Genomic DNA, 288358 nt, shown 5'->3' on the forward strand with positions numbered 1-288358 from the left:
AAACAGTTCTCAAGAAAGAAGTCCAATATATTTATGATCATATTGAAAAAATATTCCAAATATAAAAACATATCACATTAATCTTCATTCTAGCCAAACCAGATTAATTACTGTCTCTTTCTCTTACAATGCATGAAATATATTCATCCTCTTTCCCTTTCCAAGCATTTCTGTCTTATAACCCCATGAGGTGTAAGGTGTATTCAGAGAAGACTAGTATGTCTATTATGAGGGCTGCTACCCTTTTCAGAGCTGTTTTTCACCTTTGATGAGTTGTGGAGGGGGGGAGCGGGGGAGTTGGTAATGGTGCTGATTCCTAGAATGTGAAGACTTCCCTTGGTGGAACAGACAGATGAAAAGCATCTCTGAAAAGCATGGCAGCCCTCACACTAGAGGTACTCATAAGTAATCCAGTAATTCATGGAAGGGAATCCTTGAGATGAATGGAGTTTGAAACTGAAACAGAAATGTTTCTACTACTAAAGACTTGTGTGTGTCATGACCTCATCATCAATACTGTTTTCCATTCATTATCTAAATGCAATAAAACTTCATGACTGCATACTCACAGCAAACATTAGACTATGCCATTGTAAGAAGAAGAAATACATAGGACATGAGATTGATGAAGATTATGTGTGGAGCAAAGTGTTGGAGCAATTGTAAGCATATCCTCTCCAAACTACACATTCACATTCAACCAAAGGCACAAAAGCTACTGAAAGACAATGTCAATAGATTAGAGTGGGTCTTCATATGTAAACAATTTGTTACTAATTTGGAGGGAAAGTTAAGCCAACTCCTGATTGGCAGTAATGGAACAGAAAGAAGCAGTTTATAGACATTTGATATATAATATCATATTTAGTCATCTGGGCCAGAAATTTCACAAACATTAAGATAGGTCTGGTAAAAATTATGGAGAAAATTCTATAACTGCTACATGAAAAGTGAGAATTGTACATGTTTTACTGCTAGGATAGTTCACTTGTCTCTAAGAAGATAATGTTTAATTTCATCAAAAGTGTAAATGAAGCTAGTAAGATGCAGGATTCTTGGCTCAGTAAGAAGGCAAATAAAAATTAGTTTTACATGTTATAAAACATCTTTATGATAGCCTAAATGTTATTTATGGGTAAAAGATGTATGGTGCATCTCAACAACTCAGGGATGATAGAACCGCATTAAGGACATGATCCTGGAGAGATGGGTTGGACACTTCCATAGTGTTCTCAACAGACCCATAATCAACAAATGCTGAAGACATTGACCATATGTATCAGTTGAAGTCAATCCCTCCCTAGCTAAACTTCCAAATGAAGAAGAGGTTTTGAATACCATGAGGATCCCCTCATGTGGCAAAATGCTTGGTACTGATTCCATTCCAGCTAAGATTTTACAAGACAGAAGATCCACTGCTCATCAAAAGCTGACTGGAATCTTCCAGGTTATATGGCATGAGGTTATTCCCCCTAGGAGTTCAACAATCCCTCCACTGTCCATCTCTATATAGGAAAAGGAAATAAACTGTGCTGTGACATTCATATTGGGGTAGGGTGGGAGTGGTGGTGGTGGTGCTGGTGACTCTCTTAGTCATTGCCAGTGAAATTCTTACCTGAATCCTTAACAAACTGATCCTTCATCTGGAAGATGGTTATCTACCTGAGAACCAGTGTGGTTTCAGAAAAGGCTGAGAAATAGTCAATATGGTATCTACTGCTCAGCAATTCCAGGAGAAATGCCATTTATCTGACTAAGCTCTTTTTTTTTTTAGCTTTTTGCAAGGCAAATGGGGTTAAGTGGCTTGCCCAAGGCCACACAGCTAGGTAATTATTAAGTGTCTGAGATCAGATTTGAACCCAGGTACTCCTGACTCCAGGATCGGTGCTTTATCCACTGCACCACCTAGCCACCCAACTAAGCTCTTTTCTATCATCAGTTGTGACAGCTCTGTTTACCCAGAGAAGTTCATCAGTATTGTACATCAATTTCATGACAGTATGTTTGCATGGATTCTGGGTAATGGAGGATGTTCTCATGCTTTCCCCATCACCAGTGGTGAAAGTGTGCTTGCTTCCACACTTTTGAACATGATGATTGCAGAGATGTTGTCAGATGCCTTCAAGGAGGATGAAGATGACACCAAGTTCAGCTACCACACTGAGGGTAACTTACTTAACATGAAAAAACTACAAGGTAAGATGAAAGTATAGGGAAAATAGGTATATGACTTTTGGTTCAGAGATGATTAAGTGCTCAAGGCAGCCTCAGGTTGAAGTGTGGATTGATTTACTGTTGCTAATACTGATCTTGGCCCAATAATTAACACCAAGAAAAAAGAGGTTTTCCATCAGCCAACTCTACATTATCCATCTATGGAGTCATAGGTTACAGCAAATGGAGACATTTTGAATGCTGGGGATAAGTTCACTTAGTTTGGCAATATACTTTCCAGGAACATACACATAGATGATGAGGTTGCTGCATGCATTGCTAGAGCTATTTCAGTGTCTGGGAAGCTCCAAAGGAAGAAGAAGTAGTATTGGATTGTCTCCCAAACTGACAGTCCTCAAGTCAGTGAGCTGCCCTCATTATTATTATGTCTGTGAAACCTGGATAGTAATATTGGTGCTATTCCAGGAAACTGAATCACTTCCATTTGAAATGTGAGAAGATTCTGGAGGTCACCTGGCAAAATAAGGTAGCAGACACCAGTCATTTGTTCAGTTGAACTGTTCTAGAATCATAATTGAATAGAAAAAGAAAGAACTTCACTTCTTTCTTACATGTTATTCTCTAAAGTCATAGCACATCAAATGGGCACAAGGTCAATCAAGAAGTCATTTATTAGGGGTAGATAGAGGGATAGAGCACTTTCCCTGGAGTCAGCAGGACCTGAGTTCAAATTCGGCCTCAGACACTTAATAATTATCTAGCTTTGTAACCTTGGACAAGTCACTTAGTCCCATTGCCTTGCAACCTGCCCCCCTCAGAAGTAATTTATTAAGCATCGATGTTGTGTCATATTCTTTGCTAAGTAAGGAGGAACAAAGCCATAAACATGGTCTATGTTTTCAAGAAACTCACATTCTAATGGAAGAAGTCAAACATCAAGCACCATTATAACCTTAGTTTTTGATGTGGAGGACAAGGAGGTAAGTCACAGCAGATCTCCAACCAAAGGAACTGAGAACAATCAAGCAAACTTTAAAGGATGGTTCAGATTACAAAATCACAAATACTCATCTAAGTCAACCAAATATGGGAAATTGGGATAATTCTTTGTCTAATTCAACATTCAGGTAATTACCTGGTACCCATTATTAGTACTTTGGCATCATGTGGTGATGTTTTGACCCCTGTTAGTTGGAATTAAGTAAGGCATAGTTGCACAGAGTCATTCATATTCACTCTTTCAGTGTCATCAAAGTCCAGTGACAAGTCAAAAGTCAGGATAGCTGGCAATGGGTTGGATGTAGAATCAGATGTCCTAGATTCTAATTCTGACAGGTTTCATTTACTACCTTGTGTAAATTATTTTGCTTCTTTAGACCTTTAGTTTCCTCATCCAGAAAATGAAGAAATTGCACTAGATTTCCTTTAAATTCTAGACTCCTTATTTTGTATACAAGTATAAAAAAAAAAACAAATATACAAAACCTGATTTACCCATGGTCACACAGCTACTAAGTGTCCAAGGACAGATTTGAACTAAGATCTTTCTGATTCTAGGCTTGGTGCTCTATCTACTGAATCACTTAGCTCTACTACCCATTAGGTTTGGTCTGAAGCTACTTTTTTCATGGAATTACTGTATAGATAGTTCCAGTAGGGGGTCTTGGACATTCACTTTCAAAATGTAGGTTTTGATCCCAACTCTCTTGTCAGCTAACCAAGTGAAATTGGATAATTCTCAACCTTTCTGAATCTTTCTTCTATTATCTCTAAAACAGGAATACTAAAGTAATTTTACTTTATGGAGAAGTTTATGTTGGAGATCTATTGAAAAGTAAAAAATATGATTATAAGATTATACTGGTGTGAGGGGTGCTTTAATGTTTCTCAGTATTGATATATTGGAGTCCTCCAATGTTTCATTGTAACATGAAAGCAGCTGTAGGTTCTCAAAGACATGAATTACTAGTTCTAACTGGACTTTGGTGAGGAAAGTGAGGCAAACAAGGTTAAGTGACTTGCCTAGGGTCACCAAGCTAGTAAAAGTATCTAAGGCAAGATTTGAACTATAGAGATGAGTCTTCCTGACTGCAGGTCCAGTCTGCTATCCACTGCATCATCTAGCTGCCTTTTCCAATTTCAACTTGTAATTGCTCAAACTGAAAATTTAACATTTTGCTTTCAACAACAGATACTAGCTGACTCAAGTATGCCCTGGTTCCCTGGTTATATCTCATATTAGGAAAACCATGGATACTTTAAATATTATTATTAATGATGTTATTGTAATGAAGGAGATGAAGTATATACTTGAGTTAACAGAGTGAAGGGAAAATTAAAAGACCACTTGTTTTGTGTAAAAGGCATTAGTTTGACAAATTTTGAGTTATGCAGGGTAGCAGAGGTAAGGTTCAAATCTTTCCCTTGTCCTACTCTGCGTCTCAAATTTTTGAAAAACTCTTCAGAGAGGATCTGAAATAGAGATGTTTTTTATGTTCCACTTCTTCAAAACATATTATAAGGAAATCAACTCAAATAAATCTTGGGAAATGAGTTTCCAATAAATGTAGGCAAGGAGGCTTCTCCTTGAATCACTGGATTTAAAGATCCATTCAGATCCATTAACAAGGAAAGCCTTGTTAAGAGAGTAGCTACATGGTGGAGTAGAAAGTGCTCTGGGAGGAAGATGTGGGAGGAGTGGGAAAGAGGTCCAGGTGTAGGGACTTTGGTGTCACTTTGGTGGCACATGGGGCACTTTGGTGACATAGGGGTATCTTGGTGACATTTTGGTGATGAGCACCTTTTGACAGATGGGGGACACCTTGGTGACACATGGGGTCTCTCTCTTAGTCATTACCAGCAAGCTTCTTGCTACTTTTTAGCATGATGTTTTCAGTCATGCTGTCAAACATTTAATCAGTAACGAACTTCTTTTTGTTTTTTACCTATTCCTCTCACATTCCATCTGATTACATTCACTGAAAACAAGCTTTCTCTGTCTCAACCCCTTCCTCACCTCTCCATCAGAGAACATTGCATCCTGGTATCTCTCCAGTAACAGGTGATCCTTTTTTCATGCCTCTGGTACATCGGGCCAGAAGGAGGAAGTATATGTTTGCTTTTTATCATTACTTTCCCAAACTCCTGCCGTCATCACTAAACAAACTTTCTTTAGGTCAACTCCTTTCGTATACATAACCCTATCCAGACTTCAGTATCCACTGACCCCCAGGTCATTTTCTCTCCTTTCTCAAGTACAGCACCTAATTAATAGTTGCCCCCAACCCTTCCATCCCCTTAAACACCTTGTGCTTTCAGCTGATAAACTGCAACTCTCATGATTTGTACCTTCACTTTACCCCACTTCATCTCACAAAGGGATGGCCATACCTTTAATCTTATCATCATCGCAAAGTACTCTACCTCCAAGACCAAGAACTTTGATCCTTTATCTTCTTTCTTTCTGTCTTTCTCCTTTTCTCCAAAATCTATTCTATGTCCTCATTTCAACTTCCATTAATTCTGCCTCACCCATCTTTCCCAGTCCCATGTTGTTACTCTGTTGTTTCAGTCATGTTTGGCTCTTCATGACCTCATTTGGGGTTTCTTGGTGAAGATACTGCAGTGATTTATCTCCAGCTCATTTTATAGATGAGAAAACTTAGGTAAGCAGGGTTAAATGATTGGCCCAGGGTCACACAGTCAATAAATTGACTGAGGTTAAATTTGAACTCATGAAGATGTCTACCTGACTTCAGGTTTGGCATTCTGTCTTTTGTACCCCATAACTCTCTTTCCTAGTCTAATATATCTATTTTAATTTCTATTTAATATCTATTTTAGTTTCTTCTCGCCAAAATCTTGACTTAATAGTTAATCAATTCAATTATATACTGTCTTCTAATCTCAAATCCCTTACCCCCTTGTCCTATCAAATCTCTCCACACCTCAACCTTGTGTTACTATCATCTGCTTTCTCTATTCAGACAAATACCACATGGAAGAAATTAACTTGACCTTCATGCTACACTTCAATTATTTTATTTTCTCCCCGATTCTATCTTACTTCCCCCAATAGCTATTCCAAACTTTCTCTAATCTACTCACCTCTCATATAGAGAACTTTGCTTCATGTACAAATGGGTTCAATTATCATTTTTATGTGGATGACTCCCAAATCTATATATCCATTCTCAATATAGTTCTTGAATAACTGAATGATGTAGTCCCACATAAACTGCTTATTAGGTACAGCTGTATATCTTGGTTGCATCTAGAATTCAAAACATCACAAACAAAACTAAGAATCTCTCCCACTAAACTCATTTCTCTCCCTAAGTTCTCTTCAGTTAAGAGCATTATCATCTTCCAGCGACCCAGGTTTGAAACCTCAGTCATCCTTGATTCTTATTTCTCCTTTACTTGCAATATTTAATCAATTGTGTCACCTTGTCAGTTCTATTTCCAAAGTACATCTCACATCCATTCCCTTTTGTCTGGTGAAAACTGCATTCCTAGCTATAGACACTTCATATACTTCTCATCCTGATTCCTAAACAAAATCTCCCATCTCCCACTTTATTATCTTTGACTTTAGACTTAGTCCTGTGCTCAAGTCATATGCCATCTCCTATGGGAGGTATTTTCTGTGAGCACTCATTATTAGTTTCTTCACCCTCAAATGTTTAAGTATACATTCTTCTGCTATAACTCCACTACTAACAAGATAAATTCCTTGAAGGCAATGAGTTTACTGTTGTCTTTGTACCCTTAACACATTATCTAATATATAGTAGGTACTTCATAAGTGCTTATTGAATTAGAATCATTTTCATAGCTTTAACTACCATCACTATGGGAATAACTCCCCAAACTATAAACATATAATATTATGCATTATAATGAATTTCACTGGCATCATCATCTGATTAGACTATATTTCCAATATTAACAAATATTCTATCCAGTTTCTAGTATAATATTCTGCACAGGGAAGGCAATTAATATATTTGTTCTGTAATACCTAAATTTAGAGTCACAGGACCCAAGTTAATATTCCAATTCCACTACCTGGTACCTGTGAACTTGGACAAAGCACAGTCTCCTTGGATCTTAGTTTCTTCACCTGTAAAATGAGCATGTTCATCTAAATGACATTTAAGATCCTAGCTAGTCCTTAAAGCAATGAGTCTACTTTCTTTATTCTTTTATTTACCATTTGCCTAGAACTCTTCTTTGCTTTTATTCCATCTGGGCATCATGTTAATTAGATTTTAACTATAAGATGGCACAGATGGGTACTTTCCTAAACCAATTCAATAAGTAGGATTAGGCACTTTGGTACTTAGGGTATTACACTACAAAGGGCAGAAATATTGTGGCCACCTGATTTTCAGAGTCAAAAATGATCTATTCCTAGCTCTGCCTTCCTCTAGAAAAGTAGCCACACTGATATGGGTGTGGTTATTGTGTGTCTCTCCAATTAGAATCATCCTACTGGCAAAACTATTTTAAGTTTCCTGAGTTAATGATATTTCATTGTTCCCTAGTCATGTGACTTTGACATAATAGAGTTGCTCCAGACAGAAACAGATGTTTTTTGTTCAAAAGATGTTAAGCTAGCAGTGAGCAATAAGCAGTACATTTAAAAAAAAAATTGTCATGCAGCTGTGCCTCTAATAACTTCCCCAGATCTTAGCATTTGCCAAATAGTTGAAAGAAGCTACAAATCCAAAAATTCTTTGAAATGTATTGGTCAATTTATTTAGTGGTCTCATTTGTTCTTACAGTAGGCAAAGGGTGTAGACAAAACAGCTAAGGAACTGATGTACAAATTCGACTCAGGATGTCATCCTCCCTCAGTAGCATGTCATAAACCTGGGGCTCAGTGGTTTGGAAGAAGCCAGAGGTTCCTGCAGCCAGTTCTCTCCATGACTCAAGCTTTCCTTTGGTGACCTCCAACTCTTTATTGTCACAGCCAGGTTATCTTCTTGGGAAGAGGGGTATATGCCAAGGCAGGGCAGGCACAATGGTTCTGTCTGACATCTTGCATTCTCTGTCCTTATTCTTTCTTCTCTAGCACCTCTTTTGCCATATCTATTACTCCATGTCGACTTTGCACCATTATTTTTTCTACTGGAATCCTTAATTCAGCTGTCCCAGCTACAGGAAAGGTTGGATGGCAAGAAAGGGTCTTATCTATTTCATATGTCCAAAGTAACTCACACACTGTAATAGCAGGTGTTTAATCAACACTTTTTGAATTTCTATTAGTCACTGCACCTAAAATAGAGGCTATTGTTTATTAATGAGAAAGGCAAAAATTGGCGGCAGCTAGGTGGTGCAGTGGATAGAGCATCGACCCTGGAGTCAGGAGGATGTGACTTCACATCTGGCCTCAGACACTTAATAATTACCTGTGTAACCTTGGGCAAGTCACTTAACCCCATTGCCTGGCAAAAATAAAAAAAGGCAATAATTTTGGTGCTGGGCAGAATTAGGGCAAAGAAGTCATCAGTCCTTTTAGAACCTAGACTTTGTGATTTGTATGAAACACAAGGGGTATGACAGAGTTAAGGAAAATTTCTTCCCCTTGGTTTCTTTTTAAGTTTTGCAAGGCGGAGGCATTTGTAATGGATGGTCAGCCTATACCAAATGATGCTATGATTTAAAGGATTGACTATAAAAAGAGTTAGACTAAAGGGCTGGAATGGAATCAAAGGAAATATTTAAAATGATAGATTTTAAAATGTCCATAGAGTTTGCAGACACACCACAAAACTATAAGCTAAAGAACTGGCAGACACATACTCCCAGGAATAAGAAACTACACTGCAGGTGTAGTCTAAGAAACAACAGTAGAGATACCTAAGAGAGCAGACTTGTAATGTTTGAAGACTCTTGCAGCTTTATGACATGAGAGATGAATAGCTCCAGTCATCTGTATTACATGGTTGTGGATGTTTTGTAAGAATTTCTTTCTCCACTGGTAATTTGGTAATCTATGAGCGAATATACTATATGTATGGAGGAACTTTTTGTCACATAGTAATATTGTTGCTGTCATTTTTGAATGGATATGAATCCACTAGATATTTTGAACATGCCAATTTTCTGATGGCCCATGTAAGAAGAGTACTTTCTACCATTATCCACAAAATCAGGTATAATCCCTTCCTTCATCCCTCATCTAAGGAGGGAAATGCAAAGGCTTTGTATAAGGCAAGAGGGAGAATAGCTACACTTTGAAGCAAGAATTCTTGTTTCTATTTAATCATGGAGGCAAAAAATGCAAGAATAACAGAAAAAAAAGAAAAATTGTACTCACCTTTAAAATTACTAGGGTGAGTTTGATAGCTTGCTTATTTTTACCTGTAGGTCCCTTTTTCAATTAAACAAAAATGAAATGACAAATCATGCTACTACTTTAGGCTAGCTTAATTCAGGTGTGTGGGAGAAAAGGAGAGGGAAGTTCATTTTCCTTCTATACTCATCAAGGTTTTATGGTTTTATTGATAAGGACGTCTATCACTGTATTTGAATGACTCATACACAGGCTGAATGATTAATTTTTTCATATACTGCTTCAAGGCAAAGCTACTTCAGTGAGGGTGTGGTCAGAGCTATTTAGTCACACAGTTTTTACATTGCTGGGCCCTCTTAAACAAACTTCTACAGTATCCCTAACCAAGTCTTCACTAATTTTTTTTTTAAAGATTTTTCAAGGCAACGGGGTTAAGTGGCTTGCCCAAGGCCACACGGCTAAGTAATTATTAAGTGTCTGAGGCTGGACTTGAACTCAGGTACTCCTGACTCCAAGGACAGTGCTCTAACCACTATGCCACCTAGCTGCCCCTCACTAATGGTCTTTATGCTAAATCATAGTTTTAGGAAATTTATAGTACATACAGTCATATATAAATTTTAAACTTCTCAGGCTATTCCTACAAATCTGTGTGTAATGTGCTTTCTAGAACACACTGTGAAACTCAGATGCAACTTTGAAGAATTGTAAAGGAAAATAACAAGCTTTAAGTTATAAAGCATACAAAGTAGTCCAGTTGGGCTTTTTAGAAAATGGTTAACAAGTTTTAAGACAAACCTTTTTTAAAAAATTAAATTAGGGGGCGGCTAGGTGGCACAGTGGATAGAGCACCAGCCCTGGAGTCAGGAATACCTGAGTTCAAGTCCGACCTCAGACACTTAATAATTACCTAGCCGTGTGGCCTTGAGCAAGCCACTTAATCCAGTGTTGTTACAACTAAAAATGCTTCAGCTAATCAAGGTCATTTCTGAAAAATCAACTAAACAGCAATTTTGTTCTAATTCAATCCTGTAATCTACTCTCTAAAATGGATCACTGCTGGCTTCATATTGACTTAGAAAACCAATGCACATTATCTATGATGCATTTGTATTTTGTTAAACATTTCCTATATTTTAATCTGGTTTGGGCCCACTCACTCAAGAGTTTTGTAGGCCTTTTGACATCTCAGCTCCAAATCATATTCTATTCATGGATAGCCCTATTTCTGTTGCTGATAGAATTTTTTTTTCGTAGTGGAGCAGCACACCTGGTTTGGTGAACTGGATTCTATTTTCATCTACCTAATCTTAGGTTAGTCATCTATCTGAACTTGTTTCCTTTGGTAAACAGAAATATTTCTATTAACTAACTCTCATGGGGGAAACTAAATGGGCTAATGCATATGAAGTGCTCTGTATCAGAGTAGTTTACTGTTACAAAGGTAAACTACTGTTATGACAGTTATAGTAATCTTCACTAGGTTATAGAAGGAATATATCTCACTCTAAATGACAAAAAATTTTTTCAGATGCCCAGATCCACTATTTTTATAGCACGATCCTCTCCAATAATGTCCCCCCTTCATAACTGTTTGTACTAAGACAGCAAAAACTAAAGTCAAAAATTACCCTATAGTTCAACCATGACTTAACAGAAAGCTTAACATTCTATGCCCATGGCCTAAGAATTTCCATCAGACTTACAGTTGAAATCTTTTTTATGTGACTTCTCATCAAAATGTCAGCTCTTGGGGGACGGAGCCAAGATGGCGGTGTGAAGGCAGCATTCCCCAACAACTATGACCCCCCCCCAAAACAAATGAGGGCTCTAGCCAAAATTTAGAGGGGCAGAACCCACAGACTGAGTGATACATTTTCCCAGTCCAAGATAACTTAGAACCTCCACAGGAAAGGTGTGTTTCAACAAGACCTGGGGTGGGAAAAAAAAGCCACTGCACAGTGCAGCCCAGCCCAGAGATCACCAGCAACAGCTTGAAGGGGAGAGGAGAGAACTCTGCTGCACCTGGGTGAGTGTGGAGTGAGGAGCACCAACCACAGAACCTGCAGCAAGAATCGGGAGAAAGCATCCTGCACCCCCAGAGAAGGTAAGGGAAGTCTGCAGAGATTTCTCTGCTCTTCCTGGGGTAGGATTCTGCAGTTTGCCTACACTCAGACTCAGGGTGCAGTTTAGGCTTCCTTACTACGATAGCTGGATCTTGCCTTATAGCCTCAGGGCAGAGGGCAATGCTGTGGTCATCTACATATCAAAGCACTCCCTGGAGAGTTTAAGACCTTGGGGAAAAAAGGATCTGATGATAGAGAATTACTTCAGTCCTTTGGAAGAGCAAAACACATACTTTGATGATAAAATTGAAGCTTCAGTATCCAAAACCTCCAAGAGAAATAGAAAATGGGCTCAGACTGTGGGCTCAAAAAAGACTTTGAAAAGCAATTCAAAATGTCAGCTCTTTTGAGAACAGGGATTATCTTTGTTTTCAGTATCTTTATACATAATAAGCACTTAATGATCAATTCAGCAGGGATGGGGGATGCTAGATGGTAGTGGATAGAGCACTGGCCTTGGAGTCAGTAGGATGGGAGTTCGAATCCAACCTCAGACACCTGACTCTTACTAGCTGTATGACCTTGGGCAAATTATTTAACCCTGACTGCCTTGCATACAGGGCCATCTCCAGTCATCCTGATTCATATATGGCCACTGAACTCAGATGGTTCTGGAAAAGACTTAGCACAGCACCCCCTCACTTAAATCCAATTCATGTGCTTCCTCCCCTGATGTCAAGGCCTTGAGACCGAAGGACAAACATCAATCACGATCTGCAGGGATTTCATAGTGCAGCGTGTTGGATTTGGCATCAGGAAGTTCCAATATATATATATATATATATATATATATATATATATATATATATATATAAATATAACATACACATATATATCAGTTATTATTAGGGAGAAATTTTAGAGTTGTTCTAGGAACAATCAAAAGAAGTGTCTCTGAAGTAAATTTAGGCTTGATATAAGGGACAACTTCTTCACAATTAGTACTTTTGAAACGGGCTACCATGAGAGAAAGTGAGACCTACCTTTCTAGGCTCTCAAGTGTAGCTTTCTTGAGACATTGTGGAGGTAATTTTTTAATCAGGTTGCTGTAGATGGTTTCCAAAATTATTTCCAATGTCAACTGGATATGTAATGTAAAAAATCCTATTGACATGGCTTTGCTTTCAAATAGATATTTTATTGATGATTTTTACATTGCTGTCACTTCTCAACAATCCCTTTCCCCACCCCAATTTACTCTCCATTGTAACACATAAGAATAGTTAAGCAAAACAAAATGACACATCAAACATTATCTGACAATACAGGTCTCATTTTGTACATAGGGTCTATAACATTCCTGGAGGGAGGTTATGTTTCACAGGCAGTTCTCTGCATTGCACTGATCAGACTTCCAGTGTCTGCTGGGCTTTTTTCCTTTTCTATTACTAGTCACTAAGCAAAATCTTTTTCTTCTGCTTGTTTCATTCTACAACAGTTCATTAAAGTTATTCCAAGTTTCTCTGAATTTTTCATACCTTCAATTTCTTATGGCACTTCAAATACATTACTATAACAAAATATGTTCAGCCATTCCCCAATCTGTGGGCACCCAGATTGATTTGAGTATTTTTACTACCCCTAAAACAGTAGCTATACTATTACTTGTGCATCTGGGATCATTCTTTTTTCTTTCACCTCCTTGGGCTATATGTGAAGTTGTGATTATTGGGTCAAAAATTATGCAGAGTATAGTGACTTTTCTATCATGGTTCCAAATTATCTTCTAGAATGGGATTGACCTAATTCACAGCTATACTACCACTACTTTAGAATGTTTTTTTTCCACACAATCCATTTAGCATTACAATTTTCATCTTTGACAAGTGGTAGTGAGATATGAAGTTCACAAACATTTTAACCTATTATAGACTAGTTATTTTAATTTTAGTAATTTGAAGCATTATCTCAAATGATTGCTGGTAGTTTATGATTCTTTGGAAACTGTTCATATCTTTTTGAGTACAGTTATTGGGGAATGGCTTTCAAGCTTTACATATTTGCACCAATTCCTTTCATTTCTTGAATATCAGACATTTATCAGGAACATCTCATGTCAAATTACTTTTTCAAGTTAAGATTTTGATATGTAACTTTTATACTTCTCCATATTTCAGCAGCATATAATATAGAGACAGAAGCTGAGAAAGGTCACAAATATTACAAGGAAGAAAAATGACAAGAACTAGAGAAAACATGGTTCTACATGGAACTAGGAATTATTCCATGACACAAAACAGGTTGGTTTTATTTTCAAGATACAATGATACATAGATAACTCAGTGAAAGCTTATCCAGCCCCACATATACTCTGTTCCCTAGGTGTTTGGCAAAATAGACCTGACATTCACTGCAGCCCTGACTAATACCTGTTAATATAACACAGCATTTGAGTGATTTTTATCAGTGGGAAGGTTTCTTCCACTGAAGAATTTCAAAATCTCCCATAACTTAATGGATGGTCCCTCAAGCTGCTTAAAAAAGGCAAAAAGAAAAACATCCATTACCTGGTGATCAACCTTCTGGCAATCTTTTTTTTAACCTGACTAGGTTGGTCCTCAGGCAACAGATCAAGAATGGGCTGCCCAGGCTCATACATGAAGTCTTTACAACTTGGTAGAACCTGCCAGAGGTTTTGCTCTGATGCCATAAGCATTAAAAACTCAGGACCACCTCCAATCAATGAGGCATGACATTAGAACTCAAATAGAGGATAACCCAGACATACACATAATTTGTTAGGGTGGAAAGAAGAATACTTTAAAGAGTCTGGTAGTATTAGAGAAAACTTAGAATTTTTCAATGCTCCAACATTATAAATTCCAATTCCTATAGTTGTATTTAATTTTTGGTGTGATACAAAGAACTAAATAAAGATCATCGTTCATCATCTTCATAATAAAAAGATGGACTAGATGATCTCTACGGTCCTTTACAATTCAAACATTCTTTGATAAACTTTATTCAATACTGTTATTAAAAAAAAAGCCACTTCCATCCCTTCACACAGTATAGAAGGCACTTTGCTATATATTTTCTCCAAAAGTATAAAGACAGGTAGAATGAAGGATCAAGTTTTAATAAGTTTGTGTATTTTCTAAGGGTATATAATTTTGCATTTTTGAAAGAGATAAATCAAGAAAAATGTAAGGAACCTGGAATAGTATCTTTTTCTAGGGGAGTCTTAAAATAATTTTTCCCTTAATAGACACCAATAAATAACTTAAATACAACATTAATTTCAAAATCACTTTAAATATTAACTTAGTTTTTACTATCTTTGTTTTCAAACTTGAAATGTATGGTCTGTGATTCACATGTCCATCGCAATGACACTGGAACATAGATAGGCTTTTTGTTCCTCCCCTTTCCTATTTAAGTCTATCATTAGAGTCTCCTTTCTACAGAAAACAAACTGCTTAGAGAGATCTGGCTTCCATGTTCATCAGATATTTTCAAAACATAGTTATCAGGCATACTGCAGATGAAACATCTGATTCACGGACTTAATTCTTCACGTTTCACTTGTATGTATGGTGTCACCACCTGAGACAGAGAGATAAGGTTATATTCCTGGAAGAACATACTAATTAAAAAAACAGTTAAAACAGATGAAAAGACCCTTATGACAACAACCTAACTTTGTATTTTATTTCAATGGGTACACTTCATTCATTGTTTGCATGAAACTAGGTTATGTCTCCCGGGGCCTTAGTCAAAGTTATTAAACAACTAAATATTCCACTGCTTCCATGACCTCCTTTATTTCCTTACTTCATCAGTTTCATCTGGCTCTTTCTCCTGATGCTCTCTTTCCCACCTCATTTCTTTCAACTCTTGTCTGTATTTCCGTTCAATGAACCGCTTCTGATGGGCCATCTGGGGAAAGTTATCTGACACAAGGAGAAATAGTTTACATTTAATAAAGGGCAACCACTAGTGCAGAGAATACGTCAAATTACTTTCCCCCTCCCTTTTGTAAGGAAAGGGGGAAAAAAAACTAGTTTATTATTTTCTCTCATTCAATAAGCACTCAAACAAATTCGAAGTCCTGGATCATCCGACCATGATTTCGAGATGATTTTAACATTTGCTATGAACTTTTGAGTATGAGAACTATCAAAGCAATAGAAGTGTTAAAATGCAGACACAATTTGTGAATCTTCTCTCTCACATGCTTTAAAATCACTCTTGTAGCAACAAGTGAAAATTACAGGGAAAATTAAAGGGCATACTGAAGTGGGGCTGTACAGAGGGTATTGTGAAAGACAGTCTACACTAAAATCCCTGAAAAAAGAAATGCCCATGCAATTATGTTGTTATTTGGAGAATGAGAATTTTGAAAAGGAAATTAGCAGAAAAGCTATTTGGCTACTTAGACTGAGCACAAAACTTGGCCTAACTAGCCAAGAAACAAGAACATGAAAGGATGTATATCAAAATGGTAGTGAAGAAAATTTCATCTTTTACTTTTGAATACTACCACTTCAGTGGCTGTCCAGCCCCTAACTGAACACCTCCAAGAAGGAGGAACAAACCATGTCCCATATCACTTTGGGACAGCTCTATTTAGAAAGTTTTCCTGAACATTAAAGCTAAATTGGTCTTTTTGCAACTTCTACTCATTGTGGAAACTCCCACATCAATTCATAAAAAAGGCTAACTATGCCTCCCCCACATTAGTTTTGTGAAGTTGATTTTTTTTGTGTCCGTGTATAAAACTTACATTTATCTCTACTGAATTTCAAACTACTATTAGATCCAGTTCAGTATTCTAGCCTGTGAAGATATTTTTGGGTCCTGACAAAATAGTCAACGTATTAACTATTCCTTCTAGTGTTGTGTTGCCTGAGCATGATATTCCTTCCATGTATGTCTTTATCTAAACTATTCATTAAAAATGTTAAACAGTAGGGGCAGCTAGGTGGCGTGGTGGATAGAGCACCAGCCCTGGAGTCAGGAGTACCTGAATTCAAATCCGGCCTCAGACATTTAATATAATTACCTAGCTGTGTGGCCTTGGGCAAGCCACTTAAGCCCATTTCCCTTGCAAAAAAAAAAAAAAATTAAAAAACTTAAATGTTCTATTAAAAGGATTCAACTGTTCATAGGTCATATTTGTCTTTCTTGGATAACCAGAAATATTCTCATGCTTGAGGATCTTGTGGTAGGGCATTTATAGTATCTAAACTTTACTTCCTGTTTTGTTTAGTCTGAGTATTTACAAATAATCTGGGTTGCAATTTCATACTTGGAAATCAGATCTAGTACATGGTATACTTTATTTTGTCTGAGCTATTTGAAGCTTAAATGCATTGGACCTGTAATTTATCAATTTAAAAATCTCAAACTTATATATTTAATTAGAGGCAGGCAGGTGGCACAATGGATATTAGTTCTGGAGTCAGGAAGACCTGAGTTCAAATCTGAACTCAGATACTTATTTAACTGCATTATCCTGAACAAATTACTTAAATCTGTTTATCTTTATACCTGGAGAAGAAATTACTTATCTTTGTTAAAGTAAGTACATAAATATTGCCCTTTGCTTAAGGACAGTATTGGCCTGTTAGGGTCCATAAACTCATGAAGAGTCAGATAAGACTAGGCAACAAAAATTATTTAACTTAACTGAATTAAATCTAATTTCTTAATCAGAGTAAGAGATAATTACATGCCAATAGATCAACTACTATTTTTACTCTGGAATGGGAAAATATACCATGTTATAGTCTCACAAATCCTATCTTAGGACAAAACTGATTCAGCTAATGGTGATACATTATCAGGAATTCTTAAGACATATAAGTAAGAATCAGAGAATATATACCAGAGTTGGTTGATTATCATGGTATGTAACACAAAACAATTTTTTTACAAGATCACATTAAGACAAAAAAAAATCCAGACTATTTTTTAAAAGCATGCTAGCTAGTACTTATAACGATTACTTTAAGCCCTTATTCATGCTACACATTTCAATATAAACAGTTCTGAAGAAAAAAGTAGGATTTTACAATATTACATTTGCTGTTCTGTTTTCCTTTCTATAAAACATTAAGTATACTGTGAACTTAAATACAAGAGATATCAAGATCACCTTACATTTTTCAAGTGCATCCATTGCAGCTCCCATTTCTGCTTGTTGAATACTATTAAAAAAGAAAGTAAAGTTGCAATGCATATCTATATATAAAATAACAATAGCTTTCATATGTAAAAGTTTCAGAATTAGTTATGTAGGATATATGTATTACATACACATAATATATGCATATGTATATAATAAAAATTTATAGTCATACAGAATCAAACAGCTAGAGTTGGAAGGGACTTTAGGGTCCCCAAGTCCAGGGTTACATCTTTTATTAACCCCAGCTATATACAGGTACATTTTCTAAAATGATCTATCATTAATTTACATGTTACTGTTGTGACTTATCCTCTCCTCTGATTTAAGAACTACTGTAGGGGAATGAGAATATGTCTAGTCTCACCCTCACCCTCACCCCCACATCCCATCACCAAATATACATTTCCATTTTTAAAACTGGACTTTTTAAAAAACTGTCTTTTCAAGTTCAGAGTTGGGGTTCATTGGTCTAACAAGAATGTTTACTCTGCCATCACCTAAACCAAATTTATTTACTAGTTACAATATCAAAATTGGGCATTATTTGCATTTATCTAACCCCACATTTTGGAAGTGAAACAATGAGTCCCAAAAAGGTAAATGCTATTGGTCTGAAGTAAAAAACCTGTTGGTGAGAAAAGTGAAGCCAGAGCTCTGGTGACCTGACTTCCAGTCAGTGCTCACGAACTACACCAAGCAACCCCTAGAATTATGAACTTGGGGTTTCTCAAACAAACAAAAAGATTTTCAATTTAAAAGTAAAATCTAAAAAGTAATTTTCTCCCTACCTCGGGCCTTTACCACAGCCTATTCTTTCCCCTTTGAAATAAACAGCCACAGTGTAAGTTCTTGCATGAGATGGCCCCACTGTCTGAAGAGTCCTGAGAAAGAGAGATGTTAGGTTTAGCAGTCTCTTCTCAACTGGGAATTATATAGTACTCCAAGAGCAAACAAATACTCAGCACCTGGGTGGGATAGGTAGCAATAAGAAGTAGAGTTGTAAGGGTTAAAAAAGTACATCTTTGTGGGGCAACAAATTAACAATCATTCAGAGTTTTAAATATGAAACAGAAAAATTCTGTGTTTGGAATGTTTTTCTCCAAAACTAGATTTTAGCAAATATCTTTTTTAATTGCCCGAAATCCAAGATATACTGGAAATAACATAAATCTATAAAAATCAAAAGCCTATATGCAAATTATAAACCAAGGATAAAACCAAATAATACTCAAGAGCTACAAACTATTAAGAACCATAAGAAAGATTATTCTAAATCATTTATATAAAAGATGCAAATTAAGACAATGAATAGATTTTACCTAACACCCAGAACTCTGGCAAAGATGATAAATAACAGTCAATGCTGAAAGGACTAGGAAGGATAAAAGAAACTCTGTTGGTGAAACTGAATTGTTCCAACCTCCCTGGAAAGGAATCTGGAATTATACTAAGAAAATGATGAAATGGCCATACCTTTTGACCCAGAGGTCCCACTGCTAGGCATATGCCACAAGAAGGTCAAAGATAGAAAGAAAATTCACATATACATCACATATTAATTCACAGCAACATTTTCTGTGGTAGCAAAAAACTGGAAACAAAGTAAATGGACATCCACTGGGGAACAGATGGATAAACTGTGGTACATGAATGTAATGAAATATTATCATACAATGAATATGACAAATATATATGAAATAATGCCAGATGAAATAATCAGAACCAAGAAAAGAATAAGCATAATGACTACAAAAATGGAAATGAAATAACAATATGAAACTAAATGCAGTATAATTATAGTAGCCAAAGTTGGTCATGACAAAGAGATGAGAAAATGTACCTCTCTCCTTTGCTTTGCAGAGGACTAATGTTGAACAAGACTGTAAAGACTTCAGAACTTTTGCTGCAACCTTGATATTGTTGTTTTGTTAAATTTTTTATTCTTAAAGAATTTTTTTGGGGGGGTTAAGAGAGATGGCTTACTTGGGTAGAAGAAAGGGGAGACATGTATTTGGAAATGAACAAAAACAAAATACATTAAAAAAATGATAAAATGAGCAAAAACAAAATACATTTTAAAAAAGCAAACAGATACATAAATAAAATGAAACTGGAAGCAAAATAGAATGCTAGAGCAAAGGATCATAGATTTAGAGGTAGAAAAGTGGCCATTATAGATCAACATGTTCATTGCATATGAGGGAAAAAAAGTCCAGAAAAATTAAATGATCTAAGAAGACTGAGTAAGAAGTTGCTTGAACTATGCCTATTAGAAGTTATATTTTCAACAAAAAAAATAGTTTTTCAGTTCATTTAATTTGAAATGTTAAATTACAGACCATCATTTTAGCCTAAGAGAATTCATTAGGAAATATATTTTGAAACTCTCCTATATGATTTCATGTCTTTGTCAGCTTCTTCTGAGTATCTGGACATATTATCAGAAAAATCAAGAAAACTTAATTTCTGAATTATCTGATAACTTTTTAAAGAAAAAACACAATGGCAATTCAATGCATAAAATAAAACATATTCTATGTTTCAAAGACATATTGCAGATTCCAAATGCAGTAGAAAAAGATAAGCTGAAGGGGGAAATTAAAAGTAGTCAAAGAAAATAGAAAATACAGAATGATCCTGAAATTGTATACAACAAATTCATCATCTTGATAAAATCAAATCATATCTTTTATTTTCAACATTGGGGGATTTGTGAATAGGAATGATAATTTTCTCTACATTTATTGATGGTGGAAAATGAAAATGACAAGCTCTCTTTGGATAAACAAAGAAAAAATGGATAAGGTCTTTAAGGTTTGTACTATCACAACATGTTTCCATTAAATAAGATCACCAATTCAGAGACAGAAGGGACCTCAGATACCATCCAGATCAAAACTCTCTTTTAAAGATGAAGAAATTGGGAGCCTGGGGTTATGCAGGCAATAATTGCAGTGCAAGGATTATTAAGCCACATCCTCATACTCCAAATGCAGTTTTATCAGATTGTTTATATGGAATCATAATCATCACTTAAATGAGAAAACATTCTAAACTTTCTATGTCATACTTTGTCCTGTTATTGCATTTATTAGTCACAGCTTAGTTTGACACTCTTTCATAGGGACAACTTTCTGACACTGACACTCATTTTACATTTGTAATGCATTGGGGTATATAATTTTGCTGTTCTATCTCTGTCCCTCAGTTTTTTTCTTTATCGAGTAAAGATCAGTTAGCCAGTTAGTATAGAATGTTGTAATATCTGAATGAAAGGATATCCTATAAATATCTTAATAGTCAAAAGAATGTGTCACAAACCCCGAATTCCAAAAGAAATCTTCCATGGATGCTCTCTAATCAATGCCAGTAGCACTAAATCAGAACGCTGATTTCAGATAAACTGAAGAGAACAATTATTATCTGGATGTATAAACTCAGTTCTGTATGTTAGAACTATTAAATAATTTTATAGTTATATCTACAATACACATAGAAGGCAAGTATCTTTATGCATGCAAACATCTCTCTCTCTCTCTCTCATCTGCAAATACCAAACAGAAATTATATGATAGTTGGTTGCCTATTAACAACTAAAATGAGTGCATGGAAAAACATAATCAAAATATTAACTGGAAAATCTAGAATTAAGATTTTTCTTATCTCTAAGAAAATTAGTATTACTGCTTCAATCATTAATATAAAAGAATAACAAAATTTTAAAACATGAAGAGAACTTTAAACACATTCTCATTTTATCTATAAACTGTGGGTCAGAAAGGTTAAGTGAGGTAACAACCAAGGCAAGTTGGGCTGGGGCAAGAACCCAGGTCTCCAGAATGAGCCACATCCACTGCCTTTTCCACTGAAAAGTGATGTATAATTTTACCTTACATGAAGTAGTTTCTAAATCAGGATAATCAAGTCTGAATCTACCATGTACAAAGACCATGGTCTATAGGTGATAGCTTACTTACTTATAGAGAGGAATGTCGGGTTCTTTTCCCTCTGTTCTAAGGGTCAGGCAGCACTGCTGAAGTTGGGATTTAGGATCATTCCAATCCTGATTCAAAATGAACTCCTGCAGTAAGTCCCCAAAAGACTATTCAATAATGGTTTTGGCATTACTGACTATTAAAATAATAAACTAAAAGAATATCAATAGTTAAGTTTTTTTTAAGAACTAACCTTTAACCTGGGAAAGAAGCACACATTCATGAAAGTGTGAACGTATTCCAGATCCTTATCAATGTACAGTGCAGCAATAAATGCTGGAAAACAGAATATTTTAAAGGGTCTTTTAAGTAAAACTAAGTTATCATCATTCATTAGTGAGTCTAGATCATTAAAAGAAAGTGTAATAACATTCAAAAATTCTCTGCTCTCTTTTCCCACCAGTGCTACTTTTTTTTTCTTAGAACAGAAAGCAAGTCAGCCTTTTAATTCTAACAAGTAGTACTGAAGGAAAGTATGAGGAATAGCCTATCAATATCACTCTGGTGTTAACTAGTAAAGAAAAAGAGCAAATTATATTTAGCACACTGTGAGTCTCAACAGCAAATAAGGAATTACTCTAGAGTAGAAGATGAAAGCTATTTGGAGATAAAAGTAAAGTTAAATAATAGACCTATAGACCCACAAATCTTAAAAAACACCTTAAAGTTACCCTTCATATTCTTATACCCCCTAAATAAGAAGGGGAATTCAATCCACTAAATAAACATTTTGGGAATCCAAACAGTGATATTAAAGTTACTTGCTTGTGCCAGGTTCTAAGTTTTCTCTATCTACATGTTTAAAGCCCAAATACAGAATTGGACAATGACTAAACTAAATGCAAACAAATGACTCACTGATTAAAGATAAACATCTTTCACTGATCTAAGAAAAACAGTGACAATGGTTTTTAACTTTTTCATATTCACTTTTAAAATTTCTTCTTAGGCAGTTTTTTTTTTACTTTGCAAATAAACTCAATTATTTTTGTAGTTCATGATACATCATGTTTCAACTGTTACCAAATCAGACATCATGTCTGATTTGGTAAAATTAAAATGTTCTTTGGTACTCTATGAGAAGCAAATCCATGATTCTTAAATGCAAAAGGAATATGCTTTAGAATTCTAAATTTCCATATTTTCTTACCCAACTTTATATAAAAACGAATAGACATAAAAAGAAAATCAATCTTAAATTATAACAGGCATGATTAACAATCTTATAATTTCATATTATTTTCATTTTAACAAACTCTAGGGGAAAATTACAAAGCACACACACACACACACACACACACACACACACGATTACTTTGGCCATATCACCCTAAAAATGGATTATAGCTTTGGTTTGACCTTTTCAATCTAAAAAATTGAGTATAAGTGAAAGATTTCATTCTAAGGGGACTCACATTCCAAAAGATCAGCCAAGGTCTTAGTACGCAGAGCAACAGGTCTCTTGGTCTTGTCATTAGTAATGGCATATTCCTGCATTCCCAGCTCTTCAGCTACTTTTGCTTGTGTTCTGTTATTCACCAAGGAACTGCGTAACAGCTAACCCAAAAAATATAAACAATTTTAATGGATAAAATTATTTCTTCTTTTTCCCCTTTAAATCTGTTCTCTTATTGTCATCTTGGCCTCCACTTAGCATGGTGGCACCAAGGGGTTTTTAAAGTTGTTTTATATCACAATACAGTCTTCAGAAACATCCAAAACATTATTAGACCAGTATTCCAAATCTATTTAAATTTTTAGTTTATTCTATTTCTTTATATTAACAAGTCCTCTTTTTGTCATCACTGTATAAAATGAAATCATTTATTTTTAGTAAAAATAATTCTAAAAACTAATATTTAGATATTGCTTTAAGATTTTTTTTAAGGCACTGAAAATTTTAATTCAACTGTTTTTCATTCTTGACATTATATGAACTCAGTTAAATCATTCTGAGAAGACATTCTTAGGAGAATTCCAATAGGGAAGAACAATTACAATATTCTACATAAGAGGTAATGAAAACTTGGCCTCCTAAGGTGGTTTACTGTGTGACTAGTAAGAAGGTGTAGGAAATGAGAGCTGTGGAGATAAAAATGAAAAGATCTGGAAACTGATTGGATAGCAAGGTAGAAAAGAATGGGGTACAGAGGATAATGTGGGCATGATGAACATGAGAAATCAAAAGAACATTAGTACCTTCAACAGAAATAGGAAAATGCAGTAAAGAGGTACTGAATTCTGTTTTGTACATGTTGAATTTGAAAGTTCTTCAGGACATCTAGTTTGAAATATCTAATAGGTATGATTCAGGTCTAGAGCTCAGGATGACTCCCATAATAAATAAAGCTCTGGGAGCTGATGAAGACATGAAAAGACTGGAGAGAGAAAAGGGCCTTTGACAGGGCCTTGGGAACTTGCACAGAGAGTGAACAGGATATGAATGACTGTCCAGCAAAGGAATCTGAAGATTCTTATGATAGGCAGAAGGACCAGGAAAGAATAGAGTTATCACAACTCAGAAAGGATGGTCAATAGTGTTAAATGAAGAGAAGTTGGGAAGTATAAAGCCTGAAAACAGACCATCAAATTTAGAGGAAAGGAAGGGCAAGGGGCAGAGACTCACATAGCATGAGTCGGGGTTGGTTTGGAATGGAGAGTTTAAATTGTTGAAGCAACAACTGTGAGACTTAAGAAAATGGGAAAGATATGGAGTGATAACTAGAAAGGAGGTACATCTACTAAAGGATAACAGAGAACTGAATATGTTTGCAGGCAGTAGAGTAAGAACCAGTATAAAGGAAGAAAGTGAAGACAGAGGGAGACTATTAAAAGGGTTATCTGCTAGAGAAAATGGAAACAGTAAAATCAAAGCCTCATGCAAAAGGGTTGCCCTTAGTAAAGAAAAGGATCACTTCCTTTTTAGAGACTAAAGAAAAGGAAGATAAAAGAGAATAATGTCAAAGGGCTTTGAGAAGAAAAGGGGAGGAGTTCACTGTAAAATGGCTTCAAATTTTGTTCAGTAAAGATAAAGGAAAAGTTCTCAGCTGAAGGTGGAAAGGGGAGGTATAGAAACTGGAGGAATGATAAGAAAAGCTAGATAACATTTATAGAGTGCTTACTAAATACCTGGGACAAATATTATCTCATTTGATCCTTGCCACAATCCTGAGGTAGATGGCTATTATTATTCCTAATTTTACCAAAGAGGAAATGGAGATAGTGGTTTGCCCTGGAAGACCCAGCTATTAAGTATCTGAGGCTACATTTGAACTAAGATTTTCCTGAATCCAGGTCTAACATTCTATTCACTGAACCACCTAGCTGCAAAAGAGGTTTGGAACAGTTTTTGTGCAAAGTAGAAAAGGAAATCAATTAGGAAAAGAGTAAAAAGGATTGCTTTGCAGCAGTAAGGGCCACTTAGATAACACAAATTCTCATCTGACATTTCAGACAACTCTGTTGCATGACTTCCTCCAATTCCATTTAGCTTATGTACTGTTAAACTTGGGAGGTTTCTGTTGGCATCCTATGGCTTCGATTTCAAATAGAATTGTTATTTGTTTCAAATATTTTATGGGCATTTTTCTTGCATTTCTCCCCCAGAGGTATGTCATTTCATACTATTAATTCATGATTAAATAAAGACTCAGATTATGTAAATTCTGTCTCCAAAGTCAGTCACCCTGGATTGGAGAGAATTCAGGTCCTTCAAATGTATTTTGAGTTTGCCCTATATCTCTATTTCTGGGATCCAAGTCTTCCATTCTTTTTCAGAATAAACTAACTAGTATTGGCTGATAATGTATTCTAAGTTATGTACATAAAAAAAATTTCAGAGCTTTAATTTCCACACTACCTCAATTCATTGTTTCTTTTAATTTTATTATTCCTCCTTTGAACCTTTATGGACTTGCTTGTTGTTCCACAATTTTTTCTGGCATCCCAAATTTCCTTGTTTTTTCCTTTACTCTGGATAACCATGTTAGACTATTCATTTTTCCTTATTAGTCTCATGGTTAGTTTGTTGTAATGTCCTTTATGTCTTCCTTTGCCCAACTGCTTTCAGTTTATCTAATACCTTTTTCAGTAGTATGAATTCATGCCAAATCTCCTTTTTAGACTACTGATTCAGAACCCCTTTCCATTCTACTGTAGACAAAATATTCTGCTTGGGTACCTTTCTCACCTATATCTAATTTTATATCTGACCTTGGATGGATTCTGTAACCCTGGGCAATCATTTAACTTCTGATTCTTTCAGTTTATTAATTTGTAAAATGAAGTAACAATAATATTTATCTCTTAGGGTTGATGTAAGAATAAAATGGTGGAAGTTATTAAGTACCTCCTTAAAATAGTATATAAAACTTAGACTTTATTACTCTTATGAGTGAAAAATAGGAAAACCTATATAAAGTTTAGTAGACCTGGTCAGAAATTAGAACATGATTTCTTAATGCTTTTTTGTTTCATGGATCCATTTTGCCATAAAACTTATGGTCTCCTTAGAATGTATTCATTAAGTAATTGAAAAAGGTATTAAATTTCAGTTAGTAGGGTGAAAAACAAAAATGTAATCCATTCCCATCTCCAGTCCCCTCCTCCTCATATCTTCATGTTCATTGATCCCCTAATATTTATTCACAGGAGTCCATGGACTTTTAAGAGCCTTTGAATTAGATAAACCAAAGGAAAATTTGACAGAGATTACCTTACAAAAATTAGGGTAAGGTTAAAATTAGGAAACCAGGTAAGAAAATCAATGGAACTACTTAGTAAGAAAAATACAAAAGTATACATATTATAAAGCATTATTTATAATATAGAATTTGAAGAATATGAGAAAGAACATTTGATTTATAGCTAGAAGTTAAATCTTAACATCTATGTAACCTTTTTTTTTTTTTGCAAGGCAAACGGGGTTAAGTGGCTTGCCCAAGGCCACAGAGCTAGGTAATTATTAAGTGTCTGAGACCAGATTTGAACCCAGGTACTCCTGACTCCAGGGCTGGTGCTTTATCCACTATGCCACCTAGCCACCCTTACATCTATGTAATCTTAAGGAGAGTAATCTCATATCTCATTTCTTCACTTGTAAAGTAAGACTGGCTAGATGATCTCTCTGGTTTCTTTCTAGCAATTAGGTCAGGATCCTATGGATCTTAGACTTAAGTTTATGTTGGTAAGAAATTACTTTCATTCTAACATTTCAACTATCTCATTTTCAACTGTAGTAATGCTGAGAGAGGAGAGGGAAGACTTCAGAAAGGGCCTAGGACAAACCTAAGGATATGTCTAAGAGCAGAATTCCTCTGGGGTAGTGTCATATAAATAACTTCTCCCTAAATGCAATGATTGGTCCCAAAGTCAAGTAAGAAGGAGTTAGAAAAGTAATAGAGTAAAATGAGAACATCCAGCTTTGTTTCACTTCAAAATAAATCATCCAACTTAGCAAAGAGAAAGCAAAGCCAGAGGAAAAAACATGTTAGAAGGAGAGTAGTATTTCATCCCCAGAAACTGATTCTATTAAGATTCTATTTATATCAAAAGGAAAAGAATATCAATGTTATCGAAAAGTTAGAAAATAAATTAGACAGTAGTTAAGACTCCTAATTGAGGGTAGATATTTGATATGCAAATACTGTTCTAATTATACCAAATACATTCCTTTTGGGAAATAGGAATGAAAAGAATACTATTAGAAGATGAAATTTATGCAGTGCTTTAAGTTTTGCTAAGCACTAATATATATATATATATATATATATATAAATCTTTAAAATGGGGAGGGTTAGACCAAATGACTTTTGAGATTCCTTCCAGTTCTAGATCTACAAAGCTATGACCTTAAACTGATATTTTTTAATTAATTAAAAGTAATTAACATATTCTTCTGATAGACTTTGAGAATCAAGGCAAGTCATGTAGTGCTTTAGTGGCCTAGACCAAATTGTGTGTTTATAGATTGTGGAACTGACCTACACTGGTAGAAGTCCATTCTGCATTATGCAGATGAGGAAAGTGAGACTCAGGAAAAAAAAGATTATGACTTGCCTCACAATCAATTCCTACTAAATTATCTGAAATAGGATGTAAACTCAATCTTCCAAACTTTAAGTACAGCCTCTACTTTATTCCCTTTATCATGGTCTCCCCAGATTAGGTCCTAGAGCTGTGTTTGAATAAAAGTATTCATGTGAAGCAGGTAACTCTATAAATGATAGGCTATTGTTTCCAATATTGTTTCTCATTTTTTTTCATAGGTCTTTCAATTCTTCTGATTAATTCAGGAAGAGTCAAACATGTGTTTGATATCTTTGTGATATCTTTTCTTTAGCCAAGCCTGCCTTCTCTCTCAGGGGCTGGGTTTCTTTATCTTGGGTGGAAATCAGAGGGAAGTAGATTTAGGCTTGAGGTAAAGAATAAAACAAGAAGTAGTTAGCTCTAAAAAAGTAAAATGAGCTGACTTTATAAAAAGTACATAGCAGTGAACAAAAGAAAATAAACAAGGAATAAAAGAAAAGTTGGGAAGCTTTGAAAACAATACCTAGTAGTTTTATACCAAATCCTCTCTTATGGTCTGCTGTGTACAAGACAATTTTTTTTCCTTTTCTCATTTTGTATTAAAGCTTTAATAAAAATATTTATAAAGAAAAAGAACAAAAAGAAAAATATTAAAGTGAAATATATCCAACACAGAAAGCAGAGATTTTATACAAAGGTTGCTAACTAGATCTTTAAAAATCAGAAGTAATATAAATAACTAGGTGGCACAGTGGATAGAATGCCAAAACTCATCTTCCTGAATTTCAAAATTGGCTTCAGACATTTACTAGCTATGTAACTCTGGGAAAGTCACTTAAACCGGTTTGTCTCAGTATCTCATCTGTTTAAAAAAAAATGAACTGGTGAAGAAAATGGCACACCACTTTAATAACTGCTGAGAAGACTCCTAATGGGGTCAGAAAGAGTAAGACACAACTGAAAAATGACTGAAAAGAAGAGAGACAGCAAAAATCATATGGTGACTTAAGTTGTAAGACACCAGATCTGTAGAAAGGAACTTTATCCTTTGTTTTTTCCAACCTTTTCTTTCTTTAAATAAGGAAAAGAGGTCTCTAAAGGTTGGGGAACTTTCTCAAAGTTATACAGACAGTAAGTAGCAGATAGGATTTTTATACCACTTTAGTCTAGCTCCAAAATGAATATTCTTTCTAGTTTTCAATGCAGCTACATGATTAGTAATCAGTTAATTAAAAGTATTTTGTTCCCTAAATCCATTTCCCATATCAATCATATATCAAAGGAAGCAGTTTATGACCAAGAGATGGAGAATATCATTAAAAACAAACTAGATAATTTTGATTACATTAAATTAAAAAGCTTTTGCACAGACAAAACCACTGTAACCAAGATCAAAAGAAATGTAGTAAATTGAGAAACAATTTTTACAACTAGTATTTCTGACAAAGGACTCATTTCTAAAATATACAGAGAACTGAGTCAAAATTTAAAAAAAACAGTATTCCATAATCAAAAGACGGTCAAAGGATATGCAATGGCAATTTACAGATGAGGAAATCAAAGGAATCCAGTCGTATGAATAATTGTTTTAAATCATTACTTATTAGAGAAATGCAAATTAAAGCATCTCTGAGGTACCACCTCACACCTTTCAGACTGGCCGTTATGACCAGAAAGGCCAATGATCTATGTTGGAAGGGGTGTGGGAAATCTGGGATACTAATGCACTATTGGAGGAGCTGGAAATTCATCCGATCTTTCTGGAGAGCAATTTGGAATTGCGTCCAAAGGGCAACAAAAATGTGCATCCCCTTTGATCCAGCAATACCACTATTGCGTCTATACCCTGAAGAGATTATGAAAAAAGGAAAAAACTTCACTTGTACAAAAATATTCATTGAGACCTGTGTGTGCTGACCAAGAATTGGAAATTAAGTGAATGTCTTTCAATTAGGGAATGGCTAACAAACTGTGGTATATATATGTCATGGAACACTATTGTTCTATTAGAAACCAGGAGGGACGGGAATTCAGGGAAGCCTGGTAGTATTTGCAAGAACTGATGCTGAATGAGATGAGCAAAACCAGAAAAAACATTGTATACCCTAACAGCAAACATGGGGGTTATGATCAACCTTGATGGACTTGCTCATTCCATCAGTGCAACAGTCAGGGACAATTTTGGGGTATCTGCAATAGAGAATACCATCTGTATCCAGACAAAGAGTTGGGGAGTTTAAATAAAGACCAAAGACAATAACTTAGGAAAAAAAAAACCCTGTTATCTTATGTAATTTTGCTATCTCTTATACTTTATTTTTCTTCCTTAAGGATATGATTTCTCTCTCATCGCATTCAACTGAGATCAATGTATAACATGGAAACAATGGAAAGACTAAAAGAATGCCTTCTGTGGGGGGTGGGGGAGGGAAGCAAGAATGGGAGAAAAAAGTTATAAAACTCAAAATAAATAAAAGCTTTCTAAAAAAAATCATACATCATCAAATACTGTCTTTGGTGGGACACTAATCTGAAACTGATTTTTACTTACTGGAAGTATTATGAAGACTTTGAAATGATGTATCACCTAATTTTGTAAAAGTATTCCAACATTTACAAGTGTTCAAAATTAATTTAGAAGGAAGACAGCTTCTTAACCAAACTAACACAATTCATTAAAAAATTTAATGAGTCATACTTCTAAGTAAGGGCTTGTAAATTCTATTTCAAGGGGCTGTATGAGCAGTGTTGTTTCAACAAAGTAAATCACTACTCTGGTTTCTCTGAAAGCCCCATGTTCTTTGTTTTTAAAGATGGGTGTTGGGAAAATAAGTTTTGAATTCAAACTGCATAAAAAAAAAGAAGTAATGTTTATATTACTTGTCTATGTAATGAAAATTCCCAATAGTAACTTGCCCGGGTATCAAGAAGAAAAACTACTGGAAAATAGCTTAAATTGCTCCATCATGCTTTCCCCTCCTTTCTTTGTCCAACAAATTTTCTATTATTTTAGTAAGAATGTTACCATGGGTGTCAAATTATAAATAAAAGCACAAAATTCTATTGCATATATGCTTTGATATGATCTACTCAATGCATCTTGGTTCATCAGTCCATTCCTGGCTTCACTCCTTCACTCTATTTCTCTACAATGCTTGAAATATCTCCATAGAGAATAAGGCCAGTTATGTCTCCCAATTTTTCAGCCTCTACTCCAGACTCACTCCATCCCCCCCACCCTAATTCAACCTCCCTTTTCATTTCCCCCATCAGAATTCAAACTCTCTGGCAATAGGAACTATCCTTCTTCTTTTTTTTTTTTTTTTTTAGGTTTTTTGCAAGGCAAATGGGGTTAAGTGGCTTGCCCAAGGCCACACAGCTAGGTAATTATTAAGTGTCTGAGATCGGATTTGAACCCAGGTACTCCTGAGTCCAAGGCCAGTGCTTTATCCACTACGCCACCTAGCCGTCCCTACTATCCTTCTTTCTACTTGTATTTGTATTCCCAGTGCAGTCCCTGGCACATGCTAAAGCACTTAATGTTTATTGACTTGGTTTGATATTGATACAAAAAAATCAGGGAAATACTCTATTATATTAATAAAATTAGCGCTAACTGGTGAACACACAATTCACACCTTAAAATGATCAAAATCTTGTAAGTTATTAGAGCTAATATTTAAGCTATTAATTAAATACTGAATATATCTCAAGATACTTTCTTAATTCTATTTTCTGTTCTATAGTTGCCTTATAATTAGGAGTCATTTATCACAAACTCACCGTTAAGTGACCTTCATGATGATCAGGAAAATGAATGAATAAGTATTCTGTAGCTACCAACTGCATTATGGAGTCACCCAGAAATTCCATTCTCTGATTATGACCTCTGAAAAATCAAACATACAAAAAAGATCAATAAGCACTCATGGTGAAAATAAATAAGATAAAGATCATTTAAGAGTATAAATGTTCCTGGTCTATTTTGAAGCATAAATCAAAATTAATTAAAAGACAATGAATAGTGTTTTGAGAATTTCCTAAGTGAGAAGCGAACGAACTCTGCCTAATAATAGTTAATACTTGGAGAAAAAAATTTATATAAAAAAACCTAATTTAAAATTTAATCAAATAAAAATAATGTAGCTAGAATAAAGGGTTTTTAGCATTTTTATGTCACAGAATCTTCATTGGCAATCTGGGGAAGTATACAGGCCCTTTATGAGAATAATTTTTTAAAGGAATACAATAAAATACACAGGATTACAAAAGAAGTCAGTTACAGTGAAATAGTTATTAACAAATAAAACACACAATTCATGAATTTCTGGTTAAGAAACCCTAAAGGTGGTGATCATTTATCTGAGAAATGTGAAAGAACACAAATAAAAGTAAAATTTGGTATCAGAGTTAAAACTAAGAGAGAGTAATTAAGCATATCTAATTCTTTGTCAAATATTCATTAGAAAAGTGTTTAAAAATCTAGATTCTAGTTCAAAATCAATACAGAAATCCATTAAAACAATAAATAAAAATTCACACTTTGAAGGATTTTAAAAAACATTTCAAAACCTGCTTTCTCCCTTTAAATATTAAAAATTTTGATGGATGTATAATGATTAGGTTTTAATGAAATTTCAGAAATGCCCTACCCTTTTCTGAATATGAATAGAAAACAAAGTGACCAAGAAAACTACATTCAGAGTTTGAGGTTTGAGGCTTCTCCCCGAGCATACAATGTAGTTTTCATTTTTTTCAGAAGAAATATGGCAAAAGTCAAATTCTAAGTACCTAAAAAAGGTCTTACTAATGCTACTCTCTCAAATGAAATGCTTTCACTCACAGTGTCAGATGATTAAATCCCACTGTTCTCAATGTGAATGCCCGTGCCAGAAGTCGAACATGAGTAAAAATGACCCCAATAGCTTCCTCAAACTCTGTAAGCTTCTGCAGTACTGGAGAGGTTTCAATAAGTTGTCGATCAGTAGTTGGCTCTTGTAGCTTCAGGGGGAAAAAAAAAATCAAGATGCATTATGTAAATTTCAGAACATGATTTGCTTCTATTCAATTATCCCAAAAACCAAAATCTTCTATTAGAGTAATTTATAAACATAAAGCAGAAATATTTGAAATCTAATTTTTTATCTAAACTCTTCTCCACTATCCCTCACATCCTTACCTTAACAATATTAATAAAAAACAGATTTAATATTTACAGAAAGTTCTACAATAGTGTTTTCTAATTCCTTACCACATTACAGGACCATGTATTGTACAAAGGGTATTTAAAAATCTCCATTCTGTACTGGCCCTTCAGAGTAATGAGGCTGCATAACTGTATAAGTGCAGGGACCCAAGAACAGAAGGAAGAGACTAAGTGAAGTGCCACAGTATCTGTTCTAGGTCACGTAACTATTCTGGGTCTCATTGTTCTCATCTATAAAAAGAAGTCTGATCAAAGGATTTCAAAAATTTCTTTTAACACTGACATTCCACAACTAACAACAATCCTCTTTCTGGTGACCCAAATACATTTTGGCAAAAGAAAAGCCTAAACCCAACTCACTCTAAAGAGTATTAACATTTTCTATTCAGTGAATATACATCTTGTGAATATTCACCTGACTGTTCGCTGCTGAGGGGATGGGGGGGGGGAAGGGAAAATGGAAGAAAATTATGTAATTTAAAAATAAGCATATGCGGTAGATGAATATTGAAAAAATTTTCTAACATGTAATTGGAAAAATAATTGAATTGAAAAAAACATTTCCTATTCAAGTGGAAATCAGTTCAAATTGTGAGCCTTCATAATCTGATAAGAGTAAATATAAAATTTAAAATCAAGATCAAGTTTTTGCCTAATTCAAGTCTTGTTGGTATTATCCATCCTTTGTTAGTGAAATGTTTGCAAGCACTCTGAATTACTGACAATTATAACAAAGTCTATGGGTGCAAAATGAATAGGAGTTAAAGTTTCATGAACATTAATAACTAGTATTAATCCAGAGTGCTTTAAAATTTTTAAATAAACTATGAAGCAAGAAAACAAAACAAAGTCAGTATTCTCAAAAATTGATAAAGGAAAGGTGTGCTTTTATAAACATCACCAAGATAACAGTCCTACAGATATCCAATAAAAATCATTATGTTACTGTATCATTTTCTTTATCAATAATCTTACAGCACCTAAAGTTAAACACTTGAATTTCTCAGGTACAAATTAGATAAAATTTAATCTCAAATTTGATTTAATTATTTTCCCATGAAACATTTTATTTATTCTCTTATCAAGATAGCAGGAAGATTGGCATCAAAATCATGTTTTACTATCATCTTGACACCAAATTCCTCTACACAAATAGCGGTATTTGCCATATGAAGAAAAGAAAGAGATGAGGAATAGGAAATTTAATTATCATTCTATTCATTACTCAATTTCCAATACTGTCATGAGAAATGAATTTCATAATATCTTCGAGATAATATCCAACAATACAAGTGTCAAAAAAAAACCCCTCAAACTTTAAAATAAAGCAAAACCATTAAATGAAGCTAAAGTATCACTTACTTGGAGTGGGTGTAGTGGATAATTAAGCCATACTTCCCGGAGGTCCTAAAAAATTGAGAGACATTTTTAAATTCAAAGGATTCATTTGATGTATTTCAGAATGCTAAATAAAATGTTATCATTTAAAATATATAACTATCTTATATGTTGCCTGAATTATTATTAATTCAAAATAATGAAGGCAAACTAATTCTTTTAAAGTATATTCACTAAATTAAACTGTCTTTAGCAGCTACAAAACAAAATAACCAATGAAGTAAAAAAAACAACAAAAAGTTAATATAGTTGCTTAAGTGCTTTTAAAAAACTTTTTCTAACACTTCGCAGAAACTTAAAATAGGTTATAAACAATAAATTCTTTCAATTCAAACCTTTTCATTTGTAGAACTCTTTCAGAAGTTTAGAAAGGATACTAAGAAGGATACTGATAAGTTAGAAAGAGTCAAATAGAATGGAAAAAGGTCTTAAGATCAAACTCTATGGACTGATGTTTTGTCCAGAAATGAAAATTTTGGATATGACATTATGTCAAAAAATTGTATCGGAAAGGCCTGACTAATTTTCCCTGATCCCACAAAGTTGAAGCAGGAGAATGTGGAAATCAGAGGCAGGCAGTTTTAGGATCAAGGTAAATAATACCTTCCTAACAAGTAGTTAATTTTAAAAAAATAAGATGAGGAGGTAGTGTTGGGTCTATTTAGAAGTTTGAGGATTCTCAAGAGTTGAATGACTAAGTTTTAGGTCACCAGAATCTTTTTATTATATACTTTTTCTTGTCTTATCTAATACTTCTTCAATTCAAGCTTCTTAGAGTTATCAAAATCATCTTAATAGAGAAATTTTTCAATGGTTTGCCTCTATTTTTAGGATAAAAGATAAAACTAATTAAGCTGCCATAGTCTAGTCCCAACCTGTATTCCATCTTATTTGATTTTACTCCTTTTATAAATAAAACATAGCAGTTAAACTTGAACCCTAATTATTCCAAGATCATATTTTGTCCTCTCCCTCCTAGGTGCATTTGTATAGATTATCCTCCATCCCTAGAATATACTCCAGAAATTCAAGATCCAAACCAGAACTCACTTCTTCCAAGAAGACTTATCTGACTTTACCTTTCCCCCATTCCCAATATTTCTTATAGCAATTTGTTTACCTTTTTGCAATACAATATCAAGTATATCTGTTATGGTCTTATTCCACCATTATACTCCTCAAATAAGGGATTGTGACCTATTTTTATCTTTGAATCTCTTGCTTGAAGGACAGCGTTCCCCCAGAACATAATCATTTAATGACAATTTACTGAACCTGTCTTTTCATTCTATTTCTGCTGTGGCAACCATAAATAATCTAAGCCTTCAATATCGCCCACTTGGATGACTTTAACAGTCATGTAACTAGCTTGGGAGCTTTTTATTCTCTCCTTATTCTATTATACTGTACACTTTCAATTTTTCCCCAATCTGAATTCTCCACTCCTGTTCGAATGCCACCATTCTCCAAATATACCATATTATCGTCTGTTTCTTCTACTTTTTGTCCATGCTATTCTTCCAGCCTGCAGTCTTTCCCCACCTGTCCAAATTCCTTTCTTCAAGTTCCAGCTCATGTTATCAATATTATTACTATAATTAGTTATATGGACTATTACTTTGTTCTACAATCATTTTCTCCTCCTCCCCTGAAGCATTATAACAGCTTATCTAAACACTAATTGAAGAATACATACATGCAAGACATTGGCATAGTTGTTGTAGAAGATACAGACAAGAATGAGAAATACTTCCAGTTTTTATGGAAAAGATAAGACAATAAATAATAGAGGCACATGGCATTTACGCAAATAATTATAATTGTGAAAATGAAACAGGAGAGACTCTAAAAGCATAAGGTTAGTTCACAAAAGGCAAAGATTACTTCTGGTAGGGAAGAAGAGTGAGGAGAGAAAACATTTCATTAAAGAGATGGAATTTGAGTAAAACTAGGGAAAATGGAATTAAGAAACCACAGAGGACAACCAAGCAGTATTAATTTTTCACAGCCAAATTACGTTAAGATTTAAAATTCTAGGGTAAGGAATTACATAATGGGAGCCACTGAACAATTCTGAGTAAGAGGATCACAAGACACTAAACTAGTAGTGATTTAAAAAATGGATGTGAAGAAATGACGATCACTTCTAAGATTATTGAAATAAGTCTAGGTTAGAGGTTAAAAAACCAATAATACTGAAAATAAACAATAGGAGATAAATACAAGAGATACTATGGAGTAGGAATAATAGGATTAACCAACTTGTTAGCTATAGGAAGTAAGGAAAATAAATAGATTCATCAAAATGGCTAAAGTTTCAAGTACAGGTGAATGTGAAGATGGCTGTGCCATTGAGAGAAATGAGAAATCAAATGAGGGAACCATTTTTTTTTTCTGGAGAGAAAAGATAATTAGTTCTAATATGGATGTTGAGTTTGAAGTTCTGGCAAGATAGAGATAAGAGAAAAAAGTACAAATCTGGAGCATGGGAGAAAGATTGGATTGCAGACAAAGATGTGGGCTCATTCAAGTAGTAGCTGATAATTGATAGTAGCAGTGGGAGTGGATGTTCTGTCAATAAAACACATAAAGGAAAAAGGGAACTATGAAGATTGCTAGAGATAAAGCAATACAGAATAGTCAAAGAGAAAGAAGATAAGGATGACAGTGAAGTGTCACAAAGATCAAGAGAAGACTAACCAAGCCCGAATGTCACAAACAGCAAGCATGCAGTATACCTCTAAACACCTTGGTTCTGTTCAGTTTCACAAAAGACCTGCACTTAAAAAAAAAATACAAAAACAAACAAAAAAAAAAGCACCTGGTCTTCAGGAACCCCATTTATAAAGCTGTAGTAAAACTGTTAAGACACTGAGGTCAACATAAAAGTATAGTAACGACTTGTTATTAATAAAAGTGCTTCAAGTCATAAAACAATTTCTTTCTGCAAAATATAGACATAAAGTTTAAAATGTCTGTTTATTTATATAGGAGGATGAGTTTCCTTCAGAACATTTCCTAAAGGATGAAATGCATGAATTATTATGTACATTTTGGGAAAAAAGATCTGAATATAAAAGTCCAAGCTATTTTTTTATACTACTCATTTTTTTTGAAGCCTCAAATAGAACAGTAATAAAAATACCAGTAAACATAAAAGGGTTCATAAGAATTGAGAACACAGATCTATTAAGCATTTTCATATTGTACTATGAAGATGGTTACAATAAATTATGATAATTTATTTCAATTTGAAGTGTATCCTGAACTCTTTTTTTTAAATGACACATTAATTCTTTGGTCTAATTAAGATATGTATATATATATATATATATATATATATATATATATATATATATGTATGTATACACACACACACATACACACACACACACACCCTCTCTTACATCAAGAATTAAAGATCCCTTAGCAATATGAAATTTCCAAATATAATAATTGTAATAATTGGTTAACAAGAGCTACTTTAGAATCTAGCAAATGTCTCAAGACAAAAATTTTCTAAAAGAATTCTTTATTCTCTCAATCTTATCATGCAAAATGATTTTAGAAAGTGACTAAAAGTTTTACTGAAATTAAAATCTTAAGAAAAGAGACAATTAGGAAGAAGAAATTCAAATGACTCAAATGAAAATACCTTGTCATTAAAGAGCAAGCGCCCAAATAACTGTTTAGCTTCTTCGAGGCTTCCTTCCAAGTAAACAGCTCCTATGTGACAAGAACAAAGTATAAAGGAAGAGTTGTAATAATTCAGAGAAATACTAATTCCTGTAAGTCCTAGTCCACCGCCAAAAGGAATTACCACATACATATACACAAACAATTCACTTCCAGAGCAACTTGACAGGAGCAGAAGTGATTATTTAAAAAACAATTTTCCCCTCTAATTGAGTAATGGACTTAAATGTAAAATAAAACTTTCCTTTAAATAAACATTAAAATTTTACAAAACAAAAAAAATGGAAAAAGCAAAAATTTTCTGAAGTGATGATGTATTTGAACCTTGTAAAAAGAACTGCAAGAGCTTTAGCTTTAGAATATGACCTTCTGCTTCTCATCTTAATGTATACTTCAGAGAAAAGGTATGCCTCTAAGATAAATCAAATAAAAAAATTAAGCAAAGAAAAAAAGATAAAGCAAATGCATTAGGAATCAAAATATAGTTAACATCTTCAATGTGAAAGAACTAAGTAATAATAATAATAATAATAATAATTCTACACATCACTAATTCTTATAAAGTACCATATATATATAAATATATATATAAATAAAATCTGATTTTAATCTCTACAACAACCCTGTGAGGTAGATGCTATTCCCATTTTGTAGATGAGGAAGTGAGGTTGACAGAGGATAAAATGACTTTCCTTAGTAAGTGACTGAGGCAAAACAGGAAGTTTTTAAAAATTAATCACTTGAATTCTATTCAGATGAAACAGTCAGAAGCTGATTAACACAAGCCTGAGCTCAGGGGAGCAATTCTGCTATTCAATGTAAACTGGACGACAATAGCCTCAAATAAGTATTGGAGTTCATGTCTACACAGTAAATATTAGCAAAGTATGCACACCAAATATTAAAAAAGAATTAAGATGATTGCTACCACTTTTAGAATATTATTGCTTATTTCAAGGATCTGTGATTTAATCAGTGTAGGTGCTCTCTCTACTGACAAGATCAAAAACTCTTTGCAGTTTAAAATGCTTTAAATAGTCTTTTTGAGCTGTTATGACTGAAAAAAATTCATCATCTAATGGCTACCTTTCTGCTGATGAGATTGTTCTATTTTAGGTAGGCAAGACTTCAGAATTTATTGTCAGGTTTATACCTGAAGGTTTACCAGATCTGTAGTAAAAGTCGAAATTGGCAGCCCTGGCTCAAGCTGGCAAGGCCTTTGAAAAGATACAGTCTGTGCCATACTACAATGAGGTATCTGAGGAGCATTGTGGTGGAAAACAGAGGCTGTCAAACATTAATCTGTTTTCCAAAGAAGCAAGCAAAAATAAAAAAAACGTAAGTACCAAAATCTCTGAAATGTGGTTCATATATTTAATATATATACCTTATAGTTTTCTAATTTTTCATTTAATTTTACAAAAGATAAATTAACTAAATATTTCAAAGCTTCCTCATCTGTTTTAGCATCAATAATTTTTTTTTTCAGGTTTTTTTGCAAGGCAATGGGGTTAAATGACTTGCGCAAGGCCACACAGCTAGGTAATTATTAAGTGTTTGAGACCGGCTTTGAACTCGGGTACTCCTGACTCCAGGGCCAGTGCTCTAATTCACTGTGCCACCTAGCCACCCCTAGCATCAATAATTTGAAAGCATTAAATAACCACTAATTAATCAGTATTCAAATTTTCCTGTCCCTAAAGGACCATTTTATTCTGCCTTATGTGAACAAATAACTGTTTAGCTTCTTCGAGGCTTCCTTCCAAGTAAACAGCTCCTTATGTGACAAGAACAAAGTATAAGATCTTGAAAAATGAAAGCTTTTAAAGCATTCCACAACTCTGTTCCAGTCTTATTTCATAATATTCCCTTATACACACTTTCTGTTCAGATCCAACTGGTCTGAACAAACTATTCCAATTTCTACCCTGTCCCTTTGCACAGGTGTTCTCTATTATCTAAAATTCACTCCTTCTACTTTACACCTTTCTACCTAAGGATTTTTAGGATCTCTCCCCATGCTCTTATTGTTGTTGAAAGAAATTTTTTATTTATTATTTCACTTATACTTTGTATTCACACAGCTATCATATCTTTTCTCCCCTCCCTATCCTACCTAAAGAGTGAAAACTCCTTGAAGACAAGACGAATTCATTCTTATATCTGTATTCTCAGAGGTAGACAGTTCCATGCTAATAGTATGCAAAAATGTCTGAATGGAATTAGATTCAATTCAATTAAGCATCTTACATCTGAAAATATATCCATGTGCCAAAATTTTACAAGAAAGAGTCTGATTTGTAAGAGATATTACCTATTAAGGCCTCAAAACAATTTGCCATAGCATGGCGAAGGTCTGATTCTCTACAGAGGTCAGGTCCATGAGCATAAAGCATGAAACGGTCCAATTCAAGTTTCTACAAATTTCAAAACAAAGTAATGTAAGAACAAATGCAAAAATCAAACCAAATAAAATCCATTACAACAATCTGACACTAAAATATCATTACAAAGTATTATAAAATCTGTCACTTAAAACAGTGACTACAGTCAGTTCAGTGCTACTGATGTATAGAGGTATTTTCTGAATGTGAGTCAATTCTGAATCTCTTTCTCAATTTGGATAAAAGTCCACAAGGTAATATGGGCTCTCAGAAAGCTTAAGTGTCTTAGCCAAGGTCATTTGGGCAACACATGTGAGAAGTAGGATTTTAAGTCAGGGTTTCTTGTCTTATACCATGATGGCCAGAACTGGTCCAATTACTTCTACAGAAACCTATGCTGAACCACAAATGACAGATTTTACATGGAATTCATCTAAACCCAAGACAACCCCTGCCCTAAAGTATTCCTGGGGCTTCAAAATAAGACTAGGATTCAAAAGGTCTATACCCTTCTTTCCTCAAATGTGTGGTGCTATTAATGGCTTCTATGTTGAACTAAAGGGAAATGATGTATTCAATGTTCAGTTGTACTCATTAGAATTCTTCAAAATATTCTTTTCATAATGACATTAAGTCTAGAGTTAGAACTTTGGAAATTCTTCATTATGCAGATGAAGAAACTGTGGACCAAAAGGTTAAGTAACTTTTCCAAGATCATGAAGAAAACTTTTGCAGAAAGAAGCAAAACCCATAAACCCAAATCCTATCATGCTGATTTTCCTCAGAATCAAAATAATATTATTATTAGACTAAAAGTCACAAATTTTTCAATGAAAAGTGAAAGGAACACATATTACTATTCTGAATTTTCAAATCCTATGCCTAACTTTAAATACTGTTACATATTGTTAGTAGCCTCTCATAACTCTTAAAATGCAAAATTTAAATTCAACAAACAGTTATTAAGTGCTGAAGTAGTACAGACAGATAAGTCATCCATTTAATTTTCTATGTATATACTAGATATTTGTTAAGAGAGTTGATATAAGGGTCACCTAGATAAGAGCATCAGCCATGGAGTCAGGAGGACCTGAGTTCAAATTCAGCCTCAGACATTTAATACCTACTTAGCTGTGTGACCTTGGACAAGTCACTCTTAACTGACTCTAAGTAAGACACCTAATCTTTTACAGCTCTCCAATAACTATCCAAGATTTAAGTTAAAAACAGATGTGATCTGGAGCTTCTTAAATCAATGAATTCACAGAAGCTGTTCAAAAGAATGAAACAATAAAAACATAGTGTGCAGTGAAGATGGAGCAAGGTATTAGCTTTTGAACCATCTGTATATAATGTGGCCATCTTAGTAATTCCCAATGCAAGTGACACGAAATTCTTAGAAATCATCACAGGAATGGTGATAGAGAATTTTAGAAAGGAAGTGTACAGTGCTGTATTATTTAACTCTTGTGCTATCCTAATATCATTATCTGCCTTCTCTATGGAAATTATTACTTAAAAATGCAGCCTCATGAAATAAACCCATTTCTATCACCTACAGAAAATAAAATCTAAACCTAAAATTCATGAACTCTACCTCTACTTCACAGCTTAAATAGGGAGATCAGTTGCCAGCCCCTCCTGAGTAATGCTTACTGTTATGAGGCTCATGAATTTCCTCATTTAAAAACACATCCTTTCCTCTAATTTGATTTTTTCCTTCCTTTTTTATCCTAAGGGGAAAGATTTATGTATTCAATTTCCTCTAATCTGGAAAGAACCAAGTTGGCTACTTTCATTTTCAGTATCTATTTCTCAGCCTGTAGCACCTATTCACAGTATTACCATCAGAACAGAAACCATGTTTTTACAGGTTCTGGACAAGTCATTGTATTATAGAACAGTTTTAATAATCCTCTAATGCTTACAGTTTAACTTACCAAGGAAACAATGAAAAAAATTTGTGAATATTAACAAGACAAATATAGGAAATATATGTAAAATATCAGAAAAAATTCTGACAGATCTATTAAATATTAAACTTTTAATGTAAAGATTATTTAATAGGCAAGAGCAGGTGTTGTCACACTGTTGTTTCTTTTTTCTGACCTTAAAGCAGTAGATCTAATTTGTGAGTAAAGAAATCTTTAGTCCTACAGACTCTCACAATTTTTAGAAGATCATACTAGAAAACATACATTATTAAGAAGTGAACCTTCAAGTACTTTATGTAGCACTTGTTAGTCTTGCTGTTACACCCAGTAAAAATAATTTAAAAATAAGAATAAAATAAAGCATTAAGTCACTGTTCTATAATATCATGGTCAAGGAATAAGAAAAATTAATTCCTAGTTTTGGCAAGGTAAAAATTAAAAAAAAATCATACTAGCCTATCATTAAGAATTAGATGCTTTGTTTCATCACTGCAGTTTGGGGCTGTCTGCAATGGAGAATATCATCTGTATCCAGAGAAACAAGTGTGGAGTTTAAACAAAGACCAAGGACTATTATCTTAAATTTAGAAAAAAAAAAACTGTTATCTTATTGTCTGATCTTGCTATCTCTTATACTTTATGTTTCTTCCTTAAGGATATGATTTTTCTCTTATCACATTCAATTTGGATCAATGTATACTATGGAAATAATGTAAACACTGGCAAATTGCCTTCTGTGGGGAGTGGGGGGAGGGAAGTAAGATTAGGGGAAAAATTGTAAAACTGGAAATAAAATCTTAAAAGAAAGAATAAGATGCTTTGAATCAAATTTTAACCTTTAAAACAGGTTAAAAAAATTAGAAATTAACATAATAACTTTTCCTGCACTTTCCCTATGTTCCTATATGTCAAATGCTTAACTCTCTGCTTGTACACATCTTATCATTTAGTTCATCTTTTATTAAGTCAACTCACTGTAGAATTTATTATCTGGTAGCTTAACTCACAAGTGCCCAAGGGAGGGAAGGAAGACCCCAAACCCAAATAAGAGCTAAAAATCTGTTCTGGATGACAAATTGTTACTTTCCCAAAGAACTTGAAAAAAGTCAAGAGTTGCTTGAGGAACTAATGACTGAGCTTCTCTTTATTCAAATGCAAAACTAGCTATAGATAGAAATGAAAAAAAAAAGTATGACAGACAAGAAGCTTAATGCTTTGGTACCTTTGCTAACATAGCAAGATGTTGGTTCTGAACAATAGCAGTGCGATAGGTTGCTAGTCCTCCTTCTTCTAGACTAGGAAACAGGTAGTATAGATGGACACTGGAAAAAAAATTGTATAAATCATGCCTAAAAGAAGTACTTCACATATTTCTAGTTGTTGCTTTAATTTACAAGGACTTGAAAATAATATCTGAATACAAATTTACTGGAGAAAAATGTTTTAGGAATTGTGTCTCATAATGGTTATTAAATAGCAAACAAACGACTCACTGAAAAACACACACACAAATAGGACCATTCACTAGAATCGCAGATGCTGACAAAAAACATGGGCTGGAAAAATCCCAATCATCACACTTAAGAGTGACAACTCTATTTACAAGTCCTACTGACAGAAAAGTTAGACATCATACATAGTTCCACTGTTAGGTTCCTAAAGGAGTTATTCTGAAACAATGCAGGGAGAAGCAAGACAAATAGGCTAAGCTGATTGGCTAGAACAGAAATTGGGGAAAGATGGGGAAAAAAATCTCAAACTTTGACGCATTATAAATTTTTGTGTTTCCTAAATTTCTAAAATCATTTTTTCAAGCCACTGTCATCGACTATTTATCTACTGAAATTCAATGGGATTCATGAAACTTCTTTATACCTTGGAGTAGTTGAAACATGTATGACAACGGCCAAGGAGGTAGGAGATAGGTAGAGGGGTGTGTGTGTGTGTGAGAGAGAGATATGTGAATCTTTATAGGATTTTATATTCAAATTTTTCTTTTTTTCTTCAGACTTTTTCTTTCAATTTTTTTTTTGGGGGGAGGGGGAAAGTCAATGGTTTTGATAGAATGTAGATCCTAGGGAGGAAACTTCTCTACCAATGCAGCTTAGCACCTGTACTATAACTTATCTTAAAACAGAGGTTCTAAAACTGTAGTCACAGAACAAATGGGAATACCTGAAAGCCCCTTCAAGGGATTCGAAGCGGTCAAAACTACTTCCATAATAATATTAACACACACTGATTTCTAATATAGAAAATATCAATAGATACAAACAACATGAACAAGAATTCTTGTAGGGGGAGAAAGGACAAGAGTCCTTAACAAAATTTGAGAGTATAAATTGGTCTTGGCACCAAAAAATTTGAGAATAGATATCTGAAAAACAGTGAGAAGGTAAGTATCTTATTCAGGGTCACATAATCATTATGTGTCAGAGATGGAAAAACCCAAGTCTTTGACTCCAAAAGCTGTCTTTTTATCATAAGTTGCTTACTATCAATGAATTTTAGAAAATGAAACCTTTCCATTTCCTCCCATAAAAGCTTATAAAATATTTTGCAGCAATAGTTGTATTTATTTTTAAAATATAAATATTTTTTAAAAATATATTTTTAAGTGCTTCATTTAAAAGAATTACTCAAAGTTCTATAAAAGGAGTAAATTCTGGAAAAGTATCCCTACCATATGTGGCACAAATGCTATATTATGTACAATGAACTGTCTATTTGTTTCAGCTTACAACTGGAAACTAGTAAACAACAATTCATCATCACTATCATTTGTTATTGTGATATGCCACTATACTGTTAATCTATTATATTAGCTCTTCAATTATAGCTAATCTTTTCATTACATGTTCTTTCCATACTAAACATTTTGAAATTTTCAAATATTCTAGAATGAGACTTTAAAAAAATTAAGAGAAACAATATTTGTCATTCTTAATCACTCATCCATATTTCCCTTACAATTAAAAGGCTAAGAGTTGATAAGGAAGATAAATGAAAGAAAAAAAATAGCATTTAAAAATATCTCTTCCTCTATAAATTACACCTAAGCTTGAAGGCACCTAGTCAAAAACTGATATCCTACAATTGTGAGGAATTTTAATAAGAATTTAACAGGACAGACACAACTTTTTAGCTTGTAACTTTGATTACACAAGCAGTGAAAGCAAGATACTAAGGCACTTTGTAGGAGAGAAGCTAATTTTTAGCTTCATTGAGTATAGAAAAGACTGAACAGTCAAAAGTTTGCTTATTTTATTCCATTAAACTAATTGCAAAGAAACCATATGAGATGAAGTACCTGGAAACAGCACTAAAATAATGAGGAAAGAACAGGAAAAACACTCACCTAGTTAGAAATTCAACAACAGCATCACCCAGGAATTCCAAACGTTCATTGTGGTTAATCCTGTACAGAGAGGATTATTTAAAGGAGCATGTATATGCATAATATGTATACTTAAAGAAAAAAAAAACAGGGTTTAGTTCTTAGATTAGAAAATACACCTACTTGGCTATTTCTCAAAGACGCAATGCCATTAAACCACCATTCCCAGCACTAAAATCTTAAGAGACTCTCCTTTTAGAAGGTGGCTTTTGGAAGACATAAACATTTTGGTAGTGAAGATTTCATTTCATTTTATCATCTGGAATAGTTTTCCTTATTTGTCAACATCCCAAGGAAACAGGATTTAAAGGCCTTATCAACTGAATAGAAATAATGTAGTAGAGTAGAAAATGCAAATTATCTGTAGTCTAAGACTCTAAAATTCAAATCTTTAAAACCTGCATGAGTGATTGGTTTAGATGATCTGTAAGGTACCTTCCAATTCTAAATCTAAGATCCTATGACCCAAATAAGAGTAAATCTTTCCACCGAGGTGACTAAAGGCACACTTTGATCCATTCCATGTTCAAAGAATGACCATAACCATATCCTCAGAAAGATCTTGGCAGTCATCTTTCTGCTAAAATAAGTTTCTGGAAACTTTATAAAGTGGATCATCTTCTCATGCTTGAATAATGTTATAGTCATAGTGATTTATATTATATAGTTATATAGTCACTTATCGCTAATAAGTATGACTTTAAAGAATCAATGTCAAATCAGCAAAAGCATGTTAAACTATGTCATAATAATAATAATTTAAAATAGTAAAAATTTATTTTAAAGTTCTATCAGATGGTACAAATACACTGATTACATTAATCAAGGGATCCAATGACTATTCGGTATATACACAAAGCATATTAAAGACCCTAACTCTACCTTAACATATATTTGACTAAAAACAGTAAGAACAGTTATACTTAGACTCTCTTGAGGAGAGTAACTGCTTCATTTATCTTTATAATATCAGCACTTAACATAGTGTTTGACACACAGTAGGCTCTTAACAAATGCTTACTAATTACTTATATTTCAGAAATACTTTTATAGACATTATCTCATTTGAGCCTAACAGTTATTCTTACAACCAAGAAGCTAATGCTGTTAGTATTTTATAGGTGAGAAAACTAAGATCCAAAGATATCAAAAAGATGATTCTAAAGGTCATAAATTTAGGAAATGGTAGTACTAAGAGAGAATGCAAGACTGGATAAGTACTCTTTTCACTTTAAGAGAATAACTTTACAAATAATATACCATGAAATTCATTTCATTGTCAATAATTCTGCTTTTCTCCTTAGAATTTAGATGGTATTTGGGGGAAGATTTAGAATATCCAGTTTCTCCAAGGCACTGTGGTGTAATGGATAAAACTCTGACCTTAGGTATTGGAATTATTAGCAAATTACTTAACTTCTCTGAGATTCAGTTTCTTCATCTCTAAAAGGAGAGGACTGAATTAGATAGCCATTAAAGACCATTACAGATCTAAATCCAGGATCTCATAGAATCTAAACTTCCTGTCCAAGAAAAATTTGAGCACCTTATTTTTCTTGTGAATAAATTTCCTTATACCAAGAGTTATCTAGAAATTATTCCACTGATTTTGATTTTTTCCATTAAGTACTAGGATCAATCCTCTCAAAAAGAAATTCTTTTTTTTAACAGTTGATACCACTAGTATTTAAGTAAATATGTAAATGCTCTTAACAGTAAAAGATGACTAGATACAGTAGATTATTAAGTGGTTTCTTAGTTTTGTTTCCAACTTTTCAGACTCTTGCTACTGGGGTGGTTTTGACACTAAGGGATGAAAATATCTAGAGGTTGACTCAGTGTCACTGGTCCACACAAAAACCTCTAACTACTATTACAAATATTCATTTGCAGTTTCCTAAATCTAACTCACTAGGCCACATGAAATGAAGTCTAGATTCCTAGACTCAATGAGAATGGAGAAAAGTCATGGTGGATCTTTTAAGGGCTGAGTTGCCTATTTAAAAGATGCTGAAGACTACAATGAAGCCTACTCATTTCAGAGATCAGTTCTTTTTACCACAAACTTGGCTCTTGCCTTAACAGCCCCCCCCCCCTTTAACTTCCCTGACCTGACCAATCTTTTTGAGTATCTGACTATGACTCTTATGCATTATGTACCCCAGACCTATAGACACTCTACCTAAGCAGACTATGCTTAATTATTTCTTTTGTACTCTCCACATTGGTTAAGATTGCAAGCACTTAGCAAGCTTTCAATAAATACTTGTTGATTGATTAAAGAATTCAGGCTACCAGTAAATGTAAGGATAGTACATACGTTTCCTGGCTATAGCAAACATATAGCTCCCAATTTTAAAATTTTAAAATAAAAATAATATTTCACAGGAAAAATCTGCTAAATCTGATTCTGATGAGACTATTTTTGTAAGGCCAAGAAAAAATGCCTTGTGGAAAAAATGTAAGGACTCATGTAATTGCTTATAATCTGCTTCTCTCTTATTAAATAAAACAGAACAAACATTTTCTAAGGTAGAATGCTGCCTCTGAAATTGGGTTCAATCCTACCTCTGGCATTCTATATGTGACTTTGAGCAAGTTACAATTTCCTTAGATCTCAATTTTCTCACCTATAAACTATAAGTTTATAAACTGAGTTTCTAACTAACTGGCTTCTGAGGTTCGATTCAGTTTTAGATCTATGGTCCTACGATTAAATCACCATACCATTAATACCATAAAAAATAAACCAAAAAAAGAGTAATGCAAGGATATAAAAAGTACTAAAAGAAGGTCAGTACATAAAACTATTTACACTGAAGCCTAAAAAGAGTGACTATTTATTTTTAACAACAAATGCTGAGGCATATAAAACTATGATATGTGTTTTGCAAAAATTAAAAAAGGACAATGCAATTTCATGGAATACTAAGGGGGAGAAGGGGTTTAGAAAATAAGAAAAGTAGCTTGTTAATGATTATTTTTTTGATTTTTTGATTATTCTATAATTTTATTCAACAAACTATAAATCCCTTAAGAGAATCGAAATGACTGAATTTACACAGTATTTTGAATAATTACATTGATTTAATGAGATTTTCATTGTGATCTAGTTTTATAAAATTTGAGAGAATTAAGGTTTTACCCAAGGTACTTAACTACAAATGTAGATTATTATTAAAATTATTTAAACACAGTCAGTGTTCTCAGTTGTTTTAGAAAATGGGATGACAGTCAAGGATTAAGAATTTTTCCCTTTATTAGAATATACTCTATTGAATCATTGTTATAACTAAACTTACAAAGTGATCACACTAGCATATGAGTTATCAAACTAAAATTCATTTTAAAAATTTTTAGGTTTATGTTGTTTTTTAAATTAAGTTTTGGGATTATTAGTCTTTGTTAGGGAATATGTTAATACTTCCTCTGATCTTCTATGTCATTTTCAGAGCTAACATAATTTTTAAAATCACATTCTTTAGATGTTCTAATAAGAGTCTGATGTCTCAGGTCCTCATGTTTATCTGAGTAATAAACAAACTATTACATTGTGAAAACAGGGTTAACATAGAAGCTACCAAGTTTAACAATGCCAACAGGCACATTTATAGGATCACTGTACTATTTTCCAAAGAAAAGCAATTAGTAATAAGGTCATTCTATCTTAGAATTAATTTATGGATACTTAGGTCCTGAAGCATATAAATCATATAATTAGAGATTCAGAGTTGTAAGGGACCTTAAAGATCATCCAATTCAACTTGCCATGCAATGCAGGAATCCCTTCAGTATCCCTATGGGTATACAAGACTCTTCTCTAATCTCTAATCTATGAAAGTTCTGAGCAACAAATTTATTATTTTAATAGCCCAGCTGCTGTCCCATAAACAAAAAAAAATCTAACTATATAAATCCTTTGTGCTTCCCTATTATGTAAATGCTATAAATGTTAATAATGTTATAAATATTATAATGTTATAAATAGCTCATTTCTTCTACTCCTTTAGACACTTAAAACAGTTAGCAATGACTGTCAATTCAGTCAAATCAGCAATTCAGTCAATACAAACTAGGACAAATATTGCTGCCTTTGTGTAACTCATCTCAAAAGGTTTTAAAGATATGTAGATTACTTTTATATTTTTTAAATCCTCAAACCTTAAGAGACCTTTTTATAAAGACAAAATTTCTTCTTAATTTGCAATAAAAATTAAAATTCCACTGACAGAGAAGTAGTTAGCTTCTGTTAATAGCTTTAAAAATTGGTGGGTAGGATTATTATTTGGCAACTGAATTCTAGCTAATACATTGTGGGAGAAATAATTTATTCTATTCCAATAGGTAACCAAATTAACAGTTGTTAATCTTAAAAGTGTCCAATAATTTTTTTTAACTTTTTGGGATCCTAAATGAGATTTAAAAAATTAAAAGGATTTAGTTACTATCATTTCTTTCACTCACCTGGTGTTTTCCTATTCTTAATCAAAAATATCATTTTGAAATATTACCATAAAACTAAATTCCAGCTAAAACTCTGCAAAGGGATCCCATTTGCTACCATTCTTGGGAAAAAAAATCTTCATATATACATACATATATATACATACATATATATATATATATATATATATGTATATATCAAGGAACCCACTCTTCATAGATTTCTGAACATAGCAATGGTTGTTTTTGGCAGTATGACTTTTTTTATGATTTTGTTGCATTTACTTTACCATTTCACAATACCTTCTAAAGTTATTCAATCCAATTTTACAATAGGAAATTCAGTAACAAAAAAAAGGAGAAAGTGAATTATTTAAGAGAATTCACTATTACTGAAAAATAACAGTAGGTAACCAACCGCCTCAAGACTCTTAACACCCATCAGACTTCCTTTGAATGAAGATTATAAACTGTGAAGTGTAGTTCCAATACGGCCTTGCTGTGGACTGCTGAGGAACAGCAGAAGACAGACCAGCCTGGTTGGTACTTAGCCATTGAACTGAAGGTCTTTCTGAGAAAAGGCTTTGGGCTAAATCCTGCAAATAATAGCAATGGCCACAAATCAAAAAAACAGTAAGAAAAGACTACTTGTTGTCTTGGAGTTATCACCTTTAAAAGAAAAGAGATGAAAATAGCAGTAATCTTTGAATTACAGTACTTGGACTGCATGCAGCTGTAACTGTCTGCTTTGAAGATATGAGAAACATGAAGATCCTGAGACTTGTACAATGCTAGAAAAGGTATAGCTGAAACAGCAAGTTAGATTTCGGAAACATCAAAAAGCATTAACGGAATGCCAATTGCATGCACATCAATGTAATAATTGTTTAGCTAACTTTAAAATTATTAAATTATCAGTAGCTAAAACACAAACTGGTCACATAGAATCATGGCTCTCAATGTCCCAGAAAGCGAGAGTGAGGACTCTATAGTTGGATAATACCATTCTCATTTCAGAGTACTCTGGTAAGCACAATGTGAAATTGTTTGACCACCTTTAATCAAGCTTTAAAATGAGATTTTGGTTTACTTCTAGAACAAGGGAGATCAAGACAAGTCAATTACGGAAAGATGCAACACATGAGGAAAGAGGGGGTTGGGGGGAAAAGCTGGTAAAATAAATCATTACCACACTTTTTCAATTGCAGCACTTATCCTAGCTGTGTAAATGTCACCCTTTACTTCACCCCATCTTTCTTTTTTTTCCATGCAATCATTATTAGATTTCTATAAGTACTTCTTTTAAATAATCATTCTCCATAGCATTGCTGTATACTTTTGGAAAACACACAAATACACACACACACACACACACACACACACACAAAACACAAACACACACAAGAGAGATCTCTAAAGCAATTTCCTTTCCTTTCCCTCAAAAAAAAATAACACATTGTCCTTCATTTACAAATATGATACACTGTACTACTGAGCTCCTCACGGGATATCATTTTCCAGTGGTGGTGACAGATTTGCGCTGATCCATCCATACTCTCCTCACCTGATCTTCCTTGCACTCAAGGGCACACATTTGTGAGACGGCTTGCTGGAGTTCGGGTTCAGTCTGTGGCTGTGGAACAGAATGATTCTAACTGGCCCCCATAGGTATTGAATGAATGACCTTAGTTGGCCTCATTAGCATGTGTTCTAACCAACTGAGCTAATCAGCCACATACCACATAACCTGAATCCATATGGTATTCCACAACATTTAGAGAAGGGGAACAGATGCTTACAAAGATAGCAGCTATTACATATGTGACTGGAGCTGAAGAGCCAAAGTGAAAGAAAACAACTGGGGAAGGGGGGGGTTGCAGAAGAGGGGAATCAAATTTTACATGGGAAAAAAAACTATGCTAAACTAAAATGCTTATTTGTTTCTTATAATCCAAAAAAGAAAAACAATAATGAAAATATTTATAATGATAAAATACTGTTTTTTGTGTTTTAGAGTACTCTGTAAAAAGAAATATACTAACTTTTCAGAGTACTCTTCAAAAAAGTACATAAATAAAAGCATCTTTTAAAATAATACAAAGCAGGAAACCGAAATACAAGATTTTTGTTTTGTTTTGTTTTTTTTGTTTTACCTGGAAGGAGTAGGGTCATCTTGACCAAGGCGTGACATGATATTTATTAAGGTGTTAATTCCTATTTTCAAAATAAAGAACAGAGAGAATACAAACACACATGCAAACACTGTTTGAGAAACAAACAAAAAAATTACCATCATCTATTTTGTGTCAACTAATTTTACAATGGAATAACTTGATAAGTTTCTAGAATTACAAATAAGTAAAAAATTTATACTTAATTGAAAAGTATCCCCCCCAAAAGAAAGGACAATTAAATGAAATTCAATTATCGGAGAAAAATCATTTTTTAAAAAAGTCTTATTATAACAATCAAAAGGAACTACTTTATGAGTACCAAGAGACAGTAAAAATGACTTTTAAAAAGTTACAAAGTAGATCATTCCAGAATTATAATAATCCAAGGGCTCTTCCCTTCCCAACATCCTTGAAATAGCAGTATAGAGTAAAGGTTGAAATGCTAGCAGAAAAAAGAACATCTTGAAAATAATCCAAGCAAACCTTTTTTCCTCATGTGCATGTGATGGACTTTTCTGTCTCCATATTTTGGTTGGCGTATCCCACAGTTGGATAAAGAGTTGCGCGCGTGATCAGGATTCATTCCAAAGTTTAGGTGATGACTGGGATGAGTCATTGCCAGCTAAAATTTAGATTAAACAAATTCACTTATACAGTCTGAACATAAATATCACTTATCTTTCCTTCCAATTCTTCCCACCAAAGAATGAAAGGGCTATTTTCTTGGTATTGCTCCAACCACTAGTCAAATCCTGACCCATTTCCTTGACCCAATCCAAATTTTTAGGTATAGCAGTTGTAATTTCAGGGGTAATAGGAAGAATTCTATTTAAAAAAAAATACCTCTATACAACTCATGTGAAATTCTAAAATTAAGGAATCATTCTTTAATGAGTCATTTATATTCATAAGATAGTTTATATGTTTACAAAGCACTTTGCTCACAAAAACCCTGGTGAGTTAGCATTCAAACCTAGACACGGGGCTCCAAGTCCAGGGTTCTTTTTACTACAGTAAGCTTCCTTTCAATTGCCAATGCCTTTAAGTGATAACATTAAGACATACCAGTCACTTTATACCTTAGTAGGAATGATTTTCAGATCTTTTCAATACAGTGGGAACAAGAACACTAAGTAAAAGGTATAATAGATGATAGAAGAGTGAATGGGATTAAAAGCAGATGAATATCAATTATTTAACACTATGGCATTGGATGGGCTCCAGCTGTGAATGAAAGAAAGTATTTTAAAGTGTCAAATAGAAGTATAAGATGGAAGAAGGGATCAAGAGAAAGACTCTAAAGCAAGGGTTAAAAAGGCTTTTTCTCCTTCATGGACTGCTTTACCAGTCTGGTAGAGACTATATAAACTTCAGAATAATATTTTTCGATAACTAAAATAATGATAAATTTCAATTAAGAGGAGATTAAAAAACAGTAGAATTGTGCTCCCACTAAATTTCATAGATAACCTGAAATCAGGATAAGAAACTCTGCTCTAAAGATCTCTTCTACCAGAGGAGAACATATAGTAAATTGTGTTCATGAAATGAGAAACATCTTGTCTTTTAGATAAGGATTAAAAGAAATGGTACTTACCTGTAGCAGACAACGATCTTGAAAAGTATATCCAATCAACTTGTCAAGATGCATCAAACATTGATGATAACGGATATGATGGGTTAAAACAGGAAGCATCATTGCATGCTAGGAAAATTACATAAAACCTCTTAAAATGTGATTAGGCTAACTTGGTAAAAGAAAACAATACTTCAGAATTCTGAATAAAGAAGAAAAAGGATCAATTTAAGAGAAACAGTAGATGAACACCAACAAAACTCATCCTTATTTCAAACTTCAAAGCACAGTAGTTACACTTAAATCTCAAAGACAAAAAAGTTTTCAAGTATCAAAGAGAAAGATAAAATTCCATTGGAAAGGGAGAAACTCTAAAAGAATTTGATGAATATGATGAACAGTGGAGAAGAACTAGAAAAAGGGGAATAGAAATTTGGGGGGGGTGCAGTTTATCCTAGGAAGTAGATATGGTTAAAGAATATGGAGAAATATTGCTAAGTTGAGGGCAAAAACAGCAATGGAAATGGGTAAAGAGAGGGTTAGGTTTTACATTGAGAAGCCACTATCTCTGGGAGTGTTGCGACTTCATGGAAAGCATGGAGAAGGTATGAATGAGTCTGTAGGGGCAGCTGGCACCCCCTAGTGGGAGGGAGAGATTATAGAACTAGAAATGGAATTTCAGGGTCATCAGGATGGAAAAAAATGTGGTGCCGGAAGAAACTTAGCTAAATAAACTGAGACACAAGGTAATTCCTACTATTCAGCACTGTTTCCACTCAACTAGGGTTCTTTCATAAACTCTTCTTTCTCTCATTAGGCAGCTTGGTAGTACAATGGATAGATCACTGGTCTTAAGAGTCAAGAGGACTGGAATTCAAATCCAGTCTCAGATATTTTATTCTTACTAGCTGTATGACCTTAGCCTACCTCTAATTGCTTTGCATCCGTCTCCAATCCTCCTGATTCATATCTGGCTACTGGACCCAGATGGCTCTGGAGGACAAAGTGAGGCTGGTGACTTAGTACAAGCATTTACATGCATGTCATGGCATCACCTCCCTGATGTCATGGTCTTCTTTGAGAAAGTACAAAAACATCATTTCTCTCTCTTTTTTTTTGTTGTTAGGTTTTTTGCAAGGCAATGGGGTTAAGTGGCTTACCCAAGGCCACACAGCTAGGTAATTATTAAGTGTCTGAGATCAGATTTGAATTCAGGTACTCCTGACTCCAGGGCCAGTGCTCTATTCACTGCCCAACCTAGGGGCCCCTCTCTCATTAATTTTCAAACCCTCCCAGTCTACAGGTTATTTTCCTTACTGCCTTCAAAAACAGCCTGATCTCCTAAAACAAACAAAAAGATCTTCACTAGATACTAACATGCCTTAAAGCAACTGTCCTATATATTTCTTCACTTTCTCAGCCAAAGGCCTAGAAAGGCTGACTATATTTCCTCTCCTCATCCTTTCTTTAAACTTTGCAACTAATTTTCAACCTCATCATTCAAAGGAAACTTCTCTCTGTAAAGTCACTAATGATATGCTAAATATCAAATCTTTAGCCAGGCCTCAAACTTTCTTACTTCTCTGAGTTGACAGTTGATCACTCTTCTACTAAATACCACCTCTCCATTCAGGGTTTTTAGAAAACTAAACATTTAGGGGGCAGCTAGGTGGCGCAGTGGATAGAGCATTGGCCCTGGAGTCAGGAGTACCTGAGTTCAAATCCAGCCTCAGACACTTAATAATTACTGAGCTCTGTGGCCCTGGGAAAGCCACTTAACACCATTGCCTTGCAAGAAAAAAAAAAACACCTGGTTTGACAAATCCTTTTTCTCTCTTTTACTTAAAAAATTCTAGTTTTCTATCCTGGTCTTTCTCTCTCTGTGATCCTATCAGTTACCATGGGGTTTAAATATCAGTACAAAGGATAGAACAACCGATAGAAAAATCTTTACCATAACCTCTCAATTTTCTCCCAAACTCTTTATAGAATGACTATTTAAACAGTGACAAGATTTTGATTGACTTTTAAAGATACAGTAATAGTATCTATGTATGCAAAAAGTCAGAGTTACTCAAAGAATTGATCTACAATATAAAATATTAATATATTACAATAGGTATAGAAAGGGCAGCTAAGTGGTATAGTAGGTAAGAGTAAAGAATCTGGAAGTCAGGAGGACTAATCGTTCTGAGTTTAAATCTGGCCTCAATCACTAGCTGTGTGACCTTGGGCTTAATATCATTTATTAATATTATTATTATTATTTACTTAACATTATTAATTACTTAATATTATTTGCCCCACAAAACCTATGTGTTTGTAGGAGCTGCCCCACTGATTGGAAGACAAATGAACCATGAAAAGACCCTCATTAAAAATGACACCAAGAAAGGAACATATTTTGTGTCTCTCAAATCAGAAGTCTCCAACAAAGAAAGTAATTCCAATATGGAAAAAACAAGGTTAAAGACCAAAGCCACTTTTCCATATGCAACAGGAATTAAAAGATTTTTAGAAAACTTGTTGCATTTGGAAAAGTGGCTTTGGTCTTTAACCTTGTTTTTTCTTATTATGACTTCCAGGAAGTTTTCCTGTAATCCCTCAGCTAGAATTATTCCATTCTCCGTAATCTTGCATGGACTCTTGAATGGACTTCCCATTTTAAACATATTACATTTATTTGTGCTCTTGTCATCACCCTATATACTTTTTGAGAGCAGGGACTATGCTATTATTCACTTTTAAATTCTGAAATGAATTTTGAAAATAGATTTTTTTTACTTAATTGAACTGAAGCTTACTAAAAAAATGGAAACCATCAGTTCCAATCAACAAGTTCAAAAAACTCCTCAGTATAAGGACAATTTTAGGACCTAAGAATTTGATAACAGAAGAGATGTGAACCTAATTTTAATTTCAAAAGTGTAATTACCTGGCAAACATCAGAACGAATGCCAGTTTTCCAGAATCCTTGGCTGCTCAGTTCCACTGTCACCTCTCTCCTCATTGTATTCTTCTGTCGAATTTTCTGCAGAGCTTCCTAGAAAAGAAGAGCTAATTACGAGAGCAACTCAATACTTCTAAAGTACTATTAAGCCAGATATCAGGTATTAAGAATAAAAATAGATTCATTCAAAACTACCCTTAATCCAGATACTCATCCATTTGCACATTGAAAAATATAATACCTGGGACACCTAAGAAACTAGGATTTCAAAGCAATTTTTTCCAGTGCACTTTGCCCAGTCTTCTTTCAGCATCACTCCCCCTATACCACAAGAATTTATTGATAAGAAAGACTCCTTATGAAGAGAAACAACTTTAATAAAGGAAATGATTTAGTAACAAAGAACCTTTTTTTCCAGTACATACTTAAGACAAACCTAAGTCAAACTTCGTTCAATAAAAATTTCCTTTTAGAAAATGAAAAATAAGTAAGTGAAGGATTATGATTTCAGACCAATAAAATATTGTCAATATTTCCTTAAAAATCATCATGCTACACGTCCAGATTTTTCTCAAAACTAAATGTCTATGTAAAATGACAAGCATCCTTCTTGGATTCAAGATGCAGACAATAAAACCAGGAATCTTTGCAAAATGTAGTTAACATGGAATAAATCTACAGTCTCTAAAAGAACTGGCTCTATAAAATAGATCTTTCTAACATTTAATGGTACAAGCTCATTCTGTAAGACAACCTTGAAAACCAAATGTTTATAACTCCCAACAGTGTGATGAAATCTGAAGAATCTTTGATAGAACACGAGAAGAACCTGAGCAATCTCATAAGGCAACAACCTATCCATTCACCAATGGCTTTTTTTTTGAGTTGTAAAAAACTACCCCAAAGATGAAATCTATTTCATTGAAGAACTGAAACAGAGTCAATACATCAATACCATCTACTTACAAGTTTTAAAAAAATTTTCACCTATTGAAGGAGAGGGTAGATAATAAATAAATCTGTTCTGGTAGCCTGTTAAAGGTAATGGAGACTGTCCCCTATAATTTAAAACAAGAAGTAAGCTGGGTGAGTAAAGTATAACATTATAGGAAACTCAAAATACCAAATAGGCAAAATTATTTCTTTCTTAGAAAATATATTTGCGGAGCAGCTAGGTAATGTAGTGGATAGAGCATTGGCTCTGGAGTCAGAAGTACCTGAGTTCAAATTTGACCCCAGACACTTAATAATTACCTAGATATGTGACTTTGGGCAAGTCACTTAACCCCATTGCCTTGCAAAAACCTAAAATTAAAAAAGTTTACTGACCTCATCTCCTTCCTTGGTCAATGGGATAGAACATATTTCTCCTAACATTTCCTTATTTCAGAACAATAAGAAAATATATTTGTCTCTCAGTAATAACAAGCACATAAATGCCTGAATAGTAATTATGGGGTCAAATATTCACTTCCTTTAGGAAGCAAAGTAAACTATATGAAACACAATGGAAGACAAAATGAGTTGACATACATCATGGATGTTATTTTTTCCTTAAAAATGTTATACCATGGGGTTGGTAGGTGGCACCAGCCCTGGAGTTGGGAGTACCTGAGTTCAAATCCAGCCTCAGACACTTAATAATTACCTAGTTGTGTGGCCGTGGGCAAGACACTTAACCCCAATGCCTTGCAAAAACTAAAAAAAAAAAAAAGTTATACAACAGTTAACTAACTCATCAATCTAATACTATATATACTACAACAACTCCTATCAGAAATTTTACATCCTTAACATACCTCTCTCTGTGCCAATTTCTGCTTGTCAGCTTGTTTGACCTTGGGGCTATTTGCCAACAGGTGGCGGAGCTTCACATAGCTCTTCCAAAGCTTCTGATACCTAAAAAAAAGGAGAAAGACAAGGTCCCTTGGTCAGCATGTTAGAATCTTTGCAACCAAATTAAGGTATTAGAACTAGAGGGGTATCAAATCCAGCTCAAGAATATGAAGTGACCTATGTGAGGTCACCAATTACTAGTCACTTTGGCAGGCTATATACATTTATTCCAAAAAGGTCATACTGCTCAAAACATTTTTTTTGATTATCCCTTTTAAAATCTCATTTTGAGCTTGAAACACATTTTTCTGAATATTCTGAAAGGTAGCAAATATTTGTTGTTTTGTTTTCCATACTCAAAGTCATCCATAAAATTACTTAGACTAATCTAGTTTTTTTAAAAAAATGATGATTTTGATACCAAAAAAATAACCTTTTTTAAGGAAAGAGATTTTTTTTTTGTGAGATGCTTAATCTAGAGGGTTTCAAAGAAGATTTAAAAATATTTTGAATTGTGGCAGTATTAGTGGAATAAAGATAGCCTAACAAAATGACATTTGAGGGGGGAAAAACTCATATGAAAGGATAAACTGTATTATGATCATTAAAAGTCATTATGACCAGTTTATAACCAATAACACTACCTACTCTAAAGGTGAAACGATTTCTTAAGTTTCAATGGTAGTAATGCAGACCAACAATACTTAGACCCAGTCATAAGACTAGGTTCATTTTCTAATTGAATATGATGCACAAAATTCTGATTATCATGACAAGAGAAGATTCATAAATAGACCATTATAGACTGGTCAAATATTTATCAAATCTGATCCTTATTAAACGAAACTGCCAGAACTTATATTAAGAATCAAAGGAATACACGGGCTTTATAAATTACAGCAACTATCACCTAATTTAGGGATTCATGAAAATTCAGTTCCATTTCATGATGATAGAGGGTGGATATTCAGAAAGGATAATTCTCTTGATACTGAGTCATATCCTTTACTATAAAGCTGTTTCTCTTGACAAGGAATCTCTTATCAACAATTTCTTGTAGTCCACAGGGACTGATACTGTTAAAAGACTGGGCAAAATATACCATACTGTAAAATAACAAAACTTCTTTGTTCTCCTTTAAACAGGTATCAAGTTTAAAAATTTTAACTTTAAAATCTTATTCCTCTCTCATTATGAAACTTGCTCATTATGATCCAAAGTCCTTGCTGTTTGATAATTGCTATCTAACAAATATTGGTATTGCTATTCCCACAATTAATTGACATAATTGCTAGAATCTAGGAATCTTTTACCTCCTCACATATGGAACTAGGCAGAGGTAAGATCAGTGAAGATTATTATTACCCAGATCATCAACAGAAGTAATAGGTTCTTTCATTTCCAATTACTCATACTGAATTAAACATTCCATTATCTCTAGAACTAAATCTTTAATTAAAAGTCAGAGATGAGTTAAGATGTCTCTGTGGGATAAATGCCTTCTCTAGCTATGTATATGTATTCTCTTCCATTGTTTGGTTGAGGAAGCAATCTATCGTGATACCATACTAGGTGCATTTCATGTTCTTTGCAGTAAGTTTGAAATTTAAAGAAAGTGGTCATTTTATACTACTGTCTTCAAAGAACTTTATAGCATTTCTTTCATTTGAGCCTCACTCCTGCCCTGTAAAGACATTAATCCTCATTTTGCAGTTGATGAAAAAGAAACTGAGAAATTGATTTGCCCCTGGATACACAAAAAGGAATATATCAAAGATCATTAAACTTAAGTCTTTCTTACTCCAAGTCTGTCTTTTATCTATTCCCTGATGGTTCCTAAAGGAAAAAGCAAAACATGGAGGAAATGAAAGGGGGGGGGTTCATTCTTTCCTCCCCTCTAAATTAAACAAGTTTTACCCCTTCACAAAAATGTTCCTTCATGTCAAAAGCCTACTAATTTTAATTAAAGTGACAGATTCTGCAATTTAAAAAATTTTGAGTATTGTGTTAAAAAAATAAAACTTAAGAGTTGAATTTCAAACAATGAAAAGAATCTAATACTATATAAACTAATGAAATTATAATAATTTTGATAGAATTCTATAAAACATAATAGAACTAAGTAAGTCAAGAATTCCAAAGATGTTAGAATAAAATTCAAAATGGCCAAACATATAGAAAATGGACTTATTCTGGTGATGTAACAACACATCAATCAACAAGCATATATTAGGTGCTTACTATGTGCAAAGCACAAGGAATACAAACAACAAAGACAGAAACAGTCCCTGCCCTCAGGGAGCTTACATTCTAATAGAAGAGACGACATGTAAATACAGAGGTACATACAAGATACATACAGAGTAGATGGAAGGTAACCTTAGAGTGGTAGGCTCTAGCAGCTGTGATGACCGGGAGCAGTCTCCTGCAGAAGGTGGCATTTGAGCTGAGTCTTGAAAGAAGCTAGGGATTCTAAGAGGTAGAGGTGAGGATGGAGAGCATTCCAGGCATGGGGGACAGACAGTGCAAAGGCACAAAATGGGAAATGGAGTGTCATGTGTGAGGAATAACAAGTAGGCCAGTATAGCTAGGATTGTGAATTGTGTGGAGGGGAATAGTGTTAACAAGACTGGAAAGGTAGGAAGGGGCCAGTTTGCGAAGAGTTCTGAATGATAAATAAAAAATGAAACTGCAAGTGTAGAAATAAGGTCTATTTTAGATAACTTTAAAAAAGGGAGGGGGAAGGGGCAAGGTAAAGAAACAAGGGTCTCTCTTTAGTGAAAAGACTAAGACAAACATTGAGAAGGATATCTTACTGAGGGTCTCCTGCATAACTCAACTGGGCAGGGCGTATCCCAAAGTGGACAATAATTGGAAAAGTAATCACATCAGGGTTGAATTGTTCCCGATCCAGTTGATCAATGCGTACTGAGCTAGGTTTCTAGAGAGAAAAATCAAGGCTGATTATTCTGATAAGAAGTCTCACTTGTCAATCAAGATAGAAGAATGAAGCTTAAAAATTGAATCATTTTTTTCTAGAAAGAACTAAATTATTAAAATTATAATGGTATTCTTAGAGATTTAATTTCATCTCTACAAGTACATCAATACTGTTTGGTATAATGAATGAATTATAGTACTTAACAGAAATGTGACATCTTTCAAATGTGAAAGTTTCAAAAAAGCAGCAATCAGTCATAACTTTCTTAACTTCAAAAACTAATGAAAAGTAGGAAGCACATTTCAGAAAATAAGATACAGTGACTGATCTATTTTAATTTCGCTTTAATACTGAGGATGTATTTCCAGGATGTGTATAATTAGGTACGTGCATAAAAAGAGAAGCTCTCCCTTAGTTCTCAGATTCCTTATTCCATCTCCCACTCACAAATCAGGCGAGTCAAATGCCAGCAAATTCAATATGTATTAAATGATATGATATTCTCTGAAAAGAGGCACTTCCAAAAAAGAGATATTTGTATTTTTATAGAGACCAATTTTTTCCTGATATAAAGTTCAAATTCACCTTTAAATAACAAAATCAAGAACAACTTTTTGGATCCACTTTTCTAATTTTAATATTTTCTTTTACTATAAGTAAAAAACTATTTCAACCAGATTTCAAAATTTTAAAAAATTTTCCAAATACTGCTATAGATTATTAACAGAAAGCTTGAAATACAATAATTTTTATCCCAGTTGTAATTCTCTAGGATAAATGTAAATGCTATTATTTAGCTAATTGATAAAATAATTAATGGGGGAAAATGTTAAGAAACAAAAAACATTCAAAGTTTGTAAAAGTCACATTCCTTCCTTTTACAGAACGTTAGAAATTGGAGAATATGGTGATAAAGCATTGCAAGTTGTGAAAGTATTTAGATAACCAAACATACATACCATGCCAGGATTGTTAACAATCATCCCTTTGCATTCTTCTGCATATTTCTGCCACTCAAGCTCTTCCCACTGAAGCATGTTAGCAATCTCTTCTTCGGGCACCAAAGCTTTGTTACATCTCAACAAGTAGAGTAGTATCTGATGCATTGAAAGCACTTCCTTTCCTCCATCTTGGGAGGAGGGAAAAAAGGAAAGAAACAAGGGAAAAAAAGCACATCAAAAAGTTTTCTAAAAACAGCATATATTTTAAATTGCTCAACCAGGTGACAAACAGGAGAAAATACATTAATTCAAGGCTGCCCAACCTTACTTTTACAGACAATATATTTTGAGTTGCCATCTTAGTGAGAACTCTGATGGCTTGGCTTCGTTTATTATAGCATTTAGGGGTCACATAAAATCGCACTGTGGGCCATGTTTTGAATAGCCCTAATTTAACTAATGAAAAAGACCTCTGATTTATTAAAAAGATAACATTATTAATAGTTAATTTTTTAAATAAATAAAATTTTATTAAGTTTTGCTTAATAAAAACAAATCGAGTTCTCAAAACAAATTTTAAAGGATCAGTTTTAAAATCTTCATATTATACAGATTATCTGATAAATATATTCTTATTACAGTAATTAAACATTCTTTGGAAGTTATAATGTTGTCTTAAAGAAATGCAAGGTTTTGTGGGCAATTATGGATGTATTCAATTAATTATTGTTTATAACTAAAGACTAGTTCTTGGTGCTAATTTTCTGTACCAGTCAATGTCATCATTCTATGATAAACACAGAAGAAAATGCATAGAAACAAATCTTCAGTTAATTAATACATGATGGCCCAACTATATAAAGATTGATCAGCATTAGCTCTTAGAGGAATCTTTACAGACAACATTTCCTCTCAAACTGTGAAAGCACAAATTTCTTATTGCAGAAAGAAAACCATCCCTATAAATAAGAAAAGTTATGAGGAAAATTTAGTCACAGAATATTGAACTACAACCCAGTGAGTTCAGATATACTCTAGAGAAAAAGGGGTTTCTTCTTTCTAGATAACTTGGCAGAGAAACTGAATACACTTTGAACTGCAAGCAATCACAGGAAAAAGCTACACACAACACAAACAAAAAAGATCTTGTAACAAGTGATTCATAACTCTCTAAGGCCTAAATACAACCAATCTTTGTAACATTTAATTTCTCACATATTAGAAGTTCCACAAGACCACTAATTATTTTTTCTTGGTGATGCTAAAAACAAAATTAGAATTCCATGACACATGTGCTACAACTGGTCCTAAAACCAAATCTCAAAGTTTAGTCTTATACTTATGATTTACATGTGATCATTTAAAAGAATAAGAAAGGGCAGCTAGGCGCAGTGGATAGAGCACTGGCCCTGAAGTTGGGAGGACCCGAGTTCAAATTCAACCACAGACATTTCTAAAGATGGTATCATTGATCAAAAACATTTCTGAAATTCATCTTTTTGCAACTCTAATTATGATGCATTCTTGTGAATAATCACAATGACAAACTTTTATTTCTTGAAAGATGTTTAATCAATTAATTAATAAAAAAATCTATTAAACAACTATGTGCCAGACACTGCTTAGCTCTAGAGAGTTAAATAGAGAGATTCTGCCCTGAAGAAGCTCATAATCGAACTGGGAAGACAACAAATATAAATAAACTAATATACAGGATAAATAGGAATTAAGAGGGGAAAGGCACTAAAATTAAAGGTGGCTTGCGAAAGGCTCCTGTAAAAGATGGGATTCGAGTTGGAACTTAATGCAATCTGAGGAAGCAGTAGGTAGGGTTGAGAATTCCAGGAAAAAGGGGTAGATAGAGAAAATGCCCAGAACCAAGCAATATCTTATCTGAGGAACATCAAGGAGTCAGGTATCACTGGATGAAAAAATGGATGATGAGGTTATAAAGAGCTTTGAATTACAAGTAGAGTATTTTGTATTTGATGCTAGAGGCAAAAGGGAGCCACTGGAGTTTATTGAGTAGGGGGTGACATGGTTGGACCAATAATTTAAAAAAAAAAGCACTTTATTGGCTGAATGGAGGAATTGGAGTGGGTTGTGAGGTCAACTTGACAGGCAATGAGGTGATGAGGGTCTATGCCAGTGGTGGTGCTCTGAAAAGAAGGGCATTTTTTTAAAATTTATTTTTATTAAAGATATTGAGTTTTACAATTTCCCCCTCAATCTTGCTTCCCTCCCCCCACCCCACCCCCACCACGGAAAGCAAACTGTCAGTCTTTACTTTGTTTCCATGTTGTACCTTGATCCAAATTGAGTGTGATGAGAGAGAAATCATATCCTTAAGGAAGAGACAAGAAGTCTAACAGGTAACAAGATCAGACAATAAGATATGTTTTTTTTCTCTAAGTTAAAGGGAATAATCCTTGAACTTTGTTCAAACTCCCCGGCTCTTTATCTGGATACAGATGGCACTCTCCTTTGCAGACAGCCCCAAATTATTCCTGACTGTTGCACTGATGGAATGAGTGAGTCCTTCAAGGTTGACCATCACTCCCATTTTGCTGTTAGGGTGTACAGTGTTTTTCTGGTTCTGCTCATCTCACTCAGCATCAGTTCATGCAAATCCCTCCAGGCTTCCCTGAAATCCTGTCCCTCCTGGTTTCTAATAGAAACAGTTTGCTAAACTATTCCCCATATGAAGGACATTTACTTGATTTCCAATTCTTTGCCACCACAAACAGGGCTGCTATAAATATTTTTGTACAAGTGATGTTTTACCCTTTTTCATCTTCTCTTCAGGGTATAGACCTAGTAGTGGTATTGCTGGGTCAAAGGGTATGTACATTTTTGTTGCCCTTTGGGCATAGTTCCAAATACTCTCCAGAAAGGCTGGATGAGTTTACAGCTCCACCAACTGTGTAATAGTGTTCCAGGTTTGCCACAACCCTTCCAACAATGATCATTATCCTTTATGGTCATATTGGCCAATCTGAGAGGTGTGAGGTGGTACCTCAGAGAAGCTTTAATATGCATTTTGAAGAGGAGCATTTTTGAGAAATGGTGCAAAGGACATTTATAGACAAATATATTGAATAATGTAACTGAACAAAACAGACTACCTTTTGCTCAAAAATGAAATATTGGTTAACTTGTTACGTATTATGAAAAAAGTTTTAACAATGGCAACATTGTCGAAGAAATGATATTTAGACTCCCAAAGAGGACTGCTTTTGAGGAACACAACTAAACTATAAAAAAGTCTAACATGTTATTCAAATATCTTATCACAGGGTTCTTTACTAACAATATTCTTTTTTATATACTTTCTATTTACATGATTACTTTTAAATCAGTAGAAGATCTGGAAACTTTAGCAAACTACTGCCCTCTCCCTTCTTTACAACTAACACTGAATTCAAGGCTCACCTTTTGAAAACAGAGTAATAATTGTAGAGGTGAAACTAAGTAACTGTCACTGAAGAGGCTATGGCCCAGGATATCAGTAGCCATAGCTACAGAAAAGAATGAAGGGTCTCACCCAATTTCCTGGCAAAATTGAATGGTTTAACATACTTTTCCCCCAATGGAAATGACATTAAAGAAGATGAATTACCATTGGCTTTATTGCTTTCCTTTAAGAACTGTACTGTGACTGGCTATCTGACTTAGAATTGATACCTCCCATGTATGTCTTTCCTTCCTAAGAATGTGAGCTCCTTGAAAGCAATAGACCACCTTGTTTTTCTATTCATGTCAAAACACCCAGAAATTTCTTAAAAATTTAAATGAAAAATGTGGTCACAGGTCAAGGTAAAGAACATAGAGGCTTATCACTTCTCTAAAGATTGTTCAGGCTCAATTATTCTTATATTGTTGTATAACATCACAAATATTATATATAATAATAATTTAAATTCACTTGACAATATGTATATTTACCTGGAAGAAACCTTACAAAACGTGGCATGAAATGAAATCTTGGACAGCATGAACTATTATTTTCAAATGAAGGACCTGAGACAATTGAAAGAGGGAAAAAAGTCTTTAAAAAATACTGTAAAGTTACTCAGTTCCTAGGTATCACAGAAACAAAGCAATACTAGGAAAGTATATCTGTACACACACACACACACACACACACACACACACACACACACACACACACACACATAAAGACATGAACAAATTCTTATATTCCAAAGCTGAATCAATCATGTGGCAACTTATATGAACACCTGTACACTGTAACAAGGAAGTATCCAAAAGAAAATGACAAAATCCATTTCATTTCCCTCTCCATCATCAGATATGTACAATTAAAACAATGGTTTTAAAAATCTATTTTACCTAATAAAATTACTGAGTCAAACAAAACAAATTACTTCTTATTCAAAATGCTTATATTTTTGTTTCTATCATCTTGTCTCTCCATTTTATTAAAGGAATATGCAACTAAACTTTTAACAAGCTATGTTATAACTAGTTTGAAAATGAACTCTGGGAACTTCCTTCTCAAATAAGCACATAATGGCAGAAAATTTCCAGAAAAGTAAAGTGCTTATCAATGAGAATGGAACAATATTTTAAACATTTTTGTAGCCTGCCATCTAAGCATTAACATACCCGAACAGGCAAAGAGAGAGAAAAAGTATAGCAATGGCCAACAAAAGCATATTCTGGTAATCATTTTTTGTTTTCTATATTTAATTATGGCAGTTTTGCTTTTACAAATTAATTTTATTAATTCAAAATAAAACTCACAGGACTATGATTAATGAAATTTAAGTAGCCACTCTACAATAATCTTCATTTATATAGGTGAAACTAATTCCTTTTAGGTACTTAAAACAACAGAAGCATTTTTCTCAACTTCCATTTTTTTACATGCAAATTTGACTTTGAAATCTGTAGACTCTTAACTTTTATTTAAAATAACAAGTATTATTTTCATTATATCCATAGTATGAATTCCTTGGCAGGTAGCTAGGTGGCTCAGTGGATAAAGTTCAAGAAGACCTACTTCCAAGTCCAGTCTTCTTGTCTGTGATCCTAGGCAAGTCAATTTTTTTATGTATCAGTTTCCTCAAAATAAAGGAAATAGTACCCTCTACCCTCCTCAAGGGCTTCTGAAAGGATCAAATGATGTTACATATATAAAGCACTTGACAAACCTTGAAGTGCTAAAAGATGATACCACTGCTAACTATTATCATTATAACTTTATATAAATTTTAAATTTCCCCCAGAACTGTGATCTACAAAAGAGGTATATACTAGTTGTCCTCTGCTTAAGTACTATACCTGTAAGATTCCAATCATAGAGCTCCAAAATGTCTCTGAACAGGTACAAGGAAAAGAGCTCAAGGCCTTTCACACAAAAATTCTGAAAGATAGCAACTATTTTAGTGTTGAATTCAATAGACCACAAAGACTTATAGATCACAAAAATTTACTATAGGGTGACCATGATTATAGGTTCTTAGAAACTGCCAGCAGCTTAGGTCATAGCAGGGCCCAGCAAACTGAAAGAATTGGGATTTTGGGTCTGGTAACAAATTGTATGTTTAGAGGTTCATAAAAATGATAAATTTTGGTTAATTACAACATTGTAAAACCATCAGTCATCTTAAAATGGCTACAGCCAGCATTACAAATATTTTAATTACTAAAGTAATGTTTGTTATTTCAAAATAATGTAAAAACTATGGAAATCAAATAAATGAGTAGCTCAACATTTACGCATCTCTTTCTGATATAAGTCTTAGCACAGTTAGAAGCTTTAATAGTTTAAGTGCTGCTGGTGAATAGCAACAATGAAAGACAGGGAAAAAGGTAAGTACAACATAGCAAGAAAAGGAAAATGAAGCACTGATAATGTTTATGAAAATGTTCTTTTCTTAGCCATGCAATGAAGGTTCACTTTTCTAATTTATTGAGATGAGAACTGAATCTACTGCTTATATGAACTGAATTAGAAAAAGACTTAAAATTTTTGTTAGCTGATTAGAACATGAAGAACAATTTGTTCAAAATGATGAAAGGGGGTTTATCAATGGCCCACATTTTACCAGTTTCAACTGTCTTTGTCCAAAACATAATGTTTACCAGGCTATATATGTAATAAGAGTTGCAATACAGAACATTTCAATGCTTGGAAAAAAAAAAAGAAATTCTGAAAGAAAAAGAAATATTCCCATAGTGATCTCTTAAATAGTTATCTTCCTTACCTCAGGCATCATCTCTTCAATGAAATGAATTGTGTAATCTATGTTAAATCTAATTACTTTACATAGGGGAATCTGTAATAACAATAAGAGAAGTTAAGAAGTGTTTCCTACCTAATTTAAAGAGTAATAAACATGTATGAAGTAAAATCTTTAATTATATCAATGACCACTTGGAGGTATATATTACAAAGCACTATTATCAGAAACACAAAATAACAAATTTCCTATGTTTCCCATCATCACCCACTGACCACTCCCAGTATTTTTCTTATAGAATCCATAAAATCAAAGTGAAGATGGTACTTTTGTCCAATGTACTAAACTGCCTATACAAATTAAAAAAAAAAACCCGTGAAGCTTAACTTCAACCTCAAAGAAAATGGGTTGAGTTTTGATCTGTTCCAACAAAAAACTGTCATCTCAACTAGATTTAGTAGGGAATTTGAGGAAAGAGGTCATCTTAAGAAATTATGTCACTACTGTTATTACTGTGACACTTGACTAGACACTAAATGATCCTTTAGGAGAAAATCCAATCCTACACCTTTAGAATTCTTATAGTTGATAATTCATCTCATACTTTCTACAACTATGAAGCTCATGATGGCAAAATAGTCTGCTAGTGCCATCTCCTGGAAAAAAAAAAATCTTGTTCAAGGAAAGTAAGTCACTGCTTCCCATTTAAAAAAAAGGTAATGCTAAATATAATTTTATGGGGCAGCTAAGTGGAACAATGAATAGAGCATTTGCCCTGGAGTCAGGAGGACCTGAATTCAAATGTGGCCTCAGACACTCAATAATTACCTAGTTGTGTGGCCTTAGGCAAGTCACTTAATCCCATTGCCTTGCAAAAATAAAAAATAAAAAAAAGAATTTTCATCTTTTTTTTTCTTTCAGTGATCTGTACAAGATATATCACAATTAGAGGTCATGGCCATTTTCAAGTTCCACCTCCCCATTCTTCTCATTTCACTTACATGATCATCTGCTGACAAATGTATAAACTTTTTATTATATTAAAATGGAAATCATTATTTGTGATTCCTTTGATTTTTTGCTCCTAATAATTTCTTTTAATATCTGAATAGTTACCATTGTATTATATATTATATTTTATCAAAGGATACATGCATCATGTTCCTTAACTATTTCAACTTTGAAATTCTCTAGGAGTCTTAAAAGACAGGGGGTAGACTGCTTACTTTAGATTATTTTATACTGGCCCATTAGGTAAATATTTTATACCAGGTTCAAGAAGTGGCTATTAGTAAACATTAGTTCAGGAAAGAGATCCATTAGCCATTTTGTGAATAAAGAATACTATGAATTAAAAATCCTAAAGTCTCATTCTATATTAATTTAACTTGCTCTCAAAAACATAAAATTAAAAAAGATACCTGTGGGGCATAAATCCTACATTACAACATATACTCTTAGATTAAAATTATAACAAATTCAAAAGTACTTCTGGTTACGAAAAGGTCTTCATCTCTATACTGGGTACAAGAAGTGAGAGAATTAAGTCTTAACTCTGTTCTAATCAAAACCTCATTTTAATCAAGACAAAAACTTGAATCTTAATTCACTTAATTATCCTATTTTCTATTAAATCTGCATTTGTCTAGCAAAGGCTTTCGAAAAGGAAATCTACACTAAAGATTGACCTTGATGTATTAAAAAGTATTTTTCAACTCTCAGATCTACAATACTGTTTAGCAAAGATTGCTTATCTGTACCAGATGGCTACTAAAATAATCCATTATGATCTTTGATTTTTTTAGCAGATGATTCAAAATTTCTTTTCATTATTTAGAAAGTTCAATAATTTCTTCAACACATGATAACCTTAAATATGTCTACAAAGCTAATAATACCATATTGACTTTTATATTTATAAAGCATACAACTTCTCAGTGGATACTTTGGACCAAAAATGTGACTGTAAAATAAGATAAGTATCTTTGTCAAGCAATAGCTTCATAATTACCATGAGTGCTGAAGAATGCAGAAAGAGGCAACTGAAGGCTAGCAAAGGGTGTCGGAAAGAAAGAGGAAAGTAGAGGCAGAGAATTTCCCATTAATTCCTAATTCATTTTGTTTAAGAACAGTTTCACACTATACTGGGGCACTATGTACAACAGGTCCTTTGTGTGCCCAATAGAAGGTAGTTCAAAATTCACAAATCAAGCAAGAATTCCATTTGGCAGTGAATTTTGAGTCAAAGCATGTGATAGATGGTGAAACTGGTATATTCTATTTTCTTTTCTAAAACACACAAGCAGATTTTTGTTATTATCATGTTAAAGGTCAGCTGAAAATACAGAATAAATTATTCAACTGGTTAATAAGCTAGTTACATTTCCACAACACGGTGTTCCTTCCACTGAAATTCAAAAATTCATTTTGAACTTAGAACTAAACATGATTTTAGAAATAATGGGAAAAAAGTACCTGATTCTGTAACTCAGAAAAAAACTTCTCAAATACAGAACTTAGGACACAAGAATAATCTAGTTTTGCTAAAATTAACTCAGGCCTGAGATGTTCTGGAGGGTTTCATTTTCTTTTGCACTGTTCAAAGATAGGGTCTCATTCTTTCCTAAAAACTGTCATAAATTTCTTTAAAAGCAAACTCAAAATAGTTTTAACATGTTGATCCATGTTACCATCCCTTTTCAATCTTTTACATCTTAAAAATATGTGTAGATATATGAATTCATAGAACTCAAACCTAGACCTCATTAGAACTAATGTCGCCTTCTGATAACACTGAAAAAGCAAATGATAATCTGAGGTTCATTTAGGAACATTATGTAATATTAAAGAATCCTAAGAAAATGAGTATGTACTTACATTGGTCAGAGGAGCATGTGCAAACATAGAAAATCCTTCAAAAATATATTCATGGTCATCATATTCTATAACAGTTGGTCTATCAGTCTAAGAAGCAATAATATTAAAAATAATCATCATATATTGGCTATGAAAAAATTTCTAGCATACATTGTTCTATAATTTATTCTCAATGAAAATTCAAGATTACTGAAAGTAAAATGAACTGAATAAATATTGACTAAGCAGTCACCTCACACCTATCAGATTGGCAGAAAAAGAAAATGATAATTGTTGGAAGGCACAAGGAAAAACTGGGACACTAATGCCCTGGTAGTGTTGTGAAGTGATACAACCACTATGCAAAACAATTTGGTACTATGTCCAAAGGGCTACAAAACAGTGTATATTTTTTGATCCAGCAATACCAACACTAGGTCTGTATCCCAAGGAGATCATAAAGGGGGGGAAAGACCATATCAACAAAAATATTTATAGTAGTTCTTTTTGTGATGGCAAAGAATTGGAAACTGAGGGAATGCCCATAAATGAAAAATGGCTGAATAAATTTCAGATTCTAATTTCAGAAAAACCTGGAAGCATTTATGATCTGACGATGAGTGAAGTGAGGAGAACCAGATGAACATTGTTCACAGTAACAATACTGTGTGATGATCAACTATGATAGAGTTAACTCTTCTCAGCAATAGTTATCAAAAATAATTCTAGAAGACTTGAGATGGAAAATGCTATCCACACAGAGAAAAAAATGTTATCTAAGTGCAGATCAAAGCCTACTGTTTTCACTTTTAAAAATTTTGTTTCTTGTTGTGCTTCCCTTTTGTTCTAATTCTTCTTTTACAACATGACTAATAAGAAAATTTGGTTAACATGATTTATACAAGCATAACCCATTTCAGATTTCTTGCTGTCTTGGGGATGGGGAATAAGAAAGTAGAGAGAAAAATTTGGAACTCAAAAAAAATCTTACAAAAATGAATATTTAAAACAATTTTTACATGTGGTTGGAAAAAATAAGATATTATTAAAAGTGAAAAAAAGGGGAAAGGGTGATTCCTCAGAGTTATTTTAGCTTGCAGATCTCTATCAATGGTAACTTAGAGATTTTGATATATGGCTACAGGTAACTTTAATTTCTTCATCTGAGACTTATTTTCTTTTGGGGAATGACTTGTAAGCTTAAAAATTTGACTCAGTTTTCTTTATATTTTGGAAATGGGAGCTTTATCAAAATACTGGGTATAAAAGCTTTCCAATTTAATGGAATCAAAATCAAACATTTTGCAGCTCATAAACATTCTCTATCTCTTGCTTGGTCTTAAATTCTTCCATAAATCTCATGGGTAAACTATTCCTCCTTCGCCTAACTGGTTTATGGTATCAGCCATTATGTCTTAATTATGCTAAATTATGTGCTCATTTTGACATCCTGAGATATTGGTTTTTTTATCCTTTTGAATTGTTTCTTCTTTCACAGCTGTGACAAATTTGGAAATGTTTTACATCAGAAGAAGAGAAAGGAAATGGATTAAAGACACTTCAAGAGAGGTTTTGTTGGAGGATGAGTAGAGACACATCCAGAAGACAAGGAGATATCAATATTGATGAGGGTGAAAAATATGTCTATGTCCTTGACAAATCTTGTGCTCACATGCTTCTCTCCTTTCCCCATGTCCATGGACAAATTATGTAAAAATCTGAACTGTGAATCCACAAATTATCTGGTTTAAAGTCTAAGGAAAAACTTTAAGAGTTTATAGATATGGAAATGGAACACTTGTGACTGACTGAAAAAATCAAATTAAATTCAGATGATTGGCAATGAATAAACTGAGGATCTGGGAAGTAAGAGTGTTTGAGGCAGTACCAATATTTATGTTTCAGTCCTCAAGGAAGAGAACTACATTAGGGGTGAAAAGACTAAACCAGCACTTGAAATGGTTGAGGAAGAAAAGTGTTCTAGAGGTTAGTAAGTAACTAGGTTATTAATTTCTTGAATGAGTAATAAATATGAATTGAATGAACTTCAAAGAAGGAAAGATTACTGACTAATGATGGCAGAAAAATCTAGGAATGCCAATAGGGAGCAAGAATTCCAAATCTCCCATCTAGAACAATGGATGGCTAGATCATCAGAAGGGAGTCAGACCTCACTAAGTCCAAGAAGATGGAAGGAGTAGGAATGGAAAAGGTTTCAGATGGAAGCAAGTTACTTAACTAAATGGAGCAGTAATTAAGGGAGCACAAGGTATAGGTCCAGAAGAGCACAATAGAGAAGGTTTAGGAAAGGGGATCCGATTGAGGGCAATAGGAGTAAAGGAAATTATCAATGGGGGATAGGGAATGGAATATGTACAATACAGTTAGGAATTCAGAATCACTGCAATGAGGAGAGAATGATATGTATGAGAGTATGTTAAGTATCCATCATGGATAAGAAATTGTGCCACACTCTAAAAGGGGTGAGGGGAAAGGTGTATAAGAAACACTGGTGACTAAGCATGATACAATATAAAGTGTGATAACACAAGGTAAATTATATTAAAAAAAAAAAGATTGGGGGTGGCTAGGTGGTTAGTGGATCGAGCACTGGCCCTGGAGTCAGGAGTACCTGAGTTCAAATCCGGCCTCAGACACTTAATAATTACCTAGTTATATGGTCTTAGGCAAGCCACGTAACCTCCATTGCCTTGCAAAAAAAAAAAAAAAAAGATCCTTACAGCTACGAAGCAGGAATGTTAGGGTTTCTGTGTGTAGTTGGGAGTCAAGAGTCCTGGATTCAAATTCCATTAGGTACATGACTGTAGTTATCACTCAACTTTTGAGAGTCTATCTTGTAATTTGGAAAACGTTAATGCAAAGAATTCTGGTCAGGTTACCTGAATGAAGGTAGAAAGATCAGTTCCCTTTTCCCACTCCAGAAAAAAAAAACCAAAACCAAAATTCAACAGGTAAATAATGATCAAGAAATACAATAGTCATGTTCAGTTGTTTTTCAGTCATGTTTGATTCTTCACGACCCAACTTGGGATTTTTCATGGCAAAGTTACTGAAGTGGCTTGCCATTATCTTCTCCTGTTCATTGTATAAATTTTATAAAGGAACTGAGCCAAACAGGATTAAGTGACTTTCCCAGGGTCACACAGGAAGTGGTTGAGGCTGGACTTGCACTCAATAAGATTAATCTTCCTAACTCTAGGCCTTGGACTCTATCCACTGTGCCCACAAAGCTGCCAAGAAATTCAATAAGAAACTGTAATAAGTTTTGCCTTTTATTACAATATGGCATTAGAAAAGTTAGTCAGAAATCTTTGAGCAGCAATAGGAAGAGGCACCACCAACTAAGCTAGTATCAATGCAAACAAAATTGGTTGCCCCAATTCTGACCAAAAGCAGGTCCAGCCTGCAGAGTTGTGTCTCTGATACAGATGGAGATATATAGCAGTTAACTGGAAATGTGAGGATTAAACTCAAGGAAGGGGAGAGGGAGGGCTGTAGGTGATAGAAGAGAGAGAGAAGATCATAGGAGAGGGTAGTCAAATACAATACTCTTAAGAAGACAGAGAATGGAATAAATGGGGGTGAGGGACTAATAGGGTTGAGGGAAATACAACTAGAAAAAGGAACTGTGGGGGAAAAATGTTGAAGCAATTTCTCTGATGGACTTATGATAAAGAATGTCATTCATTCCAGAGACAAAACTGATGGTATCTGAATAAAGACTGAAGCATAGTTATTTTTTCCTCCATTTATTTGTCTTGAGGTTCTCTTTCTTTCTGTGTGTGGGGTTATGTTTACCTTTACAACATGACTACTGTAGTAATGTTTTTCATGGCAACACATTTTTAACCTATACCAAGTAACTTACTTTCTCAATGAAGGGAGGAAGGGAAAGAATTTGGAATTCAAGGTATTGGAAGTAAATGTTGAAACTTGCTTTTTCATATAACTGGGGGAAAAAATTTAAAAAGAAAAAGAAAAAAAAGAAAAAAAGGAAATAAGCTGTTCCTAGATCTCATTACATATATATATTTTAGTTTTGCAAGGCAATGGGGTTAAGTGGCTTGCCCAAGGCCACAACAGCTAGATAATTATTAAGTGACTGAGGCCGGATTTGAACTCAGGTACTCCTAACTCCAGGGCCGGTGCTCTATCCACTGCACCACCTAGCCGCCCCAATCTCATTACATTTTGACTCATATTAAAGACAACTAATTACTCAGGTTAATAATAACTATGACACAGGTGCACAGACTGTTAGTCTTAAAGTCAGGAAGACCCTGAGTTCAAATCTGGCCTCAGACACATGCTAACTGTATGATCCTGGGCAAGATACATAATCCAAAATAGATCCTTCCCCTTCCATGCCCCCAAAGAAATATGAATTTCTGAGTTGTGGTCAAAATGCAATAGGTCTTCTCTCAATGTGAATAAATTATGCACAGTAAACCAACTTCCAAAACAGGCACCCTATATGTATTATATACCCATACCCACATATATAGATATAGACACATCATTAAGATGACCTTAGTTGCTGAGATTATAAGGAACAAATTAAAAGGAGATTTGAGAGATAGAGCCTTTTCTAAGGATTCCATAAGTGGATGCTACAATAGATTATCAAATGGCTAGTATTTGTTTAAGTACTTACTAAAAAGTTTGTAGGAGGTGAAACCGTAATTCGATAGTGGTAGAGTCTGCCAGCATTGTTGGTCATAGGACGACAGGGTTTGATAGGCTTAAAAGGAAAAAAAAAAAGGATTTTATATAAGAACAAGAACCAACTTCTAAGGGGAGAGAGGGTGATGAATGTGTGTGTGTGTGTGTGTGTTTATTTTTCCCTTAAATAAAATTAAAGAAAATTATGATATGTCTAAATAGCTGATAACCTTAGAAAACTGACTTACCCTCTCTGAAACTCATACCCCACCCAATACATACACACAGTGCAACTAAGAAGAAATATAAAGCAACTGAGAGTAAATACAAAACAAAATTATGGAGAAAAGAAAACCATTAATCACCTTGTGTATAGTCAACAAGAATGATAAATTAATTTTCCAGAAAGTCTTCAAGAATCCTCTTTATATACTGAACTCTACTTATTTTTAGAAATTAATGACTGATTTGCCAGCTCACTTTTTAGTGACAGAGATAGAAACTAAAGAGTAGCCACCAATTGAAGAAATTGATACACTATTAAAAAACTATAAAAGGGATGATATGCATGAGCTATAGCAGAGTAAAGTGAGAAGAACCAAGAGAATGATTTTTTTTCAATAAAAACACTGTAAAAACTCAAAGACTAAAGAATTTTGATCAAAGTAGTCACGTTCCATGATTCCAGTGGACCGATGATCAAGCATTTCCCCACCTCTTGACTTGAGAGGTAATAGACTCAGGGGGCAGAATGATATTGATATTTTTGGACATACTCAATGGTTTTTACTCTATATATGTATTATAAGGTTGTTGTCTTTTTTTTTCATTAAGGAGAAGCATAGATAGGAGATTTTTGTTAACTAAAAAACAATAAATCAAAAAGGGAAGAAATTAATACCTCTAAACCATATCTAAGGTTTTTTATTTCCCATGCACCTTAATTATAAAGGAAATTTGTTTAAGATAATTCTGACACGAAGTTAAAAGAGTTGAATAGTGAAGTAATAAAACATCTATTTAAATTTCCCAAAGTACTCATCTTCAAAGTCAGTTATTTTGAGGGAGATTCTACACCGTTTCCTTTGAATCTGTCAGTTGTCAAAGAAATTTCTTGAAAAATGAGTATTTTTTTTTTAATACACATACAGCTTTGGTAAAGAGGGAAAGTATTGGCATCTGCCTGCCCACCCCACTGGCCAGGCACTTCAATGTCTAATGTTCCAAAACAGTTACCTCTTCACCAGGGTAGATGCTGTGCCGGATTCCTGTCCGTCGTGCTTTTGCACTGCATTTACAGAGAGGGCCATCATTCATCTGTCCGAGAAAGAAGGAAATTTCATTATTCTATGAAAGGAAAAAAAATATGAAAGATGATGTCTCAAAAATGGTTTCAGCTTTCACGTCATCAGTCCTGAAGCCCCTGAAAGCCTGTCAGGGTCAGAAGATTAAGTGGATATTCTAAAACCATAAAGCTGCAAAGTATCCAGATAAAAGAAAATCAAAAAGCAACATTAGTTCTGAGTGTTATTCAAATAGTCAATAAGAAAATATCAATGTCAGTTTACTTCCATGCCCTCATTTTATTTTAGACTTGTCTATACAGTTCCACAACTACTTATTTTTAGGAAAAATGCTTTTTCCTCAAAGAACTAACGTAATTTTGGAGAAACTAATTTAACTTTAGAAAAACAATTAGAATACCTTCTAGATGACCTGAAGTGAAAAATTTTAATCACTCTTAATCAGAACTAATAATGTTATCTTTGAGAGTCAGAGAAAAATGTATTAGAGGTATTAAACTTATGTTATACTCCTCAATTTTATTTGACACTCAGTTTAACAAGGAGCAAGGTCATTTTTACAATAAACGTTTCTAAGATATTCACTACATGAAAGAAACAATGCTACGACATATATCTTTTCCTTTGAGATGAGTATAATTTGGTTAGACAGGCAAAACAAATATGGGAGAAATTAATCATTTATTTTGTTCAATCATGATTATTTTCCAAATAAAAGCTAAAGAGGTAAAGGTATGGGCATGGCCTCTTCCAGTACTAAATGCATGATCTTACAACCCAGACTTTATAAGAATTCTTTCTTTAGTGTCCTTAAGTGATTATCTAGTTTCTGCTTTCAGGTATGTCACTGATAAAATGCTAAATAAGGACAAGGCAATAGAGGAAGAAATGTACTAATTCCCAGTGTTGCCTCTTGTTTCATTTTTAAATACCAGACCTAAATGGTAGGAACTAAATCTCAATCTTTCTTATTTCTACCTATTGTTCCTAATTTTGCTTTTTTCTTTCCAACTCAAAATCCATATCAAAATGATCCTGAGTCTAATTCCTCTTTAATATATGAAAATATAAAATACCTTCCTACCCACTAAGGAAGGCTTCTTTTTTAGAGACTAAACATACCCAGTTCCTTTTAACTATCCTCCTATTTAGTTCAATTATTGTTTTTGGTTATGTCTTTGTGACCCCATTTGAGTTTCCTTGGTAAAGATATTGGAGTGGCTTTCCATTTCCTTCTCTAGCTCATTTGACAGATGAGGAACCTGAAGCACAGAGTTAGTGATTAGCCCTAGATACAAGTAGTAAGTACCTGAGGTCAAATTGAATTGAGGAAGATCAATCTTCCTGACATCAGGCCTACACTGCATCCAACACACCACTCAGCTACTCCACCCATCTAGAATATGTTCAATACAAAGTCTTTCTAATTTTTTTATATCCTTTTCACCTTTTCTTGGATATGCTTATATCCACAACATAGTTCTTAAGCCAGAATGTGATGAAGGCAGAGTACAATGGAATGATAGCTGTCCTATTTCTGAACAATATTTCTCTTAATATAAACTAGAAGTCTATCACATAGCAGTGCTAACTTATGGTAGATTTACAATCCATTAACAATCTCAAATGCTATTCATAGCTATATCACTATATCTCATAAAATTATAAAATTGTAGCACTTTACACTCATTCCTTTTAGCATGACCTCTTACTTTATATGACCCACATCTATAATCTGTAGAGAGAAATCCTCCTGTACCAGACACTGCTGTCCAAAGTACTTACCATTCCACCAGACCTGATGGCATTTGCAACTTTCTCTGCTTTCAGAGATCAGATCACTGGATCAGAATGTTAACAAGGGAGATGTAGGATGCTCTACTCAGGATGTCTTCGAAGTTGACTGTAAGTTCAACCTTTCAACAGCCTCTTTTGGAGTGCTATAACTGAACTAGTACCAAACCTAACTAATCATAATTTACTTAGCACATACTTCTACATCTTGTCCACAAAGAAAGTCTGATTTTACCTGACTTGGTAAAACTTAATATACTCTATTCCCTTTTAAACAGATTCCTCTTATACATGAATCTCTATTATTAGGAAAACTGTTAGTATAATTTATTATATCAACAACAAACCTATCAGAAATTATATAATTATATCAATAGATGCTGAAAAAGCTTTTGACAAAATACAGCACCCATTCCTACTAAAAACACTAGAAAGTGTAGGAATAAACAGACTGTTCCTTAGAAAAATAAGCAGTTATCTATGTGAAACCATAAACAAGCATTATATTCAATGGGGAGAAGCTAGAGGCATTTACAATAAGATAAGAGGTGAAACAAGGATGTCCATTATCATCACTACTATTAAATATCACATTAGAAATGTTAGCTTCAGCAATAAGAAAAGAAAAAAAGAAACTGAAGGAATGAGAATTGGGAAGGGACAAAATTCTCACTCTTTGCAGATGACGTGATGGTATACCTAGAAAATCCCAAGAAATCATCCAAAAAACTACTGGAACAATTAGAAACTTTAGCAAAGTTGCAGGATATAAAATAAACCCTCATAAACCCTCAACTTTTCTATATATGACTAGCAAGATACAGCAGGAAGGGCTAGAAAGAGAAACCCCATTCAAAGTCACCTCAGACAATATAAAATACCTGGTAGTCAATTTGCCAAGGCAAACTCAGAAACTTTTTTGAAAATAATTACAAAACACTTCTTACACAAATTAAATTAGATTCAAATGATGGGCAAACATCAACTACTCGTGGATAGGTTGAGCTAATACAATAAAAATGACAATTCTATCAAATATCTATCTGTTTAGTGTTCTATCAATCAAAATTCCAAAAAATTACTTTAAGGAGCTATAAAATGTTGTAAGTAAATTCATATGGAGAAATAAAAAGTCAACAATTTCCAGGGATTCAATGAAAAAAAGTGCAAAAGAAGGAGCTTTATCCCTACCAGATCTAAAATTACATTATAAAGCATCAGTCATCAAAACTGTCTGGTATTAGCTAAGAAATAGATTTGTGGAAACGATGATAGTAATCTGCTGTTTAATAAACCCAAAGAGTCCAGCTATTGGGATAAAAACTCTCTCTTTGATAAAAACTGCTGGGGAAATTGGAAGTCAGTAAGGAAGAAACTTAAGATTAGATCAACACCTCACACCCTATACCAAGATAAGATCAAAATGGATACAGGATTTAGACATAAAAAACAATATAATAGGCAAATTTGAAGATCAAGGAGTATTTACCTGTCAGATCTATGGAAAGGGAAGCAGTTTATGAATAAGGAAGAAATGGAGAACATCACTAAAAACAAACTAGATGATTTTGATTACATTAAACGGCTTTTGTACAGACAAAACCACTGTAACCAAGATCAAAAGAAATGTAGTAAACTGGGAAAGAATCGTTACAACTAGTATTTCTGACAAAGGACTCATTTCTAAAATATAAACAGAACTGAGTCAAAAAATTTTTTTAGGTTTTTGCAAAGCAATGGGGTTAAGTGGCTTGTCCAAGGCCACACAGCTAGGTAATTATTTTATGTCTGAGACCGGATTTGAACTCAGGTATTGCATCCAAAGGGCTACAAAAATGCACACCCTTTGATCCAGCAATACCACTACTGGGTCTATATCCTGAAGAGATGATGAAAAAGGGTAAAAATATCACTTGTACAAAAATATTCATAGCAGCCCTGTTTGTGGTGGCAAAGAATTGGAAATCAAGTAAATGTCCTTCAATTGGGGAATGGCTTAGCTAACTATGGTATATGTATGTCATAGAATACTCTTGTTCTATTAGAAACCAGGAGGGATGGGAATTCAGGGAAGCCTGGAAGGATTTGCAAGAACTGATGCTGAGCAAGATGAGCAGAACCAGAAAAACACTGTACACCCAGCAACATGGGGGTGATGATCAATCTTGATGGACTTGCTCATTCCATCAGTGCAACAGTAAGGCACAATTTGGGACTGTCTGAGATGAAAAATACCATCTGTATCCACAGAAAGAACTGTGGAGTTTGAACAAAGACCAAGGACTATTACTTTTAATATAGAAAAAAAAAACTGATATCTTATTGTCTGATCTTGCTATCTCTTACACTTTATGTTTCTTATGATTTATCTCCTATCACATTCAATTTGGATCAATGTATACCATGGAAACAATGTAAAGACTGGCAAATTGCCTTTTGTGGGGGGTGAGAGGAGGGAAGTAAGATTAAGGGAAACACTGTAAAACTGAAAATAAATAAAATCTTTAAAAAAAAGAAAAAAAAAATAAAGACACATTTATGTTTCTCCAGTTCTTGAGTCATTTTCTTAAGGGGCAGCTAGGTGGCCCAGTAGATAGAGCACTGGCCTTGGAATCAGGAGGACAGGAATTAGAATTCAGCCACTGACACTTTACCCTGTTTGCCTCACATTCAGGGCAATCTCCAATTGTCCTGATTCAAATCTGGCAACTGTATCCAGATGGTTCTGGAGGAAAAAGTGAGGTTGGTGACTTAGCATAGCACCTTTTCATTCAAATCCAATTCATGTGTTTGTCATGCCATTACCTCCCTGATGTCTTGGTCTTCTTTGAAAATGAAGGATAAACAAACATTATTATTAGCCATTTTCTCCATTTCAAATTCTTTCAAAGTTCCCTAATCACACTAATAGTCATTGCCAGCTCTTTCCAAATACTACCAAGAAGTTTTTCTGTGCCTAGTTAACATGGTAGATAGTCTACATGCTATCTAACTTTTCACCTAATTTAGGTTTCTGCTATCTGATGAACAGCTTTCTACTGTTCTTACATTCTATGGAAGAGAAAACAAGCAAATTTGATTGCCTTACAGTCATCCTATCATCATATATTAATTACCTTCATTTCATCCACCTCAAGGTCTTCTTTCTTCAATGATTCTTTTGCTCCCAATCTAACTAAAAATCTAACTAAAATTTTTCTTTTTTCTTGACCTTCATCATTAAGCTTGGCTCCTTCTGGACTTCAATGTTCCTAACATAATTCTAATTGTGTTTATACTGAATTACTTGCCATTTTTTGTTTTCTGAATCTTTTAAAAAAATTCTCAGAGGGAAGAATCTTCTGGCAAGGTGAATGAGTAAGAAATTGACTTTTTTGTTCTTTTTGCTTCCTTTCATCAATTCAAAATAATAAATATGTCAAATAAAATTAAAGAACAACAAAATGCAGTGAAATGGGAAAAAAAATTTCAGAAGGAAATTCCCAGATTAAAAAAAAAAGTAAAGACATTAAGTAAATAAGTGAAGGAAAAAACCTTCAAATGCCAAGAAATATTAAGCAAAAAGTATAAAAAGAAATCTCTAGATGATAGTTCAATAATAACCATAACCAGATTAGAAGAAAAAAGAATAAGCCAGTAGAAGTTCAACTATAGTGGTTTTATGTGTACAGCTAAGTACAATCCTACTCCCCAAAACAAAATGAAACAAAAAGACTGAATACCAGATTTTGGGAAATCACAAAAAATTACACTAAATAATTGACATTAGAGAGCTAAGCACAGATTCCTACAATCAAAGCTACAGAAAACATTTCTAATTTTATTTTCTCAGAAATGTAGCTGCCAAGTTCAAAAGAAAATATTATAAGCAACCTGAAGTTATTTATAAGGTCAAAATATCTTTAGGGACAATCTAATGTGTTATAATAAACCACAGCTCAGAATTTAAGAGAGTTGGTCAAAGATGACTCAGAAAATCTCAACTCTGCAATGTTTGGCTATGAGTCAAACTTTGAAACCAACCCCCACCCCAAACAAACAGAAAAAAAGATCTAAACAACAACATAAGGCATGCAAGAAATGGAATTCTGTCAGCACTGCTGAGCACACCTCTCTTCTAAGTATGGCAGTCAGAAATGTACAGATGAGAACAGTCACCAATAACCCCAAATCCCTTTGGAACAATTGTTTAAAAAAAAAAATCATACAAACCTGTCCTGGGTCATTATACCAGAGTTCTTCATGAAGCCGATCAGGGTGAGCTTTTTTGCGTTTTATTTCAGCAATTACATCAAAAACATCAGAGTCCGAGCTGCTGGAACAACTGCTATCATCAACAGAATCACAGTCAGATTCACTGGAGCTGTCTAATATAACAATGGGGGGGGGGGGGGGGGAAGGAGTGGGGATGCACCACAAGGATGGTGAGGGGCAAAGGTGACCAGATAAGGGGAAAGAAAAAAATTTTTTTTTAATGTGAGAGTGTTCCAAGTGACTAAAACATGTAAACTTCAGGAATTTAATCAAAACTAGATTTTAAAGTAACATTTAATAAAATTACTAAATTCCCACTGTGTGTGTACACACACACACACACACACACACACACACAGCTATATATTAGGTACTGTGATAGCTAATACTCAATCTTACTTCTCTCCAATTCATACTCTTGTGAAACCTGTAGTCTAATTGTAGGAAAAGAATTATATGTATCAAGAGTAAGGAATATTATGAGATAACAAAAACCTAACTGACACAGCCTACTCATTTGGTATAAAAATATGACAAAGATACGGTGGCTAGGTGGTGCAGTGGATAGGGCACCGGCCCTGGAGTCAGGAGTACCTGAGTTCAAATCCAGCCTCAGACACTTAATAAATACCTAGCTGTATGGCCTTGGGTAAGCCACTTAACCCCATTGCCTTGCATAAACCAAAAAAAAAAAAAAAAAAAAAAGGCGAAGAATAGAACCAAAAATAGGGTAGATTTGAATATATCTAACCATTCCAAAAGATTCACTAGCACTAACTGGGGCCTGGTTATAGTCTATGAAAGTAGAATGAGACATACTGTATTACTATATAGAGAACAGCAAAGGGAACAATGGGCACAATTTTGTGCAGGCAGATTTTGCTTTATTTTAAGAGAACTTTCAGTCTAGCAAAACTCTATATGTATTCAATTAAATGCCATGTGGTCATCTTAACAGTAATGTTAGACACAATATTATTATTTACTATTGCTTATTATAAATATAATAATTATCAACCAGTATGTATTTATTAAATGCCTACTCTATCAAAGGCACTTTGCAAAGTATTAACGGATATAAATTTAAAAATGAAATAATTCTCACTCACAAGGAGTTTGCATTGTAACGAAGGAAACAAAAACAATAATATACCCAGCATAAATAGTGAATAACTACAAATATATGCAAAAGAAGGATGGCACTATTAAAAAAGACATTAAAAGCTTACACTCATTAAATATTTCATCTATAATACAAACTTTTTAAAGAATTATAAATATTAAACTGTAATAATCTATGATAATCAGGGGCAGCTAGGTGGTGCAGTGGATAGAGCACTGGCCCTGGAATCAGGAGGATCTGAGTTCAAATCCGGCCTCAAACCCATAATAATTGCCTAACTGTGTGACCTTTGGCAAGTGACTTAACCTCATTGCCTTAAACAAAAAAATTTTTTAAAAATGATCTCTGATAATCTTATGAAACACGAAGTACAGGTATTGTATGCCCTTTTTATATATGAAAAAGCTAAAGTTCAGAGAGTTAAAAAGTTGCAAGCATGAGCAAGATTTATCTTGACTCCAAAATGATCTCTAAGGGCAAAGAGGGAAATTCTTAGTCCTGTAAGTAAATGAAATTAGGATAGTTAATATTCCTCTGACTTTCATTTAAAGAAAAAAAAAGGGAGAAAGCAAGCATCTATATCATAGAATAAATATAGCGTAATTGCTCTGAAAACAAAACCAGAGAGTCTCTAGTAAACAAACCAAGAAAGAGCTAAGAAAGAGCTTCAGGTTTTAAATTCAATGCATGTAAAAAATACATGTTCTCATTTTCTATTCCCTTGAAATCTTGTCTCTAACTTTACCAATCTAAGCAAAACTGTCCTTTTAAAAGTTATCCATGATTTATCAATGAAACATTAAACTGAATGGATTTTCTAAATCTCTATCATCCTTAACTTCTACATGTTTTTTGACAATATTGATGCTCCCCTTCCTCCTAAATAGCTTTACTCCTTGGCTTCAGAAACGCCATTCTTTCCTGTTTCTCAGAACAATCCTTTTCAAGCCTCCTTTGCAAGATCACCCAATTCTTACTCATGAAAGGGGAAAGGTTCCCCCCCCAGGACTCTTACTGAATCTCATTCTGTTACTTTTCTTCACTCTCTCTCTCTTGCTTAGCTATTTTTATCATCTCCCATGGAGTGAAGTCTCTCTAAATAATTAACTTACAAACTATTAATCAAGCCTTTTTCTTTCTTTTTTTTCAATATTTAATATTTATTCTCATTTTGTACAAATACGTTTTTATACGTTAATAAAATGTTCTTGTTTAAGAGTAAACAAAATACCCCCTCCCCCCAAAAATATAGACTCGCTTGGGTGATAGAGAGAAAAAATTAAAATTAATAAAAAAAAATAATAATTGTAGGTATGGCCAGGTGGTGCAATGGATGGAGCACCAGCCCTGGAGCCAGGAGCACCTGAGCCCATATCCGGTCCCATACACCCAACAATCACCCAGCCGTGTGACATGCAAGCCACCCCAACCTCACTGCCCAGCAAAAACCAAAAAAAAAAAAAAAAAAAAAAAAAAAAGACCCAAAATAAAATAAAATAGTAATAATAATAGTAGGGGTGGCTGGGTGGCAGACAGAGCATTGGCCCTTGAGTCAGAAGCATCTGGGTCCAAATCTGGACACAGACACCCAACGATCACCCTGCTATGCGGCCCCAGGAAGGCCACCCAGCTCCACTTGCCCTGCACCCCCCAAAAATAATAATAAAATGTGCTTCAGTCTTTGTTCCAACACCAACAACTCTGTCGCGGGTATATCACATTCTTTATAAGTCCATTGAAAAAGTTACTTGCACCATTGCTGATCGCAACTCCCTCCTTTTGTATTTCTCCACTACCATGTACTATATTTTCTCTCTCCTTTCACTCTGACTCTGCTGTAGGGTAGCTGAGTGGCTCAGCGGACGGATCCCTGGTCCTGGGGCCAAGAGACCCGAGCCCTCCTACCACCCCTTAGGCCCAGCATCCACCTGGCCCGATGGTCCCGGACAGGCCATCCAATCCCAGCCCCTTGTAAGAAGTAAAAAAGAAAATGTGTTATATCTGACCACTCTCCCCCCATGGTCCATCCTCTCTTCCATCACTCACATCCCCCCTTTCCCCCTGTCCACCCCCTTACTCCAGATGCCTATACCACATTGAGTATATATGCTGTATCCTCTCCCGGCCACCTCTAATGAGAGCAAACATTCCCTCATTCCCCCTTGCCTTTCCCCCCTTCCATATCATTGCAATAGCTCATTGTAATAAAGAAAAATCTTATTAAATGAAATATCTTGGCCTATTCCCCCTCTCCTTTTTCTTTTTCCCATTACATTTCCCTTTTTTCTATTGACTCCATTTTTACAACATATTTTATCTTCAAATTCAGCTTTCTCCTGTGCTTCAACTATAAAAGCTTCTTCTACCTGCTCTATTAACTGAGAAGGTTCATATGAGTATTATCAGTAGTATCATTTTTCTATAAAGGAATACATGCAATTCATTCTCATTAAGTCCCTCCTATTTTCCCCTTCTCCTCCAATCTCTATGCTTCACCTGAGTCCTGTATCTGAAGATCAAACCTTCTGTTCAGCTCTGGCCATTCCAAAAGGAACATCTGAAATTACCCTGGTTCACTGAAAGTACATCTTTTTCCCTGGAAGAGGACATTCATTCTTGCTGGGTAGCTGATTCTTGGTTGCAAAGCCCCATGAGCTTTTAATGTAGTTGCTGCTAAGTCCTGTGTGATCCTGACTGCAGCTCCGTGATATTTGAATTGTGTCCTTCTGGCTGCTTGTAATATTTTCTCTTTGACTTGGGAGTTCTGGAACTTGGCTATAATATTCCTAGGGGTTGGTTTTTTGGGATCTCTTTCTCTGGGCGGGGGGGGGGGGGGGAGAGAATCAGTAGATTCTTTCCATTTCTATTTTGCCCTCTGGTTCTAGGATATCAGGAAAATTTTCCTGTAGTAATTCTTTGAAAATGATGTCAAGGTTCTTTTTCTGATCATGACTTTCAGGTATTCCAATAATTTTTAAATTATCTTTCCTAAATCTGTTTTCCATCAGTTGTTTTTTCAATGAGATGTTTCACATTTTCTTATAATTTTTAATTTTTTTGGTTTTTTAGTAATGAGTCCTGATTTCTCGTAAATTCATCAGTCTCCCTGAGTTCTATTCTTTGTCTGAAGGATTTGTTTTCCTCAGAAAGTTTTCTTATCTCTTTTTCCATCTGGTCAATTTTGCTTTTTAAAGCATTCTTCTCCTCAATAACTTTTTGGAACTGTTTTATCCATCTGACCTAAGCTGCATGCTATTTTCTTCAGCATTTTTTTGGATTTCCTTGACTTTTCCTGCATCTCATTTCTTTTCCCAGTTTTTCTTCAAACTCCCTCATTTGATTTTCAAAGTCTTTTTTTGAGCTCTGTCATAGCCTGATCCCAATTTCTGTTTTTCTTGGGAGTCTTTAGATGCAGGAGCTTGTGTTTCCTCATCTTCGGACTGAATATATTGAGCCTTCTTGGGATTACAGATAATGTATTTCTCAATGGTGTTCCTCTTTTTTCTCTGCTTGCTCATTTTTCCAGCCTTGGCTTGATTTTGGGGTGCTTCCTGAGCTTTTGGGACACTCCCATAAGGGTCTCAGTGTGTAAGGCTCTGTCCTCCCTCCTGGTCTGTGAATGACCATATGCGCCCCCCTCTGCCACAGGGCTGAGGTGGGGGGGGGGCCCTGCTGTTCTATTGTGGGGGGGCCCTAGACTGCGATCAGGATCTGAATGTGGTCAGAGTCCCAGAGTCCTGTCCCAGGGGCAGAGGACAGAGCTTGGCAGTCTCTCTCTTCACTCCCCTCCCTCAGCTCAATGGGCTCATGCTCTGGGGGGCTCCTGCTTAAGGGCTCAGCCTACTTATGTTTCCTGGATGTGGAATGCAGTGGGCAGGCTGCTTGCTGTGTGCTGTGTGCCCTGAGGGTTGTGCTTGCTCTGGCAGAGGTTCCCCCCCTTCCCCCAATTTGTGCCTGGTGCTTCCTGAGGCATAGCTCAGGAAACTCCCCTGCTGCTGTGAACTGTGGCTCCCAGAGCCCTGGAACTTGGAACTGCCTAGGGGCGGGGGGGGGGGGGGGGGGGGGGCTGAAGTTCTTTTACTCTGGTGGGCCACCCCTCTAACCTGGGGGAGCAGAGCCTTTCTGATCTTTTCCAGGTTACCTTGAGTAGGAGAACTGCCTCACTGGGTCCCTCTGTGGGTTCTGTCTCTCAAAAATTTGAAGTCTGTCCTTAGTTTCAAAGATTTATGACAAGATCAGCTCTTGTAGCCATCTTGGCTCCGCCCCCCCAAGACCTTATCTTTCACATTAACATTAATCTTCCAACACTCTGCCTATTAGACACTGCTCTCTAGATGTCTGTCAGGCATCTCAAAGTCAATAAATCTAAAATAGAACTTATTAAATCTCCTTCCAAATCTATCCATCTTCCAAATTTCCCAATTTCAGATGAAGCCAGCATCATGCTAACAGGAACAAGGTTCAAACCTCAAAGTCATCCTCCAGTCATTTTTTTCCCCTCAGCCTTCAGTCAATCAGATGCCTACTCTTAATGATTCTAATTCCACAACATTTCTTATGTGCCCCTTCTCCATACTAAAATGCTTATCATCCTTCTTAAGGCCCTGATCATCAGCCATCTGGATTTCTCCAATAAATTCCTAATTGATCTTCCTGCACCCAGTCTCATTTCTTTCCAGTCCTTAAGTCATATAAGGAACTGATTCAGCAACACAAAGCAGATACTATAGGATAATGCCCCTGTTCAAAAATCTTTAGTGGATTCTCATTGCCTTTAGAATACATACTCCCAAACTTGATATTCAAAGTCCTTCACATTTTGATTCCAAAACATTTTTTATCATAAATCCTCCAATTTCCCTTCTTATACTTTTAAGTTCCAGAAAAAATAACTACTAAACTTCACATTCCATCATTCAGTCTCATAGCTTTACAAAAGCTATGAAGTACACTTCTTCCTCATGTCTGCTTCTTAGAACTTTCCTTTAGGGCTGAACAAAGTTCTTTTCTTACCAGAGCAGCTATTAGTGTCTTTTTTATCCTCTCAAATGATCCAGTGTTTTCTCTGCTAGTTTTTAATTTCCCAATATATTGTTAAAAAGAGAAACTATTTTATTCAGGACTTAGTATCCTGCTGCTAGAAAGTACACATTTATGGAATTTGATTTATTACTGTTGTCATTAAAAATAATGCAAATTCTCCCAACTTAAAATTTTCAAGAACTGATATAGTCTGTTCAAAATTTTAGAAAATTTAGAAATTAATGCTCCACAAAGATTTACTTACCTAAATCCTCATCTAATTTGGTCTTGGGTGGCTCCCATGGGGGCCTCACAGCCTTTGCTTTTGCTTGCCTCTTCCCTAATTCTTCTTCAAACTTTTCATACAAATCTCGTAGCCTACTTGTCCCAACAACGGTAGAATCTCCCTGAAAGGAAAACAAATGACAAAAAGTTGGAAGTATAACCAATTAATTTTAGGTAATATGATAGGCCTATTGTTTGATATCCACCCCCCAAAAAAACAGTTTCTAGCCTGTAATTAAAAGACAAAATCTTCTTTCTGACAATTTACTGCTAATAATCCTAGGGTGACAGAAATAGGGAAAAATACTAATCCCGAAAGTTATCTAACAGTGATAATGAGGAAAAAAATGTATCTGTTAAAAAAAGTTGCCAAATTAAGAGGGATAAAGTAACAACTTTGGTCTTATCATCCTTCCATTATCCCTCAGGATTTTAAAAGTTGAAAAATACTGAGAGCATTATAGAAGAATTCACGGAAATGTCAAGAAACAAAAAAGGAGAAAAAAAGTATTTCTTGTTATTTGCCTAGACTCTGAATTCTGGCTTCCATGAGATGTTTTAAAAGTATCACATGAAGTGAGGACTTCAGTTGAATTAGAAGGGAAGAAAAGCACTTAGGACTTTGAAAAAGAGTAGGGATTAAATATGGAAACATTTTGTGAACATTGAGAAGTTGAAAGAAAACAACTTGACCTGAAAAACAAAAGGAGTAAGGATGAAGGACCTGAAGAAAAGAATCTACAATATCATCAATATCTATAATATCAAGGGAAATAATGAAAAGAAAAGGGTTGAAGGGAGAATAGCACTTCTAGTCTTAAAAAAAAAAAACAGTAATAATTGTAGGTATGGCCAGGTGGCACAGTGGATGGAGCACCAGCCCCGGAGCCAGGAGCACTGGGAAGACTTCTTATAGGTGAGATTTTAGATGGGATTTAAGTCAGGAAGGTCAGTCAGATTGGCAGCCTTAAACAAAAACAAGTTTCACAATTCTATAAAATGCTATATAGCAACTAGATTTATTACAAATGACCATGCATGTGGAATCCTAAGGCAGAGCAAAGGGTTCACAATCAATATAGAAGTCTACATACAGTACAACAAAGGAAGGAGGAGAAAACAGAAACCCCCTCCTAAAAGGTGACTAGCACGAGAGGGACAAAGGAGTAGAAAAGATTGGAAAAGGACAAAACCCCTCCCAAAGGGAGATGGCAAAAAAAGGCATTCTTTTCACTTGGGAGCGGTTAAAACAAGAAAGATAGTCTGCTTATCTAAAAGGGTCCCAGCTGCACAAGCAATTTTATAGCACAGTAGAGATTGGCACCTTTCTTGATTCCCAAGGACCCAAAGGGTCTAGCTTAGGGTGCAAATAACAATAATGTCAGCTCCGGGAATCTTATTTCTTAATACATTCCCCTTCATACTCTAGGTCCAATGTTTCTAGAAAAAAATGGCAATTCCAAAAGGCAAAGTTTAGGAAACTTTAATATTACTTAAATGTTGGAGAAAATTACTAGAACTGAGAGACTGAATGTCTTGCTCATCCAAAAGGCAGGATACCACTGTCAATGGACGGAAGATGTGTGAAGGAAAGGAGACCTGGGAGGGGCCTGAGTCATGAAGGGAAATTGAAAACGAAAAGTATTTAGTTGCTCCTTAAAAAAAAATAGGAAGATACTGGAGTTGTTGGTTTTAGCTTTTGACTTTTGGGGAGAGTAACATGATTAGGCCTATACTTTAGGAAAATCATTTTATTGGCCAAATGGAGACTGGACCAACCAGCAGACTACTGCAATAATCAGAGTTGAGGTGATAAGGACCTACACTAGAGTAAGGAAAGGTAATGAGAGATAAGGTTAAATTGGCAGGTCTTCAAAACAGCTTAGATATATGGGGGGGGGGGTAAAAGAAAATTACTTAATAAAAAATTCCTTATTTGATAAAAACTGGTGGGAAAACTGTTATGTAGTTTGGCAGTAACTAGACTTAGTACTAAACTTTATACAACAAATTCTAAACAGGATGTGACTTCATGTTTAAAGATATAAAAAAAATTAAAAGAAGCAGATCATATACCTGTTACACTTAAGAGTAAGTGTATTATTCTTAAATAAAGGAAGTTGCAAAAAATAAAAAAGTTTGATTACAAGAAACTGAAAAGCTTCTGCAGAAACAAAATGTACCTCAAATAAGAAAGGAAGTGTCTGAATAAGAGGAAAAAAAATCTTTGTATCAAGCTTTTTCTCATAAATTTGATATTTAAAGTAAATAAACAATAAATAAATCCAAAGTATTTATAGGTTCACTTTTTGTAGATAGTAGGAAAGAGTTACGTGAAATGGTACAGAATGAAGCTAGATGAGAGAAAACACGCAACAGAAAACTGCAAAGGATTGAGGAGTAATAAGAAATGAAGGCCACAAATAGAGAACTGTTTTGTATTGTGTTTTCCCTTAGAAATTTGGTTTTAAAAGAGGAGAGATATGGGATGATACCTTGAGATGGTAAGGCCTAGTAAAGAAATTTTTAAGAATAGGAAATATGAGGGGGCAGTTAGGTGGCATAGTAGGTAAAGTACTGGCACTGGAGTCAGGAGGACTTGAGTTCAAATTTGGCCTCTTGATATTTGATGGATACTTGGACACTTGATACTTAGTAGCTATGTGACTTTGGCAAGTCAGTTTAACCCCGGTGCCCCACAAATTCCTCCCTTTAAAAAAAATTAGAAAATAGCGAAGAGGTATTAAGTAAGGAGTTAGTAAATAGGGAGAGGTTAAATATTCAAGAGAGATATTCCAATTTCCTATACAAGACAGAAAAGGATAGAAGCAGCTAGGTGGCACAGTGGATAGAGCACCGGCCCTGGAGTCAGGCAGACCTGAGTTCAAATCCGACCTCAGACACTTAATAATTGCCTAGCTGTGTGACCTTGGGCAAGTCACTTAACCCCACTGCCTTAAATTTAAAAAAGAGACAGAAAAGGACAGTCTCAAGGGCATAAGTAGAGGGGTTATCAAGAGAGGAAGAAGAGCCTTTTTTATTTTGGTCAAAGACAGAGGGAAAGGAGGACATCCTGGGATTTTGAGATAAAAAAGTCCTATGGGAATCTATTCATTATTATTATTTTCTTATCCATGATCTAGTTCTAAGAGACAAATTTATTCCTTCTGAAATTCTCACTTGGCAATTGCTTTATATTTATTCTTATATCAGAAGTCGTTTATAAAAAAATTGTGAAATTTAGAGGTTACGGGGGGTTGGAAAACACAGAAATCTTTTATGTGTTAATGGATATAAACCTTAAAAGGTTAATTTGAAAGTCTCTCTTGGAAAAATGTTTTATTTAAGATAATTATAAATTCAAATTCAACACAGCAAATGTTTACTATGTGCAAAAAGCTTTCCCTCTTCACTTCAGACATACCACTTGATCCATAGGGTCATTAGAATAGTAGCTTTCTGAATGAGTACAGCGAATCCAGACTGGTTTAAGCAGATCCTCTTCTTCTTCTTCATTTTTGTCAGGCATGATCTCCTCTGGCTCTTTGTCCTTGATTGAAGTATAGCTCTTTTCCTTGCCAGAATTCTGATTATCAACCCATCGATCTCTGTCATCTTCCCATCGAGTTCTCTTCTTCTCTCTACTTGGAGATCGGCTTCATCAAGAAAGAAAAGAAAAACTTGCAGTCAAAATTAACATTATTATATACATATTAAGATGAATTAATTATATGCACAATCTCAATTTTGTAAACAAAAGTTCACAGGCATTCACTGATAATTTTACTCTTAAAGTGCTGTCACCCTATACTCCTACACTTGCATTAGAGGATAAGCCACAATCCTCATTAGACATTTTGACAATATTCAGTAACTACCATTGAGTAATACCATTTAAATCCAAATAAATAAGGGACTTTCAAGCTTTACTTTCAAAATCTTCATACCAAAAATGTATCTGAAAAGTATAAAGACTAATACATTCTGGTGGTTAGAGATCTCCAAAGTTAATAGTTCTTCTAGCTCTTCAAAACAACTTTTGTATAGATTTGAAATTCAGACCTAATGTTGGGTTGTTTTTTTATAATATCACAAAACTAGAGTGAACACAATATGTTTTCCTGATTTAATTCTGGTTCCAAAGCCAAGTTCTTAGCCTTACCTGCTAGTTCGCTTGTACTCTTTTTTGTAGGATCTGTCTGGAGATGGTGATCTTCGGCTTTCCCGGTGCCTGTGCCTGTCCCTGTCCCTGTCCCGTTCTCGCTCTCTTAAAGGGTTTAATACACAAAGCTGTTTTTGATAGAAAAGCTTAAAAACCACCATCACATTTGTTGTTAATAACGTACCTCCAAATAAAAAGACCTCACTAAAACATTTTCCTAATTTTTCTCACCAGAGACATATGCTATTTGCCATTAAGACCTCAAGAAGATAAAGCAACTTTTTGCTTAAGGAAAAAAGTATAACTCTTTCAAAATGTTTATTGGAGGTGAAAATTAATTACCAACCCTCACAAATAACCCACCTGAAACTCTAAAAATAAATGAAGTTTGATCACAGTCAATTTTTCTCAAGATCTTCCAATCACCAGCTTTACTAATCTTGTCTGTCAGATAAAATTAACATACTTCCCACTGTGGCATGGAAACATACCAGTCTATCAAATTAAAAGTAACTTGAAATGCAAAATTAAGAAATATGCAGATTGAGGTTTTATTAAAATTTATCCAAAATAAAAAATGGAATTAAATTAGCATTAAATCAATTGATAAATGAAACTCTATGATGTTAAAGTGAGGTCAACTATGTCCTTAATGAATATCTATAAGCAAATTTCCAAAGTGAATTTCGCTATCATCAGAGGATCCTTGATCAGAAAATACTGATATCAAAGTAAGGGAAATAATCAAATGATTCTGGAAAATGGAATAAGGACTGAGAAAAGCCATGGTATATCCTCCAATACAGAAAGCAAAGATCTTAAAAAACAAATTAAGATTTCATCAAGAAAATACTATCAGCCTCTTGTTTCTAACCAAGAATTCTGTGGCCAACTATTAATGTTTCACTTTATAAAATTCAGAACTTAGAAAACAGAAGAGTAAGTAGTCAATGTTTTGATATTAGAAGTATTCTTTATTTTACAAAGGTAAATGTTACTGAGAAAATCTTAAATATTAAGTCTCTTTAGTGTATTTAATTTGTAGAAATCTGTTTTACACATAACTTTTCAATAATGCCTGTTGAACAAAATACACTGATGGATTTTAAAAAGATTTTAGTTTAATAGCAATGTCCACTAAAAGAAGAACACAAAATTTTAGGCTCTTGAATTTAATGTGACCTTGAAATTATAGATCAATTTAATTCTCTTGCAATATTAATTCTATATTAAACATAATAAAAGATTGTTGTTGAAAAGAAAAATACCACAGTTTCTACATAAGATATTCCAAAAGGAGTCATTTTGAAATCATTAAAAAAAGAGCTGACTGAATTTTACATTTGAATCTGCATTTAGAAGGGCACTGCTAACCTAGAAAGCAACCAGAGGAAAGTAACTAGGATATAAAGGGCCCTTAGAAAAATGAGACTATGCCATATAAGGACTGGTTAAAGGAACTGGATATCTGACTTAGAGAACTAAAGACTAGAAAAGGATATAATTACTACCTTCAAATATTTATGAGGATATAAAGTACTTGAGATCAAAGAAAGCACAACTAAAAACAAAGCACAGAAATTACAAAAGGACACATCTAGACTTGAAGTAGAGAAAAATTTCTTAATAATTAAAACTATCCAAAAGTTTGGGAGGCTGGATATTCATTCATTGGAGGTATTACAGAAGGCAATTCACGTTTGGTATAGGTTAGATTTGTTGGCTTTTAGGTCCTTTCAAATATTCGGCATTAGTATTAATATCAAATGATGTGACATGATTATAGTTGAAAAACCAGATCAAGCAATCTAGTAAGTTCAGTTTAAGCAGCAAAAGTGACTTTTGGTACTTTTTCAAAATCTGTCAATAGTAGAAGATGAAAAATGAAGTTGGCTTAAAATTGTTCAGGTCTTATGGGAAGGGGAGAAGTATATTTTTAAATAAAGGTGGTATTAAAAAAATGACAACAATATATATTTTTTAAATTAGGCCTATTCTACCTTTGCTACTATTGGACCCTTGGTTTAAAAAAGAAAGGACAGAACTTGTGAAAAGATAAGATTGGCTATACTTTCAAATTCTATTAAACAAAGGCAGAGAAAGAGATCTGAGTTAAATTCATTAATTACAATCTTATTTCTAAATCTGCAAAGTACAGTTTAAATTGCTTTTAGAAATTACAGTAGAATTTGTGATTAAATAGAAATATAAAGTAGGCCTTATCCAAGAGAATCAAATGGATTTTGTCATAAGATGTCATCTCCTTAAGGCAGTCTCATAAGTATTCCTAAAATTATTATGTTCCTATGCTATGGCACTACTTTTGAATGTACAGAGTGGCAATAATCCGGAAAGTTTTTCCATGACAGTAGAAGAAAAAAAAGTTTAGAGTATTATGTATTTAACAGATTTTAATTCAGCTTAAAAAGTACTTACTATCCAGTTATTCCTAGGTTGTAACACAGCTGTCCAAGACAACACACACACACACACACACACACACACACACACGAAACAAAGTCTAAATTAACAAGGGTTAAATGTTGACAAAGTAGCTTTCAAGAATTCATCTAGGGGTGGCTAGGTGGTGCAGTGGATAGAGCACCAGCCCTGGAATCAGGAGTACCTGAGTTCAAATCCAGCCTCAGACACTTAATAATTACCTAGCTATGTGGCCTTGGGCAACCACTTAACCCCATTTGCCTTGCCAAAAAAAAAAAACAAAACCCTAAAAAAATTAAAAAGAATTCATCTAACAGTTTTACAAAGTAACCAGAAAAAATGTTATTCAAGAATTAAAAGTTTCAATTAAATGTTTTTCCCCATATCATAACATGAAATCTCTTAAAAATGTGGAAAACATAGTCCAAGATTTCTCTTCTATGGAAATGAATAGATATGCATGGACTCCATGATTCTTGCCAAATAAAAAAAAAATTTAAAAGGTGTTTATTCATTTTTAACTCTCTCTCTTACAAACTTCAGCCTGCAAACCTAAATGAAATTCTATTTCTTTACAAAAGTCTAAATCACAGTGAGGCAATGACCAATTTGATGATGCCTGTGCACACCTTCAATTTTTAGATGTTTCTTTATTACTCATAGGGCTCCACAGATTACATGAATTCAGCATATACTGTGATCCTTAAATATCCATACAATTTCCATAAAGAAATAGACAGAGAACCTTCCTTCTTTCCTGCACTGGTGGGTTCATTCTCTTAGTGGCAGAAAATGATTATCATCCCTTTAATGCCAATATGTTCAATCTCAAAATGACAGAGAAGTAGTGAACTGCTTATGTAGAAACAAATCTAAAAAGATGATTTGATTACTGGAGAAACTATGGAGAAACCAAATGAAGAAAAGCATATGTCTTTAATTGGGAACATAAAAGTACATTTTTCAGTGTGGAAAATAGCTACAGAAAAATGAATTTAAACTCCAAGGGAGAGAAGAATGAAAATGCGTTAGGCAAAACAATGAGTAAATATTGACCCATACCAATATTAAAATAAGGCATAGGTAATCATTTTTTACTTACTGTTTTCTCCCTCTAAAACTCTGTTTTTCTTCTAAATGGCTATTTGGTCTTATGAAAAAGGAAAATATTAAGTCTGGAACACGGTAGATTGAAGAACAAGAATTTCTCCATTATAAGTAAAACAAATCCATTAACATAACTGTAAAAAGATTTTAAAATATTTGACCCAGGCAAGTTCCTTCCCATTTATCATTACTTAGCACATTTTTTCTAAAACAGGTATGGTCAACTAGTGGCACAATCAAGTAGGCCTTGTCAATTGTTGTGCTAGTGGGTAGTATAGATTGCATTGTATTTATGAACTAGTACTGAATTCCATATTAGGTCTCTGAGAGGTTTTTGTAGGGTATGAGGCCCAGAAGAGCAAACGGGTTGTACAATCCTGCTCTAAAACAAAAACTATGTGAGGAAAACATACATTAAACTCCATTTATCCAGAATGATTTGTAGTGACAGGAAGTATGCTAGTTTTAACTAAATAATTTAGTTCACTGAACATTATCGTATCACTAATCACATTACCAATATTTAAAAAATAAAACCAATTCACTTTTATAAACCTAAAATGATCCTAATACAAATCATCTTTCTGAGATAAGACAAGGTACTTAAAATCTTGCAATACTTCGAGATTATTATCAATGGCACATCAGTGATCACTTTAGAGTACTATAAGAGTCATAGGTTACTACTGAAACAAGATTTGAATGAACTGTGACTATCTCTGATCCTATATATAACATTTACTTAAATGAATCAATCCCTGGAATCAGTTCATTTATGCATTATTTGAAGAAAAATTTCATGATTCAATTTTCCTGGTTTAGGTTATAGATAAATAGAAACATGTTTCTATATGGGTCTTTACCAAATTTACCAAAAAAAACAAAAAAACAAAAAACCAGACAGTGCTTACCTGCTATGTTCATAACTTCGGTGCCGAGGTGGAGTCCTCCCTCTGTCATAATCTGATCTATGACGGCTACTTTCTTGTCTCCTCCTATCTGGACTTCGGGTTCTGTCCCGCCGGTCTGCATGACTATCTGACCGGTGTCGGTCGCCATGTCCATGACTATGTTCTCGATGCCGATGGTCATCATAGTGCTTACTCCTTTCTGGGGACCTCCTTTCACTCGAAGGTTTTTCTACCTGATACTGAGTTGGGTGCCTAAAATGGCTACTGCTGTTATTGTTACTGCTGGTCTGAAAAGAACTAGAGTTATTCTGGTAGCTACTAAAATTAGGAGGTGGGAAAGACTGCTGTGAATAGGTTGTGGGATAAACTGATGGATAATTAACTTGTGGTGGTATGACTGGGGGTGGTGGTGGCAGGGAAGGAGGAGGCATCATATAGGGAAAGGTAGTTTGTGTAGCAGGTGCTCCAGGTACTGAAGTGTTAGTAGGAGTAGGTACAGGAGGAGGAACAGGAGGAAAACAAGGTGGTACTGGAAAAGTTGGCCTCACCTGATGGTTGGGTAGAGGTGGTCTAAGGGGACACTGGGTAACAGGAGTCTGTGCTGTTGGAGGCACAGGTGGGGGATAGGGCACAAAATCTGGCCTGGGTGGCAAGTAGCTTGTAGTTGGAGGACTTGTGAAAGTGGTTGGGGGAGCAACTGGTTGTTCATACTGGTATTGCCCAGTAGGCTGCTGAGGATGAAGCTGTCTCAAATTCTGAGGCCGGAAGGTTTGAGTCGAAGCTCTTCCACCAGATCCTCCTCGTCCTCGGGAATTGCCTCGTCCAGAGTGGAATGACATTCTTTTGACTAAAATTTTAAAACAATGAGTAAGAATAAAATAAATTTCATCAAATAAAATCTTGTTTCACAAAAATGTAGTCCTGCAGTTATCAAATGGCTGGACCCTGATCAAGTTATTAAAATGTTCACTGCCTTTTTTACCTATTTATCCCCACCAAAATCCAATCCCAAGTGCATCTCAATAATAAAGTCAGACTACATCTGATAGTACTAAACTCTCCTAATCCTGTCAGAACTTCTTTGGGCTCCTCAATCTTAACTACTAAAAGGAACTTTCTTCTTCTGGTGTTCCTGGAGATTTAGTTACTAATTTCACATCTTCCAATAAAAGACTTTCAGGTCAAAGATAAATAAACTTTTGTCCCCCAGTATGTGTGCACATACATACATACATACACACACACACACACGTACACACACACACACACACACACACACACACGCACACGCGCGCACTTTGAGGAACTAAAATTCAAATCCTTTGAAGTTCCTAAAAAGCAAAGACTCCAATTCACAATTGAAATTTAATTTGTCTCACTTCAAACATCTGCTTAGGAAAGTCTCTACTTGTTGATAAATCTAAGATAGTAAATGTAAATAGAAAAGATGAGACCAAAGATGATCCCAAGTTCTGAAGAAAGTTTGTGCATAGGGACAGAAGTCAGGACGGAGAACAATTCAGAGAATAGAAGCAGGCTGATTTGTCTGGAATGTGGAAAGGAAGGCAGGTAATTTTCAATTCTAAAGGAATTAAAAGTCAAGCTTAAACTTTTAAATATTACGCTAGAGACAGTACAGAAATTACTTAAGGTATTTGAATAGAAAAGTGAGATTGTCTCATAAAGCAGAGGAACAATGGAAAATAAAGCCAGTCCAAAAAAAAGCTTGGCAAACTATGCACCTAAGCAAAGTCATCTCAGATGTAGAATTATTTTAGTAGTTATATAAAAGATGAAAGTGGACCCCTCTCATTAATGTATGACATTAGTTTCAGAAATGGTAGCAATACAAGGGAATAAAATCTAGGAAATTAATATCAGAAGAGTCAAAATTATCCATATTTGCAAATAATGAGGAATACTTGGAAAACCTTAGAAAATAAGGGAAGAATCTGAGATAACAGCTATAATAAGGTAGCAGGACACAAAATAAATACACAGAATTCATCAGTATTTCTAAGCCATACTAATAAAAACTAGGAAGATATGTGGCATTCTTAACAAAATAGCTAAAAATAATGGATAAAATATCTATGAATTAACCAGCAAAACATAGGCAAATTTTAAATACAATTATAAAATACCTGACAGAAATGTCAACCAAATGGAGAACTAGATACTATTTATGGTTGGAATACACAAATATAATAAAGATGATAGATTTACATATTTTAGTACTAATCAAATTACACAGGGGATACTTCTTAGAACTAGACAATGAATAAAAATTCACTTGAAAAACTAAAAGATCTAGAATCTCAAGGGGAAATGATGAAAAAAGATATGCATGAAGGCACAGTATCACCAGACTTAAAATATACTATTAAAAAATAATCAAAGGGTGGCTAGGTAGAGCAGTACAGGAGTACCTGAGTTCAAATCTGGCCTCAGACACTTAATAATTACCTAGCTTGTGTGACCTTGGGTGAGTCACTTAACCCCACTGCTTTGCAAAAACCAAAAAAAAAAATAAAAGTAATCAAAACTATTTGGTACTGATTAAAAAGCAGAAAAGTGATCAAATGAATAGATAAAATACACAAGAAAAATAAGAAACCAAAACTTGTTTTTGAAAAATTTCAGAACATTATTACTCTAAGGGAAAGAAGTCTTCTGCAGAACTATAGAAAAACGGGCAAAAAATTATAGGCCCAAATCTTACAACATATACTACAATAAGCTCAAAATAGATATACTACACAAATACAAAACTCCCAACTCCAGGGCTTCTTTCTACCACAAGGACAAAAACCAACTTCAACTGTTCCATACTTAAAGCCTTATATAACTTGGTCCAACCTACTTTTCCAACTACACTGGAAATTAACTCCCCTCTTATTCCATGATTCAGTCAATTGCCATTCTCATTATTTCTGCATTCACTACCCTATCTATCCCCTACCTTTGAACTGGTGGTCCCATCCATGGAATAAATGAACAGCTTTTCATCACCTCTACCTCACTGAGTTATTTTTTTTTTACTTTAAAAATTTGTAGCTCTAAGATATGATCTCTTTTTGAACCCCTCAATTGTTAATATCCTCCTTCCCTTTCAAAATTACCTTGAATTTAACAACTACATACATACATATATAGATATAACGTATTTATACTGTGCATCTATAACCACAACATAAATATAATCTCGTCTCCTCAATTAGAATATAAGCTCCTTGCAAATTGGGAAGGTTCCATTCTTTCTACCTGTATCCCTAATGTGTTGTATAGGGCCCTGCACATAGTAGTGCTTAATAAATACATGCTGAATGTTAATTATTTTTTAATTGAATAAAATCCCAGAGTCCTTTCCAACTATGGCTAAGAGAGAATTCTTAAATAAAGACTAGACCACTGGGGAAGGAGGAAGAGGGGTGGGAAAAGAGATGTGAAGGGGGAGGGAGATAGAGAGAAAGGAAGAGGGGAGGGTGAGGGAGGGAAGGATGGAGAGGGTTCAATCAGTATAGAAACATATCTCCACTATGTCCCTAGATTACCTCACTAGTGCATTGGATTTAATTAGCATCTTAAGGCTGATAATTCTTATATCCACTTACCATTCTTTAACTTTTCTGTTGACATCCAGTCTCACATTTCCAAGTACCTTTCAAACATCTTTAACTTAACAAGTCCAAAACTGAATCATAAGCTTTGCCCCAAACCCTTTCCCATATAATTTCCCTATTGTTGTCAAAGATACCAGCATCCTCCCAATGCTTCAGGTTCAAAAGCTACTTATCATTCCAGACTCTTCTTGATCTAACATGCACCCCCCCACCCCAAGTCAATCTGTTCCTAGGCCTCTTTTTACTTTTGACAGTATTTTTCAAATATACTCTCTTCTCTTTTGACACTGCTACCACCACTCAACAGGCCCTACCCCTGGACTGAAACAATTATAAATAACTAATGAATTGGGGAGATTCAGAGTTACCCAAGATCTCATGTTTCTATAGGTTGAGTTTAACTTCTCTATCTGACCCTATCCTGCTATTGATGTTTGCCATTCAATCACGAAGGTCATGACATCAGGGAGTTGATACCATGATATGCCCGTGAAGAGGATTTGAATGAAAGTGTGCTATGCTAAATCAACAGCCTCACCTTCTCCAGAATCATCTAAGTCCAGTGACCACCTATGATTCAAAGACTGTAGACAATCCTGGATGAGAGAAAATCAGGATTAAGTGATTTACCTATGCTCTCAGGATTTGAACCCAGATCCACCAATCTCCAGGGTAGACTTTCTACCTGCACTATCCACTGTACCATCTTGCTACCCTAAGCCTACAAGGACTCTAAACTCAGGTGAATTGCATTCAATCAAGGTTGAGTGAAGACAGATCCTTTTGTGTAGATAGCCCAAGGTGGGGGTGGCATGATGTCAACTTTCAGCCTCTCTTATTTTGATATAGCTCACTTTCTCTACTAACCAATCAGAATACAGCACCTCCTGCTTTAGCAAAATCGACTCCCCCCAAACTTTTTTTTTTAAATCTAAAGTTTATGCCAATCTTTAGTTATTTTGACCATGGCAAGATTGAGGAATGGGTGGTATTCTGACTTTTTCACAGTAGAAAGAAGCCTTAATTAAGAATCAGAAAACCCCCAGGTAAGAATTTTGGCTCTGTCGGTTTCTTTCTCTGTAATTTGCTAGTTGAGTCAAATGCTTTCTAATAAAGGTCCTAGTTAGTTCTATATCCTATAATACTATTCTGATCTTTCATTTTAACATTTACCATGTTTGCCTCATTCTGTTACTTTATCACTTCATATGGATATATCTTTTCCCCCTAAAGAGATGAATTTCCTTAAGGTCATAAATCTTTTGTGCTTCTCTGATATACCCCAAAAGCAACTAGCATACCAAGGAACCAAGTAAAGTATTTGCTAAATTAGAATGAATTAAGATTCAAGACCCAAATTAATGCTGACTTATTAAATAACAGAACCTCTGTGACCAGTTGGCTCAGTAGTTTCCTTTAATGGAGAAATAAGGACCTTTAAATTTCTCATGCTAGTTTACCTCTTACTTGCTGCAAGGCTCTGAGAAAAATGACTTCAACTTCCTGTGCTCTAGTCTTCCTCCTGTGTAAAATAAGGAAATACATCAAAAAGTGAAGTTATATACAACTTAAAAAAAGTCATACCATTTTTTAAAAATTGGAGTAAAATGGATCTAAAATATGTAATATTTGTGATTGGGGGAAAATTCTTAACTAAACAAGGAATAGACAAGATCATTAAAAACATATAAATTTGATTACATAATATTAAAAAAAGCATTTGTACAAGAAAAATTAGTGAAGACAGAATAAGGAAAATAGTTGACAAGGATCACATAGCAAAGTTATATGTAGGGTACTAACTCAGCTGCCAAAGGTTCAAATACCATCAGTATACAGTATAGACATCATTATTTTCTCTCCTGGGTCCCAACTTATCAGATATTTCAAATCAGGTGTCCATCCCATTAGTGAATCAAATTCAATATGCCCAAAAGACCTACTACTCTTTCTAAAATCTGTTTCTGTGAAGGATAACTTTATTCTTCCTGTCACTCACTACTTGCACCATTTTCTCCCTCATCTCCTATATTGAATTATTTGCCAAGTTTATTTTCTATCTCTGTAACATTTCTCATATCTGTCCTTCTGTCTACTCATAATAACTACTATTCTTTGACACCTCTCACCTGTACTATTCAAATTGCTTTCTGATTAGTATCTTCGCTGCCCCAGTCAAATAACTTCTGCTCTATAGCTTCCAATATAGTACTTTGGGTTTTTTTTGGCAAGGCAATGGGGTTAAGTGACTTGCCCAGGGTCACACAGCTAGTTAATTATTAAGTGTCTGAGGCCTGATTTGAATTTAGGTTCTCCTGACTCCAGGGCTGGTACTCTATCCACTACACCACCTAGCTGCCCCCAATGGAATATTTCTGAAGCATAAGCCTATTACTTGTTCAAGAAAATCTAGTAACTTCACAAGTTTGGGGTTTAAGCACTTCCTAATTACAGTTCATTTTTCTGAAGGATACAGTCAAATGGTTTCCTTGCTGTCCCTCATTTTTAACGTGTCAGGTCTCACTTTCTGTAGCTTTATATAGTTTGTCCCCCTCATATCTGCAAAGTATTCTCCTTGGCTTTGCTTGTTACAATTACGAGCTTCCTTCAAAGTCCAGTTTAAGCACTGTCTCCTACACTCAAAATTCCTCTGGGTTGCTAGTGCCACTCCCCATTCTATATTTAGTTTGTATCTATTTATATATGTTCCAGTTGTTTTCTCACAATAGAAATGTAAGCTCTCTGAAAGCAAGGACTGTTGATTTTTTCTTTGTATTCTCAGTCCTTAAAATACTTCTAGGCATAGTAATCAGTAAGCAATGAATAAATGTTTATGGTTGATATGGGAAAAAAGAAAATTTGACCCCAAAGTTATCATTGGGCTTGATGGGATTAAATCCATGAATGTACTATGGCTTTAAATAAATACATCTTTTAGTTAAAGACAGTCCATTAAGTTCCTATGAGCCAGAAACTGTGCTAAGGATTAAGGATATTAAGAAAAGCAAATGCTGAGTTCACAGTCTAATGGGAGAGACATGAAAACCATCATGTACAGACAAATGTTTTACTGGATAAATTGGAGATAACCAACAGGTAAGGCACTAAAAATTGAGAGGAATCTAGAAAAGCTTCCTGTAGAAGGCAGAATTACAGAATGAGGAGGTTTAGAATTCCAGGCATTGGAGACCACCGTGCATGGAGTTGAGAGATGGATTGTCATGTTCAAGGAACAAATATCACTGGATAGAAGATTGTGTGAGAGGTAAGAAGGAAAATGTAACACAGACTTGTGCTTTAGGAAGATCACCTTTTCAACTGAGTGAAAAATGGGTTGAAATTACATTACTGCAATAGTTTAGGTTTGGGGTGCCTGTATCAGGGTAGCAATGTCAGAGGAAATAGGATAGGTAAAATGAGAGGTGAGGCATATTAAGAAAATGATATATATTCATGGGAGAATAACCAGAGAAAGGACACATAACAAAGATTATTTGGTCTAGGTGAAAAGAATAAAAAGTGGTGATCTAGTCAGTGGATAAACTACAAACAATGGGACAAAAAAAGGAAATAGATGATGAGTCTGTATAATAGATCACAAGCCTGACACAGAAGCATGACAGTAGTTGTATTAATGAAGGATGTACTGAGAATTTGTCAAAAGTCCCAACTGCCTCTTTAAAAAGGTGGAAGAGCCAACAAAAGGAGATTCCTGTTCTGGATCTGATCAATACTAATGGAAGGAAATGGTTACTGGGATGAAAATGATGGAATACTTGGGAGATATGAATTATTTCTTCCAAAACTTATGACAAGAGAGGTAATCTGCTAAAGTCTGAAATGCATCCTGGATAGCATATTTCAAAGTATTCAATGGAAAAATAGATTACTATCACAGGAAGCAAAATGCTATGGGTAAATTTATCTGGGAAGAATGGAAGATAATTAAGAAAGACATTCTAAAACCAGAAAGAGAACAATTCCAATGATAAAGGGGAAATGGAATTAATCTTCAGAGATCAATATAAATGCACAGAAGTCAGCAACAAACTTCCATTTTTAAAAGAAATTCCCAAAAGATGGAAGCAGGCATGGCAAGGTCATATAAAAAAAAGCATCCATAATACTAAAGTTGAGACTCAGCAGAGGTTAAGCAAAGGAAACGAAGAACAAAACTAAGAACAAAATCGGAATTTTTAAATTCCTTGCCTTGGCAAGAAAGATTTTATAGGAATTTTAATCATCATGTTCTGCAGTACTGAAGCTAAGCATGTGCCAAAAGACTATCATGAAAATAGATTATATGCCATTTTCAGTTGCTGAGGTTAGAAAGTTTAAAAAAATTAAATGAATAACTTGATAAGCCCCTCTGGATCAAATCAACACATTCTATTATTTTTGGTGTTTTCAACAAAAAAGGCTGGATAAGGTAAGGATGCTGTATGTGTGTGGGGGGGGAGAGTGGTATATAAATTACTTTAATTAGCAAGACATTATTGATTTGGAAGTTAGCCAAGAATCAGCTTTCAGGAAATAGTTAAGAACATCAATTCATCATAGCTAAGTAAAAATTAGCAAAACACAAGAATGAAAAAATATACATAAGGTATACAATTTAAAAGAACCACATCAACCCTTATTTAAACAAACAAAAAAAGAATGGTTTCCTATATTGAGGCCACAAACACATCTCCCTATGGAAATATTACAAGACATAAATAATAATCATATAGGACAAGGAAGAGAAAGATGGATGCAGTTTGGACTGCTAGAGGGAACTCTTAAATGACTAATGTCACAGATCCAGGGGAATTTCTCTGAGAATGCATTTTATGCTGAATACTCTCATTTTAGTGCTACATTTTCAATGACTTTTCCTAATATTTCTCATGCATCATTATGCTTTGGGTCTATCACATTCATATATTGCACTCTGCCCTTATCATCTCTCCTTGGTTTCTACTACTCTTCCCAAAAGCCTAAGATTAACTATCATTATTCCCCAAAGGTCAAAACATCTGTGAAACAAAATTTTTAAAGCCTAAACATTTTAAGCATGCAAAGAGAGGTCATAATTAATACTTACATTTCTTCATAGGAAGCACTAAATAAAATGCTTTTCTCGGATTACATAATCCAACATACTAATTATACAGATAAGGAAACTGAATTCAAAAGGTCTCAACAGTAAACACTTTTTTTATGTGTTCAGAGTTTACCCCATGCTTATCTTTGAGCATGGTGTTACCTTGTACATTCTTCTTTACAAGCATAGTATCATAACTACAAGCACATCTTTATCTTTAGGTATAGTGTTATAGTAAAAAGAACATTGGACTTGGAATTAGAAGAACTGAGTTTGAATCTTATCTCTGCCAAAGACTCCCTAAGTAAGCAAAAAAATCTACTAGAGCCTCAATTTCTACTTTTGTAAAATGGAGTTAGTGATATTTACTTTATGACTTTACAAAGTTGTCACAAGGAAGTATGTTATATAGCAGTATTCCCTATATCAATCAATCAATAAGCTACATTGAGTATTAAAAGACAAAAGTGAGGGGCAGTTAGGTGGCACAGTGGATAGAGCTCTGGTCCTGGAGTCAAGAGTACCTGAGTTCAAATCTGACCTCAGACACTTAATAATTACCTAGTTGTGTGGCCTTGGGCAAGTCACTTTACCGCATTGCCTTGTAAAAACCTAAAAAAAAAAGACAAAAGTGAGCTAAGGAGCATACATTCTAACCAGGGGATAAGTGCATTTGTGGGGAGAGGAAGAAATATATAAAATAGATACAAGGTAAATTTGGCAGGAAACCTCTAGTAGCTGGGATCAAGACAAAGTATCATTAGTGTTTCTTGATGTGAAGCTTGAAGAAACTAGGGATTCTTACAGTAAGAGCTGGAGATGATAAGGCAGTCTTATTCTAAGCACTGGGGCCCAGTCAATACAGAGGTCCAGAAAGGATTTCAAGTACTGTGAAAGGTGCCAAGTTTGGTTGAAACACATTATATGTGAAATAGAGTAATTTGAAATAAGGCAGAAAGCTAAATTGGGACAACGCTGTGAAAGGCTTTATAATCCAGAGTTTTTATTTGATATTTTATATTAGGGAATTACTAGAATTATATTCAGTAGAGGAATTAACATGGTCATCCCTAGGCTTTAGGAAAATCACTTGGGCAGCTGTGTGGAAGATTAATGAAAGTGGGGAGACTTGAGGGACCAATTAGAAACTATTTCAAGTCTAGTTAAGAATTCATAAGGCCCTGAAAGACAACAGGAGCAGCCTAAGTGGCAAGGATGGCAGTTGTGGAGGTAGAATCAAAAATGACATCATTGAGTGACTGGAAGAATGAAGGTACCAACGTAAATAGAGATTCAAAAGAGGCTTTAATTTTGGAGAAGGATAATCTATCAACAAGCACTTAAGTGTCATATGTGCCAGGCACTATGGTGGGCAATAGAGATCCAAATACAAAGAAGGAATCACTCTCTACTCTCCAGGAGGTTACATTTAATGGAATGAGTTAAATTTTGTCATGGTGATTTTCAGGACACTGTTTTTGAAACATCAACTAGGTAGCATGGCAGTGCAGGAATGAAGTTCAGGAGAGAAAATAAGCTTGGCTATAGATATAGAAATCACAATTATGTAAATGAGAAATTATTGCTTCAAGGGAAATGTTTCTATAGCAATTTTGTATGATTTTGCTTACTGTTTTGCCAACTATGAAATAGTGAATCTATTATAACAATAATAATAAGCTTAAAACAGTGATATTTATGGCACTTTCCTGATTGCAAAGTATTTTACATATTACTTCATTTGAACTACTATCTCTACTTTAGATGAGGAAATAAAAACTGAGTGATATCATGTAACTTGCCCAGATAGTGCTTTAAGAAGGGATTTGAAACCAGATCTTCCTGACTCCAACATCCCTATGCTATTATTATTATATTATTGTTATTATTATTATAAAAAAATCATGAAATTAAACTTCCAAAGGCATAATAACTAATTCATGAACTGGAAATTTTAACTTTAAAGAAAAAAAGATGTACAAGACTTGTGCCAGGAAAAAACCATCAAGTGGGAAAATTACCTACCACCCCAAAAGTAAGTCATCTGAAAAGCAGATCCAGTTTGCCAGATAGACCCCGCAAGGGAAGGTTAGAGGAAAGGTGCAATTATCGATATTCAATGGATGCAGCAACAACAGAAAGCTGCCTGAATGGTTTTCAAGGACCAACCGAGTTACGTACAGGGAAGCTCAGCACCGGTAGGCTGTCCATTGGGGGGTGAATTCTTTGCCCGTGGCAACCTATGAATCAAAGAGGAGAGAGGTGAAATGCGCCCGGCCGGCTCCCCGCGGCCACGGCGCCGCATCCCCGCGGGGGCCACGTCCCTCCGGGGGCCACGTCCCTCCGGCGTCCGCGCCTCGGAGCGGGCCCTTCACTCGATGGCAGCGCGGGAGGGGCCGGAGCGGGGCTGCACACTGCTCGAGGTGCCACGGGGCGAGGGGGTTGCCCGGGCTCCAGGGGGGTCCCAGATGATCCGCCGCCCCCCCGCCCCCGCCCGCTTCTGCGAGACAGCGGCTTCCCTAGGGACCGGGGCTACTGCGCCTCCCCTTAACAGAGCCGAAAACCAGGTCCCCCCCACCGGCCTCGCCTCTTACCTGTACGGACTTCTGGGAGGAGGAGCCCTGCGGCGGGAGATGCTGCCCCGGCGGCGGCCGCTGCCGCGGTCGCTAAGTGGGTGAAACAGGGAGGAGCCCCGATGGCCGAGGATGCGGCAGCCGAGTCCGCACTTCCGGAACAGGAAGCCCGGGAGTAAAGGGCAGGACTGCGGCGCGCGAGGCCGCCTTGCGGCAGACGCATGCGCCCCGAGCACCCTCCGAAATTGGGAAAGACGTAAGAGCGAAATCCAATCAATGCTGGGCGTCCCTCAAGGGGCGGGGCTAAACCAAGCCGGATTAGCCCGCCTTCCTCCTTCCACATCCGGGTGAAAAGCTAGTATTTCCGCTGACTTTTTCCTTTGGTCTCGGCGGCTTTTTAAGTGCGCTGTTTCTCCAAATTTCTCCCCGAAGTCCCTTTTCTCACCGCCTCCCATGGAGTTTTAGCAAGTCGGAGTTTCCGTCTTGGAACTCTCTGGAAGCCTTGAAGTTCTGAGCGCGGATAAAAATGACTCACTCCCCAGGCGAGAGGCCCCCGCTCAGGCTCTATCCCAAGTTGCCCGTGTGGGTAGTGGAGGATCACCAGGAGGTAAGAACTCCCGCCTGTCAGGGCGAGGACTGAAAAAGCCAGAAGACTTTTCCTAATGTGCAAATCCGACCGTGTCACCCCGACTCATTAACCTCCAGTACCTTCGTATTACCCTCAGGAACAAATACGATTTGTCCTGTTTGTTGTCAAAAAACTGCCTTCCTGTTTCTCCGGGCTTCTTCCGCCCACTCCCTCCACGTGCTTCTACTCCCAGACTTCTAGATCTTCCTTCTCTAGGCTACAGGTGTGCCCTCTAGACATCTCTTCCTCCCCGCAATGCCTCCCCTCCTCCCTAGCTTCCTTTAAGTCTCAAATGAAATCCCGCTTTGCACAGGAAGTCTTCCCCATTCCCTCTTAATTCCAGATCCTACCCTCCCTGTGCTATTTAGCCAGTATATGTATATGTATGTATATATATACATATATATGTACATATATACATAATACACATATGTGCAGCATGTTCTCTTTCATTAGATGGTAAGCTCCTTGTGGGTAGCAATTGCCTTTTTGCATTCTCAGCACACAGTACCAGGTGCATAATGAGCTCTCAAGAAATCTAATTAATTTGCGGTATTAATGTTTTTAAGAACTCGCATTACTTCTATTTGAGATTTGTAGGATTAGGGTTTGCATGGAGTAATGAAGAGAGAATCTGCATCAGAGTCAAGAATAAATCAAATATTTACTAATGTCCTCTTTTCTTACCAGAAACTGTGCTAAGAGCTTCAGATTCAAAGAAAGGCAAAATTCAGTCTAGGTGCTTCCAGTTTGATGCGGGGGGGGGGGGGGGGGGGGGGGGGGATGGCATGCAAACAAAATATTAATGAGGTTTTCACAGAATTATCCTGGGGTACATTGATTGGGTATTGCTAATAATTAACTTAGTAGCAGAGAGATATATAGAGATTAAAATTACAGATTTCTTCCTCAAAATGAGAGACACCATCAATGAACATTTGTGTCAAGAGGAGACCTTGTTTCTTAGTCTAGTATAAAAGGAAGGAATATTTCCTTATTAGCAATCCTTCCAATCAATCAGTAAACATTTATTATATCAAGGAGGAGAGAGTGATTCACAAAGACTGGAGATAGGCCTAGGAGAATTAGCAGGGAGGAAAAGACCATTGGATTTTCACTATTGATAAGAGAAATGCAAATTAAAACAACAATGAGGTAGCATCTCACACCTACTAGATTAGCCCAGTTGAGCAAAAGGGAAGATGATCAATATTGGAGAAGTTGTGGGAGGATTGGGACACTGATGCATTGCTGGTGGAGTTGTGAACAGACCGAACTTCTGGAGAGCAATATGGAACTATGCCCAAAGAGCAATAAAACTGTTCATACCCTTTGACCCAGCTATTCCAATTCTAGGCCTATATCCAGAAGAAATTGTAAAAAAATGGAAAAAGTCCTACATGTTCCAAAATATTCATAGCAGCTCTTTTTGAAGTGGCAAAGAATTGGAAATTGAGGGGATGCCCATCAATTGGGTAATGGCTAAACAAGTTATAGTACACGGATACCATGGAATACTATTGTTCTATAAGAAACAATAAGTGGTTGGACTCTGAAGAAACATGGCATGACTTAATCTAATGCTGAAGGAAGGGAGGAGTGCCAAGAGAAGAATTTACACATCAACATTATGAGATGAACAACTTTGATGGAAGCAACCCCTCTAGGGAGCTAGGACAACCATATTTGACAGGTTATGGACTGCATTATCACTAACCAGAGGAAGAAAAAAACACTCCTACCAAATCTGATGAACACTTTATAAAAATTCTCTCTTAATCCTAATTCCTCATGCCAAAAGTTACTAATTTGTAAATATGTTTAACAAAATAGGTATGTAAAATGCTAACCTAACTGTTCCCAACTGAGGGGAGGGGGGTGGGAAGGGAGGGTGGAGGGAAACTTTGTAACTTGGAAATATACATGTATAAATGAATGAAAATAAATAAATCAAAAGTTTTAAGAACATTCAATTTTGCAAAGAACAATTTGGATAGAATAAAAAGGTCAGTAGCCAAGGGAATAAAAAGAACTAGTGAGTGGAGAGAAAATGAAAGCACCTATTGTAGATGGTCTTTTCATTCCCAGAAGGTGGAAGAAACCAGGGCTCTGTGCCCAGTATTTGGATTTTGATCAGGTTGAATATAGCAACCAGAAGGACTGTGATAATTGAATTTTTTATGATTCATTCTTTTAAAAATCTAATTCACACAATGAATTTGTTTTGATTTTAACCTGTGAAGCAGATGACAGTCACCATTCTAGATCTGTAACTAACATATTTAGGAAAATGTTGCCTTATTTCGTCAGAGCCTATATATCTGGTAGACATATTGTGAAGAAAAGATAGGTAATGGGGGGGGGTGTCCCAGGAGAAGGGTGGTAGGGAAGAAGCACAAAATAAGATGTTCCATTCTAGAAACAGAATCATAGAATTTTAAAGCTGAAAGAAAACCTTTGAGATCAGCTATTTCAACACCTTTATTTTATAAATGAGAAGACCTAGACCCAGAGAAGTTAAGCAATCTCTTTTTAGATCACACATAGTTATTACTAGAGACAGGATTGGAATTCAAGTGCACAGACTAGAAATAGCAATTTGTACATCAACAATAAATAATGTAACATTTTCAATTTAAAATTTAGCTCTTATTTTTTCTCAAAACCAATTCAACACATTTATGATTTTTTTTATTTCTTATAGGTTTTACCTTTTATATACCGAGCTATTGGCTCAAAACATCTTCCTGCCAATAACATTACCTTTGTTCATTTTGATTCACATCCGGACCTTCTTATTCCTGTGAATATGCGAGCAGATACTGTGTTTGACAAGGAAGCTCTCTTCGGGTAATGATACTGTCTTCAATATTAGTCATTTTTTCATGTGTTTGAAACTTAGATTTTTCTATAAATGTTCTGTCACTAAGGAAGTACAATTGACTTTTAAGTTACTCTGAATCAAATCAAAATACAGTACAATTTTATTTTAAGTGGCTTGCCCAAGGCCACACAGCTAGGTAATTATTAAGTATCTGAGACTGGATTTGAATCCAGGTACTCCTGACTCCAGTGCTGGTGCTTTATCCACTGTGCCACCTAGCCATCCCAAGGAATTCTTTTTACTTTCTTAATAGGAATAGAGAGAGAAAATAAGTTCTTGTTTAATTTTTTTAACAAATCTTTTCAAGTAGTTTTTAGTATTTTCATAATTTTATATAAAATACTTTGCAAACCTTAAAACCCAGATAAATATGAGTTTGTTAAAATTTGATGTATTATTTTTATTATATCTTTCACTCTGCCTTGGATTCATAACAGTTTTCCTGTATTTTCCCTAATTCCTCATGTTTGTCATTTTTCAACACCAAATTATTTTCTTTTTTTTTTTTTTTAACATTTTTCAAGGCAATGGGGTTAAGTGGCTTGCCCAAGGCCACACAGCTAGGTGTCTGAGGCCGGATTTGAACCCAGGTACTCCTGACTCCAGAGCCGGTGCTCTATCCACTGCACCACCTAGCCGCCCCCCCCTTTTTTTTCAAATTATTTTCTATTATACTAATAGAATGTAATTTGTTCAGCTATTCCCTAAGAAATGGGCATGGGCATCCACTTTGTTTTGAGTTTTGGGGAAGGGGGGGAATATGTCTTTTTCTCTCTTTAAGCTCTTTGGGATATATAATGTTGATTCTTTTCTATTAATTATATTTGCATCTCTGACACAGGTCCAACTTTCTTTTACTGAGGTTTTATTCAAAAATTTTCTGTGACTTCATATATCCTTTTAAAAAGACCACTTACAGTTTTCCACCACTAAGCTCTTTTGGCATGGGTATTGATCTTTAGGGAAGTACAGTAATACTTTTCATTTTCATTCCTTTCCTTTCAGTAGCAATTTTCTGTATGGGATTTTAAAAGATCCATGAAAATAATAATAGAACTATGTATTTCTATAACAAGTTCTAGCATATCAGATACATAAGATTATTTCTTAGATTTAAATGAAAATTTTTGTAATTTATAACTTAAATGTTTCTTATTTCATTTATTTTCTAGGGAGTTGAGTATTGAGAACTGGATTATGCCTGTAGTTTATGCAGGTCATTTTTCTCATGTAATATGGCTCCATCCATCATGGGCTCAGCAAATCAAGGAGGGCAAGCATTATTTTTTAGTGGGCAAAGACACCTCCACTACAACTATCAGGTAACTCATTATCATTTCTGTAGCTATGAAAAGGATCGGATGCTTCATATGTCTTTTAGTTACACTCAATAGTATAAAGATAATAGCTTGAATCTTTGTAACTATGGAAACCTTAGAGAATACCATTTTCCCAGCAGCCCCTTTCACAGATTGAGACTTAGATAGGTTCAATGTCTTTTCCTAAGTCAAATAGCTAGTAATTATCAGACTTGGTCTTTGAATCCAGTTTTCCTCTTATGAATCCACTCTCTCTCTGCATTTACTAAATTCACTCATGCACACAGCACTTTTATAACTGACCCTTAAATTTAAGTTGATGTTCAGATCGTTTAAATTATAATTTTTTTTTCTAAAATAGAACTCTGAAAATTAATCTTGATTTATCTGATGAGTGATTTCATTAATATACTTTAATTCTCTAACAAACTGTCCTTTGGCCTTTGATTAAATGATGCAAAACCTATTATAATGTATGTAATATTAACTAGTAGATCCTTTTTTTCCTTATTCCATTTTCCTTTCCAAATATTTTCTCATTTTTTCTCATTAGTAACTCATTTATCTAGTTTTTCAATTAAAAGGTAGTTTTTTTCTCATTCTGTGAGAGGTAGTATAAATATCATTATTATCCCTGTTTTGCCTAGGAGAAAATTGAGGCTAACTTCTATTTCGTCATTCTTTTCCCAAATCATTGCCAGTATTAAATATTTCTTGCTTGTTGATTTTTATTTTAATGTCTAAGTCTTGGTAAATTTTGGATAGCAAAGAAAAAAACACAAAACAAGACTGTGTTGCCATTTTCCCTTTTCTGTTGCTGCATACTGTTTTGTCATAGAGTCTGAGTGGCCAAAAATGTTATTTTAGGTAAAATTAGGTCCTTATGTCACAGATCAGCTTACTAAATAAAGATAATCTTTTTCACTCCAGCCATTTTCATCCAATTACTAACATGATTGTAGCATTAAATTTCAGTCTTAAGAGCACATGTTTAGAGCTGACATGACCCTTCAAGATCATTTTTTGTAAAGGTCTAAAGTATCTAAATCACATCTACCCTAGTATGTATTGTACACAATTAGTTTAGCTTATGTACGCCAATACAACACACTTTGCTAATATAATCTTGTATTACCAATATAATACTTTTGAATATTAAAACATTTATGACCAAATAAAACATTTTAAAACCATTAAAATACTACTCTTTATAATACAAAATATAAAAAGTATTGAACAGTTTTTGATGTATATAATAAAATTGTTTATTTTCAAGTTGTATATGGCAGCTTATAGAACTAATATTGTAAAAAATGAGCCTGATGTGATAGCCAAATTTTTAGTAAAAATGAAGTATGATTTTTATGACTAGAGTGCCTTCTAAGCCTTAGGCAGTCCTCTTAATTCTTTAAATTATACACGGTTTGAGTTCTGTTTCCGCAGATTGAATTATCACATTTTAGAAATCACAGGTCCTTGATGTGCTGACCTGATTTTTCTACTTCTTTAAGTGTTTAAGCTAGAAATTAACAGAAGCTTAACAAATCACCAAATCTGATAACTAGAAGGCATCTCAAAGATTGCCAAGAACAATTTTTTCATCTTGCAGGTTCTTTTTTTTTTTTTGTTTATCCTAAAGGCAAAATATAGTGAATATGCCAAATTAAAAGAACATGAATTTCACACAAAGAATATTAGATTTAGAAATGTACCTGAGGTCTCATCTAATTCACAGGTCACACAGATACTAAATATCTGGACTGAGATTTGAACCTTTCTCTTCTCATTCTAAATTTTTTTTTTCCAGTGTATTAGACTGGCTTTCCAAATTTTAAGTGATAGTGGTACAGTTGAGTTTTAAAATAGTTTCTTTTAAAACACTTAGCAATATTATAGTTTTCAGTTAGTGTGGAAATTTTGTTTTCTACCTAGACTGTAAAAGATGCTTTTTATGTAGAGTGCCCTATCAAGTAATTCAAAGATTTGTATCCATCTGTTTTTTTTTTAATTCAGTGAGGTATGCTATAGACAAAGGAGATTTTGGTAATTGAAAGACCTAATTTAAAGCTTTCTCAAAGAGAAAAAAATAAGTAAATAAAAGGTAATGTTTTACTTGATTGAGATTATGAGAAGCATCTGGTTATGCTGATTAGTTGGTGCTTGTCTTGTTTTAAAAAAATGTAAGATTATGCTGATATTTCAGCAGTAAGATACCTACCACTTAAGTTCTTGTGAATCGGTAAGTAACTTTCCTTGTTAAATATTTGAAGATAGATGTTATTTTTAAAAGTCCATTCTGTTTTTAAAACTAAAACTCTAGATTTTATTTAAAGATAGAAGTTATGAAAATTTATTCTCCTAACTTTTCTGTTAATGTTTTAGATATCTCTTGTTCCTACCATGCACACTGAAATTTGATGAGATTTTCCCATTTTTCACTTTTGGAAATTGTTTTCCTATGATTCAGGGTTACAAGTACAGATCATTACTTCTTAAGTGATGGTCTTTATGTCTCTGAAGACCAACTGGAGAATCCAAAACCTTTAGAATTGAATGTAATTCTGGTAAATCCTTCCCAACTGGTCAGCAGTCAAGAGGAAAATGGAGCAGTGCCTTCTGCTAAAAGGCTGAAGCTAACTGCAGAAGAATCACAAAGCACTGCATTGATGAACTGTTCCTCTTCAGAAGGACTTTGTCCACACCCAAAAGCAGAAGAGATGGAAAAGGATACTGGATCACAGTTGACTCCCCAGACTTGCACATCATCAGCAATTCCAAGCTATTCTGAAACTCAGGACTGTCAAAATAGAACTGGTGCTAGGGAGATTCTCCAGATTCTCAAGAAAGGAGATGCCTTTGTTTTAGATGTTGACTTGGATTTTTTTTCAGTCAAGAATCCCTTCAAAGAAATGTTTTCTCAGGTAAATTTACTACTGTGGGTGACGAAAGACATATAGGCTGTAGGATGGGAAATAGATTTCACTTTTCAGAGTCTGTTTCTTATCATCTAAAGATATCTTCAGATTCATAATGTTATTATGCTTCACTAAACTAACCCAAGGAGAAAATAACCTAAAAGCCTATGATTATTAGACTACTTTGTCAAATCACAGAAGCATGGCTGTTTGGATTTAATTAAGCTTAGTATGCAAGAATCTGAGATATAACTGCATTCATGACATTATCATGACAGTAATGATGTCCCGCAATCAAATGGGCTATTCTATTCTTATAATTTATTACAAACTGCTATTCTAGACCTATATTTATAGACACCTTCATTGAAAAAAAGTATTCATCTTAAAGTGAATGAATTCATCATATTTTAATGAGCTTTTTAAGGATCACATTATACCCCATTTAGAATTTAAATTTAGTGGGACAGGGAATATCTGATACCTCTTGGATTGTCAGAAACCAAAAATACTGAAAAATATCAATGTTCTATTTTATTGCCTTTACAGCGTGATATATGTTGGAAGCAATTATGAGTCTCTTAAATGACAGAATGCTCTCATGTAACATAAAAGGTCACTAAGATTTTATAATGTAGGTTGTATTCAGTGTTTGCCTAATATCCATCATGCTGATTTTCCCCTTCTTGCTATAGACAGTGCATCTTATCCTCTGGAACTTCAAAAAGGAGAAAATTTTCTATCTACAGCTCTCCCCATTTCTCTGCTGGAACAAGAAGTATGTTGTGTTCAATTGGAGAATCATTCACCTAGAGCCAATGGCCTCAATGATCAGCAGCTATCAAAAATTACTGAGTAGCAATTAGAACTCCCTACAAAGCAGTCATAGTAGAGGATGCTTGGACATGTATTCTAAGGCCCTTTTTGCTGCCAATATTCCCAGGAGGGATTATGGTGCCATATATATTGTCTTGTATAAGTGATGCTGTCTAGCAGCATTGCACATGAGCATAGACTAGGAGAATTTTTTCTCCCTCAAAATCTTCCATAAAACTGTACCAGGAACTCACCAACTGAAGTACATCCTATAATCTGGCCCTTTTTCTCCCAAGATTCTTTATATGCTCTTGGAAGTTTGGTCTGGTATCTGGAAAACCTTTAATTGATGAATAAGTATCTTGTTTAAAATATTTATTGTAAAATTTATTAACGTTTAAAAATATTTAAGGATTTTTGTCATATACTTCCAAGTAATCCTGGCTTTTATTACTCTGAAGACTTTGTAGACTATTTGTACATAACTAATCTATATTGCTATAATAATAATTATTTGTGAAGAACCTCTGAAAAGTATTAGACCATTTAGAGTAAAAATATCAAGATCATTTCTTGTCTGACTTACCCACATAACTTTTAAAGAGTTATCAAAGGAATTTTCTTAGAGATACAGACACTGTTAAAACTGTTTTGCACTGTAAAACATTGCTTTAAAACTATTAAGCATTTTTTTCTAAGACTTGTTTGTCTTCCAGGAAGAGTACAAGCTCTTACAAGAACTATACAGTTTTCATAAACCAGATACAGAGGTGACAGAGGTATGTTAATATTACTGTTGGAGAGGTTAAAAAAAAATCTCTTTAAGTTAGACCCTATGTTGTGAAAGACTAGAAGCTAATTAAGGTGACAAATTCCAGTGGACTGCCCACATTAGTTATTTATATAAACAAATCTTTTCATCTTGGAGCTTAGGAATCCTTTCCCTCTCTTTACTTTCTTATGGAACTGGAATTTTCATTGTAATGGGATTTACTTTGAATTCTGAAATCAGTTACTGTGTTTACACTCATTTCTTAAAGGAGGACTTGGTAGACTGTGTTGAAAGTCGGGTTCATCAGCTAGAAGACTTAGAAGCTGCTTTTGCAGACCTGTGTGATGGAGATGATGAAGAAACAGTACAGAGATGGGCTTCAAATCCTGGGTGAGAGAATTAAGGTGGGAGGGGTCTTTTTTTGCTTCTGGCATCTTTGAAAATGTTTTCTTGTTGCTTATATTTGTAGATCATTAGCCTGTTTTAAAAAACTTGCTATTATAATTCTATAAAAGGTAGCGTTTTTCTATAGCTGAGAGAAAAATGTTTCTTGCTGAGGCAACTGCATCTTGATAAGTAAGAATGGGCTAAATGACTTTCACATCACTTTTATTCTAGGTTCCTAACCCTTTTATATATTAGAGCAGCCTCCCCAGGAGGCTGAAAAAAACCGTCACCATCTAAGCACCTTGTGAAGTCCATAAAGAAAGAGACATTCTGAACTATGCCATCAATGTGAGGGGAAAATTTTCTTCTCTGTTTATGTTAGCTTTGTTTCAAGCTAGCATTACAAAACTACTATTTTTCTTTAAATAATTTAGAAGAAAACTAAAAATATTACTGCCCATTAAAAGTTGATAACATATTTGTAGCTCTGTCACTGGCATCATCAGCATGTTTACTTTGTATTCTGTGTTTTGGCAAATTGAGAAATAGTCTTTCATATTTTGGGGAAGTGAGTAAAGGGATCCCCAAAATATCAATTACAATTGACTTAAACTTAACCTCTCTGATGTAGTATTGTATAATAGTTACCTCAACATGTATTTTCTAATGCAAAGATTGCAAAGATCTTGTGATTTCTGAAATTGTTACTTTGAATTTAGGAATTGGTATAAAGAAGGGAAAAAAACAAAAAGTGCTATGAATGAAACTCCCAAGTTTTGTCATTGTTTCTAGGTAGAGTAAAGTAAAGATGGGTGAGGCGATTACCACTGTTATTGCCATTCTCCCAAAATATTTTGCTTTTGTGATTACCAAATGATTTCCATATAAGTTAAATTAAATTTAATGTTTTAAGTTTTTCACTGTGGTTTTTGCCTTTTCAGAATTTTTCTTACGAAAAAAGTGGATTGTCCCTGTCGAAAGGAAAAGTTTTAGTTAACTGAATGCAGATTGTCTTCTTAAAATATATATTTTAGAAAACCTCTATTTTTCCTTTTATCACATTTGTTGAAATTAAAAATCATTTTTAATGGTACAATGGAATGTTAGTTTAAAGGGATGGGAAGTGTAACTCCACACCTTTCTAGACATTCTCTGGTCTTAAGATATTAAATAAAAAAACAGATTCTTAAGTTAAAATATAATGAAAAGATATTAACAACTTTTTAAAGTAGAATTTGCCTTTTCTTATTGTGCTTTATTAATATATATAAGGTGTTTGTTTATTTATGTTTTTTTTGGGGGGGATGCTTTTTCACAGAATGAGGTCCTTAATTCCACTTGTTCAGAGTTTGAAAAACCGGACAGAAACACCAGATTATGAGATGGTAAATATTTTCAGTTGAGAAATATAAATTGACCTTTTATAAATCATTTGAATCGAGGAGGGGCTAGAGAGGGAACATCTGCCTTGCAAGGAGAGATGAATTGTTGAGAAATTGAAGTGAATTTAAAAGAAACAAAAATTTTTGAGAAATAATAAGAATCTCTAATTCTGCTATTTATCAGAAAATTTTTTATAATCAACATTTGGGTTCATGATTTTTGTATGATATAGAAATAGAACACATTTGACTTTGTGTATCCTTTCAATATTTGCAGATACCTTTTAGGTTTTTTCACTGTAATATAGAAAAAAGGAGGTGACTACAAGTAAATATCCTTTTTTTCACAAGCCAGTATTCTAAGTAATGACTTAGAAAAAGTGGTAAATTATTGATAGTTATCCTCCTCACCTCTTTGTTCCTCCTTTTCCTCCTCAAACTTCAGTCTACTTGATTTGAAATGCATCTCAAGTGTGATTTTTTGTTGACTAGACTTGAACTAATGAAAGTCCCTATTGATTAAAGTAGAAATTATTGCACACAGAATCATGCAGCTTGATTTAAGATTAGAAGAGTGTTCTTTATCTAAATATTCACATATTGTAGTAGGACTGAAGATGTTTGAGATCTTTTGTATAGTGAATAAAATATTGGACTTGTAGTCCCATATGCCTTAGTTCACATCCTGTCTCAGACTTTTTATTAGCTCTGTGATCCTGGGCAGATCACTGAATCTTGGTTTCTGTTTTCTTATCTATAAAATGAGAGAGTTGAGCTTTAAAACTATTATCCTAAAAAAAGTGAAAATTAACTGCTGTTAGCAAAATTTCTATCACTCAGTACAAGGGTTTCAGTGAATATAAAATTCATGGGAACATAATATGTTCTAAAACTCAGTTATATGTTGGTTAGTTTTGTTCAGCTGCTTTTTTTTCTAGGGCAAAGGAAGAGGGAGGACTATATTTAGAGTATACATTATAAAAAAGAAAAGTTTTAATGTAACAGTTCTAAAGAAAAAAGGCATAATATTTGAAAAGATACCTTTTTACAGACTTTTTTTTTTAATGTAGGTCCATCAGGCTGGTCTGACCTGTGACTATTCTGAGCTTCCTCACCATATCAGCACAGAACAGGAAATTGAGTGTCTTATACAGTCTCTAAAGAATTTACTTAAAAACTTACCAAAGCCTACTCTTGTGACCATTGCCCGGTAAGGCTCATTGTTATTTTTTTCCTAAAGAGTAATTCACAGGATTAATAATTATGATCTATATACTGGTTTCATTACCTACCACATTTTGCATAATGGTAAGGGTGGTAAGCAGAGCTAAGGCATAGCAGCATGCTAAGCACCCTGATTCCTAAACATTTTAGTCAGAAGACTTTTTCAGTATTGCAAAAAAGTACCTGCCCAAGTAATCCCTTTCTTCTTCCATCCATAAAGAAAAGTACAATAAAAACCTTTACCTGATTTCAGTCTTTGCTTCTCAGCCCTCTGTCATTGTGTGGTACAACTTCATTCTCATGGCAAGACCAAGGAAGATCATTATCAGATAAGGGCAGCTTTGGTTGAGATTTTTGCCCTTTTGCATTTTTCTTTCCACTTATTTCTTTAGTCTCGAACTAAGCTTATGAAGTCATTCACTAAATATCCAGTGGTGCTTTTCCTTTGTGTAGTTTTTTCCTCCATACTCTTTATGGAAACTTCATAGACTTCACCAGCCTTTCATCTTGAACCCAATAAATGGACCCCATTTTTAAATTCACTATTCTAATTCTCTTTTTTCCTTCCTTTCCCAATTTCTGAGTAACACAAACCCAAAGCATGCATATTAGAATTGGCAAAAATACTCATTTCTCAAAATAAAGTACACTTACCCTCCTTTCTATTTAATTCCAGGAAAGACTGATTTATTTTAAAAATTCTAACAGTGGAATTACAAAGCACAGGCAAGCTTTCATCACTGTAAAGTTCATTGGTTTCAAGTAGCAAAATTTGTTAGTTTCATCTCTCTTCAACTAATATGTAATTTTGTTCAAATTTTGATTTCAGGTCAAGTTTGGATGATTACTGTCCTTCTGAGCAAGTTGATTCTATTCAAGAAAAGGTCCTTAATGTACTTCATACTTTGTATGGAAGTCTAGATATTCACTTGGAGTATTCTGTCACTTCAGCTTGAAAGGAAAAAAAGACTATTCCATCTAAAAAATGTATTAGCAATTTTTCCTCAAATTTCTCATCCAGCTTCTTAAAATGAATAGTTTGGTTTCTTAGAAACTTTAAATTGGATTTTTTTTGCAATGATTTGACCTTCAGTCTCCATCCATCAAGCCTATTAAATATCAAATAAGCTGATTTGTAGTGTTATTGTATTACCATGTCTTTTTGTCTCCTTTTTCTGTCTTTCATATCCCTTCCCAACCTTATCCTGTTTGTCAGACCTGTAACCTAAAGTACAGTGGACCCCTCCTTACAGGATTAAGAGTTATATGGGACCTTAGAAGTCATATAATCCAATTTCCTCATTTTAAAGATGAGGTAACTAACTATTGGGTAGCTAAGTGGTGCAATGGATTCAGTACCACGGCTGGAGTCAGAAAAACTTTTTTTTTCAAATTCTAAAAACATTTATTTAGAGACTCTTCAGAACATACATACATATGTAAAATACACACAAAATCACAGCTATAAACTATATATGAGTTTATAGTAGAATAAATATAACTTCCACATGCCATTAGAAAGATACCCTTCATTAAGGATTATAAGGTGGACTCTCAAATTTTGTTTTATGGTCTCTCTGAGTTTATTGCTAAAGCCATATGGGCCTAAGATTACACAAACTGGAAATCGTTGACTGAACAACTTGATGAAGCTGCTGCAAAAATGAGTGTTTTTAGTGTACTAACTAGAGCATTTATAATGTCTCAATAGATCCTTTAAAACATTGCAGTTTTTCCATTTGTTAAAACAAATTAACTTGCCTTTTCAGAATCCTAATTGGGTAATGTGGAGTTTCTGGTTGATGGAGGGTGATTAATTCCTGAAGGGAATTCCCCCATTGACCAAAGTGAATAGTTGATTATCATGAGCACTATACAAAAAGAATGTATATGACAAATTTTGATTATTATCAGACTCAGGGTTATTATAGAGCTCTTCATGCAACAGGCAGTTGAGATCTAGAGCAGTTGAGTAGTGTAATGGCTGGTCTTTGGAAAACTCATTTTCTTGAGTTCAAACCTGGCTTCAGACACTTAGTACCTATATGTTGCTGGGCAAGTCACTTAATCCTCTTTACCTCTGTTTTCTCATCCATAAAATGAACTTAAAAAGCAAATGGTGGAGCAACTAGGTGGTGCAGTGGACAGAGTACCATCCCTAAAGTCAGGAAGACCTGAGTTAAAATGTGGCTCCATACATTTAATAATTACCTAGCTGTGTGACTTTGGGCTAGTCACTTAATCTCATTAACTTTAAATAAATAAAATTTTTTTATAAAATCTTGAAAAAGAAGCAAATGGCAAATCACTTAGTATCTTTGGAGAAAAAGCAATAACACAAATAAACTGAAATAAGGTCTTGAAGAGTCAGATTATGACTGATGTTCTTTGTTCTCAAAGAAGACCATGACATCAGAGAGGTGATGCCATGACCTACATATGATTTGGATTTGAGTGAGGTTAGGATACTGTGCTAAGTTACCAGTCTCTCAAAGAGAATAGGAGTTGAATGAATGTCATATACATAGGCAGGCTAACAATTAGAAAATAAATTCAAGAATGACTGGAAGATACAAGTTGACAAAGAGTAAAATTTCTAATAAATTCTTAACTCTTGATTCATACCAATAATTACTAGGAATCATAAATAGTAATGTTTTTGTTTTTAATAAAAACCAAAAAAAAAGTTGTGGCACTAACACATTGTAAGTGAAGTCTTTGTAATACAATAGTTAGCATTTAATTCATTCACTGAAAAAATATGATAACAGCAGTTTGGGGGGGACTTATTTATAATTTCTTTAATATTTTTCAAGAACTCTTCAGCATTGAATATTTGCTTTTCCTGTCTACCCTAAAAATTTATTCTTCAAAGTTATTTTAAATAGATCTGACAAGGGTAGCAACCATTTCTAGGAGATGTAAGTTGCTACTCACTTTTTGTCTTTAAGTTGTCATTTGAAACAGCTAGTATTGCTGTTAAATGTTAGCCAATCCATCCATGACTTCACTCATTAATTCCTCTTTCAAATAAATGTTTGTGTTTATCCAAGGACTCTTTTTCAGTGTCACATTTGCTGTCTTTCTCTTCATCTTCCTTAATTTTTTTTCAGACTTCAGTTTCTTGCACTGTCATTTAACATTTTTACACTATTCTTCATTTCTCTTACTATTGTGTGAACCTTTTTTTTAATGTAGAACTTTGCTTATTTCTTCTTTATTTTGGTTCAAGAACTCCTTAAGTAGTATTGAGATTTGAATCCTCTTGACAGAATAGTTTGCACCAGCCTCAAAATTAATCTAAATTTCAGTTATAACCTTTGAAATTCTCTGCACTCTTTGGAAAAAAGTTAATTTGGGGTTTGTAATATTCTGTCAGTTGTGCTTCAGTCTCTTCTTTGCTTCTAGCGTATTTTTTTCTTCATAATTGCTTTTATTCTGTCTTTAGTTCTGTGGTTAATTTTTTGATTTCTCACAATTAATTTTTTTCATGATGTATTCTATGTATTGGCAATCGAATACTTTCAGTTTTCTATAGTATTCTCCTGTTTTCTTGCTTCTAATTCTAGTTCTAATTATGTTGAAGGAGCTTCTTCTTTGACACTGATTTCTGCCAGAAGATTCCAAATTGTTTATATATTCCTGGTATTTCTAAATATCTGCTTCTAAAGATTCTTTCACTTTTTTTTAATGATAACAGATTCATTTGGCTCATTTTTTTCTAACAATATTGCAGTTTCTTCAGTTAACCCTTTGTTTTCTGCAGCTAAAGATTCTAGCTTCATCCTTATGACTGACAGTGGAGCCTTAGATCAAGAAGGTGGGGACAGGGAGAAGATCCTAGAATACCTACAGTCAGCAGCCCAGGAAAATGCCAGCACTGCCACCCAAGACTTATCTTCATGAATTCAAATCCAGGCTCAGACACTTATCCTCGGCAAGTCACTTAACCATATTTGCTCAACTTCTTCATCTGTAAAATGAATTAGGGAAGGAAATGTTAAACCACTCCAGTGTCTGCCAAGAAAACTCTAAATAGAGTTATAAGGAGTTAGATACAGCTAAGAAACAACTGAAAGACAACAAATGTAGTTAGAAGTTAACAGAAGTTAAGTCATTTGCCCAAGGGCACCCGGATAATGATCAGCAAAGCCAAGAATTGAGCCTAGTTCAACTGACCCCAATTGACTGATCTAACCTTCTTTCGCTTGTATTGTAGCACACTGCTGCTCTAGTTTTAGCTTTATCCTTACCATTTAAAAAGATATCTAATTTATGTTTAAACATTCTTGGGGCAGGTAGGTAGTGAAATGAGTAGAGTCAGGAGGACTTGGGTTCAAATATGAACCCAGACATTTGAGACTTGAGACTTCAATACTAGTTGTGTAACCTTGGACAAGTCACTTAACCCCATTGCCTCGCAAAAACCAAGTTAAAATAAGCATTCTTTAATGATATATTAATCTCAAAAAAGTAAGTCCCTGGAAGCCTGATCAACTTGTGATGCTTTAATGTTTATAATGGTATTGGTTATATGGCTCAAATTACAAGTCATTTGTCTGTTATGTTGGGAAAGAGTTGTTAATTTAAACTTTTGTTTTCAGTCATGTCTGACTATTCAAGACCCCTTTTCTTAGCAAAGATACTGGAGTGGTTTTCCATTTCCTTTACTAGTTCATTTTACAGATCAGGAAACTGAGGCAAATAGGTTTAAATGACTTGTCCAGGATCACATAGCTAACAAGTTTCTGACTGAACCCAGAAAGAGGAACCGTTTCTGATTCCAGGTTAAGTGTTCTATCCATGGGCTGAATGAAAATTTATCTTTGAGTAGGTAAGATATGTAAGGGCCTTTGGGTTTTCATTTTGAACATGTTCACCATTGCAAATTAAGAGAGTTCTGGTAAATAATTTGATATCTTTAAGTATAGTTATTAGGACAGGGAACCAAGTTTTCACTTCTGACCTATTATACTATTAATATCATTAAGCACTTAGACATATTATCATTTACTGATCATCAGATATTCAAGAGGCATTGTTCTTTCATGAAATGCCACATTTCATTCCTGCTATTTTCCAGCCTTGTCAACATCACATCCTTTCCTTTCCTGCTCTTATTCTGGTTATGGTAACTGAATCAACAATGTTGTCATACCTGGTGCATTGTATTAGCTTAATAAATGTGGGGTGTGTATTTTGTTTTTGAAATCTGGAAGACCTGGGATCTAGTACTACTACCTCTCACTTATTAACCTGTGAGTTTATGGGCAAATCACTTACCCTTTTCTAAACCTTAATTTCCTCATCTGCAAGGTCAGGGTCCTAGTATCTTAACTCCTTTCTCAATTGGCTACACTACTCTGGTACTTCCTCTGTCATGCTCAGAAAACTCATTATTAAGTTCCTTGAGGGCAGGAAATTTTTTCTTTCTTTTTTGTATTTGTACTTAAGCATGTAGTACATTGTTTGGATAATATAGGCACATGCTTTATTAACTTATTAATTCAAATGAAATGGATTTTGAAGCTCAAATGGGATGTTATAGAAGACAATTTGCAAACTGAAAACTGTAAATTTCAAGGAATACTCATAGTATTAGTATCTTGCACATTTTCCCATTGATCACAATCCTTAGACTTCACTATTTCCTATGTTGTAGAAGGTACTGTGCAGCAGCTGCCTTTCTTGGAAGTAAATGGCTGAGGCTAAGTTACAGTACTGTTAATATTCAGTAGATGGTGCCATCCACCAAACTACAAATGATCATGTTCTCTTTGGTTTTGTTTGAATGGATTTCACAAAACAGATAGCATGTCCTGTTCACTTTCTGGTGTGAAACTAAAAATGATTAGCTTTCTGTATTGATATATCATGTGCTAAGAAATTTGGAGTGTTCTTACCTTTTATCATTTAAAGTCAAGACTATTTAGGAATTCTTATTAGTTTAAGTTTTTAAAAGGCATATATACAAAGTCTAGAAAAGAAAATTTGAGTAAATTATTTTATGTATCAAAGGAAGCATGTTTATGAAGTTTTAAAAAACTATAAACTAATAAATTATCTTGGAATTTCAGTGTTATGAATTGGGTTAATGACTCTTTTGTTACTTAGCTTTTAAAAAAATTGTTTTCCACATAAAACACCAATTATAGAATAATGACTGTTTTGGGTGGTGTTTTTGAAATCTGAGAATTTCAAGTACCTGAGGCCAATTAGACTAGCCACACTTCTCTATTTTCTTACCATCCTCTTTATTTCACCTTTCCCACCCCTTCCAGTTCTAGATCCATGTCAGTCCTTTCAGGAAAACTGAAACAAATTATATCAATCTCCTTTCTTTTGGCTCCACTCTTTTTTAAATTTGTTTTAAAGTAACATGCCCAACTTCTCCAGCCACTTTTCCCCTCTCATAAGTTCACTTTTTTTTAAAATAACCCCAACACTAGGCAAACAAGTGCTTATTGAATGTGTTTCTCCTCTTAACCCTCTCCCAAGCACCACCTCAATCTCTGGGGAAGAAAAAAAGTTTAGGCTTATTGCTTGCCACCTCTTAGAGAATGGGTCCAAGTTCAAACCCCACCTCAAGCTAAAGTTCTAGTTGCCCTAGCTCCTCAAGGTTTTCATTCTGGGCACCTGAAACAGGATAAACAACACAGAGGACAGAAACAAATCCAGGCCTCTTTGTTGGAACCGGTGTAAAAGAGCAAGGGGAGAAAAGTCTTCTCCCTGGTACAGGTCATGACATAATTGCTGTTGGTGAATTGGGATTTTTTACCTTCTAGACATAGCCAGTAACAGAGCAACAGAGAGCAAAGAGCTCTCATGATAGGGGTCTCAAAGGCCTCTATGTTTGGCAATCAAGTTATGTTCCAAAGACCTTTCCAGTTTCCTTCCATGCCCAGTCATACCCAGGTTATATGCATGCTTTGCATACAAAATGTCAGTCATAATCAGAAATTTATGTTACAAACATGAAGAGACATCCTCAGTATTTTAAAATATTCAGAATATTTAATATCACAAATCACTTGTGGAAATTGCCACTGACAGTGGAAAACTTAAAATGGAAAAATTGAGTTTTTCAATAATAGCTGATGAAAGTACAAATGCTGATAGAATCAAATATTTGTATTCACACTTGTCACAAAAAATTCATTTTCTTAATGACAGTACAGCAATTGAAAACATTGTTAAGGAAGTACATGGACTTTTCAAAGAATATCTATTTTTGAAGCTAGAGTGACTGCATTCAATGCAACATCAGTGACAGGGAAGACATGGATTTGTAGCTAAATTATTAATCAGGATGAAATTGCTCTTGCTAGTAAGTTTCATCATATTCATTGCATTATATGTCAGGAAGTATTGTTCTCAAAAGTAGTGAAAATAGAATGTACTGAACTTTGTTAAGAAAACAGTAAATTTTGCACATTCTAAGGGATTGAATTGACAATTTTCTTCTTTACTCTCAGAATTTGAAAGTGACACAGGAAAGTACTTTAATATACAGAAGTTTTCTGGCTCTGTCAACCTCTCCATGAAATCAAATATTTTAAGAAATGAAAGAACACCAGAAAAATTTTATAAGAACTGGCTTCAGGATTTGACATTCAATGTAGATACTATAGGTCATTTAAATGAATTTAATTTAAAACTTTAGGATCAAAATAAGGTGTTTAATTTATATACAACTACATTAAAGCAATTAAAACATGTTCTTTGGAAAGGCAACTATAATTTACATGTAAAAATTAGAATCATTTGGTTCCTATAATTCCAGCAAGTATGCCCTACTACTTAGAAATTGTTGTTTAAATTTAAAAAGCTATTTGAAGGATCCAAAATATATGAAAACGGGTATTTTTGTTATTTAGCGTTTCAATTTATTTTGATGTTGAAAATAAAAAATAGAATTCAAATGGAACTTTTTGAAACAGTGCTAAAAAAGTATAACGAAGTTAGTGATCCAGATTTTGATTTTCCAATATGTTTTGTTGATATGTAAAAGTTTGCTGTGAGAGTTTCTTGTTTGTTAGCAAATACTTTTGAGAATTATTTTCAATTCTAATGACTATTAAAACTTCAGATACAGTGAAATTAACAAATGATAGCTATCATACTGAAAACTGCATATCACAAAAGCATGACACTGATAATCATAAAATAATCTCTGATAAAGGATGCTAGGTTTCTAGCAAAACCATTGAATTGATTTTGAATCTTTTTGTAGTGATTTTGAATTTATTTGAAATTAAAGAATAATTGGGACATTGTTGGAGGAATTGTGAAATGATCCATCCATTTTGGATAGCAACCTGGAATTATTCCCCAAAAGTTATTAAACTGCCTATATCCTTTGACCCAGCTATTCCAATACTTGATCTGTTTTCCAAGATGATTAAGGAAAAAGAAAAAAACCTATATGTTATAGAATGTTTACAGCAGCACTCTATAAAGCTATAAGAACTAGAAATTGCATCAATTGAGGAGTGGCTAAAAAAGTTGTGGTATATGATTGTGATGGAATACCCCTGTGCTATAAGAAAAGATAAGAGCAATGATTTTAGGAAAACATGGAAAGACTTAACATGAAATAGTGAAAAGAGAAATGAGCAGAACCAAGAGAACATTGTATATAGTAACAGCAATATTGTTTTAAGAATGATTTTTTTGATCCAGCAATACTGCTACTGGGTCTGTACCCTGAAGAGATCATGAAAAAGGGTAAAAATATCACTTGTACAAAAATATTCATAGCAACTCTGGTGGCAAAGAATTGGAAATTGAGTGAATGTCCATCAATTGGGGAATGGCTGAACAAATTGTGGTATATGTACATTATGGAACACAATTCTATTACAAACCAGGAGGGCTCTATCCACTGCGCCACGTTGATGAGCAATCTTAATGGGATCCCTTATTTCATCAGTGCAACAATCAGGGATAATTTTAGGTTATCTTCAATAGAGAATACTATCTGTATCCAAAGAAAAAATTGTGAAGTTTAAACAAAGGCCAAGGACTATTAACTTTAATTTTTTTAAATAAATTATTATGTAATTTTGCTATTTCTTATATTTTATTTTTTTCCTTTAGGATATAATTTTTCTCAACACATTCAATTTTGATCAATGTATAGCATGGAAGTAATATAAAGACTTATCAAACTGCCTTCTGTGGGGGCCAGAGGAAGGGAAGCAAGATGGGAATTATAAAATTCAATAAAAATTTTAAAAAGAATTATTTTTGTTAATAAAAACATCCAAATTAATTATAAAGAACATGAAGAGAGTTGCTATCTTCATTCAAAGAAAGAATTAAAAATAGCACATATAGAATAATTCTACAATATATGTATCTGTACATATATACACATACATACCTATTTGTGTCTAATGGTAGCCATCTCTTGGGCAGGGAATGGAGGAAAGGAATTTTTCAAAAGAGATTTATATGATAATTTTGTTGTATATTTAAAAGATATAACAAGTTATGCATAGTAGATTTGAAGTTTCATATGTAATTGTCTTTTGTTGTGCTGTGTTATGGACAAGGAAATCAAACCAATAGTCATATTAAAACATCTCTAAATCACTATTGATTAGAGAAATACAGATTAAAATAATTCTGTGGTACTACCTCATACCTATTAGATTGGCTAATATGACAAAAAAGGAAAATTATAATTTTCTTAATTCTAGACTGAGGTGAGGAATGTAAGCCATAGGAAGAAGTTTAGCATTGAAAGAGATCCATATCTGACACTCCAACCTTCCTCTCTCTCTTTTATTTTACTACTGTACTTTTCCTTGAGGTAGGAGTATGCTGGACCATACTTGAACAAACTAAGGAGATCCTAATTGTAAATTTTCAATGTGAGCATTTATACCTCGAAAATCAACAAGCAATTTGAAAATCAGAGCTTAGATTTATTATTTTGTTGATTGTCTAGAGTTAAGCAAAGCAATGAAGAAAAGTTAACAATATATATTAAATTTAAAAATGTGTCCAGTTTTTCAGAGTTAAATTTTTAAACATTTATCAGAACTTTCTTGCTTGAGAGTCAATCAATTCCTTTCCCTGACTACCTTTCCTATTTTAGATCAAAATGACAAAGGGTTGAGTAGCAGACTGAAATTGGTCCAAGTGTTTTTATTTTGCATTGTGTCTAAAATAACTCTTTGTCTACTTTCTTCATCTGTAAAATAAGATCATTGAATTTGATGGCCTATAAAGTCCTGACCATCTTTAAATCTATGATCTTATGATTCATACCTTGTTTATTTCCTCTCATTTCATCTTATTTCAACCATTTCATGGTTCTTAGAATTCTGGCCACTAGATGGAATACTTCACACAATGTATATATCTAACTTTCTATATCTGAGAATATATATGTCTAAGGAAACAAATGAAATGGAAATAGGACTAGCTCATATTTCCAGGATGATAATTTCATTATTCACAATTCATAATAAGCTTCAGAATATAATATATTAAGACCCCATTTAATATATTTTGTATTATTTCCTAATTGGGTTTTTTTAGGCTTTATAACCTAACTAAAATAGCCTCATGTTCAGTTAGTAAAGACAGAAAGAATTAATAATTGGTTTTGATCCATCTATCTGTCATCCATTCCACCCCCCTCTATCTGAATAGAGAAAGAAAAGATGCATTAATTTTCAAATAAGTAGTAGGACAAACAAAACAAATTTAAAATAAGGTATGCATTTAATGAAAATTTAAGATACAGTAGCTTATTGTTCTGAACCCAAAGAACTAGATGGAGACCAAAATTTGCTAAGATGGAGATCTTTAATTTCCCAGGGGATGAAAAGTACCCAAATCAGACAGTACCTGAGTGTTCAGGGGATAAGGTTTTCATAGTGTTTTGGGGAAGAGGGTTACTGAGAGCAAGCAGGATGCAGAAGTAAACATATGGTTCATTATAGATAGGGGACTAGACAGAGTGGGAAAAGGTCAGGGTCTTTGTGTTACATCTGAACATATTTCCTGAGATGGAGGGAGTCATGTATTCACGAGCTTCCCACAGGTTTGAGGGAGTGAACTTTCCTATCTTATGGTTCCAGCTGCATCTGGGGAAGGGGAGGCAGTCCTGGGAGGATACAGGAATTTTTCAGATACAGTAAGATAATTAGGCTAACAAGGGTGCTTTGTGAATCTTAGACAATTTTATGGTATCATTTGGGTCCTATCAGATTATTTTCAGACCCAAAGGCACCTAGCCAAAGTTATATTTCTGAGAAGTTTCTTGAGGCCCAGAAAGGTGTCAAGGACTCCTTCTATACAAGGATTACACACATATTGATATTGTACTTCAATTGACCATGATTTATACAAATAACATTATGTAAGCAACCTACTAATAATGAAATATCAAAAAATTTTCTCAAATATAGTTTCTATATCCATGTAAATTGTATAATATTGTAAAATAGTAATTTCTAGTTTTATAGCTCATTTGAAATATGTAGGTGTGGTTTCATATAATAACTTTACTCAATATGCAAAGTATTATATAGAAAATGATGCAGGATGCCTATAAAAAGGTCCTACTATCCCTGTGTTGGGCACCAATTATGAAGCAGGGAGAATTGCTCAGGGGAAGCTGGGCTTGAAAGGAGCAGTGAAAGTTCTTTTATCAGTGAAGAAATCACAAGGCTCTCTGACTCAGGAGCTAAGAAAAGTCATAAATTTGAATTTGCTTCTTACTGCAAAAAGTTACAAGTTAATAGAGTTCTTTAGGTAGGCAGCAAGGCAAAGAGAGTGAGTTTTTAAGAAGATAGTATATTTAAGCAAAGAAGAAACAGCCACAAGCTAGGCTGATGAGAACACCAAAGACAGAAAGGGGGAAGGGAAAGCAGGCACAAGATGGTGGCTTGGCCAAGATAAGGTTAACTTGGAGGAAGAGTGAGCAGAATTTTTATATGGAGCCTAGCATACTTCCTATGCAGAGAGCAGTCAGGGTGAGTGGTCAAGGAATGACCCACCTGGTTATGATGAACCAGACATACACCTTGGAAGGCTACATGCCAGATAGGTGGAAGGGGCTGGGGTTGTTTCTGTTATCTTAGTGAATTTACATTTCAGAAGTGGGTTAGACTGAACAATAGGGAGGAAGTCAGAGGCCCACAGAAAATGCCAGAAAGCACAGATAATATTTCCTTAATATTTCCGGAAAGACCAGCCAAATATTTCCCTAATATTTTTACTTTATCAAGAACTTTGAATATGAAATATCTAACATTTTGTGTGTAATATAAAACTGAAAACTAAGAAGAGTCACCAAGGAAAGAAGACAGCATTAATTCTAAGAAAGAACAAAAATAGCAAAATCAAACTGCTGCTGGCAGAAAGTGGTCAAGTTGACATCTCTGAAGGACATCGCAATCCTCTTGAGCTGATATTGAATTTAGGGTATTTTGTGGAGTTTTTCTTGAGATAAGTTAAATCACTCCTTTTATAGAGCTTTTAGAAATCAGAATCTGGATTTCTTAAGCTCTTTCTCCCCCCGGGCTCCCCAACCCACATTTCCTTCCTTAATTCCCTCCTTCTTTCTTTTTTTTCTTTCTTTCTTTCTTTTGGATGAACTGTTTTGGGATTGGCAAAACAAAAAAAGCAAGACAAAAAAAAAGGTATTTCTATTGGAATACTTTTCTCAATCTTAATGAACTGATTTCACAGGTGTATATGACAGCAGCAAATTTCTCCTTCAGCCCAGTTTCTTCTTTTTTTTTTCTTTTTTTAGTAGAGCCACCTGTCCCATTCCTAATTGCCTTTCAGGTGCCTTGCATGCTTTCACAGATGCAACTGAGGGTAACAATTTTCTTGTCAATACTGACTGTTTAGCATAGTCTATTTATAAAAAAAAAAAGTAAATAAAAGAAAACTGCCTAACTAACTGCCTTTTCCCCAATGCTTGAGGCTTTGTCTAGGAGGAGATGAGATTTGGAAAATACATGTCCTTTCTAGTACCACACAGACCCAGAAGGATTGGGAAGCTGAAACTGAGTTTCTAAGAATAATCAACTATTGGAGCAGATAGCCCAATAGTTAAAATTTTAGGACCAAGATTTCCTTTTCTCTTAATTATAATTGTTTTTTTTAGGGAGCAATATGTTTTATTTGGGGGCAGAGAAGAAAGTTTCAGTTCATTTGCATTCTTTTTGTAAAGACAATCTTAGTTTGTTGTGACCTTGCTGTCAATAAACATGTCTTTAATTGACCTGAAGATTTCTTAATTTTATTGATGGAGACAATTTTTTTTAAAAAGTGGAAACCAAAGGATTCTGTTTTTATTTCAAATTACTAAATTATTTTCATTAGTCAAGGAGGTGGGGGTACATAAAGAATGTCCAGAATTCTCCTGCCTGTATCAGGACTTGAACTACTTGGCTGCAGATTTTGGGATAAACTAGCCTTCCCTTTTTTAGTCCCTGAGCAGGAAGAGTCTAGGCATCAATGGAACTTTAAAGTGACTGACTCAGCCTCCAACTTCTTTTCTCCTCTATAAAGAGCTTAAAATATTCTTTGAACCTCTTCCTGGAGGTGTCCTTCCAGCAGCAACATGGTGAATGTTCCCACAAGGCCATTAGAGCAGAGGAACTTAGATAGTGAACTTGATTCTGAGCTTCTGGCTGCCTTTTTTCTTTCTTTGTGTTTCTTTTCCTGTGCAGATGATTCCAGGTCAGTTCTGCTAGCCTTGGAGGCAATCTTGTGAAGTCAAAAGGCTTTAGGCACACTGGACTGAGGTTGGAGCAGGAGAGCTAAAGGGAAGAAAGATATAATCTTTTTTCTTTCTGTATTAGAGTCAAAAATTATAGTTCTCACAAATGTTATAATCCTTTTCTTTTTACTTACAAGTAAATCTCTCTAAAGCAAGCTATGTACCTAGCAAACACAGTTAATCTTTTAAAACTGTTAAACTTTTTCCTATCCTTTATACTGACTGTATACTAGTCTGCTATGTAATGCTATCTAAACTAATGTCTCCAGGTTACCTTGTGCTAACAAAAATTCTAACTCCCAGTCAAATTGATGCCTTCAGCGAAGATGTTATACATTCTTAATCTTAATTTAAGAATTTAAGATTAATCTATAATCTTTATCTCCTCCACATATGGGCAGGAACACAAATTTATGCATTAAGCTATTCCTTAGTCCTTCTCTGGTACCACCCTGACCCTACTCCTAACTCTACCCAGTTCCTCCCCTAATTCCTCCCAGTTCTGTGCATAACTCCATCTGAGTTTCTTGAAAAAGCCCTTTCCATCTTGGATGGATCCATGTTGATCTTAGCTCAGTCAATCATATTGTTCCCTCCCCTTTCTTAATTGTCCTTGATAGTCTCACTAATTCAGCTTGCAGCTATTTCTTTTTTACTTAACTAAAAACTCACTTTACCTCCCTGAGGAATTTTTAAAACTTCACTTTCTTGCCTCCCTAAAGAATTCTGTGAATTAATTTGTAATTTTTAGCAATAGCTTGTGAATTCAAATTTATGCATTTTCTTACCCTCCTGAGGCAGAGTACTTTGTGATTTCTTCACTGATAAATGAACTCTCCTTGGTCCTTGCAAGTCCTTTCCCCTGAGCAATTCTCCCTGCTGAGGACAAAAAGTGATGGTTTCAGAGTATGGTTTAACTGCAGTCAGTAGCGTTGATGCCTTTCTTGGTCAGGGAATCAAATGATGAAAGTGAGAAAGATTCTTCAGAAAGTTGGGAATGGATTCCACACATAGACATGATTCAGAATTATAAAGACATGAATTATAAATACATTATTGTGACTGTTAAAGTAACAAGTAAGGAAAGTATAGAAACTAAACAGTTAATAAGGGCTAGGTCTTTAAAAAAAATTCTAGCAGAAGCTAAGGGAGAGAGTAAGTAAAGGCTGTTGTTGCAAGGCTATTTCACCTGGGCTGATCCTCTAAGGGGATAAGAAGCAGCTAGGGAATTTAGTAAAGAAGAAGGAAAGTAAGAATAGTTATAAATGTTGTAGTTGGCTGATCAGCAGCAGCAACCATCGAGGATAAGCAACATAGAAGAGAAATTAAGGACAGTTATGAGTATTACAACTAGACTGATAACAGGAAGGAGTCAGCAGGGGTAAGGGCAGGGTATAATATAGGAGAGTAGAATATAGTGTATATACTGGGAAAGGGGTAAGGGAAACCTTAACATATTTATATCTCAGTACCCCTTTTTGATGGCTTTTGGGACACCCAACTTCAAGTATCTTTATCTGAATATCAAAATATACTGATGGGAGTGCTAATCTCCCCTTCTAGTAATAGTTTTTGGTATATAGGTTCCAGGTAACTCACAAGAGCTATTTATCTAGATAACAACATAATAGGAATCACACACCAAAATGATATGCAAGGCCAGTATAGAAGGAAATAACCTGTGGTATAATATTTTTCTCTGTCTAATATTTCCTCTATTACAAAAGTGGGTTAGGACATTTCACAAAGTAAGTTGCTTTCAATAACAACCAAAAGTCCATAAAGAAAGTTTGGGAATGAAGGGTAGAGGGGTAAGAGTTGAGTATTTTCAAAAAAGTCAGAGATTGAAGGTTATTCAGTCTTTCTTAAAACAATATTGCTGTTACTGTATACTGAGAAAGTATAGATTTTTGTCTTCTTTCACTCTTTAACAACTATAGATTTGAATGAAAAGATGTCATCTTCCTCTTTGAAAAAAAAAAAGACTTTCCTCATCATCTTTCTAATATCAACTGTAAAACCCCTATTGTGCAGGATGACACAGATATCCTGGAAAGGAAAATCTCATGTTTTATTGAAGTCTATTGGCTGCTAAGGTCCAGAAATCCTGAGTTAAGCAAAAAGCATTCTTCCCACCTTGATGGGACCCTTGATGATGTGACATGAAGCAGACATCATAAAATTAGGGAAGCTGTGACTTCTTCGGCTGCTGCTAATAATTCTATGGTCCTTGTTCTACTTCCTATAAATATGTATCCCAAGATCTCAATTCAGGGGTGGGGGTGGGGGGCGGTTCCAAGCTGGATTCCCCATATATATGTGCATTTGGCTACATTTGTGTAACTAGAAATGAAACATGTTTACTCCACTAAATCTATTGTTTTGGTCTCAAAGTTTCTAACATGTTCAACAGTATGTGGTTAAAATGTTCAGGCTATGAATTTTTTTGAAGATAGTAAGGAGTAATACTAGACTTTTTGTTCCCTACCAAGGCCAGCATCTTTGAGTACCTTGGCTAGAGTAGATCCTAGCAGGCAATCTATATGGTGAAAAATGCTTTTCCGAAAAATACTTTAGCAAGAATTGATGCTATTTCATATTTCATATTTCATATCTGATTGGATATATACTTATTAAAATTATTAATCATCACAAAGATATGAATCATAATTTTTACTATAGAAAATCAATATGCAGACTCCAAAGGCATTGTTGGGACTTACATACTCCAAATATACAACTTGATAATGTTTTTGCTCTTTGTACACAGTTGGCACAAGTTTTATGTTTCTTGGTGATGTCTTTAGTCATTTTAGGTCATTAATATAGGTTTCTTTCTAGCTCTAAGGTCCTTTATTTGACAGATGTCCAAATTCATTGTCTAAGCATTCATAGTTATTGAGCACTATGGTTTTGTTAGCACCAGTCACTTTCTGGTTAAATATATGGAATCAGTCATAGTCTGATACAGAATTCCATCCAGCAGCTCCAACTTCTGCAATTGCCTTAGAAGTAAGGTACCTCCTACTGCCTGGAACTTTAGATGAATAAGATAATAATATCATACTTTTTTTTGCCTTGAAATGATCTTCTTACTCCTTCAGCAGCCATTTCTTCTTATCTCCAAGCATCTACAGGCCACTATGACAAAGAAGATTAATTCACTATCACAATAGATATACATTCACTTGACATGCTATCTGGTGGAAGTTGTAAGATCTTAGCTATATTTCCCAATTGAAGTAAAGTGTCTTGAGTGTGACAGGTGACCTTCACACCCTCTTCTGATATCATCACTAATGTTCTATGTTCCAGTGTTCTAATGGCATTTGCATTTCCATTTCCATTAGTCTTTAATACTGAAATCATTCATGTCCAAGCTTGCTAAACCTGGGAAGTAGCTGACTTGGTACTACAGTTAAGATATAAATCAATGTGTGGTCCTCTTTGGGAGTTTTGCTTCATAAACTTTTAACTTTTTGATTACCTACATGTAAACCAACAATTCAAATTAAGGACAGGGTATAAAGATTCATTGTCAACCAAATCTCTGCTTGGCAATGCAGTTGGCCTCCGGTGAATATCTCTCTTTTGGTACAAGATAGCTTCCAAATCTTCCAGGCTGACATTTGTGTGGTGAAGAAAAGGTTTGTTTGAGTCTACATATGTCAACACTGGTATAGGCAACAGATAAGGCAATTTATTAGGTCCTGGACATTTTTTTCACATTTGTCTTTTTTCATTTATCTAAAAAAGCTTTTTAGATTATAAGATAGGTTTTCCTTTCTTGCATTTTTGGTTCTGGATCTATAATCATATGTGCATGAGCAAAGTCATTTAATGATTTGACAATAGTGATATAATTCTTAATACATTTGTGAGGGTGACAACTAGGTATCTAAGATTTTTTGAGTATGACCACATGAGAAATGTTTCTACTTTTTTCTGAGTCAGTGCTCACAACTTGTTGGGAAAGAATGTGAGCCCACATACTTAAGAGAGCTCTGAAAAATTGGCATTTGTCAGTTGACAGTTCCAAATAATCTGTCTATCCTCAGAGTCCTCCAGTGTTTTACCAGGGACAATGATGTCATCAAGGTACACTAGTACTTCCAGATAGTTAATGCTTTCAACTACTTTATCAGTTTTTGGAAATAACTGGTTCCTAAAGATGCCTTGGGAAATTCATTGAAGCATAAAAGTTCATATGGACAGATGAAAACATTTTTTTCTTCCTCAGACAGAAATATCTGGTAATATCCACCATGTATGTCCAAGACTGAAAACCCCTGACTGCCTAATAGACAATCCAGAGTATCTTGAATCTATGACATAGTATACTGGGCCACCTTAGACCTTCAAATATCTTATTTTTCCATTTTTCTTAGGCACCACTACTATGAGTAATGAATAAGAATTATTGGATTTTAGATCTTCCATTAGAAAGAGTGGAATCTGCCAAATTTTTTTTCTCTGAATGATTGGGATTCAGTGAACTGGATTCTATGCATTGCAATTTAAGCACACCCCATATTCCATTACTGCAATGAGAATATGCCTGCCTTTGTTTAGTTACAACTTCAATCTCTCCTTATATGCTTGTGGTAATAAGGAGAATCTAAAGAACACTATCTCAATATACAACTCAGTCAGTAAGCAATGCTATTGTATTGGATTTTATTTTTGTTTTCAGTACCAAATTCTCTTTTTCCCCCCTCCTGCCCTTCATTGAGACTCAAGAAAAATAAAACCTATCCAAGTATATATGAATCTACAAAATAAATTTCTGCATTAGCCAGATCACCCCTTCTCAAAAAAAAGGGGAAAAAAAAGAAAAAAAGAAGAAAAACGTTAAATATGCATTCTGAGTCCATCACATCTTTTTCTAGAGGTCAATAGCATATTTCATCATGAATCCTTTGAATTGTGGTTGATCAATATATGGATCAATTGCTAAGTCTTTCAAAGTTGATTATATTTACGATATTGCTGCTACTGCATATATTGTTCTCCCGATTATGGTCACTTTACTTTTCATTGATTCATATAAGTCTTCCCAAGTTTTTATGAAATCATTCTATTCATCATTTCTTACAGAAAAACAATATCTTTGAGACGTTTTCTGAGATCTTCCATTATGAAAAGAGGAATCTTCCTAAAATTTTTCTCTGAATGGTTGAGATTCAGTGAGTTGGATTCTGTGCATTGCAACTTAAGCACATTCGATATTCCATTTCTGCAATGAGAACATGCCTATCCTCTTGCTGAGTTAGAGCTTATTTTCCATGCTTGTGGTGCTAAGGACATTCTATTTACCCTCAGGATACAGCTGTCAATCCATCTTATTCACATACCATAATTTATTCAGACATTCCATTTCATCTCCTTAATTTCTAATTCTTTACTACTACAAAAAGAGCTACTACAGATATTCTTGTAGATATGGACTCTTTTTCTCTTTATCTGATCTTTTGGGAGTATAGACCTAGTAGCAGATTACTATATCAAAGGAAATGTGCAATGTAGTAGTTTTTTAAATAGTTCCAAATCAGTTTTTAAAAAGTTGTGCATAACCTATTTTTCCACATCCCCTCCTACATTTGTTATTTTAGCCAAAATTATGGATGTTAAATGGTACCTCAGAGTTGTTGTAAGTTGTTTTTCCAATTATTAGTGATTTAGAATTTTTTTTAATATGTCTATTGATAGCTTTGATTTCTTCCTCTGAAAACTCCCATACATATCCTACATTTATCATTTGGAGAATGGTTCTAATTTTTGTAAATTTGACCTTGTTTTGTATCTTGTCTCCCCTGGCTCCAGTGAATTTGAAAAGTGCTAGACTACAGTGATTAATTTCTTTATATTTCTTTTGTATTTGTCAAAGCCTCTAACACAATGCTGTCAACTCTTAAGTACTAGATAAATTCTAGTTGATTGATATATGTTGATTGATGTGTGGCATCAGGCTAAATTCAGCACTGGCAGTTAATTAGAGAGGATGAAGGAGGGCTAACCTGTAATCTATTTCTATATCATTGAAACTTTCCTCTCATTAATAAACTAAAATCTCATTTTATGAACTGAACTAAAGAGTGAGAAGGTTAAGACTGATTCAGTATAATTTTCTTATTGATCCTATCTACAAGTGTTTATCCAGGTACTGTTTTTGTCCTGTAACTGCTTAAGTCAAAATTCTTTGTCTCTGAACATAGTTCAGAATTCAACTGACTTGTAAAGGATTAAGTTTAAATATCCAAATCTGCTTACTGCAAGAAATTTAACTGACCTTGGACAATGCATGTGTACACAAGGGGGTTTGGACCTGATATCTTTACTTCAATAAGTTATCCTTCAAGAATGCTTGGTTTGCCATCCAAATGTCTAGCTCATTATTTCTTTTTTTTTTTTAGGTTTTTTTTGCAAGGCAATGGGGTTAAGTGGCTTGCCCAAGGCCACACAGCTAGGTAATTATTAAGTGTCTGAGACTGGATTTGAACCCAGGTACTCCTGACTCCAAGGCTGGTGCTTTATCCACTACACCACCTAGCCACCCTTCTAGCTCATTATTTCTCACTAGCACTTAAAGGCAGCTAGGTAGTGCAGTGGATAGAGTACTAGCCTTTGAGACAGGAGAACATGAGTTTGAATCCAATCTCAGACACTTGACACTTACTAGCTTGTGTGACCCTGGAGGAGTCACTCAACCCTGACTGTTTCACATCCAGGGTCATCTCCAGTCATCCTGATTCATGTCTGGCCCCCAGACTCAGATGACTAGAGGAGAAAACGAGACCGGTAACTTAGCACAGTACCCCCTCACTCAAATCCAGTTCATGTTCTTTCCATGATGTTGTAGTCTTCAAAAAATGAAGGAAAAATTTAATTAACTTGCACTTCTAAGTCTAATGATAGAAGATGTGATGGGAAAAGTGTTGTAGCCAGTCCCCATTACAAATTTCCAAGCAATCATGTCTCCTTATGCCTCAGTATTATAGTCATTCCTCTTACCCTCAATCCCATGATGTCATCTAGCTTGTTCTCTGGTCCTTGTTCTGTACTCTCCAAAACCAATTTAAGGGGAACTGTCCTTTTACTCAGACTTTGGTGTAAATGGAGGCAAGCTATTGACCTATTTATTGACAAACTGCATGCCCCTGATAGTAAATGTTATCTTTCCTAAAGATTTCTCTCACTCTTTTGCTAAATTTCATTTTCAACAAGACATTATTTTTCAGTGTTATTTTTCTTTGGAGAAACAAAGACAATTAAGAATTTTTAAGCCTTCCTAAGTCCATATTCCAATGTTGGCATTGAAGCAATCTGTGCAGCTGTTATGATTGACTATTTTCAGTTTTTTCTCAAGTACCACAAGGGACACAAGATCCCCTCTCTAGCTTTTCTGAAGCAGTGGTGTCATAATTTGGAGAAAGCTATTAGGTAAAAAACAGATTGCCTGATCAATGAAACATTTTTCTACTAGCTCTGCATTGAGTTGGAAGGAATACCAGACAAATTCGGAAAGATCACTTTAAAATTATCCATGCCCTACATGAAGTCAAAAAAGAAGAAAAAGAATAGGTAATCAAAATTAGAATAAAAACAATAGGGGGAGGAGCAAAATCAAGGTAGTGGAGAGATGCCAGGTACTTCCATGAACTCTTCCCAGTTTCCCTCAGAAACAATGTTAATCAAGCCTCTAAATAAATTCTGGTACAATGGAACTCACAAAAAGAGTGAACCAATTTTCCAACTTAATATGTCTTGAAAGGACTCCAGGAAAGGTCTATCATAAGTGAGTATTGGGGGAGTGTGGCTCAGTGCAGGTGGGTGTGGGGGGAAGGTAGAGGAAGTTCTCAGCCACAGCACAAATCAGCAACTGGGTCCTGGTTCAGCAGAGACAGCAATCCTGGTTCTGAGTCCTGGCTCAACAGGTCAATGGCCCAGCAACTTAGAGACCTCCAGGTCCAGCAAAAAAGTCACTTGCAAACCCCAGAACCCAGTGTAGCCAGTGCAACTAGTTCTGGCCTAGTTGGGGAAGCCACTAACATCTGAGACCCCAATAGATGGAAAGTCAGTGAGTTAGTCTTTTGTCCCCTAGCCCAAAAAACTTGGGACAAAACCGCCCTATCACCTAGGAGCAGATTTCATTTGAAAAACAATGGACTAGGCTAAATGAATAAGAAATTGAAAAGAGCACTAACCATAGAAAGCTACTATGGTGATAAGGAAGATCAAAATACCATATAAGAAGAGGACATTGGGAAAAGACCTACAGGTGAAACCACAAAGGGGAATATGGGTCTTAAGTCCAAAAAGTCCTCTTGGAGGAGAGGAAAAGAAATGGAAATAGCAAAATAAATGATAGGTACATGGGAGAAAGTCAGCAGCTTAGAAAAGAAAGGATAAAAAAATGAATAATTAAAAAAGTGATATATTATCAGACAAATGATTAGAAATTGGGATTAGTCTTAGAAAAAATTTGTTTCCTTAAACTTAATGCAGCTAGTGGTGCAACATAGGTAGATGAAGAACACATGACCACCGTATGATAAATAGTTATTGGGAAGTCTTTTGGTTTAGTCTATCAGTATAATCTAAGTATCTTCTTGGATGAGTACTACAAATAAAAAGTGAACTGAATCAAAATTTGAATATTAAGAGATATTAGATTGGATTTTATTTGGTGAATTCAAAATTGTTTTCAATAATTCAAAGATGTGATAAAAAATTCTTTTTTTAAACCAAAATTTTCCTGCTGATGTTATTTAGTTGTGAATCAAAGAATACAGTGATATTAGAAGAATCACAATTTCAGGTAATTTGAAGAATGGACAGAAGTATTGTCACTAGGTAGTGCAGTGGATTGGATAGAGTGTTAGACTTGGAGTCAGGAAGATTCAAATCTCCTGAGTACAAATCTGGCCTCAGACATTGCTATGTGAACCTAGGAAAGACATTTAACCTTTTTTGCCTGAGTTCCTCTTTTGTAAAATGAGCTGGAAAAAGAAACCACTCCCATAAATTTGCCAGGAAAGCTCCAAATGAGGTCAGGAAGAAATAGAAATAACTGAATCACCTGAACAGCCAAATTATCAAAGACTTACTATGTAAGAAGCAATATAAACTTCACAAAAAGATAAATTTCTTGAGTCAAGTTAATATTGTTTCATTCCAGCTGTCCTTAGGCTTTTTTTCTCAAACACACACATAAAAAGAGAAATCAATTCCCCTCTTATCATTGCAGATGAGGGTGAATAATGCAACCTTTTCTCTTTGTTATGAAATTGATAAGTCCAAATACAGTCCATCCTCAATGTTTGAGTCTTTATCTTTCAAATATTTTTACTTTCACATTGGAAATCACACATATTTATGACTATGTGCAGCAGATTAAAAAATTAAAAAGCAAGAACCTGCTTGTTCATTCAACTGGTCTTGTTCATTCAACAATTGTAAAGAGCTCCTCATTCAGTCATTGAATATTTTCAGTGTTTACCTTTAAAACTCAAATTTTGTGTTGCAATTATGCCTCTAAACAATAGTAAACATAAGCTTGCCCTGCCCTTGAAGAAGTCAAGGAAGGACAGACCCTCAGAATTGTTGGGGACTCACCCTTAGGCATGTGTATCTGGGAACAGTTCAACCATGGAGCTAGAGATTAAATATGGCAGTGTTGCCCCTTTCCATTTTTAATCTCAGTGGTCTTCTGATTTTACAACCCCTGTCCCTCTCTGTCCCCTAAGATATTTCTTCTCCTCTCCTCTGAATTTTATGGATTATTTCATGTTAGGAGAAGTGCATATTATCAAAATCAAAGTTTTGTTATGAAGAATTGTATATAGAGATAAAGATTACAGTTTTTAGTGATAGGAGATACTTAACCCCCTATTTCCCATAAATTCATCGTATGGACATTCCCCTTTTAAACTTTTATCCAGTTTTTCTAAGAACCCTAAAAGATGAGGATTGACTATAAAAAGATTTTTTAATTTACTCACATTTAGATTATGAATGTGTTTTTAAGATTCCCTACCCCAACTTTTGTGTACATATGCTACTAGAAAATTTTTCTTTAAGGAACTGTATATAAAACAGTCGCCTCATATGCATATTTATATAAATTGGAGAGAAAGAAACAGAGAATGATTTAAATGGTGAAGGTAATTCTTTCCCTCTCATGGGCATCAGAGTGAGCTTGAGATGGAAGACAAAAATCCACTATTCTTTCACTCAGTCTCAGTTCCTGTATTACATGAGCATTTTATCATACTGAATTTGATTTTAGACCTTCCTCTTCATCATTTCCATAAACAGTCTGTTTTAGATTAGTAGAGCTATTGGGGTGAGGGGGTATTAGCTTCATTTGGTTCTCCTTGTATTTCTGCTCACCCCAAGTGTTTCCTTTGAATTTCTTATGTCTTCTCTTGTCTAATGGTGAAATAGAAAGAAGAAAATTATGGAGAGATCTTAATTAGCAGTCACTTGAAACCAGCAAGGATCAATATCTGACAGAGATGATGCTTCATAGAAGACCATTGTCCAGATTGACCAAGAACAGAGCATTAGCCTCACCAAAAGACAACAGTGGCCCTGCAATACTAGAGGTATGTGTTTCCCTCATGTGTATTTTTATATGTATGTTGCCTTTATCATTCCACATTTGCTCTCATAATACTTTAAGCTATTTTAATTCATTTTTATGTTCTAGTTTGTGTTATATTTATCTCTGTTCACTCTAATCACTTATGATGTTGGTATTTATGAGAAACTGTGCCCCAGGTTTATACATAAAATGTTATTGCTACTTTTCTTACTATCATATTTCACTGTCATTTGCCATGAGGTATCCTCTAGGTGACTAATAAAGGTAAACAAACTGATAGGGGCTTGTGAACTATTGTTTTAAGTGAATGTAGCCCCATTTACTACTTTGAATCTGGAATAGTCTTGTCAGGGCAACTTGTGAGTATATAAATATATGTCAGGGTATTCTCAGTTTCTCCATAAGTATCAGAGGATTGACAAAAAAAAAAAGTTTTGTAGCTTACATTTTTCAAGAAATCTAAATGATTTTAGAGTATTCATGAGAAATACTTGGTTGAAGGAAAGCCTTTATAACTATAATTTGCTTTACTGAATCAGTGCCTTTTTATTTAGTAGTCAACAAACAAAAATCCCATTGAGGGTTTTAATTTTATATGTTAAGAAAAGTTCCATCAGAGCTCTTTTTAGTATATTGAGAATTGGATCTTCTGTAGTCTAATACTTGGCTTTGTTCCTTCTACAATTTTGTCAGGCAGCTAGACAGTGATTAATAATAGAAATAGCTAATGGAGAATAAGATGGGAATCTGCCAGTTGATGATTAAAAAATATCTCACTATCATTCCCTCAAAATCTTCAGCTATCTCTGCATAAGATAATAAGTTCAGTCAAATCATGCCTCAACCTACCTATTCATGGAAATGAGTTCTGATGACACTAAGACCATCAAAAATGAGTTGACAAATGTCTACCTCTTACCTTCATTATCAAGACAAAAAAAAATGGCAAGAATTCATTGTCTTTACTACCTAATTTCCAGCTATGTGTTTTGTGGCTTCTTTCTTTTTCTTCTAGACTTTGGTCTGCTTTTCAGTTTCACTCATCTGAGCATTTTCTCATCAGTAGGGGATAGCTCACATAGTGCTTTGCCCTTTTCTCTGCATTCTTTGCTGGACAACTCTGAATTGTCCTCTCTAAATTTTGTCCTTCTAGATACATGTTTTCTATCCATGCTCCACCCATTTGGGGGTTTGAAACTTCCACTTTTAAATTTGGATAATGTACGTATTTACCTGAAAATGCCAAGAAATCAATTAAGATACACAAGTTGATGGATTTATAAATGTTTTGTAATAACCTTAGCAGAGAAGTTAACATGACTTTGCCTTGAGGTTAATTTTAACTATTCATACACAAAGGGAGATAATATTTTAACTTTGAAAAAATAAATTAAATATGGGGATTGGAAAACATATCTAAATGTTAATTTAAAAAAACAAACCTCCAATTGTAGTCACTCTAGTGATACTCATTTTCTTTATAATTATAATTCTAGGAATAGTACTTTCTAATTCTGAATTTTTTTAAAAAAATTATGATCTTTAGTTTGGGCAAGGAGTTACAACTGAGTCCCATGCCACAGCTTGTGCTGAGGTACCTGAAGAGGGGGGAATGAAGATGGGGATACCACTACAGGTGCAAGGGAATTGGGATATCCCATGGTTTCACAAGATAAATTGTTTTGCACAACTACTTAAAGTCCTCCAAGAAAGCTTGAGAATCCCAAGAGAGGAAAGTTTAGGACCTTTATAAACAAAGTCAGTGGTTGGGAGTGATAATGCATGGTCAACCTCAAGTGAATTATATATCTGGGAATGAGATTAAGTTAACTTCAATCTACTGCAGTTGACACATGTTTTAATATTTCCTATTAGATCATAGTCTCCTTGAGGTTAGGAATCATGTCTTGCTTATTTTTATATGTTCTAACTCCAGTACCTAATAAATTCCAAATATTGTTGTTCAGTCAAATTCAACTCTTTATGGCCCCATTTTTTTTTTTTTGGTAAAGATACTTGAATTGCCATTTCCTTCTACAATTTGTTTGACGTTTGAGGTAAATGAGGCAAACAGGATTAAGTGGTTTATACAGCACTATAGCTAGTAAATGTCTGAGAGCAGACCTGAACTCAGGTTTTTCTGACTCCAGGTCCAGTGCTCCATCCACTGAGCCACCTAGTTGCCCATTCCATCTATTAGATGCTTAATAAATGTTGAGACTGAATGAATAAATTTAATTCTTGATTCCTCTATGTAATATTCTAAAACCTTTAGGAAATTGAGTTTAAACTTTTCCATTTGTAGTGTCAATTTCTTTTGATTGTCATTTAAGTCAAATCTATTAGCAAGTGGTCTACTCAGCAGTTAAAAATGAAAGGCAAAAAAAACCTGTCACTCATGGGCAAAAATTGTAGTGTATATATAGTAGTGGACTGGTAAATATTTAACAACCAACTCTTGTAGGTGAAAAATTATATAAAAGACCAAACTTTTAAGTTTAATCTGCATTATTAATATTTTCTCCATATCTTTAAGTCTAGATAAACAGCAAAATTAAGCCCTTATTTATACCATTCTCCTTATTCTGAAGTATAAATACACTGAAAATTAGCAATTGGTTTTCAGGAACACTCTAGAACACTCTTCAACTGTATATGTAAGAGAGATTTGGCATATGCTGACAAACTTCTAATACTATTCACCAGGTAGAAAAAGTCATTTGTTTCTGGGTTGTTGTTGTTTTTCCTTCATTTTTTGAAGAAGACATCAGGGGGGTGATGCCATGACATTCAAATAAATTGGATTTAGGTGAGGGAGGGTTGCAAAGTCATCAGCCTCACTTTTTCCTCTGAGCCTTCTGGGAGACTTGTTTCTCCGGGTTTTAAGTCTTCTAACCAAACAGTTAAGAAGAACCTTTTAATGAGTGAGGTAGCTGAAAATGGATTTGCCTTCAAAAAGCACTGGCAACTGTAGCCTTGTCATCCTCTCTTTAAATGTTTGTCCTTAGTTTGACTCTGTAAATGGCAAATAATGAGAGAAAAGCCTATAAAGGGAGAGTCCTTGGGCCTTCACACTACTGAAGTTGATGTTTGATGTGGCTCTTTGAAATGGGTCTTGGTACTTTTCCTCTACTTTGTACTTTTTCTGTTTTGAGTAGCATGATTTTTGAGCATTGTTCTAGCACCCAGTTTTTTTGCATCGAGACTAGCACTGATGCCCCAAGAAGCAAAGAGTAACCTTCAAGACTCAGATGGGTCAATGATATATCTCTCCATGATATTAAAACTGAAACTTAAATACTTTAGTCACATAATGAGAAGATAGAATTCACTGGAAAAGACCCTGATCCTAGGAAAGATTGAAGGTAAAAGGAAAAGGGGACAGCAGAGTATAGATGGTAAGATAGTTATCATAGAAACAACAAACATGAATTTGAATAGCCTTTGAGAGATAGTAGAGGACAGAAGAACTGGCATGTTAAGGTCCATTGGAATCATGAAGAGTCAAATATTACTAAAAGACAGAACAACAAAAACAACAAAGATATTTGTAGGTGAATTTTGTGGGATCAATACTATGAAGGAATTACTAAATTTAAGCCTTACCAATGACCAATGACCATCACCAAGGTGATGAACCTTAAACATTCTCATATTATATCTCATTTTTCAGAACTGATAACTAGTCATTGTTACATTTCACCTCAATTTCTCACTGTCTTGCTTCAAAGTCCATGTTTACTGACCAACAAGGTCAGGGTTTCCACTCCTTCTCTTGTCATTGGCTGTCTTTTCCAGTGCAAAAAAAAAAAAACCTTCTCTACATCTATCTATTCATCTTGTAACCAGGAGAATTAATTTGGGGCAGGGGGCTTGCAGGACCAGTGAGGGTTCATTTATGAATGAAGAAATCGCAGGACCTCTGACTCAGGAGGGTCAGAAAAGGAATAAATTTTAATTCATAGGATATAGCAAAAAGTTACAAGTTAATTCACAGAGTTCTTTAGGGAGATGGCAAGGTAGAGAGAGTGAGTTTTTAAGAAGATAGTAAAGTTTAAGCAAGGAAGAAATAGCTACAAGCTGGGTTGGAGAGAACATCAAGAATAGTTAAGAAGGTAGAAAGGAGGGAGGGGAACAGTCACAAGATGGTGGTTGGGCTAAGATCAACAAAGATCCAGCAGCTTGAAGATGGAAAGATGGGCTTTTTCAAGAAACTCTTGTGAAGTGGGGCAGCTAGGTGTATCAACCCTGGAGTCAGGAGGACCTGAATTCAAATGTGACCTTGGACATGGACACACCTAGCTGTATGACCTTGGGCAAGTCACTTAACACCATAGCTTGCAAAAAACCAACAAACAAAAAAGAAACTCTTGGGGAAGGGATCTGGTGGAGTTATGGGAAGAACTGGGAAGGGTTAGGTGCAGGACTAGGAGATTTAGGTGTGAGATGGGGTGGTACTAGGGAAGGACTAAGGAGTAGCTTAATGCATGATAAAAGGTTGTGTTCCTGCCCATGTGTGGAGGAACTAAGAATTATAGATTAATCTTAAATTCTTTTGTTTTTTAGGTTTTTGTTTTTGGAGACAATGGGGTTAAGTGGCTTGCCCAAGGCCACACAGCTAAGTAATTATTAAGTGTCTGATGCCAGATTTGAACTCAGGTACTTCTGACTCCAGGGCCAGTGCTATATCCACTTTGCCACCTAGCTATCCCTAAATTCTTAAATGAAGATGAACAATTTATAACATCTTAGCTGAAGGCAACAGCTTACCTGGGAATTAGAGTTTTTGTTAAACACAAGGTGGCCTTGAGGGATTTAGAATGTATAACTAGGAGAACCTGGTCAAATAGCTTGTAGACACTAGTTTAGATAAGATTATATAGCAACTAGTACAGTCAATATAAAGAATAGAGAAACTTTTAATAGTTTTAAAAGATTAGCTTATTTTAACAGAATGTCTGTTTGCTAAGTATATTTCTTGCATATAAGGATTTGCTTGTAAGGAAAAAGTAAAGAACTATAATATTCATCTAAATTATAATTTTTCTCTCTAATACAGAAAGAACAAGAGATTACAATATCTCTTCCCCTGCTTCAATACTTTGGTTTAGCCTTTCCTGGTCAGAAGGGATGTGATTTGGTGCAATCTCCCAGTGACCCTGTCCTAGTGATACAGGGAATTATGGAAATATGATCCAGGGATTTATGGACATTGTAATGCTGTAACTGGAAACATATTTTGCAATTTTTTACACTGTTAAATTCTGAGGAGAAAGATAGAAGAAATATTTGTTTAGTTAGAAAAATGTTATCTGCTCCTGTAATGTAAATTGACTCCTGATGTTCCCTTACTAAATGTGAATTTGTCGAGATGGGAGTGACCTTAACTTGTTCCCCTTCCTCCATTTTCTCATTTCCAAGCAACCTGATGGCCATTGATGGGTTAAGCTTATGTTGTTGTGACAATCATCTTCCACAGGAAATGGCATGTTGAACTTAGAGGTCACACACCTTAGGATAGGAAAGACTAGTACATAGCTTGCCTATTGGAGAATACTTGGAGCCAGGTGCTAGACCAGTCGCCAAGTGCCACCCTTGTCCAACCCACTACAGAAGTGCATTTAAGTCCTTGGGAAGAGAAGCCCCTCCTCCTTTTTTCCTCTTCTTCACTCTACCTTTGCCTTGAAAGGATGGCTATCTCTTTTTCTTTCTTTCCAAGTTAGACCACATGCTCCTGGACTAGATCCACTGGAGAACCATGGACCTCTATGCCATGTGACTGAACCAAGCCAGCCCTTATGGCTCTCTATCCTTTCCCTCTTAGTCAAGTCTCCAGGCTATATTCCTTTTCACTTTCTTCACTCTCTCACTCTAACCTCACCTAGTCTTTTGTTATTCTCTTGCCCCCTAGCAGCTTACAAATTGCTTGCAGCTTTTCCAGGAGGAGAAAAGATTTTAATCTCTAAATTCTGCATTTTGTATAAATCCTAAGTGATTAAAAAATCCCATCTTAAATCAGGGACACCAATTCCTGGCAACACTACACCTAGAGTTGCACCCCTCTCCTTCAGTTTTAATAGTTTATAAGACTACTCACTCAACCCCCCTCCTTGGGCATTCCAACACTTGGTGCTTTCTGGGATTTAAAGTTGCAACTCTTTTGCCTCAACTAAAGATTATAATTTTTGATATATTGTCTGTCTTCTCTTTAATTCACGTTGACATTTCTATTCCCATTTCTGATATTCCCATAACATGTAAACTCAGTCCCACATTACATTAGTATGGGACTCTACACAGTTGACATTTTTAAAGCTGTGTGATCTTGGGCAAGTCACTTTACCCTGTTTGCCTCCCAACCAGGGCCATCTTCAATTGACCTGATTCATATCTGGCCATTTGACCCAGATGACTTCAGAGGAGAAGGTGAGGCTGGTGACTTAACACAGAACTCTCTATCAAATCCAATTCATGTGGTTGTCATGGCATCACCTCCCTGATGTCATGGTCTTTTTTTGAGAATGAAGAATAAATATCATCATCATCATCATCATTATCATCAGGTGGAGATGAATTCCCTTGTGCAGTATTTGCATAGTAACAGGATGGAAGTAAAATCAGGATAGGTTTCTTAAACCTCCCCAAAACCCAATAAAAACAAAATAAAAATTTTATTTCAAAATTCCACAATATAACTCTTAACAAAATAATTGTATATATATCTTTAAAAAAAATTCTACTTCCCCTGTTGAAAAAAGAAAAGAACCATTCAAACAAAAAGTGTTTATGAGGGCAACTAGGTGGGTCAGTGGATAGGTCCTGGAGCCAGGTGGACTTGAGTTCAGATCCTGCTTAACACACCTGATACCTACTAGCTGTATAATCCAGGGTAAATCAAAAGTACAGAACAGAAAAGAAATGTTTTCCAAATGAGAAGAAAAAATCCTGCTTCCAAAACAAACCAACCAAATTTAAGACTTCTCTAGTCTTTGAATGCTTGCCTGAGGCAATCAATACCTATTCAGTCTTTAAGGGTTTGGTAAAAACTGAGACAAAAGGAGATGGCCTTAGGATTCATCACCTCCAAGTTTCTCATTACTACCCAAAAGATTTTAGCTTGGGAATGCAAAAGGTAAACCAGACTCTTTGTAGAAAACAATTCCTATTTACTCTCCTTCAGGTCATCAGAAATGTAAACAAAATAAAAACCTTGGAACTTAAGGATAGAGAAAGCTGGAGTTTTTATTGGTCATTAAAGGTCTGAGGCAATTTAGATTTAAGTAGCCCTATTCAGAACACAATAGGGTTCCAGTTCATGAAAAAATTTACTAAATAACCACAGAAAGAAGCAGAAAAAAATTCTCCAAGGATTTCAGAAAAACAACAAAAATCACATTTTTTGGCAAATCTAAACAACCAGAATTTATATCCCTATGAACGTGTTCCCCTATATAGAAGAACCCACCATGTCTCATATCTAAATATAAATCTCACTTATGTTACATTGCCCCATAGAATATTTATAATTAAACCCTTTCTAACTCCACTAGGCATCTAGTCTTTCTACCTATTTTTTATTTTCACTACTTGCTCACCAGACTTGAATTTCCTTTTAACTTTGAGGTCAGCTCATTTTCACTAATAATTCCCTCAGAGGAGCTTTCTTTCTCTTCCTTTCAAATTCTAAGATCCTAGGTCAGTTTCCTTAAGGGTTATCCTCATCCCAATATTCTTCTAAATCCAAAACATTTTACTTGCTTGAGACAAGCTTTATGTCATAATGAAATAGAGGAAATGTTGGACAGAGAAATAAATTTTATAATTAATCTATTCCCACTGTACTGATCATGTATCTTCCTCAACTCCCACCCCACAGTTCAAGTTTATTGATATGAGGTCAATGATCTTTTAGTAAAGTACTTTGCCCCTCTCTGAAGCCCTAAAAACTAAACAATGGATCCCTGCCTTAGCTTGAAGTGATTGTCTTTGAGCTCCCTCCTATTTTTGACATTTCCTTCATTACCTCATCTCTGCTCTCTGAGCCACCATCCCCCATCTACTTCTCTCTCTATATCCCTTAAAAACTTACCCTCTACTCAGTTATTTGTCTTCCAGTGAAGCTAGCCCACCCTTGGAGAACTTGATTCTCCAGGTAAGCTCTCATGTTCCTATACCTTTCCTTACTGCTCATCCTCTCATGGTGTCTTATGTTGTTGATGCAGCAAGCTGCTGGCTTCCAAGTACCTTCAGTCTTTCTTTCCCTTAACTTCTGCTGTATTTTATACACACACACACACACACACACACACACACACACACACACACACACACACACCACATCAACACTTAAATAAACTTTTGGTTCCTAAAATTTCTTCTGTTTCAGAGCTGGTCTTTTTCATGAATTCCTTCAGGTTCTGCCTGAATCTTTAATGGGCAACAATTTTCTCCCAGAATCAACAACAAGTATTATAAACCAGGATTTGAGAATTTTATAAAGTACTAGGAGCTTCTTTGGGTATGGTCTATCATATAGGACTGGGGAAACACACTACTCAGGAAACTGGCCTAAATTATATCTCATGAAGTTTTGGAACAAAGACACTCCATAGGGAATAAAGCTGTTCAAATTTATATTTATATTTATATTTATACCTACTGTCCCAGCTCTCTTTTTCAAACAGTATGTGGAAGGGTATCTAGTAGGGAAGGAGACAACAGGTCTGCAGATTTTTGTATCACTCTTTTTTTGTCAGGCACTTAAGCTGTCAAGCATGTAAAATGAAGAGATACTGTAGCATGGTAAAACAGAAAAGCAAAGAGAATATATATTTGAGAATATAAAGGAAGGAGAGACATGACTACTGCAGGTTTTGTACTCTGGGTCCCTCATCTCCAGCAAATTTTAAACAATAAAGTATTTACTTTAAACTAAAACAGGCAAGTTCATAACCGTGTTTCTGATTTGATAAGTAAGAAATGATAGATTATTTGAGAATGAGCAAAGTAGTATGCAGAAGTAGCACTGAGGACCAGCCAAGATTTCTAAACATTACATATATATTACACAAATTTTGCATTTAAGTTTCTTCATTCAATAATTCTCCAAGAGTGAATTATTCTATGTGCCTCAGCGCTGGTAAGAAGCAGGAAACTGTTGAAAGAAAAAAAAAATTCTTGTTTGGGCTTTCACCTTGATTAAAGAGGCAAAATTTGGGACAAGAAAATTAAAAGAATTTTACTATAATTATATCAAGATAGAAACAACATTGAAGGTTGACCACTGAAAATTAGCTATTTTAAGATAATTCAAATAAGTTCATATCAGCAAAAGAACCCTTAAATCTCACTTCTTCTCCAGAGTAGCAAAAACACAACATTTTGCATTAGGGATATAAACATCACAGGTTGGAGTATATAACAAAGAGCAGGCAACAGGAAAAACTGCAGACTTGGGGTCACCTTTCCCAATAGAGCCTCCCCCAACACTGATTGACAAGTAGGGCTAGGAACACAGATTGAGTCAATATAGCTTTCAATAAAACTTCTTGGATTTTCCTACTATTGTGCAAAAGTACAAGGAATGTGGAGACCATCAGTGGTGGTGGTGGGGGGGAATGTGGAAAAGATGGAAGAGACATTTGGGAACAAAGTAAAAATAATAAGGTGAAGAACAAAGGAGAATAGTTGGGGTGGTAAGAAGCCAAGTTGAGTAACTCTTGAAACAATTTGCTCTATTTAGCCTAAAGAAAGAGTTTGGAGGAACAAGATAATAACTATCTTTAAATATGTCAAAGGATGTAAAATAATAAACTTCTTTCTTATTTCTGAAAGGACAAAGAGCAATGGGTAGAAATTGAGAAGAGGTTATGAAAAATGCTTAATTATATTATTCAGAAAATTTATTAATAACATTTAAATCTAACTAGAGACAATTCAGAATTTTGCCATATCTCAGTAATTCTCCAGGAATACTAATGATAACTACAAGGAATTTTGATTTGCTCCAGTCTCTAGATTCACTGAAAACATTCTTATTTGAGTTTTCCACACTAAAGTGTTGCTTTGTATTTACTTAAGCTTGGTTTTGCCCAACATTTTATCAAAAGCTCACATCCACCTACATGTTCCAAATTATTCATAGAAACTCTTTTTTTGTAATGATAAAGAATTGGACATTGAGGGGATGTCCATCAATTGGGGAATAGTTAAACAAATTTTGGTACATTAACATTATGGAATACTGTTGTTCTATAAGAAACCATAAATGGTCAGACTCTAGAGAAGCATGGAATGAATTACAGGGTCTGATGCTGAGTGAAGGGAGCAAAACCAAGACAACAATGTATATATCAACAACAACATTGTGAGATGATCAACCCTGATGTATGCAGCTTCTCTCAAGCAGTCCAGGGAGCTAAAACAACCTTATTAGACCCACTATGGAGAGGAAGAAAAAAAACAAATCAAAACAAAATTCTTCAGAATCTGATGAACCTTACATTCACTTTTTTTTAAAAAAAATCTCTTATGTATTTCTTTCCCTTAATTATGTAATTCCCTTCCCCTGAATCCCAATTTCTCATACTGAAAAATGACTAATGTGTAAACATATTTATCACAAATATGTAAGTGAAATATTAATCTGACTGTTCACTGCTGAGGGGAGGGGGGTGGGAAGGGAGGGTGGAAGGAAATTTTGTAACTTAAAAATATACATAGGTATATGAAAAAATGTTGATAAACTTTCATAGCATGTATTTGGAAAAATAAAACATTCTTAAAAAAAAAGCTCACATTCATCTCAATCTACCTTACTTTCAAGTTTCCCTCTTAGTAAAATTACTTTACTGGGTATGTGTGGGTTCCCTTGTCTATGTTATGAACATAGGTTCTGTAATGGTTGTTCTAACTGATTTAATATGCTGATGCTTCCCTTTTTCACAGGGGAACCAGACAATGGAAAAAAATAGCTAGCCAAACAGGAGGACTTCTGAGGTCTTGGACTGCTTGATATAGCAACAATCCTTTGCAGTAACTGAGAATAAACCTAATGGGATGTACAAAAAATCAGCAACTTTGTAGTGAATTAAACTCATACTGATGGGGTCCTGATTAATGAGCCCTCCCCCCAATATTTTGATTTATTCTGAGTCTCCTTGCTAAATTGTTGCTAAACCCAGAATCCTAGATATGACCTAATTATAAGCTTTGCTACCTTGCCCCTTCCCAAAGCCCCATTGTCTTCTAACTGCCCTCATCAGCACCCTCTGCCTCTGCTCCTTTTAAAGCCAGTCCTGGTTGGAACTATCCTTGTCCTTTGTCTTTTATTTTATGTGAGGCTCCCAGTCTGTTTAGGGACTTAATTACTTATCAGCAGCACCTGGCCTGCCTGGCGTCTCCTTTGACATCTAAGAGCCTTTCTTAGCAAACACATTTATAATTTAATTATAAATTCAGCCCCATCTGACTGACCTTGACCATTCCTGGAGCAACTTCTGAAGTCCAGAGTCAACTTAAATAGAATCATTCTTTACTAAGAACATTTTTTTCTTCCTTATTCTCATTGCACTGCCCAATAAAATGTCTGCTTGCCTGAGAGAAATCTTGCATCTCTGAATTTTTTTTCCTCAGACAATCTGCATTAAACTCCCATCAATACCAGCCTTGAAGCAGACCCTAAGTCATTTGATGGTTTGTGGACCTTCAAGTAACATTCTTATCTTCAGGGATAAAACCCATACCGTTGATTATGGGTTTTTTGGACACATTCTGTTTTGTTATTTTTGAAGACATTCCTTTATCTTAATGTACTCAAGCCTTGAACTGTCAGGACTGCTTATCACCAAGAATGCCTTCTTGATACAGGGAAATGATGTAAAGAATTATGAATGTAGCTTTAATGCTGTTAAATCTTGTTAAATGTGTCAAAATTCCCCACTCTTGAGATGTAAAGTTACCTATTGATTGTGTCCTGCCCATCTTGTCCCCATTTTCCCCTTCACTTGGCTCTAGCACCTTGGGACAAGAGGGACCAGTGCATGGCTTGCCATTGGAGGATGCCTGGTCCAAGGTGTAAGACCACTCCTCAAGCACCACCCTCTGTTCAGCCTACCATGGAGGGATATTTAACAGGAAGCCCCTTCTTCTGTCTTCTTCAAGTCTCCCATCCAGGATGGGCCTTTCTCTTGCTCTTCCTTAATCCACATGGAGCATTATGGATCTCATCATGTGGCCTGGTTAAGCCAAGGCTCATGACTGCCTGCCCTTCTCTCTGTCTTCTGTCTCTCTACCTTGTAAACAATATTTTGTCATAATAAAATCCTGAGCAGTTTTAACAGAGAGCTGCAAATTCCTTTGCCTTTTCAGTGGCCTTAAATCTTCTATCTTCAATCTCGAAATCTTTAATAATCAGCAACACTGAGATCTCATGATTCTGTGACAGTGGTGTTTTATGGTATCTGTTTTATACTTTTGGATATTGGTAATGCTTCTTGGTGTGCGTTTATGTATTTTTTTTTTTACATGACATGTGAAGTTGAATGAATTGCAACTTGTCTGGGGAGGAAAAAACTCACAATGACTGAGGGTTCCTCATTGGGAGTAGATAACTCAAAGCTAAAATGATTCTCTGGGTGGCAGTTTAGACCTGTAATAAAAATTTGTATAAGATATATTTCTAGTCCTCAAAAAGATTAAATGAACATCAAGCCTTACTATATGAAAGGCATTGTTCTAGGGAGATAGAAAGATAAAAAAAGATCCAATCCCTGCTTTCAATGTATTTAAAAAAAAATCTAATAATTTACAATCTATTTAGAAAGCTAAGACATATAAAGGAATTAATTGAATAATAATATAAGATTATATGACTAGGTACAAAAATAAGTACAGGTTAAAAAAATTTTAAATTTTGGGGGAATAGAACAGTGGAGTGATAGGTAGAATTAGATTTTTTTATCTTGGGGGGCAGAGAGAGAACTTTACTCTCGAAGGAGTTGCTTTAATTCAGAGAATACTCTCTCTCTCTCTCTCTCTCTCTCTCTCTCTCTCTCTCTCTCTCTCTCTCTCTCTCTCTCTCTCTCTCTCCCTTGAGATAAAGCAACACCTTTGATCTGAAATATTTCCAGATTCAGCACCCTCCTCTCTAATTTTTTTTTGAGAAAGATGCTACAGAGTGGTCTGCCATTTCCTTCTCCAGTTCATTTTGCAGATAAGGATACTATCACCGGTTTGTCTTGCCCTGCCTTGCTACTGGACTCTGATAAATCTCTAACAGAGAGTGACTTATGATCTTATATAGATCCTTTAAATCCAATTCACTTGCAAGTCAAGACCTCATCCTCCTGACATCATTCTTTTTCTTCAAAAGCAAAGAACCAAAAACAACAACAAATAAATGAGATACTGAGACAAATAAAATAAAATGACTTGTCCATCTTCAAATAGCTAATAAGTGTCTGAATCTAGATTTGATTTTATAAAATTGAGTCTTCCTGACTCCAGGCCCTCAGTCTATCCATGGCTCCATTAATTACTTTGTATTTATTTTGTGTCTTCTTATATATGTTCATATTTTTTCACTGACACAAAATAATCTCCTGAAGAATTGTATTGTTCAATTTGCATCTCTAGCATCTATCTCATAACCAGGCATAGGAGAGATTTAATAAATACTCATTGATTCATTCACTGATTGTTATTATGAACATTTTGGACTTTTTATTCACAATAGCTAAATAATTAAGGCCTTTTAAAATAGATGTTGAGGACATGGAAATTCTCAATGTAAGACTAAAACTTTTCATTGTTAATTGTACTTACTGTGGTTCTGATAACTTCTTAATTCCAAAATAAATTTAATAAAATTATGAAAATCCATGTATTTGAAAACTTATCAAATGCTATTTTTTTAGTGAATTGGATTGATCTGGGATTTGGATTTAAGATGCTTCTTGAGACCTGGAAATTTAATAAAACCCAGTCAAATCTCTCAGAAAGCTATGACTCAAATAAGCATTTTATGTTGATCAGTCAAGTTGAAATAGGTTACTTTGTCTTTTAAAAATACTTACCTTATTTGGGTTTCAAAGTAATATTTTATAGGAGAAAATTCAGGATAAGAGATATCTGAGGATAAAAACTTCCCTTTGTTACTGGAAGTGGGGGAAAGAAGTACTTTCTGTGAATCTGGAATTATGACTAAAGGATTTTGAGCCCTGTGTATTTATGTGTGTTTGTGTGTGTGTGTGTGTGTTTGTGTGTGTGTGTATGTGTATTTTTTTCTTTTAAAATTGGAAATTTTTAAATTAATTCAGGTGGACCAAATACTTCAGTCTTAATACCCTTAATAAAATGTGCCTGTTGGACAAAATAAATTTATTAAGTGTCTATTGTTTATTAGGTACCATGCTAAGCATAGAGGATGTGAAGAAAAGCAACAATAGTCCCTTGTCCTCAAAAAGCTTAGCATATACTAGGAGAAAATAACATGCAAACAACTGTGTATACAATAGGTTATACAGGAGATATTTTCTGTGTGTGTGTGTGTATACATACACATGCATATATACATATATGTGTGTATATATATACAGATTAATTTAGAGATAATTAATAAAGGCAAGGCATTAGCATTAAGGGGAATCAGGGAAAGTTCTCTTGTAGAAGCTTGGATTTTAGCTGGGAATTGATGGAAGCCAGGAGGCAAAGAAAAGGAGGGAAAGAATTCAAATTTCCAATTCTTTTAAAAAAAATTTTTCTCATGGCAGAAAATTGACAAGAAAAAAGGATTTAGAAAATGAATTCTGCATTGCTCTACTTGGGATTCCAATTTATTGCTTCTTTTTGGGAAAGCAAATACTAGAAAAAAATCTAAAATGAATAAAATGCCCTCCTGTAATTCACAGGATCTTTGACTAACCTCTATGCTCTGGTGATTCATGGTGAGTGCATTTTAGGAGGAAGCTCATATTTATCTGAGTTGATTTAAACATTCCAGGGGTCTTATTGTATTGTCCAAACAAAAAAGAAAAATAAGAAAGTGCACTTATCTTGGTACATTATAAAAATCAGACCATCTGTTAGATTTAATCTAAAGTAAATTTTTCTCACCTACATTTAATATAAATGGGGTTCCATGTGGGGTTTAGGAAAACAAAATGAAGTGTCCCTATGCTGGAGCTTTCAGTTCTAAATTCCTTTGCACAAAGGTGTTAAGTTGGGATATAACTTATACAATTAATTTTTCTTGAAAGCCCAGACAAAAAATGAGGTCTCTTTCATTGTACTGGGAAAACTTAGGAAAAGTACAGGAATGACAGCCACACAATTCTCTTAAAATTTTCAGACTTAATAAAATTGGACAATGGCAGAGATAATGATAGCAGGGAATAGATCAGTTCCGAAAGTCATCTGTGATCCAAAGTCAGAGGAATAGCAAAAAAGCAATACAAACTCCTTATTCATTATCCTCTCTCCTAAACTCTCTATATTCACCTATACTCACTCTATACTTATGTACTCTAACATCAAGAAATAAATCTGACTATGTTATTTCCCTGTATATGTTACCAATTCATGTCAAGATGTATGTTTATGTGGCTGTGTTTAGAGTGGCTCAGAGGAGAGCCCTAGTATCTCTTCTTCTCTCCATCACTTTCTAAGGGAGACTGATTCCACATAGGAAGGGAATTGAGAGTTTGGGTTGAGTTGACTTATCTGCTCTTTTGAGATTGGCAAGAGAGAGAGAGAGAGAGAGAGAGAGAGAGAGAGAGAGAGAGAGAGAGAGAGAGAGAGAGAGAGAGAAAGAGAGAGAGACAGAGACAGAGAGACAGAGAGACAGAGAGACAGAGACAGAGAGACAGAGACAGAAAAAATGAAAGAGACAGAGACAGAAAGAAAGACAGAGGGACACTGAGACATACACACACACACACACACACACAGAGAGAGAGAGAGAGAGAGAGAGAGGGAGAGAGAGAGAGAGAGAGAGAGAGAGAGAATATTGTGGGGATTATATCTATCTGCTCCTTTAAATATAATTAATCTGGAGATGAATTCTTTAAATTGAAGCTAAACACCAGATTATTAATCATTAATGAGGAAGGGGTTCCTCAAGTTCTATATTTAAGGCTTGACTCTCTCTCTTTCCGTTAAATGCCAGTTACATAATGAACACATATCAAACAATAAATAAACTAATTTATCAAATTGAATGTCAACTAGAAATCAAAGTATACATGAAGGAATATATGTCAGACAATACTGAGTGAAAGTATTTTATCACTGGAAGAGAGCTAAGTCAGTTCAACCTAGAAAGAGAAGATCCCAGATCTTGTTCTTATTGTTGCTGCTGTTCAGTCATTTTTCAGTTGTGTCCTACCTACTCTTTGTGACTCCATTTCGGGTTTCCTTGGCAAAGATAGTTGAGTAGTTTGACATTTCCTTTTTCAACTCATTTTTACAGGTGAAAAAACTAAGGCAAATAAGGTTAAGTTTCTTGTCTGGGGTCAAAAAGTACCTGAAGGCAGATTTGAACTCTGGAAGATGAATCTTCCTTACTTAGATCCTCCACTCTATCCACTGGGCCACTTAGATCTTACCAAAGGGGATATTCCCCAAAGATTTTTGATAAATTGGATATAGTGACATTATAGAGACTTTTCACTTACTCTCCTTGTTGACTTTCCCTCGATATTTCTCTTCAGGTACCTAAAGAGACATTGAATTCATGCATTTTCTCTCTTTAGGATGAAAGATAGAAGAATCAGAATCTCTTTTCTCTCTTCCTCTCACCAATTCTGCCTACTCTTCAGGCAGGTAAGGAACACTGAGTAAGCAATCTCTACCAATGAGGAGAAAGCCCCACACAATTAGTTCTTTAACACAAAGGTTACATATATGTTTCTCCATTGTAAGAGAGTCACTTTCATAAAGAGGTGGGGTGATTATAAATAGTATATAGTGTATCAAGAAGATTCTTTGCTTCTACATTGCCACTTTTTCAAACTCCTGAAATAAAAATCCTTTTTTGAAAGACATCTTAAATAAGTATTAATTACTATCGTATAGGGAAATTTTAGACAACTAGCTTAGAACAAGACAGATGCCTCAACTTGGGATCACCCATAAAAAAGAGGAAGGGTCAGGGACGGCTAGGTGGCATAGTGGATAGAGCACCGGCCCTGGAATCAGGAGTACCTGGGTTCAAATCTGGTCTCAGACACTTAATAATTAGCTAGCTGTGTGGCCTTGGACAAGCCACTTAACCATGTTTGCCTTGCAAAAACCTAAAAAAAAAAAGAGGAAGGGTCTTAAAGGCAGATAATTCAAACAGAAAGTTAAGATAAAAATTTTTTAACTTCATGATTTTTGTTTTGAGATTGTTGACTTAATGAAAATATTAAGGAAAGAAACAAAATATTATTTAATTAGAAATAAAGAACTTTCCTGGGAAAACACCAATCATATTTCTACATTGTTTAAGTCATGCTTCCCCTATCAAGGAGAGGAGAGATTGGATGTACATTTATTAAATGCCTACTGTGTTCCAAGCATTTAACATATATTATCTCATTCGATTCTCTCAACAACTTTGTGATGTAGGTGTTATTATGATCCCCATTTCGCAGTTGTGTATGTGTGTTTGCAAGTATGGATATATAAATATACATACATATACACATGTGTGTGTGTGATTATCTCCTCGCTCTCTTTCCTATTTCCAACTAGTAGTGTCATTTACACTTTCACAAAATTTCTCTTTTGTTTCTAGGTCTGTATCCTAAAGAAATAAAAGATAAGGGAAAAGAACCTACTTGTATAAAAATATTTATAACAGCTCTTTTTATGATGGCAAAGGATTGGAAATAGAGGGAATTTCTATCAACTAGAGAATGGCTGAAAAAATTGTGCTATATGACTGTGATAGAACACTATTGTACTATAAGAAATGATGAACGGGATGTTTTCAGAGAAACCTGGCAAGACTTGCATAAACTGAATTGAGCAGAACCAGGATGACATTGTACATAGTGACAGTAATATTATAAGACTGATAGACTGTGAAAAACTTAGCCACTCTGATCAAGGCAAACATCCAAGACAATTCCAAATGACCCATGATACAATCTACCTCCAGAGAGAGAAAGAACTGAAGATTTCTGAATATTAATAGAAGCATACTTTTTAAACTTTCTCCCCTTGTACTATGTAATAAACCTCGAAAAACTTAGGAATTGAACAATGTAATGATTTGCCACAATTGCAAAAAATTCATAATAAAAAATGTTGTCTACTTCCAGATAAAGAACTATTAGAACATAGATAGAAACATATTTTCTCATTTTCTCTTTTTCTTTTCCCTTTTGTTGATGGTTAATGAGGAAACATACTTTGTCTTACTTTAGATATGTAATGAATGTTATATTTCTTGTCTTCCCAATGGATGGGGAGAGATGGAGAGAATTTGAATTTGAAATGAAATAAAATTTAATATTAAAAAAATATATAGTGTTATGTTATGTAGGATTCAAAGGAGGCTACATCTACTCATAGGGTAGCGGATAATGAATGCCTCCATCTTAGGAGATCTGAGCATGAACAGGCAAGCCCTTAGGGTATTAGATGATCTGAACATGCTTCAGAGGCTCCATTGCACTAGAAAAAGATGATGCATCCTAAGTCCTCACTTTCCCCTAATTCTTTACCACAAAATCTCTCAATGTCACCATTTTTCTGATTGCTCTAGTCTGAAGAATTGCTACTTCCCTTTGATAAGGCTAACATTTCTATTTAATACCTTAATCCTATCCCCTCCCCTCTTCTCTAGGAATTTACCCCCCTGACAATCCTTTCTTTGTTGCTAATTGTTCATCTTTTCTTATTCCTTTACTCCTTCCTGATTCCTAAAGTAGATATTTGGTTCTCCCAATTCTCAAAGAACCTCCATTTGACTTTGTTATTCTCTGTAGACATCTTCCTATACTTCTCCTTCATATCCCAGGTGAACTCCCAGGAATGGCTTCCATACTCATTGCCTTAATTTTCTTACCTTTTACTCATTTACCAAGTCCTTGGTATCCAAGCTTCTGATTTTACTACTTGAATGAAACTGCTACCTCCAAAGTTATCAGTGATTTTTTAATTGTCAAATCAAATGAACTCCTCTCATGCTACATCTTTCTTTACATACTTTCATATTTTAACACCACTCTAATAACCTTAATATCCTTTGAATTTTGTGATGCTACTCTCTCCTAATTTCCTTCCCATCTGTCTGATTGCTTCTTCTCAATTCTCTTTTGTGGTATCATGCCTATATTCTTCTTCCTTAAGTGTGGCATTGCCCTTATTTGTTGATGATCTTATCAGTTCCTATATATATGAAATTTTCATCATTAAGTAGTCATTCTCAAATCTATACAACTAATCTCTCTTTTGAGTGATGTCCTTCATCACTAAATACTTGCTAGATATCTTCACCTTGATACCTCATTGACATCTTAAACTCAACAGGTAGGGTAGATCCACGATGAAGGAGTAAAATCAGCCAAACTGACAGAAAACATCCTATACAACAATAAAAAAAAATCAAATTGAATTCTGAGAGGGAAAACCAAACAAAAGTCACGGTGAGGAATTTTTTTTCCCTGACCAGAGCAGCTTAGAAAGACAGAGGAGAAACCTGTGGGCACTGGTGTGAAGACTGGTCAGGAGCAGAATGTGGAGGAAGGAGTACTGGTTTTATATTGGAGTAGGGATACCAATGGCAAAAAAACAATGCTCAGAGATAGTAAGGGGATTGACTATATGGTCACAAAGAGATCCTAGGGGATTTCTGTACTAGCATGAGGACAGGAGTACAGAATTGGGTAGCATTTCACAACTCTTTTGCCTATTAACCAGTTTGAATCATAGTTCTAGGTTTGCAGTCACAAAGGAGCAGGATCACACTTGTGTGAGGTCCAGAGTCAGCCAGAATGGCAGTGATCAGACCTCTCCCCAAATCAATTGGAAGCACCAAAAACTTACCCACAAAGTTATAAAGCAGTGGAAGCTCATAAAAATTTTTTTTAAAAAGTCTCATAAAAGCTCAGGACATACATCTTCACTATGCCTCTTTCTAGCCCACAATGATAAACAAAGCCCAACTTTGACATAAATCTGTTCAAAATTAAGAAATAGAGTGGGAAAATGAGCAAAGAACAAAAAAAACTGACCACATAAGAAAACAAAACAAAATAACTATGGTGATAGGGAAGCTTAAAATATAAACTCAAATGAAGACTAAAGAAAGAAATAAAAAAGGAAAAATATTTTGAAAATCAAATAAGAGTAGAAGATAAAAAATTGGGAAAATAAATGAGAATAATACAAGAAAATAATGAAAAGAACATTAATAGTTTGGTAAAAGAATTATTGGACAAAATTAATTCCTTAAAATCAGAATTGCAAATGGTAAAAGATTTAGAAAACCTCACTGAATAAAATAACTCCTGTGGAGGAAAATACTAAATTATTTATTATAAATTTTTTTGAAGTTGAATTTGTATAGTCAGATATTGTTTAATTCAGTATGTTCAGGACTTTTGGTCATTAGGACTCTAGAGACCTTCCTGGGGAGCTAGAGACAATGTGAGGAATATTTGACTCTACTCAGATCTTGGATTTTTAGACCTCATCCAAAATCTATGTTTTGACTTTACCCAAATTTTGCTGAATGTTTAGACTGACCTGCTGATATATATCTCAAACAACTTTTGAGTCTTATCGGGAAACTACCCCATTTTAGAAACTGTTATTGGGACAGCTACTCAGCTACTTATCTATGTGCCCTTTTTAAAACTGAATAATGTTAAACTCATAATGACTGAAGGGAAGTGAGACACATCTTTTTTTGTCTGTCTTCTTTCCCAAGTGATTTAATAAGCTTTTCTTCTAAAACTTTTTCATGTTTGAATTTTGTTTCTCTCTCTCTTTCAAAATGAGAATTGGTCAAGTGGAAGCTAATGCCTCAATACAGCTCCAAGAAACAAACAAAAAAAAAGTCAAAAGAATAAAAAAAAGGAACAAATGTGAAATATCTCATTGAGAAAAAGTAATTAGGAATTATTGGACTACTTGACAGCTATGATTAAAGAGAGAGAGAGAGAGAGAGAGAGAGAGAGAGAGAGAGTTTAGACTTTGTATTTCAAAAAATTCTAACGAAAATCTTTTCATATATTATAGTCAGAGTAAGGTAGAAATTGAAGTACTATTTATCATTTCCTGAAAGAAATTCAAAAATGAAAACTCCAAGGATTATTACAGCCAAATTTCAGAGATTCCAGGTAATAGAGAAAATAGCGTGCTCAATTAGAAAGAAAGAACTGAAATGCCATGGAGCCACAATCAGGATTACTTAAAATTTAGTAGTTACAACTTAAAGGAGAACTTGAAATACGATTTTTTGAGTTTCAAGTGGCCTGGGATTATATCCAAGAATAACATCCCCTACAAGAATTTTCTACTAAAAAAAGTGAATCTAATCTTACAGGGGCAGGGGGAATTGGAGAACTTTCAATATTCCTGATGAAAAGACCATAGCTTAAAGGAAAATTTGACATTTAAATATATAAATAAACATGAGTGAGAAATCATGAGACTTAAAAGTTTAAACTGATTAAATTCCTATATGAGAAGATGATACATTTAGCACCTAAGAATTTTATTATCATTATAAGTCTACTTAGTCTACTTAGAAAAGGCAGAGGAAGACAGAGGACTGAGTATCATTTTGGGATGATTTCAAAAAAAGAATGGAAGGGTAAGAAAAAAGGATACATTGTAGGAAAGGGAAGGAAGAGTCAGAATAGAGAAAATTATCTTACATAAGAGCTATAAAAGAAAGACTTTTACAACAGAGGGGGAAATGGAGGAATGGAATAGGCAATGTTGGAACCTCACTCTAATCTTAATTGATTCAAAGGAGTGAACTACATTCAAATAAATACTTGCATACATACATACATATGTATATATATATATATATATATATCTACACGTGCATATGTATATATAATTGAGTAAAGAAATTCATCTTTTCCACCAGGAAAATGGCAGGGAAGAGGATAAATGATAAGGAGATAAAGGAATTTTAATTGAGAGAGGCAATGGTCAGAAGTAAAACAGACTTGAGGAAGTCTGAGTGAGATAAATAAGATAAATTGAAGAAAATGGATGGAGGGAAGCATATATAATGTGTGCATGAATGGGATAAACTCACCCATAAAATGAAAACAAATAGTAGAACAGTACAACAGTTTAGAAACAAGAATCCAACAATATGTTGTTTTAAGAGAAACAGAAAGACACAGAATTAAAATAAGTGACTGAAGTCAAATTTATTATACTTCACCTGAATTAAAAAATGGCAGGGGCAGGAATCCTAACCAGACAAAGGAAAAGCAAACACAGATCTAATTAAAAGAGATAGTCAAGGAAAGGGCAGTGAAGTGGCTCAGTGGACAGAACACAGTGGACTTGGAATCAGGAAGGTTTATCTTCATGAATTCAAATATAACCTCAGACAATTTATTAGCTATGTGATCCCAGGCAAGTCATATAACATTGTTTGCCTCAGTTCTTTGTTTGGGCTTGAGAATGAAATGGCCAACTATTCAAGTATCTTCGCCAAGAAAAATCTCAAAACGGTACATGAAGAGTTGCTCACAACTGAAATGGTTCAACAAAAACAAATAAAGGAAATTACATTTGCAAAAAGGTAATGTAGACAATGGATTTTTATTAATACTAGACATATTTTCAAAAAATGGTGCAGTATCCAAATTTTTGAAGGAAAAGTTAAATGATTACAGGGTGAAAAAAAGTAAGACTAACCTCTCTCAGATGTAGATAAATCTAAACAAGACAAGCAAGAAAGAAGTTAAGGAGATAAAAAGAACTATTAGAAAAATTATGTTCTGGAGAATCTTTAAGGTGAATAAAATTTTTGGCTGTACATGGCACCTTCATAGAAATTTACCATGTATTAGATAATTAAAATTCATAAACAAATACAGAAAAGTAGAAATATTAAGTACCCTTTTGGAGGGTATTTAATGCATTAAATGCATTAAAAAATTAACATTAACATTCCACAAATGAATTTTATTGGAAACTAATTCAATACTAAAGAAAGTATGTTTCAAAGAACAAATTATGGAAACAATAATTTCATTAATGATAATGATACCAATGAGATGACTCAACAAAATTCGTGGGGAGCAACCAAAGTAGTACTTACACCTCAAAAGCTGGGAGCCTCCACCCATTTAACAAGATTTAACAGCATTAAAGCTACATTCGTAATTCTCTACATCACATCCTTTTTAAAGCTAACAAAATAATCTTCCTAAGCATAAGTCTAACCATATCATTTCAGTCTTGGTGGAATTTTTGTGAGAAAATTGGGCTACTCTACTTCTTCCTCTGCCATCTTGAGGGAAAACTAGTATGTTTATAAAGTTAGAAACATGAAAGTAGTGAACATTTTATGTGAGTAATTGAAACTGGCTTTTACTTTGCTTAGCTAAGGAACTAATTTGTGACATAAAATGTTCCTTTCATTTATTTCTTCTGATCAATTAATAATTTTATTAATTATGGTTAGTGACTAATTAATAAAAGGATTGTCATTTCTTCTCCCAAAAACCCTTTGGTCATTTCAGTAAGCATTTATTAAGTTCCTACAGTGTGCTAATGGAGTTGGGGCTTTGTAATATGGGGTTCAAAAATCCATAAAACATAGTGCCTATGTTCTTATAATTTGTAAAATACTTGCAAGAAGAATGTAACAAGATACATGCACCAATCAATTTGATGCAAAATGGAACAAGCTGAATATAAAGGAAAGATTATAAATATACTATAGGAGACTTAAAAATAGGATTTCATTTATACATAAAATTCCTAGTAGATTACTTTCTAGCAATGCAAATTGACACATATGATGCCTTCTTTAACACCTCTATAAATTTAGTAAATTTCTTAGTGACTTGCCCATGGTCACACAGCCCAATTTATGTCACAGATGGGCCTTGAACACAGATCTTGATTTTTAAGGTTAGTTTTCTAACCACTACTCTATTCTGCCTCTCAGTAATGCTATGTAAATATTAAACTTTTTTTTTCATTTACTTCAGAGTATAATTCAGGTTGATTTTATTCTATAAATATCATCAGATATGTGGTGAGTGAACAAAATGACAAGCACTGAGTTAGAAAGACTAGTTCAAATCTGCTTTTGTCTCTCTGGGCATTTAACTTTACCTTTATTTTTCTTAGTTTCCTCATATGTAAAATGGAGATTATAATAGCACATATCCCCTAGAGATACTGTGAGAATAAAATGAGATACTCTTCATAAAGTGATAGCACTGCTATTACTCCTACTCAAAACCTTTCTAACTCGATAGGATCTTTCATATATTGTATTCTGGCGAATAGATTTTTGAGAATCCAAAATGTCTCCATTCCACAATTTGTATCAATAAACTTAGATTGAAAACTGTCAAAATTATTGTAACTTCTTTTTGAATAAGAAATTTGCAAATAAAACTTAGTTCAATATGAATCCCTTAAAAATTTGTCTATCAATCTGTTTTAATCAAACTAATTTTGATTTCAACTAATATTTCTACTAATATTTCTGAGATTTATCAAATAGACTCCTTATGGCCAAAGTGCTTATTTTCATTTTTGTCAAGATCTTAAAATGTAAATATCATTCTGTAAATTCTACTTGGGAAGAATTCAAACTCATTACTCAAAATGACTCTTAATTTTCTAAAGGTTTTCTGAGCATACATAAATTGTTCAGTATATGTTTCATAGTAAGGAAAATTACTTTTGTGATAAAACAACAGATATTCAAATTAAATCTAGATCAATCACACTCAACATGAATTTGAGAGCTCTAACTGCAGAGATGATACTCAATAGCATTTAAAACTCATCCAATGTCACAGTAAAACTTAGTTGCATCTTAGATCAATACATAATTCTCCCTAATAAACTATAAAAAACCTTAGAAGAGGAAAATTTTCAAGCATCTTTACTGGGCATTTTGTGTTAGTTTTTTTCTGGCTTTCATTTAATATATTTGACACGCTCTTTTAAGTCAAATATCTGTAGTAAAATTTTACCATAATTTCTAGACATAATTTCTCTTGTTTTACCTCCATGAAAAACTTCCATCAATAGTATAAAAATGTTAAACCACCTTTTTTAATTTTTTTATCTTTTTCAAGGCAATGGGGTTAAGTGACTTGCCCAAGGTCACAAAGCTAGGTAACTAACTATTAAGTGTCTGAAGCTGGAGTTAAACTCAGATCCTCCTGACTCCAGGGCCAGTGCACTATCTATTGCACCTAACTGCCCCTAAATAAACTTTTTAAAAGATGAGACAGAATATGGGGAGGGTGCAGAGGGGGGAACTGATTTTTTTCTTATTGTGTGATTAAAACTAGCCTTTCTGCAAAATTCAAAAGTAATAGGAATGGATAAAATCATAAATATTGGCTTAATTACTTCACTGGGTTACATTAATTACTAGCCAGGCATTTTGCCAGTGTGGTAATACTCTGAGCCCACTTAACACAACTAAGCTGCAACATCTTTCCCTCAAAAATCTAAGGGGTCTGGGCTATGCCTAATGCTATATCCATTCTGATATGTGTACTCTATTTTTACCACTAGTGACCAGTCTTTCAGTTCCATTTAATTAATTGATATTAATAACTAATTAACTTTTACCAAGGTATATTTGCTATGAACCCACAATATACAGAAAAAAACAAGCATTTCCCCATATATTTGGGGCATACTCTCACTTAAATAATTTCAGTCCCTAGGGAAAGTATCCTTGGAACTTTATATCATTTCTGCATAGTATTTTCCCCATCAAGTTCATTTCTAAATGTGGCAGAGCTGATAGATGAGTCTTCATCTCATCTGCAGTTGTTGGTCTGACTGACCATAAAACTGTACAATGATTACTCCCAGAATTCTTGTACACTGGTCCCTTGATCTTTCTAAACCCTCAAGTTTGTACCGATTTTGTTGTTGCAACAAAAATATTATAACAGCAGAATCACATACTTATGAGTAACATGACCCCAGTGATGAGACAAAGGTCTGAGGTCACAGTCACCACTGAAGCTTAGTCTTTGCCTTCTCATTTTTACAAAAATAGGCATGAATGATTACCTGACTCATTTTGGTCAGTTTATACTGTTTGTATACATCTCAATTCTGGCTAAGCAGTCAATCAACAGTCTTTCTATTCATTCTATTGTTAGCAGACTTGATCCAATTATAGAATGTCTGTGCATGCTCCAAATTGAGAAAAAGAATACTTCCATTCTGTGACTTAATGATTTTCTAGTAGTAGTGCTATTAAATAGCTCATGAATATTTAGTTCACACTGAAATGATTTTTTAAAATTTTTTAAAGTTTTCAGTATGAGACAACTTTTATTCCCCCCACCCCGAAAATTTATAAGACAAAAGGAACATTCAAAGGTATATAAACAAACACACAATAAAGACATTCAAATCAACTATCAGCTCCCCCAAGAGAGAAACTAAACTTGGAGTTGCTATTGAGTAAACTCTCTGTCATTCCAGTGAGTTTTTCTTTCCTATAGAGTCATATAATCTTACATTAAATATCCTATGATAATTCTGATTTTACCCAGTTTTGAAAGAGCACATACTTAGGGCCTTTGGATGCAAAGTAAATCAGGAGATTCATATTCACCTAACAGCACTGACTTCAAGTCATTTATAGTCAGAAGTTCTAGTATTCAGGAAGCCAGGGAGTATGAATATATTGAGGCAAAGCTCAATATAGTTTACCTTTCTGGTATAATTATAATATATGTTATATAATATAAAATAATGTTTGTCAATATATCTTAGCTTATCTGGGATACAGGTATCTTTTGATTCAGTGCAATTTCTAGACAAGTTTTAAGCCATCATTTTTTTTCTTGCCAACTGTAGTTCTAGAAAAATTACTGAGTGGGAGAGGAAGTAAGTATATAGATGAAGGAAAGAAGGAAGGAAGGAAGGAAAGAAGCAAGTAAACAAACAAACAAGCACTTATTAAACACTTACATTTTGCTTGGGACTGTGCTAAGTCCTGAGAAAATAAATACAATCAAAAAGAAAGATTGTGGAACTTGTGTTCTTTTTTTTTTTAAGGATAAACTTATCCCATTTACTTATTGATTTGTGCTTCTGACTTCAGGGCCGGTACTCTATCCACTGTACCACCTAGCCACCCCTACTTAATGATTTTTAACCTTATCAGGTTTTTGGAATCATTATTTATTTATTTTAAAATTCATTTAAGGAACTTACATTCTAATGGTGGAAAGACATCATACAGAAGGGAACTGAAACGTGGAGAGGATGAAAGTATAAAGTATGGACATTTGGTTTTGAAGTCTAAAAAGTCAGGAAGAAGCCAAAGATAGGAATGAAGGCAGGCCAGTTTGAACCCTTCCATAAAATAGAGGCCACCAGAAGAACTCATCAATGGGAGAAGGTTGAAATGACCTTAGGAAGAATATTCCAAGGTGAGCAGACTACAGGGCAAGTAGGCTGTTTCAGGGTAAGAAGGTCCCAGACACTCAATGAATCAAGAAGATGAACCAGCAGTAGGAAACACATACCTTTGATATCCAGAAAGTCAAGAACAGATCTCTGTTAAGGAAAGTGATGAGAAGAATTATGCTATTAAGTCAAGCATAGCTGTTGCAGCTAAACGCAACACTTCATCATCAATCAGAAAAGTAAGTCTTTTAAGATGTAAATTCCAGAGCTGAAAGAATTAAGTACAACAAATAGTCTCTCAATTTGTTTATTATCTCAAACTCTTTTAATTAGTTACAAACTCATGGCTTCTTCATATTATAGTAATAATGTTTGGCCTTCATTTTTTTTTTTTTTAGGTTTTTGCAAGGCAAAGGGGGTTAAGTGGCTTGCCCAAAGCCACACAGCTAGGTAATTATTAAGTGCCTGAGACTGATTTGAACCCAGGTACTCCTGACTCCAGGGCCAGTGCTTTATCCACTATGCCACCTAGTTGCCTTTGTCCTTCATTTTTAAAAAAGATCATGACATCAGGGAGGTGCATGAATTGGATGGGGGGTGGGGGGAGGTGTGTCCTGTGCTAAGTCACCAACCTCAGATTTTCTTCCAGAGTTATCTGAGTCCAGTAGCCAGATGTGAATCAGGATGACAATATTGTACAAATATGAAAAATAGTTCCAAGTATGGTGAGATTGCTAGAATAGAAATTGATGCATAGAAATTTTGCAGCTTTAAGTAAAATCATCTTTTTTTATTGTATTATATTATGGAAATTCTTGTTTTACTCCTTAAATTAAAAAAGTGTGAGATTATTACAACTATAAACTATTAAAACTATTGTGAGGGAATTCAATGTAACAAACACCAAATATATATAAATTACTAAGATTACAATTATCACTTTGAACTCTGTAACTATGTTTTACTTCATTGTGTAAGTCTGTATTAGACAATACAATATTTTGTAAACATGCACACTTTTGCTTTTCAGCATGCAACTGGTTGAAGACATACTTAATAAGACAAAAAAAGGGATATTAAATCAGACCCCCTCATAAAGTTAATTTTTCTTATCTAAATAGGTTTATCTCAGGGGTAAGACTATATTTTGTTTTGATTCAAATACTATAATTTGTATTTGAAGAATTAAAGTTGAGGATTTATCAAAAGGCAAAGGAGAGGGGGTGGCTAGGTGGTGGCTAGGTGGCGCAGTGGATAGAGCACCAACCCTGGAGTCAGGAGTACCTGAGTTCAAATCCAACCTCAGGCACTTAATAATTACCTAGCTGTGTGGCCTTGGGCAAGCCACTTAACCCCGTTTGCCTTGCAAAAAAAAAAACCCTAAAAAAAAAGGCAAAGGAGATAGGCATCAATCAGCAAGAATTTATTTAGCACCTACTATGTGTAGGGAATTTGTCTATATGTCTTTATATCCTCTACAGTACCTTCACAGTGGATTTCATTCTCCTAGTGTTTAATTCATTCCTGATATTTGATTCATTGATATAATTCCTAAGCAGAGACATAAAGTAATTTTCTCAAACTATGCTTTCTACTGTTTTTGGTCTTTGTATGTTTTTATTCTATATGAGATTAAAGGACAAATAATAAAAATAAAGGGATGCATAATTAGATACAGTTGTATACCTTGAAACATACTGATGAATGAATGTATGAATGAATGAACAAATGAATCAATGTCAAACTCTGTCTTTTCTAATGCCCTTCTCAAAAAGAGGTTGTACATTCTAAGGTGAAGTTCTTCATTCCAGCCTCCTTTATCCCTGATTATCTTGTACATTTTGTTTAAGGAATTAAAGTAAGGCTTGCCTCAATTGCCCCATGCTAGTTACCTATCTTTTCACCAAAATGATAAGAAGTATTTTTTGTGGGTATTATTATCCCCATTTTATAGCTGAGGAAACTGAGGAATGAAGAGTGAGTGACTAAGCCATGTTCCACAAGTCTTCTAATTCTTAAAAATATTTAAAGAGAAAAGACTTTTCAACAGAGATATTGTAGATAGAATTCATGAATGAGATGACCTCTAAAGTACTTTCCAATTTTAAGATTCTATGATGCTGTAAAGATTATTTTATGTTTTCATTTAAGTTTTGAATAGCATCTATTTTCCTAGTAGTATATTTTCCCTTTGAAAGAGAAATGAATTGTGTTTTGGGTAGACAATAAATATTTAAAATGCATTAAACATTGGAAAGTCTTGTTTTTTCCTCCAAAAATTTTTTTCTAATATCATGTATGCTTTTATGCATTGGTGAGATTATTCTTTATTTTTTATCCAAATAACTCTGGAATATAGTCAGAGAAAGATTAGGTGGTTTATTTTGTTGTGTTACCAATTAATGATAATACTTAAAGGGAAAACACCTCTCTTTACTCATGGGATTAAAAGTCAAATGGTGGTAGAAAGTTATAAATCTTTTAATACTAACTAAGGGAAATAAGATGACTAGTCACAACATTAATTCCTTCTTGTCTAAATGTTTAACATATGATGAAAACTTGTCTATATTAAATAGCCTCATAGTCTCAATGACCAAGTAAATTTCATCGCTCTGCTCCTTCCTATAGACTGAGGGAATTTGGCTTCATATTTTCTATCTTTAACCCAAAGATTTAGGCAATTTTGAAATGGAATATGATAGAGTAGATTCTAACTTGGGAGCATGCAACCGCACCCCCCCCCCCCACCCCAAGTCAGAGAACACTATATAAAGTGTGCTGTTGGAATATATCTTCCTTCCTTCCTTCCTTCCTTCCTTCCTTCCTTCCTTCCTTCCTTCCTTCCTTCCTTCCTTCCTTCCTTCCTTCCTTCCTTCCTTCCTCCCTCCCTTTCTCCACTCCTCCCCCTTCCTTCTTCCTTCCTTCCTCCCTTTCTTTCTTCCTTCCTCCCTCCCTCCCTTTCTCCCTTCCTTCCTCCCTCCCTTTCTGGCAAAGTAAAGATACCACCAGGTTAGTGCCAACGAGCCTCAAAGAAAGAAGATTCCATACCACAAATAGCTAGTGCACAAAGTATGCTATGGATTATGTCCCAAAATAAATCCTATTTAGCAATCAGAATGGGCTAATGTTTCCCTACCTGCCTGAGGGTCTGTCTCATCTTTTATTCTCTATGAGTACATGGATATGCCACTAGAATGGAAAAGGAGGTTAAAGGATGTTGCCTGCCTTGCTGGCTAATTTATTATTTGCTCATAGCTAATACTAGTCTCAGACAAACATTTACCAAATGCCAGAGCTTAAATATCCTCTTAGTCCCTGGTTTACCCCCAATTCATGTGGTGTTCTCCAATTAGAAAATCAATCATATGCTTCCCAGCTAGTGGACCTCGGATAGTAAAGCATATTTCCTCAGGCTAGTACTTCTCACACAAGGATGCTATCACCAGTTGTATTGCAAATTTTGTAAAGTACCATATAAATATTAAGCATCATGACTTCACTCCTATTTACCCAGGCTTTCAACTATAGTGTCATTCTTGACTCCCCTCTCTCTGTTGGTTGTCTAATCAGTTGTCAAATTTTGTGTTTTCCACCTTTATACACACCATTAACAATACACATCCCCTTCATTATCACCATTACCATCCTAGTTCAGATCTTAATCTCTTGCCTGGACTGTTGCAATAGCCTCTTAACTGGTATTCCTGACTCATATGTCTCTCTATATTATTTCCTTCTTTTATCCATGAGTCACCAAGGTCCCACACTTTCTTTTCATCATTTCTGAGGCTGTATTTGAACTCAGATCTTCCTGATGCTCTATGCCCTTTAGCTGCTCTAATAACAAGGCTTTCCTTATTAATGAAGATGAATAGATCTTTAAATAGATCTTTAAATTCCCTGCCTCGCCTACCTTTTTTATTTATATCTCATTTTCCAAGTTGCATTGGGATTGATTTTCATATGACATTTTTTGAAGAAGTGAAACCAAAACAATAAATCTATATTTTTGGGCCTTTGTGAAGAATTTTTTTCAAAAGGTTGGGAGACAAAATGGGAAAAGAGAAAGATTAAAACCTTACCTGTGCATGACTGCATGACTCAAAATTTGTCATTCAAACTAACTCCTTTCACTCAAAAACATGTGGTCTTTTAACTTGCTCTTCACTCATTGTCCTTAAGTATATCACATCTTCTTAGCAATAACATTGCTAATATGAAGACTTAATAGTTTCTTTGATGTGAGATATTACTAGGGACATGCTTAAGTCCACTAGTACCTGTTCTTGAGAGCTGATTTTTAAGTTTTAGATGTGGGCTTTTATACATTAGAAACTGGCAAGCACTACAAAGCAGAAGTGGCAACTAGACAGATCATTTTATAGAGTGATAGATCTGCAGTCAGGAAAACTCATCTTTGTGAGTTCAAATCTTGCCTAAGATACTTTTAGTAGCTCTGTTACCCTAACAAGTCGCTTAACCCTGTTTGCCTCAACTTCCTCAACTGTAAGAAGGAAAGGGCAATTCACTCCAGTATCTTTGCCAAGAAAAACTCAAAGGGTTCATAGAGAGTCATACTTAAGTGAAAAATGACTGAAAAACAACAAAAGCCCTAATACTTCATAAAGTGATAGTAGGTGTGGGGGTGCATGTTTATTTATTACCCTACCAATAAGATAATGGGTTTAGAATTGAAAGGAAATTTTGAAGTGATATAGGTCAATCTCTTCATTTTTTAGACGAGGAAACTAAGGCTAGAAAAACAAAATAATTTATGCAAGGCAGTAAATGGAAGGGTCAGGAATGGAATCCAGGACATCTGATTCTACATCTAGTATTTTTTCTACTCTATCACAAAGCTTCAATATCTGTATCATTCACATGTTGAATCATAATTGTTACTCTAAATATCCTCTAAAATAGATATAGATAGGCTCTCTAACAAAAGGCATGATCCTATCATAAGATGAATTGAACTGTCATACAATTTCATCACTAATTTACTGTTTTCAGATGTTATGGGAACAAGAAACACCTTCCATTTGACAGTATTTGCATAGGACTTTAGAGTGGGGTCAGATTCAGAACCATCAAGGGCTTTTATGGTAGAGGTACCCAAGGTACTGATTAAACATCCTCAGTGTGAACAGGGAGGTAAGAATGGGACTGTGGTTCAGAAATCATTGCCCAATTAAAGAGGTCAGATTTTCAGTGTAAACAAACTAAATCCAAGAGTTGGACAAGAATGGAGCTAAAAGAATAGGACTTGGGGGGTAGCAGAAGCAGGTTGGGGTGGGTGGATGTTTGGGTGTCCTAAAAAGTTGGTTCAAATACAAAAATCAAAACAAAATTCAAGGGAAGAGAAACAGTGGTGGCAAAAGATTATCTTTGAGTTTGGGGCTTGATTAGTTCTGTATCTGTATCTGTATCTTGATTAGTTCTGTATCTGTATCCAAGAAGCTGCAGCATGCACAGTGGTCATACTTTAATAAAAGCCATCTTGATAGATGGCCTGAACCAAGCTGAGGGTAATTGATGAGTCCATAGGGGAGTTGGGAGTAGGAGTGTTTGTCTTAAGTATGAGGACGCTTCCCTGATGAAATGGGAAGATAAGAATAATTTATTAAAACAGCCTTGAAAAAGGATGAAACTGATGCCTTAGAATACTGAGTGCTTGGTCATTCACTTGGCCAAAACCAGTTGTCCTAACTTTTGTCTTGCCAGTGGACTTCTTGATCTCCATGGCAAAGGCTAAGTCCATAATGGTGCTTGATGTGTGACTTCTTTCATTAGAATGTTAAACGTCTTGAAAGCCAGGACCATGTTTTTGCTTTAGAATAAATGCTTAACAAATTGCTTATTGATTGACCCTGTGCACATTTGGTACAATGCCATGACTTTAGAGTAGATTGAATAAGAAAGAAGGAAAGAACTAAATTCTTTCTTTTTCTTGTTCAAGCTTAATTCAAGAATAGTTCAGTGCAAGAAAAGATGGAATCTTTTTAAGGCAATCTACATGGAAGTACTTCAATTTCCTAGCATAGCACTTGACATTGCTATCAAGGTTTCACAGGTATATATCAAAGTATGAATATTATTTCCTTGAAGGTTTCTCCAGATGGTTCAACTTTAATACCTTAATGAATATGTTATGTGGCTACTACTCCTAATGATGAACATCATGTCTGTGACCTCTCTCATACTACGCAATCTTTGCCCATGTCCTCCCATAAGTTCTCCACATGGGTCCACTCAACATGGTAGGAGGTTTTCTGTAATCCTCTAGACACTATTATATCAGGAGCTTACTGGTTATCTTTTATTACCTCTTGCTTTCACCATTTATAGATGACTCTCTTTTTCCCCCCCTCTATGGTCATATCTCTCTCTGGGGTCAATCTTTCAAAAAAAAAGAAAAGAAAAGTTTATTTTGCACATTAATGACCACAAAGTATCATGCAACTATTTAGTATTATATAATTGCTAAAAAAATGATTTAAATCATATAGCTTTTTTACAATGCACTTTGATAATTAAAAACTGGATTTTCATGATCTATATAACTTATATTTAGCAAAAATTTGAACTTGAATTATATAATATAATATCCATATCAGCTGATGCCTTACAGATATTAATTAGGCAAGATGTACTTTTTAATTAATTTTATTTGGCTGAACTCATGCAAAATCAATGAATAATGCAAATAATTCAAAGGCTCTGTAAAACAATGTAAAATTCCTTTTAAAAACATCTAATTTCACACCTATGCATTTGAACACTATTTTCTCCAACTGTTTTTGTTTGCATTTAGTAATAGAGGTCTAGATAAGGTATATATATATATATATGTATACATATATATATATATATATATAATTTGACTTTATGCTACTTTCTCCATCTCATGGACGCTTCCCAAAATATCTGTGAATAATCAAAGGAACATGGAAAGAATTACATATTGGTTGCTTGAGATGTGCAATTGTGAAAAAAAAAAAACTTCTTGCATCAATCTTTTAATCCGAGTCAGTGTAACCTGAATCCTTAGTAAAGGTAAAGGTGATTCAGCTTCCTAATCATGCAGGGCTAGATTCAAACAGTAAAGTAAGGTTTTTCGCTTAATTCCTACAATTGAATAAAGTTTTCTCACTCACAAGATGGAGTCAGTGTAATTCACTCAGTTGTGACAATCAACCACTACCAGGTCTAGTTACCTTACTTCTCTCATAAATACTGAAATCTATCAGTATTTATCCATTTGAATTATCAAGATATTTCTCTGATCTGGAGAGATAATCTCCATCTTATAGTCTTTTGTAAATAGTATTGATGCATTTCCCACTATTTGGTAAGAGAAGCTATTATTCTGGCTTTATTCCATATTATATCATTTGGATCAATTTCAGTAGCACATTTAGCACTATTATTCCTCTTCCCCCCTCCATCTGATGCCTAACATTTTTCTATATTTTTGTTTTATTCTAAATTGAAAGAAAGAGGAATTCAGGGTGAATTTTTTTCCTTTTTCTGCTTTTTTTGTAAAAATTTGACTTCTGTAGAAGTGGGGGGAAAAAGACACCTTTTAGAAATCTTTGATAAATTTTGTGTAATTTACTACAGTCTTAAATAACCCAAAGGTCTCAGTTCTAGTAGAAAAAGTGTTGTATTTGGAATGACAGGACATTGTTTAAATTTTGACGTTCTACTTTCTAACTGCCTAACCTTCAGCAGGTCAATTGATTTTTCTATTCCTCAGGGTTCTCATTTGTAAAATTAGGTAGTTAAAAGGGGTCCATTTATTATTTCAAGTTATTTGTTAAGTACTACTACATACTAGCCATTGTACTGTGCATAAAAATGAAATGGTCCATGCTGTCAAGTAGTTTACATTAGAACTCAGAAAAAGAAAATGAATACAGATTAACAAATACCAAGTATATATACAGTAAATTGTGTTAAAGTGGAAAGAGCAGTGTTTCCAGAATAAGATGATGGGTTCATATTTTGACTTTAAATGACCTTATTTAAGTCATTCCACCCCATCCCTGCCCCTCAAAAACAAACAAATCACTGGTGCTTTAGGTATCTCTTAAGGAGTAAATTTTAGAGAAGGTGCTGGTCTGTAATGGTAGAAGGAATTTCCTCTACAGGGAGAAAATTTCATTTCCAAAGAAATCATAAATATATTCCCTCATCCTATTAAAAAATCTAATAATTGATGGACCATCTTATATCTCCTAGTATAATCTGCTCCCCCCAATATTTTGCCTTCAAATTGCATTCTTTCATAGCTTCATTATCCACCATATATTGTCTCCACTCATCATTAAAGAATTTTATCATTTTATAGTTGCTATAAATTTTAACATTAAAAAGTATCATGAATTTCCATGGCAAATCCTTTGCTCTTCCAACTTGAAATTAGACATAGTTATTGGAGAATGTGATAGCCTGTCAGTATTCTCTGTTTCTCTTAGTTTCTTAGTCAGAATTCTTTACTGAATCATTTGAGGAGTTAAAATGACCAATACTTTTTATTACTGAGTATTAGCAGTCTACATTTAAAGTCAGAATTTTGCTGGATATTTAAGTATATCACAATCTGAGACATATTACCCCTCACCTCAGATTTTTTTCCTTTACCATATTCTTTATGAGCAACATCTTTTCTTTTCAATTGTAGTTTTTGAATTATAGGAACAGTATATATTAGCATTCAGATGTTTCCTGCCATGTCCTATGGTTGGGTTTAGGACTACTTTTTTAATACCTAATCAGTATTGGACATTGTTCAACTCAGTTGAAATGACCTCATTGACTAGTTTATATTCATTCAATAGCTTCTTTACATTCAAATAGCAAGTTTTATTTAGTTTTTTGTTTTGCTTTTCTATGTGGTTAATTCTTTCTCATTTACAAGAAATATAGATATTTATAGCTTTTCTCTGGACATTTCTGTAATAATTTATTTTTTTATTGATAATAAACCCTAATAAGCCTCATCTGGTAAAATGAGCTGTCTTTTGTAATGTTTGGCCTTTTTCTATGCTGAACTCTTTTTGTATGTCACAATGGAAGTTCTTTTATGAACCAGTGCTTTAGATCCATTTCTAGGCTTCATTTGTCCAGGCAGAGCAAATGACTAATGTTTTCATATCGTAAATTCCCAATTTCATATCCTAAAAACCAGGATAGATTTGATTTTGCTTTTGGCTAAGGAAATTCAGTTCCAACCAGTACAATAAAGGACTAAATGAGCCTTTCTACATTATATTCTCTACTTTGTAAGTGTGGTTGTTTATTTGATGGTCCCTTCTTTAGTAAAACAATATAAAGTGAATCACATTTGTTCAATGAATGGTCCTTATGCCTTGGGACTTTATACTTCTGTCCTCTACATATAATAAATACAACTATTGGTCACCATAGGGAATAGCAATTAACATATAAATGAAAGCAGAGTTCTTATATTTCTATTGTGAAGGAAAATAATTTACTAAATGTTGACTGAATTTGCTTTTTGCTTTGAAATACAAAAAACTGAGTGAAATTCAAGGACTTCTAATAATTTTCAAATAGATATCTGAAAGAAATGTTAGTATTAAAAAGATGGGTCTTTGTTTCAGAGAGAAATGGAGTCATTAAAAATATAATAACATCCTAAAGCAAATACAATTCAGTTTCCTACTTCTTTTCAGTCTAATTTTAATGTCAGTCTAAGATATTTGTATTTGTATATGTGCATACATTCATATATACATACACATACACATATTTTTATACACATATAGATGAGTTCTTACTTTGGATAATAGCATTCTCCATGGAGTTGATATTTACTTGATGTATAGTTAAGCAAAATATTTATGGACAATAATTATGGATCTCATTTAGGAGACTTAGCAGTGTTCTAGTACTTAATATAATCTGAACAATTCCATCTGCAAACTGGAACATTTGAAGGACTGACTGTATATGTAGAAATCCTATTAGTTTTAGATTCCATGATTGAGAGTATTGATGGAAAATACCTTTGGGGAATATATATTTACTTATTTTACTTCAGTATCAGTAATCAAAAATTATTAGACTAAGTTAACTCTATTATTGCATTTTAAAAATGACTCATGATTTTAACATATGTGGGAGTAACTCATTTTGAAGGTATGAGAACCTTATTACATTGTTTGAACTTTAACTCTGTGTGACTGTGAAACCATATCTGTTGCTTAGAGATCATATTTTTTGATTTTTAACACAGGTCCTAGTTTGTACTGACAAGAAACCCAGTCAGATCTGAAGGTTGATGTAAGAAAATATGAAAATTTTTCTCTCATCATTCTTTTCAAGCAAATCACATGTCTTATTTGGAAACAGTCTCTGTGCTGTACAGTCAGTTACTGTTTCCTTGCTCCTTTGCTTAAACCCTATATCACGTTTGAATTAAAAATACTAGGGGGAGTGGGCCATTCCCTTTTTGGCTCTCCCTTCTGTTGGGTGATTTGCTAAACTTCTTTCTAAATTATATTGGTTTGGTGTTTTGTTCTCAACTAACATAGGAGAAACTTTAGGGCTTTTTTTGTTCTAAAGAATCAAATCCTTTTTTATTGTCAGTAAAAAATTAGCATTGGTTTCTATGTCTTCTATGCTTTGGTCCCTATGCCTTTTACTAAATTACATGATATAGAGGTGTAGTTTGCTATAAAATTTGAAAAAACTTTATTACTCCTACCTCATATTTTCCCAAAGATGATAAAATTCATGTCAGTTTGATTAATTCTTTAAAAAATAGAATTAAAATCAATTTTCAATTTTAATATTCCCCCCTCTTCCATTCTTGGGAGGTCACACCTCCCCTTAATCACTTAGATCCATTAAAGTACATATCAAGTGCAATAAAAATTATACATTTGTATCAGCCCATAATGTTTAGTAAAGCTGAAGCAATGGTTACAGAAAAAATAGTTAGCATTTCTGCTTATTCTAGAGATGGCACAGCCAGTAGAGAATGCTAGAACTGGAGTCAGAAAGCACTCAGTTCAAATCCTGTACCAGACATTAAATAACAGTAAAATCACTTAAACTCTTTTTTCTCTTTCCTCAACTGGAAAATGAAGACATTTCAAGCATATCTCTTAGGATCATGTGAGGATCATATAAAATAATATTTGTTAAGCACTAATCCCAGAGTTGGGGCCATAGTAGATACTTAATAAGTGCTTGTTTTCCTTCCTTTGTTCTTCCCTCACTCCTTCCCTTCCTTCCTTCCTTTTCATTTCTTCTTCTCTCCCTACTTCCTTCCTCCCTTCTTTCCTTTCGTAAAAGATGTTTTAAAAGTACGTGGAGATTATTCTCATGAAATTGAATAGATACGAGAAAGAAGGCATATGAATCAATAGTAAATGCTAAGGTAATTTTTTTTTTTGAGGAAGAAGAATAATCTCTAGTATCCTTTTTTCCTAAATCTTCGGGAAATTCTCTTTCAAATACCTTGAAAAATCAATTTCTTAATACCCTCCTAACTGTATCACTTTCAGCATGGAACTACATTCTTTATACTTAGTTCATCTGAGATATTTTTGCTATCATTTCTTTCAATACCATTTCTCATGCAACACATCTAAGATGGAATCAGTTCAAATCTTCTAGTTCCAACTCATTGATAGCAAAAAGAGTTTATTTTCTAATTGTTGTCTTTCTTTCAGTTTTATCCTTAAATCCCAGGAGGTTGGTTTTACTTTTTTAAGTCCCTTGCAAAGCTTTCTTAAAAAAACCCTTATTTTTAACTTTGGTCATTTTTTCAGTTTTGAGTGAATTGTTGTTCATAATCTTCTGTCATAATTTTAATGAGCTTAAGTAACCTTTTTATCTGTTTGCCATATCTCTCTATTTGGGAAGGAAATCAAGTTTTCACTGTCTAAAATAGTTTCTAGGTTCTTAGTCTTATTATGGAGAAAATTTAATTGATAAAATTTTCTTCAGAAATCAATTATAAGCTGTGTAATGTCTGCTTTCCTATCCATTTCCAATTTTCCATTATAGCTTTTTGAAATAGGTCATGCTGGACATTTAATTACAATCCATATACAAAACTCATGTTTTATTCTTTCATCTGCTCTGTTTTAATTTTGATCTTTGTTTTAACAAGTTCATGGTCTTATTGTACAAGGACAGATGATTTGGGAATGATTTTCACATGAGTAAAACTACCTTAATTTCACTTAAAATAGGAATAAAGGAAATTTTCCTTAAACAACAGTTTATGTCTAAACTCAAAAGCTACTATTTGAAATAGGGATAAACTAGAATCCCTTCTAATATATTCAGGGGGTAAAACAAGCATTGTCACTTCTTCCATTTGACAGTGTAATTGATAAAATAACCATAGGTAAAGAAGAAACAAAATTATCACTTTTTTAATAGATGATGATGATATACTTAAATAAACCTAAAAAGAATCAACTAAAAACTAATTGAGATAATTAATACCTGTATCAAACTTGTAGGTTAGAAAATAAAGCCACAGGGGCGGCTAGGTGGCATAGTGGATAAAGTACCGGCCTTGGAGTCAGAAGTACTGGGGTTCAAATCTGGTCTCAGACACTTAATAATTACCTAGCTGCATGGCCTTGGGCAAGCTACTTAACCCCATTTGCCTTTCAAAAACCTAAAAAAAAAATAAAGCCACAGAATTTTTATATAATATCTAACTAGAAAAGATAGTGAAATTCCATTTAAAATAAGTACAAATTAGGGGTGGCTAGGTGACACAGTGGATAGAGCACCAGCCCTGGAGTCAGGAGTACCTCAGACATTTAATAATTATCTGGCTGTGTGGCCTTGGGCAAGCCACTTAACCCTATTGCCTAGCAAAAACCTAAAAAAAATAAGTACAAATTGCTTTTCCTTTTGAGTATGTAATTGATTCAGTACACAACTTTCAAAATTTTCTAGCTTTTTTGTTTTCTTCTGGTTTGGAGTTCTTTTCTCTTTAAAGTTTTATTAATATTATCCAGCAAAAGAAGCAAAGAAGGAAAGGTCAGATGAGTAAGAAGAAAATCACAAGAGAATAGAGTCACAAAAACATAGAGGGTATCTCAGAGAAGAGGATGATTGATAGTGTCAAAAGTGATAAAAGCAACAAGAAGGATGAGGATTGGAAAAGTTTATTAGATCTGACAATTAAAAAAAATCACAAATAACCTTGAAGAAGGCAATTTTAATTGAAGAATGAGATTCCAGCCAGATGATAAAGTAAAGTAAAGTGAGAGCAAAGGATGAAGAGGAAATTAGCAAATAATATTTTCAAGGAATTTATCCACAAAAAAGAAGAGATCTTGAGATGCTAGTTAGTGGACATGAACAAAAAAAGGAGAGGTTTTTTTTGAGGATGAGGAGGATATTGTAAGTGGTTGGGAAGCAGCCAATAGAAAAAGAGAGATTGCAGATAAGTGAGAAAATGAGTTTGAGAGAGGGGGAAATCTATTAGAAAAGAGGAGGTAGATTGGGATTACTTGCACTATGTAAATGAATTTATCTTGGCAAGGAGAAGGGCCACTTTACCAAGTGAGACAGGAGTGAAGGAGATAATGGCAGAAAGCATCTGAGTGATGTATGATGTAAGAAGAGGACAGACAAGGGAGCTCCCTGTGAATGGTATCAATATTTTCAGTGACACATGAAGTAAAGCTTTCATCTGAGAGATTGTGTAAATGGAGAAATGGGACATTTAAGGAAGTATGAAGAGGTTTGGAAAAGTCACTGTGGTGAGTGAGAATGAACTAAATAGGGGCAAAAAGGGATTGCCTTGCAATAGTAAGAGTCCAGTTGAGATTATAAAACATAAATTTGAAGTGGATTCAGTCAGCAAGGTTTTTGTGATTTTTCTCCAGTTTTTTTTCAGAAATGGTGTTGGAGTACAGGTGGGAATGATACAAGATTGAGGTTTGAAGGGCAAGATTGGCAAGAGAAAGAAATGTAGAGTTGAATTGGTTCCTTAAGGGGTCAAGATGGAAAATGAGAAGAGTGTTAATGTAGGAGAATTGACTTGGGGAGAAAAGTGAAGGTATACAGCATATAAACATATGTCAGTTCACAGAATAAGAATTCTCTGAAGAACAGCCTAGTTGGTAGCAAGAAACAAACAAAATTTGAGAAGGGAAAATATTTAAGACAAAAATGTCTACCTCACAATTTTTCATAGTCCTACTTAATGAATTGGAAATTGGCCTCCTGATATTATAAAAACTTTGCCTCTTTATTTTGGAGATTGAGATCATGTTTTGAATACCTTTTTACTTATGAATATGACAAAATCCTAATGTAAGTCTAATTTTTGAACTTCGGAAACCTATCAATATACTACTATGACTAATTTAGAAATTAAATTTCTTTGGGGTGGTATTTTGGGGATGTAATCATATATTATTAAAACTGAATTAGTTTGGGGAAAATCACACTGTTGATACCAATTTGCTGTATTTATTTAATCTAAGGGAACTATGCCTAAGAAGGAATGAAGTATTTGATTACATTTTTATTCTAATTAAATGAGTAGCTTGTATATCAACATTGTTTGTAGATTAAAGGAGGTGATCTCTAAGGTAAATAGATGATATAGTTGCTAAGGGAAAAGAATCTGAAATTAGCAAGACCTAAGTTTAAATCCAACTTTATATACTTATTATCTATGACCCTGGGTAAGTCTCTTAATATGTCTACATTGGCTTTCTCATCTGTAAAATAGGAATTAAAATAATAACACTAACTTCTAAGGTCATTTTGAGGATAAAATGAGATATTTATAAAGCACTATGTAAGCCTTCAAGTGCTATATAAATGCTAAAATTCTATGTGTGAAGTCTATATAATGAATAATGTTGGTACCATATTATTTAAGTTAAAGGACATATTCTTCCTTTTTGTTAACAAATAATGAATTACAAAATTACAAAGTGACAATATAAATCATTAGCACATTGACAGCACATTGATTTTGCTTAATTTGAAGAAATGTACCTTGGGAAGATTGTTGGGTTTTTGTTGGGATGTGTTTGAAAGTCGAGGTAAAATGTATCAATTAAACTCAAAAATAAATACAGATTATATAGGTATGTAAATACATATATTGCAATAAGTTTTATGAGTCTATGAAGGATATATAATATTGTATTAGAAATTCAACTTTTCTATAAAAAAGTATGAGTATATATGTATACATGCAAACACACTCATAAACATTTCAAAAACTTGGACCAACTTGAAGAAACATCATAAACATTATTAATTATAATAGATTTAAAGAGGGACATAAAGATTAGCAATTATGAAATACTGTACAAGTTAGTATTCATCCCTGTCACTTAAAGGTCTAATTCTCAAAACACCTACAGGAAAAAGCAATTCTGTTAACATATTCATGAAAGTTATAATCTATGACTAATTTAAATTATGCATTCTACAGAAGAATAAAAAATACATATTAGAAAAATATAACAAAAAAGACAAACTCATAGTAGAGATTTTTAAAATATAATGTTTCAATACAATTCACTAGGTTTACCTCTTTTTTTCCCTAGAGAAAGATCAAAATGGGAAAAAGGGAATAGAATTAGTGATTTAATAGCTTTCATTTTCAAAATGTCAGGTTTATAAAAAATTTAAAAGGATACAAAGAAACATCATTTATTTCAATTTTAAAATATGCATATGAAAGTCAGTTTTTAAGTTTCTTAAACTAAAATTGACAAAGCATTCTTAACTTTTAGAAAACACTACTGCTTGGACCAAGAGAGGATCAAATATTATTCCATTCTTCCCCCCCCCTTATATCCAGACATTTAGTTGGGATCAGTTTCATTTTTGGTGGGGCCTATATCTAATTTGGAGATATAGCCTCTTCTTTCTCATATTCACTGACTCAGTAAAATCCTGCTTCCTGGGGATATTGTTACTTTGGGGCTCAGGTTAAGGGTTTTACCAAAAGGGGCAGTAAGAAAGAGTTATACAACGTATGAGGCATAGATGAAGCCATTTATTCCTATGTAGAAAGCAATGATGACCTTAAAAAAAAAATCACAGCACAGATCTACAGAATGATTTAAAGAGTATTCAGAAGCAGTTTATTACTATTAGTTTAAGTAGTAGAGAGTATAATATTTTAGTGTCTTTGGGATATATGGTTAGAATCACTACAATTAAACATTTTTACATTGCTCTTTCTCTTACTGTCTGAAGACTTCTCTGGAGAAAGCCTACTGTCACTGTGCTAAAATGGAACAGTCTTTTCTTTTCAGTGGCCATTCTCTCATATATATATGCTTCTTCTTCTGTCAGCTCCTGTCACTTTGCTGCTTATAATAACAAGAAAATGATGCTCCCATTGTAATGGAAGTCTTCCAGACCTCTTGAAAAAGGAAAAGAAACCCAGTCTCTTGCCCAATGCTAGTTTGCTTCCCCAAGACATGTGATCATCATCAATGGGGCTAAATGAGACAAAAACAACTACCTTTCCCCAATCTACTCTTTAGCTCTTGTGTATCATAATTGGAAGGTGAGAGAAGTGAGTTTTGAGAAAAATATAATTTTAGATATTAACTGAATTTGAGAGGAGAACACAGTTAGGAAACTGTTCATCATTTCCATTTTAGGCCCTGAAAGTCATCAGCTCTTCTGGCTAGATAGAGAGACTTCCTGATAGGAAAAAACCCATTATTTACCAAGGAAGCCCATTCCAGTTTTTTATATCATTAAACCTAAATTGACTTCTTTACAACTTCTACCCATTACTACTAGTTCTACTGTATGGGATCAGGCAGAACAAATTTAAACATTTCTTCAAATACTTGAAGAGCCATTGTTTCTCCTTTCATGCTTTTCTTTCCCTGGCTAAATCCAATTCTTTCAACAAGTGCTTATTTCATCATCTTGAAGCCCTTTCGAATTCTAGGTGAAGTTCTCTATTTCCTTAATGTATCACTGTCCTTACTGCATATAGTACTCAGAATGGAACACAGTGAAGCAAATCTTTTGACTTTGTTACATGTCACATTAACTTTGTTATCTGTAAATTTGCCAGTCAATGAAAAAAATCCTAAAAAGGGAAATGCAGGGTGTCTCAAGCAAAAATTAGAAATTGGGGTGGCTAGGTGGTGCAGTGGATAAAGCACCAGCCCTGGGGTCAGGAGTACCTGGGTTCAAATCTGGTCTCGGGCACTTAATAATTACCTAGCTGTGTGGCCTTGGGCAAGTCACTTAACCCCATTTGCCTTGCAAAAATCTAAAAAAAAATTAGAAATCAAGTAATCAATAAACATTTATTAAATACCTACTGTGTCAAAGCACTGTATTAGGTGCCGGGGATGCAAAAACAAAGTTTGAAACATCCCTAATGCAAAGTAACAGTCTAAAGGAATTGAAAACAATGTATAGATAAGTATTTACAGACTAAGTATAAAGATAATAAATACTTGAAGAATTAGTGAGAAGGCATTATTAGTAACTGGGAGAATCAGGAAGGGACTCATGTCATATAGATGATACTTAAGTTATATCAAGGAAGAAGTGATAAAAGTATATTTCATACACGAGAGCCAGTCAGTTCCAAGGACAGAGATGTGAAGAATGTTACAGACCACAATAGAGAGAAATCCAGTATGACTGGTTCACAGAGTTATAGAGGGAAATAATATACAATCAAACTAGAAGATTGATTGGTTCAGGTTAAGAAGGCTATATAGGTGGCACAGTGGATAGAGCACTGGCCTTGGAGTCAGGAGTACCTGAGTTCAAATCTGGCCTCAGACACTTAATAATTACCTAGCCGTGTGGCCTTGGGCAAGTCACTTAACCCCATTGCCTTGAAAAATCTAAAAAAAAAAGGCTATATAAACCAAACCAGAGAAATTATCATGGAGTCAATAGGAAGCCATTCGAGTTTCTTAGGTACAAGGCCAATTTTTTCAGATCTTCTCTGAAGGGAAATCATTTTGGAATATGTGAATGATAAAGGGGAAAGAGGAGAGATGAGTTGGAAGCTCTATTAGGAGGTAAATTCAGTAATCTAGGCAAAGAGTGATGAGGACCTGAAGTAAGGTAGTAACTGTGTGAATAGGGAAGAGTGGAAGGAGATAAAAAAGATATGGCAACTCATTGGATATATGCAGGGTGGGGGAAGATGAGTTAAATGACTTATTAATAATATTTACATTGGTACATCAGCCCAAGTCTTCTGACTTAAAATAATAATAATTTTCATTATATTGTATGGCAGGTCTCTTATTATAAAACTGACCTTGTTGAAGTAAAGAACCTTTGAAATCCAAATGAAATGTTAATCTGCAAAAAAAAATAAAACAACTTTTTTTTAAGAAAGATTTTATTTATTTTGAGTTTTACAATTTTCCCATTCTTGCTTCCCTCCCCCCACCCCACACAGAAAGCATTCTGTTAGTCTTTAAATTGGTTCCATGTTATACATTGATCTCAGTTGAATGTGATGACAGAGAAATCATATCCTTAGGGAAGAAAAATAAAGTATAAGAGATAGCAAAATTACATAATAATAGAATTTTTTTCTAATTTGATGGTAATAGTCTTTGGTCTTTGTTCAAAGGCCATAATTCTTTCTCTGGATACAGATGGTATTCTCCATTACAGATAGCCCAAAATTGTCTCTGGTTGTTGCACTGAAGGGATGAGCAAGTCCATCAAGGCTGATCATCACCCCCCCATGTTGCTGTTAGGGTATACAATGTTTTTCTGGTTCTGCTCATCTCACTCAGCATCAGTTCATGCAGTTCTTTCCAGGCTACCCTGAATTCCAGTCCCTCCTGGTTCCTAATAGAACAATAGTGCTCCATGACATACTTATACCACAGATGTTAAGCCATTCCCCAATTGAAGGACATTCACTTAATTTCCAATTTTTTTGCCACCACAAACAGGGCTGCTATAAATATTTTTGTACAAGTGATGTTTTTACCCTTTTTCATCATCTCTTCAGGGTATAGACCCAGTAGTGGTATTGCTGGATCAAAGGGTATATACAGTTTTGCTGCCCTTTGGTCATAATCCCAAATTGCTCTCCAGAAAGGCTGGATGAGTTCACAGCTCCACCAACAATGCATTAGTGTCCTAGATTTCCTGCATCCCTTACAACATTGATTATTGTCCTTCAACATCTGTCTTCTTATAAGAATATTTATAAATATCATTGACAGATTAAAGAGATAACTCTGTTATGGTAAAAAGATTTCATTCCTTACTGCTCCAAATAGGCTTCAATAAGCTGGTTCCTTCAGAAAACCCATGAAATATCACATATTTTTTTCTCAGAATTTAAGAAATAAGAGAGGTTGGAGAGTGATGTTAGAAATAAAAAATGACTATGTTTTAACTGAAATGTTCAATATAGTTTTCAGACATAATGCTTATTTTCCTTACCATAGGAGTTATATGAAAGCCATTTAAAATAATACCAAAGAAATTTTAGTAGTGACTGGTATAAATTTTTTGATGATTTATTTTGATTCTTTTTCTTCAAATTAAAATACTAATGCATCTTAATGATTTGAACACAAAAGTGTAGCTTTGTATTTATTACATTAAAAAGATTATTTTCCTATGATCTCAATCATATTTTTTAGAAAAGTACTTTTTTATACAAAACATCATTTCTCTTCAGTCTCCTTTATTTCTTTCTTTACCCCTTTGTTTCCCTATTTTGGCTGTTAGAAATGTTAGGGCAGCATGCAGTCCTTGAACATTTCTGACTATATGCTCATTAAAGCTACTCTCAGGGACTCAAGAGAGGAAAAACAAGATAATGACTAATTTTCTTTTCAGAAAATAGAAGAAGGTGAAATTGGAAGAAGTACTAATACGGATACCTACAGAAATAGAAAGTCTCATTCTCCTAGTGCTGCATGAGTTATTTTCAATCAATTAATCAACAAATGTTGATCAAATGCCTACAATATGCCAGGTATTGTGTTAAATTCTTGGGGATAAGATATAAAAAAGGAGCTCATATTGTCCCAGAGGAGATACAAAACTTACAGAGAAGTAAATGAAAATGATGCATAAAATAAAAAAGTAATTTCCAAAGGGAGAATACTAACAATTGAGAAAATCAGATAAGCATCTTGTAGTAGGGAACACTTTAGCTGAAATATAAGAGGACTAGGAATTCTAAGAACAAAAGTGAGGGCTAAGAGCATTCCAAACATTCAGGAAAACTGATATAAAAGTAAAGGGGGAAAGAATAACAATAACAACAACAATAATAATAATAATAATAAATAGCTGTATAGTGAGAGAGAGCTTTAAGATTTGCAAAGTGTGCTGGAGCGAAGATGGTGGCATGAAGTTAACATGCTTCTAACATAACTTTTCCCTACCAAAGATAAATGAAGCCTCTACTCTGACATTCAAACTACAGATCCTATCAAGAGAAAGAGAAGATTCAAAGAAATTTTCAACTGTAGATATCATGGAGGATCTTCAATGAAGTTCTGTCTCTTTGGCGGAAAAGGGGAAGTAAAGTCCAGGAGGCAAGAGAGCAGGGAAAGCCAACAGGAGGCTTTTAGCCATAGTGCAATCCAGGTCCCAGCAGCTAGATAGCAAACCAGAAGGGAGGACCCCAGTTCCAAACAAAATCTGAACCCTGAGAACAACAGTGTAAAAGACAGGACTGGGTTGGGAACTAACCATTGTTAAGTCAGAACCTGGATGTAAAGGAGGAAGATTAGCAAAGTGCTCCACAAATAATATTTCACTCAATCCTCACTCTGGAAGACAGGCAATATTCTTTCCTATTTTTCAGATGAGGAATATGAGACAGCAGTTATGTCAGGTGGCTAAAATCACACAGATAATAATTGTCTTAGGTTGGATTTCATCATTAGTTTTCTTGATTTCAAGTCCAGCTCTCTACTGAGCCTGAAAAGACATATTGGCAATAGTAAAGTAGGTCAATTTGATTGCAACTTAGAGTGCTTGGGATGTTAGATTGGGGCAGATTTTGTTGATCTTTAGATGTTGAAAAGAGGAGTTTACATTTTATACTAGAGATAAAGGAGAGCAGCTGAAGCTTCTCAATCAGGGGAGGAACATTATCATAATAGCACTGTGAGTATAACAATTCATATTCTAATTTGGAAAAAGGAGAGATGGAGAAAAACTGTTGGGAAACTATTAGAATGGTCCAGGTGGGAGTTGATGGGGCCTGAATTTGGGTTTTAAAAAGAAACTGGCAGATCCAAAAGCTGTTGAGGAGGTGAAATTGATAAGATTTGGCAAATAATTAGATATTAGGGGAGAGGAAAGAGTGAGACTGAAGCTTTAGGAATATTCCCAGGTTGTTAATGTAGGTGACTAGAAACTGAGAAGTTAGTAGGTCAGTTTTACATGTTGAACTCACATCAAAATTAGGGAGTTAGACATGTGAGGTTGAGTTCAGGAGAGAAATGAGGGCTATTCACAAATTTGGGAATTTTCTGAACAGAAATGACAGTTGAATTCATTTAAACTGATGAGTTGAGTTGAGATGAAATGAGATGAGATGAGATGAGAGAGACACAGACACAGAATCACAAAGACATACAGAGGCAAGGAGTCAGAGACAGAGAGGATAAAGCTCAGGTATGTCTTGGGATGTATCCATGCATTGGGAGGGGGAATGGATGTTGAATCTATAAAGAACATCAAGTGGCTTCAATAAGGAAAAAATAGGAAGAAAACCATGATACAGCAGTGTTATGAAACCCCAGGAAGGAGAAACTGTTCAGTAGGACAGGGGTGATAGTGTCAACCCCTATAGATAGTCAAGAAGTATGATAAATGAGTAATAAAGAGATTATTTGTGAGTAGTTCTAGTCCATTTGTGCTACCAGAAAAAATATTTTGAGGTTTGAAAAGTGAATAAAACATAAGAACTAGGGAGACAGTTTTTTTCCCTTGAGTGAGTTCATTCAAGAGGAGGGATAAAAGACAGAGTTGTTAGGGGGTAAGCCTTTAACTTTATTAGATTTATAGAACTTTGATTTCATCGATGTGAGTCCTCCTATGAAAACATATTTGCATTTGCCCATAAAAGAGGGATAAAAGTAGTAGTAGTACTGCAATAGGAGATGGAATTTGGCAGTCATAATCAGCTGGGCTCAATACATGATCTATTCTACTTAAAGGATGAAAGAGTTGTAAGGTACCTTAAAGACATATTTGGGGTTTCCTATGGGAAAATTCTCCTTCAGATTCTCCTTCAGAATGAGACAAAAGAATTTTTCCATGGCTGGGTTAAGGTATTTGGGGATCAGGAAGCAATTACACAGTGTTGTCTCCTTAAAATGTCACACTTAAAAGCAATATTTTTTTAAAATTTAAATTTAAATTAATTTTTTTCCTCTCAATCATATTTAAACAAAACTATGTCATGCATTCACAGCCAATGACATTTACTTTACCTTTGTTAGCCTCTTTAGAGTAATTATAAAGGAACCATGAAGATGTCTAATACATATTTACTCAATTCTCCTGCGGTTTTGATTGCTATTTGAATAAAGAAAAATTGCAATTTCTGAATCATTTTGTTAGCTCAGGGATTTTATATAGCACAACCTGAATTTTTCCCCTCTTTCTTTCTGTGGTACTATGTCTATAGACTACAGTCTTATCCTTTTTCCATTTACTTTATGAAAGTTATTCTTGTAAGTCTCTATTACAAGTTAATTATGATGCCATTACAAAATTGTAGGAATCTACTTCCCCAAATTTAAAAAAATGTCAATAATTGATCTAAATTCCAAGATTAGATCAATCCACCTGACTCAAGGACTCTACTAGAATTCTAAAATCTTAGTCTTGAAATTGCTTTCAAATTCTACTGCAGCAAGAATTCCAATAGTACATTCAGTCTTTGTTTGAATATTTTCAGTGACTGGAAACTCACTCCATTATGAAGCAGCCCATTTCACCTTTGTTTAGTTTTGATTATTCTTCCTAGTTCTGCCTTCTGGAGTCAAGTGATTCAAGTCTGATAATATCTTTTCTATGAAATGACTCTTCAATCATTTGAGGATGGTTGGTATCCATTAACCCCCTTTTTTCTCTAGGACATTCTCCATTAATTTCATATCATGTCTTTTCATCCTATTGAATTCTCTTCTCTACCTGTTCTAATGTGTCTTTGGTCTTTCCAAAATGTGATGCCTAGAACTGACCAACACTCTAAATGTGATTTGACTGAATACAATATTTTAAATTTGTCAACTAGGTTATGCAGTGTAGGATATAGTGCTGTACCTGGAACCAGGAAGACCTGAGTTCAAATTTATCCTTGGACAGTTAGTAGAAAATGCATTTTTCTGGACAAGTCTCTTGACCTCTCTTTGCTTTGGTTTTCTCATCTGTAAAATGAGGATAATTGCATATATCTTCCAGGGTTGTTGTGAGGATCAAATGAAATAAAATTTGTAAAACATTTATCACAGTACCTAGAACACAGTAGATGTTATATAAGTGCTAGATCATGATTATTTAGATATTGGTGCTGATTTCAGAGCCCAGTAACACTATTGCTTCCTTCTCTCTGGACACCTTAATTATTAATTCAGGCTAGATTAGATTTAGCTTTTTGGGATATTTCTTAATATTGTTGATGCACATTAAAGTGTCAGATCCCTAAAAACCACTAAACATCTAAGTGAACTAATTTTTGAGTCCCATGTCCTTTTTATTTGTACTGCTGACATTTTGAAACTAAATATAAGGCTTTATGGATATTCTTCTGCTATATTTCATCTTATTAGATTTGAGTTCATAATTATCTGTTGTATAATAAATCTTTTTCTATCACTTTTGTGAAAATATGATAATCAAAGTATTTGTCTTTTTATCTAATTGACTGATATAAGACTGAGCACATAATAAATAAGGATATGTCCCTGGGGGTGTTCCACCATAGACCTCTCTTCAGAATGACCTGATTATTCTTGAGGTCTTGTCATTCAATAAAACTAATATCATATAACTTAGGATATTAACTGTAATTATGTCATAAGAAATTTTCACAGTATCACAGAATCTGAGAGAAGAAAAGGATGTCAGAGGGCATCCAGTACCCATACTGAATCCATACCTAAAGAATCCTTCAATGTTATTCCCATTAAATGTTCACCCATCATTTGCTTGAAGACTTTTAATATGGGAGACTCCATTTCCTTTTGCGGCAGTTCATTTCACTTTTAGATAATTAGGAAATTTTTTTCTTACATCATGGCTAATTTTTCCCACTTCAAATTTCTTTTTTGAGATGATACCAGAAGAATTTGTGTCATAAAACTGTATATCATCTCCCCTGAATTCTCATCAAACAGTTCAATTATTTAAGGATCATGAGGGGTGAAACTAGCAAAATTGGGGAATGGGCAACCACACAACATGATGAAGTCATGAGTTGTCCTTGATGGACACGAGATGCTGAAAGTGGAGCTGAAGGTATTGAATGAAATGTTTGGGATAGATTCATTGGGAAACATAGTAAAACCCTGAACTTAGCTCCTACTCTGATGATCTGTGGTCAAGAATCTAGCTCAATTTGCATGCAAGTAATGTATATTGATAGCATATTCATAAACATAAGTAATAACTCATAAATCATTGAGTGGTCAAAGCAAAATTTCCCTCTGAATAGTTCCAAAATTTTTCAATTTGCTTCACTAAAGCTCCAACAGCAACTAAACACAAAAAAGGATTCCTCCTTTTTATGAAAGCTGAGATTCTACATCTCTTTGCAATCAGCAGGATAATTTTGCCCATATTATAAGTTCCTCAGACTTACCTCCTGACAATTCTGCTGTTTGAGATCAAATAGCAGGGCCCTCACAAGAGAGCCCTTCACATACTTAAAAATCTCTATCATATCTCTCCTAAACCTTTCTTTCTCTGATATAAATATTCATATTTCCTCCGCCTGATTTTAATAAGACATTATCTTGAGGTTTTGTACAAGGATCAGTCATAAGTATATGATCAGAGTATAGACTCATTGTGTGTGTGTGTGTGTATATATATACATATATATATACACATATATGGATAAACACACATACATATGTGCTTATATGGGTTTTAGTTACTTTGGTAGAGTGGACACAAAGGAATCTTGTGGAACTGAAAGATAATTAGTTGCACTTCAAAGAAAAGATATTGGAAGGAGGAGATCTTTATTAGACAAAAGCAGAGAACTATTGAGTAAACACTTCCTATGTAGTTAAAATTTATAAACCTACATTAAAACCAGAACTAAAGCTATGGTTTCAATTTGATTTTGCAGATGCCAGCCAGTATGAACTATTTGTTCTATATAAATTATGGTAATAAAATTGAGCTAGAGATTCTCTTATCACAAGTTTTTAAAAAAAAGTACTTTCACAATTAGAGATGGACAAAACTCAGTTTTCAGCATGTTTCTTAAAGGTGGTACTTATATCTGAACTCAATATTCCAAATGTGATATAACTAGGGAAAAGTGAAGTTGTATTATAATTTTTCTCAATCTGGTGATTTCCCTCTCTTTAATATTAAATTGGATAAAAATATTTTGGACAAATTTGTATCCATCTACATCTAACTCATTTTGTAACTGTGAAAGTAATTTTTAAAAACTTGTCATAAGAGAATTTCTGACTCAATTTTTTTACCATCGTTTATTTAGAACAAATAGTTCATACTGGCTGGCATCTGCAAAATGACATTGAGGCATTCACTTTAGCACTAGTTTTAATGATAAGTTCGCAAATTTTAGCTATATGGGAAGTGTTTACTGATTAGTTTTCTGCTTTGTCTAAAATAGATCTCCTCCTTCCAATATCTTTTCTTTGAAGTGCAACTAATTAGCTTTCAGTTTTGCAAGATTCCTTTGTGCCCACCCTACTAATGTAACTAAAACACATATAAGGTTGCTGAAGCTGTTGATTATCGGGGGCTCATATACATGTGTGTGTTTATATATACATATATATATATATATATACATATATATATAATGAGTCTGTGATTTGAGTATATACTTATGATTGATCTTTGTACAAATTCTGTCACAAATTCAAGTGTAAATTTTACATTTATTCTATTAACTTTCACTTTCATAGACTTGGCTCAACATTCTAATCATTAAAATCTTTCAGTATCATGACTACCATCTAATATATTTGCTATTTGTCTTAACTTTGTGGGATCTGTAAATATAATTAATTTTATATCTATACATTAATCAAAATCTTTAATAAATATGTTAAATAGTATAGGGCTACACATAGATTTCTATTCCACTTGAGAGATTCTTCACTTTCTTGGTTAGTAGGAAAACAACCTATATTTTGTGTATGTATAGGTTGGTTTTGGAAGAAATTTTCTGCAAATTATTGGAAAATATTCTATGTTCCTTGATGCTCCTCTAGAGAACTCATGGTTGCTGCATCAAAGAAAAAATTAAAATTGTCACAAGTCCAAAAGAACTTATTGTAAGAACTTAAAAAGTCATCTAAAAATCAAATAAGAGAAGTTGAGGAAAACAGGGAAAAATGAGTAATGTAAGAAAATCAAAAAAAGTCAAAATCAATTGGAAAAAGTTTTTATGGAAGAAAATAAACTCCTTAAAAATTAGAATTGTAGAAAGGGAAACTAATGACTTCAGGAGATGCCAAGAGATAAAACAAAATTTAAAAATGGAAAAATAGAAGGCAATGTAAAATATCTCATTAGAAAAAACAACTGACTTGAATAAATAGAGACAAAGAGAACTGTTGGTGCATCTGAAAATTATGATAAAAATTATCACTATACTTCCAGAAATTATTAAGGAAAATTGCCCTGAAGTTTTAGAACTAGAGGGTAAAATAGAAATTAATCCTCCCCTCCCCCATTACCCTCTGAAATAGATCCAAAGATGAAAACTCACAGGAATGTTATAGCTATGTTTCAAAGCTTCTATATCAAGGAGAAAATATTATAAGCAACTAGTAAACAAAAGCAATTTAAATACTTATGGATCTATGGTCAGAGTAGCACAAAATTTAGTACCTTCTACATTAAAAGACCAAAGGGTTTAGAACATTATATTCCAAAGAGTAAAGAAGCTAGGTTTGCAGCTAAGAATAATTTACCAGGAAAACTTGCATGTGAATCTCATGGGGAAAAAAAAGAGATATTGGTGAATTACCAAATTTCCCCATGTATAAGATACACCTTAATTTGGGGACCTGAAATTTGAAAAAAAATGTATTCTATAAAGTTATTGAACTCAAGTTTTATTCATCATAAAATTCATACAACTCCTCATCACTGTCAAAACTGCCATCCATTAGCTTGTCCTCATCTGCGTTTGATGACGAATCACTGTCTTCATATATTACCTCGTCCTTATTTATGTCATTTGAAATGCCAAACTTCTTTAAATGACTTGACAATGATCTCAATCTTGATATGATCCCAAGATCTTTTTGTCCAGGTACAAACTTCTCCTATAGTTGGTTTCTTCACTCTCCTGCTGGTGTCAAATTGTCCTCAGAAGACTTCATCCATTGGTTCCATTCATCTCTCATGGTAGTTTTGAAGGGTTTGTTAATGCTGACATCAAATGGAGCTGGGATGTCAAGCCTCCAGGTATGATGGCAAGTTTTGGTTTTTGTTCTGCGGCAATCTTCTTTGTGTTTGTTGTTATGTGTGCCCTGAACTCATCAAGCACCAATAGGACAGGTTTGCATAGGGGCCCACCTGGTCTCTTGCTCCATACTTTCTCAAACCATATCTTCATCCCATCTTGTTCCCATCCAACCCTTGTCATGAATGTGGACCATCACTCCTCAAAGAATGTCTTCTTTTGTGTTTGAAAATCTGCATAGAAGGCAGCTTGGTTCTTTCAGCTCAACAAGCTAGAACCACTGCATAATGGCTCTTTTCATGTCCACTTGTCTTCACAATCAGAGTTTTCACACTTTTTTTTTTATCAACAATCTGAAATTCAAGGACCTTCTGCTCATTGCTTTCAGGCATCTTTTTGGGCAAGTCTGGCGCATGGACACATCCTTAGTCCATTCTGTTTCATGAACCTGAAGCACCAAGTATGTCCTCCTTTGAAATCAATCTTTTTCACCAGCAGTTCTTCTGGCCTCTTGCTGAACTATCTTGGTGGACACAGGAATCCTGATGATCCTTTGCTCTTCAATCCATATCTTCAATTCCCTCTCTACACCAGCCACTTTGCTGACTTACCTCTCATGGCCATCTTCTGCCGGGGCATTTTCAATAGGGTTTCTTCTTCCTATAGCGAGTCTCAGTTGGAGAAGGAACAAACTGACATTCAGCAGCACGATTTCCACTCACTTTTGCAAACTGGATCACTTTGAACTTGAATTCAGCATTGCAGGAAAATCTTTTCTGAGCCATTTCTGAGTAGAACGTGGCAAAATGTAACCTAATATACTGGTAACAAATGTGAAACAATGAATGCAAAGACAAAAAGTATGAAAAAGAAGGCAATGCAAGTAAAAAAATCTACAACCACTGTGTAAGAAGCTCCCAGTTTTTAGACCTCAAATTTTTTGGAAAAGGGTGTGTCTTATACATGGGGACATATGGTACAAATTTTTCAGACATTTGTGAGGAAAAGATCAGATCTAAATAGGAAACAAACCTATTAGAATAAGGAACTTTCAGGAATAAAAAAAGTAAACATGAAAGACCAAGGACTGTTGTGTGGGAGCATTGAAAACTATCATCATCTGATGTCCTTGAGCGGCAGAGCCTTATTTTACTAAGTGCCACAGGAGTGGGAGTAGATTAGGGACTGGAAGATATTTAAGCATTTGTTCAATAAACAGAGTATTTGGGGATCTTGGATAACTTGTCATCCTTGTGTTCCTTGTCTCTGGCCCCTTCAACACTTTCCTGGGGAAGGTTGAAGGAGTCCAGAAAGGGACTCAACAAAGCAATTTACTTCTTTTTTTGAGAAAATATTATCCTTAATGCTTAAGAATGTTGTCACTACTTGGTTTGAGAAAAAAATCATACAGAAATAGAAGGCTTGGGGCTGAGTCAACTATGATGGAATGATTCTTAAAAAAAATAAAATTGGGTAAGGAGAGGGTATAATGGACCTCATACAAAAAAGGAAGAATGGAGGTGGAGGCAGGGAGGGTTGGTAGTGAATTGGTAACTAAATAACCTAATGTTAAAGAATAAGTTAGTAGAAACAAGTCATAGAAAAAATAAAATAATAATGAGACAATATATCCAAATCTATGAGATGCTGCAGAAACAGAAATTGGTGGAAAATGTAAGCCTGTAAATGCTTATATCAATAAAGATCAGACTAATGAATTCAGCATGCAATTTAAAAAAATTAAAGAACAAAGGAAATATCTCCAATTAAATAACAAATTAGAAATCCTAAAAATTATATATGATTAGGAAAATTGAATCAAGAAAAACATTGTATTAATAAATAAAACTAGGAATTGATTTTATGTAAAACAAATAAAATAGATAAATCAGGTTAATATGAGTTTTAAAGAAGATAAAACCAAATTGCTAGTATCAAAAATGAAATAAAATTAAAATGAAGATGAAATTAGAGCAATTATTATAATTTTGAACCATTATATGCCAATAAATTTAATTATTTAAGTGAAATGGAAGAATATTTATAATAATATAAACCACCTAGATTAACAGAAGAGAATATCTTAGTAACCTATTTTAGAAAAAAGAAGTTAAATATGCTGTAAATGAACTTCCAAAGAAAAAAATAATTAAAATCAGATAGACTTACAACTGAATTCCATCAAATATGTAAATACAAACTAATTTCAATATTAAATAATTTGTTTGGAATTATAGAGAAAAATAGTCCTACTAAACATTTTTTTTAAAAATAAATATGCTGCTGATACCTAAGCCAGGAAGAGCAAAAACAGAGAGAGAAAATTATGCACCAATTTCATTAATGACTATGGACCCAGGATGCTGCAATATAACAAAGATTATATACATGGTGACCAAATGGGAATTATTCCAGGAATGAGAGATGGTTTAATGTAAGGAAAACTATTAACATAATTTATTTATATCAATAATAAAAATAACAAAAATCATTATTATGTTAATAGTTATAGAAAAAAACTTTTGACAAAATCCAACACTCATTCCTATTAAAAACACTTGAAACCATAGTAATAAATGGGTTTTTCAGTAATGTGATAAACATCAACCTAAAACCATTAACAACCATTATTTGTAATAAAGTTATTTGACTTTCCAATAAGATCAGGTGTGAAACAAAGATGCCTATCATCACCAATATTTTTCTGTATTGAATTAGAAATGCTAGCAATAGGAGAAGAAAAAAATTGAAATAATCAGAATGGATAATGAGGAAATAAGACTATCTCTTTTTGCAGACAATATAATGACATGCTTGGAAAATTCTAGAGATTCAACTAAAAAAGTTAGTTGAAACAATAATTTCAGCACAGTAGCAGGATATAAAATAACTTACATAAATAATATATTCATATAAAACATAATAGAACCCTGTCAGAAAAGACAGTAAGAAATACCCCATTTAATATAACTGTAAACAGTATAAAATACCAGGAAGTATACCTGCCAGGAAAAATCCAAGGATTTTATGAACATAATTATGAAACACTTTTTATAAAATAAAGTCAGATTTAAATAGAGAAATATGAATTATTTCAGAGTGGGGAGAGTCAATGTAATAAAAATGAAAACATCCCAATTAAATTTCCAAAAATGATTTTATGGAGTTAGAAAAAAATAATAACAAAATTCATTTGGAAGAGCAAATGGTAAATTATATCCATGAAATTAATATAAAAAAGGAAAGGAAGAAAGTTTATCAGTACTAGATCTTAAACCATATTATAACACAATAATAATCAAAACTTCCTTGTCCTGGTTAGAAACTAGAAAGATGGATCAGTGGAATAGAAAAGATATAAAATACACAGTATTAAATGATTATAGTAACCTTGTACTTGACAAATACAAATATTTAAGTTTTTGGTATAATAATTTCATAACTATTTGATAAAAAATTGTTGAGTAAACTGGAAAGTGAGCATAGATTTAATATCTTATACCATTTACCAAGATAAGATCAAAATGATGTGGCATCAAACTATAATAAGAGAAACCGAGGTAGAATGAGCTAAGAGCACTTTATTTAAGGCATCTGGACCCTTCTAATGAAGTGGACCTCAGATTTTCCTCCTGATCTGAGATGATTCCTGGTCCCCAGGATCTTATTTTTATAGGACTTTATACCCAGACAAACAAAAGGGGTAAAGTAAACTATGGAGTCCAATGGTTGATAGATCTTGCTCTTACAGAAATGACATATTAGCATAAGTCACAGGATGGGTGAAGCAGGAGTCATTTCTGCTGATTAAGTTATCATAAGAAGGGTTCCTCTTCATGTTTGGTAAAAAGAGTATGGTTCAGAAGTGCAAAAAATAAGTCTAGGGATGTTCCATTCTCTGTCAGAGCATCTCATCCATCAGCATTCTTGTGAATGCTATGAACTTTGTAACTAGTAAATAAATAGTGAAAAGTGAATTGTGAATTTTTAATATTTGAAGGCTACTATAAGGAAGAATCTCTCTTATCTAATTATCTCTATATGATCAATATAAAATATGCATACATATATAATATGTATGTATAATTATTGTACTATTGTTAAATGACTAACCTGACTAAAAGTATATTAGTAGATGACTATATCACTACTAATTTCTAAAAATTATTACCTGTATAAAATAACACTGAACTGATTAATACTTAAATTAATACAATAGGGATATGATGAATTATTTCTCTTAATGCATACATAACTTAAATAATAAAAGGAATATCATAAAAATTAGAAGAACATGGAGCATATTACATATTTTACTTATGTATAGAAGAATTTATAAATAAATAGGAGAGAACCTTGGGAAATATAATATGGATTGTTTTGATTACATTAAGTTAAAAGGATTTTGTATAAATAAAATCAAGGTAGCCAAGATTAGGGCAGGAAAAAATAACTTTATAAACTGTTTCTTGAGTCTCATATCTTGAATATGTACAGATTCATATCATTTGACATGAATCAAATCTATATTATAAGTCATTCCTCAATTAATAAATGGTCAAAGTATATGAAGAGTTAGTTTTTTGACTCAGAAATCAAAACTCTCCACACACACACACAAACACATATATGTAAATAAAAAATACTCTAAATCACTATAGAGAAATGCAAATTAAAACAACTCTGAAAATGATAGAAGGGGAAAATGACAATGTTGAAGGGAATGTAGAAAAAATTGAGATATTAATACACTCTTGATGAACTATAAACCTATTCAACCATTTTGGAGAGCAAGCTGGAACTATGCTCAAAGAAATAAAACTGCATACCATTGTGCCCTACAATACAACTGTTAGATCTATGTCCCAAGTAATCAGGGCAAAAAAGGAAAATGACCTATATATTCTAAAATATTTATAGTGGTGGTACAAAGAACTGGAAATTGAGGAAATGTTCCTCAATTGGGGAATGATTAAACAAGTTGTGATATATGATTGTGATGGAATACCACTGTGTGATAAGAAACTCTGAGCTGATTGATTTTAGAAAAAATATGGAAAAACTTGATTGAATTAATGAAGAGTAAAATGAGCAGAGCCAAGAGAATGTAGCAGCAGTATTGATTCAAGTACAACTATGAATGATCAAGTTATTCTGAGAATCATAAATACTCAGATCAACTATAAAAGACCTGTGAAGGAAGATGCTCTCTACCTCCAAAGTAGGTATATGGAGTATACACTGTTTAGTTTTACACACACACACACCCACACACACACACCCACACACACACACACACACACACACACACACACACACACGTCAAATTGTGATCTTCTTTAATGTGGGTTTGGGAGGGAGGGAGATAGTTCAGACCTTAAAATTTAAGAAAAAAATTACACATTAAAAAATAAAATAACAGACAACAATTAAAAAGAAAGAAACTATCTTTTTTCTTGTTCATACTTTATATATTGCTTCCTCACTTTCTTAACAACCTGACCCAGTTATGTTTTGGTTAGGATAGGGCAGTATGTCTGTTGTAAGATGCAAATTTTAAATTCAGACCATTAAAGAATAGAATTCTTGTTAGCTTTTAGAACAGGGATGGAGAACATTTTTTTCTGCCAGGGGCCATTCGGATATGTATAACATATTTGGCAGGTCATACGAAATTATCAACTTAAATTAGCCTGCTATATTTGGTCAGATATTTAATTGATTCACCACTAAAATGATCCTAGATTTATTGAATTTATTGAATTGAACCTGCAGTTGCTGTGGCAACTCCATACCAAATAATTTCACAGGTCTTAAACTGTGCAGAAGTCTGAAGTTCTTTGCCCTTCCTTTAGAATGACCTTGAAAGAACCTTTTACTAATATTTTTCTTGTTACCTAGTGTTATGAATTTTAAATTAGGTCTGCTAATCTTTTTTCTTTTTGGAGAACTTTTTTGTTTTTTTAAGGTTTTTGCAAGGCAAATGGACTTAAGTGGCTTGCCCAAGGCCACAGAGCTAGGTAATTATTAAGTGTCTGAGGTCACATTTGAACTCAGGTACCCCCTGACTCCAGGGCCAGTGCTCTATCCACTCCACCACCTAGCTACCCCTTTGGAGAACTTTTTAATGAAATTTCAGATTTTAGTGTTATTATACTAGCATACTGAAGACTTGGATGCTTGTTAGCATTTGAATCTACCTGAATTATGAGTCTTCTTTAACAGGCAACAGGGTCAGATATCTTTTTCTGTTTCAGTGTCATAGCAATTAGTTCTGGAGAGGAGAACACTTGAAGAGAAGAGGGAATTGATAACTCTCAGGAAATGAGAAAGAGGAGTAGGCAGGCCAAATTTCTTGAGAGCATATTGTTGATTTCATTCTGTACTACTCTGCATCTCTCTAAAGCAGAGTTTATCTATGTTCCATCTGAAGAGCAGTGGATTCTAAGTTTTGTGGCATCCTGGTTTATAAAATTAAGATGAAAAATAAAAAAAATTCAAAGGGGTGAAAATGGAAGTGACATGGTAGTGTAACCCCCATTCTACTAGAGAAGATATAGTTCCTTTATCAACCAGGAAATTGTGAATTGTAGGGGTTTTGTTTTTCTTTTTTGCTTTTTTTTATTAGGAGAGAATGAAGGATTAGGAAAGGTATAAATCTTGTAAGATAAACTGTGAACTTGGGAGTCCTGAGAATGAGTCAGTAGTGATTTAAAATGGAAGAAATCTGACTACCCAAAGTGACTGTAATCATAAGTAGATGGAGCCTTCTCTTCTTAGGGAGGAACCTTCCTGGACACGGTTTGCTGCTCTATTATGACCAGCTGAATTATCTTCTCTATATTTTCTCTTTTCCTGCTTTGTCAGTGTCTACTGAATTGGCACCACCTACCCTTAATATTTGTTTATTTGCTGTATATAGTTTCATAATGGGTGTTCTAGTCAGGAAATAAGCTGATTTTCATTGCCTTCTGATTGTTATAAACAAGTGCACTACATTATGGGGAAAAGGGCAAAGGCAACCTCTGGAAAATAGCACTAGATTAACCAATAGTTTTTATTGAAGGTCTCTCTCTCTCTCTCTCTCTCTCTCTCTCTCTCTCTCTCTCTCTCTCTCTCTCTCTCACACACACACACACACACACACACACACACACACGAAGCTTTAAGTAACAAACATTGAACAACTGGAGACCTACGTAATCCGTTATATGAGCTTCTATGTGGGTGGCAGGGAGAGCAGGATCAGAGGTACTTATAGGCAGCAGAATTTCATTTGCTAAGATTAACATTTGGGATGCTTCTTTAAATTCTCTCTGGAGTGAAAGAATCTGACTATCTGATCTGAAATGTGTCTAGGGCTGCCTGAGTTTAAGAAATGCCTATTTATTAGTTTTTTAGGTCTATAGGAAATGATATTTTCGCCTTAGTGTTCTTTCCATTATTTGCTAATTTTATTTCCTTTCTTTTACTTTTTTGGTCATAAGAATCTAAGTCAAATATTCATATTATCCATTACATTTTTTCCATGTTCATAAAATTGACTTCTATTGCATGGAAATAGAAAAAATTGCTTTTCTTTCTAAGTGCTCTCTAGAATTAAATGACTTACAGGACTGCCAAGATGGACAGTCTCTTCTGTTGACCCAGACTCTTGGGAATAATAGTTGGATGATGGCAAAGTAAGCAGGAAAGTTATTGAAAATCTAATTTATTTTTGTTTAATCTGAGTACCAATACATATTGGCATGAATTTCTCTCTTCATTGATGGAAATCAATGCCTTGTGCTTCTGTAAGGAAAGGGTAGAGTTGGTAGAAGTGGGAAAGTGATGAGTTCTTAAGATTTATTGAGGTCATTTCAAGTTTTTTGAGTCTTTGGTCTCTGCAGGTGCTTTGGGCACATTATGCTTCCAGCTTGAAGACAGAAGATGAAAGATACCAACCTCAATTCAAGTTGTTGAGGAGAAAAGACTGAGAAGAAACCAACATCAAGAGGAACTGGCTGTCTCCATTATTTCTGTATCCCCACTTTACTACTCAAGAGTCTTTAGGAAACTTTCACTTCCTCTTCCTCTTGGGTGAGATTTAAGACCCTTCATCCTCTTTCTGAGTCTCTGTCTGTTTCTCTTTGTCTCTCTCTCTCTCTCCCTCTCTCTCGGACTGTGACTCTATCTTTCTCAGCCTCTGTATCTCTGTTTCTGTCACTCAGTAAATTCGTTACTTTATTCTAGATGAGAGTTCTATATTGTGTGATATGTTCTTTTTTGTATACCATCTCTAACTTGTATTTTGCTACTGATCTGGATAAATTGGAATTTTGGCTAAATGTTATATGTATACATTGTAGAACTGATATTTAGGGGGAAAGGGGTCAAACCTTGACTTTAAATCTTTGTGTCCTTTCCCCTCCATTAATTTAAATAATTATTTAAAATTAGCATGAATCTGTAAATTATAAGGAAGTAGATATAGTTTTAACCTGGTGCCCCTCTTTCTGAGGAGAGAAGAGTGACCAAACTTCTGCCCTCAACCTCTTGTTTTTCCTCTTGGCAAGAAACAAAGTTTTTCTTGGAGAAGGGGTTGGGGAGAAAACTCTACTGAGATTTATTATGCCTCTTTCAAGTCACAGAATGACATCCTCATACTACATATGGGATATTAGCCTTTGTTATATTTGTAAAATTTCAAAAATGTATGTCATATTACCGGGATAACTTCAGGCACGTCTGTTTGTATATGTTGGGGAAAGTGGTGCTATTTTTATGTGATTACTCATCTTGAATGTTACTTTGTTGAGAACTTGGTTCAATATAAATATGTTTAATGTACTGACCTATTCCTTTTTTTCAGCATGCAACATTTCCATCTCTGGAATTTTGCCCAATTTGTTTACTATGCCTGGAATACTTTCCCCCTTTATTTCACCTTCCTTTAGGCTCAACTTCTCAAGCTCCGTTCAAGAGCCACCTCCAACAAGCAGCCTTTCTTGAGAGTCCATAGTTTTTAGGGTTCTCATCTTAAAATTACATGACAAATGCTTTGCATTTACTTATTTGTGTGTAATGCTAATATAAGATATGTATGTCTATCTTGTTTGTCTAAATGAGTTTTATGAGGAGACATGGATAGTTAGTTCTAGATTCTTACTTCTCCTTCTCCAAGTGAGATTGATTTCCTTCCTTGAAGGGATTAAAAGAAGGAACAATGATGCTGACTGCTCAGTTTTCTTCTGAGAAATGAGTACTGAACTAGAATTATATCTTGTTTTTTTAGGTTTTTACAAGGCAATGGGGTTAAGTGGCTTGCCCAAGGCCACACAGATAGTTAATTGTTTAAGTGTCTGAGGCAGGATTTGAACTCAGGTATTCCTGACTCCAGGGCTGGTGCTCTATCCACTGTGCCACCTAGTCACCCTGATTATATCTTTTGACTCCTTAAATATTTCTGGTCTAGGAGCTTGATTTTTAAAATTAAAAAAATCACAACCTTTCCTGGTTGTTCTTCTCAGAAAGCAGGTGGGAGGTTTAGTCCCTTAGCATATATATATATATATGATATATGTGTGTTTGTGTGTGTGTGTAGGCCAATTTTACTTTTTTCCACTAAATAATAGTTACATGAAAGATCAACACAAAGTAAAAAGTGAGTAAACCCATTTATTTAAGCAAATAACAAATATAAATAAGAGGATTTACACAGATTATAACAGAAAAAAAGATGGAGTGAATAAACTTTCCCTTTGGAAGCAAAATACCACAGCTCAAACCAAATAAGAAGTTTTTATATTTATCTAAGGGAAAATCCACTGATGTCTGTAGGAAGGCAAGTTGGCAATTAGAGGTCTGTTTAGGAGTCAGCTTCCTTTACCTGTATGTGGGTTCCAAAATCTTTCTTTTTATCTCTCCATTTTCCAGGGTCAGTTCCCAAGGCTGGGTTATATGAGTATGCTTTTACTCACCCCTGATAGAATATAATCTTCTTGAGGCTAGATCTGTTTTGTTATTGTCTTTAATCTGGCTCATTGAATTAAGAGTAAAAGGAAGCTCTAAAATGAAAAGTAAAGTTTGTTTTATTCCTTTTTTAAAAATTGCATCATTCCTTTTTGTTTTTACATTTTCATTTATGAACATATCTCTCCCTTATACAATAAACTTTGTTTTATAACAAAGTTGTCTTATTTTAGTAACCTGAAACTGGAGAGAAATAATCATCCCTGGGTATCTCTTATGACTGAATTTCATTTTAGAAATGTCAGAAGTAATGACTCTCTAGAAGATAGGGCCCACATAAACATAGAGAAGTGGGTGACAAATAAGGGTTGACTATTCTTAGAGTTTGTGATAGTATCTGTTTTAATCAAATGTAGGGTAGGGAATGGAGGAAAGGAGGTTGGAGATTTAAAAAAAAAACCTAGTGTTATGTATACATAAGTATACCTAAGAAAGCACATACTCATATATTATATGTGGGAAATGGAACTATTCCAGCCTTATATTAAAATTTTACCTCAGAAAAAAGACAAGCTTCTTTTTCACTCAAGAAAATTAGAAACACAGCATTAGAACTGACAATCATATTCAAGGCAATAATTCAAAGTGAAATGATTTTGAACAAATTATGGAACAAATTCTATTTTAAATAAGTATGTGCTGTAAATTTTTTCTCCCTTTTTTTCTAAGGTGTAATTTGATTGTGATTGCCAGCAGTTGCACCTTCTCTAAAATTATAGAAAAAGAAAATGTCATAGGAATAAAAATGTTAATGACCCTTCATTCTCTGCTTTTAATATTATAATGACATATCCAGTGCTGCTTGCCAAGGCTAAATGTGAAAAGGTGCCATTCTCTTCTGGAAGTTAAACTAAAGCTTTTTTTAAAGCTTGTTTTTCTTTTTTGTTTAATGGAAAGGGATTTCTTGGGATCCAATCTCTGCAAAGGAATGGGGATAGGGAGGTTTGTAGTAGCTAGATCCCAACTTGGGGCTACATAAGTAAAGAATAATTCTGATGTTGCAACAGCTCCTTCTTTGGGCAATGTTTTGTACTTGGCAGAGGGCTGAATATTATATGTCAATATAGATCAGGGATGAATTAGAATTGGTGACCTAAACTATTTTTTAATATACATTTTATTGATGCCCTTTGCATTTAATGCAATAAATGACCAAAGCCATTTATTTTTATAACCTCCCTCCAATTCCATAGTTACTATGTCTGATACTATGTGCATCATTTTTCATCCATAGTGTTCCCTTCCCTACTCAATTTCTCTGAGGAAACCAAGAAGTAGATTTTTTCTTATCTGAGATCAAGACTAGTTTTTATAATTATAGTGTTCACTTTATGTATATTGTTTTTCTGTGAACTGAACTATTTTTTGTAAACCAAAGGCATCAAACTACATGAAGAGTAGAAGAATATAAATTCAAGTTAATAGATTAGCATCAAGTACAGAGTCAAGAGGAGACAAAGGTCTGAAATTAAAAGTGGTGGGAGGCAACTAATACTTTTGACATTATTTAAGTAAAAGTAATCCTTTAAAGGATCTTGACAGCTCTCTGCCAGGCACTTTGCTGAATCCTGAAATAATGAGGCAGATTGAAATCCTGAGAAAAAGTTTTTCCTTTCTAATACTAAGTTTTACTAAGTAAGTATACCCTGACAAGGAGGAGTTTTGTGAACTTTCTTTGTGTCTGACTGTTGTGTAGCATCCTCCGTCTCTCTAAATTCTGCAGAGAATCCCTAGGCATTAACCTAGTATTAGCATAAAGTGAGCTATCATCAAATTAGGGAAAACACTACTACCCTCCCATAGGTATAGTTTAGTAATCCTCAAGTCAAATTTGTCCACCTGAATGAAGCTGTCATTGACATTGAGACTGGCTGCATAATTTTGGGATGAGGACAATTATAGTCAGCTTTCTGGGACATGTGTAATGGAATATATAGTAGAGTGGATTATTATTTATCATTTTTATGTTGGTTGAAAACTTAATTATTATATTGTTTAAATCCAGCTTTATGTTATTAATTCTCTGGGAATGCAGAGATAACTATAAGGAAATTTGGGTTCCTCTGTTTTGACTTTGTCTAAATTTCATCAAATCTTTCTATTTATTCATATATATATCTTAATCTACTTTGCTTTTTGCTTTCTTGAAAAAATTTCTCATTTTTATACCCATGGTTTGCATGTGAGTTCCTTTATCTAAATCCTATTTGACGCGAACCTTCTAGAAGCTAGAGGAGTGATAACAAATTACCTAGTAGATTTAATTCTAAAATTATTTCAAATTTTGGGGTTTGTTTTCACAAACAACAGAAGTTACCCAGGGGACCTCTCCTATAGATCTTATTCATTCACTCCAAAGGTTGTGAACCCAACAAGTTCCTAATACCTTGTTGTTCTCATGCTCACATTCAGATTTAGAGTATCTTGGGTTATAAGAGGTCTCAAAAAATAGATCTACAATCCAATTCAGTAGTTAAGCAAGAGCCCCTTTACAATATAATCATTAAGTGGTTATGTACTCAGTGCTTGACGTTGTCTCCTTGGAGGAACTCACTACCTCTTGAGGTAGCCTATTGTACTTTCATATAATTATAATGGTTAGGAAATTTTTTTTTCATCATGCATAGAGTTAGTTCTCTGTAACTTCTCCCCACGTTAAAAAATTATTTACTTTGTATTTTATTTTTCCATAGTACATACTAAAAAATCTTTTAATATTTGTTATCAAATTCTTTCCCTTCCTTCTGCACCTGCCCCCCCCCCCACTGAGGAAGCAAGCAATTTGATATGAATTATAGGCAAAACTAATCTGAGATTGTAGCTGACAAACTAACATCTCTCAAGATGTAACCACCAAATGAACCAATGCAGGTGTCTTGCTTCTATTCCTGGTCACACTAACCCTGGCTAACAATCACAAGGTTCAACAACTTACAACTTGGAAACTGTTTACTCAAGATCCAATGCCTGTATTATGGTCCAGCTCTGGTTTGGAGACTGTTTATTCAAGATCCAAGAATGTCGGTGTTGTGGTTCAGCTATTTGTGGTTTTCATGCTTAAAAACCCTATCCCTATCATTAGTGGTGAGCATCCCTTCTTAGGAAGATGGACTTCACTTCCATGCTATTTCTCTCTTTGAAATTAAACTTCTGTATGATTCCTTTCTCTAGCCTGCTCTGTTTGGTCATGGCTACCCACAATTTAGAGACTGGTTCAGTCTGGTTGACATTTAAGTTTCTTTTGACACAGGTAATAGCTATATGACTTTATCCTAGAACTCAGCCTGGTGTGAATCCTACATTGGAGACCAAGAGGAGCCTGTAAGTTTTGTTGTTCAAAACTTACAGAGTGCCCCAGCTAGGAGCCAACAACATTCTACTGGAGTTTCCCAAAAAGGTAAATCCATGGTTCTGTGGACTTACAAAGCTTATATCGTGAGGGTAGCAATCAAACTTCATCCTGAATTATAAAGCTTTGGGCACAAAGAAAATTTGCATGTTTCCAGTCTGAACTTGCCCTGAAATCCTCTAAGAACACAACATTTGAAACAGACAGCAACAGCAGGACCCAAGACAACACAAAATAGAACTTAACAAGCCCCAGCTATTCCTTCTAGAAGTGCACTGAGACTAGCCTAACCACAACGGCCAATATGGGAATATGCCTGAAAGGAGAGCAATTAAAAAAATGATAAATAACTATTATAGTGACAGAGATATTCGAGACAAACCCAGAAGAAAAATTATACTCCAACAATCTACATGTTGTGAGAAAATAATTGTTATTTCTTATTTATGAATATTGTTTGAATTGTGTTTTTTTTTAACCAGAAAAGTAACTAACCCAAAACTTATGGTAAAGTGTCAAACTGACCTCAGAGAAGCCTTAGGGAATCTACAAGGCTGATGGGGAAGTGGAACATATGCAAGTAAAGTTTAGATTTTATTCAGGTGTTTTGAGGGATCTACCTAAAGCTTGTGTTTTGGATTCTTCAAATGTGAATATTTATATTTTATTGTTGATATACATCTCAAAACTCCCTTATTTGCTATGTGGCATCACAGCTCTATATAATGTAGCCTCACAAAGACTCAGGAGGAAGTCATAACATCTTTTGATTATTTCCTTTGCCAAATATCCTAATAAAATTCTATTTAAATTGTTTTATGTTTTGAGGTTTGTTTTTGAATAGCAAAACAAAGACTTAAACATAATAGACTTTGGACACAAGAATTTCTAGAAGACATAAACTAAAAGAAAAAGGGGAAAAAGAGATAAATGATTTTATAAATGAAATGAGAGCACCAGATGAAAGAATTGGAAAATAAATAAGAGCTATAGTAGAAAGACTTGAAAAGGTAATGAAATACTTTACAAAAAGTTATAAAACCTCATCCAAACAAAATATTCCTTGAAAATTAGAATAGATAAAACATTAACAAATGACAGCATGAGAATAATAAAAATTAAAGCAAAGTATTAAAAATAGAATAAAATGTAAGATATTTAAAAAATTTTTTAAATCCTGGATTACTTAAAAGCCATGATCAAAGAAAGACCTGAAAGAAGATTGCTCAGTTCTATTAGAACCAAAAAAAAAGTGAAAAAGAGAATCCACTAATCTCTTACTGGAAGAGAATCCACAGGTCCCAAAATAAAAATTCTCAGGAATCCAAAACTTTCAGGTTGAAGACAAATTTCTATTGATATCCAGAAAATAAGGGGCAGCTACGTGGCTCAGGGGATAGAGCACAGGCCCTGGACTTAGGAGAACCTGCTTTGGCTCAGACACTTAATAATTACATAGCTGTGTGACCTTCAGCAAGTCATTTAACCACATTGCCTAGCAAAAAACAACAACAATGAAAAAAACCCAAACCAAAAAACCCAAACAGACATCCAGAAAATAAGAATTCAGGTACCACATAATTACATAAGATAGTAGTTTCCAACATAAAGACTTGAAGATCTTGTGTTAGAACATTACCAAAAGCAAAAGATACTGAAATTATCTAAGCCAAATTCTTTGCTTTGATCTAAGAATAACTTACCTAGCAAAACTGAGAAGAAATGGCTTCATGGATAGAGCAGTAGTGTTTAATACATTCCTTCTCCCCCCCCATTTTAAATGTATTTGTTTATTTTTGAGTTTTATAATTTTCTCCCTCATCTTGCTTCCCTCCCCACAACCAGCAGTCTATTAGTCTTTACATTGTTCCCATGGTATACACTGATCTAAGTTGACTGTGATGAGAGAGAAATCATATCCTTAGGGAAAAAAATAAAGTATAAGAGATAGCAAAATTACATAATAAAATAGCTTTTTTAAATTAAAGGTAATACTCCTTGGTTTTTGTTCAAATTCCACAATTCTTTCTCCATTGCAGATATCCCAAAATTGTGTCTGATATTTTCACTGATGGAATGAGCAAGTTCATTAACGTTGATCATCACCCCCATGTTACTGTTAGGGTGTATAATGCTTTTCTGGTTCTGCTTGTCTCGTTCAGCATCAGTTCATGCAAATCCTTCCAGGCTTCCTTGAAATCCCATCCCTCCTGGTTTCTAATAGAACAATAGTGTTCCATAACATACATATACCACAGTTTATTAAGCCATTCCCCAATTGAAGGACATTCACTTAATTTCCAAATCTTTGCCACCACGAACAGGCCTGCTATGAATATTTTTGTACAAGTGATGGTTTTACTCTTTTTCATAATCTCTTCAGGGTGTAGACCCAGGAGTGGTATTGCTGGATCAAAGGGTTTCCATATTTTTTTGGTTGCCCTTTTGGGAGTAATTCCAAATTGCTCTCCAGAAAGGTTGGGTGAGTTCACAGCTCCTCCAACAATGTATTAGTGTCCCAGATTTCCCACATCCCTGCCAACATTGATCATTGTCCTTTCTGGTCATATTGGCCAGTCTGAGAGGTGTGAGGTGATACTTCAGAGATGCTTTAATTTGCATTTCTCTAATAAGTAGTGATTTAGAACAATTTTTCATATGACTATGGATTGCTTTGATTTCCTCATCTGTAAATTGCCTTTGCATATCTTTTGACCATTTGTCAATTGGGGAATGGCTTGTCTTTTTTTTTTTTTAAATTTGACTCAGTTCTCTGTATATTTTAGAAATGAGTCCTTCTTCAGAAGTACTAGTTGAAAATTGTTTCCCAATTTACTATCTTTTGATCTTGGTTACAGTGATTTTGTCTCTGCAAAAGCTTTTTAAGTTTGTTTTTAATGATGCTCTCTATCTCCTCCTTGGTCATAGAGTGCTTCCCTTTCCATAGATCTGACAGATAAACTATTCTTTGATCTCCTAGTTTGCTTATAATATTTTTTTATGTCTTAATCCTGTATCCATTTGGATCTTACTTGGTATAGGATGTGAGGTGTTCTTTTAATCTAAGTTTCTGCCATACTAACTTCCAATTTTCCCAACAGTTTTTTATTGAAGAGAGTTTTTTCTTTTTTTTAAAATTTATTTTTTATTCTCATTTTGTACAAATGTTTTTCTTTACATTAATAAAATATACTTGTTTACAAGTAAACAAAATACCCCTCCCCCCCATGAATATGGATAGACTTGCTTGGGCAAAAAAGTAAAGGGGGGAGAAAAAAAATTAAAATTAAAAAAATAGTAATATTTGTAGCTATGGCCAGGTGGCACAATGGACGAAGCACCAGCCCTGGAGCCACTAGCACCTGAGTCCATATCCAGCCTCGTAAACCCAATAATCACCCAGCCATATGACATGCAAGCCACCTGATCCCCACTGCCCTGCAAAAACCAAAAAGAAGAAAAAAAAGACCCAAAATAAAATAAAATAGTAATAATAGTAGGGGTGGCTGGGTGGCAGACAGAGCATTGGCCCTTGAGCCAGGAGCACCTGGGTCCGAATCCGGCCCCAGACACCCAATGATCACCCTGCTATGTGGTCCCAAGCAGGCCACCCAGCCTCACTTGCCCTGCACCCTCCCCCAAATAATAATAACAAAAAATGTGTTTCAGTCTTTGTTCCAACACCATCAACTCTGTCATGAGTGGATCACATTCTTTATGATAAGTCCATCACAAAAGTTACTTCCATATTTTTCCAACATTGCCGTTGCTGATCCCAACTCCCTCCTTTCTTATTTCTCCACTACCATGTACTCTATTTTCTCTCCTTTCACTCTGACTCTGCTGTAGGGTTGCTGAGTGGCGCAGCAGACAGATCCTTGGTCCTGGGGCCAAGAAGCCCCAAGCCCCCATACCACCCCTCAGGCCCAGAATCCACCCAGCCCTATGGTCCTGGACAGGCCATCCAATCCCAGCCCCTTGCAAGAAGTAGAAAAGAAAATGTGTTATATCTGACCACTCTCCCCCCATGGTCCATCCTCTCCTCCTTTATTCACATCCCCACCCCTTCCCCCTGCTCCCCCCTCCTTCTTACTCCAGTTGTCTATACCCCATTGAGTATATTTGCTGTTTCCTCTCCTAGCCATCTCTGATGAGAGCAAAGGTTCCCTCATTCCCCCTTGCCTCCCCCTTCCATATAATTGCAATAGCTCATTGTAATAAAAAAAAAATCGTATTATGTGAAATAGCTTGGACTATTCCCCCTCTCCTTTTTCTTTCTCCCATTCCATTTCCCTTTTTTTCTTATTGACTCCATTTTTACACCATATTTTATCTTCGAATTCAGCTTTCTCCTCTGCTTCAACTATAAAAGCTCCCTCTACCTGCTCTATTAACTGAGATGGTTCATATGAATATTATCAGTATCATTTTTCTATACATGCAGTTCATCCTCATTAAGTCCCTCATATTTTCCCCCTCTCCTCCAATCTCCATGCTTCACCTGAGTCCTGTATCTGAAGATCAAACCTTCTGTTCAGCTCTGGCCATTCCAAAAGGAACCTTTGAAATTCCCCTGGTTCATTGAAAGTCCATCTTTTTCCCTGGAAGAGGACATTCAACTTTGCTGGGTAGTTCATTCTTGGCTGCATCCTAAGTTCTTTTGCCTTCCGGTATATTGTATTACAAGCCCTACGAGCTTCCAATGTAGCTGCTGCTAAGTCCTGTGTGATCCTGACTGCAGCTCCACGATATTTGAACTATGTCCTTCTGCCTGCTTGTAATATTTTCTCTTTGACTTGGGAGTTCTGGAGCTTGGCTATAATATTCTTAGGGGTTGGTTTTTTTGGATCTCTTTCTCGGGGGGATCAGTGGATTCTCTCCATTTCTATTTTGTTCTCTGCTCTGCTTCTAGAATATCAGGGCAATTTTCCTGTAGTAATTCTTTGAAAATGATGTCAAAGCTCTTTTCCTGATCATGACTTTCAGGTATTCCAATAATTTTTAAATTATCATTCCTAAGTCTGTTTTCCATATCAGTTGTTTTTTCAATGAGATATTTCACATTTTCTTCTAATTTTCCATTTTTTTTTTGTTTTGAAGTATTGACTCCTGATTTCTGGTAAATTCATCAGTCTCCCTGAATTCTATTCTTTTTCTGAAGGATTTGTTCTCCTCAGAGAGTTTTCTTATCTCTCTTTCCATCTGGCCAATTTTGCTTTTTAAAGCATTCTTCTCCCCAATAACTTTTTGAACTGTTTTATCCATTTGACCTAAGCTGTTTTTTTAGCATGCTATTTTCTTCAGCATTTTTTTGGATTTCCTTGACTAAGCTGCTGACTTCATTTTCATGTTTTCCCTGCATCTCTCTCCTTTCTTTTCCCAGTTTTTCTTCTAACTCCCTCATTTGATTTTCAGAGTCTTTTTTGAGCTCTGTCATAGCCTGAGCCCAATTTCTGTTTTTCTTGGAGTCTTTAGATGCAGGAGCTTGTGTTTCCTCATCTTCAGACTGAGTATTTTGATCCTTCTTGGGCTCATTTGTAAAATATTTCTCAATGGTCTTCCTCTTGTTTCTTTGTTCATTTTCCCAGCCTAAGCCTGTTTTTTGGGGGTGCTTCCTGAGCTTTTGGGACACTCCCACAAGGGTCTCAGTGTGTGAGGTTCTATCCTCCCTCCTTGTCTGTGAGGTTCTGTCCTCCCTCCTGGTCTGTGAGAACAACAGGGCGCCACCCCCCTGCCACAGGGTCGAGATGGGGGGGCCCTGTTGTTCTATGGGGGGGGCCTAGACTGGGATCAGGATCTGAATGTGGTCAGAGCTCCAGGGTCCTGTTCCAGGGACAGAGGACAGAGCTAGGCAGTCTCTCTCTCTTCACTCCCCTCCCTCAGCTCAATGGGCTCATGCCCTGGGGGCTCCTGCTTACCGGCTCCACCTGCTTCTGTTTCCAGGTCTAGGCTGCTGAAAGACCAGGCTGCTGGCTGTGTGCACTGAAGGCTGGGCTCCATGTGCTCGCCCCAGCAGAGGTCCCCTGCTGCTCCCCCACTCCGTGCAGGTGCTCCCCGGGGTGCAGCCCAGGAGACTCCCCCGCTGCTGCGAGCTGCGGCCCCCAGCACCCTGGGGCTGCCTCCGGGAGGCTGAAGTTCCTTGGCTCTGGCGGGCCACCCCTCCGGCGGGCTGCCCCTCCGGGCCCCGGGGAGCAAAGCCTCTCTGCTCTTTTCCAGGTTACCTTGAGTAGGAGAACTGCCTCACTGGATCCCTTTGTGGGTTCTGTCTCTTGAAAGTTTAGTTAGAGTCCTTAGTTTATGAGTTTTTATCAGAGAGCTCCTAAGACGATCCCTTCATGTCACTATCTTGGCTCCGCCCCCTGAAGAGATTTTTTTATCCCAATTCTTTGGGTTTATCAAATAGAAGATTACTATAATCATTTCCTGCTATTGCATGTAGTCTATTCCACTGATCCACCACTGTTTCTTAGCCAATACCAGACAGTTTTGATGACTGATACTTTATAACACAATTTTAGATCTGGTAGGGCTAATACATTCCTTCTTGTTTACTACCTATTTTTTGGGGATTGGGAAGCAAAAGGGAAAATAAGAAAATCAAATGGAAAACGATACTCAATGTAATAACTATAAATGCGAATGGGATGAACTAACACACTGATAAAATAGAAGAGAGTTTTGGATTGGATTAGCAAGTAGAATTCAACATTTTCAAGGAACATACTTAAAGCATAAAGATTCACAGAGTAAAAATAAAGGACAATAGCAAAATCTTATATTTTACCTGAAATAAAAAGGCAGTGAATAATAATCATGATTTCAGATAAGATAATAGCAAAATATTCTTGATTAAAAGAGAAAAAGTAACATTGTTTATGCTGAAAGGTACCAAAGATAATGAATTAATAACAATACTTAGCATATGTATACTGAATAGCATAGAATCCAAATGCTTAAACAAAAAGATAAAGGAGTTGTAGGGTAGAAAAAGATTGTAAAACAGGAGGACCTCAAAGAACACCTTTCTGAGGTTGGTAAATCTAATAAAATATTGTTTTTCTTGTTTATTCTTCATGCTTAAAGAGGACCAAAATGACATTAGGCAAGATGCCTGGATTTAAATGTAGCAGAGCATCAGCTGTTCCATAGGCATGAAAGTCCAGTGGCAGGACAAAAGTCAAGTTGACAGGTAATGACCTGGAATGTAGTGGATGTTCGTGATGCCTTCAGTGTCTGACCAAACTCTAAGCACTTCACAGCATCTGCTACTATTACCTTTATAGTCCATTGAAACAAAATACTCAAATCAGACTATTTTACAAAGGAAATCTTCACATGCTTGGAGAAGACATCCTCTTACCCTTGATTTAGTCCATACCCAGATGGTTGAATGGTCTATGGCTCTTGCACATACTTCAGCTTCTTGGAGCCACAAAGAAAGTGAATAAAATTTCAGATAATTAGATGTGGTAGAACTTTGGTTATTATTGAGGGATACCAGGTCGGCTAGGTGGCGCAATGGATAAAGCACCGGCCCTGGAGTTAGGAGTACCTGAGTTCAATTCTGGCTTCAGACGCTTAATAATTACCTACCTGTGTGGCACTTGGGAAAGCTGCTTAACCCCATTGCCTTGCAAAAACTAAAAAAAAAATTATTGAGGGATACCAGAACAGAGTACACTTATTTTTCAGTTATGTAATGTACCCTTATAAAAGTTGACCATATATTAGGGTAGAAGAATCTAATAAAAATGCAGGAAAACAGAAATTTTAAGCACTACAATAAATATCATATTCAAAAAGGTCTACTGATGAAAAGATTATAAATTACTAGGAAAGAAAAGAACTTAGTCCCAAAGCATTTGTGGGACAAAGAACAAACCATAGAAAAATTTTCATTAAAAATAATTATTAAAATGAAACAAGGTTCAAGATATCCTGAGATGCAACCAAGGTATTTCTTAAGAGAATAATTCTTTCATCAAGGAAAAAAAGAGAAATTACAGACCCACAATTTAGGTATACAATGCAAAAAAAGAAATCAGAAAATTATAGAGTTAAAAAACAATTAAACATCAAAACATCCTGGAAATCAAATGAGAGAATAACAAAATTGACAAAACTGAAATCTAAAGTTCTTTGAATTAATAAATAAAATGAGGAGGTGCTTTCAAAATAAACAACATTAACAAATTAATTTTCAAAAGAAAATCAAGAATAAAAAAATTTAAAAAGAGAATTCATAACAAATGAAGAAATAAGAAATTATTGTAGACAATTCTGTCTAATTATATGTTTGTATATGCCATATGTACCTATTAATCTAAATAAAATGGATGAACTACAAAAGCCTTCCCCAAGCCCCCAAAATAAAAAGATCAATGACACCCAGAAGTAAACTACTATAGTAGTCTTGTGCTTGATAAAATCAAAGGCCTCAGATGTTGGGATAAGAACTCAAAACTGCAAGAAATCTAGAAGGCAGACTGGCAAAAACTAAGATTAAGGCCTTACACGTATTTGCGAAGTATATTTGTGTATACTAAAATAAATTTTAAATGTTCACAAAGCTTAAACATAAGGAGTTAAACATTAAAGAAGTTAAAACAAGGAAGCAATTATTTTTCATTTCTATAGATAGAAGAGTTTATAATCAAAGAAAGAAAAGAGAGAATCACAGAAGATTAAATTAAAACCTGATAACCTAAAATTAAAAAAGCATTTGTATAAACAAAAACCAGTCATCTAAAACTGAAGGGAAAGCAAACACTTAAGAAAAATTCCTTGTCCCAAGTTTCTATGATCAGGGTGTATTTTCTAAGATTTATATGGAATTGATTCAAATTTTCTAAGAATGAGATCCACTTCCTTAACTGATAAATGGTCAAGGATATGAAAAGATAGTTGTCAGGAGAAGAAATCTAAGCGATTAATAATCATACAAAAATGCTGAGAGTAGGAGGGAGGAAAATGTGGAACTCAAAAATCTTATAAAGAATGAATGTTGAAAACTATCCTTACATGTAATTGGAAAAAAAATAAAAAAAATGTTCAAAACTGCCAACAATTAGAATAATAAAAATTTTAAAATCTCTGAGGTTCTACCTTTTAACCCTCAAATCAGAAAAGTAAGTGACAAATGTTGAAAGGCCTTCAGGGATAATAGTCATCAATCTATTATTCCTAGTTCATTCTGGAAAGAAATTTGGAGCTATGTCTACAAGATTAATAAATTTATTTCTTGATCCAGAAATCACATGACTAAGCCTCTACCTTAAAGAAATCAAAGAAAGAGTAAAAGGACCTATATGAATAATAATATTTATAGCAGCTCTTTTTGCAATCACAAAGAACTGGAAACTATAGGCTGAAGCTTTCAACTAGGGAAAGACAACAAATTATGGGATATAAATGCAATGGAATACCATTATAATTTAAGAAATTATGAAAGGGACAATTTCAGATATATCTGAAAAGACATATGGCTGATGGAGAGTGAAGTGAGCAGAACTATGACAAAATAAATTCTACAATAGAAGCACATTGTAAAGATAAAAATTTTGAAAGATTCAAGAATGCTGTTCTATATAATGATAAACCTTGATTATAATTCACTAATCATGAAATATTCCCCCTCCTGATATAGAAATGATAAAGTCGGTACAGATTGAGACATATGTTTGGAAATTTATTTTGCTCCAAAATACCCATTTGTTAGATATGTTTTCTTTTTCTTTGAAGAAGAGGAAGAAGAGAAAATGGATTGAAAAAAGGTAATATTAGGGGGCAGCATTAACCCTGGAATCAGGAGGATCTGAGTTCAAATTTGGTCTCAGATACTTAATAATTGCCTGTGTGACCTTGGGCAAATCACTTAACTCCATTGCCTTGGAAAAAACTAAAAAAAAAGCAAAAAAAAATAGTAGACTTAAAAAAATGTGGCTTAAATTCTACTTTGTGTTCTTGAAGTATTACTTTGTCAGAGTATTATTTACCCCATTCTTTGAAATTTTCATAAACTGAAACATCTGTTTTTATGTGGGTAGGTATAAAATTGTCAAAATGGTTTTGATGATGTTTAAAGGTAATAATAAATATTTTTTGACAGGCTCCAACATTGTAAAAACATCACTTATACAAAAATATTCATAGTAGCCCTGTTTGTGGTGGCAAAGAATTGGAAATCAAGTAAATGTCCTTCAATTGGGGAATGGCTTAGCAAACTGTGGTATATGTATGTCATGGAACACTATTGTTCTATTAGAAACCAGGAGGGATGGGATTTCAGGGAAGTCTGGAGGGATTTGCATGAACTGATGCTGAGTGGGATGAGCAGAACCGGAAAAGCACTGTACACCCTAACAGCAACATTGGGGGTGATGTTCAACCTTGCTGGACTTGCTCATTCCATCAGTGCAACAACCAGGGACAGTTGGGCTGTCTGCGATGGAGAATGCCATCTGTATCCAGAGAAAGAACTGTGGAGTTTGAACAAAGACCAAGGACTATTACCTTTAATTTAGATTAAAAAACCTGATATCTTATTGTTTGATCTTGCTGTCTTTTTTACTTTATGTTTCTTCCTTGGGAATGTGATTTCTTTCTCATTGCATTCGTTTTTGGATTGATGTGTAATGGAGACAGTTGCCTTCTGTGGGGGGTGGGGGGAGGGAGTTAGGACTCAAAATAAATGAAATCTTTAAAAAGAAGGGAAAAAAGAAAACTTCAAAAAGAGTCACGAAAAGTAGGACACTACTGAGCAACAACTTCTAGTTTATATCATGGAGTAGCCTAGGCTTAGTGAGTGTTGTACAGTTTTTCTAATCTGTTTAGTCTGCACTTATCTTCCTATATATATATATATATATTTCTAAGTATAGTTCATCATTTCTCTGCAGTACCTGTGAATATTAATGGACTAATTCAGTGAATCTACAATTCCATTATGTTTGCTTGAAAAAAAAAGTCCCCAACATTGCAGGTGCCACAACTGTCCCACTCCTCTCATCTTCATTCATAGACCTCTCTCTCATAACACTCTCTGCCTACCACTATGTTTTGGCCTGTCTTGTCTAATAAATAACCAACTCATTCCTACATTCTGGTTTCCTGAAAAATCTTGTACAAGTGCTAGTATAGTGATATCACAGTGCAGCATACCATGTCCTGTAGGAAGATGCTAGCAGCAGCACATTGTACCTTCTATCAAAAAATTCACAAAAAAGATTTAGTTAGATAAGGAAAGGATATTCAGACCAGTGAAGGGATGTTCCTCCATAAGACAGCCCTGATTCAGCTTAGTACAGTTCTCATCACTGTTGGTTCTCTTGCTACCCTGTTTTGAGACCTGAGAGAGAAGTTTTAAACCCTCTTGTTCAAGTTATTTTGTAGCCAAATAACCTTGAAAGTTTTGTAAATGGCCTGAGTCTTATTCCCCTGAGCCATTTAAATCTCAAGGATAATTTCTGGCTCCTACTAGACATGCTCAAGATTTATTTAAGGGAATTCTGGGCAATAGGAAGGAGCCAGGGTGTTAGGGAGAGAAGACAGAAGCTGTCAGTTAAGTATGGAGAAGCATTGCTATTAGTATATACATGGGTCATAAATCAATGCCAATGTGAAGATAAGGCTTTCAAATTTAAAAAAGGTTTGTTTGAATAGCATTCTCTAAAGTAAATGTATTTGCTAAATATTTATGGTCATCTTTATCTAGTTTTTGACCTTATATATATATTTTTTCCTAAGGGTGTTTCTTGAAGTTTGGTTTTGGAGGGTCAAAACCTGAAGGACATTTTCTCAAGCTACAAGGACATGAATGTGGGAAATTGAATATTATTTTCAGAAAAGCCAAATTTGATCAATTTTGATCAAGTTCATGCTTGATTCTATTGGAACTTTTTTTTTGTCAGCATTTCACTCTTATCTTTGTCATTATTACTTCCCCTTTACTTCCCCAGGGAACTTTCTCTAGGATTTAAATCCTAAAGGAACTATGCTGTTTGTTAATCATTTCAACACTTTACTTCCTATAAGTTTGATAAATAATTAGGTCATGTAACAAATTTAAGTTGCATCATAAACTATGACTCTTGAGAGTTTTATTTTATCTCTTATGTAGGCAAATTCAATTAATATCGCCAAGACACAATGAAAACAGAGGACAATTAAGCCCCAAATCTATTAGTAATAACACCATGCAATTTCAATAATCTAAAGCACTCCTATGTGATACTTTCCTTATGAGAAAATATTCTTTGAACATGAATTCTGAGATCACACAAGTAAAGAATGGGATGGGATTTTGATATAAGTGATACAGCTCAATGGCTTTTCATTTTACATATGAAAAAATTGAAATCTAGAGAAGCAAAGAAACCTATTTAGGATCATGTAGTAAATTAGTAATAAAGAAATTTGAATTGGGCCTTCCCCAAACAACTTTTACTTTACTTTCTTAATGATTCATTGATGCTTATTAAAGAAACTCCATAAATAAAGTAAAGCAGGGCAGCTAGGTGGTGCAGTGGATAGAGCACTGGCCCTGGAGTCTGGAGTACATCAGTTCAAATCCAGCCTCAGACATTTAATAATTACCTAGCTGTGCAGCCTTGGGCAAGCCACTTAACCCATTGCCTTGCAAAAACTAAAAATAAATAAACAAATAAAGTAAAGCAAAGGAGACTGACTCTATTGACTATGTTTGTCAGAATATCCTTTCTTCTTTACCTGTGCCTCATCACTTCTTTATTAAGAGGGAGACAATGCTGTTTTATCTTTAGATCTGTAGAGTTGAAGTAAATCATTATATTTCTCTGAATTTTGATTCCTTTTAGTGTTGTTTTCCTTTAATGCACTTGAAATATTAATTTCTTTCTTTTTTCTGATGCTCAGATTTATCATTGCATTGATCTGAATTTTGATTCTTTAATGTAACTTTCTTTTATTTTACTATGGTTATCATGTAAACTGTCCTTTCTTCTGTTTACTTCAACTCTTTTAGTTTATACAAGTCTCCCTAAATTTGACAAAGCAGCTTGAGGGTTTTTTTTTTTTGGGAGGCAGAAAGGAGGAAGGGTGGAAATCTAAAAAGCATCAACAGACTAAATATGTAGAGTGGAGTGATTTTATACATACATATATGTATATCCATGTAACACACACTATATATTATATATGTATACACACACACACACACATACACACACACATGTAGCAAACACAACATAAATGCTAAAGGATTATAGTAAGGGTAGGACAGCTGTGTGACCAAGGAAGATAAACCACATTTTGAATGTGGCTGTACATGATATAGGAAGAGGATGAGGGGAGGTTTAGCAGTATGGGTTTGGTAAGTCTTAAAATCCATGGAGAAGAAAAGATCTGTGCATTTAATTCATTTGATTAATAATAACTAATATTTATTTAGCACCTACTATATTCCAGACACTTTATTAAGGTTTTACAATAATTATTATTATCCCATTTGATCCTCCTAAAAACCCCAGAAGGAGGGTACTATTAATATTCCCATTTTGCAAATGAGGAGACTGAGGCATGCAGAGCTTTGACTCACCTAGGGTTACATAGCTAGTAATTGAGGTCTTTCTGACACCAAATCTAGCAGTTTATCCAGTGTACCTAGTAAAATTGATTACTTTTCTGGAATTCTTCTATGTGGTCATCAGGAGTTTTTTCTTACATATTTTCTTTCACTCATACATGGGATTAGTATCTACTTTGTTCTGTTTCTGCTCTCCCTTCCCCTCTTAATTCTTTCAGATCTTATCATGTTTTCTTGTATTCATAACACTTGATCTTAACTGCATCATAGTATTATATTATATTATATTATATCATATCATATCATATTATATTATATTATATTATATTATATATTATATATTATATATGATATGATATGATATTATCATATTATATTAATTATATTACATTACATTACATTACATTAATTATATTAATTATATTATATTATCATATTATATTAATTATATTAATTATATTATATTAATGATATTATTATATTAATTATATTATATTACATTAAATTACATTATATTATATTACATTATATTATATTATATTATATTATATTATGTTATATTATATTATATTATATTATATTATATTATTATATTACATTGTATTATATTATATTATTATATTATATTACATTGTATTATATTATATTATTATATTACATTATATTAATTAAATTAAATCTAGAGTAATTAATTGCATTAAAATAACAAAATTTATTTAACATTTTCACTATATATGGGGACTTAGGTTGTATGTAGCTCTTTTCAGTGACATAGAATACATGAAAAGTTTTCAAGATGAATTGGAAGAGCAGGGCAAGCAATGCCTTTCAAAAAGAATACAGCTTCTCTTAAAGAAGGGAACAGTCATTTAATCTTAGATGATGTCTGAAGACTGTTCCCTTCTTATATTTTTACTCTAGGCACTAATGATTTAGCATCTAATTTTTCATAATGAAAGGAATCTTTATGTTTAATCTATGAAGTGAAATCTGGCATAATGAATTACCAATTATCTAAGAAAAAACAGGAAAGAGGGAAAATAAGAAGGACAAAAGTGGACCACTCAAATTCTGGCACTCATTGTTATTGGAGTAGTGTGAGGAGGATGCACTTTCTATAACAATGGTTACACTTCAGACTTGCAAACCTATTAATTGTTTAATACTTATAAATTACTTTGATGTCTCAATAAAGAATAATTTCATTCTATGAAGTCATATAAAATAGACACATCGTGTCTTTGATCATCATAGATCTTGTATTTTTTTTTATCCTCTTGTGAGCTGTCATTATTGGGAAATAAAAATAACAGAATAGAGATTGTTTGACTTTTGGAAATAGTTCTATTCAAATAATTTTCAAGGAAAAAGACTTCTGACTTTTAGAGGCAAATACTGTCTCTGTCTCTTATATGTATATATATATTACAGCATTTATATAACACTATGTTTTTTTACAAATAACTTTACTAATATTATTTCATTTCATCTTTGGACAACAGTTCTTTGAAGTAGGTACTATTAGTATACTATTTTTAAAAGAGAAGAAATTGAAGTTTAGTTAAAAGATTTCCTCAGTATTACATAGCTAGGAAGAACCTGAAGCAGAATTAAAAGGTCTTTCTGACTCCCAGTTCAGTTCTTCATATGCTGTGCAACCTAATTATCAATATAGTTATGATATATATATATATATACATATATCACATTTTAATACATGTACACACATCACACATTATACATATAAAGAAATATATTGTTTTACATATATGCCTTTATTTTTGCTAACAATTATATTTGTTTAAATCACATTAAAAATTCATATAAAAATTTAGTTACTAATGATTTCTTATAGTATTTTCCTGAGAAACATCTATTTCTTATCCAACTAACAGACTAAGACTCTTCTTTCCCTGATATCACCTTTCTATTGTATAAATTTAATAAATGGAAATGTTGTTCATGCTCATCACAGATTGTACCCAAGTTTTCTAGGAAGAAGTCCAAAAGTGAATAACAAAATTGAATCTTTAATGCCATGGTATAACACATAGATTTATTCACTTTGAGAAAATCATTGATAATATCTAGGTTATTTTCTGCCCCATGGTCTCAAAATACTTTTGGTATTTTAAAAAAAATTATGCTTATCCTTGAGCATCATTCACCTGGCTTTCAAAATGCTTATCTTTTATTATTTATTTGAAGAATACATATATATCTTCTTTTTATATTTTGAAAATTGTAATTTTCAGATAAAGAAAACTTGTACCATTTTTCCCCCAATGCCTTGACAATTTTTTTTATTAAGTAAACCTTTAGTGTGAAATGATGGTAAGAAAATTGATTCAGTACTCCCTGGTGATTGGCTTTATTACATTTTTGTTTCTTGGAATCAGTTCTTTCCTTTGAGGCAGTAGTTTATTTAAAATTTTCTTAATTTTTTTCTTTCTCTACCATGCCATTCAAAAGGAAAGCAATAGTATTTTGTATATTCTGTAAAAAGAGCACTTTTATATTACCAGTAGATATGCCAAGATGATTTTTTAATACTTAAAGTTTCCCAAGAGAAGTTTCATGTTTTCAATATATTTTGTTATCTGCTTGCCAAAGATATTACCCTTATATATCAGAATCTAAAGTTTTTTGTTCTTTCCAAATTATAATCATTGTATGAAGCAATTATTGCATCTGAGCACTGAGCTAATTATTTATGAATACAAGTAGTATAACCCATGCAAGGGGCCCAAGACTTACTTTGCATCACCTATCATACAAGTCAGCTAGAATATACTTTCTTAATTGGCAAAAAAGAAAGATTTATTTCTTTAAAATTAACTTTATCCATACATAAAATTATTGGAATGATTGATTTATTTTTGAGGCATAGTGAGAATTTAAATAATGACCAAAACACATCTGTAAAATATAAAACAACTGAGAAAACAGGATTAGAAACAATAGTGATGTTCACCAACTGAGAGGTAATGAATTTTGTTTAATTATAGTGCTATTAAAAGCATTTTGTATTCCTTGGGGATCTTGGAGTACATAAGATTTGTTTGTTACAGGGAGAGAATGGCTAATTTTGGAGGCAATAAGAACATCAAATCAAGTCAAATCATGAAGAGAATTTCACTCTTTTATTACCTTTTCTTTTTCACTTTTTTTCCCCTCTTTGTATGATAATAGAAAAGGCACTGACCTTGGAATCAAGAGAAGCCTGGATTCACATTTTGCTTTTAATGTTGTGTGACAATTACTGAATCACAATCATTCTGAATTTGTTCCTCCATTCCAAAATGGAAATTAAAGAATTACCCAGAGTAGTTTTATCAAATAGATAATGCATATAAAATGTTTTGCAAAATTAAAGTAATTAATGGGCTATTTTTGTGCCTATTTTTCCCTTTCACAAGTCTATATCAATTGTTCTTACATATTTTTGCTTAGATAATTCTTTTAAAAACAAACCAAAGAAGAAGAGGGATTAAAGAGGTTTCTTCAACCTTAGTTTCACATAGGCCATTTACATAGAGTTGAAAGGGCAGATTTTCTGTCTGTGTGATTTAATATACACATTTAATTGCATTTCCAAAATATTTTTTTCTGTCTAAAATATTTTACTCAGTGATTATAATTAGTTATAAAAAGGAAAGGAAATTTTAAATGAATGATCCAATTAAGTCTAAATTACCCAAATCATTCCCTAGAATTATTTTCTAATTTTTGGGTTCATATATAATTTACTCTACCAGATTCATTTGTCTTCCCTGAATGAACAGTGATTTGCTCCCTCCTTAATAAAATTTTGTTATCTATAAAAATATATGGCAATATTCTTTTAAAGATTATATCTAATCAATCAATCAATTAATTAATTAGGGTGTTTTTTGCAAGGCAATGGGATTAAATGACTTGCCCAAGGTCCAATTAGCTAATTATTAAGTGACTCAGGTTAAATTTGAATTCAGATTCTCATGTCTCCAAGGTGGTGCTCTATCTACTGTGCTACCTACCTGCCCCTTCAAAAATTTTAGTCTTTTGTACATTTCTCTTTAAAGAATATTGCTGGGGCAGCAGTGATACAGCAGTGGTGCAGAAGAGTGAACACTGACCTTGGAGTCAGGAGGACTAGAGTTCGAATCCAGCCTCACACACTTGACTCTTAGTAGCTGTGTGACCTTAGGTTAGTCACAACACTGATTGCCTTGCATCCAGGGCCCCAGTCATGCTGAGTCATATCTGGCCACTGGACCCAGATGATGCTGGAGGAGAAAATGAGACTGGTGACAGCATAGCACCCTTTCACTCAAATCCAGTTCATGTGCTTGTCATGGCATCACCTCCCTGATGTTGTGGTCTTCTTCAAAAATGAAGGCCAAAAAAATTTAAATTATTTGTTTTTTATAATTTGGATAAGTTAACTTATTGATAAATCAACAAGTATTCTAAAAGATCTTTTTTTGGGGGAGAAAGGTTGACATGGAGGTTATAGACATTTTCTAGAGCAGAGGAATTTATAGTTTTTGTTGGAAATGCCGAACAAACCACAATTCATATCCATAGAGTCATCTAGACTTTTTTATATAGTTATAAAATGACTCATACTGACTTACAGACAATTGAAGACACTAAATCATTGCTCTCAGGATGTTTCTAAACCAGTCTTTACCCATCTGTACTTGATTTATTAATTTTTTTAAATTGTAATTTTGATCTATTCTTTAAAGGAAGCAAAGGATATAGATTCATAAATATCTAAAATACGTTATTATTCTTCCTATACAGAGACTCAGGAATATGTTTTTTAGAACACTATAATGTCTTTTGTCAATTAATTTATTCTTTTTATCTCATTCTACTTAATTTATTCAACAATTTAAAGTCCACTTTTGTTCGTTTTATTGTCTTAAAAAGTCATTTTTTAACACTGTGATTGGGAAAACAATGTGGATCTTGAGATACATGCTAAAAATAACCTTAGATCAAATTTTCAACCATCCAAAGTTGATTAAAAGTGAGAAATGGCAAAAAGAGAAGGTTTTCATAAACACCTTTCTGTTTCATAGTTTTTTCCAAAATGGATGACAAATTGACAATGTATCATAATAATTATAAATGACTTCAAAGAAAATTAACAAGTAAAAAAATAACTTTTCTAGTCATTATTTATAATTTCATGAAATTTAAATTTAGTTTAGCATCAGTTCAAGGACTTTCATTAAACATGAATTATTATTTGACTCCTCTGATGAAATCAGTGTATATTTTGCATTGCATTTTACAGGAATGGATAATATAGGAATTTTACAGGAATGGATAATATAAAAAAATCTTTCTGACTATAGGCATATTGTTTTTCTGTTTAATAGTATTGATTTATTGCAAGTTTCGCAAGAAAACCATAAGCCTGTTGAGAATCTAGTCAGACAATTCTTACTTATTGAACTGAAATAACAAGGAATTATTATTGTTTTCTACTGAAATAAAATGGAAGGGATTGGAGAGGTTGATAAATGTGTATTGTAAAAGTTGATAAATGTAGATTGGGAAGTAGGAACATAATTCTATTAAATATCATCTATTATGATTTTAAAAGAAATGTTATGTTACCCAAGGGGTAAGAAGCCAAATTGTAAAGCATGTTGTGATAAAATATCTTTGGTGATGAGCTAGATGTCATTTGGCATTATTTTTATATTTCATATACTTAACCAGATAGGAATCATGAATTTAAAAAATTCTGAAGAAACTTAATTTTATTATGACTTGAATTAATTTCTGTTCAGTGTTACTTTTCTTTTCAAATATAAAAGCACATATTCAAATTTCATATTAAAAGGCCTCAAGAACTTAATGGTCCTTTTTTCTTCAGAAAAATCCAACTACTTTCTTTTCCCATTGCATAGAACTTTGCAAAAGAAAAAATGGTATAGCAAAAAGAGCATTGAACTTAGAGTTGAGGACCTGGGTTTGAATTCTGACTAATGATAGTGATCTTTATATAAATAATTCTATGATACTCAAATTTCTTCTAAAGTTTTACATCCACTGGGGAATGAAGCAGCATAGCAAAATGTAATATAGTCATTATACTATTTAAAAATTATTTTGATAGTATTTGAAGGTTTTATATTGGGTTTTAAAGAAATATCTTAAAATTTTAAAAGAGGAAAGATGTTTCCTTTAGGTTTCCTTCTTTAATATGAGTTTGTATGTGGTCTATGAAGTATAAAGGTAGTAATTGTTTTCACAGAAGTAGAACCTTAAATTGTTAATAAAAATATGTAAAGAGGAGGAGACATTGATAGATAAAGACAGAAAAGTGCAGATGGTTTTTGTGGTTTTTGGTCTGTAAGTAGTAGCCAATTAAAATTGAATAAATTTTTGCTGTGACCTTCAATATCATCAGAATTACTTCAATAAAGTTGTATAAATTATAGAATGATTTTAATAAATGATTTAATGACTAATGATTTTAATTATCCTTTTAATTTTGATGGCATTGAGGTATTCTATTTTATGAAAAAAAGCCTCTTTATCTGTTTGAGTATACATACACCTATTATTATAAGGAGCAATGGATGAGGGTCATTTGAGTTTAGTATCTTTCAGAGGAAACTATATTTACTTGATATTTATTATTTATTTCCTTTTTGTGTGCCAAGAAGGCACACTGATTATTGTGTAATTTATCCAAGTCAATCACATACTGGTCATAAGATCATTGTGGTTGGTTTCAGCTAATGGGGAGAGCTCATTTTAAAAATTGGAATGGACCTCTGCAAATCATTTACTACATTCATTTCTTTCCTTGGTACCTCTTCTTTCCCTTACTCAATCTATTCAGATTAGAATCTGTCTTATTTTCTCTGACCTACCAAATTCAGATCCTACATTGTTTTTTCTGTATACTGTTCTTTTGAAAATTTCTCCATTCATGCTGGGGTTAATGCAACTCCTTTCAGTCTTTTGGAGAAATGTCTCTAAGCTTTATATTTTCAGATAAACCTCAACCAGATGGGCATTTCACATTTAAGGTCACAAAACAATGCTAGATTAGTCAGATATATTTTCAAATTTCTCAATGCTCATAGGTTTACTTGAAGTTAATGTTCTATACCCCCTTCTCAACTTCAGTGACTCTTTTGCTTAGGTCTGCTATGACTTCACCTGATCTTTCTACTATCAATCATTATTTTTTTCTAATGTGCATCTTATGCAGTTGCCTGAATAACATTCATAATCTTCCTTCACAGTTTTAATTATATCTACTCATTCTTTGACTTAGATACTTTTTTTGTGTCTCCTCATTACCTGCTGAATAAGCTATGAACTTTATTTTAAAAAAATTGTTTTTTCCAATTACATGCTGCAATAGTTTTTACCATTCTTCTTTTGCAGGGTTTTGAGTTTTACATTTTTCTCCTTCCCTCTTTTCCTTTCCTCCTCCCCCTGGACAGAAAGCAATTTGATTGTTTGGGATGGTAAACAATAGGACAATATTGATCATGTTGTAAGAGAAGAGTCAAATCAAAAAAGAAGGAAGAAAATTTTAGAGAGAAAAATGACATAATACAACTTTTAAAAATTGAAGATAATAAGCTTTGGTTTTCATTTAAACTCCACAGTTCCTTCTCTGGATAAGGATGGTCATTTTCATCATAAGTCTTTTTAAATTGTATTGTATTGCTGAAATGAACAAGTCCATCATAGTTGATCATCACCTTATGTTGTTAGTGTGTATAATTAAATTATGAACTTTTGATCCTGACATTGATAGTCTGGTACAATCTGGTTGTAACTCACTTTTCTTTTTATTTAAGACAGTGGTGTTAAGTGACTTGCCCAAGGTCACAAAGCTAGGTAATTATTGTCTGAGGCTGAATTTGAACTCAGGTTTTCCTGATTCCAGAGCTGGTGCTCTATCTACTGCACTATCTAGGTACTCCCATCAAGTCTTAAAGTGCCATATAAATGTTAACTATATCTTCAGTTATTATTATCATTAATATTAATTATTTTATGTTGCCTTCTCCTAGCTCTAAGTCTTTGCTCCCATTGTCCCCTATCCTTGGATTCCTTTCTAGATCCATCACTATGTAGTGAATTCTTTTTTTCAAGAACTGATTCAGCTATCAATTTTTCACTGAAGCCAGGCCCTGAAACTATTTGAAATAGAACTCTGCAAAACAAGGCTTTGATAAAGTTCAATTGAGATTCAAATGCATCTATTTGATCATATCTTAAATCTAAATTATGCAGGCACAAATCAGTCAATAATCAACCCAAGCCTCACTTGGTCATAGTTTGGGGTTTCATGCCTCAGAATGAGTATAAATAGCAATTATTTCTGTTTTTGCCAGAAACCCTGAGCATCTTCTCTTCCTAGTTTGATTTTTTTTTCTGAATAGGCATACTAGGTCATCTTTTGCCTTATTTCTTACCTAATGATAAATCATTAAATGGGTACTGCCTCAGACAAACTGAGACCTGGGAAAAACTTCAATTGAAAAAGATCAAGGACATACTCTATACCAAAACAAGGTCAAAATGGGCACAGAATTTAGACATAAAGAGTGATACCATAGATAAATTAATAGACAAAAAAACTATTTATCTGATCTATGGCAAAGGTGTACATTTATGACCAAACAAGAATTAGAGCACATTATAAACCGCAAAATGAATGATTTTGACTATATTAAATTAAAAAGTTTTGCACTAATAAAATCAATGCTGCCAAAATTAGAAAGCAGAAAGCTGGGGAACAATCTTCTCAATTAGGAGTTCTGATAAATGCATCATTTCTAAAATATATAAAGAATTGCATCATATTTATAAGATCATAAGTCATTCCCCAATTGATAAATGGTCAAAGGATATGAACAGAGAATTTTTCAAATGCATAAATGAAAATTATATATACATATTAAAAAATGCTCCAAAATCACTATTGATTAGAGAAATGCAAATTAAAACAACAATGAGGCATCATCTCACACCTATTAGATTAGCCTAGGTGAGAAAAAGGGAAGATGATCAATTTTAGAGATTGTGGGAGGATTGGGACATTGATGCATTGCTTTTGGAGTTGGGAACAGATGCAACCTTTCTGGAGAGCAACATGGAACTATGCCCAAAGAACAATAAAACTGTTCATACCCTTTGACTCAGCAATTCCAATTTTAGGTCTTTATCCAGAAGAAATTCAAAAAATTGGAGAAGTCCTGCATGTTCCAAAATACTCATAGCAGCTCTTTTTTGTAGTGACAAAGAATTAAAATTGAGGGGCCGCTCATCAACTGGGGAATGGCTAAACAAGTTATGGAACATGAATAATATGGAATACTATTGTAAAATAAAAAAAAACCCATAAAGGATTAGACTCTAGAGAAACATGGAATGAATTACAGGATCTGATGCTGAGTGAAGGGAATAGAACCAAGAAAATCATTTGCATATTAACAACAGCATTATGAGATGAAAAACCTTGATGGAAGCAGCTCCTCTCAGCTAGGATAACTTTATTTGAATGGTTAAGGACTTTATTATTCCCAACCAGAGGAAGAAAAACAAAACAAAACAAGACACACAGGAAAAAAAAACCCAACCTTTCAGAATTTGATGAACACTTTATAAAAATTACCTTTTATGTATCTCTTTCCCTTGATTCTAATTTCTCATGCCAAAAATTACTAATTTGTAAACATGTTTAAGAAACCATGTATATATATAAAAGAAAAAGACCAAGGACTCCACTGCATTTGGGGTCAACTCCAGGTATTTATTTTTAATGCTTTATTTTTTTTCCCAACTACATGCAAAGATAGTTTAACAAACTTTTTTTTTTTGCAAGGTTTTGAGTTTCACATTTTTTCCCTTTCCCTTCCCCCACCCCTTACAGAAAACAATCTAATATAGGTTATACATGTATAACTATGCTAAATGGATTTCTATATTAATCATGTTGTGAAGGAAGAATCAGATTAAAAAGGGGAAAATTATCAGAGGAGAAAAAATAACAATACATAGAACAAATTTTAAAATTGAAAATAGTAACCTTTGATCAGTATTCAGACTCCATAGTTCCTTCTCTGGATGTAGATGATATTCTCCTTCACAAGCACTTTATTATTCTCCATCACGAGTCTTTAATTATTGTGATACTGAGATGGGCAAGTCCTTCATAACTGATCATCGCATAATGTTGCTGTTAGGGTATACAAAGTTCTTCTGGTTCTTCTCACTTCACTAAACATTAGTTCATACAAGTCTTTCAGGATTTTCTGAAATTCTGACCCTCATGATTTCTTACTCAACAGTAGTTCTCCATCACATTCATATACCACATTTTGTTCAACAATCCCACAACTGATGGGAATCCTCAATTTCCAAATCTTTACCAATTCAAAAAGAGTTGCTATAAATAATTTTTGTATATACAGGTACTTTTTGTGATCTCTTTAGGATACCAACCCAGTAGTGGTATTGCTGAATCAAAATAAAATCACAGTTTTATTACCCTTTTAGAATAGTTCCAAATTGCTCTCCAGAAAACTTGGATCAGTTCACAAATCCACTTACAATGCATTAGCATTCCAGTTTTCCCAGCTACCCTTGCTTTTTTACACTTCAGCTGAAGGAAAATAGATTCTTTTCCAGTCTTTTACTTTTACTCTGTGTTAATCTCTCTGTTTCGAACAAGTTTCTTGTAAACAACATTTTGTAGAATTCTGGGTTATAACCTATTCTGATATCTGCTTCCATTTTATGGGAGAGTTCATTCCATTCACATTAATATTCATAGTTATAATTACTAACTCTCTATTACCGTTCATCATATCTCCTCTCTGTACTATTGATTTTCCTTGTCCCCCTTTCCTTCCTCCCTAGTGTATTACTCTTGAGCACTGCCTCCCTCAATCTGGCCCCTTATACCAGCTCCTCTCCCTTTCCTTTTGTCTTTCCTCTTTTACTTTTCCTCTTCTTCCTTCCCTTCATTTATCAGTCCCTCCTCCCCTCCCCAATTTCTCCTCCTATTTTAGAAAATAAATTTCTAAACCTGAGTATATGTGTTATTCTTTGAGCCAAATTCAATGAGAGTAATAGTCAAACAATTCTAACCCCCTCCCTTCCTTCCTTCCCTCTTCATGTAATGCAATTTGCCCCATTCTGCCTCCTCCTTCCTCCTAACCTATTACAACCCCCTTTTTAAATATCTTAATTTTTAAAAAAAATCATGCCAACAAAATCAACTTATTTTACTTCAGTTTGAGTGTTCTCCCTCTAATAGAGTTGCAATCATCAAGAGTTATGAAAATCTTTTACCATGTAGCAATATAACCAGTTTAATATATTCAATAAATTCTTTTCCCCTCAGTTTACATATATATATATGTGTGTGTGTGTGTGTGTGTGTGTGTGTGTGTGTGTGTGTGTGTGTATCTTGAGTCTCCTGTTTGTAGATCAATTTTCTGTTCAGATCTGTTTCTTTTCACCATGAATAGACCCTGATTTTCTCTGAATTTTCTTACTCATTTTGAATTTTGTCACAGGCTTCCTTATTAAGGTTTCTTGTGTAAGAGACCTGGTCACGTTCCTTCAGTCTGCTTGGGGCCATCTGCATCAGAATTACTAGGGGGATGTTCACTGAGTCTTCTGGGTTGGGAACTCCAGTGACTTTCTCACTGGGTTTGGCCATCTGGATTGGTATTTCTATAGCATCTTCCTGTTTGGGTTTGGCTGTTCAGTCCAGTCTCATCAACTGATGTCTGGTGTACCTGTGTCAGAGTTCTCCTTACTGGTCTGTGTGCTGTCGACCTGCTGAGCCTAGGCTTTAGGAACCTCTGCTGGAGATCTCTCCTGTAGCTGAGAACCTCTGGTCGATCCCTGTCTAGCTCTGTTGACCAACACACTGATTTTCCATTCCTTGCTCTGGGGGCTTCACCTGAGACAGACCTTGCTTGAAGATGTTCCACTCTTTTATTTTGTGGGTTTGGCCATTCCAAAATCCATTTAGAAGTTTGATTAATGTTGTTTCTGAGGGGAAACCCAGTAGAGCTTAAGATTGCTCCTAGCTTCTCACCTTTGTTCAAATCCAGTTATTTTGACTTAAGTCTTGCAACTGAACTCAATTGACCCTTGAGGAGAGAGTGAGGCTGATGACTTTGCACAGCTTGCAAATCAATACATTATTCTCCAGGAGCACAAAGCATAAACAACATAAAAAAATAAACCTTCCCTGAAGTCTTCTTTTAGTTGAAAGTGATCTTTCAGTCCTCAAATTTTTCATATTGATATATATTTCCATATTGATCTATCTCTATCTCTATCTCTATCTCTATCTCTATCTCTATCTCTATCTCTATCTCTATCTCTATCTCTATCTCTATCATCTATATCTATATCTATATCCATATCCCTATCCCTATCCCTATCTCTATCTCTATCTCTATCTCTATCTCTATCTCTATCTCTATCTCTATCTCTATCTCTATCTCTATCTCTACCTCTACCTCTTATCTCTATCTACATCATCTACATCTACATCTGCATCTACATCTGCATCTACATCTGCATCTACATCTACATCTATCTATATCTATATCCATATCCATATCCATATCCATATGTATATGTATATGTATATGTATATGTATATGTATATGTATATGTATATGTATATGTATATGTATATGTATATGTATATGTATATGTATATCTATATGTATATGTATATCTATATGTATATCTATATCTATATGTATATCTATATCTATATCTATCTATATCCATATCTATATCTATATCTATCTATATCATATATATCTATCTATATCTATAGCTACATCTACATCTACATCATCTACATCTATATCTATAATCTATATATCTAATCTATATATAGCTCTAGCTCTAGCTCTTTCTCTCTCTATCTCTATCTCATCTATATCTATCTATATATATTTAGGTTTTTGATAGGCAATTGGGTTAAATGGCTTGCCCAAGGCCACACAGCTAGGTAATTATTAAGTGTCTGAGGTCTGATTTGAACTCAGGTACTCCTGACTCTAGGGCTGGTCCTCTATCCACTGCGCCACCTAGCCACCCTGCATATTGATATTTGAAACTTTTGCAATTATCTCAACATCCCTCATATCTTTTATTCTCTATTAAATTGTAAGGTTTGACTACAACCACAGATTCAGGACATTTGATATGTGGGGATAGAGAGATAGGAATTTTTATTAATAACTTGATAAGGGGTTCAGTCGATCTCCTTCTTTAAGACTGCCTATGTCCAGGCTACAAAATCAGAGCTAGTCCAGGCTGCTAGGTTAATTTTTCTACGTTAGTTATCAACTTAACTGAGCTCAGCAAAATGTTATTAGGAAGGGGGGGAAATAAAAGATAGTCAGATGAGACTGCTTTGTGACAAAGTAGTATAATTGTGCTACTTTCTTCCTCAAGGCTCAACCTTCTATGTAAAACTTTTTTGTATTCTTTCCAGCTCCTAATGCCTTTTCCCTAAATCACCATATATCTATTTTTTGTATAAATTTATGTATCTATATTTATACATGTATATCTATCAACACATAATTACACATAATGTACACACAAATATGTATATACTCAACAAACATTAGTAAAATACTATAGTGAAACATCTGATGACTCTGCACAGTCTATATGAATTGTGCAGAGTATTGAATATACAAAATAAAATGTGAAAACAGTCCTTGCCCTCCAGGAATTACAATGTAGCCACAAAAAGCAATATTATATATATCATGCAGTTTATACATACATATATTATATAGTTTAATTGTTTTTCAGTCATACTTGACTCTTTTTTTTGGCAAGGCAATGGGGTTAAGAGGCTTGCCCAAGGTCACACAGCTAGGTAAAATTATTAAATGACTGAGATCAGATTTGAACTCAGGTTCTCCTGACTCCAGGGTTGGTGCTCTATCTATTGTGCCATCTAGCTGCCCTCTCATGCCTTACTTTTTATGACTGTTTGGGGATTTTCTTGGCAAAAGATACTGGAGTTGTTTTGCATTTCCTTCTCCAGGTAATTTTATAGTTGAGGAATAAGACAAACAGGATTAGGTAGTTGCTCAGAGTCACGAACTAGCAAATGTCTGAGGTCATTTTTGAACTCAGAAAGGTGATTCTTTATGACTCCAAACCCAGTGCTCTATCCACAGAAGATGACTCCCAGACATTTATGTATATGTATACACACACACACATACACACACACACACACACACACACACACACATATATATATATACAATATGTATGCACAGACATACATACAAAAACAATATATAAAATATATCTGCATGAGTTTATATATACATATATACATGCATGTTATTCACACACATATTCTCTCTTCTCCTTCTTTCTTCTTCTTTCTTCTTCATCTTCTTTCTTCTTCTTCTTCTTCTTCTTCTTCTTCTTCTTCTTCTTCTTCCTTTGGCTAGTCCTAGGCTATAACTTTCAAATTCAAGGACTTTTTTTTCATATTTTTTTGTATATTCAGCAGTTAAGCACAATTCATATAGTTGCCGCTGTAGAACTGTACCAATATAGAATAGAATAAATGATATTTATATTTAGTTGAAAGTTTATAAAGCACTTTACCTAAAATATAATAAAACTCACAAAGTCTTGTGGGATTGGTGATATATGTATTATTATTTTCAATTTAAAGATAGGAAATAGAAGTTTAAAGAGGGTAAATCATTCCACGTTAACATAATTAGTAAATATTGAAGGCAGGATTTCAAGCCACATCTGTGTCACACCCAGTTAAGCAGATGAGAGTTGAAAGTAAATAGTAGACATTATAATTATACATACTATCTATTATCATATGAAATATATACTATATATAGTATAATAGTGGGATGTTGAATATACACTACATATAGCATAACAGATAAAGTACTGACTCTATAGTAGACTCTAAAGTAGAATCATACTCTATCTACTCAACCACTCTGTCAGTTATATCTGAGTAAATTAAAAATTGTAAAATTTGCTTTGGGGAAATAGGACCCCTACATAAAAAAAGTATAATGTGAGATAAACTATGAGCTCCATAAAAATAGTATAAATTAGTAAGTAAAAACATAATACATTTATTTTGTTGAATTCATTTCAGTATTCTGGAATGTTAATATAATTAATATCATTTTGAATCCTGGTTATGTTACTTAATGTATTAACTGTCCCTTCTAGCTATGTGACTTCTGCACAGAAAGCAAAATAATTATTTTTATGATGAAGGAAGCTATCATGGAAGAAGGAGAATTTGAGTGGGTTCTTGTAGGATGTGTTGTATTTCAATGGGCAGAGCTTGGAGGAGAGAACATTTCAAAAGCAGATAGAAAGTGGTAAAGCAAAAGGGCAGAGCTGGATAAGGTATGGCACATTCAAATAAAAGTAAACAGTGGAAATGGAATTTTGTTTTTAGAGATAAATGACAGGGAATTAAAAAAAACATATAATGTTGTTCTTAGGACTCTACAATTATGTCTCTGAACTGGTTTGTAAACAGACTTTTGAATTAATTTTAAGACTTGTTAAGCAATGAACTTAATTACTTGAGGGAAATCAACCTAGTCTCTTAGTTAAACTGTAGGAGTATTAAGGTAATGGATTTGTGTTAAGGGGAATGGAAAATTATATGGAAGGAGAATATGTAAAATGTTTTCTTGTAAAGTTTCTCTTAACTCTTGAAGACTCAGATGGTAAAATTAATAGTGAAACATGCTTCTTTATGATAGCAAACATGTTCATCCAGAAGAAACACATTTTAAAATATTTAAAATTTATATATGGTTGTTTCACAAATATTAATGACTATTAAACTCTAAAAAAATTCTATTATTTTTTAAAACTACAAATATTCTGGGCCAGAATGAATGAATCAGATTATTAAAAATATGTTATTAGGAGAATAGTCTCAGAAAATATAGAAGACTGCATGGAAGAGTTTTAATTGAGGGGGTAAACTGTTAGAGTGAACCGGAATAGTTGCCTTTGTCTTTTATATTTAATAGCTAAAGATATTGCAGACTGAACTATCAGTGTTGAACCTAGAGATGAAATTGAACAAGGAACAATGTGATAAAATAGCATAAATATGGCATGGTGCTGACTTCAAGCCAAAGACTAATATCATTATTGACTTGGATTAAGTTTGTGGTTTATTAGAGCTTCTATATCTTTTTCAAACAAATTTCCATCATCTCTATTTCTATGTCTGTCTGTCTATCATTCATTCATTCAATCTATCTATCATCTATCTTTCAATGTCTTATATCTTGTGCCTCTGAAGATTATATTTTGAGTTATAATGCAAAACTGTGCATTTATCCCTATGAAATTTTATTTTTTTAATTTAGTTCAATGTTTATAGGTTATCAGTATCTTTTTGAACACTGTCTCAAATATCTGATGTATTATTTGTCCCTTCCATTACAGTTAATGGAGAACTTTGATCTAACTAGCCAATGGTCTGATTATACAATACATAAATGATTTGTGAATTACTTTTGTGTCAATAAGCATAAACATAATATGAAATAACTTAATTATTCTAATTTCCTAAGAATATCTATAATTCCAAAGTGAATACAGGGAGAGGAATTTAAGCAGGAACTATTTTCTAATAGCAATACCAAGGCTAGTCTTACTGAAAATTTAGACTCATATTCCTTTGGGTGTAGCTGGACCTTGCCTTTTTCAGAGTTATCAGTCTTTAGAGAAACTAGTTTCCTAAAAGACTTTGGAAAGGGAATGAAATTTTCCTTGTTTAGGAATGTGACAGATTACTTCCTATTATTTTCCTATTCATTTCTGACATTATTTAAATGTTTTGATGCCTCAATATTTTTTTTTTACCTAAATATGTTAGCATAGTGAACAACTGCTTGCTTAAAACTGAGCTAAATTTGGAGTTCTTATTTTCATAACTAATTGAAGGCAATTGAGACAATAGGTAAATGTGGTTAGCATCCGAGTATGACAGGGTCCAGAGCAGGTAAATGACATAAAGATAAAAGGTTGAATGACTTAAGTTGGAAGAAGCTCAAGCACTTGGACTGCTAATTTCATAGGAAATTTGGAGTTCCTTTAAATTAATTTGACAGCACACCAGAACTGGATTTAGAATAACAGCATCTGGAAGATGAAATTTTAAGAGGTGGAAAATTCATTGATATGCATAAATTAGCTTTGGTTGAATTTTTTTTCATCTTATTTCCTTTGTTCTAGTTCAGTTATATTAATTTTGTCAATAAAATATTTAATAAGTTACATAGTCCTTTGCATTAATAAAAAGTTTTTTGATAATTCATGAATTTTAATGCTAATTACTGTAAATCTCATTCATATGAAGTGACCAAAACTGTCACTATTGTTAGCCAGTTTTAAAAAATGTCATTTGCTAGTGGCTTTCAAATCATGGCCTGATTACCCAGAAGAGTACTCCAGATGTTTAGAGTTTTAATTCTTCATATCAGCAATGACCATAACATCACAGGAGAGAGCCAATTATTTTTCCCTTTAGAGAAAGTAGAAACTCTCTCCTTTCTCTTTAGAACAAGATGAATAGAGATTTCAGGTGACAACTTCTAATTCATAAGGTGACTCCGTGAACACATCAATATAGTTCAAGTAATTAACTGCAATAGGTAAATGGCATAATACTCAAATGTCACTGAAACAGAGAAAAATTGAGCAGTCAAGAACTTGAGAAAAACATTTGTAGTATTGTTTTTTGATATTTAAGTGGTCTCAAAATATAGAACACAAATTCAAAGACAAGGATTCAGGACAAGTTAGAAAGAAGCATGATATCTATGATCCTTTTGCACATCTGTACGTAACAGATTAAAATCGAATGAAATATTACATCTCATCTACTCTAAGACTTTACCAATAACCTCTATATTGATTACTGCAAAATCTTGGTTTCCAATCCTGATCTTTCTGATTAGAATTCTAATTTCCTTCTGTATATTTTCTATCGGTACCTCACTCAAACTCAGCATAATGAAGCTAGTCTTTTATTTCTCATGCCAATCTAGTTTCTCCCCTTCACTTTTCTATTTCTGTCAATGAAAGCACTATTTTCTCATTCAACAAAGTCAAGGTTCAAAGTCAATGTGTTCTTTCTCTCTTTCTCTGTCTGTCTGTCTGTCTCTCTCTCCCTCCCCTTTCTTTTTTTTCTCTTTCTCCCTTCTGACAGGAAATTATACTATTGCATTAACTATTAAATTATATTAATTGTATTATTGTATTAACTGTTGTATGTAAATTGTATTAACTATTAAAATTATACTAATTATACTATTGTATTAACAACTAATTATTAAATTGTTTTTGTCTCTTTTTATTGATGTTTTATTTTTCCAAATACATATTATGAAAGTTCAAAATTCATCCATATGCCTATGTATATTTCTAAGTTACAAAATTTCCTTCCACCCTCCCTTCCTCTCTCCTTCCCCTCAGTGGTTAACAGTCAGGTTAATTTTGTACATACACATATGTCTTAAGCATTTTACAGATTAGACATTTTCAGTATGAGGAATTAGGATTAAGGGAAAAAAACACATAAAAGATATTTTTTAATTTATTATTTATTCATTCATTCATTTATTTATTCATCTCTTTCTTTTCTTTCTTTCTCTTTCTTTCTTTCTTTCTTTCTTTCTTTCTTTCTTTCTTTCTTTCTTTCTTTCTTTCTTTCTTTCTTTCTTTCTTTCTTTCTTTCTTCTTTCTTTCCTTTCTTTCCTTTCCTTTCTTTCCTTTCTTTCTTTCAGTTTTTGCAAGGCAATGGGGTTAAGTGGCTTGCCCAAGGTTGCACAGCTAGGTAATTATTAAGTCTGAGGTCGAATTTGAACTCAGATCCTCCTAACTCCAGGGCCAGTGCTCTATCCACTGTGACATCTAGCTGCCCCAAAAGATATTTTTTTAAAAAAAGTGAATTTAATGTTCATTAAATTTTGAAGGATTTTTTTTTGGTTTTACTTTGTTTTGTTTTTCTTCCTCTGGATGGGGATAGCACTGTCCATAGCTGGTCTAATAGGGTTGTCCTAGCTCTCTGCTCTGTTTAGGGAGTTACTTTCATCAGGGTTGTTCATCTCATAATGTTGTTGATGTGTACATTGTTCTCTTGGTTCTACTCCCTTCATTTAGCATCAGATCCTGCAAGTCATTCCATGCTTCTCTAGAGTCTGACCATTTATAGTTTCTTATAGACCAATAGTATTCCATAGTATTCATGTACCATAACTTCTTTAGTCATTCTCTAATTGATGGGTATCCCCTCAATTTCCGTTTCTTTGCCACTATAAAAAGAACTGCTATGAATATTTTGGAACATGTAGGACTTTTCCCATTTTTTGTGATTCCTTCTGGATATAGGCCTAGAATTGGAATTGTTGGGTTAAAGGGTATGAACAGTTTTATTTCTCTTTGGACATAGTTCCATACTGCTCTTCAGAATGGTTTGATCCATTCACAATTTCACCAGCAATGCATTAATGTCCCAATCCTCCCACAACCCCTCTAACATTGATCATTTTCCCTTTTTCTCATATTAGTCAATCTGATAGGTATGAAGTGATACCTCAGAGTTGTTTTAATTTGCATTTCCCTAATCAATAAAGTTTTGGAGCATTTTTTCATATGATTATGTATAACTTCAATTTCTTCATTTGGAAACTGTTTATTCATATCCTTTGATCATTTATCAATTGCAGAAAGACTTGCAACCTTATAAATTTGATGAAATTCTCTATACATTTTTGAAATGAGACCTTTATCAGAGCTCCTAGTCATGAAGATTGTTTCCCAGCATTTTTCTTTCTTTCTAATTTTGGCAACATTGATTTTATTTTTGTAAAACCTTTTTAATTTAACATAGTCAAAATCATTCATTTTTCTGTTTATAATGTACTCTATTTCTTGTTTGGTCATAAATTTGTCCCTCTTCCATAAATTAGATAATTTTTGGTCTATTAATTTATCTATGATGTCACCCTTTATGTCTATCCTGTACTCTTTTTGATCTTATTTTGGTATAGGGTGTGAGATGTGGGTCTATGCCTAGTTTTTGCCATACTATTTTATAGTTTTCCCAACAATTTTTGTTAATAGTGAGTTCTTATCCAAGAAGCTAATGTCTTTGGGTTTGTCAAACAGTTTATTACTGTAGCAATTTACTACTGTTTCTTTTGAACCTATCCTAATCCACTGATCCATGGCTTTATTTTTTAACCACTACCAGGTAGTTTTGATGACTGCTGCTTTATAGTATAGTTTTAGATTTGGTAATTCTAGACAACTTCCTTGACATTTTTCATCAATTCCCTTGCTATTCTTGTCTGTTTGTGGTTCCAGATGAATTTTGTTACTGTTTTTTCTAGCTCGGTAAAATAATTATTTGGTAATTTGATTGGTATGGCACTGAATAAGTTATTTAATTTGGGAAAAATTGTCATTTTTATTATATTAGCTCAACCCAACCATGAGCAATTGACATTTTCCCAATTATTTAGATCTGACTTTATTTGAGTGAGACATGCTTTATAACTGTGTTCATAGAATTTCTGGGTTTGTCTTGGGAGGTAGATTCCCAAGTATTTAATGTTGTTTACAGTTACTTTAAATGGAATTTCTCTTTCTATTTCTTGTTCTTGGGCTTTGTTGTTAATATATATGATATATATAATATATATCATATATATGATATATATCTTATATATATAAATGCTGATGATTTATGTGTTTTTTATATCCTGCTACTTTGCCGAATTTTTTAATTTTTTCAAGGAGCTTTTAGATGATTTTCTTGGGTTCTCTAAGTATATCATCATATCATCTACAAAGAGTGAAAGTTTTGCTTCTTCATTGCCAATTCTGATTCCTTGAATTTCTTTGTCTTCTCTTCTTGCTAGTGCTAACATTTCTAATACAATAATGAATAGTGATGGTGGTAATGAACATCTTGTTTAACCCCAGATCTTTTTGGAAATGCTCTTTTTATCCCCATTATATATAATATTTGCTCATTATTAAATTGTGATCTGTCCTTTTCTTTCTATCTTCTGTTAAAACCTAATTTCTGAAAAAGTTCAGTTAATCTCTGAAGATTATGACTGACTGATGAGATTGCTCCTGGCCCTTGTCTACACATGTCTGTCTATTTTGTCTGAGCAGGATGACACCTAACTAGGAAACCTAATTTTCATTTAGAGTAAAAACAGAATTCATTCTAATCTTACCCCTTGTAGATTCACTGGAAGAATCATTAGAACAATTTTACTAGCTTTTCAGGATTACAGGAAAAATAGGCACTTGATACAGCTCCCCTATGATTTTAATATTTTCAACCACATACTACTTTGAAAACTTTTTGTTCCATTTTGCTTGGAAAACATCTGTTTTTGTAAAGAGCATCTTTTAAAATGTTCTTAAAGTAAAATGCCTTTAATTAAGCTTTTATGGATGCCATGTCTGGGTAAACATAGGTTCAGTCAGTAATAATCATATAATCCTAGAACAATTTGTTGGTTGAATTGTCTAGGATATTTTTAGGTCTGACTGGATTTTCAGTATGAGTGTTAATAGATAGTCCATGAAAAATAGTGAGTTTCAGATGAAAAATTATAGTTATCAGATCATATCTTGCTAGGAATTTGGTAGGTGCTAACACTATTTATAGAGATATAGTGAACATTGTCTACCATTTTCTTGTATAATCTATGATACCCATTAGGTCTAAACATATGAAGGATAATCCTTCTGTAAATTCTGATGTCAATGACCTGGACCTGAATTGTTATCATAAATCCTATGTTTCCATGTAGACTTCCATAAGAAAGTCTACATATAACAGTCATTTGTTTGAAACTGAATATCTGTGAGAATGGATCTTTTAAGGACTCCATCTAAAGCTAAGCTACTTTTGATTCAAGATTCTCAATAACATGCTGCCTTTGATTTATTGACTGATTAAGTAGTATTTATTATTGTGGCTTTGTAAAGTGATATCTGCCTATTCTAAAACAATTTTTCCCCCTAGGTTTTTGACTTGTCATATTCTTTGAGAACATCTATCAATTCTTTTTCTTCTTTTTGTCATGAATCTGCTCAACTTTCTATAACTGCCCATATTTTATGGCATATAAAATGCCCAATATTCTAATAATGTTGTACATGTTTTTGATAGGGCACTTTGTTTTTTTAATTTATTTTTATTAAAGATATTATTTGAGTTTTACAATTCTCCCCCTAATCTTACTTCCCTCCCCCCCTCAGAAAGCAATCTGTCAGTCTTACTTTGTTTCCATGTTGTGCCTTGATCCAAATTGGGTGTGATGAGAAAGAAATCATATCCTTAAAGAAGAGACAAGAAGTCTACGAGGTAACAAGATCAGACAATAAGATATCTGTTTTTTTCTCTAAATTAAAGGGAATAGTCCTTGAACTTTGTTCAAATTCCACATCTCCTTATCTGGATACAGATGGCACTCTCCTTTGCAGACAGCCCCAAATTGTTCCTGATTGTTGCACTGATGGAATGAGCGAGTCCTTCAATGTTGATCATCACTCCCATTTTGCTGTTAGGGTGTACAGTGTTTTTCTGGTTCTGCTCATCTCACTCAGCATCAGTTCATGCAAATCCCTCCAGGCTTCCCTGAAATCCTGTCCCTCCTGGTTTCTAATAGAACAGTAGTGTTCCATGACATACATATACCACAGTTTGCAAAGCCATTCCCGAATTGAAGGACATTTACTTGATTTCCAATTCTTTGCCACCACAAACAGGGCTGCTATAAGTATTTTTGTAGAAGTGATGTTTTTACCCTTTTTCATCATCTCTTCAGGATATAGACCCAGTAGTTGTATTGCTGGGTCAAAGGGTATGCACATTTTTGTTGCCCTTTGGGCGTAGTTCCAAATAGCTCTCCAGAAAGGTTGGATGAATTCACAGCTCCACCTACAGTGTAATAGTGTCCCAGATTTCCCACAACCCTTCCAACAATGATCATTATCTTTCTGGTCACATTGGCCAATCTGAGAGGTGTGAGGTGGTACCTCAGAGAAGCTTTAATTTGCATTTCTCTAATAATTAATGATTTAGAACATTTTTTTTCATATGACTATGGATTGCTTTGATCTCCTCATCTGTAAATTTCCTTTGCATATCCTTTGACCATTTGTCAATTGGGGAATGGTTTTTTGTTTTAAAAAATATGACTCAGTTCTCTGTATATTTCAGAAATGAGTCCTTTGTCAGAATCATTAGTTGTAAAGATTGTTTCCCAATTTACTACATTTCTTCTAATCTTGGTTACAATGGTTTTATCTGTGCAAAAGCTTTTAAATTTAATGTAATCAAAATCATCTAATCAGTTTTTGGTGATGTTCTCCAACTCTTCCTTAGTCATAAACTGCTCCCCTTTCCATAGACCTGACAGGTAAACTAGTCCTTGATCTTCTAATTTGCTTATAGTATTGTTTTTTATGTCTAAATCCTGTAACCATTTGGATCTTATCTTGGTAAAGGGTGTTAGGTGTTCATCTAATCTAAGTTTCTTCCATACTAACTTCCAATTATCCCAGAAGCTTTTATCAAAGTGGGAGTTTTTATCCCAATGTCTAGGCTCTTTGGGTTTAGGTTGTTTTTTTTTTTTTGCAAGGGCAAATGGGATTAAGTGGTTTGTCCAAGGCCACACAGCTAGGTAATTACTAAGTGTCTGAGACAGGATTTGAACCCAGGTACTCCTGACTCCAGGGCTGGTGCTTTATCCACTGAGCCACCTAGCCGCCCCCTATTTGGGTTTATAAAACATCAGATTACTATAATCATCTCCTGCTTTTACACCTAGTCTATTCCACTGGTCCACCACTTTATTTCTTAGCCAATACCAAACAATTTTGATGACTGATGCTTTATAATATAATTTTAGATCAGGTAGGGCTAAGCCCCCTTCTTTTGCACTTTTTTTCATTGAATCCCTGTAAATTCTTGACTTTTTATTTCTCCATATGAATTTACTTACAATTTTTTTTCTAACTCATTAAAGTATTTTTTTGGAATTTTGATTGGTAGGCCACTAAAACAGATAGTTTAGTTTTGTTAGAATTGTCATTTTTATTATATTAGCTCTACCTATCCATGAGCAGTTGATATTTGCCCAGTTATTTAAATCTGATTTAATTTGTGTGATAAGTGTTTTATAATTGTTTTCAAAAAAATTCTGAGTCTATCTTGGCAAATAGACTCCCAAGTATTTTATATTGTCTGAGGTTACTCTGAATGGGATTTCTCTTTCTAGCTCTTCCTGTTGTTTCTTGCTAGACATACATAGAAAAGTTGAGGATTTATGAGGGTTTATTTTATAACCTGCAACTTTGCTAAAGTTGCTAATTGTTTCCAATAGTTTTTTGGATGATTTCTTGGGATTCTCTAGGTAGACCATTATGTCATCTGCAAAGAGTGAGAGTTTTGTCTCTTCTTTCCGAATTCTAATTCCTTCAATTTCTTTTTCTTCTCTAATTGCTGAGGCTAACATTTCTTCATTTTTTGTTGTTTTTGTTTTTTTTTTAGATTTTTGCAGGGCAAATGGGGTTGAGTGGCTTGCCCAAGGCCACCCAGCTAGGTTATTATTAAGTGTCTAAGACTGGATTTGAACCCAGGTACTCCTGACTCCAAGGCCAGTGCATGAGACTAACATTTCTAATAAAATATTGAATAGTAGTGGTGATAATGGGCACCCTTATTTCACCCCCAATCTTATTAGGAATGGCTCTAGCCTCTCCCCATTGAATATAATGCTTGTTGATGGTTTCAGATAGCTACTTCTAATTATTCTAAGGAGCAGTCCATTTATTCCTACACTCTCTAGTGTTTTTAGTAGGAATGGATGCTGTATTTTGTCAAAAGCTTTTTCAGCATCTATTGATATCATCATATAATTTCTGATAGGTTTGTTGTTGATATAATTGAGTATGCTAACAGTTTTCCTTATATTGAACCAACCTTGCATTCCTGGAATAAATTCTACTTCATCATAATGTATTATCCTAGTGATAACTTGTAATCATTTTGCTAAGATTTTATTTAAGATTTTTGCATCTATATTCATCAGGGAAATAGGTCCATAATTTTCTTTCTCTGTTTTTAACTCTTCCTGGTTTAGGTAACAGCACCATTAGGCAGAGTTCCATCTTTCTCTATTTTTCCAAAGAGTTTATATAGAATTGGAACCAATTATTTCTTAAATGTTTGGTAGAATTCGCTTGTGAATCCATCAGGCCCTGGAGATTTTTTCTTAGGGAGTTCAATGATGGCTTGTTGAATTTCTTTTTCTGAGATAGGGTTGTTTAGATATTTAATGTCTTCTTCATTTAAATTGGGCAACTTATATTTTTGTAAATATTCATCCATTTCACTTAGATTTTTAAATTTATTGGCATAGAGTTGGGCAAAATAATTTCAAATTATTACTTTAATTTCCTCCTCATTGGTGGTGAGTTTACCTTTTTCATTTATGATACTAGAAATTTGGTTTTCTTCTTTCTTTTTTTTAATCAAATTGACCAGAGGTTTATCAATTTTATTGTTTTTTTCATAATACCAACTTTTGGTTTTATTTATTAATTCAATAGTTTTTTGCTTTCAATTTTATTAATTTCTCCTTCAATTTTTTAGAATTTCTAATTTGGTATTTAATTGGGGATATTTGATTTGTTTTTTTCTCTAATTTTTTTAGTTGCATGTTTAGTTCATTGATTTCCTCTTTCTCCAATTTATTCATGTAAGCAATTAAAGCTATAATATAGGGGCAGCTAGGTGGTGCAGTGGTTAAAGCACCAGCCCTGGACTCAGGAATACCTGGGTTCAAATCCAGTCTCAGACAATAATTACTTAGCTGTGTGGCCTTGGGCAAGCCACTTAACCCCATTTGCCTTGCAAAGACCTAAAAAAAAAATAAAGCTATAATATAACCCCTGAGAGTTGCTTTGAATGAATCCCATAGGTTTTGCTATGTTGTTTCATTATTATCATTATCTAGGATAAAATGTTTAATTCTTTCTGTAATTTGATCTTTGGTCCACTCATTTTTTAAAATGAGGTTATTCAGTTTCCAATTTGTTCTGGGTCTATATCTCCTTGGCCCAATATTGCATATGACTTTTATTGCATTGTGATCTGAGAAAGATGTATTCACTATTTCTGCCTTTCTGCAGTTGATCATTAGGCTTTTATGTTCTAGTACATGGTCAATTTTTGTATAAGTTCCATGTACTGCAGAGAAAAAGTTAGATTCCTTTCTATCCCCATTCAGTTTCCTCCCATAAGTCTACCATATCTAATTTTTTTGACAATATATTTACCTCCTTAACTTCTTTCTTGTTTATTTTATGATTTGATTTATCTAGATCTGAGAGCAGGAGGTTGAGGTCTCCCACTAGTAGAGTTTTGCTGTCTATGTCTTCCTGTAGTTCTTTCAGCTTCTCCTCTAAGAATTTGTATGCTGTCCCACTGGTTGGATATATATTAAGTATTGAAATAACTTTATTGTCTATGGTACCTTTTAGGAGGATAAAGTTTCCTTTCTTATCTCCATAGGGCACTTTGTGAGTCCTTTATTGACCATTTTGAACAGTTAGACTACTATTGAATCAATGTTAATTTCTTTAAGCATGTTCTTTCCAATGAGTTTTGGTTTTATTCTGCTGATAAGTCTCAACATAATAAGTTCATACCTTTTCTTCATTCAATAATTCATTTCAGCAGACACAAAATGCAGAATATTTTCCAGGAACTGTGCTACACCTGAAGTGTTCTTTTTCTCTCTCAAATATGTATGTATGTATGTCTCGAAAGAAACCAAGGTATCTAACTTTCCATGATATGCATTCAAGATTTTACAACTATAGTGTCCAAATTAAATTTTAATTTCATTGGATGAGAAATTTCCCAAGTTGAAGAAAATTTCTAATTTGTTATTTTTTTGGGGGAGCAGCACGACTTGATGTCCCTCATAAACATGAAGTGACTAATAGGATATTTTGGTTTGACTCCTTTAGTTTGAAAACCTTGCTGAATTCCCTTTAAGAAAGGTACAAAGAGATTGAAGACTAGGCATAATTATGATGGGCTTAAAGTATCCCTGAAAAAAATTTAGTTTTTATATGAACTATAATTGGATATCTTATGCGTGATGTCTTAAATGGAGAAGGTTTTTCCTTTTGGACATTGGTGTGCTCTCTATATGTAGGTATATTTTATGCAATTGTAATACTCATGATTAAGTCATGAGTATAGATTGGATTGAAAGGCTTTGTGATAAGAATAGGATATATCATTGGTGCTTTAGAGCCACTTGTTAAATAATTATTGAATCAATAATTAATTTTCTCATTGTTCTTTACACATTTATTACTTTTTTGACATATTGATCTGATCTGGCTTCTTTGCTATTTTACAAGATATTTCAAAAGTTTTATTCAGTTTTGAGTATTATGATTTCAAACTGCACTAAGAATTTGGGGACATGCACTACAGCATGAAATATAGATCTATTTCATGATGTGAGTTATGAATCTTTTATATAATGCTAATAAACCTGTGAGTTCCTTGTATATAAATACACACATAAACACCTGCATATATACATGCAATCTCATCTTTTAAGAAAGGTGGAATCAAATCCATGTCTGAAGGAAAGAGGGTAAAATGCCTTGCTAGTAATTCAAGTAAGACTTGAACTTTTCAATTTTGCAGAGGACCTAGAGTTTTAGTTACTTCTTGCTGTAAATTTTTTGTCATTCATCAAAGTAATGCTGCACAGTATTTTTGGTTTATCACTTGATCCAATTTACATTTTTTGTTTTGTGATGATTTTGAAATTATATGATTAACAAGAAATTTTCCCTTATTTTTGTCTTTTTTCAGTTGAATTTTGTCCTTTATTTCTTTAATTCTCAAGAATGTGATTTAACATTTTTGATATTGAATTGTTTATTTTGTTCTTTGTGATATTTTGACTCAAAGGAGTTGCAAGATTAAAATGTTAAAATGGATATAAAGAAGTGTCATATTTGCTTTCTATGGAAATTAGATGAAAATATAAATGGCACTATTTAACAAAATAAAAGTGCAACAAAATGTAAATAACATAATATTTAACACTAAAGTCATTATACAGCCAACAGGGACCTCTATTTATGAATTAGTAATCCTTTTCTATTTAAGATTGACACCATTGAAATAAAGTACTTTGCAAACTTTATAGTGCTATATAAATCAGTTATTTATGCTACTGTCACCATTTCTACATATTTTCAATAGCTTTCTCCAGTTTCTTCAGTATTGCCTGTGATTTGCTGTTAATTATTTTTTTTCTTCTGTTCTTATGATGGAAATGTCTGCAGGATATATTGCTGTGTGCAGATCCTTAAATGTTTTTGTTGTTTCTGTTTAAAACTGTGGGGAATGTGTACAGGACCTGCATTTTAAATTATTCTTTGTTGATTTAATTGGTCTGCCAGTTAGTTTCATGCTGTTAAAGTAGAAATGTGCTTTTATGAATTTGTCTAATTCTGCCTATCTCCTTTACAAACAGTGCTGCTTTTGTTACTTGTTTTATGAAGTAAAATTTCTGTGGTTAGCATTAAGTAGATATTTTCAGTGATCTCAGGGTTTTCAGTTTTTCTTCTTCAGATTTTTGTAGCTCTGTGATTTTATTTCTTATTTTTGCTTAATTTAAGTGTAAAGTTGATTATTTGTGTCTGTGTGTGTGATTTCCCTCCACTGGTCACAATATGTTATAATGTAATTTAGACCTGAAGGGATTATTGATGACAAAAAAAGTATGAAGCCTTTTCTTATAATGGTGAAATCTATTTTCAATTTTGCTATGATGTACAATTGGCAAATGAAAATATTATTGTCTTTGGTTAAACATTCATGGTTTGCCTATGTTAGTGGTCATCTTAATTAAAGGATTTCCAATAGGTGGCACATTTGTATTATTGATTTGTTCTAATTTGTCTTATCTTTAAATTTTTATTATTACAAATTTAGCAAATATCAACAAACATTTCCTTATAGATGGATAAATAACAAGATTGTATAATAATAATAATACTGAAACTCTGTTATGTACAGCTTATTTAAAAAATATATATCTTACTGCCCTGCTTTAGACTTCTTTGTATTTTTAAACTTTTCATTGATACTTTTAAGTGTTTATCCACACTTCCTTTCCTTACCTTTTTTTCCCCTTTGTCTTTCTTTCTGTCACTGTAACACCAATATCTCCCACAAATTTCCTTCCTCCTCTTAAAGCATTTTTTTTTAAAATCTCTTTTATAGTAAGTAAGTTTAGTAAAGCAAAACACATCTACACTTTGGCTGAGACTGAGAATATCCATCTCATTTTTCCCCTTGATTAAGAGGCGAACACTATGTTTCATTCTCAAGTCTTTTGAAATTTTTGATTAATCATTGTATTGGCCATTGTTCTTAAGCTTTTTATAGTTATTTTCTTTTATTATGTTCTAGTCATTGTTTTCAATATAAATTTTCTTAGTTCAGATAATTTCACTTTTTATCAGTTCATACAAGTATTTTAGCTTTCACCAATCTATTCCTTTCACCATTTTTTTGTTTGTTTTTTGCAAGACAACGGGGTTAATTGACTTGCTCAAGGTCACACAGCTAGGTAATTATTAAGTGAGTGAGGTTACATTTGAACTCAGGTCCTCCTAACTCCAGGGCTGGTGCTCTATCCACTGCACTACCTAGCTGCACCTCCCATCATTTCTTAAAGCAAAATAAAATTCCATTGCATTCTTACATAAGAATTTATTCAGCCTTCCCAAAAATAGTTTGCTCATTTGGGATACTAGAGTATGAAAATGTAGTATTCACTCTGTCAAGACTATAAAGATTAAACTTTAACCCTATATCTCTTCATTTAAAAAAAAGATTTGATTCATAGGAGCTATTTCATCACATTTTCTAGGATTGTCCCCCTTCCCCTTACTCACCAATAGCTTGTATCAACAAAATTCAACTAGCCAAGCTTTCAGGGTTTTTCCCCAGGCTTTCTCAGTTACCTTGGCAATTTCAGAATTCATAAAATCTTTGCTGTACATACATTGACTGGCATTCAGCATACAAAATCATGAGTGAGTAGATACTGTATTTTTAAATTTTTTTATTGCGTTCATTTTGAAAAAATCTTTCATCTGAACAGATTGTAGCAGGTAATACTGCAGAGCATTGAACAGATTTGATCCCTTAGCAAGGATACCCATTTTCTTCTGCTTGCAGAACCATCTTTAGGAACAGATATGCCATAATTAGGGAATGATTCTATTTCAGAATTAAGAACACTTAAATTTGTGACAATGATTCTTATATTTTCTCTGCCAATATCTAATTTCATCAGTTTTTCTAATGTAGTCAACTGTTTTACAAGTCTTCTGTTTAAATTGCTGGTCACTTCCAATATTCATCCAATTCAGAAGTAGCAAAAGGAAGCTACTTTCTCCTGCCCTTCTTTTGGATCAAAGTTGTGTTGATTCAAACTCACACACATTATATCCATGTTTTTCTTAATCAGACTTATTATCATCAGTATAAAAGAATTGCTGAAGAGTAACTCCCTCTACCCTTGTGAATCTGAGAACTGCTTGGTAAAAATGAGAAGCTAAAAATAGCATCATATAATAAGCATGTGACAGAGACAGGACTTGAACTCAGGTCTTCCTGACTTTGAAGCCACAAAGCCTCTTGAATAAGAAATTATGACAATAGAAATTATTTGAGAAAACAGAGATCTTTATAAATTAATTAAATTGGTATAATTTTCATGATATTGTATTCAAATAGTTCATTTCAGGCATTTTTCAGTCCTTTTCAACTTTTCATGACCCTATTTGGAGTTTTCTTTGGCAAAGATAGTTGCCATTTCCTTCTTCAGTTCATTTCACAGAGGGAAAAAAGAGGCAAATGAAGTTAAGTGACTTCCCAGGATCATACAGCTAGTAAGGTGTCTGAAGTAAGATTTGAACTCAGGAAGATGAATCTTCCTGCCTTCAGGTACAGCATTCTATCCACTGTACCAAGGACTTTCCCAGCAATTTAATATATTTCCAATTATATGCCTTCTTTTATTTCTGTAAGATATTTTATAATTCCATATTTATATATGTTCTGAGTATATTTTGATAGTTTGACTTCTATATATTTATGCTTTTTGTGTTTACTTTGAGTGGATTTTTTTCTGTTATTTTCTCCTAGCTTTTATTATTCAACATAAAACTGATAATGATGCAAAGCTATTTTCCCTTTTAATCCAACTGCATTTAATTTGTTCACAGACACACAAGTAATTGATTTTCCTGTAATCAAAATCATTCACTATGACTCAGCAGAAAATAGTAGTTAATTGATTGGTTGGTCAGTATTAGGGATAAAAGAATGATTCAGATTTAGAAAAATATTCCATTTGTCTTTTGAAACATCATGGAATTGCTTGCTGATGTTCCATGAGTTACAGTTCTCTCTCTTTTTTCTTTTTATGAGTTGCACTCTTGGTTTACTTTTTTGAGATCTAGACTTTTATCTGGTCTTACACACAGAAACACACCCATACACACACACACACACACACACACACACACACACACACACAGACATTTGACTTTAAAATTTTTTCTTTATATTCCCTATAGCCTGTTTCTCTCATTTTCCTCATTGTGATTTCTCCTAACCTAACATTATGTGCTATGTGTTCCACTCATATCTATTAAATGCAAAAATCTCTAGAGGAAAGTCCCTTTGGTGGGGACTTTGGAGGATTTATAGGAAGGCATGGATAGAAGTTATATAGCATGAGAAGATGAGTTGTTCTCTACAACCCTGGAGAGAGTGCCCACACCAATCCAAAGTGCACTTTATTTTTTTTAATCAGTAAAAATCCACCCTCTATCCCTCTTATTTTTCTCTCAACTAGGAATGAAAGAAAAAAACAAAACTTCTATAATAACTATATAAAATAAGGCAAAACAAATTTCTTTACTGAACATGTTTAAAAGAAAAAAATATAAATAATCTTATATTTATATCTATAGATATATAATGGATATGCATATGTACTATATATATATATATATATATATATGTATGGCTAGATCTAAAGATTTATCATTATGCACCTAAGTTTTTCATTTTTAATCAGTAGATGGGTAACATGTATCATCATTAGTCCTTTGACATTGTAATTGGTTATGCTGATCAGAGTTTCTAAATCTTTCAGTTATTAGTCTTTACAGTATTGTTATCATTGTATACATTGTTCTCCTTGTTCTGTTCATTTCATTCAGTGTCATTTCATCCAGGTCTACTTTTCCATTCTTCTTTAATAATTATCAAGAAATAACTGAACCAATCTCAAAGATTTATGTCTAATCAGACTCTATGATCCATGATAAGAGGGGACATATGTATTAACTTCTCTTCTTTGATTGTGAGCAGTTTTTCCTTGTTTAGTTCTTTATCATTTTATCTTTTTCAATTATTTTTTGTTTCTCTTTATCCCTCTCCTCCATTCCATTTCAGTGTTTCTTTATATTTTGTCTTCCCCATTAGAATTTGAGTTTCTTGAGGGTAGGATCTTTTAGCTATCTTTGTATATTCCCTGGAATTCAATGTAGAATCTGGCACATAGTAGGCATTTGATACATATTATTGATTTGTACTTTTATGGAGTCATTGACTCCTATCCAGTCTATTCTTATTTTCAGGTAATTATTTTGTGTGGGCAAAATGTTGTACTTTTTGTGCTAAGCTATTAATTCCTTTTCCATTTCTTTCTTTCACAGTTCTCATTTCTTTTCTGTGTTATTTCCTCTAGTGCTCCCAATGCATTTATAGAATTTAATGAACTTTAAAAAATCTTGCTGTGCTGTTCTTTGAAGTTTTGCTCTTCTGGTTTCGTGTCTTGATGGTTCAATCACTTAGCTTTTTATGGCTGAATTCTTGTTTTATTTGTTCATTTCCTCAGGTTTTTTGACTTTGACATAGTGTCATCTTAAGTCTTCTCTAGGAAACTGTTGCTACTTTCTTGTACTTTTGAGGGTTGTGTTCTTCCAAGTTCTTAGAATTCAGACTGTGTCCTTGTAGTACTGCAAATATGGTTTGAATTGGGGCAAGTCTGATCAATATGCTCTCTTTTCTTCCGTCATCTGAGTTTGTGAGTTTCTGACCAGGGTTAGAGCAACAATGGAGTGGTGTTGTACACAGTCCCTGTAAGTCAGATGAAAAGCTTTATTGGTTCAGAGTGACAGAACTGCAGCTTTCCCTTGGTCTGGGATTTTTGTCCTATATATTCTTCTATAGGCTGTACAACTAAGACTCCATTCTGTTTCTGAGATCCAAATACATGACTTATTGTCTACCAGTGCTACCCACTAGTACAGTCCACCCTCTGCTGTGTATTGTATTTTTTCTTAATTCACTCTGGATCCATGTTCTGGAACAGAGCAATGAATGACAAAACTGTCTATTAACACATCTTCTCACAGCCTGCAGAAGGTCCCAGTACCCCATTATGTGAATAGGATTTACTCTTGCTCTGGGGTACAGCCACACCTGCTCTGGAGCCTCCTGCTCCTATTTAGACTTCATTCCTCATACTTACAGACTTAACTGTCTCCCTCTACTGTCCTGGCTGGCAAAATAACTCACTGTGACTTTTTCTTAATATTTTATCACCAGGACTCAGGAAATAGTCATGTTTACTTTCTAGATGCTGTTTTTTTCTCTTTGTTTTGTTATGTTTTGTGGCACAACTCTCTCTTCTGCTTCTTATCACTCCAAAACTTGGCTCTATCTCTCCAAATGCAATTTAACCGAGTCTTTCTCCTTTTTTTCATGATGTACAAGGGATTTTTTCTCCCTTCTTATAATTAAGAAGCTAAAAGAGACCTCAGTGAATTATTTAGAGTCTGTAGCTTTAGATAGATTATATACATATTTCTTATTTTATGTTAGCCTCTAAATAATTCTTTATTTTATATAAAATAAAGAATTATTTAGAGGTTACAGGTTTTTTTGCAAGGCAATGGGATTAAGTGACTTGCTGAAGGGTCACACAGCTAGGTAATTATTGAATGTCTGAGACTGGATTTGAACTCAAGTCCTCCTGACTCCAAGGCTGGTGCTCCATTCACTGTACCACCTAGCTGCCCCTAGAACTTAAGTTTTAATCTATAACAATATCCTTTTCTCTGGAACCCATCTCACAACCCTTGCTATGTAGTTCTATGATCTGGTCAGTATCACTGTAGGTCTTTAATATCATAATGACCAGAATAATCCATGGAAAAATAGAAGTGTCAGATTAAAAGTAAAGATAAGTGGTTATATATACACATATACATACATATACATATATATTTAACATACAATTTTACTGTTAGGTTATAACTATCCTCTTTGATAAATTATGGTAATTAAAAGATCTTCCTGTAGATAGAGAACAAACTTTTTACTTGAGTAAGGTCTCTTATGAGAATGTGTTTGCCCTGGAAAGTTCTAAACAAACAGTCTATGCCAAAAGGTCACCAGTCTTGGTAATTGTCAGTAATGTTAAGAATTCTTTTTTTAATCCTTGTAATAGATACAACATAAAAGGAACTGCATTTCTAAGTCATCCTAAAAGTCCTTTTCATTTTTTTTTCATGAGATACAGCTGGGAAAAAATTATTTTGGCTATTTTGAGTTTGAAAGGTAAGAATAAAAATAAAGAAAATAGCAGGTATGAAGAAATGATTATCCTCTTGTTTTCATATATTGTGTAATATAGATTTAATTATTTAATCTTCCATCTAAATTAAAATAGCCTTCTGATGTTTCATCATTGAGACTCATCATTGAGCCTCATCATTGAAGGCTATGCTAGTGTCTTGCTAATTTTGGGCATGTCCTACTAATCTGTAGGCTAGGTGGTACAGTGGATAGAGTCCCAGGCCTGAAGTCAGGAGAATTCATCTTCCTGAGTTCAAATCTGATCTCAGACACATTAGTTGTGTGAACCTGGGGAAATCACTTCACTTTATTTTCTCAGTTTCTTCATCTGTAAAATAATCTAGAGAAAGAAATGGCAAAACACTCCAGTATCTCTCTCAAGAAAATCCCAAACAGAATCACAAAAAAGCTGAATACAACTAAAAATGACTGAACAAGAAAAACAATCAAGGTAGAAATAGTTTAGATACTAATGATGGACTGTATATCTTTCATCTGGGACTGGCATTTCTCTGTTGGGGCAGTTCATCATCAAAAGTTTGGTTACTAGGTGATTGATATTTTTTGACCATGGAAATTCTTAGAAACTTTTGACTAAGGTATAGATGTTTTTTTAATCTGCATTAGTGGGGAGAATACTCCAATTGATGAAATTATGGATACATGAAGTATTGTGGTAAATGATCAATTAGGATTAGTTCTCTTAATAAATTTAACTATAATAAAATCAGTTTATAACTTGCCACAGAAGAGAGTTTGAAGAAAAGAAGACCTGAGTTCAAATCCCTTAGGCACTCACTGGTTGTGGAACTCAAAGTGAATCACTTAAATTCTCTCAGTCTGTTTTCTCATTTACAGTGTGGTAGCAACTGCCTAGTATTAAGCTTGTGGTAAGGATCAAATGAGGTACTGTAATATATTCAGAGGGATTTACAAATCTTCAAACATTAAATAAATGTTAGCTCTTGTTATCTATATATATAACAGATTTATCTATAAACTAATGGCTAATTCTTTAAAGCACATTTAAACTTATTCAACTTCATTCAATTTAAATCAAAAACATTCTGCTGAGCATTGTGTTAGGTTCTGTTACATTAAAATGGGTATTCAAAATCAACTTTTATCTATTTTGCATGTATATATACATATATATATATATTTCTCTCCTAGATAGAGTATAATGTCCTTGAGAACAGGGACTGTTTTCAATTTTGTATATGTAATTCCAGCAGTTAGCATATTTCTTGATATATGGTAGGTGCTTACTAAATGCTTGTTGATTGATTCAAAATAGAATCCTGAAGAAACCATCATTCCAATGAAATCAACACTGTAAAATATCATTGAAATTCCAGTTTTGGAATCACTTTCAGATGCATAAATTTTATTATTTTATGTTGCTTTTTTCTTTCTTTTCAAGTATAAAATGAACTACCCAACTTTCTTTACTACATATTTCACTTGGTTTGACTTTGAGTGACTTTTTGTCATTTCAGAAACTCAAATCTGCTCTTAAGAACATACAAAAGCATACACTGAGCACATACCAAAGAAGGTGATGCAGTTTCTAAAGACATTTTATGAAGGAGTTCTAAAAGTGTTTTTGTGTAATGGCAAAGAGTTAGAAGATGGAGGGACTTGTATATCAATTTAATTCAATAAATTTTTATTAAGCACCTACTATATTCCAGGTTCTATGCATAGCACCTCAAGGAATTCATACTCTATTAGAGAAGTTGACAGTCTAATAGAGGAGTTTATGATCTTTTGTACCTCCTGAAATATCAATACCTGTGAGGCACCAATAAAAGATCAATTAGACTAGAGAAGAAAGACTTCATGTTTTACATATATATATGCATATATATAATACACAAATATATTTGATTTATCTATAGAAAAGTAAGACTAACTATAGTCATTAAGTAAGACTACTAGTCCCTTGTTATCAAAAAAGAACCTCATCAATCAACTGATTGCTGGCATGAGTTGCATGATTATGTTTATTATAGTGAGAAGTATGCTGGGCAAGGCACCCTTCTCACTTGCCTTTATCAGAACCATTCCATTTCATAACCTGATTTATAAGAAACCTGAGTATTGGAGAAGATCTTGACCTCAAATTGATTTCAATTCCTTCCATATCAGTACCATGGGACATTCCATGGGACATCCCATACCAGGGAACTGCATAAAACTGGACAAGCACCAAGTCCCATCTGGCGACAGAATGTGACCACCAGGTCATCCTAACCTGTTTCTTGAGGGACTAATGATCAATTTGGCCTTTTCTCACAGGCCTTCCTTGGTTTCTCTACACCAGACTTAATTCATTTGGCAGCAGGATGTGATATCCTCATACTTGTTGGATTTTCTCAGACAACCTTAACGCTAGGACATAGTTAGATTGTCATTCATAGGATTGTGCTGCTTTGCTGTTACTATACTTTCCAAAGTTTGACCTTATCTGACATAAATATAATGTTGGCTTTCCATTCATGGGACCATTCACAAAGGAAACTTTCCCAGGGGCTCTTGCTGGCTTCTCCTGGAACCCTGAATCTGGAATGGTAGAGACAGGTTCCACCAGGTGTCCAGTGTGATGATAAAACCAATCCTGGAGAAGCCAGCATGTTATTATTGATAACTTATTGAATTGATATATATGAGTATATGTAGAATATAATTTTTTCAAAAAATATCTTATTGATTTTTTTTATTCTATTCTTCCTTCTCATTAGCCTCTCCCTTCCAGGAAGTCTCCCTTCTTCCAATGAAAAGAGTTAAGTAAATACAATTTAATTAGACTTCATCTAACATTGAAATTTTTCTCAGTAGTCAAACTTACAAATCCTTTATGAGCATTACATTTAATCTGCATCAGTTGTCTTTTAATATAGTTTTCATTTGCATTATTGTAGTCTTTTTCAAGTAAATATTCTTCTGATTCTGTTAGATTACTGTGTCAGATCACATTTTATTTTAATACATTGGCTCAAAGGATTAGCTTCCGAGGATATTTTAAAGATTATAATGTAATTTCTGTTTATGTAGGCACAGTAATCCTAGTCTTTGACGATTTTTGATATTGTGATCTTTTTTACAGCTTCTAAAAATTAAAGGAAACATTGCTTCTCTTACTCTTGTTTTTGAACATTTAACAATGAAACCTAATCTTGAGTGGGACCAACATTACATGAGAGATGTAGAAACCCTTGAGGATTCACTGGAATATTTTCCTAGGAATATCTGTACATAGAGATTATGAAATTTTAGCAGCTAGTTGAAAATGGAGACTAACTAGTTTGATTTACATTTAGTTAGGTAGCAATTTGATGGGGACACTTTCCTAACATTTTCATCTCTTTGTAAGCCTTTAACCAAACATGTCACATGTATATTTATAAATGACCATTAACATAGGAATTCCAAATATTTTTGGTGCTTTAAAATAAATTCAAAATGGCCAATATTATTGTCAATATTAAGAGATTGACAATAACTGACATTTAATGTACATTACACTTTTCCAGTTCTGTCTATTCTTTAGACAAGTTAATATTAACTCTTTCTAGTATAATAAAAATTAGCTAACAAATATTCTTTTCTAAAATTTGGATAATAGCAACTATAACAGGAATAATGGAATTTATTAGTAAAGCATCTAAAAGTATAATATTTTTCCAATTTTTTTATTCTCAGAAGGAAAATATTCCTTAAGAATTGATATATCATATATTTTTGAATTGATATTCATTGAATATGATTTATTGTAAAAATATTTTATTGATTTTTTTATTCCATTCTTCCTTCTCATTAACCTCTCCCTTCCAGGAAATCTCCTTTCTACCAAAGAAAAGAGTTAGGCAAATACAATTTACTTAGACTGCATTTAATATTGAATTTTTTTCAGTAGTCAAATATTACAAATCCTTTATGAGCACTACAATTACTTCTGAACAAGTAAACAAGTGAAAATTTGTCTTCGCTTCAGGTGACCCTACTTCATTTACTTTAGAGTGCTTCATATTTCCTGACTTCTGGCTTTCCATTCTAATTGCTCCATTACCTCTTCCAACTGGTATTTGGCTGTCCCTCTTGAATTTTGTTCATCTTCAATCTGGTTTACTTTTTGATTATTACTCCTATCTACTTTCTTGGCTATCTCTGACAGAGTTAGGGTTAGCCTATCCTTCATGATTCACCCAATTGACTAATAGGCTTTCATTTCTGACCACTTTAGCAAGCATCACTTAATTCAATTTTAATTTATATATCAACAAAGAACTTTCATGTTGTGGAATTATATTTTTTTCATGATACAGTCTTGACCCTTTATGAGTAACCAATAATTATCTAATTTGTATTAATTTTAGGAACCCCAGGAACTAATAAATTTCTTTTATTCTCCTATGTGCTATATTTACTTTTTCTTCCTTTATACTAATTCTCATTTGGATTAGTAATCAAGATTCAGTATTCAAGTCACTTTTTGCCATTAAGAAAGTAAATAAAAAATGGAAAAATGGAGAAACATGGCCAAGATTGTATATATATATATATATATATATATATATATATACATATAGATAGATATAGATATAGATATAGATATGTAATAACATTTTCCCATCATTTATGTATGGGCAAGTAATTCTGAATTAGAAACAATGCTATCTTCTTCCAGGTTCATATAAATTCTGATATCAAAAAAAATCATTACTTAACCAATGGTGCTCAAATTTGATAAATATACATAGTTCAGGAGGTGCTTTGAATATGACCTGCTATCAATCCATCTTATTCACCAGAGTATCTCAGTGAATAGTCCAACTTCAAAGACATGATAGAAGAGTGAAAACTACCTTTGGGCTCCAATTCAGTCACTGGGAGCCAGAAGACCCTTTGGTCTTTGCTAGCAAATTGAGTTTCTGCAGCTGGGAGCATTCTTCCTTGCCAAGACATGAGTTGAATTAATACTTTTTGTTTTTTCATTCTTTCTTATCCACCTAATCCTGCTGAATTCTTATCCACAGGATCTTGTCCTTAATACTGTTGTACTATTGAGCAATGTGAGAGAATTTCTTTCTCCAATTCCTGGCCTTTTCAAATTCTCAAAAGATTCTAGCTCAGTTTATTCTATCTTTAATAGCTAGTCACCTAAAAGAAAGAAAGAAATAATCCTTATAGGCAAAGATATGAAAGGCTCCATATTCACAGTTATCTCAATTAGGGAAATAAGCATCTGGTAGCAAGAATCTAATACATTATTGCTGCTTCTCTCTCTTCACTTAGAGGATTACAATAATTATTAATTGGTTCAACATCAGAAAGGAGACTGTCCTTTATTTTACAAAAATGGAAATGGAAGCCCAGATAATTTCTAAGGTCACATGTTTAGCTAATAGCAAATTTGAGACTAGAATTCAGCCCCTAATTCTCAGTTTTTTTTATAGGTTATACTACTTTTGAGTTCAGGAGGGTGATGAAAGAAGGGAAGAAAAACTATATATATATATCTCTATATATATTTATATACATACACATACATATACACATATGTGTATATATGTATATGATTGAAGGAAGATAATGAGATGAGTGTTGTCCAGAAAGTTATATCCCCAATTCCAAGATAACAATGTTATATATGACATAGGGGTTTGTTTTTGACTCACTGTCTTTTCAATGCATTTTAGCTTGTCAGTATGGCTCTTATTAAGCCAAGTCAGTACTGAGTGCAATCCTTCAAATTCAATCTGACTAGTAAAATATGACAACCCTTAATCTGTGTTTCATGTTTCTTTTAATATAGCCGAAAATTCATTAGGTTCTTATTTTTGGGCATCCATATCAAATTAATGACTCATATGGAAGACAAGTGAGAAATGAATAGCATTAATTAATGTCCAATCCAAAATCGGGAATATCTATTTAAGTCAGGTGAAGACGGGGGGGGCAGTACAAATTTAAATAATTCACATAATGGGATTTCTAACAACAATATTCAGAACTCACAAGAATGCTGGGAATAGAGACAGGAAACCTAGATATTAGAGAATGGGGATTCAAGAAGAGGGACTCAGTTATAGGATATTAGGAAAAAAGATAGAGAATTTAGTCACAAGGTCAGAGCAGGGGAAACAGAAAAATGCGCTTAATGATAATTTGTTGAAAGTTATGTTAAATCAGTATCCCATTGTTTCCTAGTCCTGCTTAACAACCACTGTTGAGGAAGGTTTTATTGGAGGAGACACTAAGTCTGCAACTTTTTCATATTACTTGCTCTTTATTCTGTACCCTTATCTGAAAAATGTACCTTGCTACCTTGGGGAGGAACTAAGATGTAAGACCCAACCTCTTCTGCTGAAGTGGAACTGTCAGAATTGTTTTAAAGTTATCTATAAAAATTGTCCCCATCTTGAAGCCATTGCTGATCTCTGAAGATCAGCCCATCAATTACTCCCTTAATGTATTTTTTAAAAAAACTTTAAAATTCTCTTTGTTCTGAGTTTTGCCTCATTAATCAGGGTGAAAAATCCAAATGAAGAATTTCCCTTTCAACATGTCCAAAAGCACTGATTTGATTCTTTCCATGTCTCTTGTTGAAGGTCAGAATAATACTTTAGCCAATCTTAAGTGAATATAAATGTTCAAATTAAGTAAGTTTGGTTATCAGGATGAGAATAATAGGTATGTAAGGATGATGGAGATGAGGAAGCAAACATGTCATTGTAACCCAAACATAGTTACCACTCATTGTGAAAGATATTGTATAATTTTGGAAGTATTAGCATTAAAGTAACTCAAAGGAATGTAGAAAAAACATAATTAGCATAAATAACTGGAATCTTTTATTATAAAAGGATCAAAATAGAATTCTACTCACATTATCTCTCTTACTACTTCAAAAAAAGACAAGAAAACTTTAATCACCCTCATCTAGATTCCAGAATATTTCTTATTCTACATTTTTCCAACCCTACATTCTTCTAAGATAGCCTCTATGTTCCATTCTCCAGTCAAACAACTAAAAAAAAACCTGAATTCATTATAGTGATTATTTTGCAAAATAAAAGAGAAAACATGAAAATAAATTAATATGCACATATTTTCCACTGAATCAACATTTTCAGTGAGAAAAAAGAAAGACTTCACTCTAATTTTTTTTTAGGTTTTTTTTGCAAGGCAAATGGGGTTAAGTGGCTTGCCCAAGGCCACACAGCTAGGTAATTATTAAGTGTCTGAGACTGGATTTGAACCCAAGTACTCCAGGGCTGGTGCTTTATCCACTACACCACCTAGCTGCCCCAGGGGGATCCATTTATTACAAGTACATCAACAGTAGATTTGATATACACCCCCTCATGGAACTGGGCTACCTGCCAACCTATATCTGTGGAACTCAGGGTTGTAGCATCTACTATTTTATATCCATTGTTTAGTCTAAACCTCCCAAACAGCCACCAGAGTATGGGGCAAGAAGTTCAAGAGTATTAATTTGGGGAAGAAGTAGGAAGGCCTGTGGATAGGTAGAATCCTAGAAGAACCAGTGACCCACAGTGAGCATAGGTCAATGGTTTATGAAAACCAGGCAGATAGGGAAGGAACTCTAAGACCCTGGAAATAATGCAAGGGAGCATCATGGAATAGCACCATAATGAAGGAAATACCAATATTTTGCATGACAATAAGGACAATGGTAAACTCATGGTGAATATGAGCAGGCTGTATATTTGCTATACATTTCCTCTGTATTATTCAAGAGAAGTATGATTGAAAAAAAGAACAGGATCTATTCATGTAGAGAAAGCAAGAGAAACATAACCCGAGTTTTACTTCCATGAAGTGTTAACAGAATTTTTAAAAACTCCTCTAGCCTATTAAATAAATTCTCTCAATTCAATTCATTTAAGGTCTTGAGATACTTGGCCCAGTTAAGTGTTGGGGATAAAAAAGAAGAGTAAAAAACATGATTCCTGTTCTCAAGGAGTTCACACTATAATGGGGGTAATAATATGCAAGTGGCTGTATATATAAGATGTTTACCATGTAAATGTAAAAAAGTCTTAGAGGGAAAAGATTAGCAGCAGAGAAGACTGGAAAAAACCTCCTGGATAAAGTTGCATTTGTGCTGAGTCCTAAAGGAAAGTGGGGAAGCTGTGAGTCAAGGGATGGAGGGGAGAACATTTTAAGTATGGGGATGGCTAATGTAGATGCATGAATGAGGGAGATGAAATGAGGAGCAGCAAATTGGTCCATATAGCTGGATTAAAGAAGCCTTGGGAAGGAAATAAAATGTAAGCTGTCTGGAAAAGTATAAAATATGCAAAATGTGATGGGTTTAAATGAGAAACAGATATTTTAATATATGGTACTGGAAGTAATGAGGAGCAAGGAGTTTATCGAGCAGTGGTGGTCACATGGTCATATCTTCACTTTAGGAAGATCACTTCAACAGATGCTTAGAGGGTAGAATGAAGTAGAGAATGTCATGAGACAGAGAGGCTTATTAGAAAGCTACTGTAATAGTCTGGGTGAGAAATGATAAAGGCCTATACAAAGGTCTGGCTATGTGAATAGTATAAAAGGAAATATACAAGATATGATATGAAAGTAAAAATGAGAAGATTTGGCAACAGATTTTCTATATCACAATAATACAGTTATCATTTATTTACCTCTATGAAAAACATTTCCTTCTTCCCACTCCACTTCAGTTATATACTTTGTTTCAGTCCTAATAGTGGGAATCATTGAATTATCTTACCCTGCAGTATTGCTTTCCAAAAAGATTGCATCAATTTACAGTTCTACTAGCAGTGTTATAATGTTTCTTTTCCTACAACTCCTTCATTCTCAAAGAGAACCAATGAAATCAAGAGTGTGATGTCTTGACTTACAAGTTAATTGGATTTAAGTGAGGCAGGGCTGAGCAAAGTCATCAACTTCACTCTTTTTCAGAGTCACTTCAAGTCTAGTTGCAAGATTTAGGTCAGGATGACTGGTAGTGACCCAGATGCCAACAAAACTTCCAGACAAAAAGAGAAAATGGAAATATGAGAAAGATATCACCATCTTGGTACAGAGTAATACAGAAAAAAATCCTCCTTAGGAGAGGTGGAGTTTTCAGGAAAGGAAAGGGATATCTGACTCAGATCTCATTTGGGTTACTGTGTTCAGTTCTAGGTCATTAATTAACAAATAAATATAGCAATCTTACATTTGATAAGTATAAAGACAAAATTTTGGGGATAGGAATTCATTATTAGTCAAAAATGTTAGGAAAACTAGAAGATAGTATGATGGAAGTTATACCACTTCCCAAGATAAAGTCAAAATGGATAAATTATCTAAATTCAAAGAAATATTACAAGAAAATTTGAAGTACATTGAACATATTACTTATCTGACTTGTGGACAGACAAACAATTTATGGATAAACAAACAATTTATGGAGATAGTAGAGTGAAGTATAAAAATGAATAATTTTGGTTACATTAAATTAAAAAATATTTTCTATAAATAATGGAGAAAATCAGAAAAATTATAGATGATTTCTCAGATAAAGGTCTTATGTCTTAAATATATAAAGAATTTTGTCAAATCTATAAGAATATTAGTATTTTCTCATTTGATAACTTATTTTTCTCAATGAAAAAAATCAAAACAATTTCTTGTAATTTGAAAAATGCTCTAGATCATTATTGATTAGATAAATGCAAATTAAAGATGTGGGATATCATTTTATGCTTATTAGTTTGCTTAAAATAATTGGAGAGAAAAATGACAAATGTTGGAGGAAATGTGAAAAAATTGGATACTAATTCATTGTTCATTGTATTGTAAACAGATCCAACCATTTTGGAGAACAATCTGGAATTATTCCCAAAAGAGTTTTTAAACTGCCTATAGTCATTGACCCAGCAATACCACTACTAGGCCTATGTGCCAATAAATAGGGAAAAAGGAAAAGAACCTATATTTTAAAATATTTTGTCAAGAATATAAATAGCAAGAACTTGAAATTTGGGGAATGCCCAGTTGGGGAATAGCTGAACAAGTTGTGGTATATGTTCTTGATGGATTACTACTAAAATATAAAAAATGTTGAATTTGATGATCTTAGGAAAAAAAACATGGATAGAATTGTATGAAATAACAAAGAATGAAATAGCACACCAAGAGAAAATTTTATACAGTAATAGCAATATTATTTTAAGAACAACTTTGAGTGACTAAGTCATTTTGACTATTATAAATACCCAAATTACCTGCAAAGAACATAAGAAAGAAGAGGCTATCTTCATCTAGAGAAAGAACTGATAAATAGGAGTATGTGTAGAATGATTTTGCATATATATATATATGTATACATACACACATATGTGTGTGTTTGTGTGTGTGTCTAATGGTAGTCTTCTCTAGGGTGGGAGGGAAGGAAGAAAAAGAAATTTATATGATAACCTTACTATATACTTAAAAGGAATAGCAGGTTTTACATAATATTATTCCAGTTTCATCTGCAATCATTAAAAAATAATATGTTTATTCTATAAAATATATCTATAATTTCTATAAATTAAAAATAAAATATATATGTAAGATTTTAAAAAGTCAGTCTATTCAACTAAGATTATCATGAAAAAACCATCCCTAGGCAAACTGATGAAGTAACTCCTATTATAGCTCTTTACTCACATTTGCTTTACTCATCATATAATACCTATCTTCTCTCCCCTTAACAATTGTTGATTATAAGGAGGGATTGATTTGGAGAATGGGACTTGCTATGAATCTCAGGATTTTGTTGTATGTTAAGCTAATGCTTTTGCCTGGTAAGAAAGGATGCTGTGAAATTTAGGTCAATAGGAAATGTCTTTTGTTATGGAATTATTACTGTATGGCTTGGGAGACTTTCTTAAGGGAATGAATTGCATTATGTATAACATTAATGCTTATGATATGATACGTGTTGAGATATCTGAAGGTTATTGTATACTTGTGTATAGAGAACTAGTTTAAGAATCAAGAAGTTCTGGCTTTGCATCCTGACTATGACCCTGGGCAAAAGTTAACTTCTTGGTGACCTAGATAACATTCATACTATTTACACTATAGATTGTAAAGATTGTGCTGCTTATCTGTTTTGGAAGAGGCTTTTACTTACAACAGCAGAATCACAGGTCCAGAACTTCTTCTCTTCCTCTTCTTCTCCAAAGAAGATAACATTCATGCTGGTGTGATAAACTAATATTAATGGAAGGAGATAACCTGGAATAGTGTGGAGACTGGTGGACTTGAAGTCAAGAAGACAAGGGTTCAAATCCTACCCTAGATGTGTTAGTTATTTAAAACTGTGCTAGTCATGGGTCTCATTCAAGCTCAGTTTCTTCATCTGAAAAATGAGATCAATAATCCCTGTCTCTCAGTGATTGAAAGGATATCAATAGGATAATGAATGTAAGGCACTTTTCAAATCTTGCCAAACACTATGCGTTATCTATTAATTAGATCTTCATCCTAATGTTAAAGCTAAAGTCTGTGAAATTTAGTTATTAAAATTGTTTGTTTCAACAAATTATATCTGTTTTCTTCAAAAGTAAGTGAATAAAATTACTTCAATAAAATATCTGAATTTTGTACATGTTTCTTACAGATTAACTTAATATGCAGAACTTCTTAGCTATCTCTTATATAAATAACTGTGAAAATGGATATGCTAAATACCATGATCTGTTTGATACTTCCAATTATCCAGGTAACTCAGAAGAACTGTATGAGCATTGGCTTGACATATCAACAATCCTTTGTGGTCACCAAGAGTAAATCCCACTGGATATGCAGAAAATCAGCACCTCTGAAGTCAATGAAGGTCATACCAACCTTGAAGTAGACTCTGAGCCATTTTATGGTTTATGCACATCAAGAGACGTCCTTATCTTTGTAGATTTCCCTAACTTTTGTTTATGGGGCTCTTAGACATCTTGTTCTATGATTTTTTTGAAGGCACCTCTTCATCTTTTTGTTTATGCTTAAACCTAGAACTTTCAGAATTATCACCAAGGATGTCTTCTGATTTGAGTAATAAAAAAACCCATAACTCTGATATATGAAATTTACCACTCCCTGTTTCTTGAATCTCCCCCTCTCCTTGGAAATTCCCATCCTTCTCCTTAATTACCTGCCTTCCTTTGTTGAAAAGTATATATATATATATATATATTATATATAATATATATATATGTATGTATATATATCCTTCACATCCATTACAATCTGAGCATCCCAGCATTAGACTATTTGCTCCCATGTGCATATTTTATCACTTTGATCAATAAAAACTTTATTAATTTTCACAAGCATAATTTTTTTTTCTGTTTTTCTTTCCAATAGGGAAAAGGAGGGTTTGGATCTTGAAATTTGGTCTGTGTGTTCTGCAGATTTCTTCCCTCTTTGGGGAAATGGTAGATCCAAACTCCAGAGAGAGAGAGAGAGAGAGAGAGAGAGAGAGAGAGAGAGAGAGAGAGAGAGAGAGTTTCTGACTCAGCTTACAATGATCTCCTGAAGAAATTATTAAATGGTTCACATGAGAATAGCAATAAAACCAAATTTCTATCATCATGGGCTGGTGGTAATAAGAAAATAAAATGTTTCTGAAGGGAGAATTTTGAAGAAAATCATTCTGGTGTGAAGGATAGAGAGATTATAAATGATCTTGCTAGACCTTTATTCAGGAAGACTGACTACACTGCTGTGAAACCTGTTTCCCTCAGCTTTCTTTGCTAGGACAATACAGGCAATAATATTTCTAGATATAAATAATTAAATACCAAGTCTCTTTATCACTTTGTGACCTCTTTCCACTATGAGAAACAATCAAAAGAGGCAACAACTGAAAATGGAATAAAGGCTAATGAAATAAAATATATCTTTCCTGTGTCTTATTTCCTCAATATTCTATTTTCAGAAAGATAATCACATGCACTTTTCAATCCATGATACATATTTAAGAGTTGCTTATAGGTTAATATGTTAACTCTCTAAAATAGTATTTTCATTTTAACAGCAGTTCTTCTGTAAGCAATAGTTTAATTCAAAGGAACTGCCCTAGTGGAAAGGATTTTAGTCATCAAATAATTTGGAGAAATATATTAGGGCAAAGAAATGTTTCAATGCTTTACAAATTATGCCATGAAGGTTAACCTCTATACTGTCTATTAGTAAGATGATGTATGAACTTGGGTAAAGTCAATAAAAGTGATGGGTGACAGTACGGAAGTAAGAACGTATTGACTAGTCATTATGCTCATGAATTATTATGCAATTATTAGTGATAAATAAAGTTTCAGGATCTATCTCCTATCTTGGGGATGGCCTAAATAGGACCAATGACTAATGAACATGAGATAAGCAAGTAGTCACTTAACCTGAGAAATAGGAAAAGGTGAATCACCTAGGAATGAAAGTTTTAAATGAGAGAACAAGATGAACTAGGATGATGAGATATAGAATTAGGAACATAGAGTGATAGAATCTACAAAGTCAATTGTTGGTATGTCTTTTGTGGCCTTGTACTTTTCTAATGCATATGAAAAACTTTTATTATTAAAAATAAGCCAAAAGATCTAGCATGTAGAATCTTTTCAAGGTACCAGTTAGTATAAGAGGTGAAGCAAAAAGGTAAGATATTTCTGATAGGGCCTATACAATAGAGAAGTACATGACTGATTATTTATTGTATCAAACTGAAACCCAAGGGAAGGTAGCATTTAGTCCCAGATAAAGAAGACCAACATCAAGGAGATGATGCCATGACATACAAATGATTTGGATTTAAGTGAGAGGAAGGATTATGTAAAGTCACCAGTCTCACTTTCTCTTCCAGAGTAATTCTGGGTTCAGTGACCACATATGAAACAAGACACCTGGAGATGGTCCTGAATATAATGGAAGACTTTGACCTTTTAAAGGAAGGTCTTTCCCAGGGCTCAGTTAGACTGAGGCAACACCTATTCTATCATAAAGGTTAGGTAACAGTGAAGAGGCAATGAGTGACCTCTTTTACCTAGTCAAAATTGTTTTAGTATTATATATACAAAATTTCATATGTGTATATATGTAAATACATACACATTTTTTTAGAGAAACTTTCCTTATCTAGTGCTCCTAAAATTATGGGTAACATGGATGACATGTCATTCATAGGTACCTTTCCACTAATATATCTTCAGCTCCCACTATTGCTCCCATTACCAGTACTTATTATTATTTCAGCTCTCTTGCAATCAGTTCCAAGCTAGGTACAGCTAATTACTCACTTGTAGAAGAGGGTAAATGAAGCAAACATCTGATCAGGACAAAGAAAAGCCCACCACTACCATGTTAGCTTAGTATTTCTCTGTCTTTGCCTGGGCTTCCCTTCTTTTGTCTAGTCTCTTACATATTTTCGATTTATCCTTCTCTAGTTTCCTCTTCTTGCATTTAGTTGGTCTTCATAGTAGGTAGAGTAGAAGACAGAGCAAGAAGGATACCCAAATATTTTATTTCCTAGAACTTTTAAATTTTTAAAAGTTTATTTCTTCTGTTGGCACTGCTGGGATCTGGGAGAAAATGACAAGTAGAATTTTTTGTATTTATTTTTTTTAAAATTAAAGATTTTATTTATTTTGAGTTTTACAATTTTCCCCCTAATCTTAATCCCCCCCCCCCCACAGAAGGCAATTTTTCAGTTGTTACATTGTTTCCATGGTATACGTTAATCCAAATTGAGTGTGATGAGAGAGAAATCATATCCTTAAGGGAGAAACATAAAGTATAAGAGATAACAAGATCAGACAATAAGTTATCAGTTTTTTTTCTAAATTTAAGGTAATAGTCCTTGGTCTTTGTTCAAAATCCACAGTTGTTTCTCTGGATACAAATGCTATTCTCCATCGCAGAGAACCCCAAATTTGTCCCTGATTGTTGCACTATGGAATGAGTGAGTCCTTTAAGGTTGATCATCGCCACCATGTTGCTTTTAGGATGTACAGTGTTTTTCTGGTTCTGCTCATCTCACTCAGCATCAGTTCATGCAAATCCCGCTAGGCTTCCCTGAAATCCCTTCCCTCCTGGTTTCTAATAGAACAATAGTGTTCCATGACATACATATACCACAGTTTGCTAAGCCATTTCCCAGTTGAAGGACATTTACTTGATTTCCAACTCTTTGCCACCACAAACAGGGCTGCTATGAATATTTTTGTACAAGTGATGCTTTTACCCTTTTTCATCATCTTTTCAGGCTGTAGACCTAGGAGTGGTATTGCTGGATCAAAAGGCATGCACATTTTTGTTGCCCTTTAGGCATAGTTCCAAATTGCTCTCCAGAAAGACTGGATGAGTTCACAACTCCCCCAACAATGTAATAGTGTCCCAGATTTCACACAGCCCTTCCAACAATGATCATTATCCTTTCTGGTCATATTGACCAGTCTGAGAGCTGTGAGGTGGTACCTCAGAGAAGCTTTAATTTGCATTTCTCTAATGATTTAGAGTAATTTTTCATGACTATGGATTGCTTTGATTTCCTCATCTGTAAATTGCCTATGCATATCCTTTGACCATTTGTCAATTGGGGAATGGCTTTTTTTAAAAAAATATGACTCAGTTCTCTGTATATTTTAGAAATGAGTCCTTTGTCATAAACATTAGTTGTAAAGATTGTTTCCAAGTTAACTACATTTCTTTTGATCTTGGTTACAGTGGGTTTGTCTGTGCAAAAGCTTTTTAATTTAATATAATAGAAATCATGCAGTCTGCTTTTGGTGATGTTCTCCATCTCTTCCTTAGTCATAAACTGCTTCCCTTTCGTAGATCTGACAGGTAAACTAGTCCTTGAGCTTCTAATTTGCTTATAGTATTGTTTTTTATGTCTAAATTCTGTATCCATTTGGATCTTATCTTGGTATAGGGTGTGAGGTGTTGGTCTAATCTAAGTTTCTTCTAATTTTCCCAGCAGTTTTTATCGAAGAGAGAGTTTTTAATCCCACTAGCTAGACTCTTTGGGTTTATCAAAAAGCAGATTACTATAATCGTTTCCACAACTTTATTTCTTAGCCAATACCAGTCAGTTTTGATGACTGATGCTTTATAATATAATTTTAGATCAGGTAGGGCTAAGCCCCCTTCTTTTTCACTTTTTTTTCATTGAATCCCTGGAAATTCTTGACTTTTTTTACTTCTCCATGTGAATTTATTTACAACTTTTTCTAACTCATTAAAGTAATTTTTTGGAATTTTGATTGTAGGGCACTAAACAGGTAGTTTAGTTTTGGTAGAATTAGTCATTTTTATTATATTAGCTCTACCTATCCATGAGCAGTTGATATTTTAACAGTTATTTAAATCTGATTTAATTAGTGTGAGAAGTGCTTTATAATTGCTTTCAAAAAGTTTCTGAGTCTGCCTTGGCAAATAGACTCCCAGGTATTTTATATTGTTTGAGGTTACTTTGAATGGAATTTCTCTTTCTAGCTCTTCCTGCTTTATCTTGCTAGTCATATATAGAAAAGTTGAGGATTTATGAGGGTTTATTTTATATCCTGCAACTTTGCTAAAATTGCTAATTGTTTCCAGTAGTTTTTTGCATGATTTCTTAGGATTGTATTCATTTTTGCTATAATGTACTGATTATGTACTTTTTAGTTCTACACAGAGTAAAAGAACTATATGCTCATTAGGTAAAATTTCTAGGCTAAATTTTCTGACTCTGTTAAACCAAGATCACAAGACTAGAACTTAGGAAAAACAGTAAGTTCAGATAAAATGAGAGTAGGGTTATCTAGAGGTAGGAATTTGAAAGCTGACTTCTGATAGGGTGAATTCACAATAATTCTTATTCTCCCAGATAATTTGTTGACATTATCATGAAGAGAAGAAGAAGAAGAGAGGAACGTTGCCTTTTCTTTGAGAATCACAGAGAACTCAGCATTTATTCTAGAGGAGGGGCTTTTAATCTTCTTTGTGTCATGGATTCTTTTGACAAGGTCAAGGGAAGTCTATGTTCTCTTCTTAGAAAAATCATTTTTATTCTATCCATCAAGTTGAATTCACACAAAGAAAAGACTGAGCAAGGATCCACGAGCTTAACTGGATCCTTTCTGTTAAATAGAATCAGGATAGTACTTAGTAGTGAGATCTAATGATTAAACTTTAAAAATGATTTGTAATTTCTTCCTCTCTTATTAACAAAACAGTATTTTTGGGTAAATTGGTTGAGATTTTTTTGTGTGTGTAGTTAGTGCTAACATCCTTGTAGATATTAGATCATAAGAGAAAACATCCTTTAGCATCCTCTCCATTACCTTTTCTCCATACACTAGTATTTCCCCCTGTAACCAGATATTTGATACAAAACTTTTCTTGCCCACATGATGATTGAAAGGAAATCAATTAAAAATATTGGAGGAAGTGAAAAATTAAAAGAATACAGGACTGGAAATATTTTCTGCAGTAATTAGAGGCTGATCAGTGATTCTTTGAGGGCTCTGGAAAAGGAAAAGCAGGTGGCATTGTTAATTGTTACCAAAAAAAATAAAAACCATAGGTTATACATAATTAGGGAAATTCTTGTTCTATACCCACTCCCCCTAAATGAGTGGTATTTTGTCTTCCCTTTTCCACACTGTAAAGATTCATGTATACTCATATATACAGGGAGACTTTAATATGACTTGACCCTTAAAAGTGGCAGGTGCCTGTTATTAGATATTGGGAGTTAGAAGTAAGTTTGAATCCTTCACCTTGGCAGGTCAAGTAGCAACTCAGATCCTAAATTGTGAGTTTGTCCCTGATATAAATTTTGATTGTTTGTATTGCTCATTTTTCTCTTCTCAATATTTTCCCAACCTGTTTCAAAACATACACATATCTTTTGTTTTTGTGATACTCTATTATGCCTTATTTTCCATTTTAAAGTTGTACTTGATGGTCAACTAATACTTATTTTGCATGTAAATATAAAAATTAGGGTGGAAGGAGGGGCTGGTGGGTATCTGGAAAGCATACCATTCTATTTATTCCACATCATCTTTTGGAGGGCTCTGACTATCATAATGTCAATGAAATTAGTGGCTCTGGCCCTAACTGAGTGAGAAATGGGTATGCCCCTGACAGAACCTGATGTCATAGGGATAAAATATCGGGCCCAACAAGGACTGAACTTTTCACTTTTAAATGGCCTATTTTCAGCTAGAAATTGGTAATAAACAAACATTTCTAAGAGGAAAAGTATCTATTGCTGCCGTTTCAAAGAGATTGTCTTTTTAGGTGATTACATATTCAGTTAGAACCCACCATTTAGAGAATTTTTTAAGACTGTTGATATTAACATGTCAATGATGCCAAATTTCCTTCTTGTCTTTGAAAGCTTTTTAATTTGTCTTATTATTTCAAAAGAAGTGGCAGCTGATCTGAAGAGATGCAACTCTTACTTGAGAGTGTTGAACTGAAGAGATTTCTTTACAAATTTATTCAAGAGACTTCATTATTTCTTTTTGTAAATTTCTCCTGAACTCAAAAGAGGATCACAAGATAGTTCTTATTCTAGAGGAGGGGCTTTTAATCTTCTTTGTGTCATGGATTCTTTTGACAAGGTCAAGGGGAGTCTATGTTCTCTTCTTAGAAAAATTATTTTATTTTATTTTTTAATTTTAGAAAGGTTTTATTTATTTTGAGTTTTACAATTTTCCTCCCAGTCTTGCTTTCCTCCCCCTACCTCCCCCATAGAAAGCAGTTTGTTAGTCTTCATGCCGTTCCATACTACGCATTGATCTAAGTTAAATGTGATGAGAGAGAGAAATCATATCCTTAAGGAAGAAACATATAAGATATAGCCGAATTACATAATAAGATAGCTTTTTTTTAAAAAAATTAAAGGTAATAGTCTTTAGTCTTTGTTCAAACTCCACAATTCTTTTTTCAGGATACAGATGGCATTCTCCATTACAGATATCATTTTAAATAAATAAAATATAAAAGATTAAAAAGGAAACCAAGTATATTGAAGTACTCTCCAAAGTTGGAAAGGCATGAGTCAATCAATCAAAAAGCATTTAGGAAATGACTATCATGTACTAGTAACTGTGCTAGTCATTGGGGTTATAAAGTTATATTTTTTAAAAGAAACAATTCATGCTATCAAAGAACTTACATTTGATCATTGAATAAAACATGAGCTTATATAAGTATATGAGTATAAATATTTCATAATAATGGATAAGTTTGGTTTCAATGGTATAAGACACTTTCTTTTGAGAAAACTCTCCCTATCAGTTCATATTAGTACTTCTTTACAATTTGTAGTCTTAGAGAGTTACTTGAATTGTAATTTACCAAAGGCTATAGAGTTAACAAGTTTTGCACCAGATTATCATGACTCAGCCTCTGTATATGAAAGGAATGCATATTGATTCAAGTCAACTGGGTTAGAACACTCAAGATAATTTCAAAGAAGTGCATCACTAGAGTATTGCTACCAAGTATTTTTTTTAAGCCAGAGGACATATGGTGATGGTATACTATTGTATAAAGAGGAAATGAGTTCAGATAATAGTGGGAATACCCATTTCAAAGAGTGCATAGATTCTTGAAATATCTGTTAAGTGACAAGTAGTATCAATGACATGAAATTTTGAAAATGCCATTTTACTTTGAAATCAACACTATAATCTACTGGAAAAAGTGAATGTTCATTTTATTACTGAAATCTGAAAAGTATCACTTTAAAATACAAAGTGCACAAATTTTTTCCTATTTAAATCAATAGGAAAAGATCACTGGAAACAATGTTCAATCCATTTTGCTGTGCTGCTTAATATTAGCTCCTCATTTTTTCACAACCTTTAAGCCTTTTCCTAGGAGAACAATAGACATTGAAGGTTTAGCACCCTACCTAATGTTTTAATAAATAATATTTAATTTAATTTAATAAATCCATCATGGTTTCAACCAAGTAATTTCATATTTCAAGTCTTGGGGGGGGTGTCACTGGTACCCTGATGGGAAGATTTACATTTGCAGATGTCCTGATATAACTGAGAAGGCACAAAGATCCTGGATTTGGAATCAGCCATCCCTTCTGGCATATCCTCCTGGACGTATATACCTCTTATTGTCTGATTTCCAGCCCCCATTCTAGCTTGAAGGTCACACCCTTTCTTCAATGGAAAAGCCAAGGTAGCTTTTCAAATCCCACCTTCTGATAGTGGAAAGTAAAGGGATCATAGTTCCCTGATGTATTTTTGAGGGTTTGGCTCTTTAGTCAGATCCCTCATGCTTGCCTATAAATTCAGTGAGCTTAGAAAAATATTAATAAATGTGTATTTTGATCTTTTTCTGTTTTGCTCTTTCTTACAGATTAATACAAACTCTGAGTGTTAACATATATTTAAAGTAATTATCTTTTTTTTTTATTTTTTATTTTATTTTATTTTTGCAAGGCAAATGGGGTTAAATGATTTGCCCAAGGCCACACAGCTAGGTAATTAAGTGTCTGAGGCTAGATCTGAATCAGGTATTTCTGACTCCAGGGCCGGTGCTCTATCTACTGCGTCACCTAGCTGCTACAAGTTATCTATTTTTTAAGACAAAAACTCAGTGAGGATCTCTTTTCAATTTTGTAGAATCACCCTTCTCAGTCAATGCACAAAAGCAGGATGTGAAACAACAATTTTGGATAAAGAACTCCAATTCAGCAGGAATATAGCATCTGAGCATCTGAAGATGGCATTCAATGACAGACTGAAGAGTCTGTATTTTATCTATGAAAAAATAGGAAACCACTAAATGGTTTTGAATAGGACAGTGCTATGGTCAGAGTTATGCCTTGAGAAATTATATTGTCGGTTGTGATTAGAAATGGAGAAGGTGGAAGCGCCAAATACAAAAAGGAATTATTTTAATAATTATGTTGGTAGATGATGAGGGTCTGAACCAGAGAAGTGGTTCTATGAGTAAAGAAGAACTTGGGAGAACTCTTGTGCCAACAAAATCAACAGGACTTAGAAGCTTGATGGAAAGAAAAAGACCTTGAATGACTTAGGTTACCAAACTATATAGCTAGTAAAATGGTGGCACTCTCAATAGAAGTATGGAAGGAGGGGAAATTCTAGTCTTGGGATAGCATAATATACTGTAGAGGAAAGATGTACCATTCTACTCTTTTATGACCGGTCATCCTGATGACTTTAACTATATGAGAACAGAATTAGTCAGTATTTGGGATTTTTCTACCTGGTATATAAACTGCATAATTAATGCAGCAGGGCAGTTTGAATGCTAGTTTCCCAGAATGAAGAAGCTTTAGCATCAGCATGCACCAATACTCATATTCCTGGTAATTCTAGTTGCATGTGGCCAACTTAGTTTTTCCCTAGAGCCATAGAAGGTTAGTTTTCTTATCTGTTCAATTCTCATATCAAAGAGCAGAAGCTTCTCAGTGTGCCTTGGTGGGGAGATGGGGGGTTAAGGAGGAAGTTAGAAGTGGGGCAAAATATAATGGATGATTTAGTGATTATTAAATCACTTTAGAAAGGATAGGGGTGTAAAATAGGAAATTCACACTGTTCTGAATAAAAGCTAAAGCTGTGAGGGGCAGATTCAGTCATCTTACCGAGCCTCTATATTTATCTACTCCCCCCCCCCCCCCCATCTAGTTTTAGTTTCTTAGGTTTAAATGAATATAGTTTCCTTTGGATTTTGGCATGTCAGAGAAACCCTGAGTCCTTTTGATTTGTGCTTCTGATGATGGAAAACTGAGTGGTGCTGGTAGAGAAAGAGTTTAAAGATAAGGGAATATTTATCATAAGTGAAGAATTCACCATTTTGACCCCAGAGGAATGAAAAACTTAGACTTTAATTCACAGTCCTGCAAAGTTCACCACAGACCTTCAAATTCACATTTATCATAGCCCACAAACAATTCACAGATTTAATTCATCTGGAGAGATAGCAAGTTGCTTTGAGGACAAACTGAATAGCAAAGGTCAAGACAGGAATACCTTTAGGAAAGAGAGAAAAGAAAACAGTCTTAAGAAATGTCTGGACTTAGACCCAACTGAGTCTGTCATGGAGGGGAATGTGGGCCAAACTTTTATAGTTTTTCCCACTTCCTATGTGGGAAGGAGATAGGGAAGAAAATGGAGGGGTTGGGGCCAATGAATGATCCCCCTCCATGTGACTGGAGTCAGGTACCCATTTTGGAAGACCGAGAGGCAGGAAGTTGGAGGAGGGTTAGAGGGATGTACTGAGGTTGCTCTTATCTTGGTAAATTTATATTTAACACTGGAGAGTTACATTGAACAATGAAGAGAATGTGCATCTTAGAGGGGCTCGTGAGGAACAATCTGGGAAAGAGGAAACTCTCAGAATATATCAGACAGGCGGCGCAAATAATATTTTCTTAATATCGAAAAAGCTTGATAGATATTTCTCCTTCATTATTTTCATTTGAATCCCAATTTAAATCTCATCTCTTTTCTTCTATGGAATGATTGCTTTATTCTTCCTTAAGACCTATTAATTGTCAGAGTTATTGCTCCTAGATTTCAGCTCCCCCAATTCTCTACCCCCCAAAATTATAATACCTAAGTTCTGATAAAAATGCTATTCTATTCAATTCTGTCCAAATAACAAACTAAATATCCTATGTTTATGACATATACTTCTTTTTAGAAATCATCTGCTACCATAATATGGTATGAGACTCTAAATAATTTCCATTGTATTAAATGACAATTCTTTTTTTTTGTCTTTCATGTAAGTTTGTGTATTAGTCAATACTAGGAGAATTGGGGAAACTCCCAAGTCTTTCTAGACCATGTTGACACTTTTAGAAATGATCTAGAATTTAATTCTTGTTAATTTCTTTAAGATTCACATCCAAGTTATTCTTCATGATAACTAAGATTAGAGCCTAGATGTTGACCTTTCACCAAAGATAGAAGTCTAACATTTTGAAAAATATTATAATCAAGCTAACCCTGTTCTTAAAAAAAACAGTCTATTAAAGCAGAGATCACATGAATGCAGATCACATCTTTGATCTTTTGACATAGATGTCACCTAATGAGTAAGGATGAATTCTTTCCAGCCAAGGGCTAACTGACATCATCTGGAAAACTACCTATTGACCCATGATGAACAAGGGACTTTGATTCTGGGAACAAGGGAACTCTTAGAGTATTTCTTTTACATCTTTCTACACATGACCTGTGATTTCTGAGGCATGACAAACTTAGAATGAGAATATCCCCTTTATTAATGCATGTATCTGCAACTGTTCTTCAATCTATGGTATAGAACATTGTGAATTTAAGGAATATTTCCAGTATAACATAATTAACATTTATCAGAGAGAGGATTTTAATCTAGATCTTCCTCCCTCTTAGTCTGGTTCTTTACACATTATACCATAATGTATCTTCATTTTGAAGGAGAAATATTTTTCTAGTCTTCCCTAAAACATTAAGGAATCTGTGCTTGTCTGAAAATTTCTGAGGAACTCTCACTCCCTCTCCATTTGAGCTTCAATTTGACCTTTTCAAATATAAATTTGAGAAGATAATACAAAGCAACCTTAGTGCATTCCCCCTACCCCTCCTCCACTTTCTTAACATCTTCCAAGGTGGATACCTGACTCCAGCACTCCAGACACTCTTTAATCCCCCTCTCCCCACTTCTGTCTGCACAGACTAGATTCCCCATAAAAGTTTGGCCAAAACCCTTTTCTATACATGGTTCTAAGCCCAGTTTTTCTTTTTTTAATCACTTTTAAATACAATTTCTTATAACCCAAAATTCTCTCTAATATATTATAATTGATGTTGTTAGTGGTGTATTTTATATATTCCATATGTAATTCTTATGTGTGAAATTTTTGAGAAAATAATTTGAGGAGGAATGATCAGTCTGGTGATATTTAAAATAGTTCATTTCTTCCTACTTCACATATATTTAAAAATTAAAGTACAAATAAAACAGTTTGTTCTAATAGCGTGCCTAAAAGAAAAAGGGAATAGATTATTTTTAATTGTATCTTTTCTTTTGTTTACTAATATTTAAAAAATGAATTCAAAGGTACTTCAAAATGTATTTTTTCTAAATTCACTTTTGGAACCATTTAATAGAAACCCATTTATCAACTCTTAACCTAGGCTTGACCCTAAACCATTTCACTTCCACATTGTCATTTCTTTGAGAAGGGTAGGAAAGGGAGGGAAGGGAAGCAATTTTAATGTTCTTTGTAAAAAGAAGCAAGAAAACCATAGTTAAAAGAATATGGTTATGACTTCCACTGCTCTATTCTATATTACTCATGAAAATCTCTTGCAGAGTTGCTCTTACTGAATAATCCCTTAAAAACCATCTCAAGAAATGACTGAATCTTGAACTGTTAGGTCATGCTGAGCTGCCATTCTTAGTTCTTCAGGTGGAATTATATTAAAAGGAAAATTACTCAATGGAGATAGTATTTCATTCTTCAGTTTTCT

At 34.1% G+C, this 288358-nt stretch overlaps 2 protein-coding genes and 1 pseudogene across 6 annotated transcripts; 1 reads left to right on the forward strand and 2 right to left on the reverse strand.

Moving 5' to 3' along the window:
- Positions 1-12474: 12474 nt before the first annotated feature.
- DROSHA (drosha ribonuclease III) lies at positions 12475-109669 on the reverse strand. Of its 5 annotated transcripts, XM_074201716.1 has the most exons (36): positions 109522-109669; positions 108058-108108; positions 103871-103932; positions 98788-99634; positions 94328-94432; positions 93590-93821; positions 90146-90287; positions 83694-83848; positions 77620-77700; positions 76376-76462; positions 71722-71808; positions 68869-68940; positions 67943-68024; positions 66581-66655; positions 62654-62823; positions 61570-61694; positions 58717-58816; positions 56903-57010; positions 53989-54096; positions 52875-53013; positions 52371-52431; positions 51782-51850; positions 45736-45795; positions 43600-43699; positions 40374-40476; positions 38019-38089; positions 34328-34372; positions 32603-32760; positions 31543-31648; positions 23148-23289; positions 21926-22008; positions 21715-21818; positions 18526-18618; positions 17710-17756; positions 15379-15497; positions 12475-15150 (listed from the first exon to the last, which is right to left on the reverse strand). In XM_074201716.1, exons 4-36 carry the CDS (start codon positions 99624-99626, stop codon positions 15103-15105), a joined length of 4116 nt encoding a protein of 1371 aa, XP_074057817.1. In that variant the 5' UTR covers positions 99627-99634; positions 103871-103932; positions 108058-108108; positions 109522-109669; the 3' UTR covers positions 12475-15102. The 5 variants fall into 5 exon arrangements, 4 of the variants coding, with proteins under 4 accessions (XP_074057817.1, XP_074057819.1, XP_074057818.1 ...); XM_074201718.1 differs by lacking the exon at positions 51782-51850; XM_074201717.1 differs by lacking the exons at positions 108058-108108; positions 109522-109669 and adding an exon at positions 102949-103006 and having other exon boundaries at positions 103871-103888.
- Positions 109670-110406: 737 nt separating this feature from the next.
- On the forward strand, positions 110407-133759 carry CXH5orf22 (chromosome X C5orf22 homolog). Its single transcript, XM_074201720.1, has 9 exons — positions 110407-110676; positions 113402-113547; positions 114754-114903; positions 117368-117821; positions 119348-119410; positions 119672-119793; positions 121109-121175; positions 122243-122382; positions 123226-133759. Exons 1-9 carry the CDS (start codon positions 110596-110598, stop codon positions 123350-123352), a joined length of 1350 nt encoding a protein of 449 aa, XP_074057821.1. The 5' UTR covers positions 110407-110595; the 3' UTR covers positions 123353-133759.
- On the reverse strand, positions 125092-126181 carry LOC141499158 (kinetochore protein NDC80 homolog pseudogene; annotated as a pseudogene).
- Positions 133760-288358: the final 154599 nt, after the last annotated feature.

Source organism: Macrotis lagotis, chromosome X (genome assembly GCF_037893015.1).
Source record: "Macrotis lagotis isolate mMagLag1 chromosome X, bilby.v1.9.chrom.fasta, whole genome shotgun sequence".
Classification (NCBI taxonomy): domain Eukaryota; kingdom Metazoa; phylum Chordata; class Mammalia; order Peramelemorphia; family Peramelidae; genus Macrotis; species Macrotis lagotis.

Excerpts from the sequence above, each read along its gene's own strand:
- DROSHA (XM_074201716.1), bottom strand. The coding sequence starts at position 99,626 with ATGTCATTCCACTCTGGACGAGGCAATTCCCGAGGACGAGGAGGATCT. Across the intron at positions 61,695-62,653 it reads TTGTTAACAATCCTGGCATG|AAACCTAGCTCAGTACGCAT; the intron begins GTATGTATGTTT and ends TTTTCTCTCTAG. Across the intron at positions 51,851-52,370 it reads GATGACCCTACTCCTTCCAG|CCACAGACTGAACCCGAACT; the intron begins GTAAAACAAAAA and ends TCTGTTCCACAG.
- CXH5orf22 (XM_074201720.1), top strand. The coding sequence starts at position 110,596 with ATGACTCACTCCCCAGGCGAGAGGCCCCCGCTCAGGCTCTATCCCAAG. Across the intron at positions 113,548-114,753 it reads GACAAGGAAGCTCTCTTCGG|GGAGTTGAGTATTGAGAACT; the intron begins GTAATGATACTG and ends TTTATTTTCTAG. Across the intron at positions 114,904-117,367 it reads ACCTCCACTACAACTATCAG|GGTTACAAGTACAGATCATT; the intron begins GTAACTCATTAT and ends CCTATGATTCAG.